We start from the raw sequence: 280,390 nt of genomic DNA, 5'->3' as shown, positions 1-280,390 counted from the left end.
TTCATTTTATCATTTGAGGCAGAGTATGCATGGACGAGTACTAAGCCCGTGACCTCTGGCTCAACTGAACGAGAACACACTCCATTTGTAGAGTAATAATAGTCTCTCAATGCTGCTTTGCCCTCTGGGATATAATAACCGCCCCTGTCTGGGACAACTGAGGAGGGGTTTATTAGTCACTAGTCAGAACATTGATTTCTTTTTTTTTCCTACTCTGTTGAAAGCCTTTCTCACAGCTCCAGTGCTGCGTCTGTCCTTCTGTATCTCCCTGAGGACAACAGCCTCACAACACATCTAAGATATGACCCCAGCTTTGTTCTGAATTATTAAACACATCCATATCAGACACTGATATTCTTGCGCATATCTCTCTGACCTGACAGCAGCCAGTTTGTATCCACGCATATGTACTCTGATTTAGACTCGTGTTTCATGCTTGTGTCATAGGCGGTCCTTCATGAATTCTTCTTTCCCTCTTTTGCTCCCTTTGTTTTCTGATCTATAAATGAGCTCTTCTTTAATTTGTGAACACACAAAACCCCAACAGAGATTTTAAAAAAGCACCACCCAGCTGCACTTATTTCCCTCTCATCAGAACAGGAAATTTGACAAAATTTCTGAGTGACACGTTTTAGCCTTAGAAAAAGCATCCTATTAACTTTTAAAATAAAGAAGTGACACTTTTCTTTTCCAATATTCGTGAGAGCCGTAGACATGTAGGAACCTGTTAGGAGCTGCAAGCATCTGGCTTTCAGGCAGAGACGTGCACACACGAGGGGGAGATGTTTATAAGTGAGTGTAAGCTTTTAGATTAAGAATTCTTTTGAGGACGCTTGTTCAGGACTCAGAAGAATAAGGCCTGGCGCTCTGCATGCTGCAGCTGACACCTCAAAGTGTCGCTCGGAAACGGAACATTTTTTCCAATTCCTGAAGCAGCACTGACAATTATTTTTGAAACCACTCAAAAGTAAAGTAAAGCTAAAAAAAACACCAAAAAAACACATTTGAATGACAGTAAAATCATTCTGTGGCATACACTGACGGATCAACACAAAGTCACACAGTCTAATATTTTGTTAGACCACCTTCAGCTTTAATTCTGAAAAACAATTCACATTGTTTTATAAGGTACTCAGGTAGTCAGCTGGCCTAATTTTTGAGTACATAATAATGCTAATGTTGCTAACCAACTAAAGCAACCTCAGATCATAACACTACCAACACAGGCTTGTACACTTAGACCACATTATCTTTTTCCAATGCTCCAGAGTCCAATCTTATTGCAAAGCAAATTGAAGCCTTTCTTTCCTGATTAGCATCCCTGACGCTCCACTGGATGTGGCCTCCACAGCCCACGTTTGAGCTCATGTTTTTCTTAAGCCCTTTACAGCTGTTAGTCGCAGTATCTTCCGTTCTCTTTAGATCGTGGCTGTGGAAATGCTTACTTTCACTATCAAACACTGTTGTGAGCTCTACTTTGAGCTTTTCTCTCTTTGATTATTTCACCAAAACCTTTAAATAAACTCCGATCACGATCATTCGAGATTTGTCCCTCAAGATGATGGTTCACCACTATGGTTGCACCTTTCAATACCGATCATGTATACACTGAAGCAGAGTAAAATCTTTTCCACAACAACGGGACATTTCCTCTGATGAGGTTGATGAAAGGAATGAGAAGATCCTACTATTTGCTTAGTTAAATCCAGGTGACGACTTTTTGATTTTGGCATGAATTAGTGAAAATACTCCATATAATCTACCTTCATTGTACATGCACTCCATCATTCAAATGCCATGTTAGCAGCAATACTTGAAAGATAAACTTGTTCTCAGCAATGTTTGCCTTTAACATGAGCTTCTATGACATTATGCAACTTTAATTTTTCCAACTCACACAATGAAACACATTAGCATGATGTCTGCCTCGTGGCTGTTTTGGCCAGCCTAAAACACAACAGAACAACAAAATGAGCTGCTGCCTGGACCCTTTTGGCAGTTTTTACACAGGTTTCGTGCTTAAACGGTTTTTTTTTCCTTTTCTTTCAAAGAACGGTCATAACTGCTAAAATAACCCAATGAAACACTGACTCCACTGCCCGTAGCAGCATGTTCATCCTCAGTGCTTTGGAAATAAAAATGCATTCAGAACCTCCACAGTAGCGAGCACCAACTCCCATAGGGCAAGCCTGTAACTACAACAACAAGAAGGGAGGACATTACACTCTATCTCTCAGGCTACGTTGGATCAGGTTTTCTGAAAAGGGGGCTGCTTTCTGAGATAATTACACGGTTATTATTTTTGATCAGACCGTGGCTGTCGGGCCAAAAATCAATCAATCTCTTTTGATCCACAAGTTTCAGAGCCTCTGTGTTAAATTGTTAAATTGTGTTTCTATAGGGAACCATTACTTGTGCTTACTGTCACAACATCAAGATTAATATCCCTCCATGAGAATTAGCATGTGCACCCGGGTGTTGAGCTCCCGCTGATACTGATCGAGGCCAGAGATGATACTACTGCGGAATAATTTCGCATGGGAGTGAACACCATTTAAACTATTGAAACCAGTGTTAAGCAGTATTTTATTCACTTATTCATCTTTATTCTCAGCCACGACATTTAAAAACAACAGTAGACAAGATTCCCCAGACCAGATCAACTGGTTTCACAGCCTCACGGTCCAGATGATCAATGTCAGTCACTTAAGCTGTCGGTGGTTTTAAAGCTGTGGCTTAACACTGCACATTAGCATGTTTATACTGTTATTTCCCATTACAGAATGAACTCTTGCGTCAGCTGTTTGGATAGATGCGGGCGGTGCAGCTCAAAAATGAATTGGAAAATTAATTGGATGTCTTCAAAGGAGATGTGCCCACAGCCCTATTTGCAGAACCATCTGTTTGTGCACGCAATAAATGCATGACACAGTGTGTGAGAAAGATGTGAATGGATAGGGCTGAAAGGAATCCGTTACACATCCACAATTACAAACTGCATAGAGGTTTTGTTTAAGCTTCACAGGTGTTTTGCAAGTAATTACAGCTAGCTGCAGACAGCTAATTGGTTAATAACATTAAAATTGAAGCTATTGTTGAAGAAATGATTTGCCATATGTAACTCAGTTGAGTACAGCCTTTAAAGTGCTTATACACAAAGCATACACATAAAAACTGGTGCCGCTTTCTCTAATGCGCCTTTTAAAAGTTAAACAACAGTCGGAAAGATTAATATTGGTCATCAACGTTACACTGTCTTCAAGCTGCTGTCTTCAGCCTCTCTGAAAATGTGCTTTTCATTAGCGTCATAAATGACTCAAGTCCTGGCTTAACTTCCAGAGCGATTCTTATCAACGTTTCTCAGATGCCAGACGACAAAGTTGCAAAAACAAAAATAGACACGACGATAAAGAAAGATTGCAACACAAGTCCATTTTTTTTTTTTTTTTTTTTTTAAACAACAGAAACATTTATAGTTCAGCAGAATTTTTACCAAGCTGTAATTGCATGCCAAGTCCAATCAGAGCAGAGTATGAATGAGTCTACATCAAATTTATAAAGGTTTATGTCTTTCTTCTACTGGCTCTTAGGGGCCACATTTTTAATTCACATCTTCAGGCGTTTCTAATACTAAGAAGTAGGCACCTAACAAATGTGCAGAGTTTAGGATTAAATAGAATATATTAATGTGTCTCTACAGGCATAAATCTTCTATTAAGCTAGTACCTACAAATAGATAAAACATCATGTATCAATTCTTCATATTGATTAACCAAGGGCGTCATAATGCTGATTGAACTATAGAATATCGAGGTAGACAGAATAGTTTCTGCCATCACTGACACGACACCCTCGTTGAGCCCTTTTGTCTTCATTTGTCCTTCTATTGTTTTGCATCACCTTCGGGAAACAGGGTGATACTGTCAAAGTTCCCCTTTCTTGTGTAAAGTGCAGCCTCAGTTAGTCTCTGGTACCCTGTCACTTGTTCAGTAAACAAGCCCCTCTTCGTGCCCTTTATCTGTAGAGAATGTGTGTTGTACTGAAATGTGTGTTTCTGTGTGAGGCTCAGCTCCTGACTGCCAGCATAGAGTTGATCTCCCAAATGAGGTTGCGGAGTTGGTCCATGATCTGCTTCAGCTGCTGGTTCTTCTGTTTCAGCTTCTGCAGGTAAATTAAAGATGGAGAAAACAAATGACATATTTTAAGAGGATCATCTAAAAATGCATTTCAGTAATTACAATAAATATTTCATATTTATTATCATTATTTTATTCACAAAACTGTTTTGGCTTCCAAACCCATTCAGACCTGAGGCACTGTTTAAAACCTGAGCCGCATTTGAAAGCAGCCTCCTAAGACCTGGGGCCCATAAAATACAAATAATTACTTTCATGGGCTGAAAAGCCACTGCATCACTGCATTATACAGAAGACTCAACAACAACATCAACATACAGAATCAAAAAAACATGAATAACATGTTATATTTCCCATTATCAATAATCTAGTGCAGCGTAAAGATCTATGTTGTTCATTTTGTTGGTCAGCAGTGCAATTTCATTTCTTTCGCTCTTTTCCCACCTCCATGGCTCCTTTTTAGTTCTATCAAATGTCACCATTTTGTCCAACTTTTTAGCCCAAAGCCCCCCCCCCCCCAAAAGATAACCAGATGGAGATAAGAGGAGAGCAATCCTCACAATAAGGTACTCGAACCCAAAAACGCAACCCAACGTGGCTCTTTCAGACAGAACATAGGCTCAAGGGGTTAAAAGCACATTAAAGGTGGTATTTTCAAAAGTGTGCCATTTGTTGTTGGTAGGCAAGAAGCGCCGTGTCTGAATGAAGTTTATACATTACCAGCATCCAATTGTGCATATAACATAGCTTGCTACAAAAAAAAACACCCAAAAGGCCTCAAAACAACAACTTATATAAGTCGGGGATTTCAGACACACACAGTATCAGCTGCCTAAATGTCAGCATGTGTACTTGACGCATGAAGAGATTAACGCAGCAGTGATGTTGTAGCGTTTTGTCCGAAAGGGCCAAACAGCCATAACCATGACTCCATAAAGTCATACTTCAACATAAAAGTAGTTTGAGCTCAATGGTAAAGTCAGTATGCCAACATGGGCAAACATAACTGTTTTCATCCAGCTGTTAGGTCATTAAAAGTTAACATTGACAGAAGGTGGTGCTATAGTTTGGTTATGCATGACCAGAGCAAGAGTGTCAATGTGACCAACGAGACACCAAATCTCAGGGGAGAAGATGCAAAAACCGATTTGCCTTGGCCGTAGCCAGAGGTCTTCAGCAATTAGTTTAATTTGAGTCCATTGTGATTATTCCTTTATGCCAGTAAGTACTGGCCATGATTATTCTCTACATTACATTACGGTCATTTTGCAGACGCTTTTAACCAAAGCGACTTACAATAAGTGCGTTCAACATCGGTAGGCAAAAGAACTTCAGGTCACAAGAAATCATAAGTGCATTTCCTTCTAATACCAAACAGCTAAGAGCAAAACTAGTGCTAGAGTAAGTGCGATAACCAACCAGCCTCTCACCAACTGCACACCAGTCACAGCGGGGTGGGGATGCAAACCCTGGTTCGGGTAGGGGAAGACATAAAAGAGGTAAGAAAAGCAGGACTGGGATTCAAACCCTGGTTCGGGTAGGGGAAGAAATAAAAGGGCCAGAAACATATGATCATTCCTGTGACAGTTTATGTAAATGAGATTATTTGCAAAAATAATCTCCCCTTAAGTGCATTAACTCTTTCTGAAGCACGACTTTAAAATGTGCTTAAAAAAACATTGATGGAAATATGACAAATGACAAATAACATATATATGTTCAACAGGAATAGTGTTAGGCATCTTACTTTATTCTGCTGGCATGTTAACAGTTGCTTATTAGCACCAACTACACAGTGGGACTCAGGGGACTGTCATCATTTTTCCATGAGTTTAGTCTAAAAGCAAATTACAAAACAAATTAAGACTTATAAAGGGATCAGAACTTCACATTCATCAGGGATCAAAGTTTCCACAGACGGGGTATTTACTGTACATCAGAGAGTACTGAGAGATGGACAACTTGCCCATAGGGCTTTGCTGTTTCTTGGGATTTAACGGCAATAACAGCTATATAGAAAACCACCTGTCTTGTCCTTTAACAGTATATTCAGAGTTGTGTGGAATGAGGGTTGATTAGAGTATGAAAGCCACTTTTAATTCCTGGTATTTCTACCACAAACAATAGACAAAGTATTCCCACATGCCTGTTGAAATCTCTCCCAGATACATAAGCTGACTTCATCAATCCTCGCCAACACTAATCACCAAAGTAAAACAAACATCTGGCCTGCTTCAAAAGTGTACAGGGACGTCATAGAGGAGCAAACAACTAAATCTCCCAGTCAGTCACTCAGGGCTTTGTCCACCTCTGAATGCCATACCATGATCTTTGAGTCAACAGCTTCTATGAACTGAAGTGCTTCTTCTCCGTGCTTTATATATAAACTAATAATGGCTCCTGCTATTGATGGATAAAGCAGGCACAGCTGCCAAGTGTGGGCTGCATTTGAAAAAAAAAATAAATAAATAAAAATCAGACATAACATCTACGTTCGGGCAAATTTAGCAAAAGCAGTCCATCCCGGTGACACGCTCAGCTGCTTTTCCTCTCGCAATAAGCCGGAGAGCAAAGGAGGAGCAGAGCTCCTCCACTCAGGAGCTACTGTATCTGCAGTGCAGTGAAATCTATTAAGATTAAATCCATCTCACTCTCAGTAACACTCCTTTAGCCATGACTAATTACCAGCCATTTTTGCAGTGCAGATAACACCTTGAGCAATCGATTTCACACAGCTCTCTTAATATCAACTGTTTAGCTGATTGTCCTTGAAGATATTCCAGAGTGGAACATTTGGAGGCCTTCCAGTTTGTCTCTCGGGGGGTGGGGTATAAAAGCCTCTCAAGCGCTCTCACTCCTTTCTATTTTCTATCTCCCACGACTTTCACTTTGATTCTGAGGGTGTGTGTGGATGCCAGCGAGAGTGTATGGCATGGGATATGCCTCATTACTCTGACAAGCGAATCTTGAAATAACCCAGACTTTTACTTGGTATTAATGAGATCTTTGTAATTCTAAACATTTTTTAAAAGCAGAATATAACAGTGGTCCTTTTCACTCTCTCAACAGTTTTTGCCACAAAAAGCTTTAAAAAAAAAGAAAAAAAAAAGAAAGAAGAGTTGCATATTTACTGTAAAACTGCTCTATAAAGATATATCCTCTCTGAATTCATATTCTTCCATAAAATTAACTCTATGCCTTCTCTAAAGACAGACATGAAATTGCAGATTTTCTACAGTGGAAATAAGACTATGGTGGCAACAAACCCTTCACGGCATGTTCATTATTCGGCTTCCTGGCATATCTTGATATATGAATAACAAGGCTGCTATTATCGCTGAAATGACTCTGCAACCTCAGGGAGATATTCCATTCATAACCTCATAATTAGCGCAACTCTAATCCTTCACACCTATAATTTGATATTTAGAAAAAGGGTTTACTGCAGAGAATAAAGCAGAGGAAAGAAGGTCTATACCGTCTGCTTTATGTCTGAATTGTAAGGGCTTTACACACCTACACATCCAGTGTTTTGATGCCTTTTCCATCCGCAGTAAACCTCTTCTGACATGCACGGTGCCCAGTCAACTGTTCACGACAGTAAACAGGATCCACTGTCTGAGCTGGAGTCTCTGAGGCATTCCTGCAGACTGGAAGGGTGCCTAACCTGTTTCATACTGTATAACCTGGCAGACTCCAGCAGACTAGAGTGACCCGAAACAGAGCAGAAATGGCGAGTGGCGCACACAAAAAGATGCAGTCAGCAAAAAGGTGTGTGTATATAACCATGCGCACAAGGACAAGTGTGTCCGTGTGACTGATCCACCGTTTTTAGTGATGACTTGACTTACAGCCTCCATTGCTGCTGATACTGAATTATGCAGTTTCACAAGTGCCAATCTAAATGCAATTTTTATATAAAGGCAAAGTTAGACATCCATCCATTTGCTATACTCGATTAATCCAACTCAGGGTCGCAGGGGTTGTTTGTCTGAACAAACCAAGCACAACGACCGTACACCTCAAACGCCGGCCACTTCCTGTAACCTTTCACACAGAAGAAGCCTAATTAAAAGGATCTCTACAGAGAATAATGTATTATTGCGTTATCTTAAACTGTGTATTCAGCTGAGTCTAATTATGAGTGCCTGATATGCATTGTGCAGGCATGTGTGCACTCTGAAAGCAGGAGGGGAAGGTCATGTTAATTAAGAAGGTCCAAATGCAGGTGCACCAACAGAACACGTGAGCAGAGGACTGGCCAGGGTGACATTTGCTTTTCAAACAGTCTGGTTGACAGCAGACTAGAAGCTTGTGCTACGAATCACAAGTTCCACCGAGACAGAATTACTTTGCATTTGCTGGCAAGTCCAAAACCTAAAGCCTAATGAATACATTTTGTGCTACTCAATCTTCTTAGGTCTGTGGCATATCAAACATACTGTTTAACAGGTCTGTGCATATAAATATTCCCTCAACTAATAAACTATAATACTGTCAGGGGAATAATTAAAGTTTGGTGCATCTTACAGCTGATTGATGACTGAAATTCAAAATGTAACCTCCTCTCGAGAGGGTTAGGGGTCCAGCGTATGTTATCGTGGCGATCTAGACTGGTTTAACATGCCTCACTTAAACCATAACTGTTAATACACCTCTCAGTCTCAGGAAGCAAGTCACATGGACTTAAGAGTAACTGTTTATTGGAACCTGTCATCTTCAATCTGTGGTGGATGTTGATTGATACCTTCATACCTAAGAAGATAAGCAGCATATCATAAAACAAGGTGATACTTTATCTTTTGTTTGCTTCATCCTGCAGAGACACCTTCTATTTGCTGATTAAAGCCTCTAAAATATGACAATTTGCTGCTTATCATTGAATGATATGACACTATATTTACATGATTGCTGATGTGCCACTGACAGAGATGGATTCTTTAAGAGGTTTTAGTCAGCGCTTGCACAAATCACAGTGTAAGAGTGACAGAATATCCAAAATAGAGCTGCATTCTTAGCCGTACTTCAGAAGGTGAAAGTCACAGATTGTCCTTGATAATCCAAATCAATCTAATTTTATCATATTGTGTGTATTAACCCTATGGGTAAAAGTTTCTCTTCAAAGTTTGCTAGTCAACATCCTGATGTTCATCATAACATCAGGATGTTGCGGAAAGTTATTTTCCCCTTTTGCCTTTACACTGCTGCGTGATCAAACAAAACAATCCTATACATCCTGTGAGTTATGGGCTGATGAACAGATCCAGTGCGGTAGCATTGGTCTGAATCTGTAGGTTTTATCTGGACAGCATCTGATGCCTCTTCTCTACCAACTTTCAAACAACCCCATCACTTTGGGTCTCTGTGATAAAATAAGATCACACAGAGAGGGGTTGTGTTTGTATGAGACATGATCAGATGTGGAAGCTGAAGACAGATTTCATCATTAGCTGAAGCCTTTTTAAAAAGAACGAAAGAAAATGGACACAGAGCGACCAGAAAAGTCGATTTAATGCCACAGTTGAAGGTTGCGTTGCTTCATCTCTTCCATCTTTCTCTGCTTTGCCCTGTCTGCCTTTCCCTAATTTCCTTCCTCACGCTTTTTCTCCCCAACTCCTCCAAATCAGATCAAAGAGCTTGTCCTCAACAGAAGGGTGAAAGGAAAAAAAAATCATTTTTCATCTAAATAAATCACTGCATTAAGATTCTGCTCCACAGAAAGTTTGCCGCAAGAGAAGCTAACAGCTGTATATCTGTGCGTCATGTCAACGCAGTTTTCAGCTCCAACCACAAGAATTCATTCCCTGACCTGAAAACAATTAGTCACAAATGCATGCATTCATTTACATCTTCATAGGCCCACTGGCATGAAATCGTAATCTATAAACAGTCAAATGTATACCATCCAACAAGAGTGTTTCACCAGGCTTATTGAGCTTGATGACTGCCAGTGCCATTCTATATTAATTAATCTAGTGGTATTATCTTCACATTAAAGCTGATTGAAGAGGGCGCTTTGTTCCAGAAAATCAAGCTAATCTTGTAATCATATTATCATATGAATAAGACGAAGTATTTATCTTCTTTATAGTCAGTTAGCACGATTCATCAACGATTATATACATGACCACCACACTTCCCAAGCACATCAAAGGCCCCAGCTTTGCTTTTTGACAAGGATGTTTGTGATAAATGTGAGGATGAAATGACTTGGATTAAAATGCACATAGACACACATGCACAACCACACAGACGCAAGAGAAGAGAAAAAGGGGGAACATGGCAAGTGGAGCGAAAAACGTGCCTTCACTCAGGATTCCTCTGCTAATCCGCCCTGTCGCTGGCAACTCAAATCACAGCTTTGACTCAGACGGATATGGTTGGGAATTACAAGTGTAAGTGTCTGTGAGTGAGGAGAAAGGATTAGGAAGAAGGGACAGAGGAGAGGAGAGAAAACCTTTGCCCAATCCTTTATTGGTCCAAATTTTAATTTACAAATAATAATCAAGACTAAAAAACATCACCCCAACAGATGAACACCCATCACTCATACGAATATTTACTTTTTTCCCAGTACAAGAGAATCCCCTTCAGTGTTTCACCCAATACCATTTATGTGCATGTAGTGGGATCTCTCCCCTCTTTTCTTTCCAAAGTTTAGTCAGTATTTTTCTTTTTTGCTTGTTCAGCTGTTCATAGTCTGCTTGTCTCCTTATCTTTAGAACTGAACTAATGAATTTGTCAACATCAGGGAAGAAGTCGGTTATCTCCACAGACTGTCTGCCATTTGTCTCGCCTCGGATCTCCTGTAATGAAAATGACTGATCTTGCATGCCTGGTGTTGCAGTGTCAGAGAACTGTGATAGGGCATCGTCTTCAAGCATGTCTTCATCATCACTGTTCACACTCCCAGAATTTGTCTCACCGTCTACAGCACTCTGTTTGTCTGTCCATCCGTCCTCGCAGTCTCAGACTTCTTGTCCTTTATTTCGCTGTTATTATTTTCATTTTGCAGGATGCTGATTACAGTTTCCTCCGCTCCAGGTTGCACTACCTGTCTATTGTTGTCATTACTGTCATGTGACCTCTTGCTCTCAGTTCCATTTTGTGAAAGTGAAGCCCGTTTTTGTTTTCTAGCACCAGTGTTGGTGCCCTCATCACTGTCTTGCTTGGCTTTTTCATTTTGTGGGGTTCTGGCAAAGGTTTGATAAAACTGCTTGCGGGTTTGCCTGTGGCCAGCAGAACCTGTTCCATGGTGTGCTCAGGGTAAGCCACAACTCTAACCCCATGTCTGATAGAAAAGGGAGGCGAACCCTCACCAGGGAGGGACGCCATGAGTCAGTAGAGGTGAAGTCCTATTAAATACTTTTCTTTCACCAAGTCTGGAAATGCATGAATTAAACCTCTCTTGTTTTTTCATTGGGGAAAGGAAGAAAGGAATCCAGGAAAATCTCAGTCCAAACATCCCAAACTCAATAACTCCATGCACTCACACACCCAAACTCCCAGCATGCAGTGAGAGCAAAGAAGAGAAGAGGAGAGGAGAGGTTTTTGGTTAAATTACTGAGCTATTGCAGGGAAAAAAAGCTCACTGTGAAACCATAATTTACAGGCAAAGGAACTTAAATAAAAACAGTTGACGGATTCCAGCTGACAGTATTTTTCCAAGAAGAAATTAGCAACAGTCCTCTCTCAGAACTTAAAACAGCACTGAAGGATTTCATATTGTCCACCATCTGACACTCGAGGGGCTCCACCCTGAGCCATCGCTATAGAATCAGCACCAGCTCTGCACTCCCAGATGGCAAGCTTGGCAGGACTAAATAAAAAGTCCTCTAGTGCATGCACAGCCTTCTTTTATGCCTTTGAAGACAGCTGACGGTTGAGGATTTTGAACAAATAAATGTACCAGTCTCACAGTCAAAGAAGAGAGCCCACATTTTGATTGAGGAGAGGGTATGTAAGGAACAGAGGTGGAAGAAGATATATGCGCCCATTTATAGACTTTTCATGACATATGACTCAGCTTCCTGGAGCCTGCCTAAGTATGTATATCTCTAATACTATCCCTGGTCACATAGCAAATTCCATTCGCATGTAACACCAACTGCACACTCAGTTCCCTCTGCCCCACTTCAACCTCCCTCACATTACTATGAACGACTACCTTTTTCAAATAAACTCCTGGGGGTCTTCAGGCAGCGAGATTGAGTGCCTGTGCAGAAACACGTGTGAAATTAAATCTCGTTCTGTGCTTTTATAATTGTGAAAAAAACTTGGAAATTAGCCTCCGTTAAGTGGAAAGGTGCTTTTTCATATTGTTTGATATCACTGCACTCACTGAGTGCAGTGATATCAAATATCTTGGCCACATTATTGCTAATGACCTGTCAGATGATGGAGATATCTATAGGCAACGGCAGAAATTGTATGTGCAAGCAAACATGCTGTGCCGTAAATTTAGTATGTGCTCTGTGACAGTCAAGATCTCACTCTTCAAAGCGTACTGCACACCAATGTACACTGCACACTTGTGGTGCCACTACAAACAAGGCAGCCTTAGGAAACTTATGGTGGCTTATAATGACTGCATGAGGATGCTGCTGAGAATCCCAAGAAGGTCCAGCGCAAGTCACATGTTTGTCAGTGCTGGGGTACCTACTTGCGCAGCTGTGCTGCGTAAATTGATGTATGGATTTATGTGCAGGGTATCTGAGTCACATAACGATGTGATTGCTGTGATGGCTAGCCCTGGACGTAGCTCTGTAAGACTGCAGTCAAGTTTATGGAGTCACTGGCGAACATGCCTGTATATGAGATAGTGAGCTATGTGATATCTCTGTGTTTTATTTTCTTTCTTTCTTATTGTTCTTCTGTTTTTAACTATTTTTGATGTTTTGTGATGTTTTTTATGTGTGATATGGATCCCCCTGGGTCTGAAATAAAGAATTGAATTTCAGCAACCAGCAAGCCGCTAAATTATGCAGAAATGGCAAATGTCCTCAAAATATGACTCCCTATAAGGAAGAAGAATTAGGACGACGCTAAACTCGTGTGGGGCTAATATTTTTGGCAACAGGTGTTGTCTGCAGTAAAAAGCTGTCAGACTTCATCCTTAATAAAGTACTGTAATTTCTGCCCATGAAGTAGTTATGTTGATGGGGAAAAAACTGTCCTGGATCTCCTAATAATCATTGAGCACATTCACTTTTTAATATTTAAGGCACACCATGGAAAGCAATCCATCACTTCCAATAAAGTTTGGCTAGCAGCACCTTGACCCACCACCGTCACCAGCTACTTAGTGTTAGGGTGCAGCATCATGAGCTGGTAAAAACACAAGTGATGACAACTGAAACTGCAGGGTTGATTAAAATTAATAAGCAGCCTGGATTGTCACTTCACTTTTGTCATTTATTACTCTGTGTCGCCTTTAATCTGTAAAATTTCCATTTACTTCTGAGTTGCATCAGACATCAGACAGAATTACCAACAGCTCCTGACAGAAGTCTAAGAATTATGTTTGTATACCAAAGAAAGTCAACACAAGAAATGTGTTTCTTGGAGCTCTGCTTGATTAAAATGATTTTTCAGCCCTCTACTCTTCTACAAGATCCTGTCAAACATACTTTCCTTTCTCCAATGTAGTCTGGTTTATAATCTTACTACAATGATTCGGATAGTTCTCTGTCATCAGATATCAGTCATTAATTCACGGACATGCATCTTAGTTATTATTTATTTTCTATTACTGCTAATTAAGAGTAAGCTCATTACGTTTTAAAGTCCTGGGACTTTACTTAATGATGGAAAAAATAATTGTTTTCTTTTTGCTACAGATAATCTCCCCATTTTTGTGTTGAGGTTTTTCATGGTTGAATTATTATTTTTGTTGTTGCCGAACATGGAGTATGCCTGTCGAAATGATCAATATAATCACAGTTATTTGAGGTAACTGTGATCACGTCTGCCGAATCGTTGTCTTCAATCATCTGTAGCTATAATAAAAGAGAAAGGTTAGTTATCCACATTGTTTTCCACAGTTTACAGTGTCAGGATTTCCTGTGTGTCCTGACTGGAGGCTGGTCTGGAGCTGGAACCAATTACCTACACACCTGCAATCAATGGAGCCTCGTCTACACCTACTCTCTTCACCCATAAAGTCCTGCTTCAGTCCTCCATTCGTCGCCAGATCGTTTGCTTCCTTTCAGTGGTATTGTGCTTTGACTCTGGTCTTTTCTGCAGTGTTTTCTTTGCATGTTACTGATTGTTATTTCCCTGTCTTCAGCTTCTGGTCCCAGCTACTCATCTGCTCCACCAAGCCGCCAGCCTACCTCAGCAGATCTGTCCCTGGATTCCCCACCTACTGGTTACTGCTCGATCTCCATTGTCCTGCGCCTCTGTTCCCACCTGTTACCCTTGTCTTGGCAATAAACCGGTTTTTCACCACCACCTCTGAGCCTTTTGGTTTGTGTCTGAACAAGTGTGTCCAATTATACAGACTGCCGTGACATACAGACTGATTTTACGTCCTTTTAATGACATTAAATTTCTGTTTATATAAGTTGTCAGGCATTTGTTTTTAACAGACATGATATTGTTTTTAAGGGTTATATGAATGATTGAATTATTAGTAGTCTTATCCTATAAAAGTGGCATAAAAACATCTGAATAAAAACTGTTAAATCATGAATCACAGTTATTGGTTTCCCAACTAATCAACTAAAATTTGCAATTCTGTCAACCCTCATATCAAGCAGATTTATTTGCATATTGTTCAGGAGCTGGATGGTTATCAGAGGCTCCTCAGATTGCTACTCCAAAGAGTAGTGGAGCATTCATGACCCGTGCGCCATTACATTCCACTAAGATAGCAGGAAACCCATTGATTTTTGTGTGCAAATTAGAGATCACAACAACTCTGATTTTCACAGTTTGCATAAGAGAGTGTGCTGCAGTACATCTATCTAAGTTGATTCATGTAAAGTGGATACTTTTAAAGTAACAGATACTGAATGCACATAGATTTCGGTTAATGATCTAAAGAATCAGCTATTGTGAAATGTGGGAAAGAAGGAAAAAACAAAAGCATCAACAAATATTGCTTCTTTGAGGAAAGCACAAGTGAGTTGGGGGTAAGTAAGCCGCTTACAGATCCCTGCCCTGTCTGGGGAACCCTATGACGCTAAATGGGCCCTAGTTTACCATCTGACAGTATATCCACAGGGAGCCGGGCCAAGCAGCTTTAATTTGTCTGACATCGGTTTAAAAAAAACCTTAATTGACTTTATAAACTTTATAGCTTTTTCTTAAGGGGAGGGTTAAGAGCCAGATTGTTCTGTTTGGCATCAGCTTTCTCAGGGGAATGAAGCCTTTAAAGGGATTCTGAAGGCAGATAAAAGCCTTCTCCTCCAGCAGTGACAGAAATACAATAGCCATGTTGTCATTCTTGCATACACCTTCCAACAGGGTTCTTTCAATACATCTTTAGTATCGAGGCAGAAAGCTTGCAGTGTCAGCCGACTGTTGCAGAATGGTTGAAATCGATTTAGTATCTGAGGCTAGTCACCCTCTCGCTCTCTCCTAAGCACTTGTATCTCTGCCAGGTAGCCCCATCGATTGGGCTTTCCTCTCTCATTTGGTTCCCGGTTATAATGAATGAGGGGCAAGAACACAAGATCACAACCGCTTTAAAACCAGTGATGGGTAGCCATGCGAACAACAAAAACACTGGCAAAATCATATCCAGAGCAGTGTATACAGTTATGTTTACTGAGTGGAGGCTGACTGCCGTCTCACTGAAGAGCTCAAACCTTTTTTGGCTGAAACGAGCAGATGAAATCAGCTCCTGTGCCTGAGAACAGTAGATTCATACATAGTTCATATGACTGGGAGGTTTTACCTGAACACATCAGTAATTAAAGTAAAGCAGCTTGAACTGGATTGAAATTCAAATCACAACCATCTGGGTTTAAACAAAATATTGACTGCACATATATGACTCCTATCTCTCCTGATAGACTGTAAGAGCCCTGACTTACAGGTAGAACCTGTCAGAACCCAACAATGGTCAATGTTACAAGGCCACTATCCATATAGTGGCCTTGAGCTGTCACCTTACCGTGGTGGGGAGGTTTGCGTGCCCCAATGAGTCTGGGAGCTATGTTGTCTGGGGCTTTAAGCCCCTGGTAGGGTCACCCATGGCAAACAGATCCTAGATGAGGGACCAGACAAAGAACAGCTCACAAAACCCCTATGATGAATGATATTTTTGGATACCGTGTTCCCTTGCCCGGACGCGGGTCACCGGGGCCTCCCCCTGGAGCCAGGCCCAGGGGTGGGGCCCGCCGGCGAGCGCCTGGTGGCCGGGTCTGTGCCCGTGGGGCTCGGTCGGGCACAGCCCGAAGAAACGACACGGGTCCCCCTTCCGACAGGCTCACCACCCGTGGGAGGGGCCATGGGGGTCGGGTGCAGTGTGAGCTGGGCGGCAGCCGAAGGCAGGGACCTTGGCGGTCTGATCCTCGGCTACTGAAGCTGGCTCTTGGGACGTGGAACGTCACCTCACTGCTGGGGAAGGAGCCTGAGCTGGTGCGCGAGGCTGAGCGGTTCCGGCTAGATATAGTCGGACTCACCTCGACGCATGGCTTGGGCTCCGGAACCAGCCTCCTCGAGAGGGGTTGGACTCTCTTCCACTCTGGAGTTGCCCGCGGTGAGAGGCGTAGAGCAGGTGTGGGCATACTTATTGCCCCCCGGCTGTGCGCCTGTACATTGGGGTTCACCCCGGTAGACGAGAGGGTAGCCTCCCTCCGCCTTAGGGTGGGGGGACGGGTCCTGACTGTTGTTTGTGCTTATGCACCGAACGGCAGTTCAGAGTACCCACCCTTTTTGGAGTCCCTGGAGGAGGCACTGGAGAGTGCTCCTCCGGGAGACTCCCTCGTCCTGCTGGGGGACTTCAATGCTCACGTGGGCAATGACAGTGAGACCTGGAGGGGCGTGATTGGGAGGAACGGCCCCCCCGATCTGAATCAGAGTGGTGTTTTGTTGTTGGACTTCTGTGCTCGTCACGGACGGTCCATAACGAACACCATGTACAGGCATAAGGGTGTCCATATGTGCACTTGGCACCAGGACACCCTAGGCCGCAGCTCAATGATCGACTTTGTGGTCGTATCGTCGGACTTGCGGCCGTATGTCCTGGACACTCGGGTGAAGAGAGGGGCGGAGTTGTCAACTGATCACCACCTGGTGGTGAGTTGGCTCCGCTGGTGGGGGAGGAAGCCGGTCAGACCTGGCAGGCCCAAACGTATTGTGAGGGTCTGTTGGTTGAGGGTCTGTCCCCTGTAAGGAGGAGTTTCAACTCCCACCTCCGGCAGAGCTTCAACCATGTCCCGGAAGAAAATATGGAGGTGGGGGACATTGAGCCCGAATGGGCCATGTTCCGTGCCTCCATTGTTGAGGCAGCCGACTGGAGCTGTGGCCGTAAGGTGGTCGGTGCCTGTTGTGGCGGCAATCCCCGAACCCGCTGGTGGACCCCAGTGGTGAGGGAAGCCGTCAAGCTGAAGAAAGAGTCCTATCGGGCTTTTTTGGCCAGTGGGACTCTGGAAGCAGCTGATGGGTACCGACAGGCCAAGCGGAACGCAGCCTCGGCGGTTGCTGAGGCAAAAACTCGGGCTTGGGAGGAGTTTGGGGAGGCCATGGAGAACGACTTCCGGATGGCCTCGAGGAGATTCTGGTCCACCATCCGGCGGCTCAGGGGGGGGAAGCGGTGCACCGTCAACACCGTGTATGGTGAGGGCGGGGCTCTGCTGACTTCAACTAGGGACGTCGTGAGTCGGTGGGGGGAATACTTCGAGGGCCTCCTCAATCCTACCGACACGCCTTCCGATGAGGAAGCAGAGTTGGGGGGCTCGGACGTGGGGCCTCCCATTTCTGGGGCTGAGGTTGCCGAGGTGGTCAAAAAACTCCTCGGTGGCAAGGCCCCAGGGGTGGATGAGGTCCATCCTGAGTTCCTCCAGGCTCTGGATGTTGTGGGGCTGTCTTGGTTGACACGCTTCTGCAGCATCGCGTGGACATCGGGGGCAGTGCCTCTGGACTGGCAGATCGGGGTGGTGGTCCCCCTCTTTAAAAAGGGGGACCGGAGGGTGTGTTCCAACTATAGGGGGATCACACTCCTCAGCCTCCCTGGTAAGGTCTTTTCGGGGGTACTGGAGAGGAGGATCCGCAGGATAGTCAAATCTCGGATTCAGGAGGTGCAGTGTGGTTTTCGTCCTGGCCGTGGAACAGTGGACCAGCTCTATACCCTCCGCAGGATCCTGGAGGGAGCATGGGAGTTCGCCCAACCGGTCTACATGTGTTTTGTGGACTTGGAGAAGGCGTTCGACCGTGTCCCTCGGGGATTCTTGTGGGGGGTGCTCCGGGAGTATGGAGTGCCGGACTCCTTGGCTGTTCGGTCTCTGTATGACCGGTGTCAGAGTTTGGTCCGCATTGCCGGCAGTAAGTCGGACATGTTTCCTGTGAGGGTTGGACTCCGTCAGGGCTGCCCTTTGTCACCGATTCTGTTCATAATTTTTACGGACAGAATTTCTAGGCGCAGCCAGGGCGTTGAGGGGGTCTGGTTTGGCGACCTCAGAATCGGGTCTCTGCTTTTTGCGGACGATGTGGTTCTGTTGGCGTCGTCAGGCCGTGACCTTCAGCTCTCACTGGAGCGGTTCGCAGCCGAGTGTGAAGCGGCTGGGATGAGAATCAGCACCTCCAAATCCAAGACCATGGTCTTCGGCCGGAAAAGGGTGGAATGCTCTCTCCGGGTCGGGAATGAGATCCTTCCCCAAGTGGAGGAGTTCAAGTATCTCTGGGTCTTGTTCACGAGTGAGGGACGAATGGAGCAGGAGATTGACAGGCGGATCGGTGCGTCTGCAGTGATGCGGGCTCTGCACCAGCCCGTCGTGGTGAAGAAGGAGCTGAGCCAGAAGGCGAAGCTCTCGATTTACCGGTCAATCTATGTTCCTACCCTCACCTATGGTCACGAGCTGTGGGTAGTGACCGAAAGAACGAGATCGCAAATACAAGCGGCCGAAATGAGTTTCCTCCGCAGGGTGTCTGGGCTCTCCCTTAGAGATAGGGTGAGAAGCTCGGTCATCCGGGAGGGGCTCAGAGTAGAACCGTTGCTCCTCCGCATCGAGAGGAGTCAGATGAGGTGGCTCGGGCATCTGGTGAGAATGCCTCCTGGACGCCTCCCCGGTGAGGTGTTCCGGGCCCGTCCCACTGGGAGGAGGCCCCGGGGAAGACCCAGGACACGTTGGAGAGACTATGTTTCTCGGCTGGCCTGGGAACGCCTCGGGGTCCCCCCAGAAGAGCTGGAGGAAGTGGCCGGGGACAGGGACGTCTGGGTCTCTCTGCTCAAGCTGCTGCCCCTGCGACCCGATCCCCGGACCAGCGGAAGATAATGGATGGATGGATGGAAAGTAAAAATGCTCCTTAAAAGTCATGCTGGTGCTCAAATCTTTATATACACTTGTTACATCAGTTTGTTCTCCTAAAAAAAAGATTTCTTATCAATTGCCTCACTAATCAGGGTATAAAATAGTCATTTATATGAACAGTATATACAGCTATGAAGAGTGTATTCACCTCAGAGGTGAGCTGGGATATTGTAGAATGGTAAAAGGCAGGATTGATTTCCCGAAGCGTTCCCTATGAGAGCAGAGCTGCATGAGTGTGTTGGAGGATGAGATCTGCTTGTCCTGTAGTGTCATGGAGGGGGTGGGATGGATTGAACCATGATGGAGCCACAAAAACCACCTGATAGTAATGGCCTCTTTCAGCAGGATAACTCTGTACCATGCCAGACAGCAAAAAAATTGGAATAAGTTCAAGTTGTCTTGGCCTCTAAATCCTCCGGATCTCAGTCTGATCAGGCATCTGTGGGATAGGCTAGTCAAGCAAGTCCAGTCAGAGGAGGTTTCACATGAAAACTTAGAGGATGTAAGGGATGCCTGATAACAAAGTGTGTTTTGGCAGCACACTGAGGGCATGTACTATATTGGGCAGGTGGGTCTAATATTGTGACGAACTGAAGTTTATCCCCGTTTTAATCATTTGTTAAAAAGAGAAGAAGAAAAAAAAGGGATACAATACCAAAAATGTTGTCATATTTGGTCATCTATGAACATATTATGGCACTAAACAAAATAAGTGTGATCTTTTCAATCTGCAATTGTATAAAGCTACCACATCAGCCTGCTCCCTCTGTTTAAGTAGAGGTCTGTTTCTGTTGTCATCGGCGCTTAAACAATGAAGAAAATAGGGTTCTGTGTGGTGGAATCCGTACATACCATGCTGTGATAAACCTGTGCACAAGCTGATGCCGAGAAGCTTGTTTCAGTTAGTTGCCTATGAGTTGCCTTCAGGTGCTTTTAAATGGGCATCTTCTGTGCAAATGAGTGCTTGTGTGACAACACAAATAAGCAGTGAGATCTTAAAGTCAGCATTTGCAGAAGAGTGACACCCATTTTAGACTCAGCGCAGACAGGGTGTTTTACTTTGATCTTTCAGATGTCTTTCAGGAGCCTGCATCATCTAAGGCCAAGCTGAACATTTCCTCTCACACTCACGCTTTAACTGTTTTTAATGGCCAGTAGAGGTTTCCTATTAGATTTTTTTTTTTAAACTTTGATTTTGAAAGTTCTTCAAGAAAAAACTGTAGTTCTTCAAAAGCATCTTGTGACCCAGTGATGCGTTTAATTAGTAAAATCCCTCACACACTCTTAAAATCAGCTCTCCTGTAGCATGTCTCCAGTCAAGTAATATGCTATAAGTTCTAATTACCTCTATCGTTACAAGAGTGAAGGCAGCGTTGGTGGGAACAAAGGAAAGGAGGAGACGACACTCTTCACGCATTTTGTCAAGTTCAAACGTTTCTTCCAGGACCTGAGAAAGTAGCTTCCCTTTCACTGAATAAAGGCATGATGGAGAGTGATGACAGTGTTTGAAGCTAAACAAAACATAGCAGGCTTTCAGGTGATGTAAGATACCCTAAAGGCAGCCGCAGAGCAAATCTTCAATCAGTGGTTATCCAAAAATGAACAGCAAAATCTGGATCTTATCAAAGCATTTACATTCTTTACACATGTGGCTGTGATTTTAGCTTAATGCTGAATTGTAAACAAATACATAAAATCCTAACAGTCTAAAATCATATGTAAAGACTGAAAAACAAAGATCTGCTCACTGTCCAGACCTGCAATTCCACTTCTTCAAAATATCAGATCCCAAACTCTCAACTTGCACATAATTGTTTCCAATTATTTCAAACACAAAACATCTAGCTTAGTCTTAAATGTAATGAACAGACATAGTTGTTGTTATCTGACATGCCTCATTAAAGAGATAAGTAGAGGGAACATTTTGCAAAGTCAGTTAGCGGCTTTCCCTCGATCAAGCAATGTTTTCATCGCAGGTGTCGAGCCTAAAAACATTCCTGAGGCGTCTTGGACGATTTGGCGTTCGATCTGTTGACTGTGGTTTGCTAGGCTTAATAACACCAGACTTGACAGGGAAACAGCATTTATCAAAACACCCTCTGCTGGAGCATAAACAACTGTCTATCACATGTATACAGAGACAATTTTCAATTGCAGTTCTCACACGTTTACTTTCCCTGTTTGGCTGAAGTCAGATAGGACGCTTTAGGGCAGCTGCAAAAATCTGATGAAGTGTTGGAGCTAAATGTTTACCAAACCAACTTGCATTTAATGACTGCTTGACACTGCCTCTGAAATAAATACTTACTTTTACAGTTATTCAGTACAAACTAGATGCATGATTCAAAACATGACAGCCTACAGACGTACAGAATGAACAGATACGCATCTTTAAAAAAAAATGTCATGAGGACCTAATGCCAAATTGCAAAAGCTAAAGAGCCCAAAAGATGCTCACAGGTCAAATTCCTTATTCAGACCTCAAGGGAGCAATGTTCCCAAAGTAAATTCAGAATGTTTCTCCTTGAGCAACAATGGATTATGTTGCAAGAAAGCTTAACCAGTGCAATACCCCGATACCAAAGAAAATGTTATGAGGTGCTTGTATAAAACGTTCTGCAACTGAACTGTCCTTGTGATGAATAGCAGAGATGTGTTCCCCAGTTTTAAATGGTCTGGTAGTTTTTTTCCAATATAAGCCAAAACACACAGAGATTTTGTACTGCATGTAATGACACTCTTGATGATCCTGTACATAGGTGGATAAATGCGGTGGCTTTATATATGCCTTTGCATGAAGTATAATTACTGCATGTATAATTTCCAGAGAAAATTATAGACGAAGCGCTCCGTTTGTATGATAAGCAGCATTCATGCTCAAAACATTACAGTCAGGTGGTAATCAAATAAATTGTCCTTGGAGCATTTGTTGTATTGTGCAAACTTTATGTTGTTGTTTTTTATGACAAATAAAACCTTAACACCCAGAGACCTTCTAACAAAATACATTTCTAACATTTGTATAAGGAAAAATCTGGCTTTGTAATTTATGTTCTCAGTAGAAGCTGCATCACCTGAGAGCAACCCAAACTTCCTTCAAATTAAATTTTTAAATGGTCTTTATTGGAATCTATGGTCTTTCACCAGAGTTAACCTTTCTCATATTAGTCTGCATTCTACATTTCCCTTTACCCTTCAATGCAGTCTCCACAGTAGCAGACAAAAGCTTGCCATAGTGCACCTTTACATTATGTTACACATGTGACCTACAAATACTACAACAGAACAATTATGTTCATAACATAACCTGAACAAAAACACTCTCCAACACTGTAGCGCAGTGCAACAATAGCTTAACCTCTAATTGCTTACATAACCATTAAACTCTGTAACAAAAAGCAGAAATAATTGGAACTGCACTTGACATTAAATGCAACAAAATGCTAGGAAAAACCAATCTCCCCAAAGAAATGAAAAAACAAAACAAAAAAAACATCCCGATACCTCCCCTGTGTGAGGGTTGCGGCTACAGTGCTCCTCTGACCCCAGCAAAACAATTAAAAAACTCTTGGCATACAAAGAGCCTCTAATGGGCCACATATGCGGCTGCTAATAAGACAGAGGTACAGGCACCTGCTGTGTGCAGTCTACCAATTCTGGACCATGAGCATATGGGATGGGAAAGAGACAACAAAGGGAAACGGGGAATAGATAAGAAAGAGAAGGGTATAAAAAGGTATAAAGGGCAAGTAAAACAAACAAAGGGGTAGTGAAGCTTAGAGGGGGGTGGGGGACAAACAGAGGAAAAACAGAGGGGAAGACGGAGACAGGGAACCAGTTGGTAAAGAACTGGAAAAAAATGAAAAAGCTAATCTTCCCGCTAAGGGCCATCCCTCTCTCCTGGTCTTGTTACAGTTAGGAGGCTGTGTTTGTTTATCATCAGGCCTTGGCAGACGCTTTTCAGATAAAACTAACCGCCAGTACCACTGAAAATCATTACACGCACAGAGCCAGCAGCTAGCTCACACGAGTCCGGAGAGGAGAGACGAGCAAAGCCAGACAATGTATGGTTGTTCTGTTTGAAATTACAAACAACCCCCTTGCTTTTAATTTCTCCTTCTCTCATTTGAATAAAAAGGACGGGCACGGTAATTAACGAGGTATTAAAAAAAGCAGGGCTGTGTGCAATGAGAGCAGGGGAGGAGGAGGATAAGGAGGGTGAGGGGGCATGGGAGACAGACACAGCGGCATCAGAGTGGGAGAGATAGTAACTAAAAGAGGGAAGAGAAACAGAGGAGCTGTGGAGAATTAATAACAGGCCAGATCTCTCCAAGGCCTCCTTAATGGGCTGTGACAGGAATTTATTCACACTTAGGCTGGTATTAAATCAAACGTGAGGCGAGTGGCAGTGGCAGGCTGCAGCACAGGGGTGGGGCAGGTGGAGCACCGAAAACGAAGGAACTCTGCCATGTCACACGGGTCTGGCATTACAACCCCCCATTCCAGGGTGGAGGGTCATCTTCAAGGCCCTTGGGATAGAAAGAAGGATGGCAAGATGGAGCATGCAAGGGATGTATGAAGAGAACAAATGATGAGTGATGCGACAATGACAAGACAGCCTGTCCCACGCCCCAGATGGAATGATTATGAAGCAGTCCAGAGCCACTATGAATCATCCTTCCTCCATTCTGCAAAATGCACCGTCAGTCAGCCAGACAGCAAGCCATCCAATCAGTCATTCAGGCAGGCAGAAAGATGGCTGATTCTCACCGATTTGGACAGCACTTGCTATAGGCATCTGGCAAAAATTGAAGCTACTTAAAACCCAAAGCTCCATCCCAACTATCACAATTCTACTGGAAAATGAATTTGTTCATTTTCTTAGTTTTCTCTCATTAACTGGCGTGTGACCATTAAGGACAGGCCCTCATTTTTGGCCACTTGGGTGCCACAGAATTCGGTCTTTTGTTTTCCTGGAGCAGAAACATGTGGGCGACTGGGGACTCGGAATTGATATGCACAATCACATTCTACAGCTCTGTGGCACAGAGAATGAGCAATCACAACCTATTAAGCACCAATGAATTATAGCTAATGCATCTTAAACATTTATGCAAACCTTGTTGACTTTCACACATGCTCAAATAATCTTAACCTCTTCGAGTGCACACAAACCCTCACTGCAAAAACAAGCGGAAAGGCAAGAATAAAAGAGAGGAAAAGCTGCCTGCATGCAGCACCTACATATACACATTCAACCACAGTTAAATTAAAACAGATATTGTCACACAATGTGCTTCTTAATAAAGACACTTGTTGAGAGGAATGAGAGCGAGCGACCCCCATTCTTTCCAACTCCGGGCAGATTGCATCACCATCCATCAGCCTGACTCCGACAAACAGCAATTACCTCAATCGACAGATAACGAGAGCAAGGCTATCACTCACAGCCAGGATGTCCCATAAAGCAGCCCGACATTACCATGAAGTAGTCATTTATCGGCCCCTCCTCCTGCCACCTCCCTTCTGCTAGTTCTTCAGCCTACACTGATCTTTAAGTCAGCTACCTATTTAGGCCGCCAGCTTAGGGGATGGGCTTCTGGCCCGGGGTTATGAGGAGTGGGATGAAATGAGGGAGTAGTGACAACAATCAAAAGTCTCAGGGAAAGGTAGTAAACCTTTCTGGACTAGATTAAGTTCTTTTAAGACAGTTTTCTCAAGGAACAATAAACAAAACTTTTTACTGCCTGCATAAAATAGATTAAGAGGAAACAAAATGTTGACGAGATATGGGGACTGTAAATTAGGATATACCTTGGGGAAAATTTGGCTCAGGTGGAAAGTGGTAGTAGGGGGTACTAATGGCAGTAATGGCAATTTGTTCTCTACCAACTTCACATGCCAATATGTCCTTCAGCAAGAGAATAAAAGCCAATGGCCTAGAGCTCCCACTGATATGTGACAATGCATATATAAGAGCATCTAAAGTCCTTTGTAGAAACTAGCTGAAGGCAAAGGTGCTAGATGATATAAATGAAACAGCCTTAGTGCATCATGCTTCTATAATGATTTCATGGCCACTGACTAGAGAATAAGCACATAAGTGTAGAAATGAAATACAAAACGTCTTAATATTCACATAAGTATTTTAAAGTGGATGGAAACTTTACATTAAATGGCCATTTCTGCAGTTTTTTTCATGAAATTCATGTGGAACTGAAGCTACATATTCATTAAGATGAATATATATCTATTCATTGTTGAACCTATAACTCAGTTAATTATTAATAAACTAAAATAGGAAGATTTCGGCATCAACATCAGGCGCTGGCGCGTGACGAGTGAGCAGATTGAGCAGAGTGAGCTTAACGACCACCACATACCCCGCTAAGCTCTAGAGTTGAAAGCGACATACATGCCCACAATCGTTGCTTGCGAAGTTAGCACAAAGCATGTTGGCACACTTTACAACGCACCATCAAATCTAATATCTGGAAATGATGAAAATTATGAAAAAACACTGAGATGGTGAAGAAACTGTAGCTTGTGGACTGGAGAGCATTTCCAATTTTTCCTTTATTCCCTCCTTTGAAAGCAGCCTAAACTCCGATCACTCTCTTCCGTTAAATCCTAACAAAGATTGTGTTTGTTCCAAGGTTACTTTACTCGTCTAAAAAAAAGTCACATTCGTGGATTCAGAAACCTATTATGCTTTCATCTTATCACTCTGCCCATCACCCTTTTCTATGTGGATGCATTATAGCACTGTTCATTATTTACAACAGTGAGTGGATTTAAATTTTGATAGAAGCTTTTTCAAAAAATAATATCTACTTTCAGTCCTCCCAAGGGGAAATATGAAGTTAAACCAGCGTGACATATCAGCTGGAGAGTTTGAGGCATGCTTGGACTTATCTTTTCACTTATGCATCAATCTTCTCTCTCTGTCAGCATTCTGTGACGGAACACATCCAACTTTCCATGCTGCAACTGAATTCCATCAGTTTTTCTGTTATTCTCTTTGAAGACACTATCTGAATGGGAACAGCTTAACTCTGACAAACCAAAGTTGTCTATACATTCATCAGTCCATTCTCCCATCTCATCATCTTTTACCTGTCTCTTCTTTCCTGCTCGTCAAAAAGACTCAGATTCACCGCTGCTGCTGCACACATCTTCCTTCATTTCAAATGCAACACACGGACATTGTTTTGGACTGGGTTTTTTTCCCTCTCGGTGTTTTCTTTGTCCTTTACCCTCCACTTCACACATCAACCCTCGCTGACAGCATGGCTATCTGTCTGGTCATCCATCCATCCATCCATCTTCAAACAACTTTCCCCACATCAACAGGCCATTTCTGTCTTTCGCTTCACGCAAACAGAATGCCGTCTTTTCACCTCTATCGCAAATCATTCATCTTCTACTCCTTCAGCCTTTTAATCCTAACATTTTCTCTGCCATTTAGTTCCCTGCCTACCCTTTTCTCCTTGCCTTTTATTTTTTTTTTTATCTCTCTCAGTTTGCTACCACCTCACCCTCCTCCCAATCGTCCTCTCTCCTGCACTTCTCTCCTATCTGGCTGAAATGACAGCAGCAGATGTCGCCAGGCCACAAACATCTGCTTCACTTGTCCCGCTGCAGCTTTACTCTGCTGATCAGACTAACCGCTTTAACTCCCCAAAGCTTGCTGTTCTTACTGCTGTTGTGCCGCTGGGCAGCCTGGGCACAATCACAGCTAAATATGTCACTAACACATGGGGCCTATGCCAAATATCTAATAGCCAGTTTGGAGAGGCGTGTTTCCAATAAGCTTCAGTTATTGCTTCTGCACGGATAACATAAAAAAGGATTAAGTTTAAATGCCAAAAACATATTGTTGATAAGTAACATTGCTTTAGAAAAAAAAAAAAATGTCACCGAAGCAAATTAGTGGTGCGACAACACTTTTACAACAAAAAGCCACAACTTCAAGCCCTGTTAGGCCACAAAATAAATGAGACAGATTACTTCAAGTCTAAATCAAAACACACAGCTGATGTTAGCCGTTTACGCATCTTTTTTCACACTAACCCATACAGCTGGTATGGGTAAGTGATACAACACTACGCCTGGTTTTGGTCTGTTTGAAGTCCCCGTCATTTCTTGGCTACTTTGCAGGCTCATTAGTAGTCAACTTTGTGCTTAGAGGTGTAGGTTATGGAGGTGCTACATGTTAAACAGTCAGTTTAACAAACTGGGACAGGTGTTTGCACCATGCTCACTGGAGGACAGGTGGCAAGTCCTTCCTTCGATTTCAGGACATTCCATCAAGAAAAGGCTCGTTCTAAGAAAGCATACTGTTATTTGGCTTTTAAGCCAGAAAATTGCAAAAAGCTTACAACCCAAACCTTAACCCTAAGGAGCTTGAACAATCAAATAATTTCACTGCAAATTCGTCAGAATAGTCTCAACAGATGAAGAAACGTCTCAACTCACAGCTTCTGTGAACAAACAGGTGGAGATAACATGTTCTACACGAAGTGAGCACGGGACTCAGGCAATTGACACCTTTGACGCTCAATATTCACGTCCATTTACTTTCGCAGTGAAAAGTTGATAGCTCATAACACCACTTCGAATAACAAAGACAGAAAGGACAGTGCAGTCGGCGCCAGGCAATAGCAAGTTATTTCATTCGTAGTCTCCCACGCCACTTGCCCTGTATAGTTTAATTATTCATCAAGCTGAATGCCTAGAGGCACGCAATTCAATTAGCAAGAAAATATCTAAAGTATCCTCCAACCACCAATCTGCAAGTCACACGTTTGTGTGTCACCGTCCATGTATAACGTTCACAAAACTTTAAACTACAAGAAAACATTAAACTATAACAATCTTTCACACCCACGCATCCCCTCCCGAACTTTTACACATGGTATAAGTTTGCTTTTAATGTATTTGTTGCCACCATAAGGCTGTTAGCGTCACACTGTGTTCCATCAAAGGACAACAAAGTATAAATTGGAAATATAAATAGTTGTAGGGTAGCCAGCTAACAGCAGCCATGCTTTTTCTTTTAAAATGCTGTGTGTGGGGCGTAAAGGCTCTAGCATGGTTGCCGCGTCTGCTCGCGCGAGCGGTGTTGATGACGTCACGAGTTCGTGCCCGCCATAGGACCCTATATAGTGGCGCAAGTCGTTGCGCGCCAGTAGTTGCAATTTTCTCCGTCACAGAGGTGGCGCTGCTACGTGAAGGTTACCGCTACTCTACAACCACGAAAGTGCAGAAGAAAACAATGCCGCTGTCAAGAGCAAGAATACTGTAATTAATGATACTGCTGCAGTTTTCGGATCATTTTAATTTTTTAATTCAGTTAAAAGAGGTGAAGGTTTGAAGCCCCCGGCATCAACAGAGTCTCTGCCCTCCTCTTTGCCTTCACGTATCTGTCCCGTAGCTGCTTCCACACATTCTTACAGAACTCTCCCTCTTTCCCCAAAGCCATCTCTGTGCACCAGTTTGGGGAGTTTTCGTGCTCCCTGTGCTGTTTCACTGCAGTTTCGTACAGCTGTCTGTACAAACGCACCTCCTCACTGAGCCTGGTCTCACATCGGTCCATCCGGTTCGTTGTGCTCGGCGCCGCCAAGTTACAAAAATCGACTGGTGCACGACACCGCACTGCGCCGTCTTTTCAAGGGAAGCGCCAGGCCTGAAACGTCATTTTGACGTCACGGTCCACCACCGCCGTGACAGACGCGGCAACCATGCTACCGCCTTAACTGATGGGGGGGGGGGGGCAAACTGCTGTTGTGTTTGCCCACTCGTTAGAACGCTTCCTTTATGGATTCTTCAAATACAAGGAGGAACTCTTTCCTAGTCTAATAAGGGCACAAAATGGAAAGACCCATCCTGCTGAGAAAGCATTTTTGACTTTGAGAAACAGTGACTGTCTCTCCATCGCCTCCTCATCAGGATCTGAATCAGATTCCGACAGCGTAACTGTTTCCTGACCTTCTATCCTTCGTGAAATCAAACCACCTGGGTTGGATGTTTTGCTGATGCTACAGCTACTATCCAGACTCAAGGAGATCAGTGAAATAGGCTCTTTATTTAACTTTAAAAAATGAATTAATTAAATTACCTGGAAGCAGCCACGATAAAAGCTGTTCAAACTCTCTAAATTTTAGGAGAAGGAACTTCAATACTTTATTTTTCTTATTTCCTTTAGCAACTGGGCCATCCCTTCTAAAAAAAATTGGAGATCATTCAATAACACAATTCCTTGCAGCCACAACTTTCAAGGCGATGGTCAAATTGTTTTCATGAGTGAGTGTGAGTGAGTGTGAGCATCCTGAGACGAACATATATTTAACTTTTGTGCCTTTTTGTCCTTTTTTAAATGAACAACCTTGATAATAGATGTTAACTCCATGATATTTAATCATGGAGTTAACATGGAGTACCCAAGATTAAACTGTACCCAAGTTTTTCATGTTAGTGAAGGTCCACCAACATCAGGCTGTCTCTTTACACTCACACCACAAAACTGATGGTAAAAAAGTCAGCCAGTTCAGAACCAATACTCCTGATATCTGAACTTTATTGAATCAATACATTACTGACACCTCCTACTTTTGAGTTTCCCCAACACTAGTAAGATGAGTTAAATGGCTTGTTTATTTACCTGCCACCATGGCTCGTTTGCATACTTAATGATGACTCTGCTCTCGACCAACATTATTGTACAAGCCCGTTTTGTTCCTTCTGATGTAGAAACACAGACACTCCCACATGCATCCAAGTGTTCCCATTAATGATCTGATCCACAGGTAATGACCCAGGAAATGCACAATTCCACCTACACAAGCAGAATGCCGGTTAAAACATTCATCAGAATCATGATGATATAGAAAAAGAAAGGTAAGATTTTTATGACAGACGATGAGTGTCGTGGCTAAAGAAATTCAATATCTGGACATCTTTTAAACTCAATTCATTCACAATGTGATAAATCTCGTGTTTAAAAAGTGAAGCATACATATCGACTCAAAGTGTTCAAAAGTATGAGACTGTGAACATCTTCAGGAGTTAAGAGTGCGAGACGAGCTTGCCTTGAGCATAATATGGAAGTCGGTTCCTTCAATCTCTACATACTTGGATTGTTTGACAGGAATCAATTTGCATGCTAATGCTTTGCATGGGGGGAAGGTCACATCACAAACAAGGTTATTTATCACTCTGTTACAAAGGTCTCTAACAGGGGGAAAAGAACCTCTCACTTTTAGTGCTAGTGTTCTATATCCTCTCACTGAAATTCATGAAGAGAAGGTCCAATCCTGTTATTTTATGCAGGAAAACCTAAAGCGCAATTCACTGTTTCAGTCGAGTACTGCGAGTATCGGAGCAAGCACTTGTTTGTTTATTAATGGCAGCAGGCTTTTACTGTTCTCTGTGCGGGTGTGGTGTATTTGTGGTGAAAAGGTGATGCATCTTTTGGATAGGGCTGCGCGCGGTTGAGAGCAGAGTTCACACACCGTGATGTTTCACCGTGGCGTAAACATTTAAAAGCAGCCGGGGGAACTGTGCTGCGCTCTCGAAAATAACCAATTCTCGTCTCTGCCGCTGACATTTCTGACCTTGGACCATTATCATTGCAGCAAACACAGACGGCTTGGCGTGCACAATCTGCACAGGCGAAGCACAATGCACATACAAAGAGAAGGAAAAGACAAGGGCTTCAGCCAGCACAGACACATCCTGAAAGAATGTGTGAAGGCAAACACAAACTTGTCTCTCTGAAGATAGAACAAAAGCTCTTATTCTTACCCTCACTCAACACAAAATACGGTATAAAGGAAACAGAAAAATCATGACAGATTGTGAAAACCAAAAATTCCTCCAAAATAATGAATGATGTGGAAGTGGAATCTCTGGCATGCTCCACTATTCATAACTACTGACCTAAGGTGAGATGCGGGCACTACTGGGAGGTATTGTGTTTGGCTGCTGGTTCTTTATTTCACCTGCATTTATACAGGATGTTGGTTTTATTGGCCCAAAGCATATTATTTCCACATTATAATTTAATGTCATCTTAATGGGCATTAAGAGAGAGTTTAAACCAAATCCTGGACTCAAAACAATCTACATTGACAAATGCTAAAACATCAAGGAGCAGGTTTTGCCGATGCTAAGAGAATCTGTGTCATGTTTTGGTGGTTACACGGCACTGCTGTGACAAAAATATATATAACCTGTATTTTTCTTTTACATTAAAATCATATTCTTATCTTCATGATGCTGGAGTGATTTTTCTTGGTGTGCACTCCCAAGCAACTGAGTATTTTAAACCATTCCATAAAGGGTCCACTTTTAGTCAAGGTGCAACTGCGCTGGCAAAAGTTCCGCTTTTAAGAAGTTTCCCTGGCCTTTCTATTCACCCTGTGCATCTGGATGGTGCAGAAACACACAATGCAGGTGGGAGGAAAGGCGCAAACAGGTGGGAGGTTCATGCAAACGAGTTGGAGCAAAACTCATAGTTTGAATTTGAGAGGAAAATGTTTCTAACATTTTGCACTGAAATGAGATCCATAACTGCATCTCTGTATAAAAATCACAGAATTTCGCCAACAAGAACCAAAAAAAATGTAGCACACTAAGGGAGAAATGCTTAAAATTCAAACAGTGGATGTTTTCTAAACCAGCACAAAAAGTTTATTGTGTATGAAACAGGAATAACTGAAAATCTGTCTGTGTTCATCTCTAAAACAAAGATAAGTGATTTTTACAGAGCCCGTTGTCCATAACTGCTTTATACTGCATGAAACGGCTGTCCTTTGGCTTGTAAAATCACTGCAGCTTTTGAAGGCAGCAGGACTAATATGTTGTTGAATGTGCAGCCTTTGATATAGTGTCGCCCTTGAGCACTACTGTCCACTGTGTTTATAAAATCATGTGCAAATGACAACCAGCTGTTCCAAAGTGATCCAATATAATACTGCAAACATCACAGTTGTCAGTAAAGCTGCTCAACAGTTCTGTGCGTCGATTTCAGCTTTCTTTTTTTCGCCTAAATAGCGTTGTGTATATTAAGCTTGAAACAAATTATTATGCAAATGCTATCATATCTTACAAATTGTCAAGATTGCATGTCATTTCTTTTCTTTCAAGCTAAAAAAAAAAACAAAAAAAAAACATTCCATCTGCATCTAGCTGGAGATCTGAGGTGGTGACTGTTCAGATTGTGCCGCTCTGTGTTTGTCACCCTTTAGCAGGTGTGAGATGAAACCAGTAACAAATGCAAATGGCTAAGATGGACATTACTGAACCTCATGTCCTCTGGTTTGCGTCTAAAAAAAACATTGATGTCCTAATGCATGTTGAGGTTCTACATCTACATGCACCAAGGTGTGCTCGGAGACACCCACACATGTAAGAAGACAAGACATGTAAGTCCACCACCATCTTACATGTGTGGTGTCTCCGAGCCTGTAAGATATGCTGGATATTAAGTGTCTGGTATTGCAAAAGAGGTTTGTGGAAAGTAATGCAGGCATGAAATCCAACATTACTGTTTATTAAGCTTTAATCTTCCTTATGATAAGGTATCTTAAATACAGCCATTACAGCAACCTTAAACACAATATCCACTCCTAATCTTAATCAGGTTAATTCAATAACATTATTATTCCCCAAAATATATGTATATATATTTTTTTTATGGCATTAAAAATAAATGCATCATAATCCAGAATAATTATTCATAGAATCATTGTCTAAGGCCATTGTTTGAGGCAGGAATGACCTCCTGTCTGTATTACAGCAGACTGGAAGAAGCCTCTGACTGAAGACATTGATCAGTATGTTGTGTAATGGGTGTGCAGTTTTGTCCATGATATTAAGCAATGCATGCAGCATTCTTCTTTGCACAATCAGTTTCAGGAGCTCCAACGCAGTCTCCAGCACAGAGCCAACCTCTTTACCAGTTTGTTCAGACACAAAGACAGCTTCTTCCCCCAAGCAGTCACTCTGTTGAACACCCAGGAATAGCACCCACCCCTACAGCGAACATAGTCAATCAGACTGTTCTGTTCATCTACCTCATCTGCCCTTTAAAACTTTAATCTTAGATACAGTATTGCCATTAATACATTTTTATTGCACTGAACTGCCTTGCACTACGGTTATATCTAATCCTTAACCTGCCTATTCTGATATTGCACTATTGCACTATTCTCACTCTCTTCAATTGTATTATTGCATTTTGCTTGTACCCGTTTAGGTGTCCACGGCCATGGTACACTGACAGGGACAACAAGAAGGCGGACATTCCCAGCCGCACACCCCTCTGGACAATTGCATTCCCCCCCAATAGTGTCTATTTATCGCAAATGTACATACTGTATTTATTTATTCTCATACACTACACCGCCTTATTTTACCACCAATACTAAAATTCTATTCTTACTGTTCTTTATTTCTAATTTTATTCTTTTATGTTATTGTTGAGTGTTGTACTTTGAGAGTGAAGTTTAACTGGAGTCAAATTCCTTGTTTGTTTACTCAAACCTGGCCATTAAAACTGATTCTGATTCTGATTTGAGTCACTGGCTCTGATGCTGCTGCCCCAACAGATGACCACAAATAAAATTGTACTCTCCGCCATAGACTTAGAGAAGATAAGCAATGTTTTCCCGCAAACACGGTAGGACATAAACTTCCTCAAGAAATTGAGGAACCTGTGTTGCGTCCCTTCTTGTTAGACAGATTCAGCCAAAGATTTGCAGATCAAATGGCCACGAAAAAATATGTCTGCAAAAGAAAATGATTTGGGGCTTTTTGGGGGAAATTGTGATAACTATAGTAACCACAAATGTCACAACATCAATCAGGATGAGACTTGAGTTAAATCTTAAAGTATGAAATATCACATTAAATGGACAGTCTTTCCCACAGCTTCCTTCACAACAACAGACTCTGTCCTTCATTTTGAAAGTTTATCATCAATGTGAAAGAGTCATTATAACATTCGTTGCCATGGTAAAATTCACTCTGTTTGCCTCCAGCATTCTACTCCCATGACATTTCAAACTTGAGTGACACAGCATATCAATCTGAAGAAAAGCTCCCTGCTCTGCACTTTAAAGTGACATAAGACAGCTTCTCTATCAGAGCTGAGCAAAAACATATCTGACAGTGAAAAATAACCCGAGAAAGCTTTTACATGCGTTTGATAGCTGAAACTTGAAACTCAAAAAGTGAACACCTTCCTCCCAAGAACCGGAAGAAAAAACAATTGCGGTCATCTCTGCTTTCTCCTTGTAAATATATAATATATGTTTAAAACTCAACGGGCCACTATTTTGCCCAGCTCTTCTTTTGATATGTATTTATATGCTACAGAGTTATCTGATCAGCTTGTCTTTTACGTGTTTTAACAACACAAGGCCTTGATTTTTAATGATTTATGATCTGCATTCATTAGTGGAAATAGTCCAACATGTCCAGCCACTCTAAATGCTTAAGAGTTTCTGACCAGAAATAGGAGTTTGATCCAAAAAAAACAAACAAACAAACAAACAAACATCACTGTCGTGTCACACCAGTCCAGATGTTATGCTCACTCATGAACAAGACACAGAGATGTGTGAACTCTCAGAAAGTTGCCTTCCTGTTTCTCTGGAATGCTCAACGAAATAAAACAAATTAACGATTAGAGGTTAATGATATTTCTCTGCAGCTTTAATACCTCCTCTAAACACACAGCTCTATCAGCAGACATTAAAGTCAACCAAGCTTAGCCTCCTAATTTTGTTTTGTGCTATTCAAATAACAGCTGTATGGAACTGATTTCATGCATAATTTTCATTTCTAATCTTCAAGTGGTTACTAGAACTTTAATGAAATAGCATCATGTTGTTATGCAATAAAGATTAAACTTTATCCACATTTTTTGGCTTGTTAAGCCCTTTTCAGCCCCTCCTTTTCCTCTTCCTCTTGTTGTTACCGCTGGCTGGAAATCCAACCTGTAACCCAATCCTGTACACATAACACAATACCTTGTTAACTTCCAGGATTTCTCTCCTCTCCTCGTTGGCAGAGCGGCTCTGACCCCCGGAACGATCCTCGTGTTTAGAGACGTCATCGTCCAAAAAGGGTATCAGTTGCTGAAAGACAGAGCAACAAAAAAAAGAAAGGATGTATTAATCAATGTAAGCAAGATAACAGTAAGCAGATGACTTCGAAAAAGCTCACTTACACAGTAAAATCTACACTGTCCATGTATCATATTTCGTAATCATATCTGATAAGAAATCATGCACTTCTAACTCCTCCCTGACGTGTTCAGTATTGGGTCCAAATACATTTCATATACTGTGCATGTAATGTCTTAGCTATGCCCACTAAGAGCAGTCAAAGGCCAGATTTACATGTTCTCTCAGTTAAAGACTTCTAAGCCAAATGCGAAATACAGACATGCTGTCTCATGCTCTTGTTCCCATGAAGTAATGAAAATGGGGATTCTGTGTAAGCTCTCACACTCAGGCAGTCTGCCTCGTCTTCCTCAGAGAAACAGCACAGAGTGAGAAATGGAGACAGCGAGTGGGAGATTAATTCATTTTTAAACGCTCTGTGTGCTTGACCTTGTCTGGTTGACACTACCGCGAGGCTGATGTGCAAGAGCCTTCAGGCGAGGCAGCGTTCCTGAGAGCTGGCAGGGTCACTGCTCGCTGCTTTACATCACACTGCCCCCTAGTGGTCGCTGTGGGGTGGGGTGGAGAGAAGGAGGTTTGCTGCAGTCACACATGAAGGGATCTATGGATGTCTTGAGAACACACTGTTCTTTGTGTAACACAAAAAGATATGAAAAACCTGCGCTGACAATGTGTGATTGATGTTATGTCAGATAATCTGTACAGAGCAACAGCATCAAGCAGAATCTTGTAAAAAAAACACTGTGAATGTACATTTTCATATGCAAATAAGAACAATTTTGGTACGCAGTTTTACAAACCACAAGATTGAGTTTGTTTGAATAAAGTGTTACAAAGAAAAAACATAAAGAAAAAAAAAAAAACACTGGATAATTTTCCCTTTCCAAAACAAAGACCGTCATACCAGACAAGATCACAAACACAGATTAGGAAGGAGAGACTCCAAGCAACTTGTTGTATGGTGGGAAAACACACCTTGCTCCAGTAACAACTTGGAAAAATTCTAATCTAAACTGCAAACGAAACATAAATAAAGGAACAATGAGGCCACAAGGGGAAAAAGAGTGACAGAAAGATGGAAAAATCTGTTTTCCTGAGATTTTCCAGGCAGAGTTCCATGCCAAACTGTAAACTTGGAAGGAGAAAAGACAGCAAGGACATGGGCGGGACATTATCCCAAACTATGAGCTAACCTCTAACTCAAGAAAACTTTAAGTTGCAAAAGATTTAAGCATTTTCATTAGATAATTTAAGAGCAAAGCAAATGACATATTGAATTTTTAAAGGCAGCGGGCAGATTTTGGCAGCGAAAGGGCGGAAAATGAAATGTGCTGAGTAGGGTTGGGAAAGATGGATGGAGAGTGTATTGTGCATGTGAGTGGGTGCGTGTAGAGCTACTCCGTACGTCTGTGTGAATGTGCCTATGTGAGTCATAACCCCTGCCTCTTCTACAGAAAGCTGGATGTGGTTTCCTGCCTGACAGAGAAGAATGGAATAATGAAGTTCTCCAGGTTGCCTCTGTGAGACAAAAGGAAAAGAGTGGGGAAAAAAAATCTAAGTAATAAGAAAATAGCAGGACGGACGGGTGAGGGGACTGGGAAATGAAATAGTAAGAACTTTCACTGCAGGAAATGACAGCAGACTTTGACAACAGTAAAAGAAGAGAAGAGGTAAAGTTGGTGAGAACACATGGGAAAAACAAAGCCAACATGAACTAATGGGCAGATTGAAAAGAAGACGGAAACGGAGAAACGGAACTATTGAGTAGATATAAGAGCAAAGGGGTATAAAGGTGGAAAAAAATGGGAATACTAATTGAAAAACTGTGTCGGAGAATAAGAAAATGAGGAAAAAATCTGCAACAGACGACAGCTGGAGAGAAACAGGGGTAAGCGCTGACGTGTGCACTTGGTCCAGCTGTTCATTAAACAGGTCTGCTGCTAATTAGGCTGCAATGAGGTCACGCTGCTCGAGTCATTGATTCCACTTCCTGTTTCAGGCAGCCAATAGTGAGCGCCTGTCAGGCAGGCACCTGAATTCTCCACGATGATAAATGGCATGCACACTGGAGCCAAAATCAACAACCCTCAGCCGCAGACAAACACGGTGAGCTGAGGTATTGGCTGGTCAGCACTGGACTGGGTCTCAAGGGGAAATGAATAAACATTTAAATAAGGTGGGGAAAGGGAGGAGGGTTGGGGTTACAGCAAAGGAAAATGTCAAAGAAAGCCCATCATAGATTTTGATATCGGGGCAGAGCTGCAGACGAGAATCATTTTGAACAACCTGTGGACAGACAATTCCAAATGCTTTGGCGCAACGGTGCTATTCATGCTGAAAATGTACATGGTGGCAGTCAACATAAATTTGTTCCAATTTAAGACTGGTCTCCTCCCACATCCTCCTTTATCCCCTGTGGGAGTCTGGTAAGGAAGATTAGCTCTGAGCCAATCTGTAGAAATTGTGAAGGGACTGCTGCAGTCATAAATCCAATCAAAGAGCGGTGGATAGCCGCGCCGTGGCCCTGCACGGCACCTCGCACGGCGTATACCCAGCACACCAGTGGTTCTTAAGTGCGTGTCCACGTTTGTATAAACACATGAGCTGAAAAACATGCCTTTGTGCCATCACAAAGATGTGTGTGTGCATGATAGGATTGCGTACAAATTCAGTGAGTTTGTGAGGGCGGGCAGGGAAGGACTAAAGCTAAAGTGTTGTTGCTCCTGAAGGTGGATGGTGACTGTAATCAGCAGTAAAGCTGTAAAGAGACTCTGGGGACTCACCTGAAACGACCAATGAAACTGCTGCAAGCACAGAAAAGACAGACCTAGAGGGAGCAGGCAAGATAAGAGGCCCCCAGGGAAAAGATGTGTGTTTGTGTGTTCGGCTCTGCGGGGACATATATGCGTGTGTGAGCATAGGGATGTGGCAGTAACAATGGCCTACTTCCTTTAAACTAACAGCTTCCTAATTTAGCTGGCAGTTAGTGTGAAAAAAAAATCTGGGCTAAGTGTGGCAATGGCTGAGAGGATTTTTTTTTTTTTTAAAAAACAACTTACAAGCACATAAAGCATATGTTGACATTTGTATCTGGGAGGATCAAGCAATCATGTTCAATTGAAAAATGATGTTCCATGACTTCAGTGGTTAAAACCGAATCATGTAAAATCTAATTATGGCTGTAGTGTTTATGTAATGAAACCATAACTTGATTTGAGGCAAGATAGCATTCAAGTACCAACAGATCGTGTAACAATGGGTGGTAACAAATGTAACAATCTAAAATATCTCTAAATGAAGATCTGAAAGTAATTATTTTAGTCATGTAAGAGGAGCCAGTTTTAAGATGGTTATATCTTGAAGTAAAATGAAAAAAACTCCTACTCTACTCAGGATGGAGTAAAAAAGAAAAAAGACAACTATCAACTGTAACATTAATAGATAATAATTCAATATTACAGTTCAACGTTCCAATGGACAATCCTGCAACCCGGCGTTACTCTGCTGATCTGTCCCGTTCCCCATTTGGAAACAGCTCTCCTTTACAGTAGCAGCTCAACCAGCACGGCAGCAGGGGGCTGCATAAAAAGCACTTAGGAAAGAACATGAGGAGTCCGAGGTGTCCACCCAGCCTCCAAACCCCTCAGACACCAATATGATGGGATCTGTGGGAAGCAAGCTCAATCCACAGACTCCTCACCCCTCAACCCGCAGTAACATGCCAGTACAGAACACACAGTGACTCAGTGTTAGTGTTCATAATGTTGTGGCTGATTGCTGCGGATTTTAGCAGGATCCAATGAACAGCAGTATTTAGTTTGCAAACCATTTTTTTTGACACCATCTTAGTTGAAAAGTAAACTTCAGCTGTGTACGCCACACCTTAGAGAAGCTCAACAAGCATCCAATTCAAAGTCAACGTGTTATTTTGTAGGAAAAGGAGATTATCTCTTTTCTGGAATATGCTGAAGGTGGAAAGCACACGTTGTGTTTCCACGGAGCAGGTGCCAGCAACCTCCCACCTCTCCTCACTGAGGTTGTTTAACATCATTTAACATGTTCTCTTTCTCCACTTTGATTTCAATTGATCACCCACATCAACCCATGACAACTTCAACTTATCCAGATGCACCACTGTCCTCGTTTCAATCTTTACGTTTTTAAGTCAATAACTGGGCATCGTGCTGTCATGTACATATTCTAAGCAGAGAAAAGGATTATGGGTACTCAGCACATGCAGTAACTTTTTACCATCTTTTATTGGACATTGTTGGAAAACAAAAAGATGATGGGAGAAACACCGACACTAAGCCGTGATGTGGGTCTTGATCTAATACACTTATACACAGAGGCTGTAACATACGTTATATTAGCAAAATAAGGTATAATATAACATACTTTTTTATTTTTGAGGATAAGGGTTCGCACTGCTCACACTCACCCAGCTGTCCTCTTATTCATCCACACAAATGACTGTAGTGGGACTGTATGAAAATAACCGAGCATCACTTTGAAAGTCGCACAGATCGGTGGGACTGAAAGATCTCTGTTGGTTGATAAAGGAAGCTTTGTGTGCTAAAGGACATGACAACGAAAGCATTTTAAATGGAAATACTCGCTGAAACTTAGATACTTCCAGATCATTTCACTCCGTGAAACCTTCATAAGGTAATAAAAACAAACAAAAAAAAACAATTCAACAGAGCCCTTTTGGGCCCTTAGATTCACTCCACCTCAAAGCAGTTCTTTGTCCACTATGACATCTGTAGTCTGGCACAGCTAAAGATGCAACATCTGCTCAAAGACTAAAGCTGGATTTACAGTTGACGCGTCTGTCACGACGGTGGCGGACCGTGACGTCAAAATGACGTATCAGGCCTGGCGCTTCCCTTGAAAAGACGGCGCAGCGCGTTGTCGTGCACCAGTCGATTTTTGTAACTTGGCGGCGCTAACAACGACAAACCGGATAGACCAATGTGAGACCAGGCTCAGTCAGGAGGTGAGTTTGTACAGGCACCTGTACGAAACTGCAGTGAAACAGCACAGGGAGCACATAAACTCCCAAAACTGGTGGACAGAGATGGGCAGAACTTTGGGGAAAGAGGGAGAGTTCTGTAAGAATGTGTGGAAGAAGCTACGGGACAGATACGTGAAGGCAAAGAAGAGGGCAGAGACTCTGTTGATGCCGGGCTTCAAACCTTCACCTCTATTAACTGAATTAAAAAATTAAAATTATCCGAATACTGCAGCAGTATAATTAATGACAGTATTCCTGCTCTTCATTGTTTTCTTATCCACTTTCGTGGTTGTAGAGTAGCGGTAACCTTAACGTAGCAGCGCCACCTCTGTGACGGAGAAGATTGCAACTACTGGCGCATCGACTTGCGCCACTATATATTGCGGGCACGAAATCGTGACGTCATCAACACCGCTCGCGCTAGCAGACGCTGCAACCATGCTAGAGCCTTAAAAAGAGCAGCTAAGAGCACACACTGCCCCCAAGTGGCAGCTTAAAGCTACCACAGGTAAACAGGTTAAGCTGTAAAAAGGGCCGATCCATCGCCGATACAATTGCTTCATGCATTTCAAATGCTGCTAGTTAATGTCTGAAATACGTTCACAAAAATATAAGAAATGTGAAATAATGTATTTCCATTTTGCAAACAAACCCCAAGACATTTTTTTCCATTTGAGATAACATAACAAGAAAATATCATTTTGTAAGCAACCACCAAGCCAGTACTCCTGGTTCTGATGAAAAACAGACTCATTTGGCACACATGAAGAGAAAAAACCTTGAAGTCAGCAAGTTCAAACCCCTACCTGTGAAATAAAATCACTCAATGTAATATTACAGCCAGTTAAAGGAGAGGGGAAAAAGGCATTTTCAAGAATGTTTTAAATAATGTGGTAATAAAACATCTTACAGTTTTTTTATGTATCTGCAATGAATAGTACTACTTCCCCAGCTTCCTCCATTCTGAAACCACTATGTGTGTGGCAGGCAGTGTTTAATACAAGACCAAATGATGGCTATAGCCTGTATACAATATACAGCACTGTGCAAAACCCCCACCTACAGCTTTATCATTATGACAGTTAAGTTAAGTTACTGAAAACTGACCTATGAATCATTCAGGCGTATAAAAGGCACTAACTCAAGGGATGAACCAACGTTGTGTCAATACACAAACAACGTAACAAAGAACCAGTTTTAAATGACACATTTAGCAGTTGTTAGGACTGCAAAGACTTTCAGCCGACTTTCATTGCGTCTACGAAAAATTGCCAAAAATTGTTTTCGAGCTATCATGCTGAACAGCCGGCATATCTCAGCATGGTGTGGAATATTTCTTTAAAAAATGTGAGAAAACTGCACAATTGGAGGATAAAATATAAGAAGTGTCAGGCCTGAATAACTATCTACAGCAGATTAAAGGGGCTCATACCAAATACTGACTTTCGAAATTGCTAGAATTGTAAAAACTGTGTTTTTGTCACATAAACCATGTTTTCATTTATGTTAATTTATGTTTCATTTATGATCAAATACATCATTGCAACCATTTCCTATTTTCTGGTGATATATAAAGAAATAAGGGGTGATTTAAGACTTTAAGACACAGTACTACATATACCCAAAGGTATCATTAAAACAATACAAATCTGGCTGAATTTAAGTGGAAAAAAAAGTGGAGATATTGATTTTCAAAAGTTAGGAAATTAGCTGTATTCATTCTGATTCTGATTACTGCTTAAACATTCAGCAACAACTATTTAGCTGGTTATCAGTGTTTCTTGGATGCTCAGTATAAAATTTCAACACCTTTCTTTTTAGTCACGCTTTGGAAGACACAAAAATGACTGCATTTAGCTCAGAGGGGCCAATTTTCTCAAAATTAATGGCTTTATAGAGCGGTGTGCTGGATTCTTCTCAAGCGGTTAAGAGGTCCTTAAACTGCTACTTAACAAATTCAAATCTTTTAAAAGCCACAATGAATCATTTCAAGGTAGTTTGTTTGGAAAAAAAAAAAAAAGCAATGACCTCTCATTTCCATCTCCCTAAACATCATAACTAAATTGTAAAGGTCCTGTGCTGCTGGACAGGTAATGTGCTTCCATCATGGTGTCACTGACATTGTCCATCTGAATCTGAAGGGGAGGCACAACTTTCCAAAGTTAACACAAACTTTTTGACACAGTGTACAGTGTGCATATTTTAAACAAGCAGTTTGCTTGGGCCTTTGTCCTCTCTAGTTAGTATTACTTCCACAAATATTCCCTTTGGCAGTTGTTTCATTGACGCAAGTATAACATAGAAACACATTTAGGTTGAGATGGTTCAGTCTTAGTTGTAACTATGTCACCGAGCAGACCAAGAGGATTATTTTCACTGTAGAGACTCATGCAAAAGTAATCTGTGTCACTTTGTTTTGACCCCACTATAAATGTGTGGTGGCGTATTTAAAAGCCATTAGCCTCCTTCCCTCACTCTGCTCCAGACAGAAAGCAAAGCAGAACCACACTAACACACAGACTCACCAGCAAATCTTTGCATTAAACAGCTTTGAGAAGAATTTGGGGTATTTTATCTACATGGATATGGCTATAGAAAATCCATCCATACACCTGTCAGTACACTCAAAGGAAATGCACGTGGCTGTCCTTTAATTTACCCTGACGATGAACAAATATCAGTGTGTCTGTGTCGCCATGACTGACCTCTGGTGGTATTGGTTCCAAGCCTGCACAGTTCTCGTTGCATTTGTCGTAGACGAGGCGCAGCTTGCGGAAGAGCACAGAGAGCATTCGTAAGTGCTCTTGGAGTTTTCCCAGCCGGTCCTGGTGGGTGTTGGGATGGTAAGTGACTCCATTAGGCAACTGCGACGAAGCACAGACAAAATGTGGTGTTGAGAAATGTCCAAGCTGATAAAAAGCTGAAAAAAAAACTTACTGCTGTCCAACTGCAACCAAAAGGAGAAAGGCGGGGCGGCCGTGGCTCAGTAGGTCATCCAATAATCGGAAGGTCGGTGGTTCGATTCCCACTCTCGCAGCTCGAAAAGATTGATGGACTGACAGATCCACCTACTTGCCACAAGCAAGGCACCCTTACCCCCACGCTCCCCGGGCTCTGTTTCAATGAGTGTGTTACTGTGTGTGTTCAACAGGTGCCAACCTGGACGGGTCAAATGCGGAGGACTAATTTCGTGTTAACATTTGTGTGTACATGACAGTAAAAGTAATCTTAAATCAGTTTTGTTAATTGGCGATAGACTATTAGAATCATTCCAATGATGCACGTAACACTGTATGTGCTGTCATGTGCACAGTCTAAAAGGGGAAAAAAAGGAAAATCATTCACTTCTATTTAAAAGTGGACCAGACAGAAAGGTCAAGAATATGTTTAACTTCTTTGGGATTATGCAGCACTATGGTAATCAGTCTAAATAATATCATAATATCAGCCACAAAATAAACTCAGCAGTGTGAAGAGGCAAGCTTTGACTTTTGCAGAATGTTTGAGCTGAAGCTCATACTGGGGCATCGTAATTGGCTTTTAACTGCAGTGGGTGTTAAAGAGTAACAAGACGTACTTTTATAGAGAGGATCGACAAGCCTCTGGGGCAGCAATGTCTGATTATAAACATCCTACAAAACACGAACAAGCCTGCCTGCAGGGCAAATACAGCGAAGAAAGAGACAGTGAAGCCGAGAGGAGACAGACAGAAAGAGAAAAAGAGTGGGAGTGAAGATACGTGAAGAATTTTTATTAGTATAACAACAACCTTGGATCTAAAGAAAACAAGTCACAGCAACGCTGTTTGTGCATTCTGTGGCTGTGGTGTGTTTGGCTGTCATGTGAACTAAGTGCAGGAGGAGCAACACGGAGAGTCAGACAGACGTACATGATAAACTCATGCTGACGTTGTCTTCACGGCGAGGCAACAGCTGAACTACAGGTGTTTGCGGTGGAAACTGATCAAAAACAGAGAATCTTTAAGTCTAAACTTATGATTAATATGTGAAAGAATAATATGAATATTTGAGATATCAGTCTTATACTTGTGAAAACAAAATGCACAAACATGCGGAGCGAAAAAAGGAAAAAGTTTGTTTGTAGCAGAGATGATAGCTGTTTTATCTACCGTAGCTCATTCTTTGTTCTGACAACACAAAAAGATAAGCTCCATAAACCCTGAGAAAATCAAAAGGATGCAAAATCTTTGTCTACCTCGCTCTGGATTTTTCAGAAACGGTGTGAAAAACAAACACAGCTAGAAAATAATGCGCGCTCACGTCTCATCTGTGATGCTAAAACTAAAGTTTGAACAATGCAAAATGACAATTTCCTTTTTTGTCTTTAATGGCCTCCAAACCAAATAAACACATCTGCTTTTGCATCGTCATTAAAGTTTTAAATATGTCAGCCGAGTCTTTTAAAGACACGACAAAATCCCCATGTAACAATTATCTGAAAAGGCCGTAATGATTTAAGACAACTTTTGAATCACTTCCATTCCTCTGTTAGTTTTATGCTGCAGCTGAATAAAACTAACCGAACATTTCCACTGCTATTCCCATGTGTTTTGTACCCCACTGTGCCCCCTTCTTCAGTAATTATTTAGGTCAAAATGAGGAACTTCTAACATTCGGCTGACAAGTTTTCAACAAACAGCTACCGACACCGACATGCTGCTGTTTAAAAGTCACAGCATCATTATGAGTCCATTACATGGTGCATGAAAGTGGCTTTATTTATAGCAAAAAGGTGGTGGTCAAAGACAGCAAAACCATTGACATTAAACTAAAAAACGGGATAAAATGGATGAAAAAAGACAATGAAATCATGAGAATCCTAAAGTAAAACGTTGTGAAAGTCATACCGTCAGCAGTTGAAAATGATTTCACTGCACTGATCATTTCAAATATTTATTCTGGAGGTCATGCAATTTAGCAGTAAGTAGGATAATAACGGTCATTTTGAAAGGATTAACAACTCAACATTCATCATGAAAATAACAAACGGACAAAACAACAGCATGAAAGATTAATTTAATATCTTGTAGTGAAAAGCTGATAATGTAACGGTTTAAAATCAGTCACATTCACCTCTGTGTGGTCCTTATCCCAGTACACAGAAAAACGGTGTTAGTGGGGAACCGGTTTTTGTGGAAGCGCTGGGCGGACATGCAAGAACGTCTGCATGGGGCACCGGATGATGTGAATATTTTCACTGCAAACCTTTAAACCATTTGTTGGAAGAAGGAAAAAAGCCTGACCCAAATCTTCATCAGAACTTGCCATTTTCTGTACCTAGCTTAATGCTTCAGAGGAGTCTCTCTTCTATAGAGAAGATGATAGTGACAGTCAAGATAGTGGAAGAGGAGAGGAATTGTGCTGGAAACAGGTGGCAAATTAGCGGGTTTATACCAACAGTGAGCATCATGTTACTCAGACAATCCTAATCCTAAAATCCAACCCGATCCTCAGTCAAACTCAAAAGTACAATTACAAATACTTTTGTGCTTTTCTTCTCTGAAAAGTCCCGTTGTAATGTAAATATATTTGGAATAACACAACTGAAAACTTGCTTTGTCTTTTCAGCTATTTCTTTTTCAGTCTTATTTGAATCTCAAAGCACGAGGCTCAAAATACAAGTCACATCGAACTGGAACTCTCTAGTGTGCCGGCAGGATTTGAATATCTACTGGCTTTGGCCTTTGAGCTGTGCACGAACAGAGTTGAGAAAAATCACGGCTTGATCAGGCTTTTCCCCTGCTGCTTTAAGCCTCCCATAAATGTTGCTGGCACAGACTTGTTTTGAAATCCCACAACAAAAAACATCTTAAAGAACCGCCTTCCTGATTGACATTCATTTTGATATTTGCATAATACTCCTCTGTCATTTTAGCATCAGACCTGTCAATACCGTTGATGCATATTCTATTATTCTAGGGGATTTTTTTTGCTGATAAATTCTTTGGTCTTTTTAAAGGTTTGCTTTACTCATCTTGTGTCATATTTCATACAGTTTTAAGGTGTGGTAAAGGTGCTGGGGCTATGGAAAACATATTCAAACAAGACAGTATTGAAGACAGAAAAGTGAAGGGGAGGTGCAACCATATTTCAGAGGCATGTGGGCTCGGAGACACAGCGAGACAGACCTGCATGTTCCTGAGAAGCTGAAAGATCTCCATGGTCCTGAGGACGATGTCTTGGACCGTCTCCTGGCCGATGCGACACAGCGACGCCGTGTTGACATCTCGGGCTGCTTGGGCCTGCTGCTGTTGCTGCTGCGGTGGCGGCTGGGAGCCAAAAGGTGACACTAGTGGAGGGGTCGTCATTGAGGCAGCTGGTGAGGATGGTGGTGGAGCACATATAGGTCCTGATAGAGCTACTGGTCAGGCTGATCCACATCAGCACACCTTTACATGCCTTCATTGAGAGTGCAGAGAGGATGACAGAAAATGAAGATGAGGGGGAAGGAGGTTGGTGAAGCTGGCAGTTATTGGAAGTCTTGAACATTTCTTGCTTAATCAATACTTTCTATGAGATAAATTGACCAACAATTGCCTCATTAATCTGCTTGTTGTGCGATATTGGCATATTGGCTTAACATTTACCTCAGCAACTATAATATGGTTGATAAAATACCATTTTAGCTGTCTAAAAGCTAAAAAAGCTGTCACAAATTAGCTGGAATTAACCAGTTGACAGACTCGACACAAGTAAAGCCTGTGTGCTAACGTCATAGCCTTTAAGATGGGTGACACATCTGTGTTTCAGGTTCGCTTAAACGTTCCCCTGCATCAGTAAATGTCGTCAGTTTTTTTTTCCTGGACTTTAAATTGCTCCCTCGGATGCATTCAGCCAAGTAACGGGTTAATTAGCTCACATTTAAAAGTGGAGTTGCTCTCGTCTGAGCTAAGCAATCACACCACACGACACTTCACCTTTCTTTCCGTGTATTTATCTGTGTTTTCACTGTCTCAACCCTCGACTCAAGGACGCGAAAGTTCTTGATGTTTATTAAACGACAGATAAGGCGACGTGTACTTTTACCTGTGTGCTGGTAATTTATCTCGTTTGTTGACATGTCAAGCCCCCCAACAAGCTGCTGGGCTCTCAGCTGCTTTTGCAAGTATCACGAGAATTCATCTTGACACCGTGACTGTAGGTAGTAAATGCTGGAATAGGGGCGCCTTGGCTTTTTACTGACCCATTTCCTTTTGTGCGCACAGCTAAATTGTAGGGGCTAATCACAGAAGGTAACAGCGCCGTTCTCTGACTTATTCTTATATTGCAGATATATCCCCATACATCCTACTTTATTAGCCCCAGATCAATTAACTACTCATGACTGCTTCACGTCAGTCTATATTTCTGTCTACTCCGTATTAAGTTAAATCCCTCAGTGCATCCATTTTGAATGGATTAATTTGTGAACTGTCCAAATTGAATTAAACTGAAATACAAAAGCGGTGTCGCAAATAGCAGACTACACACGCTTCCTCTTGAGCATGTGCTCTACCATGCAGCAAAATTATGACTTACAGACACTGGAAGCTTTACTGAAAAGGGAAAGGCTTTTGCCTTGAGGCTTGAGTGGGGCTGAAAAGGTAGATTAGTGTGACATTATTTAATTCACACCATTAATTCAAATTCAAGGGTATGGGGTGCGTTTCAGTTTCATTTTCTCTGAAATGCATTTTGTTTAATCATAACCTAAGTTTTTTGGGGGGGTCTGTCTCTCAAACTGCAACATGCAATAATGATAGTTCACTTGACTGCCCACAACTTTTTAATTGCAGAAAGATTGCTGGGTAACTTGGCAGGATGAACGAGCATTGCTCTTACAATCCCCATCTGCTTTACTGCCAGACTCACTGAGGCATTTGGCAATGCCGTTGTAATCACCCAACTTTTCTTCTTGGAGTACTTCATTAGCAGGAGGAAGTTGAGGTGTTGAGTTTGTGCTGGCAGGTAGTAGGATGAATGCTTTTAAAAGAAAAGATAGTATAGCATGCAGATATTGTTTAATATATCTAGAATCATCTGGTCCTTAAAGCTGCAGTCTGCAACTCTTTTTCAAGCATAATGCCTGGAACTGTCCGGGGATTCTGAAAGTAGTACATTAAATACCCCAATACAAAAAAAAATGAGTTCTCTAGGTCCCCTATATGTCCCGCTAGGTCCCTCCAAAGCCAGCAGGTTTGTTTACAAAATTGCAAACCGGACCGGTAAAAGGTAACCAATCAGGTTTACGAGCTGGGCTCTGCTGCCTGTCAATCACCGATTGTGCACGCGCGATACAAGGTAGGCTCGTCCCCACGCTTATTTATCTGGACTATTGAACTTCATTTCGGGCTAGTCTACTTACTGTGTCTTATGATCGCAAATGACAGGTGAGTTGATGAATGAGGAGTCGTGTAGGCGCATCTGGCGTGCACGTAGACGTGCACGAGTTCTCATGTGTTTTGAAGGGGCGGGACAGGAAGTTGAATAACTTTTTATTTTTCGGTTAAAAAATAAGCATTTCTTGCATTTTGCGACTACGGAGGTCACCGTTTTCAACTTCAAGCGTTCTGATAGATCATGTAAACTCTTAAAATGCCAAAAAGTAGGACTTTACATATGACAACAACAAATCTTGCAGACTGCAGCTTTAAAAGGTATTCAAATCTGGTGAATGCAACCTCAGATTAACAACAGATAACAAAATAAATAATCTTCCACAATACAAACAAACATAATGACAAGGAGGAAAGAAATCAGTAATGATGTTAGAGAAGCAACTGTTGCCGTCAACCTGAGAAGCGTTATAAGGCCATTTCCAAACAATTTTGAGTCCATCATTCTACGGTGAGAAAGATAAAGACAGTTGTCAATCTTGCCGGAGATGGATGTTTCAGCAAGTTCATCCCACGGTAAGACCGTGCAATGCTCAGATAAACAGGGGGGGAAAAAAAATCAAAGATCTACATCTACAATTAGAAAAACACTGAACAACTTTGACTTAATTAGAAGGGTTGCAGGAGAAAGCCTCATCTCTCTAAAAAGAACATGGCAGCACAGCTTAAGTTTTCAAAGTTACGTCTAAACAAACCCCACAAGTTCTGGAACAATGTCCTTTGGACAGATGGGACCAAAGTTGAAATGTCTGGTCATATTGCACAGCAGCACGTTTGGAGAAAACATCCATTTTCAGTTCCTGTTTCTTCCAATTCAGAGTTGTGGAGCCTATCCCAGCTGCTATCGGGTGAGAGGCAGTGTACACCGGGGACAGGTCACCAATCCATCACAGGGGCAACACAAACACAAACAACCATCCACACTCACACAAACCCCCACCGTCAATTTAGAATTACAGATTAACCCAACATTCATTTATTTTGGACTGTGGGAGGAAGCCAGAAAACTGGAGAGAAGCCACACTTGCACTGGGAGAACATGCATAGTCCACACAGAAAGACCCCTGCTGAGATTTGTCAGGCCACAGTGCTACACACGGTGCAGCCTTTGGGTAAAACCACACACAACAAATCAGTGCAAACACCTCATACAAACTGCCAAGCACCGTGTTGGAGAGCTGATGATTTGGGCTTATTTTGTAGCCACAGGACCTGGATACCTTGTCCTCATTGTACACCCAGCATGAACTCTGTACACCAAAGTATTCTGGAGTCAAATGTGAGGCCATCTGTGTGACAGCCAAAGCTTGGTGGAAACTGGGTCATGCAACAGGACAATGATCCCAAACAGAGCAGTAAATCTACCGCATGATGTCTGAAAAAGAAAACAATCAAGGTATTGCAATGGTCCAGTCAAAGTGCAGACCTCAACCTGATTGAAATGCTTTGGAGGGATCTTAAGAGAGCTGTGCATAAACAAATTAGTGCCAACCTCAATGAACTGAAGCAAATAAATGTGCATCAAAATCCCCCCAGAATGATGTGAGAGACAGATAAAGTCATACAGAAAACTAAAGTTACTGCTGCTAGAGGTGGTTATATAAGCTCCTGAATCATAGGGTGTACTTAGTTTTTCACACACTGCTTCTGCAATTTGTCTTAGTTTTTGTTATAATGACATCTTGTAATACGCCACGTGTTGTTGTTCATCTGAGAATGTATTTACCTTTTTTTTTTACCTTGTAAGAACCAGAGGACTTTTTTTTGTTTTGTTCTGATATAGAAAGGGATAACTTAGAATTGAAAGAAGGGGTATTTTCTTTTTCACGTCAGCACATTTAACATTATTGAAGGAATCTTTCAGACAACTTTTCACGCATCAGCTGAAGAGATTAGAAAATGTAAATGTAGTGTTTATGTGCATGCTCTTTATATATATGTGTGTGTGTTATTGCTTAGAAGACCACTGTCTACAGGTCCTGAGCAATTTGGCAGCTCATCTATCATCGCTAATCAAAATGAATAGAGAAACAACAGAATGTATTGATCAACTAAGCTGATGAAAAATGTATTGATCTCTATGTGTTGATGAGATCAAACCTCACCGAGACAAAATTAACATCAAACACCTTCATTCATCACATGGCAGTGCTTTCAGAAATCCTATCATGTTCGCATTTGCCCAATGTAGTGTTTGTTTCAACAGTCACATCTCATCACCTCTGTGTGCTTCACATAGCATCATCTACATCATGCAGTTACAGCATAGATGAGATTGATCACCACTTCGTAGAACTGAGTGGTATCACTGGTGCTGAAGGGATTGAACAAACCACAAGAGTGAGGCGGTGAGACAGATGGCGGTCAAAAGACGGGGAATAGCTATCTGGAAAAAGAGCTGGAGAGGGAATAAAAGGTAACAAAAACCTGAATGTGATACAGACTGGACACCCCTGTGAGGAAACACAAACCATGTGGTAATTATTAGCTTAGGGGGTATCGGAAGTAAAAGGGATTATCTTCCCACCTAGTGCATTACTCAGGTCTTAATTGAATATGCACTGATCTGGTTCCTCCAGAGATACGTTGAGATGGAGAGAGACGGGAGCACAATGGTTTACTCTGAGGGCAGCATGTAGAGTCCATTCAGCTGCTCACAGCATATTCTCCTCCGAAGAATGAGATTAGTGGTACGGCTGAAGGTTTAATGATCAGGCGGTAGCAGGCCGATGAGAGTCAAGATGGTGCTCTCTGTTTAAGTGCTTTTACTTAGAATTGTTAGAAGTGATATAATCTGTAATGATAATCTATTTAGTGTTTACATCCCCTCAAATCCCTGATTTTCCACGAGGGGAAGTCAGGTAACATTAACCTAAATTAAATATGATTAAATTAAATGAAATAATGATTTTGATGGATCAAATTGCCAACTATAAGATAAAATGATGAAAGAATAAAGTGAGACGTTTCAAGGCTTTCCAAGTTCCAAAAATTGTTAATGTGTTGGGTTTTTTTGGTACCCCGTCACATTACAGATTCAGTTCAATATCTGTGACAAAATATTTGATGAAATGATGAAGATAACCCTAACCCTACATGTCAGAGCTCATGCCAAATATCAAATTTCTGTCAAGAATAGAAGTGCTATTGATTTCCTATCAAATGTAGACCTAGTCATTCCTCTTTTCCCAAAGTATCCTTTTATTTGCTCTTGTAATTATGTCCACAAAGCCACTAATGTTGTTTTAGGGTGTCATTAAAACCAGGCTAATCAGCAAACAGGCTAAGGCCCCCCTCCCACCAAATGCAACCTGAGAAACAATTTGTCAAAAAGTCTGGAAAATTAATGAAGACTCCACCAGAACCTGCTTGAATCTTATGAAGATTAAAGTGACCACAGAGGACTGAACTGTGACAGCTGAATTTGAGAGTACCAGGAGAGCTATACGGACTACAATGAGATGCTGGATGTTCAGAGCTGTTTTTGCAGAAAGTGTCTTTAGGAAGGCATACTTTAGATTCTGAAAAAAAAAATACACAGTACCTCAACTGGCTGACCAACCACTGATGTAAAAGGCCTAAAAATCCTTGTTGCAGCAGACACAGGTTCAAGTCTGAAACTGTGGGCCTTTGATGCATGTCGTCTTTCTGTCTTTGGCTACTTTCCTGAGTCTCTTCACTTTCACCCAAAAATAACATTGAAAAATATGTTTCAAAAGATGTAAATAATACTAAATGTGTTTGAGAATTCTCAAAAGTTGAAAACTAAAGTTTTTAAATGTTGAAATGTTGAAACCAGGCTAGGTTTACACCTGGAGCTTTTCCAACTGTCTTTCGGGAGCTCACACACATGCTGAGCTTTTTGGCTACTTTCCCTTATTTTGCACTTTAAGCCATCTTCGTTGGGTGTACATAAATTACACTTGCCAACTACGCTATCCAGTAACCCCCCCGCCTACCTCCTTATGAGGATTTTGTAGCTTCTTAAAAGAAACCTTTAAGAACAATGTCTGCTCTGATGTGAAAATGATTAATAGTTGTAAGGGTGGTACTTTACAGGACACCATTATGGGTTGTATTCAAGGGTCTGAATAAATGATCTATAAATTGGAGCACTTGTGCAGAAACGTGTCTGCTCTTTAACTCTGGAAAGCATTAATCTGGACTTAAATCCATGTTTTATGTTATAGAATTTAAGTCTTAGATATTGTTCTACACTGTAGTAAATAGTAAAACAAAGAAAAACCCTTCACACTGTGAACAACGACTTAGCTGGCACCAGCAGGCTGAGTGTCCATTGTTATTTATGAGGTCCTTGACTGTGCCAGCGGCGCTCAGGACACCTGCAGCAACTCTCGCTGCAGGATGCAGGAGGTCAAACTCAAACCAGCTGTAAATATGCCTGTGTCGACAGAATGTCAGATCCTACCCCAAAGACTATATAAGTATATTGAGAAATAAAAGACAATAGATCCGTTTTTGTGCTGTTGCCCAGCAACAGACTTATCCTGGCAGTGAAGGATTAAACGTTATACAGTGCCCAAATCAAATTTATTTTTAATCAAAAAAGAATATTTTATTGAATAATTCTCTGAAGCTTCTATCTTCAAAGTCAGAGTGATTTTATTCTGTATGAAAAGACATGGTACACTCCATATGCAGCACTTCTCAGGTTTCTGGTGTAGATGCCCATGAATAGTTCGATAAATTGGTCTATATTTAAACAACCAAACTGTCTGCAAGTGATGGTCTGTAGTATCCTCAGTGTCAAAGGTTAATACATTAGGTTTATGCTCAAAACAGTTGATTCGCAACACAGAAGAGTTTGAATGGATGTACACACCGATCAGCCACAACATCAAAACAGCCTGCATCATGTTGCGGTCTCATGCTGCTAAAACAGCTCTGATCCCTCAGGCCATGAATATCAGACCTCTGAGGCTGTCTGGGGACGTTTGAAGTGGATTTTTTTAAGGCATGAAGGCTCCAGGGTTGAGTCCAGTTGGATCAGGCTTGTTTCTGGATCAATGCCTTCAGCTTTTTTCTGTTTCTCAAGCTGTAACTAAGCAGAGCGGAGCAGTGAGAAGTGTCCCATTGGTGGAAGCCGCGGCTGTCACTGTGGGGTGTGGGTCCACAGCAATGTTTGGCTGGTTGGTACAAGTCAAAGGGACATTCACATTCACCAGAACCCAAGAAATATCAACAGAACACTGCATGGTAACAAGATCAGTGTTATTTATTTATAGGTCAGTGGTTTAAATGTTGTGGCTGATGAATGTATAAATATACAGACACTCAAAACACCAGTGTTTTTACACCAATGGATAAAAATTTTAAAAAATTACAGTACATTATAAAGGACACTTGAATTTGAATTATACAGCACTTTAAACAAAAAAACTAATGAAAACTGCACTCAGGATAAAACTTCCCATAAGTGGATAATTAGATTTTCCCCAAAGATCATTCACATCCTGTGCAACCCTCATTATTTAAATAGCAACATTTTTTATAACTCAACACAAGAGGAGCTTAAAACACAGTAATGCAGATTTCTCATTAATGTCACAGTGAAACAAAGCCCATTCTACTATAACCACCTGCAAGACAGGCTAACACTTGTCATTTTTCTGAAAGGATCGGGTAAGAAATCCTCACAGGTTCCTACTTCTTGGGGTTTTCGCACAGTGTACATCCAGGCTTCAGGTCAGCCTGATTCTCCATTTGAATGGTAATAGAGTGGAAGTTGTGGGAGGAGAAGCAAGCCTGTGTCATTTCTCTTAGAACAGTCTGAGCATCAGCTGAATCATCTGTGGAGGAGAGAGACGACAAAGGAAATGGCAGTAATAGAAAGTGTTAGTCATCTTTCCGCTTGCACCGTATGAGCTTTCAAAACTGTATCAACATTCCAACTTTTTCCAAAAATAAAAAAAATAGTCCAGGGGCTGAATAGCCACATGATGTACAAGGAGACTGCAATTTTTAAAGGTCAGACCAAGATTTTACCAAAGTCAAAATGTCCCACTGAAGAACAGACATGAGTAGAAGTCGTGTTTTGATATTGTGTTTCTGCTTCAGCTCGGATGTTGACCCACTTCAGACCGTACTTTAAAACTACATCTATATCCTTGTTTGGAGCACTTGTCTGCTTGTCATGTTCTGTTTTTGTTGTCCTTGTTTTGCTTTGTTATTGTCCTTTGTCACTGTCATTAGTATTGTGTTGTTTGTGCAAGCTTTTATTGTTACTGATGTCAGTACTGTGTTGTCTGTCTGTGTAAGCTTTTGCTACTTTTACCTGCAACCAAATCTACCTTCGGGTATAAATAAAGTCACCTTAGCTTACCTTTAACTTTTAAGGATGAGAATTTATTCAGTTCTGAAGTGGTTGTGATTAGACAGTAATTCAACATCTAATCTACATACTAAGACAAGCATTACTCAGAACTCATTTAAATACAGAATACATGTTTATGTAATTCATGTCTGGAATTACATTTAAGTCAAAACAAATGAATAATGTATTACTTGAGGATTGAAGTTTAACTTGTATTAAAAAAATCTATTTGAAATAACACTGAATAAAAGTTAAGGTCAAAACTAACTAAGCTTACACTCTTAAGCTGCAAAGTACCCTTCAAAGTCAAAGACATAATGTAAATCTATTAGGACATTTTAAATGTTACATTGCTCAGAGGGATGGAAAATTGTAAGGCTTCTTCTTCAACTTCATAAAATTAGATTTGGCTTAACTTTCGGAAAACTACACTTTATATAACCTTAAGCTGCACTTTAGAGTCAGCTTTGCTTTGAGGTTAATGGCTGCATGCAATTAACATGCAATCTGTATTAATGTACAGGAAGATGACAGCTAACAGACACACAGGCCAAAATTAACCAAAGAAATTCTTTCTTTAACAATTGACATATTGAGACAAAAAGAAAAGTTGAATTTTAAAATCGGCATATGTTAGATAAATGGCTCTTTGTGTTCACTATGGGTGCATTTAAAGTTTGAATAACAAGTGCCTGTTTGGGATTTGAGCCTTGAAGGAGAAGTTCGTTTTTTTTAAACCTGGACCTTATTTCTGACATAAAATACATTCATCTATGGATCTATGGAGATATATATATATATATCCCCGTATATCCATATAACAGGAGTGAACGGGGGCATCGACCGATGTTTATATCCCTATATATGGATATACGCAAATTTAAATATCGTCCGAAGGATGCCGACTTTCACCAAACTGTTATCGGTGAGTAGATGAACAGAAATAACGTCCAGTTTTAAAAAAAGAAAAAAAAGAACTTTCTCTTTTAAAGTTTCTACCTACTTTGCTTTATTTGTGCAACATACAGGTTGATGGCCACAGGGAAAAATTGTAAAGCAATGTCGAGTGGTCGTGGTAGTATCTTATTCTGCTTTTTTAGTACACTGGTGACCTTCACCACATCATCCTGTCACATTCTTTTACTTGATGCCAAAGAATTTGGCATCAAGTAAACTCAGCCTTACTGTAGCCCAGTGGCCACTTTTTGTAGTCCCTAACAATCCCTAAGTATTCGCAAGACACCTACGGCTGGGCCTGGGTTTTTTCTGTGACGGATTTTTAATCCACAGAAATTTAGTGTTTTTAAAACTTTCCTGCTGCACAGAAACGTCAGCTAGACTTGTGTCAGGTCACCCTCAATTAAACTGTTAGCAGAGCTGGAATGGATGGGCCAGGCCAGCAAGGGAAACAACACGACACCAATAGGTTACACAGATAAGGGAGCTAGAAAACTTTAGTTCAGGCACCAGAAATATAACCTAACCCGAACCCGTGGGCAGCATCTTTAAATCCCCAAAAATGATAAATAAAAGTAATTAGGATTTAGAGTATATTGTGTTCTTGAAAAGAAAAAGTTAGCCTTCATGCATTTGCAAAGCACTTATGGTATTCTGTTCTGTATAAAACCCTCAAAAATTTTATGCTGAATCTGAACTGTACAGACTCATCTATGGAGCATGTTTAAAAGTGGGGCTAATTTGAGTGTCATAAGAGGAGGTTTTTAATTACAGCAGGGCACTTTCCCTCACCTATGGCTACGTGTGCAGTGAGCACGGCTTGGTTAATGGTGAGGGCCCAGATGTGAAGGTTGTGGACAGCTGTAACTCCCTTCACTGCTAACAAACGGTCTTGCACCTCCCTGTACTTCACCCCCGATGGAGTGCCTGGATGAGAGAGGAACACAAAATAGGTGTAAGGGTTATGTCCTCAGTTTCGTAAAAATGAAATGTTCCTGAGCGTCGGCTCCGAGCTCACCCTCCATAAGGACGAGAAGGATGTCTCTCATGATGGCGAAGGTGGTGCATAAAACCAGTATGGAGAACAGGAAGGTGCAGATGGGGTCAGCCATCTTATACTCTGGCTGGAAGAAAGTCACAATGCAGAAAATAAGTGTTAACATCTAAAATACAACTGGTCAGAACGGCTTTTTAAGTACACAAAGGCTCGGTATATGAGCAGAGAAATCTACACTGAGAAGAAAGGGACAAACTGCACCTCATTAAGGAACACAGGACAAAGATGAGTAATTGGTTCTTGCATAAGAGAAGCTCATGATTTGGCGGTAATGAGTGCCTAGGGAAAAGATCTGCAGCACACTGAAAGTATTGAGGATTCATGCCGACAGACAATAAGCAACAGAGCAGCATCGTTCCTGTTGAACACAATGAGTGTCTGTCAGACTGAACTGGGACTGTGTTTAATGAGAATATAAAGCGCTGGAAGCTAAAAATAATTCACTACTTATTAAATGAGAACAACCGTAAGCTGCACCTGCTTCAACTACATTTTAAAAATACATATTAATGAAAATTAAACTAGCCATTTGTCGTATTCTCTAATATTCTTTGAAGATGGATACAGGACTGACAACCCGCAGTCTCCTATTCACAGTCAAAAAAATACTGTTCATAAATTAATATTTTATTCTTTTCCAATTTGCTCTATTCTGAAAAAATATAGCCACAACCGGCAAACGATCAAAGTCAAAGCAGAAATGAGCATTTGTTGAGACACAGAAACATACCACATGCATAAACTAGAATTGTTTTCCACACACTTTTCCACGGGTTGAAATCAGTTCTCTCATATAGATTTTTTTCATTTTAAATTAAAAGTCTCATGGTCAAAACATTTTGCGCATTTTGAAAATTATAGACAGTTTTCTAAACTGCCCATGATGCATACAGATGCACTCCCACCCACACACACAGGCTTAAAGAATATCCAGACAGAACAAAGTGTCCAAACAGAATGTAGAATAGTCACAAAACCTTTCAATGCAAATGGACACAAAAATGAGTCCTTTGAGGAACACAGCGTCACCTTTTTAGTGAAATAACAGTCGCAAAGGGACTATAGGGTTAGATTAACTGCAAGCTGAACAACAGCTTTTTTTTCTATTCAAAAGAAAAGTGACTATTTCAAGAAGTCATTTTTGGATTCGGTCGCTGTTTTGGCACCTCTTTAATATATCTAATACTTTAACGATGGTCAGTAAAAGCTACAAGGTTATCATCGCTTGCATTAAAACTCAAGCCATGACAACATCTCGATTCTAAATATGGAGCCGATGTTTATTTAGATGTTTACAACCTAATTATCAAATGTAAATATTTAGATTTATTGGGTGCTGAAAACAAGAGAAATTTGCTTTAAGTGCTGAAGTTTCTGCTCTCTGACTGACCTTATATCAATATTCTAACTGCTCCCATCCACCGCCATTTTGTTTAACACAAAGCTGCGTGTTTGTTAGGTTGATATTAGGGGCCATCAGAGCAGGAGTGGCCTCTATAATTTCAGTAATCTCTTAAAGACTATTCAGGGAGTAATTGCTCTACTAACACCTCCAACACCCATAACCTGCACTTATTTGCGCTTTTCCTACATATATATTGTTATTTAGATACATTTATATTGATTTTACATTCAATGCATAGCCCAGGGGCTCTTACTGCACTAAAGATTAAATGTTTGGATAAAAGTGTTAAATGGCAAACTGTAACTGATGTGAGTTCTTACAGCAAAACTAAAACTGTAACACTGGAAGGAGTCAAGAGTTTTGTGTGGCGCAGCTTCTCTGCTGAGGGTACAGGGTAAGTGTCCTCGGGTGAGATAAACAACAAGTTTCCTCAAGTTGATAACAAGTAAGCTGTTACTACAGTGCAATTAAAACCTAAAGAGTAAGACAATGATCGTTTAACAAGCTTAACCATTTGAAAAAGGGATATTTTCAGCTGCTTTCATCCATCTCTCCTATATTTCACACAACTTCTGCTCACTTGGTACACCAACTGCTATGAAGATATGACATGTTGTTATCAGAAAATTATGAAAGACTATCATATTGTAGCCTCAGAGCCATAATATTTGCACTTCGAGCACTTTCCAATCTTCTGCGCTCATCGTTGATCTATCCTCGTGTCTGGCACATTAACAAAAAAGTGACCAATGCGTGAAAGACTTAGTGCCTTTACTTCTTAGACTGGTTTATTAATGATAAGTGTGTTGTGTGGAAAAAGCCTTCCACAAAAGTTTCAGCACATTTTTTTTAAAAACACCCATTTTGATTGATTGGCCTGCATTACTGAAACCGATATGTGGATACTTCTTTCAACCTCTCGATAAAAGAGACAAATGGAAAACAACAGGATTCCAATATTTTCCCTATGCATGCCTTTTAATTTACTTTTTTTTTTTAAATACTCATTATAACAAAAAAGCCTGCAAAGGCTTTTGACTAACTAATTATTTTTATTATCCATTTCTGTTGTTTTTATTACTCAAATTATGTGGGCAGACAAGATATATTAAGCCCTGGAGGTAAGTTCGCAAAATGGGGGGCACCCCATGTTTTGTCACAGTTTTCATTAGCCACTTTGAGGAATTAAATAAAAAATCTGATTTAAATACAGCTCATGTTTCCTACATATTCATTTCCACAACACACTGGAGGGCATGTTAATATTAAAGCTTGAATGTCTACTCGATTTGTGAACATTCAAGACTCTTTGTATGAATACTGAAATGTGATGCTTGTGCACCAAGTTCTGCTTCTGTTATCAAAGTAACATCCATCATCCATCTCAAACCTGGCTTCTGCCCATCACCTGCCTTCATGGATTCACATTTTTAGATTTCTCACAGACATGTTACCTTAAAGAAGATAATGATGGCGCTGACGAGCACACTGATGCTCTGGAGAAGGTCTCCCATCACGTGCACAAACGCTGCTCGCACACTAGCGTTGGCCTGCTGAGTTTTCACACCTGACATCATTTAAAAAAGATATCATTTTGTAAAGGATCATGTTAGTGCTCATATTTTAGAGGAAAGTAAAGCAGCCAAATAATGATAGTGTGCATGGAACGTACCGTGATTTGCCTGATTTTGCTCCAAGTCTATACACTCATCATTGGAGTGGATGCTGTTTGACAGCTTTTCTTTCCCCGTCTCGTGACCGTGGCCGTGAGAGCTGAGCCCACCGTGACTGTGGCCGTGGCCTGACTGGTGAAGGGTGACAGCCATGCTGTTGAGAGAGGAACAATTTCTTTAAGCTTTGCACTAATCATACCTGAGAAGAGTTTGAGAAACTTGTACAGCTCTGCCAGAAGTACTGCCCTCCTGGGTGTAAAATTAAGATTACTTTATTGTCATGTACACACGAATGTTAACACGAAATTACTCCTCCACATTTGACCCGTCCAGGTTGGCACCTGTTGAACACACATTCACACGGTCACACAGTCATTGAGACAAATGCCATACACTGGAGCGGTGGGCAGCCGGGGAGCATGGGGGTAAGGGTGCCTTGCTCAAGAGCACCTCAGCTGTGGCAAGGAGGTGGACTGCCACCCCTCCAGCTGTCAGTCCATCAATCTTTTTGAGCAGCGAGAGTGGGAATCAAACCACCGACCTTCCGGTTATTAGATGACCCACTCTAACCACTGAGCTCACAAAATGACTTTCACAAATTAAATCATAAATATTCAAAAGGTGCACTGATAAAATCTGTATAAAGTATAGAAGTGTGAATTTTACTCACATGATATTGGCCACCACTGCACAACCAGAAGTAATAAGCATGATATTGCCCTCAATAGTGTAGTTATCACTGACAAGGCGCTCCACAGCCAGATAAACCAACACTCCTGTCACAAGCCAGATGGTAAAAATCGACAGCAGCGCACCCAGGATCTCTGCGTGGGGGAAAAATAAATCAGGAGATGTCATCAACAGACTGGGGGCTGTTTGGGATCAAAATAATAACTGTGGGGCGCGGTCAGTGGCGTAGTGGGTTAAGCAGCCGCCCCATGTACAGAGTCCCGCACCGGACGGCCCTTTGCTGCATGTCTTCCCCCTCTCTCTCTGCCCCCTGCTTCCTGTCTCTCTCCAACTGTCCTATCATTAAAGGCATAAAAAGCCCCAAAAAAATATTTAAAAAAAAATTTAAATTAAAATAATAATAACTGTGGGAACTTCAGTGTGAAGTCAAATACTCCAGGTCAAGTGAGGATGAACCACCCCAGCATCATTAACAATCGTTAAATAGTCAGTTTAACTGCCATAAATATTAGTTATGTTATCATTTAACGTTTTGTATGATATTTTATTTGACACCGTTTATGAATATTTATTTTCTTTATTTAAAACCTCAGCCAAGAGGAAATAATTTTTGTTTCTTGTTGAGTGACGGACTTTTGATGTATCACTCCACTCCACGGACTTAATTCGGTGTAACATTTGAAGAAGTTGAAGAAGCCACATGGTGGACTCATTCCCTCAGGGGTGCAGCCAGCGAGGTGATCTGTATTTCTTGTGCTGTGTTGTGTACGTGTCTGTATGGGTGAAACATGTTTAATTGTGCGTTGTGTTTAATAGTTTGACGGTGATGGTGGTGACTGTTGTAATAAATCATCCGTATCAAAGAACTGTGGTCCGTGCCTTCCTGGCGGGAGTGATAATCAGGTTTAAGAAAACTATTTTTTCATCAGTCCAGCACAACTATCAAAGTAATGTATTAGAAAAGGACATGTGGTTCACGCGTCCAGCACGTTTTGTGCGTTTAACTGAGGGGGCAGGACACGGCTTGTGACACCCAACTATAATAACCATGTAACCTTCAATACAAAAACCCTAACAAAGTCGTTTATTCTGTGCAAAACTGTGACATAAAGAAGAACAAAAGCAAAACTGTGACATAAAGAAGAAAAAAAGCAAAACAGCTACAGAATGCAAATTTTAATTCAAAATTAAAGTTAGTAAAAGAAAATAATGGTCAGGACAGGACGGGGTCTCCAGTCTTCCATTTGGTGGTCAGTTTTGTAGCGCCAGTTTGTTGTGTGTGAAATGTGACAACAGTCAAAACGGGACAATTTGATGAAATGCTGTGACACCGTGTTACTCTAGGGAGCCATTTTCTTGTTAAGTAGCATGAAAAACTGTGGAAATTGTATCTGTGGACATGAATTATCATTAAATATGTATCAACATGTTTGGTTCTCATTCATTTAACAGAATTACAGGTTTTTTTTTTTTGCTAAGATTGGGTCCCAATGAGATTGGGTCACTAGTCAGCATCTATAATCAGAAATGTAATGACAGCAAACTCATCTTTCAATGCTAACATGGATATCTACTGAATTCCAGTAGAAACTCAAATGCTCTGCTGAGTAATAGACAAACTGGATGCCTTAGCTTGCTATTAGTATTGCTGCTGTCATGACTTATGCAAACAAGAACGTAACTAGGAATTTTCAGTTCAGTCTGTTTAGAGTTAAGCTGAATCTCAACACCTTTCTGATGTCAGACAGTGACATCTGTGTTGCCAATGTAACATCAGACATAAGAATTTCTACTTAAAGTAAAATAAGAAGCAATATCTTGATAACATCTGCAGCAAAAGGTGCCCTAAACATATGTGTCTATAGGATGTAATTCCTCACTGAAGAACCCTGTTCATTTGAGAGATAATGTTTCTCATAAAAACACCTTTTTTTTCTGCCATTTCACTCGAAAAAGTTGCAAAAATACCCCAATCTGGTATTTTCTGTCCAACATGAATTACATATTATGCAAGGATTTAGAAATTTAGATATTATGAAGGCAACTTATCATGTCTTGAAACTGGGATTTATTAAGCTTATTTTGTAATTTGCTTATACAGCACACATCTTGCACTGTGTTACAAAAGCAAAACTGTTTCTTGATATCTTTAATTTTTATGCTGCTTAACAGTTCAGATCCTGCGCTTTGTTTAATGCATCAAATGGACACACGTTGAACTTCATTCAAAGACAGACTCTACTAATGGCGTTACTGATCTATTGTCAGTTAACTGATTTAATTGTGGGATATTCGACAGGGTATTCCTTATTTCATAAATGATGAAATCATTTACAAAATTAAAATTAAGTATACTAGTGAACTGATTTTCCAATCCATCCATTTTCTACACCTGCTTAATCCAACTGTAGGGTCACGGGGGGGGGGGGGGGGGGGGGGCTGGAGCCTATCCCAGCCGTCATTGGGCGAGAGGAATGCAGGACAAACTCCACACAGAGAGGCCCCAGCTGGGAATTGAACCTGGAACCGGTGGCGGTGGCGGTGCCAACCACCACACCACCGTGCAATCCAATCGTTGCATTAAATTTATATTCCACTTTAACTTTTTGCCAACTGTGTTACAAAATTAGATGTGAAAAAATGACTGATAAACATCCTATGATGCTGTACCTGCACGGTGCCAGCCAAAGCTGAGTTTCTGTGTGGCAGGTTTGGAGGAGAGCCAAAGGGAAAACAAGCTGATGATGAAGCTAGCTAAGTCTGTCAGTAGGTGAGCAGCGTCCGTCATCACGGCGAGGCTTCCAGCCAAATAACCACCTGCAGAGAGAAGTCAGAACAGTCGTTTGGACTGAATTCCATAAATCCAAAAGTCATTCGATACAATCAGAGCTGGTCCAAATTTCAGCCACTATGGTGCAGACCGTCTAGAATCGATCATATTTATATGATGAAATCCAATTATGGAGTTAAAAGACTAAAAAAAATATTGCTGAAGTGACAGCTTCCAAAAAGAAATAGAGACAACTGAACGAAGGGAAAAAAGACAATAGAAAAGGGAAGATTATAAAGAAAGTCAGATGACAAAATGAAAGTAGACCCAGAGAATAAAAGATAAAAGATCAGCTATTAGTAGTAAAGAGGTCAACTGGAGGAGAAACATGAGCAGATAAAAATATATATATATACAGTAAAGGCCAACATCTAATCAGGTGTCAAAGGACTGAAGATGCATCAGATTTGTACTGGAACAGTAATGCAAAGTACCTGAGAATGTTGTTAAAAACAAGCAAACAAGAGGACTCGGGATGAAAGAAGAAAGAACTGAGAAAAAAAAACACAGCGTGACTCACCAACGATCTCGCCGACCATGAAAATCAGGCAGACGACAGAAACAACATACAGCCTCCTCCTGGCAACTTTCTTCTCCGTCTCTCGATCCTCCTGTGCATGGCTGTTGTCATGGCAATGCTTGACGCCCCCGTTGCTATCTTTCTGCAATTCTCCATGATTTGGCACACTGTACAAATACGAAACAGAGTTTTTGCAGAGAAGTTTCAGATTACAGTGTGAAAATAAATCAGCACTGACCTAAAAACAGAAAAATCTCAGATCCTCGAACAGGAAGGAACGGGCCGGACTTTTTCATTTTCGGCTTTTGAAATGAGTGCGATCACCAAGTGTATTGGATATAAAAGGAGTTCTTCCTCGTGGTTATTTGGGTAAAGTTGTTCATGACCAAAAGTGCGTTGTTGTTTTTACTTCAACCTTTTACGCTGCGTCTACATTTTCAATTAGTCTGCCAACAGAAGATTAAAAGTAAGAAAATTAGTAGAATTTCATCTTTTTGGCAATGGCAATAACATTTAAAAGTTGTGTTGACTGGAGACAGGAGAATGGAAACAGTGGCCACAAATTCTGCTCCTTATAATAACATACATTAGTGCAATCTATGGCTGTTAATGTATATCGTCTCAACAAAAATTTCTATTTCAGAATTAAAGAGACTGATATTTCCAAATATCAAACAGAATTAGTTCAGAGTGTCAACATACACACACATATCTGCTGACTGTTTTCCAGAGTTGTGACAGAGTTAACCTCTACTTCCTGTTTCTAACATCACCAGCCTCCACTCATGACAGCCTAATGTCTGCCACTGGGCAGAACTGGATCCTGACTATCCCAAATGGGGAGACCACAATCTATCATATGGGCACATTTTTACTTTAACAACATAGTGAAGCTTTAAGGGCGGATTATAGTTCTGCGTCTATCGTCTTGACGTGTTGCTTTGCTCTGGTCGCGAACCACTTTTCATGTTATGGTTCTGCAACCTCGGTCTGGAATTTCTCGGGACGCACAGCAGTTTCCCCTCGCGAGAATTTCGGTGGGCGGTGACGAGAACTTCGGGGGCGCCGGCGGAAGTGTTTATTTTTCAAAAAAAAAAAAAAAAGTGTATGCAAGATATGGATCTGGAGTTGCTCGACATCGAAGAAGAACAGCTTCTTTTATTGGAGTTGGCGAAAATGCAAAGGAGGAAGCCACACAGACAACCGGAAAGGCACACCGAGGACCAATCACAGCCGCTTTTGTCTGCGCACTTCCGTTGGTGGTCTGCGTGCGTCTGTCGCGTAGTCAGGATTTTTCTGAGGTGCACGACAACGCGCGCAGAGCCTCTGCGTGGGGGAGTGGTCAAGATTTTGACGCTCGCAGAGGCTCTGCGTCCGAGCGTCAGAGGCTTTGCGTCTGAAGCATAAATCAGCCTTTAGCCATTTCTTTCTTTCTTTTTCTTATTGCTTGGTTCAAAATATCTTTTAACCTCCATCTCTTCAAATGCATCCTGCTCTGAGTCACACGTTGACTGTCAATTGTTGCAGAAATATGTGAACTTTGGTAGACGACAGACCTGAGACCTCTTGTCTCTCTGTGCTGGTAACATCCTGACACACATTAATGCGCCACTTTTTAGCATAAAATCCAGTCCCAATCGCATCATGAGGCCTTCGTGCATGATTTCAGTTTAAGGATAGGCAGATCTGGCTCTACCACCAGCTACTGACACCAAACTTGTGCGAGACAACATGCAAAGGCTATGGTTTGTCTCTGTCATTTAGCCAATTAATATCAAATATCCACAATGTAGAGTGGCACAGCAAGTGACATGGAACACCAAAACAGCGTGACTTGTCCTAAAGAGAATGTATTACACTCAAAGATGTAAAAAAAAATAAAAATATGTAGATGATGGATAGCCTGGGAATTCCCATGCTGCTTTGCGCTCGATTTCATTCTCACTGCAAAGTCAGCCTGGAAACCACCGCCCTTATTTTGCCAGAGTTTGGGAACCAATCACAGAACGGGGGGGGGGGGCAGCAAGACGATGACGACGTCTATGCGCTACACCGAAGCTTGTAGAGTGTTAATCCAACATGACAGCGGACACAACGTTACCGTTCAATGCAGCCTTAGAAAGTGTTTCGGAGTAGATTCACCCTAAGGTCATTTGAACCGTGGTATCCAGCCAAGTAGCCCACCCGCAGTTTTTCCGATATTGGCTGAACATCAGCTGAGTTACTGAGTTATCCCGAATAGCTTAGTACAAGCGCTAACGGACCCTGGCAGTATCTCCAAAATTACCACACTAAAATCACATGTCATGACACCAAACTTCTACAGTAGTACAAATATGGTCTGTACTCACAAAACGATGCATTTGGAAGTTTGTACATAGTCCAGGAGTTTATTATTATCATCAACACAAGCCTGATAGCTTTTCTGCTGCTAAAGCTGCGTCGACGTCACTTCTGGGAGCTTGGAGCTTCAAAGTAAGATGAGGGTGAACCTGCTTCAATATGGAATTTTATCTCTAGTCATGTGTTTTCTCAGTTGGGTGGTTTAAAGTTTATTTTGCTTTGCAATTATAATATTGACAGGCTTCCTGTTTCTCTTTCAAACTTTCATAAGCAAGCTCTTTTGTCTTGGTCTCTTCTTTACAAGCACAATTTTTCTCCAAATACTTACTTTATCTGGAATAATAGGGATATATGTTACAAAACGAAATCTATATTTTTTGATAACTGGTTTAGGAATGGTATTGTTTCAGTAATTCAACTTCTTAATGAACAGGGTAACCTTTTCAGTTACCAAGAATTTCTTCAGCGTGTAAAAATACCTGTTACTCCTAAGCAATTTGCCATTGTTTTTGATGCAATTCCACTGGGAGTGATCATGCTCCTGAAAGGTTGTTCTTATGATACTCCTCAGCTTGATCCTCTTCTGACACATGTTGGTAGAATATGCTTGATGTCCACTACCCGTAATAATAACCGGACTGTGCGCAATCTATTTCTAAAGGACATTATTTCTGTACCTTGTGCAATCTCAGCTTGGAGTGGATATGCCAACGATATATGCTGGACCAAGGCTTGGACACTACCCAACAGATTCTTACTGGTCAATAAAGTAAAAGAAGTGTCCTTTAAAATCATTCACCGTTTTTACCCAGTTAAATCCTTTTTAGCTAAATTCAGTAAAGATATTGATACTAATTGTACTCTTTGTAATACACATCCAGAATCACTTATTCATCTTTTTTGGTTTTGTGAGTTTTCAAGAGACTTGTGGCGAAAGATTTGTCGTTTTATAATTGACCATATTTGTGAAACTTTTGAGTTACGTTTGCAAGATGTTTTATTTGGTTTTACCAATTTTAGTAAGGAGCTGGATGAGGAATATTTTCTTTGTAATTTAATTGTTCTTCTGGCAAAATTCCATATACATAAGTGTAAAGTACTTAAAATGAGGCCTTCTTTTGTTTATTTTCGTAGGGACGTGAACATTTATCTCAAAAACATTTATGCCTCAAAGAACAAAAAAGCAATGAAAACTGTGAATTTATGTACAAAATTTAATATTGTTTTATAGATGTGTGTCTGCTTTGTTTGTGTCTGCATTATCTAACCCCTGGCGTATAGTTATTGTATCTGTCTTTGTTTCTGTACTTGTCTGTTTTATATTTAATAAAAAAAAAAATTACACTGCAAAAAAAAAAAAAAAAAAAGTAAGATGAGGGTTGATCTACTACTGTAGACAACAAAGCAAGGCTGCTCAATTTCTCCATTATTAAAATAAATTCACAACTCTACAACATAAAAATTCATGTAGAATATAGCATATAGGCCTACTTTGTTGTCAATTTAAGTAGCTTAGAGCGCAAGTTTACTTTTATTTTCCATTTTTTTCTTCTTCCTCGTCGAATTTCTGTCGTCATCTGGTATAAGTGATACAATTGGCTATGAATCGCGCGCAAAGCAGCATGGGAAGAACCTGACGTCATTTGATAGACATTCGTAGCGCCCAATAAACTGCTCCAGGCATTCGTAAACCACGCCTCAAATACGAGAAAATGCACACCTAGTTCCCAGACCACCATCTCATCGAGATTGTGGACGCGTCAGCCAGGCTAGATGATGGATTTTTCTTGTGATAAAATTTTCCAATGAAGTTTACACATTATGCTAACATTGGGAACATGAATCGCTGCTTTGGTAAGGCATGTGTTCACTAACAGCAGGCTCATCTCTTTTCTCTGATTTCAGTCTCCAGTCATCCAGCTTATGACCCAGAAACCGTTCACAGCTGATTAATTTGACGGACATTTCAAGTCCTTAAATGCACCCTAAAGTTGAGAGGAGTGAGGAGGCTTTTGCTAGAAGCATTAAGCGAGGATACAAAGGTGGCCTTTATGAAGTCTTTTTTTTTTGGCACCCATCATGTGTGAAGTGTTAAACCTACACTTTTTTACTTAAAACTGAATCACTTAAAAGTAAATCACAAACCTACTCATCTAGTAGGAAATGGTGTTAAACTGCAGCTAAAAAAAAATGGTTAGATGATGCAGTGGTGTCACGTTTATTTGACGTTGGTTGAAAATCTCGCTGTTAACTGATTCCAGTGACTTTGAGCATCATTGGGAGAATTTTCTTAACAACTTGGTCCTTCGAGCCAGATCTCAACATCCTTTCCGCCGTTCAGGGTCGGAGCTGAAACCGTGCACGGGGGAGTTCGGGACTCCTAACGAAAGACCTCCAGCTGAATTGCTGTTATTCAGAGGCCAGCTTCCACTGGAACGGGTTAAGGTGATGAGATCTTATTTTTGAATCAGTGGCCAGACTCGCTGGATTCATGGTGATAAAAAACTTTGTGTTACAATTTTTGTGAAAAATAGCGTAATATTTAACTAAGGCCTGTGAAACCAGTGAAGATACATAAAGCTGTATTTAACTGAGATCCATAAAGCCAGTGAAGTGAGTATAAACTGTATTATTTTCTACTAAAACCAGCTCATCTGGTGAAGTTCAATATTAATGTGTAATATTCAACTAAGATCTGTAAACGCCAGTGCAGTTAAATACAAGGGTGTCAATAACTTTTAACCAAGATCTGTGACAAAACAGGGAAGTTAAAATGTTAATGAGTCCATAGTCTGTGTGAGAAGACTACAGGAATAAATAACTTGTGTATTACGTTAAAAACAGAGATGATAAATGATGATAAAGATCCTTGTCACAGCTGAGGTGCCCTTGAGCAAGGCACCGTACCCCCATGTTCCCTGGGCCAGTGTATGGCATCTGTCTCCATGAGTGTGTGAAACCTGTGCATGTGTGTGTTCAGCAGGTTCGGCCTGGATGGGTTAAAATGCGGAGGAGAAATTGCGTGTATCTCCCACATGTCAATAAATCTGATCTTAATCTTAGTTATTAAGTAGTGTTTCTGTGAAACAACAAAAAAGTATCAAGGTTCATAAAGTCAAATTTTGGGGTCTGAGGAAGCAGATTATGACAGACCCCTGAGTGGTCAAAGTGAAAAACAACTTCTTCATACCCAGATTTCTTTAGGAGCTACGTTTACAGAACTTGAATCTCAAATTACAGAATATGCGTTGAAGGTACTGCATTGGACATTATCTTGATTGGTTTGCTCTTCAAGCTCTTAAGCCCACCTACAATAACTGAATAGGCTTAAGATGTAAGAGAAAGTTAAGAGGAACGGGACAAAAAACATTGTAGTGAAAAAAGCCTCATGCTGATTTGAAGATTAGGTGTAAAAAAAAAAAAAATGTAGGCAGGAAACTGCAAATCATGTAAAATCACACTTTTATGGCTGCTATTCAGTGTGACAGCAGCATTTAAAGTCAAACTTTAATCTTCAAAGTGCCTCCCTCTCGTATAGATTTTGTAGAAATCATTTCAATTTTCAGCAAAAATCAAGTTGAGTTATTCTTTTTGATAAATTATACCAAGGTATCAATCAGGTTTCCATTAGCTCCACTATCAGCGATGTAAAGCAGACTTGGCAGCAGATCAAAACCAAGCAAGAAAACTTTTTTCATGCATTTTCTCCCCAACAACTACATGGATTTACTAAAAATTCCAACTTTCCATCAGAAGCGACCATATTTACTTCTTTAGACTACACAGTTTGAGATTTCTTTCCCCCACTTCTTTTAAAAAACATTCCTCTATAAGCTACTATTACTAATTCTCAGTTAACCATAAGAACCCTTAAGCAGAAATTCATTTGAATATAACCATTAATTATGAGCTCATGATTGAGTCAAATTGTCGTAACCCACGCGCCCCCACCCATCGGAAATGACCCATTAATCACACGTTAAACCTGCCGCATCAGCCGAATGGAGTGCACGTTTGCGCACAGCTAATCCCATCAGACCCTGGACCAGTCCCGTGTGGAAAACCCAGAAGGTCACATAAGACCGAGAGCACAACATAACTGAGAAGAATTCATTACTTTTTATTTTTTTCATTTGTGGAATTACAAACTGCCTCGTTATAGCGCACGTGCGCCAGAAAACTCACCGAAAACTTTTAGATTCACTCACATATCAATTATTTTGAGTATAGAAGAGAATATGTAAACGGTATGAATGTTCCTCTGCTCCTATTTTAGGTTGCCTTTTTAAAACACGAATTGGATGGATAAAACTTTACCTTCCCGGCGTGGTGTAGGAGTTCTTCGTTTCTGTCATCAGGTGAACCGTCTCTGGATTCTTGTTTTTGAACATGACTGATGTCAGAAACACAGCAATTAAGAAGAAAATTCAAAAATCCAACTTCGACAAGACTATGCTAGAATTCTAATAGACGATATCAAATAAATATATTGTTTCTTGACATTTAAATTGCGCCCTCGTTGTAGTTTACTCTTATTTAGGCTTTGTTGTCTGCGCTCGTGAAGCCGTTGAGTTTTCTCTCCAACAAATCGGGGTGCAAACAGCTAAATATCTGCTGCTGCTGCTGCAGCAGCCTTGTGACTAAAACTGTCCGCACCGTGTGCAAATACAAAGCCGTCTGAAGTGCATCGGGCCGGAGAGATGACAAGAGGTGACGGCGCATGGATTCAAAACATGAAGATGGAGAAAGTGCCAAGTTGAAAGGCAAATGTTGCGGCAGAAGAACGATGAGGGGGGGACTTGATGTGTCCATAAAAGAGAACCATTCCTCGTTCTGAACATTGATTTATTTATTTTTTTTGATAATTTGTTAATTGGGGCAATGAGGGGCACTTTGCTACAACACCAGCCCGAGCCTCCAGACCCGCCCACCGCCGCCTTTGACCAGCCGGCACTGCGAGATTGCACAATCATCTGGAGGTGCCGTGCGCTCATTCCTCGTGTAAAATCACATGGTAATTTATTTGTGAATCCATCCGGACTGGGATCAAATTGACTCCTCTTCATCTTCAGTGAATCAACCACTGCTGCCAGCAGAAACCTCAGAAAAGCCGAAAAATTCTGATCGTAGATGGTTGAACTTAGTTAGGCCTAAGTTTATCACCTCGTGGACTTCATCCGTGTTTTGAAAAAGCAGCTTAGTTTGACACTCATAGGGAATAAAAACACGTTTGTGCTACTATTACTAATAAATCAGTTGTGAACTCGGTAGATTTTAATTCTTACCTGAAGAAGCATCAACAAGTGGGCATGTTGAGCTGGCAGTGTTGTGTAGTTCCACGTTATACCACCAGGTGGTGACTGTGAGCCATCTATATCCAGTCCCTCTCATCGTTTATGTGGACAAATTGAAGGAAAAAACTGAATGAAATAGCGGAGGAAAACAATGAAACCAGCTGCTGCCACATCAGGATGGCAAAAAAAACTTGTTGATAGAGATTGGTCACACAGACTGTTCAACTGGCTGTCTAAAATTAATTGGAGCAATGACTAAAGGGACATCTGCACTTAAATACCTTTGGAAATTGATGACAGTGACTCTGAAGCGTTGGTCTGACGTGTAAAGAAAAGCAATGAGAAAAGTAAACCTGCAACGTTGTACAATATGATCAGACTCAGTAAGAGCAGTTCACCAGGAGATGCATACAGAGGGATATTTAAACAGGGTTGTAGAGTGTGTACTACTCTGTGAATAAAAGCACTGTAGTCACATTAAAGGCGGGGTAGGGGATCTTTTTCTGGAACATTTTTTTACATATTGCTTGAAATACTCTTCACACCCCCATTGCAACCAATTAATTAAAAGTTTTGACACAAATATGAAAAGTTTTAGTGGCCTCTAGAACGTACAATCTAGGAAAAACAGTATCCAATCATACTGAACGGACCGTTCACAATGATTGGATTCTGATGCCGTCTATCAAACTGCAATCTGTTCCTCCCTCCCCCTCCCCCTCCTACCCCCCCTGTGCGCGTACCCTGCTCCGTGAACGAATTACACGTCCAGAAGCTTGGCAGGAAGCTAAACTAGAGCCAGCTTGGCTAGCACCTAGCATTATTAAACGTATAGTTAGCATAAACTAAATACTAAATACGGCAACGATCGATGCTTGCTGTCAGAACAGCGCTCGTGCACCTTCGTGCTCGTGCGCGTTCATGTACTCTAGAGGCGTGCCTTCGGGGGGAAAGTGAAGAAAAGGGTTGGGACTTTTTACCTGTGTATTTTCAAAATGCAGCTTCGCTGGACTCAAAGTCCAGGATCTCCTACCCTACCTTTAATATCATCAAGTGGGTGAGTTCATGTGTGTCGTATCCAAAAAAAAAACACACAGGCCTGACTGCTGGACCCTATGCTGGCGTTATGAACTACACTGGAATAAACTATATTAATTCCCAAAGGGAAATATTTATTGTTGCAGTATTTGGAATATCAGAAGAGATTACATTGTTACGTTTCACTTTATATTAGCTTCTGTTTAGTATCTGATTATGCCAGTAACTTCTCCAGTCAATACGACCATACAGATCATTAGCTTATACCTTTCAATATGCCCATTAATGGCATTTTGACAAGTAAACCCCTAAAGCAACAGGATGGAAATACAACTTATCTGAAGCAAACAGGATTCTCATGTCGTTCATTTAAGAAGCCATACCGTCCCGGGTATTTTGAAAAACGAAGACCTTTCCCTTCGTTTGTGCCTTTCGTTTATACACAAACAGAGTTTTTTCCTCCGAAAACGAAGCTAAAAAAAAACTCCGGCAAAAGTGGAGATTTTTTAAAAACTCCGTTTAGCGTTTGTGTTTAAACTGGTTGAAAGAGACGAAAACGGAGTTTTCCGAATGGAATGCGGAATTGTCGTCATAGTACAGAGCCCCGCCCCTATCCGCCATATTGGCAGGATGCTAGCGTGATAACGCCATTCATTGTTTATCTGGCAAGCATGGAGGTACTAGCAGCATTTCTGTTGTTGAGAGCTATACTCGCTTGTGTGATTTTGAAAATTACAGTCATACAATGTATTGAACAATAAAGATATTTTTCACGGCTTTAGCAGTTTTATAGTCCAGCGCAACGTGTAAAAGTAGCTGTCTCGCTATCAGTCCACACACACACGAGCCTTCTTCTTCTTCTTCTTCTGTTTATTGGCGGGTTACAGCATTTAGTGTGTATACCGCCACCTACTGTACAGGAGTGTGTAAAGGAACTGGCCAGACTAAATCACTTTTTCATAATGAAGTGTAGATAAATAATAACTAAAATAAGAAAATAAATAACTAAAGCAAAAAAACAGAATCAAATCAAATAAACAAACAAACCAAAACGTATATTAAATTATTTTAATTAAATCTGTTATCTTTAGGTAATGGATAAGAGCCTTAATTCTATTTCTCTGCATTCCTTCCTCCTCCAGTATGTTATGGATTCCTGATTCTTCTTCTTTTTCAAACCATTCCTTTCTGCAATCATTATACTTTGTACAATGAAATAAAACATGATCTACATCTTCTTTAACCTTACAGTCATCACAAAGGCCATCACTTTTCCCTATTATTTGTATTGTTGCATTAAGGCCTGTGTGCCCTAGTCTCAGTCTAGTATACACTACCTCTTCTCTTCTGTTCACACCCACTGCTGTAACCCTTTTCCCCCCAACATGACTCTGAACTTTAAAATATTGTCTTCCATTGGTATCAGCATCCCATTCTTCCTGCCATCTTTCCATAGTCTTCTCTTTAATTATTATTTTAGCTTCCCCTTTCCCCAATGGAATATGGATAGCTATGTGATCTTGTTTAAGAGATTTTTTGGCTATTTTGTCAGCTACTTCGTTACCTTTAATCCCAATATGTGCTGGAACCCAACATAACTGGACTACAATACCAAGGTTTCTAAGGTGTGCCAACAGATGTCTCATTTCTATAACCAGGTCTTCTCTTATTGAATTTCCTGACACAAGGCTTTGTAAGACTGCCATTGAATCAGTGCATATGACTGACTTAAGGGGTTTAACTTCCTCAATCCACCTCAAAGCAGTTATTATTCCTGTCATTTCAACTGAGTATATTGATAATAAATTACTCAATCTGTATCCATATGTTTGGTTGAATTCTTGTATATATATTCCTATGCCACAGTGTCCATTTTGTATATCTTTTGATCCATCTGTGTAAATGTGTATGTACCCATGATATGAAGAACTCAGATAGTTTTTACATACTATTGCAAAGCTTTGCTGATCTGGATGATCTTTCTTTTCCTCAAGTAGATTTATATTTGTTTCAGGAGCAGGAAGAATCCATGGCGGAACACTGCTCATAGCTAATGCAGGGCTGAACGTTAGATCTTTTAGTCCATACTGACCTGCAGTATCATCAATGTCCCATCCAAATCCCTTTGTTTTCTTGAGATACTCCCAGCAATCATGAAGCACTGTTGTTGCTGGATTGTTAACACTTCCCTGCAGTCTAACCCAATATGTTAAGGAAAGTTTTTTAAATCTTAAACTGAGTGGGGTTTCCTCTGCTTCCACCAGCAGCGCACTTGTAGGAGTTGTTTTCATAGCTCCTAAAGCTATTCTCAGGGCCTTAAATTGTATTCTGTCCAGTTTTAGGAGGGATGTTTTACAAGCTGAACTATATACTATACAGCCATAGTCAATAGTAGATCTTATCAGGGATTTGTAAATATTCAACATAGATTGTCTATCTGCTCCCCAACTAAGACCAGAGACCATCCTCATTACATTTAACACCTTTTTGCATTTAGTTTCTATATACTCACTGTGATGTTTCCATGTAAGTTTACTATGAAACCATATCCCTAAGTATTTAAATGTCTCTCCTCTTTCAAGTGGTTGCTTGTATAGTATTACTTTATGATTTCCTGAAACTTTCTTTCTTGTAAAATATACAATTTGTGATTTTTGAACAGAGAATTTAAAACCCCAATCCACTCCCCATTGCTCTAGAGTGTTTATATCCTTCTGAATTTTACCTGTAATATATGAAATATTACGCCCCCTTCTCCAAATGACAGCCACATCCGCATATAGTAACCCTTCATTCATCTCTCCCAGTTTTTCAAAGATATCATTAATCATTATGTTAAATAAAATTGGGCTGATTACACTTCCTTGGGGTATTCCATTTTCCACTATGAATTCCTTTGATATTGCTTCTCCTACTCTAACCCTCAAGGTACGCTGGGACAGAAAGTCCAGTATGTAGTTATACATTCTTCCTTGGATACCTATTTTTCTCAATTTGATTAGCAAACCTTCCCTCCACATAGTATCATAAGCTTTCTCAATATCTAGAAATGCAGCTACCATAACCTCTTTCATAACTAAAGTTTTTTCAATTTCATTAGTTAGTTTAACTAGTGCATCAGTTGTTGATTTCTGTTTCCTAAAACCAGTTTGATACTTATGGAGTGGGCATTTATATTCTAAATAATAATTCAAACGCGACACAATCATTTTTTCCATCAGTTTCCCTAAATGTGAGGTAAGAGCTATAGGTCTATAGCTACTTGGGTTACTTGCATTTTTTCCAGGTTTAGGAAATGGGAGGATTGTTGAGCTCTTCCATGCGTTTGGCAATTTGCCCTTGTCCCAAACTTTGTTAACCAGTTTGAGAATGATTCCTAGAACTTCCTCAGGTAAATGCTTGAACATAGCATAGCATAGATAATCATTTCCTGGGGCAGAATATGCAGTGTTATTTAAAGCCATTTTTAATTCTGATATACTAAAATCATTGTCCAGTATAGACACATCTGTTTCCCTAGCCTCCAGAATGTCCTTATTAATTTCCAAGATTTCTTCTTTCCTTATCTTAAATCGCTCTTCTAAGTGACTACCTTTATGAATGTCTGCAAATGTTTTACCTAATAAATTGGCTTTATCTATGTCTGATATGGATTGACTTCCTCCTTCAATTAAAACTGGGATTTGTGAAGGCTTGTATCTTCCTGTCATCTTTTTAATCATCATCCATACTTGAGTCAGTGTGGTTTCCCTTCCTATTGTTGTGCAAAAATGTCTCCAAGATTCTCTTTTTGCCTCTTTAATAGTTTTCCTAGCTATGGCCCTTTTCCTTTGATAATCTAAAAGGGTATCCATAGTTAATGTTTTGCAAAGTCTCTTGAAAGCTTTATTTCGATCCTTAACCACTTTAGTACACTCATCATCCCACCAAGGAATATTTGTTTGATTCTTTTTACCCTCCCTAATTGGAATGCTTTGTCTTGCTGCAGAATAGATAATAGAACTTACAGTGTTATTCATGTCATTAATATTTTGGTCTAGTTCTGGTATCTGGTTTATCATGTTTTCACAGGTTTCCTGAAATTCCTCCCATTTAGCTTTTCTGAAAACCCATTTATGATGTATGTAGTAAGGTTGAATCTTAAATACCATATCAATTTTACACCAAATTGGGAAATGATCACTTCCAATGTTTGTCTTTTGGTCAATTTCCCACTCACATCTACTGGCTAATCTTCTATCAACTAAAGTTAGATCGATACAAGAAGTCTCATTCTTATGCACATTGATTCTAGTTCCAGACCCATTATTTAAACAAATTAACCCTCTATCATTGATCATTTCATCAACCACCGTACCATTCAAATCGGTATGCTTGTTACCCCATAGGCTATTGTGAGCATTGAAGTCTCCACAACAAATTTCTTTATGAGTTTTCTTTACAATACCCTTTAGAATGTCAATTGATAAGGCTTTACATGGATTGTAATAATTAATAATATTATATGCTTTCTTGGTCCCATTAAATATTTCTGTTACTATGCACTCATGTTCATTACCTATGTCAACTCGCCTGTAAGGAATCCCTTCTTTAATGAATGTCATACATCCTCCTCCTCTATCCTTTCCTCTATCAAATCTGACACCATTGTATCCTTTTATGATAAAATCTAAGTGTGGTTTCAACCAGGTCTCTTGAACACAAATTATTTCAGGTTTCTCTTTTATATTCTGAATATACCTTTTAAATTCTTGGCCATTAGCTATTAAGCTTCTTGCATTCCACTGGAGAATAAAAAGCACCATAAATCGTTCAATTATTTTGAGACTTTTCTTATTTCCGGTTTATCATTTCATGAATCTCATCCGCTTTAATACTAGATCCCAGAAACTCATTGGCAATATCTACTATTGACTTAATCCTGTCGCTTTTCTTAGTAAATTGCAGAGTTCTGTTCATCACTGTACAAATGAATGCAATTAATTCACTTTTCTTCACTAGTAATGTTTCCTTTGATATTTTTGCTTTGCATTCACAGACTACTGGAGTAGGACTAAACCTGTTGGTATGTTGAAGATTCTCCTTTAAAGGGACCTGCTTCGCCACTCTTGTTATCAGCATGTTATCATATTGACTCCATATAGTTTGTTCTGGTGTGGCAGGGAGGGGATCAGATAGATCTTTCTTATCTTTCGCAATTTTCTTTATAGCATCAGCATAAGATACCTTGTGTGTAACCTTGATTTTCTGTACTTCCTTAGCCTCCCTTTGTTTCTCACAACCTCCATATGCAGCACTATGTTGACCTCCACAGTTGCAACATTTTAAAACATCATCCTTCCCACATTTGCCATATTCATGTTCTCCACCACATTTAGCACACCTTAGTTTTCCTCTGCATTGACCTGCTACATGCCCAAATCGTTGGCATCTAAAGCATCTTAAAGGAGGTGGAATGTACTCTCGAACAATGTAGGACATGTAGCCCATTTGCACTTTAGTCGGCCTGTCTTTCTGGAAATATAGCAATATGGACATGCTTTCAGTTTTTTCCTTCCCTTTCATCAGACGTTTAGCATCAATTATTGCATATTTTGTCAGATTCTCTTTTATCTCTTCCATGGATACTGAAGTTGGAATCCCTGTTATTACCCCTCTTGCTCTAGCTGCTGCTCCTGGAATGTGTGACTTTATCTTAAGTTTGTTAAGTGTTTTTTTTCTTCAAAATGTTATTTCTTTGTTCCTCTGAATTGGCAAAAATCAAAAGCCTACCATTCCCCATGAACCTAGCATGATTTATCTTCCCTATTTCCTTCTCAATTGCCTTTGTGATGTGCATTGGATGTAGATCTGGTCCTCCCTCTTGTTCAAACACTATAACTACCTTCCACACTTCTTCAGTTGTTTCCTGGGATCTTCTAGGATGCTCTCTATTTGGCCTGGTCTTTTTAGCAACAGCAGATTCGGACTCATCTGAGTCATTTTCACTGCTATCTCTGACTTTCCTCACGCGACTAACTTTTTCCCAAGACATCCTTGAATCCTCATCCTCCAAATCTTCATACCCTAAACCCCCATCTGAGTCTGCCGCCATGTCCACTTTACATTCACTGTACTTTCGATTTTACCGTCCTCTGGTTATTCTCACACTGAGCCAAGCTGCTCGTTATCCGAGAATGATCCTCTCGCTCTCTCCACGCCTCCTGCGAATCGATCCTCAGAACTTTTGCCCTCAGTCTGTGCAAAGTGATTAACTTCCAGGTGTCTCTGCATGTGCTCCAAAACCTCCTCGACCCACCGCATCCTCTTTTCCTGCTCCACATGAGCCTGGCGCCATATTTTCTTCTTGAAAAGGATCCGGAAGTTCTTCCTGTCAGCGGTTCTCTATTAGGCTTCTGATTGGCTTGTGTGGAATTCTCATTGTTCTAACACTGCCACCGTCAGGCTTGGCGTAATTTAACAGCTCCTGATAGCGTATCAATGTAGACGTGTTTTTTTTTTTTAAAACGGGGCTGTGTGCACCAAGTTTTTTTTTTTTAAAACAAAGGTTAGAAAATATGCGTTTATCAAAATACCCGGGTATGTGTAAACAGCAGACCAAAGCGCCTCAGGAAGACACTGTCTTGCTATAGTTACTATAAACGGCATTGCTTTGGTTTCCAGCAAGTTTCCAGTGAGGAAACTTTGAGTTATATCTGCCCGGGATCTGTGTTTTGACTCACATATAAAATAAGATGGGACCACCTTCTTTCACCCATGTCTTGTGGTTGAAATGAGAGATCATATTTACCCAATTCTAGCTATTCTTCATTGGCTACTAGAGTACAAATTTTCCATTCCCACAAATAAAGTTTTTTTGATCAAGATCAAGACTGGGAGGCCGCTCTCATGTGGAACCGGCTCCCAGTTGGGTTGGGAAGCAGACATCCTCTCTGTCTTTAAGATTAGGCTAAACAATGTCCTTTTTGATAATGTTTATAGTTGGAGATAGCTCAGGTGACCTTGAAACATCCCATAGTTATCGTGCTTTAGGCATGGATTGCTGGGGAAACTCCCATGATGCACCTCCCCCACCCTGCCCTCTTCACTCTTTTTGTATGTAGTTGCCATTTTTGTTGTCTCCAACTTCGTTTTTTTTTTTGTTTTTTTTGTGCCTTTGTCCTGTTTCTCAACCCACTGGGCAGTCAAGATGGCCGTCCTTCTGCTGGAGATTTCTTGCCCGCCACGGGCAATCTTGGGAGTTTGGGAGTTTAAGATTCGATGTAAATTCTTGAAAAATACTCTCATATTATGATCGACGTTTTCCAATGATTTCCAATAGAAAGTATGTATGCTTGACTTTGTCAATTACAGTCATTTTTACCTCTCATATAACAGGAATTCCTAGCAGTGATGGACTGGAGTCTTTAAACAGCAAAGACATGCAGCAACTTTAAATTAGACCTTGTAGATCTATCACAAGACAATAATTAAATGCTTATTTTTCTTCTAAAACTTCTGGTGGACATTCTCTACTTCAAGTGCTGACCAGACATGCAAGTGGCTCACAGAACCAGAGTTTTGTAGGACCCCTGTTGTAAAAAAAATAGGACCCACGCCCTCCTGAAAGTTCAGTGTACTCTGATTGGTCAGTTCACACAGGTCTGGCCAGGCATGGCCTACCACCCAACATTATCACTGCTTGTGTTTGAATTTATCATTAAATGGAACGGGTGAAAAATTCTCAAGAGTTTCATTGGACACAAAATTAACTTGCGTCCCAAGTGCAGAATGAGTCATCAACATTTAGAACAATTTGAATTTACAAAATTAAAAATGATAAAATGTTTCCAGTAACTTTGTTGTTACCTTTTTAAAGTTTGTTTGTTTGTTTTTCTTGTTGGGCCAGATACCAGCAAATATCACAAGAGGTAGCATATAAAAAACTTTAATCAGATTTCACAACAGTTTAACTGTTTTAGATGCAACTTTCCACTGCTTTCAGTGGGTGTGTTAGAAAACTCATGAAGTTATACTATGAGAAAAAGCTGTACAATGTTATGGGGGAGGCTTCTTCCTATCTTTTAGTTCTCATAACAATGTGTGGCTAGTGAGAAACATTTACAGCAATAGTATCATTTGTTTTAACTCAGACAACTCTGGGCCAGCGTACGGTTAGGTTGTGCAGACTTGTCTCCTTGCTGCAAGAATAAACGTTTTGTGTTAATTGTCTCCAGCGACTCTGAGCCTAATTTTGGGAGAACTTTCTTGACAGGGTGGTAGAAGTTAATTACACTTACGTCAGTGCTCTTCATTCCTTTTAAGAGCAGCATTAAGAACATGGCACAATTACACAATGAGCTTTGAAGGCAGTTTTTATTGCTCTTTTTGAGAGTAGTGATGCCTCTGTTCTTAAAGACGTCTAAAAGTAGAGTCAGTTTAACTCTAAAAATAGTTTGTTGTGGCTATTTTGGTTCGTACCGTCTGTGCACTCCAAAGAAGGGTCTTGTGTGTGGTTGCCAAGCGTTTGTGAATAGATGGGCAGTGGGTTGCTAGGGGCTGCAGAGTGAGGGGAAAATGGCACGAGAATGGTTAGTTACACTTGGCTGTTCACACTGTTCTTTACATCCTTGCCACTCACCAGGTCCATGAGAGCTTGCTTGAAGCATGCATATGCCGTGTCCACCTGCATCAGCTTTTACCAGACAGAACAACAGACCCTGATTTTCAAAGATACATAAGTGCTGTAGTCACGGCAACCACAAGCCTCCTCCCATCCTCTCATAATGATTACAGTGTGTGTGTGTGTCTCATAAATAGCCCCCAAAGTAGTAAACAACTTTAGGTCAGGCATCTGGACAACACGCTGACGTCATGCCTGCTCCATCTCATTCACCAGACCAGTGATGACGTTTCACCCACTTTTGCCAAGAAGTCGGGTGGGATAATGTCTGAAAGAGGGACGACAAGAAAAGGGAGACAGCAGAGGGGTGGGGGTTTATGAAAGAAGAGGAGAGAGTGAGTTCCTCATAAGTACTAGGAGCTGCCAGGGATCTCATAACAGAGGCAGAGAATTCAGACAAGGCTTGTTTAAGGCTGCGTTACAGCTATTACACCATAAACACACCAGAGGGTGCAGAAGAAACTCACTCAGAAGAACTGAGGATAGGAACTGATAAAACATGATGGAAGTTGTCCTAACCAGACTGCGGGACTTCTCCTGCAAGACCTCGACCTTTGATGACGGTAAACTGGTGCAACAGAGTGCCTGCAGGGACCCTCGGGGCCCGACTGACCACCCCAGACAGGGGTGCACAGCTGGAGGAGATGGCAGTAGACTGGACATAGAGAGTGCACTGGCCTGGCTGCGAAGGGAGCTGGTAAGACTCTAATGAAATTTATCTTTTTTTAACCCAGAGAAGGAAAGTAAAGTATACAAAATAGTGTAAATGTTGACTGTATATGATGTTTTGGCTCACTGCTTTCTAACATCTGTAGATAATAATGTACCATGAAGTTAAACTGACAAAAAGACAATGGTTTTATGCTGTTGCAGAATATACATAGAAATATACATACACACACGGTTGCTGCATACATTGTATATATATATGAAAATATATAAATGTGTGTATGTTCTTGTAGACTGTCATTCCATACACTTGAAATAATATGAAAAAGAAGAAAACATGCAGCACCTCAGGATCACTATGATGATGACGATGGCACTGATTCCTAACTACTCACTCAGGACACACATGTGAGTTATTCTGTTCAAAACAGACAGGACCAAAATGCAGACACACACGATGCACAATGGGGATTAGTGGAAAACAAATCTTACACACTGGTTGAAACATAAAACACAAATAACAAGGGAGATAAATAATACAGCCCTGCTTACAAAATACAGAAAGCCCATTAAAGAGATATGGTACAAAGAAAAGAAAGAAAGACTTATGCACTCTGGTGGGTTTTGGTATCTAAAAGCGAACAGCTAAAGGAATAGAACAGAGTAGTCGAACAGAAATGTTGGCAATAAGTAGAGGGAAACTGGAGTTTCAAATATAACTGGGGGTAAAACAGCAGTGAGAAGGTGAGGTGAAGAGGAACAAAAACACTACGTATCTGTGGAAATAAAGCAGAAAAAAGTTTTTGCTTGGAAATAAAAAAAAAATGAAATAAATGACTTCATACTCAAACCAAAGACCACATGGTAAACATTTTTATATGTGCACCTGCACTTAGAAAACATGAAATACCTACACATAGAACAATCCAATTTGTTGGTTTCTAGAAGCCTTTAACTTCTACATTTCTACAAGCTAGATTTCTCATTACTAAATGATGAATAAAAGCTACAGTTTATTTATAAATCTGTATCCATTGTGAACTTTCATGCTACTTGCATCGACAGAAGTGTTATTGTAAGCGCGGATAAAACAGAGAGTATGAGCCTGTCATTAGTTACACCTCAGCTTTTTAACAATTTATTGAATAAAGAATTCAGTGCAGCAGCAGAACAGCTGGGTTTAGCGTACATAATAATGTTCATTTCAAACTTAAGCAACATTAAGCAACTCCCCAACTAACTGCTACAGTATTGATCTATAAAATCGTGTAGGTGGCCCCCTGACAACTGCTGTTGATTCTGGTGAGCAGGAAATCATTTTATTGTCCGTTAAACTGAACCAACAGAATGACCTCCTCGGTCTGTGAATGTTTTTGTTTCTCGGTCCAAGTTATTGCCTTTTTTTGTTCCTAAGCTGCATGTTCGTCATGCTGCTACAATGTCACCTCATTTTGAACCAACGTGTCCCTGAAAAGAGCCTGAGTATGTGTGTGTTTGTTCATAGGCGTTTATGTGTATGTCTGTTTGCATGTCTGTGAGCTACTGTGTAAGGCTCATTGTTACGGCCTAATACATCACTTGGCATTTAGTGCACTCACCCAGATGGCTCGTCATGGTAACCGAGTGTCCTGAGCAGGCAGAGAAGAAGAAAGCACGTGTCTGAGCAGGAGCTGGACAAAAACAGCCAATAAAAACTGAACCCTCCTGGTCTGACATCAGCTCTCAGAGGAACATAAGAAGCCTACAGCATCTAGATAGTTTTCCTTATTTAAGGCAGGTACCCAGGGCAGTCATTTCAACCTTGAATATGTGTTTGAATTGTAATTGTTCTTTCAGGGATAGTCTGTCTGGATTCCATCTTTTTTTCAGTCGATTAAACTTGTTCAATCTGTGTTGCATCTGTAGGTGACAGAGCTCACTCTGATTGGCTGTTCAGGTTAGCAAATGAGTGCAGGAGGAGGAAGGGAGCAATGAAGACAGAAAGCAAACAGCTAGCCCGATTTGTCACGTAAAGTGTCTTTTTAATTTGTCGTCTTCATTTCCTCATAAAAAACAACGCTTTCACAACAGAATGGCGACATTGAGAGAAGAAACTGAAGACCAGCTACGACTGAACAACAATGCTATGATTACTTTTTATAAAATCTAATGGCCCCTGATATCCCTTTCCTTTTTTTTCTTCTCATGTATTGCCTCAAGCACAATAAAATGTGTTATCTTTTGCAGTATATTTCGGAGACAGCACTGTGTGCCAGGATGTTTGATAGATGAAGTAGCGATAAGGCTAACAAGCTACTGGCTTCACTGTCAAAATGACAAAATTCAGTTTTTAACACATTCAGGTGAGAGCTTCATAGTTGTTTTTAGCCACTGTCTGCTCTGAAATAATAGAAAGCATGCATAGTTCATACATATTTCACAAAAATGACTACAAGGCAGACTAACCTCTTCTTTTCTCTGTTGGGGTAATTCCATGCACATATTTCATGAAGCTGGACAGAAAAAGTTTATCCAGCTGAAATAAAAGTACAAAGTACATTGGGGTGGTCCGTGGCGTAGTGGGTTGAGCAGGCGCCCCATGTACAAGAGAATAAGTCCTTGCTGCAGCTGGCCCCCATTTGAGTCCCACATGGGGCGGCCCTTTGCTGCATGTCGTTCCCCCTCTCTCCTCACCCTGCTTCCTGTCTCCCTTAACTGTCCCTTTATGCCCATTAAAGGCATAAAAGCCCGCCCCCCCCCCCAAAAAAAAAAAATTATAATTTACAAAGTACATTTATTAGATGAAATTACAGACTGAACACACACATTTGTGGAAACAAGGCGTTTTTGTATAAAGTACGTACTACAGCCCCTTCTGTAGTTGTCAGCTAGGTTTTCTTGCCCTAGGATTGTACGTCCTAGCTGTCAGTTGGAAGTCGTCTTTGTCCTCGAGTGCTTCTGTTTCAGATGCTGGTGACATGAGAAGACCCAGCAGCCATCCTCTCGTCGCCACTGGTTCTTCATGTCAGTTTGGTGTATACGAGCCCTCAGGACTTAGGTCTCCTTGTCCATGATGGCTTAAAAGCTCAAACTCATTCTTCTCATTACTGAATTTCAACAGTGGAGACAAGAAACATTGGGAAGTTGATTCCATGCACATGTATGTTGTGGCTTGGTGGTATCTATCCTACCCCGAATGCTCAGTCTTGTACCAGTAAACAGCTAAGTTTAGGTTAACTGCGTTGCTGTTCTTGACAATGATTCATGACCCTCATCAGCTGATGGAGTTTACTCCATCTTGAACAGATCTTCAGATTCAAGGAAGATCATTTTAAGATTATGTTTTAAAATTTATGACCTGTTTCCCCAAAAGTTGAGATGCGAGATAAAATGTATATTAAAAACAGATTTCCTTCCATAGAAAAACAAAAAGGGACTCTATAGGAAACAAAGAAGCCAAAGAAGGTTTTGTTATCCACAGAAGTCCTTTTGATTTAGTCCTTTCAGTCAGTAGCCTCATAAACTTACTCACACATTCACAGTGACCAGCAGTGTATTTGAAAAGGACTGGCGTTTGGCATAATGAGGTTGAGCTCAGCAGGCACACATTTCCACAAGAAAAGTTCATGTTTCATCTCTCAATCCTCCAACTGTTGACAAAGGCAATAAAACCAGCATCTTTCAGCCAGAGCCCAGCCCTGCTTGGAGCTGTAATTAACACAGAAAAGAAATGCAGATCGGCCCTGAAGTTTTTTGTTCGAGACATTCCTGAATCCTTTGGACAAGCTTGGTCTCTGAAGTTGGTGGAATTCTGAATAACTTATTTTACAATGCTAGTAATTAGACAGTTGCTCATAAAGGAAAAAAAAAAGAAAGAAAGGAAAGAGAACTGCTGAAATATGCATTTGCATTTGAAAGAAGGCAGCTCAAATGAAACAGCTGCTTTTCCACTAAGACAATCCTGTTCAAAGTCTTTTTAGGAAAAGGAAAGAAACCGAGAAGTTCAGCTTCTGATTTCTTTCACTAATTGTGTCATATTTATCAATTTATTGTACCATCTTTTATCAATAAATTGAAACTAAACTGCTGTGTCCTCCATAGATGGAGATGCGTTCCCAGGACCAAGCCCTGATCCGGCAGCTGATGGAGCTTCACTCTGGCATCCAAGAGCTCAAGCAGGAGTTGTCCGAGGAGGAGCAAGAAGAGGAATCGGATGAGGAGGAGCAGGAAGGCAGCTACTGGGACTCTGAAAGCGAACAGGGAAGCCGAAGCGTCTACTCCACCTCGGGGGAGATAGTATTCAATGTTCCTAACCAAAAGATGCCCAGACCTTTTTACTTAGGAGGTTTACCAGAGAGGGTGTTTTACAGGAGAAGCTCTGTGCCTTGAAAATTCAAACCATTAAATCTAATTTAACTTTTGAAACCTCTCCATGGTTTCCTCATATTTCCCAAAACAGCCAATGAAGACACCACAGCATAAGAAGAATATATTTCACACCTTAACTTCAGATGAGGAAAGAAGTCATGCAGACATGTAAAAGTAGTTTTCCTGAAGAGCAACATCCAGGGGCAGAGCTGAGGGATTGACAGGGGTGGCCATGCCACCCTCACAACCAACAGTCTCACTTTATTTACAGAGTTGGAAAGCAAAAGAAAAAAATAATTGAGCCAATAAAAAGAAGCATTGAAAACAATACTTCCCAACCCCCCATTTTGCCCCACCTTACCCCAGCTCCAACCCACCTCCAAGACCAAAACACTCTGCACTGTGTTCTTAATTTGAAAAAAATCAATGAAAACAAATAATCAATCAAAACAGATTTCATCAATCTTGTAGACACTCGAAACAGATACAGGAATTGTAAAGTTATTTAGTTCTAAAACCCCTAAAAGGGTACTTTTGGAGCATAAACATAAAAATATGTTAATATATTCCGTTTACAAGCTACATCGTAGAAGAGGATGAAATGAAAACGAATTATTATACAGAAACAGAATAGTACGCCACCGACCATGTTAACACATTTAGCAAGAAGTAAAACCAGATCAAATGAATGGATGAACAGAAAAAAAATGATCAAGCTTAGCAATGCATGTCTGTAGTTTTTTTTATGTAGCTTAAATGTAAAATTCTCATGGTTTTTATCACCAATTTGGGAGGCTTGACATCAGAAACTTCTATTATTCTCCTTTATATGTGCAGGAATGACTTCCTCATGGCAGTTACACCTGCATATTAATAATGGCAAAACACACACACACAAAAAAAAAAAAATCTATGAACCCCTAATGAGACATCAGTTTCTGTGTCACTCCATTGGGAGTGACAGTCTCAGCCTGGCCACCCCTAGAAATATGTTCTGGCTCCACCACTGCCAATACACCATCATAAAGAAAGAGAATGGGATAAAATAATGCAATGCTTGACATTTTGGGAAACAAGTTTATTAGCTGTTTTAAAGAGAGTTACAGACAGAGCTGCAGACAATAGTCAGCTAACTTTGTTAAAGCATAAAGGAAGGCTGGATCATATAATATCTGACCAAATCATATTTTTTCATGATGTTATGATCACAGACTCTCTTTACCTCCTATTTAGAATGTAATTCATCTACCAAATATAGAAATTATTATTGTGAATGTTTTTGACTACAATAATGAAAATCTGATACAGTGAAGGTCCCAGGTGTATTCAGTGTTCAGATTTCTGTTCTGCCCGGGGAAACAAAGCTACTATCATTCACCTGTAATGTCTCAGCCTTAAAAAACAAGGCAAAATAAGTTCATTAGTATGCTCTACAGGTGTCTGTACTTTGTCATCATTGTGTAGAGCTGTTTTGCTCTGTTTTAATCACACACTAAGCTAAGCTCACCCACTGTTGGCTGTAGACTGAAGAAATGTCCAAACTGTCCCTCAACTTAACATAAACTGACAGAGGATTGTATAAATCCTGTATTAAATGACGACACTACAGTCTTGTTCAGCAAGTCCTCGCTGTGTAGATGAATATTAATATGTTCTGTACAATCATGTGATCCTGTTGGTAATTAACGCAATGTCTGTATAATCTGATTGCTGCATACCTTTTATGTACTGTACCATAAAAAAACAAACGGATCCATTAAATGAGGAGGAAAACATGACATTTAGCATCTTTAAGGGCACTGTGCAGATGCAGTCTGCAGACAGAATGACGGTGCTACTGATTTTTACTCGTTAGTTAATAAATGGTAAGATTATTTATGTATATACAGTATATAAGCTTGAATTATTTGGGTGTGAGAAGTTAAATGTGGATGTATGTATTAACCAGCTCTGAGCTTGTAGGATCAAACAGGTGATTGCAGTGCTACAGTTTGTCAGCTCAATAAAGATTCACATATGGTGATACATTTTCTCCATTTTATTTTTGTTTTCCATTTCATCTTTACATCCATAAAGCTTCATTTCAACAAAGAGACAGTGGTACAGCTTTCTTCAGCACAACTCTGCCTAAGTGCAAAACATATCTTACTCTTACAATGACATAACTGATCGCATTCAATCATTTCAACTGCAACAGAGTAATTTCTTTGTCCACCGTGGAGTCCAGTCAGAGCACGCTTCTTGCCTTGGTCATTCTCAAGTCCTCCCCAGAGAAGAGGCAGTCTGCTGGGGCTGCTCACGGCTGCTCATCCCCCTCCACCTCCACACCCCCAAAACTCTCTCTCCTCAGTCTTTGGATCTCTGTGTTGAGCCCCAGCAGTGTCTGAGCCAGCTGGAGGTCCTGAGTGCGCATTTCCAGCTGCATGACAACAGTTAGAGGAAGCTCTGATGTTTACACTTAGATTGAGAAACACACAAATATTCGTCCTTTACTCTAAATTTCCTTCATATTAAGGATTTTATATCAACCATAGTTAAATTAGAAACATTTCTCTACACGACAACTATCAAAAGCTGCTGCAGTCTAAAGGGAAAAAGGTCAAACTGTGAAAAGTGTAGGAGCTCACCAGTTCAGACCTCAGCCAGGTTATCGCTCCATCTATCTGCGCCCGCCGCAGCTCCTCGTTCGCTTGGGAACTCCTGCCCATGCTGAGCGGCCTCACGCTGACGCCTGAGTCTCCAGCATCTTCTCTGGACTCCGATGTCACTCTGAAGGCATGAATCAGTTTGTTCTTTATGTTCTCCAGGACCATAGTGGACAGCGTGTCCTCACTGTGACTGTCTCGGTCCATTCTGGGTGAGTATGAGTATGTAGGCAGGTGTGTACCACCCAGACTGATAGATTTCTCTAATAAATTTTCAAAATCCTCTCTACTATATTTTCTTCTCCTCTTTTAAATCAAGATTCCCCCGCTGCCTGTAACAGTTCCACTTCAAACTGATCGTCCACCTTAAATGAACACAACTTCACTCCACAAGTTTCTGTGCTTCTCCTGAACAGTTTCAGTCAACCCTTTGCCTTCCTGGTGCTAAACTGGCTTGTTTTGTCATTGTTACTATGGAGAAACTCCCTCCGCCTGCACCTCCCTCCTCCTCCTTCTCCTCCTTCGGGTAACCCTAATAAGAATGGTGGAAGATCTTGGACAAAGACTATTGTTGCCTCAAAAAGGAACTGAAAAGACCCCTCCAACCCCTGCCACCACACCCTCCCCCCTTTCCACTATTTCTCCTTCCCAGCAAATCTTGCCCCCATACAATTCGAGTGTGAGAAATGTGTTGCGTTTCAGCCCTCTGTCGGACAAAAAGCCCATGTGTAAACCTGTGTGTGTGTCTGAATGTACAGCACAGAGAAACTCAATCAAAGCCCCAGTGGACTTTATCAGTGCTTCTCCCTAAATAAGATCTGATTGTCAGCTTAGGGGACGGACAGGTTGGGCAAGGAGGAGACACAGCCTCAGTGTTAGCTGATTCAGAGGCACAAAGGCCATCCTACGGTGAAATATAACCACGTCTTTTGTGCCCAAGTAAAGTCCATGCCCCTCTGGGGTTTGTGGGATGGTTTTTGGCAACAGTGAACAGGCTTTTTTTTTTCTCCCTGACTTCTGTAGAGATGAGACAGCGGTCCAGTGTTTTTTCCCTGCCTAACTTACGAGTCTGGCAGTGAGACATGAGAGGGCACATTTGGAGTCCACATCACAGTCACTCAATGCTTTCAAGTGCACAGCTTTGAGAAAATGTTGGCTGTTTCGATGCAATGTCCCAAGAAACAAAGAGATGCGGTGTGTGGGAACAGACTTTGAGATATAAGACAGTTTATTCTCAGCCAAGTTCTTCTCCACCCGTTAAAACCATAAAAGATGGGTTTGACTTGTAAGTCAGTCATACACTGATGTGCAAAGATGGATGGATAAGCATGCCGGAGAGTGAGAGGGAGCAGTTTCACTTGTCAGAGCTCATAAGATGTGAGCTATGACTCTATTTGTGCGAGGGGTTTACGGAGCGTGAGAAGAGATTGGAGGGATTGGGCTGTCGAGTCTCGAAGGTCAAGGCAGCAGGGCGACACGTTACAACAATGACAGGAACCAACAAGCTGTCAGCAGCACAGACTTGGCCTCAGGTGGTGAAGAACAGAGCAGCTTTCCTCATCTGAGTGAACATTTATGTCTCATGGGCATTACGCCTTTTTTATCATATTTTTTTCCTTTCTAGGGGGGATGATCATAAGGATGCCTGGATAAATGTTTGGAGCAAATGCGCCACACTGAAGCTGTTGGGAGCCTCGATTTTGGTTAGATTTAGTTTGTTTAAAGTGGGACTGTTGCAGTCTTACTGGTTTTACTGGTCTTTTTTTCAGGAGGACATCAAATATCTGCAAGTTAAAAGTCCAAATGATGTGATAGCTCCAAATCTTCCATGATTGTATAACTTGAATTATCAGATTAAAATCTATCATCTATCTATATATTGGCTTGTCCTTGTATTTATTGTTTTTCTATTATAATTTTGTTCTAGTTTTCAGCGCTGGCCGAGCCTGTAAAGCACTTTGGTCAACGGTTGTTGTTTTTAAATGTGCTATAATAATAAAGTTGAAGTTGAAGTATCAAGCGACCACAAGTTCAAGTCATGTGACTCACAGCAGCCCATTGTCTTAATCTTTGTGTTATCAAATCATGTGGTTTGAAAGTTGCTGTTGTAATTTTAAAGTATACCAAAATAAGAATCTGCCTCTGAGTCTTTTCTCGTGTAAAAATGTGTAAAACAGCTCGAGGATCACACACACGTCATTGTAGCCCTCGCTTCCCCTAACACAGAACTCTTCATAAGCACGATTTTTTTTTTTTTTACAGAACTTGTGTCATGATTGTAGCCTAAAAGCATTAGTTGTTCTTCCTTCACAACACAGACAAAATCTTTATTTCCAATTCAGGATGCAGAACATTCAATTTCAAGGATGTTTGATGGGAAAAAAATGATCATAATGGACTGAGAGGCGTCAAACCCAGTGTTTGGATTTGTTTGGTGTAATTTCACAGATAGAAATTTAGTATATTTAAACAGCTTGACTTAAGAATGTCTTGGATCACAGCTATTTTTTCAAACTTTGTTGCCCTCTAGTGGTACATTGATCATTTGCAGTCACAATATCGTTTTTACACGATACGTGTAATAACGTTGGATTAATGTATTTAGATGAATCCAAGTAGACTTTTATTTTTTCCAACAAAGATTTTATCATTTGACTGTTGTTTTTCCAGCCACAAGAGAGAGAAACTGAAGAAATGCGAGCGGAACAAAAGCGGGCATGGTGCGAAATCTTTCAAAAGAAGTCGGAGGCAAACACGGGAACCTGAACTAGCTGCAGAGAATCACTCACACACTCACTTTGAAGCTGGAAGGAAGGGGGGTCAGATCATATGATGTTTCACATCTGCCGTTGCTTTATTTTAATCGTGTGATGTGAGAGGATGTGGGTGCTGCAGTAGCCTGAGGCAGGACTGCAGAGCTCAGTCTGCTGTCAGCTGAGCTGCTTCAGCGTCACATGATCAGACCGCTGCTCCTGGCCTGACATGACCCACCCGATGGAGTTAAGTTAAGTCACAGCTCTGCTATAAAACACGGAAATCTAAATCTAAAAACTATATATTCTGTTGATTTTTGTTTTGTTTTTCAGTCTCACTTTATACAGGTAAGCTCAATGAGATTCTGAAGAGAGGCTTGTATCAAACAAACATGCAATATAGTTTCAAACTCAACTATCAGCACAGTCCAGAAATTACAATGAAACACACACGTTATTGTTTGCAGGATATGACCAATACATTTCAACAGGGTAAAAGGAAATACAAGACTCAAAGCATACTGTATACTTGAGGATTTAGCAAAACTACCTCACTACAAAACATTAAAGAGGGAAACGTTACACAGCAACACATTTACTCCAAAATATTTGACACCTCAAATGAAATTTTTCAAAATTCGAATTTCACATAGCAACATGATTTCTGCCTACGTGTTGTTGAATCAGTAATGACACCTTACTAGTGAGTGCGCTGGTTTAAGACAAAGTCACACTCTGAAATGGGCCATTCTTCATAGTTAACTTTGAATTATTCTTTGAATTAGTTCCGAATATGTTTATATTTTTAGCTTAAATAAGAAACCATTCTTCTGCTTCTTCTTGGGAACAGTGCATCTGCTCCAGTAGTTTTGAGATGATTGCACTTGAATATTTTCCATGAAGAGCCATTAGTGTCATGATCATGCGTGGCTGTGGCGTTTGTTGGGTGTCTGGGTCTTAGGCAGGATTGAGCAGGTCCTCCAGGAAGCCCGGGGTGGAGTCTGGTTGGCTCCTGATGTCACACCTGTTCCTCATCTGCCCTCATCAAGACGCCTTCTTAAGGATCTGCGGGAGCACCCACGCTTCACCAGATTGTCTCACTACTACAGTGGTAATTCAGCCGACTTCTTTGCTTCATGTGTAACGCCTTTCTATGTATTTACTCTGCCTTCCTGTGTTCCCAGTGCTGCTCACCTCATTCTGGATTTGCTAGCTAAGCATCAAGCCCTCTCCTTTGGATTCCAAGACACCTGCCTGCTCACCAACATACCTGCTCGCCCCACCGTTGACTCAGTACCGCTGCACCACAGCCATCAATCAATCTGGAACACAACCTAGACTCAGTAAGGAGAAATCCACATTCTTTCCTGGATAAATTTCTATCTGATCAACATTAACCATCTTCCTCTTCTCTCAGAGTTTCCCATCCCTCTGGATACTCCGTCTGGTTTGCCACTTCTTTTGCCTTTAAATAAACCATGTCTTTTCCCAGTGTCAGCATCTGCTTTTGGGTCCTTTTTGTGAGTCAGCTAGGCATTAGCCTTGACAAATACTCTGTTTTTCATTCAACAGAAAAAAACTGATGTGAGTTGAGGCATTAAAGTAAAAAATTTTTACCGTGTGAGGAATTCTTCAGCCTGTCTTGAGAGTCGATCAGCTCGTTTCAGAGAAGAATTAATGCAGAAATGTGCTTCATAAAATTTTCCTATCGCCATAAAGACATTTTCTGAACAAGTTAATTGGAATCAGTGGGTCAATTCTGAAGTTACCCACAGAAAAGTCTTGGAGCAAAACTTTGCAATTATTCTAGGTGCAGTTGTTTTTTAACATGTTTTATATTGATTTATACCTCCAAGGCAATGCTTGCTTTATTTTTCATCAATGCATCTTGCAGATAGTGAAGGATGATTGCGAGACATCATAATATGATAACATTAATATAATAATAACTCTTTTCAGTCAGGTTAACCAAATCAACCACTCAAAAATCTTAACTAGACATTAAAGCAGATCATCCTTTAGATCTACCATGTATTATATATAATATGCAACCTTGGGCACATTTAGCTATTGACACATTCATATTTTTACATCTACACAAGATTATGAGTGGAATATTTTCAGGCTACTTCTAATAGGTGTATTTGTTCATTGTGGAACCATTATCTATTTAAAAGATTTGAAGACAGCACTCAGGTAGATCAGGGTGCACAGGTGTGCGCCTCAGCATCCCCCAGCCCTTCTCCCCCCACATCAGCACCACTCCGCTGCATACTGCTGAGGTTTCAAACCGTTCACTCTGCACGAAAAGAGGACGCCATCTTGTTTGTTTTTGTGGACGGGGACAGGAGGGCTGGGAGATAACCAGTACCCGCAGCATCAACCAGCCCACCATGAAAATGGGGAAAACATACGTCGGCTAACCGGTTAGTCATTTATCTCTTTCATGAACGTCGGGGAGAAACAAAATGGATGAAATATGTGTAGGTAATCATTTGTGTCAACAAAAATGCGCCAGCTGCGCGGTGCTCCGGTTTTTCTTCTCTGCATCATCACCTGTGGGACACGGGGAACGTCGACGGTTACTGCGGTGAAATGTAACGGTCACGTCATTTAAAACTGCACCAACGGTCAGAAAGACCCGGCGTTATCCATAGAAATGACTCTTTATTCACCCGTGTTTAACCTTACCGAGTCAATGTAATATGCAGTGATAATAACAGTCTAATGACAGGCATGGCAGTTACATTGTATGGCTTCAAGTGTACCTTAAACACCTGGCAGACGTATCCTGGTGCTTTTATTCATCATCATATTGACCAGTAACCCTCAGGTCCAGGTGAAACCTTTGTCTTTACCAGCTACTGACATTTCACAGCTTCAAAATTTCAGAAAAAAAGCCAATCATTTACAGTGTAGCCTCAAAGCAGCAGGGTGATTTGTTCTACTGGGGAAACAGGAACAATCTTAAATCAACTTAGAAAGTATAGTTGGCATTCTTATTCTCTATAAACAGTAAGAAAATGGATGAATGAGTGGAAGAAAAAAAAATGCACATGCAAGGGTTATTTTGCACCTCATATTCACATGGCGCGCTAGAAAGGCTCAACTTATTCAGGTGCGCAGTTTATGACATTGATGTCTGTGCCTTAGTGCCACAATTTGAGTGAAACGATAAGACACATTTGGGCACAATCTGAGTTACTTTTGCCACTTATGGCTCTGTTACAGCACTGCATGTGTCGTGTGGCCCAGATGTCATGCATCGACTTTGTGATTGGTTACTGCAGGTGTTCTGAGGGCCAGGCGTGGCACAAAGGCCTATAGAAAATGTAGATTTGGGCCGTGTCTGATAGATATGTGGCTGAGTTCAGGCAGCCACACTCACCCTGGTTCAATGATGTAATTCAAGACCAGATGTTGGCCAAAGCTAACTGTAGATGTGGCCTGTTTTTGTTATGTGGGGAGCAACTCCTTTAAAACTTGCTTAGATGTACTGGACTCCCTCTAGATTATTTAGACTTGGCTTAATTGGCACTCCAAACTTTTGGCGATGCAAGTCTGAAGAGGGAAGTCCTATACATGCTTTAAGGATTTGGAAAAGGACACATAGTTACCTCAGTGAGTTCTCAAGAGATCCAAATAGAGTTTTGTCAGATTATTTGTTCTCGGGGATGAAACCATCTTTACTGAAGGAAATTAATCTATTAAAAGTTGGATCCAAACTAGTATCTAGATAGTCAAACAGACGCTTCTCAGAAGTTGGAAGGGCACCATCAAGTGGTAGCATTTGAAAAGATGTAATATAGACAGTTTGGAAGATTAGATCTATATTTTAAGAAATATTTCAATATTTCATGACAGTAGTTGACATTAGGTAAAGCCAAATTTCGGGGCGACGCATACTCATTTTAAAATTTCTTTATACAAAAGGCATATCAACTTGAACACTTTATTTTGAGGTTTGTTTGAGTAAAAGGGAGCAGATGTTCTCAGTTATTTGGTTCAACAAAGGATAAGTTTGCGAGTTATTGTGTTTTATTAAGGGCAACATTTTTCCAAACAAGTGCAATTATTTTCTTTATGTGACTGAGAATGTCGGCAAACACGTTCGCATGACACGAGAAAAAAAAAGTAGACAGAAACTAGCTAGAAGAGACCAGGCCAGGGCACTCTGCACATGCTCCAAAGTTCCTACTTTTTACAACCTTTTGTAAAAACATCAAAGCGTGAGTGTATATTAACAAAGTCAAATTCCTAATAAAGCTTTACAGTAATCCCACCCACTGCTTTCAATCACATTTGTTTGCTTTTTATTTGTTATAAAGAGCAGCTTTATCAGCCAGTGTTATATCTGACAGAAGAGTACGCCCGCGGCGGCACACAAATCTGTTAAACACAAAACATCGTCGGTTTGAGATGCTTTTGTTTTAATGACGTGATATTAATCAGATTTATGAAACCAGTCTACGATCTTTTCAGCTTTTTGGTCGTTTCCTTCCTGCTTTGCCTGCAGCAGCTGTGTTGCTCTTCTATCTGCAAGAAACATACATTAATAATTGGTCAGGAAAACCTGGGTTGATAACCAGCATCGTTAGGCTTAATAAAGAAACCCTTGATATGTTGAACCTACTTCATAGTAGTTCTTTAAATCAACAACGCGCCATCCCTCCAGTACAGTTGAAAAAGTCTCTTTTTCCTTCTTTGTCGCTTTTTTGTTGACTTGTGTGCTTGCTCATCAACCTCAGATAAAGTCTGTACAGCTTGGAATATTTGCTCGTGTAAGAATGTAGTTTTTCTCTCATGCATTTATTACTTTGTTTGTGTTGTTTCCTCTCTCCAGGTCTTACACCCCCCCCTCTCCCCCCTCCCTTTCCCTTTTCCCTTGTGCTGAAAAGGCGCTGAGACAATGTTTTATGCCCACTTTGTCCTCAGCAAACGTGGGCCGCTGGCCAAAATCTGGCTGGCGGCCCACTGGGACAAGAAGCTGACCAAGGCTCATGTGTTCGAGTGCAATTTGGAGAGCAGCGTAGAGAGCATCATCTCACCCAAAGTAATTCATCATCCTGTTTACTTTCACGTCTTCCACCCAATGACTTTGATAGAAGATTATTTTTTAAACCTAAGTAGTTTTGTTAGACTGGATGTGTGCATCTCAGTGCACTCATTCTATATATGTATATATTTTTTCGTTTAATTTGATGTATTTCTTAAATATAGCTAAAGCATTCAGTGGAGCCAGCTCCTTTGGTAGATGGTAGATGTTAGCTGCTTTTACCTGCTGATGTGTATTACAGTAAAGAATGATCGCAGATCTATAAGAGAAGTGATTAAAGAGGGATTTTCTGTTTCACTACATAATGGAGCTGCTGTCACACAGCATTGTCACTGATAAGTCATGGATTCTCGTCTTTCATTATTTTCACAGGTGAAAATGGCTTTACGAACATCGGGGCATCTGCTGCTCGGGGTGGTGAGGATCTACCACAGGAAGGCCAAATACCTGCTGGCAGATTGTAATGAGGCCTTCATCAAGATTAAGATGGCATTTCGACCAGGTAGGGAACTGCATATTATTCAACAATAGAACTGCCATTGTTTTTGATCAGAGTATTCGCCCGTTTCTTTCTCTGTTTTTTTACTCACGAATCAGAGGTTCTTTTAGGATCTTCCTCAGTTTTGACTCGTATTTATCTCCGTCTCTTTAGAGAAACGTGGCGACATTAAAGCGCACGTGCTGAAACTCTTTTTCTACGCTGTGTTGCTTCAGGTGTGGTGGATCTTCCAGAGGAGAACAGAGAAGCAGCCTACAACGCCATCACGTTACCCGAGGAGTTCCATGATTTTGATCAGCCGCTGCCAGATTTAGAGTGAGTCTACTACAGAGAACAGAGGCATCGTGTTAGAAAACAACCTGAATAGACCAGAGGGATAAAAAAGAAAAGAAAAGAAACACAGATTAATCCCTCGTCTGTGAGTGCACCTTACATTTTTTTAAAACAGATTTTAGATATCAAAGACCTTTGCAGAACAAGTCCTTATTAGTTGTTCAAAATTGATGGTTCCAGTATTAACAGGAGGGCATCAAAGTGGAGCTCTGACGTCCAGAAATACACATGAAAACCATCTGGAGAACTCTGCAGCTCTTTTATCTGCAGGTGAAACTCTGCAGTGTTTACTTTTTCTCTTTCTTTTGCAAAGAAGAGAGAAGAACCTCAAAATCATTCTTACTGCCTAACAGCTTCATTTAGCCTGGTACTAACAATATCTGCAACAGATACATTCATAAAATACACAGGATTCAGTGTAACAATTTTCATTTAAATGAGAGATGGGTAAAAAAAATAAAAAAAATAGGACTTTTAGGACAGGTATTTTGGTCAGTTATTTGTCAATTTTTTTTGCTTTAAATGTCAGTTTTTCCTAAATATTGAAGAGCTATGCTTGTTTTTAATTGTAACCTGCACACATAACCATATGTTCTAGGAAATGCATGTAATTATCAATGAAAACTTAAAGAGACAAGACGGCTGAATTGACAAGAGTGCCATCAACATATATCTGCTGGAAAACATTAAAGGAGCCCGTAGAGTGCGCTGATGGTGTTGTGTGTTTTTGCACAGCGACATTGACGTGGCTCAGCAGTTCAACTTGAATCAGAGCAGAGTGGAAGAAATCACCATGAGAGAGGAGGTGGGCAACCTCAACCTGCTGCAGGACAATGACTTTGGTGGGCATCTTACCTTGTTTTTAAAATCTTTGTTTAGGATTTTCTTCATTATTCTGAGAAAGATAACAGTTAAGCGCTGTTGGATTTCAGAGGCCAGAAGTTTGAACACTTTTTAGCTGACAGTTCAATGCTCTTTAGTTGCTCGTGTCAGGTGCTTTACATATTAAAGACGCACTGTTCTGTTGTGCAGCTGACTTCGGGATGGACGACAGGGAGATGATGCGAGAGGAGAGTGCGTTTGAGGTGGACATCATGGGAGCGTCAGCTTCCAACCTGCTGCTGGAGGCTGAGGGCGGAGTTAACCAAATGGCTGACAAGTCCAACCACCTGGAGTATGACGACCAATACAAAGATGACTTTGGAGACAATCCCATGGAAAGCAATGAGGGAGGGATGCTGGGTAAAAATCCCACTGATAATGTTGTAATTTTAGGGTTTTACTATTTGTTATTACCTTTTAGTTTTATTACGTCCGTAAGTGAGGCTGTTTTTCTTCAATCAAAAGTTATGACAACAGCATATTCATGTTTAGTGGACAAGCTGCTGAGTAACGAAGACGGAGGCGGCATCTTTGACGACCCACCCGCCATCCCAGAAAGTGTGATGATGCCTCAGGACCACGGAGACGATGAGGATGACTTTGACGCTCTCTCAGGTCAGTTCCACACACCCCTCAGCATCAAAGCTTGTGTTCTGGATGAGCTTGTTCTCTGTACAGCTCATAAAAAGCAGATCCATTGTGATGCGTTCGTGTTTGCTGTCAGCAGGAGCCCCAGATAGTCCCGACTCAGGCCCAACAGAGCCGCTGCCAGCCATGACTGACCAGACAGAACAGACTGCTTTGGTTCACAATGAGGAAGAAACTTTCGCCCTGGAGCCCATCGACATCACTGGTGACCTTTATAACAGCTTTCCTGCACTCAATCTAAATTGCAAAAATCTTGAGGCTGGTTGCACCAAATAACTTGACGCTCCATCTCTGTACGGCCTTTGCAGTGAAGGAGACCAAGGCCAAGCGTAAGAGGAAGCTGATTGTAGACAGCGTGAAGGAGCTGGATAGTAAAACTATCCGCGCACAGCTTTCTGACTACTCCGACATTGTCACTACACTGGATCTGGCTCCTCCCACCAAGAAATTGATGATGTGGAAGGAGACAGGAGGAGTCGAGAAGCTCTTCTCCCTCCCAGCTCAGCCTCTCTGGAACGCTAGGCTGTTGAAGGTAGCGTAGCTTCAGATGCACAGTTACTCAGGTACATGTGCACGATAGCATTCTGCTAACTGTTACACACAGATGACACACACTTTGTTGTCTCTAGATGTTTACGAGATGTCTGACGCCACTAGTGCCAGATGAACTGAGGAAGAGGAGGAAAGGTGGAGAGGCTGATAGTCTGGATGAGTTCCTGAAGGATCTGGAGAACCCAGATGTGCCAAGAGAGGAAATCGCAGCCCACCAGCAGAGAGATATCATGGGTAGGAATTTTTCGTGTATCATTTGCCTTCTTTTGTTTGTTGAAAGTAGTATTAGAAACAGTATGGATGTGATGTATTTGTTACCTCACTTATTAGTGCTTAAATTTTAAACTGATTTACCTTTTTAAAGGGGCAATAAGTAAAGGGAAAGTCAAGAGTGGCCCGCACATATTCTCACTTATGTTGAACTGAGGGATCCGGTATTGTTTGCCCAAATTATTTTGAATGTCAATTTGATTTCCAGACCAGACAATCATGGAAGAGACTGGTGCGCTCCAGACTTCAGCAGTGGAGGGGAGCAGAACAACGCTGGACGAGTCGGTCATGCCACCTCCATCCACCCAAAGAGGCCTGAAACGCAAGTCTCAGGACACAGAGCCAGCCCTGCCTGTGAGTAATGCTACCGAGCAAGTGTGTAAACTCTTCTGCAAAGTAGGGGGAGTGTTTTTTTTCCTTAAACGTTACCGTTTCCATTCATTTTTTTCTGACTCACATTTTCTTGACTCTGCTTCTGTCATTGGGTCTTCTTACCTCTAGATGGGAGCCTTGGACGAACAGCAGCAGCAGCAGCAGCAGCAGCAGCAGCAGCAGCAGCAGCAGCAGCAGGGGTCCAAAGCAACTCATGAGCCCGAGCAGCTCGAGGCAACCACCGTGGATTTGCCCCCTGAGGAGACCACTACCACGAACATCAGCCAGCTGATAGAGTTGGACTTGCTCGCCGACAAGGACAAGAAAAAGAATGATGATGACTCTGAGGAAGAGGTGAAAGAGAGATCCACAAACTTAATGACACAAATTAGCCACGCAATTCATCTAGGACTTCATGTTGCGTAGCATCTATGAGTGTTTCTAAGTGTGATTTTCTTTTTTGTGTTAGGAGGAGGAAGTGCAGGGAGGAGACCAGGACCAGGAGGAGAGGAGGTGGAACAAAAGAACCCAGCAGATGCTTCATGGCCTACAGGTACTGCATGCACACGATGTGGTAAAGGGTGATAACCTAATGCTACCACTTTACAAAAGATGAATCCACCCAGTGCAACATGTTGAGCATTTTTGTGATCATTGGAGTGGGACTGCATAAACCGGGTTCATTTCCAAAGATTTGCAGGTGTTTCATGGAGACAGCAACAAGATTTAGTGCTTCTACTTTGTGAAGTGAAAGTGCGCTCACACTCGATAGAGAAATTTATTTCTGCATCTGAATTTAACCCTGATATCAACAAGTGAATGCAGTGTACAAAAGAAACACAATTTGCCAAAAAGCAAACAATCAGAGAAACAAAAGAAATATCTTGAGATATTGTTTAAAAAAGTGAAAATGCAAATGCAATTAAATCAGAATCAGAATCAGAATTACTTTATTAATCCCTTGCGGGAAATTCCTTTTTTGCAGTGCCCTTGTTTACAGAAAAAAAGAAAAAAAAAAGATTAAGTCAGGATGAATAAGAATAAGATAAGGAAAATCTTGTCAAGTATATACAATAATACAATAAACAGTATTAAGTAAACAGTTATTATTATGCACAGACCCTGGTTTCTGACATCAGGATAATATTTTTTTGCTCAAACTGTAGGATCTGCCTCTAAAGGCAGAGTTGTTAGTCAGTTTTAAGATCTAAACACACCTTTCGTATCAGTATAGTGACTCTTAAAATCCACTGAATTGGATCCCTTAAAATAAACACGCTGCTGAATGTATGAATAAAAATGTAAAAAATAAGGGAAGGCCATATTTCGTATAGGATCATTCTGCACAAAACCGACGTGTTAATTACCAGATCTTGCACTAAGCAAGCAAAGGGACTAAATTTCTCCCTGTAAGGTCCGTCCTCTCTCCTTTTTCTTTCTTTCTCAATCTCTTCTTTTCTCCACTAGATTTGGTTGTTTTTAGCCAAACAAAACAGAAACTAACTGGGCAACAATGACAGTAATGTGAGAGCAAAGCTTACAAGACAGCGTTCTGATCCCAGCATGCAACACTGTGCGACGTTTCTTTACATCCTTTGTTGCAGGTTTACATGGGTTTATTGTACATATATAACGAATAACATCTGTTCTACTTTTGGCTTTAAAATGCGAGACACTTAGATTTTACACCTGCTGTTGCAGCAGAAGCAGATACGGTGCATCGCTGTCAAAGTGTTTCAGATTTCATGATCTGCTACTCAAAGCAGTCCCTCACTCGGGACAAAAACCTGCAATATTACTACATAAGATGTAAAGTGCTCCCCCCTAATGTTGTTTTAACTGGATTTCAATGAGTGTTCACCCTCCTGTCTCTGTTTCTCACCTTGCCACAGAGGGTGATGGCCAAAACGGGCGCGCCGTCCATCAGCCTGCTGGACCTGTGCAGGAACAACAACAGGAAGCAGGCAGCTGCCAAGTTCTACAGCTTCCTGGTTCTGAAGAAGCAGCAGGCAGTGGAGCTGGTCCAGGAGGAGCCTTACAGCGACATCATAGCTACACCTGGGCCTCGCTTCCACGTCATCTAATAAGCCTCCACCCTTCCCATCTGAAAAGCAAAGAGCTCTGCTCTGTAGTCGTTACATTCGATCAAAAGCACTGTGTGCTAACTATTTATTTCGTGATCTATCTGTCAGGTTGTGGCTTGTTTACATTGCAGTAAATATCATTGTAAAGTCACAGTTTGATCAGCATTCGACTAAACACTTACTCGATCATTGCATGGTGGTGTGAAACAGTTAAATATTCAGACTTTTTGTACAGACTGCAATAAATAAATATATATATATATAAATATATATATATATATATAAATATATATATATATATTTAAAAAAAAAACCTACCTGATAATGAAATCAGAAAACATAACTCCAGTCTGTGGATAACAAAAACATGAATTGTTTGCTGTACTTGCATGCAATCTTGGGTACTATCTACAGAAATCATTTTTTATTGCCGTGCTGCTCTTTTATTCTAAAAGATTTAGATTTAGTTCATCCAGTGTCCTTTTTTTGTAATGGATAATCATTTAGATACAACAGACAGTGAAGCGCTGTCATGGTAAGTATGAATTCTGTGTCCATTTATTGATGTAATACACTGTACTGTGCAACAGCAAGGGTATGAATTGTTTTCAATGGAAAGCAGATTTAATTATTATAAAGAATGACTTGATAATAAGATCAACTGAATACTGAGTTGACATGTCCAACTTATTGTCCACAACGACTCCACAGCCTGAATTTAGCTAACTTGTATCAGAGTGTAAACAAGCGTCCACGCAAAAGCAGCTGAGTGCGTTGTGTTTGATATCCACTTCCACAGCAGCGGCACTCCTCTTGTATTGTTAGCTATGTGCCTGTAAACCTGCTTTAGTTTGGTATAAAAGCAGGAAAATCCTCTCAAAGACGTCGTCTCAGAGCTGTCCCTCGGTTGTAAAGTAAAGCATTTTTCTTTTAAAACAACACATAGGAATTTCAAATGGCCAACATGAAATTTATTCCCTCTGGTAACTTTGGAAAAATAGACCAGAAGTAAATGTGTCATTTCTTCAAACTGGCATTATATTATCCATGAACATCTTATGTAATATACATTTAAAAAAACGAAAGGCTGAAGTCTCTGTCTTCTTGTCAAACTGTAACTGCAGGAGCTGCAGCATTGTCTCCTCCCATCGTGTTTCTTTTCTTCTGTCGGCTTCTTTTCCTCTTCTCCCCCGACTCCGTCTTCTTCCGCGGGGGTGTCGGCACTCCTTTCTGCTTCTTCTTCTTCTTGAGGCAGCTCAGGGGGTTAGGATGGCTCTGTTTCCTCTTCCTCTTCTTCCCCCGCCTCTCGCCGTCTTTGTGGGCGATGCCCTGCTCTTCTTTCAGGCTGCGGATGCTCTGCTGCTGGGCCGGACTCACCAGCTCTCCCAACTGGACGGCCTGGATGTGGTCTAGGGACGTCTGGCAGGGCTTGTCGAGCACCATGGTGTTTAGGATGATGTAAAGCAGAGGAACACCCGGGATCTTCTTCAGGCCTGCAGTCACTGCGTGGTCCTGCACAGAAACAGACGCCAATGTGACCTTTATAACTAAACAATGACGCTAAAAAGATCTCCTAATGCATGGAACCTGGAACATGTGGGGTTTTAGTTCCAGATGACAATATCCATACTAAAGTTCCAATAGAATGAATATTGACTTAAAGTGGATACGCTCAGCTTTAGTTTAGCTGTTTTGGAATCAAAACTCTTTCATATGAAGAACTTTTTCAGGCACAAATGCAAATAGTCAAAATAACCATAAATAAACTACTGTTTGCAGGCAGTGAATGAAGAGTTGATGATTTTCCAGGCCATTATGTTGTGTTTGTGTTTATTTTCAGCTCAATCGAGCTGAGATCAGGAGATTGCACAATATTTTACATCACCTTCATGAACTGGGATATTTTTTAAGTATGTTTTAAAGCAACACCGACTTTTGTTTGCTCTTTGGCTCCCCCTATAGTTGTGGGATGTAACACGAGCCCTGCACATGTACAGCCAACACTGGAATTTGCTGTCATGTTAAAGAGGCCACAAACACACCATTAAAAGCCCACAAGAGACCCACTGGAACCCGTTCACACTCGTATCATCTCGCTGACTCCACATGTTTTACAGATGATGTTGCATGTATTCAGATTATCAGCCGCTCCTTCGTTTTTCTCCTCACCTTTAAGATTGATTTAGTTTCATCTGTCCAAAGAATAATGTTCCAGAAAATGGTCTGGTTTTTTTTTTAGGATGGTTTGCACCAAGTGTGAACCCCCAGTATAATGATTTGGTAATGATGATTGGGTCATTCCTAATGTTCCTCATACCTCATTGACATATTTATTATTAGATAGGATGGCCTTTCGCTTGCATTGAGAGCTTGATTTGACCGCATGTTGTTGCTCACAGCAACAGCTTCCAAGCACAACACGACAAATCAATTCCAGCCCTTTTACCAGTTTAAACGAGGAACAAATAAAAGGGACAGCTCGAACCCATCCATAACACAGCTTTTGAGTAAAGTCACATTCAATTTGATAGAGAGGGTCCTATGAGTTGAAGAGCTGTAATCCCTAACACAACACCCACCCACCACCCCCACACATATATATACATTATATATATATATATATATATATATATATTCATAGCTGCAATTTTGTCTGTAAATGTCTAGTTCATTTCTAAGGACTCCAAGTAATTTTCAGCACCAAAAATAGTGCTTTTGCATCTTTACCTGCGTGGCTACAAAGTAGTGGTGTGGGTTTGTCTCCCCCAGCATGGACAGCAGGCACTCTGAGGCAGGGACTGGGCTCTGGAAATGTGGACATCTCCTGACCTGGAACCTCTGCAGGATGATTTTGGCTCCATACAGCTCTTTTCCAAGAGTCTCGAGCTCTTTCAGAGCGCAGCTGAGTATGAAAACGGACACATGCGGGTGAATTACGGGGTGACTTAATAAGAGAGGCTTTTCATTTTCACAGCTGAAAGAACTCACTTCGTGGTGCACAGCTGAACCTCCCCCATCAGATACTTCGGCATCTGCTCCTTGATCTGAATTTTGTTCTTCAACGCCGCCTGACAAAAAGTGCCGTCGATCAGGATTTGAAAAGGCTCCCTGAAGTTGAAGTTGTATTTGTAGAAACTAATCGTTTTCTTGGCTTGTTTCTGTCGTTTGATCTTCATTTTGGCTAGTCGGTCAAGTCAGAGCAGATTGTGTCGACAGACGTCAGTTAAAACGTGAGAATACTTGCTGTTATTTTTCCTTAAAACGAGCAATTCTCACAACCAAACTCAGCATGGGCACTGGCTGTTTACTGCTTGCCGTCGGTGCATTCCTCACATGACTCCGGGTAGAAACTAGAAACAAAACATTTACAAAAGTTCCGGCTCTTGAAATGATCGTTTCGTTTGACAAAAACATATCAAATCAAATCAAATTTATTTATATAGCACATTTCATGTACAAACAATTCAAAGTGCTTTACATTAAATAAAAATATTGCAGCAGGGAGTGGAAGAAGCATTAAAATACATAAAAGAATATAAAGAGAAACAAATAAAATAATTCAAATAAATTTAAAAACAAGCAACAGTCTAGATAAGTTAAAAGATAGCGTGCAGATTTCATGCATAGACACATGAGAACAGAAATGTTTGAACCTGGATTTAAAAATGTCTACATTTGGTGAAAGTTTAATCTCCACTGGCAGTTTTGGCACATAGCACATATGTGCCAGTTAGCCTTTCCCAGAAGTAATTTTTTTAATCATCTTAATGTGTGTATGTTTTAGTGGCTTATGCCAATGTCAACTACAACAAAAAATAAGTTAGAGAATGGGGTTGGAATCTGTAGGCTGTTTCACCCAAGTTCTGCACGTAACTGCAAATTTGGGATACTTACAATATTTCAGGGGAAATATTCACTTTTTTCTTCACTTTTTTTTATCTGGCATCTTATAGTAGGCTACCCTCCAACTTAGATAAAACAACAAAACAAAACAAAACAAATACGATGACAGTGAATTTTTGGAGGACCAGGAATAAGCCAAACATTGTCTTCATCCTAGAAGAAGAAGTGATACCTGGGAGTTAACCTGGACAACAGACTGGACTGGAAATGCAACACTGAGGCTATGTTGAAGGAAAGACATATGAGACTGTACTCCTTAAGGAAGCCAAGATCCTTCGATTTCTGCTTTAAGATGCTGTACATCTTCAACAAGTCTCTGGTGGAGAGTGTTTTAACAACAGTTTGACGTTTCTTCAACTATACTATAACACAGAAAGATGCAGGAGGTCATTCCTGCCAGCAGCAAAAACTGTGCAAAATGAAAGCCTATAATGATTCATTCATCCATCCATTTTCTATACCCGCTCAGTCCAAATCAGGGTCGCAGGGTGCTGGAGCCTGTCCCAGCTGCCACTGGGTGAGAGGCGGGATACAGCCTGGACAGGTCCAGTCCATCACGGGGTCACACAGAAACAAATGAGGCAAACAACCATGCACACTCACACTCCCACATGTTTAAGAAAAGAAATATTGCAAAAATGTTATTTCCCTTTGGGATAAAATATATATATATATTTTTTTATATAAGTCTTTATTTTGACAAAGCCAACATTTTTTATTTAATTGTGCAAAATATCACACATGAAGTATACAAGATTTGTAACAAAAAACAGGGGGGGTTGATGACCAACTATGGTCGCATTCATTTAATCATTCAAGCATTCATTTCTTCTCAGGGTCAACATTTTGCCACACACTGAAAACGTGCCGGGCAGTTAGAACTTATGTGGCATTTTCCCCTCAACTCATACGAATGTTCGCAAATAATAAGATTTAAGTAAGTTCGACTTATTCTCTGATGCTAGTTTGTCTTTCCAACATCAGATAATCAGATACTAGAGCTGCGTTTCTCCACAGGTCTTCTCGATTGCGTTAAAATGTAACTAATGCAAGAAACCATAGCAACCCCTCCCCAACCTATTTGAATAATGAAAATCAACAACAAATTTAAAATAACTGGTGTGTATCTGGATCAAGAATAAAAATAAAATACATGATAAATATCTAATTCGTGTATGGTTTGTTAGTCACAGCCAGCAATATATTATTGGAAATGTATCATTATTATTATTATTGTTCTGTTTACATTCGCCCCGCCCCCCGCATCCGATTTTAGCCGGAAACGGAAGTCCTCTTTAGATAGTAACGTCTACTCTCTCGGTGGTTGTAACAGTTAGGCTCTCAGCTAACGTTAGTGCGTTGTCTTCTTCACCAGTTCAGTAAACATTATGGCGGCCGCGGATCCCCACTTCTCGAGTGACGGCGGGCCGGCCAGCAGAGGAGGATTCCCTACCAGCAGCGACCGCGACGGTCCGGGCGGCAGCAGCAGCGGCAGCGGGGAGAGCGAACGGGAGCGGGCCACCTTCGAGTGCAACATTTGTTTGGACACTGCCAAGGACGCTGTCATCAGTATGTGCGGCCACTTATTCTGGTAGGAGACGGAGAGGGGCTGGAGGGAGTCAGTTTTTGTTGTGTCGGTTCAGCGGGTTCAGAGTGCAGTTTGGCCGTCTGCGCGGCCTCCTTTACCGTCGGTTTGAGTTGTTGTTGACGGCGGTGTCACGCCCCACGGCGCCCCGTTGATCAGTCTGTGGGAGATGACAGCCGCCAAGATGGCTCACTGTTTGTTGCCAAGGAGGGAGCTGGTGGTTTGTTGTCAGCACTGAAATGCAGCCCTCACTATAAACCGTTTTTCTGGTCACATTATTTACACTCTGAACATGTGATCCGATGAGAAATTAAGTGGCTCGGGCTGATCATACGTCACGTAGTCCACAGTGCTGTCAGCGCCTCGTCCCTGCCCCCTCACTCTCTGTAACACGTTAACTTCTCTTAAAACCTGCTTATTGATTATTGACAGCTTTCAGATAAGTTTCTGCTAAACTTATCATAGCTGCACTGTCAAAAACTAGACTAAAATGAAAAATCAAACCACTTTTCAAGCCAAAACGGCACACGTTATCCACTTCCAGCTACCAGCCTTTCTCTAAAATCTAATTACTTTGGGTTGGGGCAGCTGGTGAGATGACGCCTGTAGAAACATTTTACATGTCAAATCTAGTTTATTTTTTAAATGTCCTGCTCAGTAATTCCCAATATAGAAGCGACCGTTGGTCAGTAGCTGTGATTGTATTACTTTCTCCTATCCTGCTGTGATCAAGACTTGCACAAGGACAAACCTTCAACCCGGGTGTTGAGAATGTACACATGCTCAGAGACGTGTGCCTCATTCATAAGCTGTGAGTGTTCACAGTTGGTTGTGCTCTCACGAGCGGTTGCCAGTGTGAGATTAGGGCCAAGGAAGGGCGTAGGATTGGGGTCGGCCGTAAGGGCATTATGATCAGAGGTAAAAGTCATGACTGTCAGAGGAGAATCTGCATTTTTGGGGTTCGTCATTTGAAGTGAAGGTGGTCTGTATGGTGTGTTGTGTGTGATGTGTTTTGGCAACACAAATATGGATTGAATTGAATGTAGATGTGACTACAGACAGCGTGAATAAAATTACACCGCTGAGCTCAAGCGAACTCTAAATCTCCAGATTCGCGGAAAGGACAAACAATTTTAAGTCAGGAGGTCAGCTTATCCAGTTTGTTTCTCATCTACAGGAGCAATGTTTTCCACAACAGCTATGTTTCTAATCTAAATACGCCGAGCAGGGTTACAGTGTTAACTCTAGAAACTGTTTTGATTAGTATTCAGTAAGCTCAGGTTTCTGTAGCCGTTGTTCTTCATATTACTTAGAGCTTCGGTTTTTGAACGTCGCCCCTCCACGCTGGCCTAAATGAGGACAAGGTGTAAATTCTGGCAACACTCATCAGCTCATTGAGGACCAGAGCAGAAATATTTCCTCACTTGGGCACGGAGTTGACGAAACCATAAAGGTTTACACCGTTCCCTTTGACTATATGGGCTCCCGCTCCAAAACTTTTAAAGTTAAGTTCTCAATCACATCAGACGTGCCATGAACTGTGATTTAACGTTTGATCAGGTTCAGATCTGTCAAAGCTTCTGTGTTATGTGCTGATATAATCCAGTTGCTATGTTACTCCAGCCCACCCCCCACACTCTCGGAAGCCATGTGCAATGTGATGTAACTATTAGCAAGAAGGACAGGTGTTGGCATCAGCTCACCTGCTGCAACTTCAAATAAAGATTGCAACAGTGCTGCAGTTTGGACTAAAGCTGTGTTGATTAGAGCAGTGTTTCCCCCAACCCTGGTCCTCATGGCACACTGCTCTGTGTGTTTTCAGTATTTTGCCGCTTCAGCACACCTGATTCAAACCAATTTGTCTTCATCAGCCTTCTGCAGAGCTGAAAGAGCTGAGGAGCTGGACCATTTCTTTAAATCAGCTGTGCGGGAGCAGGGACGCATGGAAAACACGCCGGGCAGTTTGAACTTATCTGGCATTTTCCCTTCAACTCATCCGAATGCTCATAAATAATAAGATTTAAGTGAGTTCAACTTATTCTCTGATGCTAGTTTTTCTTTCCAGCATCAGACACTGGAGCTGCGTTTCTCCACAGGTCTACATGTGACTGGCGACAGAAAACCACAGCAGATTCCTCATGAGCAGTTAAGGAGGCAGGTCTGCCCGGCGCACTGTGCAGAGTCCAGAGGGATCATTGATGTGATGGAGACATAATTGTCTCTGTAATACTCGGTTAATGAGCATGTGACCGCCAGGCAGCGTGCACAAGGGGCCGCTTGAGGAGACATGAGGCTGCTGTGTAACTGAATTTTCTCTCCCGGGACTTAATGTGAGCTCATTAAGGTGGAATGAGAAAAGGAGAAAAGCTGTAGTGAAAAAAAACAGGCATAGATAATAAATAAATCAGTACCTTTTAGATGTTTTCACATTCAAAATGTACATCGGAGTCCTAATCGATTAAATGTAAAGTTTCGCATACAAAGTGGTTTAAATGGATGTTTTACAAACTATCTGAAGGTCATGGATGAGCCTCAGAAGGGTAGCTACAATACTCTGCCCCTGTTTTTCTGCTTCAGCAAAGATAAATACCGTAACGGGACGACGCCAACGGTCCAGTCATGAGTTGAAGTATCTTTTTATCAGCAAAAATCAAGATGACTGCATTTCTTTCCTGTGGAAGATGCAGTTTTATCGGGTTGAATCGTAGAACAGTACCACCTCTCCAAATGCAATGAAGGTCATACTTTGGTTGGAATAACAGTCGAAGCATCTTTTCTTCTCCGTCCAGCTCAGTTGGTTTTGGTCAAATCTGGAGCCGAGCGAGACCTGGAAGCACCCGAGAGTCGGATTTAGTCTCGATGAATGACGCCTGAAGGGGAAAAATAAAGCCATCTTTGGTATCTGTGCTAGAAAAAGGTCAAAGATTGTTTATCGTTTTCACTTTAAGACCACCATAAGCACGGATAGAGGGAAATGGTTAAGAATCCATCGGTCTCAGGAGATGGTGGAGGTTCTGGGCCGGCGTGGGGTGTGGTTGGACAGGCTAGTTAGTATGTTGGAGACCTTCCCTCCAGCACTGCGCACAGATTAATTTGATGCAGCTTGTCAGGAGTTCAGGCCGGCGCTGCAGTGAAAACAGTCTGTGCTTCCATCTGTTTGAGGTTGGCTCATAACAAGCAGGAGTACAAGAATTAACTTCTGACTGACACCAGCACGACTCGACAGAAAGATCAGTCCAGTTTTGTTTCATAGCTCTGAGCTGTCATTCGCAGGAATATTCAACCCTGCGCAGCTCTCGAAATGGCCTCGGTGTTGGAGATACACCAACTGTTGACAACAGATGGAGCCAATTAATACCAAACACAGGGAGCAGGTTTTTCTGGGTAGGTGGGAGATTCAGTGGTGACATTAGAAAATCTGATCACTCTCACAACTCAGAGAGTTGAAGAAAAAACCTTGCTTCGAGTCAGATCCGATACATGAAATCCATTTTCTCCGGGAATGTTGGTGTCATTGAAGCAAGCAGCGGATATTTTGAGAGAAAGCTGTGAGAATATTTCTTTTTAATCTTTGTTTCTCTCTGTCTCTACAGCTGGCCCTGTCTTCATCAGGTGAGCTCTTCCTCTGTCCCATCATTTACAGGCGCACACACACACAGGTGGTATCAATATTGTGATTGATTAGACCTCATTGGCTGAAGCTCAGAGGAAGGTGGCTGTAGTAATGGTAGGATTTCTTTTAAAATTACTTAAATAATTGTGGATTTTTGTTACATATTCTCCTTTCCACCTGACACTTCCTGTCACACTATTGAAAACAGCATCTACCGTGTCACCTTGTGATGGAGGGCTCGCCACTGTTACCTTTATTACTGCAAAATATTACATTTTGCAGTAATAAAGGGGAAATGCTTTGAATTCAAAGTGCACTACCAGCAACGGTTTGTTCGAAAAGTCAAAAGATTATGTAGATAATGTATGTAATGGGGTCAGTAAAGCCCCCGTAGGCCCAAAATGGGGTCAGGACTTGGTTTTATGGTTACAATATGGTTACAATAAACATTAAGCTGTGTTGTTTAAACTTAACGTGGAGCGTCCCCACGGGGGAAAATGGAACAACGTTGTGATGTAACGTTGGTGTGCAGGCTGCACCTGTTGGTTGACTTAGTGCAGCTTAAAGACGTTAATGCACTTACTGCCTCTGTTTACTGCAGCTTTCTCTACTACTCTCCTCTTAACCCAGTGCGAGCTGATGCAACACGTGGGTGTTACTGGTTTCCATGTCGGTGGGCTCCTGTGGTCTTAATGGGTTTACCGCCTCCAGCTTTAGGGGGTTTTTACTTCAAAATCAGTTTCCAGTTAATCTTTCACGGTTGCTCTTGAACGTTCCTAAAGAATATAGATAGTTCTGCAGTTATTTAGCTCTGAATCTGACATTTAACACCCCCCCTTCCTGCGTTCCCAGTGGTTGGAGACGAGGCCCAGCAGGCAGCAGTGTCCTGTGTGCAAGGCGGGCATCAGCAGAGAGAAAGTCATCCCGCTGTACGGCAGAGGGAGCTCCAGCCAGGAGGACCCCAGGTACGCCGGGGCACCTTTGCGTGCGGCTCCGTTTTCACTTTGTGGCTGCCGCATGACCGTCTGTTTCTGTTGTTCAGGTTGAAAACTCCACCTCGGCCTCAGGGGCAGAGAACAGAGCCGGAGAGCAGAGGCGGGGTGAGTCTGTGTGTTCACAGACGCTTTTCCAAAACTCTCGCTCATCTCACTCTGTAACTTCATCTCCTTCTCTCTCTCTGCTCAGATGTTCCAGGGTTTCGGCGACACTGGCTTTCACATGTCGTTTGGCATCGGCGCTTTCCCCTTCGGCTTTTTCACCACAGTCTTCAACACCAACGACCCCTTTCACAGAGCAGGTAGGCCCATTTTACCACATCTTATAATTATAGACGCCAAAATCCAGACAAAACTCATCTCCAGCGTATGGTTAACAGAATTGGTTTGGGCTAAGGTGAGCACTTGGTTCATAATCTAGTTATTTTCAGTTGTGTTTTGTATGTCATTTTTATTTATCTGACTTATTTTCATTGTTGTATTTAATGAATGAAACTTCTTTTAGGACAACACAAGCATGTCGCTCAACGCTGCCGATGAGGGGGATTTTGAGTCAAACAAAACAAAATCTGAACAAATTGTGCTTTATCGGTCTGAATTATTATCATTCTCAAATTATTGTTTGACGACACACGTCACCAAAACAGATTTATAATCCTGATATTTTAATAGCTCAATAGTGTCCCTCAGGCTCAAAGTGAAAAGATTTTTAGTCTTACAATGTAGGTGCAGATTTACTCGCCGGTCCAGATGTTAGCTGTGCAAAAGTCTTTAAGTGGAACATGGAGCACATTTTTTTCTTCAGTCTTCCACCTTTTTTGTCTTGTTTCTATATAAAACAGATTCATAAAGCTCTGGTTGAAGTCCAAACGACCAGAAACGTCTAGAAAATTAAGTTTTAAAAAAACCTGCCTGCATGCACAGACAAGCTACAGATGTATATTAGATGTTGCTTTGATAGAAGAAAGGTTCAATTTAACCATCATTATCATCCTTTGATCATCAGACCAGTATGCAGGTGATCACCAAGGCAACCATAACAACGGCAATAACAACTGGCAGGACTCCCTCTTCTTATTCGTGGCCATCTTCTTCTTCTTCTGGCTGCTGAGCGTCTGATGGAGGCCGGACGGATGACTGGGAGGGAGGAGCGCGACAAACGAAAACAAAACTCGCACATTTGACTCGAGTTACAGACACACACACACACACACACACACACTATATAAGACAGAGCAGAGCAACGTTTGAAACAGGAAACACAGGTTTTCTCCTCCTTGTAAAATCAGGAACACTCACTGCAAAGTAAAAAATAAAGTCAAAAACAAAGTCCTCCTCTCCGCACACACACACACACACACACCTGTAGATATATGCACACAGGGACATGGACGTGGACACTGCTGGTGTTCAGAGACAGTATTCATGATCAGTTTGAGTAATGTAAAGGATTTCTCTCCCCCCCCCCCCCCCCCCTTTTTTTTTTTAACTTTCTTGTAGGTGAAGCGCTGTAAACACGAGGTGACTAATTCTGTTTTGGTTTATCACATTCCTCCCTCTTTAAGTTTATTCTTTAAACAGAGGCTCTTTGTGGAAAAATTGAGTGGATTGGAAAGGAGTGGGAGGGGCTTTAAACAAGGTAATGGCTGCTGTAGGAGGCGTTTTTCTTTCTCTGAAAGGCCAAAGAGTCGCGGGTGGGTCAGGCACAGCGGGATTGTCAGGGAGTGGCAGGTGTAATTACCCCCCCGGTTAGTTTCCACGTGGAATGGGCTCCCAGGATTAAAGACAGAGTTGGTACAGTTGGATGCATTTAAATACATTTGTCTTAACAAAAACTGCCATTACACTGTGAAGTCGTTTGTAGGTGGAGCTGCCCTTAACATTGGAGTGTAAAAACACTGGAAAAACACAGACTGGTCAAATGGTTCGATACATTTTTCCCTGTCAGTCTGATGCACAAAGATTGTGGCTTACATAACAGATCAAAGTGACAACGAGCAGAAAGAATCCTTTGAGTCATGAATGTGAAAACATGCAAAGACTGAACTGCACCCCCCCCCCCCCAAAACACGAGATTACAGAAGACTTCTGTACAACCCATTTGTTTTTTCTAACAGTGTCTGTGTGTCTGACAGAGTGTGTACGTACGTTAAATATTTGTATATATATGAATATTGTAAATGCTGTTTTTACGTGTTTCTGACTGGGCGACCAGCCATGAGCGGCAAAAGATGTGTGCGTTTATGCATCAAGATGCTTTTGTAAAGCAAGAAATGATCTGGTTTTCTGAGCTTAACTCCTCCCACAAAAGAAAAATGACTTCCTTCCTGCTAATGTGAATGAGAATCAGAGCACATAAAATTTCTCCCCTCTTACTGTACAACCTTTGAACAGATTAACACAAATTAAGCTGTGCAAAGAAAATGTGAAGCCTCATCTCTTGCTCTGGATGTGTTGGTTAAATAAAAATTGAAGACGAGCAGAGACCCACTGTTCGCCCAGCTGACGGCGACTTTACTGAAGCTTTAACCCGACCTCAGCCAAACCACGTACAAAGAATCCGGTCTTTGAAGTTCACATCAGGGTGAGAGATGAAACTGTGGGGTGGACAGAGTGTCTGCTGGGGCTCATCGTGTCTTGCATTTTTGTCTGTTTAAGGTACGCTTTGTATTAAGAGGCTAATGTAACACTAAGACGAGATGGACGTCACGAGTTGTGATGTGGAGCTGCTGTGCAAAAACCAAATGGTCTAGGAGATTAAAATTTGATTAAACCATTGAAATTTGTCCCGTCATTGTGTACGTTTTCCCGTGAAGAGACGGTGGGCAGAATTAGAACTGAAACCGCTTACTAATCAACCTTAAACATGAGATCACACGACAGTCTAAAAAAAAAAAAAGCAAATGAGTTAATGCATCTTAAATACTAAAACCAGGATTAAATGTGAAATATTATCAGTTTGGACCTTTTATTTACCCAAAATGATCGCATCCATCAAAATAAAAGAAAGAAATCTTAACTATTTATCGTATGTTTACAACTTTTTTCACAATTTAATAAAACCACTAAGCATAAAACATTTGTTTTATAAATTAACTTTTTTTTTACAAATATATATATTAAAAAAAACTTAAGTTGCTCCATGTTGGAAATCACATCTAAAAAAAATAATCTTACTGAAATTCAAAGTTTAACTGGAGAAACTATTTGAAGTCTAAAACATCTCTAGCAGAAATATTTACATGCTATTTAAAATAATGAAAAAGCTTTTAGCCAAATTCCAAATGACCTCCAGAAATGAGGAAATGTTTCACGCAGGCCTGCAATCACATTCTCGGCCTCTCATGTGTACCGTCGTTAATACTTCAAACAAGTATGATAAGATGATAACTAAATGTGCAAAATCAGCATCAGTTTTGGTAAACGAATTTGGAAAGTGATGGTGAAAGAAAGCAAAAACATTGACGTCAGTCTGAGGTTTTCGTGAACCTTCGTTGTCTCTTCAACTCTTTTTTGGTGCCTTGTTGGATTTGTTGAGGATCTTCATGAGGTTTTTGGACATGAAGTACGGCTTCTGCAGAGATCCATCGTGACGCTCCAAGTCCTCCACTGTGAGATTAACAGCCACAGTTCAACAAATTAAGCTGTGAAACAGATCCTAAGTGTGTTGTACGAGTATTCAAGTTGACTTTTTAGCCTCTTAGTTAAGGAAAAAGTGTCGAGTCTTATTAAAACTTCTATACAGGCAGAGAAATCTGAGAAAAGTTAACAGTGAAGTGTGGACGTTTACTCACAGAAGCAGAGGAAGAGTGTGTCCACACACATGTTGTACACGCTGAAGAATCCATGAGCTATGAGGTAGCTACCAAAAACCACCGTCTACAACAACATCGATGTGGGTGAAGAAGAAAATAAATAAAAACAAGATAAAACTTAAAGATGTTCCCTTTTACAAAAATAGGAAATGTGCAAAGAATAATGAGCATCTTACAATAATTGGCATCCAGTAGTAGTTGAGAGTTTCAGAGCGGAAGGTGCTGCCTGGCAGCAAAATTCGTCCAGAGAAGAAGAAGAAGGACAAAACGCCTGGAAACATTTAAAAGAAACTAATCTGTGGAGGTCTGAAAACACTTTCTGGGCTTTTCTGCTTCAAGAATTTTTTTATTAATGTTTGTCTCGTTGTTGCATCTGTAAAACATGAGCTGGCGGTTACAAACGCGCGTCTATTAAACACTGAGGCCATCATCAACGGCACTGAGAGCAGGTTTATATTTCCACAACTTTCTGAGCTCCGGCTGGTGGGTCAGAGTGGAAACTTTCACAAACACTCGAGATTTTAACTTCAGTGACCGACTGCTTGACTGGTGCTCATTGTTTTCTCAAACGATCCTCTGAGCTGCAATAACAAACGTTCTTGATCTTCTGATTCTTATTACCACTCGTTTAAATTCAAAGTTTCCCTGATAAATAATTCAATGATGATGGATTACCAACAGATCTAATGACTTCAGTTCTAATCTTGTTCTTTTGCCATGTTACCAGAAATAAAATAGGCTTTCTTCTCACTTTATAAACATGAATATAAATCAATCATTGATCTCATAACCAAATACTGTTGATCTGCATGTTTAGCCTCAAAGCGCCCTCAGTTAAACCTCCTCACCTACTCCTCCGACCACCAGGAGCTTCCCGAAGAACAGCAGCACGTCGGTTACCTTATCGAGCACCACGACCCTGCGAATCAGAGGAACGTGATGTTCACAGCAGGAACACATGCAGGTGTATTCATGCAGTGGACAGCTCGACACTCAATCAATGTCGGATGTAACGGCAGCTGCAGCACAAACCTTATTATATTTCTCATGAGCAGCTTGAAAGCATTTTTGGCCGAAACGCAGAAATTTTTCCCATAAACGGCAATCTGAAGAAAAAAAGAAAATGACCACATATAATATCCACCAAAATGAACAGAAATCGAGGGAATATTGGTAAATGTTGATAACTACAGCAACAAAAACCTGCACGGCATAATTATTAGCTCACCATGATGTAAGCGTTCCGGTTGAGGAACTTTATAAACTTCTCCAGACACCAGAAGCAGCACTTCATGCAGCACAGTATGAAACGTGCGACTGGATTCTGCGCCGCTGGGAAAGAAGCCAAAAACAAGCAGTTTGGTTTGATTTGTTTCACATGGTTTCAGCCCCACTGAGGCATTTGTTGTCTTGTGAAAACCCCCTATCACTTAAAAGCGGGTAGCTTTGCCACAGTTAGTCCGATGGCCGGTTTTAAATGGTTGATTCGTGTTGGAGAATCATTCCGCTTTTCACCGCAGTGTGACAGGTGGTTTTCTCTGGACAGTCATACTGGTGTAATGAGCTGCGGCAGCCTTACATCTGGTTTTATGGTCAATGTACTCCAGCAGAATCCTCACTATCTGCACCAGGGTCAGGATCAAAGCCCCAAATGCTAAGGAGCCCACATGATACCTAAAATTAAAGAACAAACATTGTGCCTTTCGGCTTAAATGATAATGTAACTTACAGAGGAATAAATAATTAAAGCAGAAAGCTTATGACAGCTGTTTTTCCTTCTAAAATGTCTTTGTAGACCTAATGCGCCCCCTAGGAGACGGGGAGGAAACTACAGTCCAGCTAAATTTATCTTCACTGAAAGAGTTAATTCATTTCTGACTAGCAGGTTAAACATTTAAATGGCTACAAGACCCTAAAAAAGCTAAGTTATGTTTACTATCACAAGCTGCTTTGTGGCAAGTTATCAAATTAGCAAATACAGTTCCCACATCAACCTGATCCCAGAAGTTCAGATATTCTGCAGTAATCCTCGGTGGCACATGCTGTACTCTTGATATTAGAAGAACCAGACAACAAAATTTAACGGACACAACAGCAGCTCATTAACCCACCTGAGTGAGCGTATAAAGCTGGCGGACAAAGGAAACATGGGGATATCGTTCGGTTTGCTGAAGGCCCAGTAGTAGGAGGCGAAGGCCCCTGCCAGCGTACACTGCCCCAGAGCTATGACAAAGTTGACACACCAGAGGAAAGCAATGGCGTTGTAGATCTGCAGGTTGAAGAGGTTTCTCTGGAGGAGACCTTCTTCGTTGTAGTTGATGAAGATGCAGCTGGCTGTGGGGCAGTCTGAATAATCCGATGAGTTGAATTTCTAAGAGAAGACGGCAGAAAGTGTGGCGGAGTGACAGGTGGACATACTGTGCAGCCGGGTTTTCACCAGGTGGCTATGACCAACCTTTTTCTTTATGAAATTAAAACTGCGTCTGAACTCACAGAGTCAGTGATGCTCGGCAGATGAAAGACTTGTGGGGAGGTCTCACCGTGTTCAAAAATAGTTTTACATTGGACAGTAAATGTCAGAAACTTCAAACTTCAATCAAAAAGGAGTGAATCTGGTTGAGGTGCTGCAGCATTAAACTTTGTACGAGGTGCTCCTGGAGCCCTGACCAAGAAGCATGGAAACAATGGGGAAGAAAAACCAGCAGTCTCTTAAGGTAGAGTTTCTAAAGGTAGAATGTTAGGCAGAGCCTTCAGTTATCAGGCTCCTCTCTGTGGAACCAGCTGCCAGGAAGCAGACACCTTCTCTACTTTAGGTTGAAAACTTTCCTTTTGAAAAAGCTTATAATTAGTGGTGGCTCAGTTGACCCTGAAACCCACGACTTTGGTTTCCAGCCCTGCACCACACAATCGCTCTACGGATGTTTGACCTTTTCTTGGGCCTTTGATGGCGTTTTTGTTGCCTTTTCAATATGACAACAAATCCACATGTATGGCTGTACGTGTGCAGGCTTCACACAGATTTGTTTTTACCACAGTTACGTCCTACAACTGTAGGTGGAGCCAAAGATTCTCTAAAGTTACTTTAACGTGTCACGTTGGTGTTCACAGTCACCGCCTGCTACAAATCTACAGATATCATTATTTAACAGTCTGGACACATCAAACATGACCTCATAGCCAGGTGCATGAGATTTGCCGTGGGCTTATCAGATGTGTGGCTTCCTTTAAAGGAAAAATTTCTTCAACTATCTGAAAGTAAGAGGAGTTTCCAGTAAAGGAAACAAATTTTCTCACAACAGGCTCACGTTCTGCCCACTCACCTGAGGGTTACAGGTCGCGGAGCCATTGATACTCTCACAGCCGCTTACACTGGCGTTCAGAGCCACCACTTTGTAGACCGGCTCACCTGAAGTGGCCAAATATCTGAACACAGCTGTTTAGGAAAAGAACCTATACCATGGAGGGTTTTTGACAAACGGCATACAAACATACACATCAAAACAAAGGATACAGAGCTGTGGCGCCCCAGTAGGCGACACACACCAGCAGGAGGACGAAGGTGACCAGAGGGTACAGCAGAGTGGACATCATGTGACTAATTGCTCTGCAGAATGTAAACACACACACAGGTTATTGTTTAGGTCATAGAAATACAACCAATGTAAAGATGAACAGATGACTCATTAAACACATTTTAGAAACCTCCAAAACCTAAAATCCCTTTGAGATCAACAGCATCTAAATTCCAACAGGCATGTTTCATGTAAACTTCATCAAATCAAAGGGAGTCGCTGCTGTAGTTACTGTTTCATTGTGATGACACAACTCACTTGCTGGACTCCTGGATGAGAGCGATGGCTATGAGGATTCTGGTCCGGAGGAAAATGATGGTCAGAAGAATGATTGCCTCCACCACAGATAGGATGATCACTGAAGAGGGAAGTAGTTTTACAAGAAGGGAAGAATTCATGTATGCAGATCATCCTCAGGCTAGAACATCTACATCACTTCATACATGTTGAAACTTTCTGGATACAAAATCTCTAATCTACAGAGTATTCTATAAGTGTTTCACAATGACAACGTTGTAAATAGGACATCCTGCTCTGATACCAGCAACAGGTTTTTATTGCATCTATTTTTAGATGCAGGTGTTTAGACATGTTTGACTCATTGCTGATCAATGTCTACATTTCATACAACTCATTTCCTGTGAAATGGTCTTTACTGTCGTAAAAGCTGCGAAACGTTACCCCCGTCGATGTGGCCAGCTAAAGAAGGAGCATTAGTTTATACTTCTTTATACCCATGTTTCATATTTTTTTGATTAATCATCCAATTAGGTGATTGATTACTGTAATTATCTGTATAGATCAGTCATCCCTTCAGTGACTGCAGTTGGTTCACAAGGCTGCCACTCGTCTACTGACGGGAAAGAAAATAAAGGGACCATATTACACCTGTACAGCACTCCCTGTCTCCAAGGCTCACTCCCTGCATGTTTTCTATGTTTCGCAGCACCAGCACACCTGATTCAAATAAATGGGTCAGCTCTTCAGCCCAGAAGGCTGCTTAAGACCTATTCATTTGAATCAGGTGTGCTGGAACAGGGAAACATGGAAAACATGCAGGGTTGTGGGTCTTAAGGACCAGGGTTGGGAAACGCTGCACCAGAGGATTGATTTTAATCTCTGTTGTTTACTTTTAAATGTCTTCATAGACAAGCTCCAACCTACTTTATTGATCTCTACAAAATCACAACAAGGCGGTTTAAAGATGCAGTCCAATTCAAGCCAATTAACTGTAATACAATCACAATCAAATCAAATGAATTAAATCCCAAGTCATAGAAAGCCAATTCTAGAAAAGGTGCCTAGCTAAGGAGACCCACAGATTGCACTGTTACTTCTCTTAGATTCAATCCCCTGTTCTCATTTCTTAAATGCAACAGCTCACCTCTTTATATTAGATCTGCTCCCACTGTTGAGCAATTCAAATTATTACTAAAAGACCCATCTCTTTTTCTCAGTCTTCCTTTCGAGTTGGGCAATTTTATCTTCCCAGCAGATTTTACAGTGATTCTTAAGCTGTATTATTTATTGTGTTTTATAGTTGTTGTATTCTTATACTGTTAAGCACTTTTGCCTACCTCGGCTGCTTTTTTTGAAAGAGATATTCTATATAAACACAGGTGACTTGATTTGATTGATAAGCCACTTGAGAAACTAAGGATAACACTGTGAAAAATCTGTGGTTTGATACAGACTCTTGGCTATGTCAAATAAGATTTAAAAAAACAAAAACATCTAAATCAGACTCACAGAAGGCCAGCCAGGTCTCTTGGACTTCTAGATAAATCTTAAAGTTTGTGGTGAAACCGACATCAGAGATGCTTGAAGACGCTGCCTTGTAGTTATCGTACTCCCAGTAGCAGTGCCATATCCCTGTAAAGGAAAATAGAAATGGATTTAAAATTAATAGACAAATAATTAAAAACCCTGCAAACACAAGTCCAAAAAAGAATCCAGGGGAGTATTTACCATATGCACCAGCACCCAGGACTCCCACGATGAGCACCCACACCATGACCGGGGCAGTGAACCTCAGCAGCAGCAGGAACAGCATGCTGACAAACATGGCTATTAGCAGACCGCTGAGCCCACAGACAGGAGCAGAGGGGACCAGTTACAAAGAAGATTAAAGAAAAAATATTAGACTATATGAAAATGTTCAAATACAGTAAAATATCTGAGCACAGCAACCTATTACACTGATAAATATATACTCAATCTAATCCAATGCTACAGCTCTGGTATTAATTTAAGGATAAAGCAGAACACAACGGCTCCGAACTGCCGGTCCTGTTATTTCTTACTTCTTTCTTGCTTTGTAAGAGTAGATATTATGGCCCTTACGAGCTGTTGTATTGGGTAAAATTGCACACGAAGTGCCCAATAATCACGTGTTACCAAGATGGAGTTTTATTTTATATGGAGTCATTTCTATGTCAGCTGGTGTTAGTGAAGCAACTCACACAAGGATCCATGGCCAGGCCGAAGCAAAATCCTCAAATATTCGAATCCCTATGTCCTTGGCATTAAAGCTGTTGAAAATGTCCCTGATAAATAAAGACAAAAACAAACACAAGGTGCGTTTGTTATATTAGCAAACAGTCAAATGTTTTAACTTACAAACATGTTCTTAAAACAAAGACAACAGCTTAAATACATTTCTATAATAAAAAAAATAAAAATAAAAAAAATACTGCTACAAGTAAGGCAGGAATGACGTAAACATGGAGCACCGTGACCAGCAGATGAACATCATGCAGCTGATATCTGTTTTTTAAGCACACTTTTCTCTGCGTTACGCCTATAATGAGATGGGGAAAAAAAGGCGAGACATGCTGAGAGAGCAGAAATAACCCCGGACAATCAGCTCAGAGAGACAGACTGTAAGAGAACTACACATCAATGCTTTAATGCTGAAAGTCCCCGGAGAGCGTTTGGCACGGCATCCAAGACTGCTGAGTTAAACACAGCAGGAGAAACACCACCCAGCTTCTACGCTACGGCTCAACAAAAACTCACAAAGTTACTGACCCTGAGCTGGTGATGAAGGGAAGAAAGAGAAAGGGTTGTTATGGGTTATTTTATATGTGTAGGTAAATGTTAAGGGATGCCAAACGAGGTCAGAAATCTGTCCCTTACCCAGTGCCATTCCTGATGAGGTCAGCCGTGTCGTTGACTGAGCTAGGTAAGCCTGGAATATTGGAAAAGGCTGAAGGGATCTCTCCCAGTTTTGAGAAATCAGGCAAACATCTCCCAAGCACTAACAGAGGAGAAAATAATCACAATGAATCCCAGTGAAATACACCATTTCTTCTTGTATATTTTGCATAACAAAGTGTTGTCCACTGAACACACAGGAAAACGAGTTGTTAACGAGTTGTTCACCCACCAGCGGTTGTAGGTGTGTAGAAGAAGGGACACAGCTCTTTGTCCACAATTTGTTTGACACTCTGAAAAAGATGTTCAGTATCATTTTAGAAGATAAGCAGTTCCCATTTTCAGTAAAAAGACCAAAACAACTGTTGCTCACCTTTCCAGTCTTTGCCAGATCTAAAGATGGTACACAGAATTTCGAGTCAAAAACATTTGCTGGGTTTACATCAGGGATATAATCCAGTACTCCTACAGCCCAGAAATTACTGGGACAGCGCTCCACACACACCTATCGGTCATGAAAAAGTTACTTACTTCTGCTACACTGGGAGAGCACAGTACACAGTACGGTGCGGTTTGAAACAATTAAATCCAGAGACTCTCTCTACCTGTGTGGTTGGACACTGAAAGCCATTTAGAGTAGTTGCCATGACGTTAACAGATGTGGCACATTTGAGAATGTCAAAGTAGAACAAGTGGGGACGGTCTCTGAGGGAGAAAAGACGATTGAAAAAAAATGATTCAAACAGTTTTTATGTTATACAAGATGAAAAAGTGAATCAAAAAATGCATTACTTATTTGGGCCGATGCCACAGAACCACCCAGTTGAATTTCTTGGATAAAGAACATGACGAGGATCTCCATAGAGCCAGGCTGATGGAAACAAACAAAACACATTCAAACTGTCAAGAAGAATCAGAGCCAGTGATGTAGAAGAAGAACGTTCTTCTTCATGAGGGTTGTTTTCATTTTCATTCATTTATTATATATAATAACTATGATTAATTTCTCTTTGGGATAAATAAAGTATTTTCTTCCATTTCATTTCATTCATTTAAAGAAAGAATAAAGGGATTATTCTGGTGCTTCCAAACTTCTACACAAGTAAACAAACCAACAAAAATACAACCTGATATTTAAAATAGGTTCCAAGTGATCATTTATGTTAACTCTACATTGATAAGAATTCATATAAATGCTACAAATATAATAGATATAGTATAAATATAAATCATAAGAATTATGATTATGAGAATATTTTCTATCCAAGTCTCGTAAGAAATAATTCACTCATTGCTGTTGTTACATAGAGCAGCCATAAGAGGGCACAACAGGATTCCCTTTAATGTTCTGAAGGTGTTTCTCTTAATGTTTTGTAGTTGGCTTGAATGCAGACTTTAAGCTGCTTTGAAAAACCCATAATTTGGTTTTATTTGTTCCGTGATATTTAACCTTTAGTGGCTGTAGTTAGACATCGGAGCAACTTAGGTTCAGCTCAAAATACACTTTAGTTGGCACTTTTCCTTCTGCTTCAAGCTTCTTATCCTTGTTCTCTGGGTTACCAGGGTGACGCGTCCCGTGACGGAGACCGTCACCAGAAGGGACCACTTGACTACAGCCTCTTGGTGTTTACTTCAGATGTTGGTGGACTAAAGATCTCATTCTCCCATGAAAACAGGTGTCAAAAGGTTCTGACCAAACAACCACATGAGAGAAAGAGTGGTCACTTTTTTCTTTCTAAAATCTTAGCCAAACACACACTAGAGTTGGTGAATTCCTGGAACATTACACTGCCTTATTTATATTCTACTAACTGAACATTTTGCTAATGACAGTAAATCCTGTAAAATGTCAGCCAGCAGATTTTTCTCACTGAACCACAACAAATCCAAGTTAGCCAATCTGTGGTTTAAATTAACTCCAATAAAGGACAGAACTGATTAACCGAGGCCAACGAGTCACTGGCACATACCCTGTGCCTGCATAACCCACATAATCGAGCTGCTCTGTTGACTCTAGATAAGAAAGAGGGACCTGAGCGTTGGAATGAATTTGATTGTGGGACATTAAAGAGCTGTTGACCTCTTTATTAGTTCACAGGGAAATCATAAACGGCAATTTAAGGGGACACCTTAGAGTCGTCTAATCTGGTCAACATACAAAATCCTGAATTGTAAACTTGTCCTTTGTTAACTTTCTTGAATCAATGTCAATATTAGGGTAAAAACAGCAAGTCACCAAAGAGCAATCCACAGAGGAGGCCTTATAAAGCTCACAAGGGAGTTGCTGTTCCTCAGAATACAGAGTCCAACACACACACGTCTGCCAGTAAAGCCACCAAATGTTATCTTACCATCAAGCTCTTAAAACAATTAGAGGTTGCTGTTAAATAAGCAGGTCAACCGTCTCTGTTTGCAATTTTTGTTAGTTAAATTAACCACCTGTTAGTTCCAGCTGCATCAGTGAACAAGCAGACAATAAATAAATATATATATGTATGTATATAAAAAGGTTGACTGACTGAGAAGCTTGTGTTGTTGGGTTTGTCTCACCTAAAATGCCAACTACAATGTAGCCGAGGATGACGACCAGGAACAAAACGCAGCAGATTATATCAGTGCACCCTCTGAGGAACAAAAAGAGACAGAAACATGTGTGAGCAAACGGCTCGAGCTCTGCACTTAGGTTTGCTTTGACGACGGTAAATGTGTCTGCATCAGTCCACAGTAATAAACGCATAACACCAGGACAGAGGATTTTAGATTTAAATGAGCCTGCGAGACAGTTTTACCTTTTCTTTATGGGTCCGTTGAAGTTTGGGTCAAAATCAGCAGGTTCTCCTGGGAGGTGAAAAAAAAAAGACTCTCATTCAATATTTATCAATAATGTCGCGGTTTCTAATCAGATCATAAAGGACACATTGGTAGTTCATCTCTGTGTTTTATAATAGCACTTAAACTGAATTCTACAAAAAGAACAGCACACAACTGTATCTGGGTTAAACCTGCTGACGGCAGCTTTAATGATGTGTCTATGTGTCCCTATATAAACTGGGTGTTACTTCTATTTAACAATAATGTATTTCCTTGTTTCCTCGTCTCAGAGTTAATGAATTACAACGCAAGCTAATTAAGACAAACTTTCAGAGTCTTGAGAGAACTTTATATTCTTTATGGTTTGGTTACCAACAGGTGCGTAACCTTATGATCACTAACGTAGAGGCGGAGGAATTCCAGAGAAGAAATGTGCCATTGTTGTTTCCTGGAACAGAGAGAAAGACTACCAACAAGGACAATAAATCCAAAGGGTGTCATTTTTCTGCTGTACATACAGAAGTACTTCAGGTTGTCACACTGTAGAGTAAAAGGCATTGGACATGAGGCACAGCACCGACCTTTTGCAGCTCAGAGTTATTTGAATGAAATTTAAATTCAAGGTGCAACTTCCAGAGGATGGAGAGTTGCAAACATTTCATCATCTAAATGGGAACAATGACAAATGAGAAAACTTGTTTGAGGAGATTGCAACTGAAAACATTCCTTCCTATCCATGACACCAAGATTTGTGAGACACCAAGATTAGTTTGTGCCGCATTATCCTGTTAGGCAGGAAAAACCTGAGCCAGAATAACCTGAGCTCATCAACAACAATCATTTCTTTTTCCTGCTGGACTAAAATGATCCTCACTGGGAGTCATTTGAACAGGAAGTAATGTCGCCTGTGTCAACACTGCAACCACAGAGCCTCGTTAGGCTTTGTGTAGGATGCAAATATTACACCAGGATGCAATTTAATGTCCAGTCACATGACTTTAGACCGGCAACATCCAGGATTCTGTGTTTAAAATAATACCAAAAACCTAAGCTTACACCTTCAGAATGCTGAGAAATAATAAAATCCTTCCTGCGAGGGAAAGATACATGACCCCGAGTTGTTATATGTTACAACATTGATGAGATCTTTCGTAAAGGGCCTGGAGCATGTTTTTACGTCATCTCGGTCTTATCTGGAGTGGTTTGAAGATCCATTATCACATATAAGCGTCACCCAAAGCTGAAAAATGACACACGTTTTAGGATTTTTGTGCAAAAGGAATCTGAATTATCCAGTAGTCTCAAACTCTGCCTTGCAACACTGTCATCTCATAGTTCTTGGATTTCCTTGTGTGGTTTTCACGCCACAAGAAGCGAGCGATCGCCCCTCTTCTCAGAGCACGGCACCTTTCAAGCTTCTCTAACGACACAGCGATCTCGGATCAGAGGATGTGGTTTATTTCTCCCGGCCAGCAGCACAGTCATGTTCGGGTTTGGGTTTGTTTACTACACTTCACAGACGACAGGTTGATGAATAAGGCTGTGACACTGGCTTTGCGGGGAGACTTGAGATAAAGGTCGAGGTTGTTCCAACAAAGAGCATGAGTCTGAACCTCAAGCAATCTGTTTCAAATGTCTGTGTGTTGCTTCTAAAACTGCTCAGAAACATTAAATTTTGTATTTAAAACTCCCATGCACTTCACATACCGCGCACAAAGGACAGGCATTTGTAACTTGGCTTCGGGTAACGTGCTCAACAAGGTGGTGTGTTCAAAGTTTTTTTATTGTATGAGTTGTTGGAGCTTCCTGACCGGGAAAAGGAGTTGTGTGCGCTCATGAGTCACCATCACCTCCTCTGCAAGCCTATCGTTCTCAGGAGGACCTCGGGACAACTCTCCCTTCATTCTGAAATGATTACAAACTATATGGAGTTATGATGGGTGCCACTTTAAACATGTCAGATGCTGAAGATTCTCCATTTACAGTAACATCTCATGTGGATCGGGATTTTTGTCAGAAGGACCACCGCACATCGGGTCTTTAAGCCATTGAGTGATAATGAGGCAGCAATGTAAACTATTCATTACAAAAGGCACCTGTTCGCTGGCCTCTGAGAGTCAGAGTTCAGCTCTGCTGAGATACTGTTGTGTTTCGAGTAAATAAGGGCATGAATGACTCACTGTGACACTGTGTGTCCTTGTAACACAAATAAAAACCATTTCAGTTTTTATGCCCTTGTAAAAAAGACTGGAGCAAAGCTTTAAACATGTAAACCTTGTACCTCAGACAGACTGATGCAGGACATTTTTACAGCTTTGATTAACAAAGACCAAAATGACGATGAGTGTAAAGATTCATCAGTTGACCTGGGCTGAGGAAGCTGGTATTGAATTTCTAATCTGGCAACTTGAGTAATACATTCAACAAAATGCAATAATTAAACATTTGGGACAGCTGGTCAAGACACTACTAAAGACACCTGACTAAAAGTGAGAGGATAAGAAACATAAAGAAATTTTGGTCAGATTATGGGGCGTGTGGGCAAACCTTACCCATCTCATCGTTTCCATAGAGATGAATGACATCCCACTGAACTGATCACATGTATGATTTACCTCTTAGCCTATATGTGACTCTTGAAGGTTAAATACTTAAATACAGATGACTTCCACTTTAACATTGATATTCATACAACAAAAGACCATTTCCTTTATCAAAAATGCTTAAAACAGTCCAAGCAAATGTTGTCATGTTGGCTAGTTGTGTCTGAACAGTCCAATCAAGTTTAAAAGCATTTCACAGTGTAAACCATAACATTATAACATCTTATAAGGTGATTCATATTTTTGCCTAAATAGCAGTGATCCTCAGACAGCTGGCAATACAAACATTGTATAGAGGTGTGACAAACCTCAAACTAAATTGACATATTAGCCAAATCATCTGAGTTATGGTTTAAATTTTAAGTTTCATTTTTGCCAGAAGAAGCTTCAACAAGTGTCCTGGTAAATAATTTGCTGCAACGACCTCTAACAAGTCACTTATTTTCCAACAGCTGTCTCCTTGTAACAAAAAAAACAATTTTTAACTGCTCTGTACAGGAAGGAAATTAAACACGTTGTCCAAAACCCCTTTACAAAAAGGTACAGGAATAGGGACGTTTCATAAACACTACAAAGGATTTTTACTTCCTCATTTCTAATGCTGATTCCCAACATGATAAATTTACATACAAAGGCTTTTAGGAAGTAATGGCCGATTTATTCAGGTGTCAGTTTGACGCGTTGGTCACCCTGATCCTTAAATGTCGTCATAGAAATGAAATCTGACTTGGTATTTACCTCCAGGGAGGGAACGTTTACTTGAGTCTAACTCTTCCTCCCGGAGTGTCAACACACTTGTGACCACTTTGCTCATCAGCTCTCAGAGAGAGCATACAGGGATTCACAACACAGATCAACTTATCACAGACAGGCCTGAGGACTCTGCATCAACAATGACAGTCAAAGAATTTCTCTTTTTAACATCTTAGGATCTCACCTGTACTTCCAAAACAACTAAATCTATTCAAATCCCTCTCTCCCTGTCCTGTCACTTCCTTTAACATTCTGCACGTTACCGTTCCTCCCTCCTTTGTTTCAACATGCAAAACTGACAGAGAGATTGACGGCGAGCGCATGATATTTGTCATTCACAAAGGAATAAACAGCACATCGAATGAGTTATAATATCCAAGTCTAAACAGCGTTCATTTAATCAAAACATGTCACTTTGCCACGATGGTTTATTTAAGCATGTTTAAAACGTTGTAGTTATACTAAGGGCAGCTAACAATGTCGCCTCTCTACAGGTTTAATCATATAGAGTTGGGACCGCGAATTATTATCAGGACCGATCTGAAACTATAGTACATGTCATAATGCAAGTTTTAGGTTTAGGGCAAAATGTTTTTGTATTATCAATTAATTAAATGTATTTAATAATAGGAATTACAGAGAGTTTGCTCCAGTTCATCGTACTAGGTGATTAACTTCTATCACGGTCAAGGTGTCAAGGTATAGTTATACTGCTACACCCCTCAGGTCCACCACCTAAATGTCCAATTTACAGAAAACTATGCTAGAGGAAAACAAAAGCTTACGAATAAAAGATAAGATTTAAAACCCCTAAATGGCAGCATTCATCAGCACTTCTTCTGGGTTTTGGAGATCCGTCAACTCGGATTATTTCACAACTTTGACAAAGTTGCTGTGACTGGAGATGTGTCTGCACCCATTTCTTTATTTATGACTCCCATGTTAACAATTTTCAGCATCCAATGTGAAATAATTAACCGATCACACCAAAATCCGCCCAGTTAGTCAGCCAGCCTCTGCTTTTTCTCCCAACTGTCACCAGATGCTTCCTCAAAGGGAATTGTTGGGTTTTTAGCTCTAAAATGATTGATTTGGCACAATATACAAAAACTTGATAAACATTTTTGTATCTAACATAATCCTTTTCTTTTTTTTTTTACAGTAGACTCACTGAGCATGTTTACATGACACTAGCAATGACTTAATTATTGTGTCCGACCAAAACTGGACTTTTAAAATCCGTGTGAACATGTTAGTCCGACTAAAATCGGGCAAACAAGAGCTTCTCCGAACAGAATTGACATATCCAGAAAAAGTGGATGGGATTGAGGCCCATTCCCATTTGAATGCTCCACACACTATTTGCATATTTTTGAGAAAAGCAGTAAAGCGTATAAGTGTATATAAACACAGCCGAATCACCAATAAAGCTGCACTCATTGACATATTTTTCTGTTGTATCTGTCAGACGGCTAAACACGTCAGAGATTGTGACGGAAAATAACCCCATTAAGACGACATATATACAACCACCCTGTCAATCCTGAAAGTTATTAATGAAATAACTTGCACAGTGACCTCCCTCATAAAGTCCACAGCTTCGGACAAACTTTAGGCTGTAACTTGACTCTGTTGCCAAGGACGGTGGTCCGAATAAATTACCTAGTGGAGCTGTGATCATAGCTCAATTCATCTGAGCATGTAACCGTGCTGTGTCATCAATTTCGCAGTAGTTTGACAAAAATCACAACGCAGGACATTCAAATATCCAACGTCAGCTGTCGGGGTTCAACTACAGCTCATTAGGTGCAGAACAGAGATTTAACCTCCAACTCTGCTACTATTTTTATCGACAGGAATCTGAATAATTCAACAGGTAAAAGTTGGCAACATTTCGATCTACAGTGGATTTGGGTGGACGTCACAAGAGAATTCAATTATTCATTAAGATTAGTAATTGAGGCCTGATTTTCTACAGATACCACAGGCATCTGAACATTTCTGACAGGATGACGTGACATAACTTGACTTGAAATAAGTCAAGATTCTTACTTTGCAGTAAAATCTGGCTTTAGGATGACTGACCAACCAAACAAGATCACATCAGTCAGCGGAGATTTACAACATCATCAATAGTTTAACTGAGAAAAATAAACCTTAAAACAATTTTGCACAATTTTGTAAAACATTCACCATCTTCTGCTACGTTGAAGACTTGGTTCATGTCTTTATTCAAGCCTCTTGAATGATTAAAAATAATCAAATGAGGGAGTAGATGACATTTTATTCAGTATGATCCCTGAAAAGGCTCAAAATTAAGTACAGTGTACTTTGGAAGGTTAATTGTTGGCATTTCAACTTTTGGAAAACAATAGGATAGTTTATTTTAAGTATTTTCCTTTCTCTCTCTGATCTCGTATTTGACTTATATATGATTAAACTATAACGTAACTTTATAAGTAGCTTGCTTGTATTTGGACACACTGTAAAACACGAGCAGATGAGCATAATTTCGCCTTTGCCGAACATTTCGAAAAGTTCATGCCGTTTGTTTATAGTTCAGATTATTAAAATATTATATAACACGTTTCCATACAATTATCTGGTTGATTTTAAAGTCTGAACATTGGCTGATTGTGAAATTGAGAGTGTGTTAATATGAGAAATTATCAGTGGTGTCAAAAGTACACACATTTGTTACTTAAGTAGAAGTATAGATACTGCAGTTTAAAAACACTTTGGTAAAAGTTGAAGTATCAACTTGACCTTTTTACTTAAGTAAAAGTGAAAAAGTATGTGCTCCAAAACCTACTTAAAGTATAAAAGTATAAAGTAACCTTTAAATATTTTTTTTTTTAAACCCACACACAAAAAGGTAGATGCCACTATATGAATTACAAGCTTAATTTGAAAACTGATTAGTTCTACATGTGGCTCAAGACAACAATCATAAAACCATTACTGTCAAAGACAAAGTCACTCAAGGAGCATGTTCTTTCTCAAACTTTATTGGAATTCAGTCCCATCAAAAAAAAACAAAAAAAAGTCTTACTGCCTGAAAAAATATATAACTATGCCAGTTGTTATTCCGAAAACATCAGAGGCAAGGCTAACGCCTTTGACAATTGTTAGCTGCTAACCGGGCATGTCTTGGCATGTTCCTATGCTAGCCAAGCTGCAGCAAAATATATCAATTATCAGTTCACAGTTCGGTGGTAACAAAGAATAAGCTTATATTTTACCTCTACATGTTTTTTCAAATTGGAGGGAGAGTTCTTAAACGCCAAAATTATGTGGGTCTTGGGTGTGCAGAGTTTACATTGCACATTACATTGAGTCATTTTTGCACCTGACTATTTTGAAAAAGGATAGTGCCAAGGATGAGGAAGGTCTCTTTGGTCTCCGTCTCCATCTCCCGATACGCTCTCGCCTGTGTCCGACCTTTCAGACATTTCGCCATCTTTTTCTGAATCTTTTTCTGAATCGGACATTTTGCGTGGCAGCTTCGCGTTTGCAGTTAGTTGTAGAACACCTGCTCGCTTCTGACGAATGACGATTTAAAGCTATGGTAGGTAATCCTAGAGAGCTAGCAAGAGAGCTAGCAAGATTCGAAAGTGTCCCCTCCTCTAAGCTCCACCCCCCCCTCCCCATTCCGTCAGTGCTTCATCCAAAGCCGGTAGAACCGCATGCGCACACGGAGCAGGGAGCCGACAGAGGGGGGCGTAGGCAGAAAGCAGAGGCATCTGATTGGTTTTTGTAGGCGCTCCGCTGATCTCGGATTGGTCAGCTTTTTCTCAGTCCTGCAGCTGCCACAGAGGTCTGATTATTTTCGTCCCTTTTTCTAAATACATCTTGTATAGATTTCTCTCAGGACAGACGGACCATTTCACCCAGTATTACAAAATGTGTTTCTGAACAGGATTACCAACCATGCCTTTAATTTGACGAATAGCCTAACCAATGAGTGTTTGCGTTATATGATTCATCCATTACACTCGTTCTCACTAGGTGTGGATGGCGCACATGACGTGAAATACATAAACATTAAACTGAAGCTAAGAGTTAAAAAAAAAAAAAAAACTGAAGCCAAGAGTAACGAGGCTGTTTGTATTGAAAATGTAAGGAATAGAAAGTACAGATACTTGTGTGAAAATGTAATGAGTAGAAGTAAGAAGTAGGCAGAAAAAAAAGTAATGGAGTAAAGTACAGATACCTAAAAAGTGTACTTAAGTACAGTAACGAAGTATTTGTACTTCGTTACTTGACACCTCTGGAAATTATGTGATTAAATCGATTCTAAAATCTTTTTGGTTTAAAAAAAAAAATTGACAATTATATTGACTTTAACGACAGAGTTGGTCCACAGTGGAAACTAAGGGGCGATGTCAACTCACCATACTTAGGGTCCGGGTTTTCCTCCTCTCGTTTTTTACCCATGTTCCGGCTTCACTTCCAACTGCTCCTCCGTAACTCCTAAAGAAAACAACCCCTGCAGCTAAAAACTAGTCTAAAACTTGCACAAACAAAGTTAAAATCAACCAGTTGCACTCAGTTTAAAAACGACATTTAACGAATCTGAATATGTACAGTGACTGCGCGAAGAAATCTTTTCCTTCCTGGCAGTTGTAACTAATGGCGACGACACGAGCGCACCTGCTGAGGGATGCGCACCTGCGCGGCAGACCAAAGATTTTTTATTAAGAAGAGATATCACTCCTCATGTCCAATTATATGAAAGGCACCAAATGGATCTTATTAAACCCTCAAAGGAGAAGTTACTCATTCATTTTTACTTATTTGATGTTTATATATGTGTGTGTGTCCATAATATTTAAGTAAGAAAAATGAACTAGTGAATCTAATATTGCTGAGATGTTTTTGTTGTTTGTGAATTAAAACTTTGGACTCTCAACGTAAATTTTTACTTTGATTCAACAGTTGTACCACATCTTTAAAATATACACTTATAAAATTATTTTTAATTAAAGATTACTTCAGAAAAATGTTAGAAATCGAAGAACATGATTGCTGGATTTCACGTTTGTGTTGTTTAATTTATATCTGACCCACAGGCTTGATAACAGGGAGGCCAGGCCATAGAAAGCAGTACCGGTATATGTTCCCTTATCTTAAAGAAAGGTTTAAATTAAACTAAATGTACGGTGTGGTCTGTTTACTTTCCTCTACGTTGAGTCAAAGATGTGCTGTTCTTTATATAACCTTGGGTTCATGCTGGGTTTCTCCAGTCCATATGTCCAACACCAACACAAATTAAAACGAGAAAAATGGGTTTTATAACTATGATTTGCTGCATCTTTGACACCTTTTGAGGTTGTACCCTGCCCCTTGCCCAATGACCCCCCCACCCCGAAAATCAATGTTAAATATGAAAACCGCGGAGATCAAAGTGAAAAATAGTCAGCATTATCCTCTATACTTGACAACCTTTATTAAGTGACTTTTAAGCAAACAGGTTACCAATAACTGGATAATAATGACTGGATTAACCAGATGAACCAGTTCAAAATTATTTGCATGACTGTTACATGGAATCAGAAGCAGAGTGAGACATCTTCCTTTAACCTTACCTGACTGCACATAGAGCAGCTATGCTCAATCTCTGCATAATATTTGAATTCTACTCAAAATGCCCCCTGCTGACGAAAGCAATGTTTTATAATAGCAGCCTCTAAACCACAGAAGATAAATACCGTAACTGAAAGTAATGAAAATAACTATGAAAGTGCGCGACGAGTTGTAAATGTTTATATTCATGCCAGACACAAAATAATTGACTCATGAGTTATTTTATTTACACTACAGGTGACAAAAGAGACAATATGTATAAAAAAAAATAGGGACAAAGAAAAACAAATCCATAAACAACAGAATAATACAGGTCCTTAATGAGTCCAGTATGGTTTTAATCTGGTCTGATCTGGTTCTGCACCAAAATGCATTGTTTGTTGGCACGAAAAAAAAAAAAAAAAAAAAAAGGCTAGGGGTATATAAAATGCATTTATGTTTGGCCGGTGGATGAAGGCAGATTCCTGGTGCACAACGTCTGTGTCAAGGCATAAGTAGTGAGATCCAGTTAAATTACTGCATATACAGAACCACATCCTCTTTATAAAAAGTAAAGGTCCTGACCTCTACCATGAAAGCATATAATGATAATGTGATAGTTTGAGGAAAAGAACGTTTTGAGTAGAAAAGACAAAACAAAAAGCACCATACAGGATGACCCTCCAACATGATGTATTTCCATTACTAGTGTGAGAATGTAAAACTGAAGGGGTTAATCCAAAGGCCCCGTGGGAAAGTGTTTTTAACAGTTTCCTATCATGGTCATCCCACAGTCAGCTCCTGATTCCGAGCAGGCCTCCAACCGAGCCAGCCTGCTATGCTCCAAGGCGATGGCCTCAGCCGAGTGCTTGCATTTCTCTGATCCACACTGACAGGTGAAATACTTGCTCTTAATGTCCCAAAACCGGTCTCCATAGTCGAACCTAAAGACAAGCATTTGTATATTACAAGATGTGAGACAGTTTAAATGGAAACAGAGATGAAAACACGACTGACAGAGGTGACTCTGAGTGAGCAACCGATGGACAAACTGAAGGCAAAGAGGAAGTAAAGAAGGGGAATGAGTTGTAGGCGTGTAACAGGTCATAAAGTCAGCTTCTCACCCCAGCTCTTGTCCACTGAGGATGTCCCTGGAGCTAAAGAAGGCGATGCGAGGGAACCGCAGGTCCTGATGCAGCATGAACACCCGCACGGGGATGAGGTTCGGGTCGCACAGGTGGTTGATGAAGCGGCTGATGTTGCCGTAGTACCGAGCGTCGATGCAATACACCTCCCCATCCTGCACAAAAAAAAAACAAGCAATAAACAGCTCCTTAAGTTATAGATGCCAGATAACACATTATACAAACACACCAAGAGGCTGACTGTGTTACAATTATTATTATTTATTTATTTTTAAGTATTTTTTTGGGCTTTTTATGCCTTTAATGATAGGACAGTGTGAGAGAGACAGGAAGCAGGGGGCAGAGAAAGGGGGAAGACACGCAGCAAAGGGCCGCTCGGTGCGGGAGTCGAACCGGGGCCCGCTGCATCGAGGACTGTAGCCTCTGTACATGGGGCGGCTGCTTAACCCACTACGCCACCGACCGCCCCAGTTACAATTATTTTCTAATTAAAAGTGGAAGTAGAACTTTTCTACTTTAATAACATATCAGGTACAAAACATTTTTTTTTTTTTTTAAACTCTTTAATACAACTATCTGAAGTGGTTTTGTCTTGTAAAATATCTCACAACAAACCTCCTGCACTTATTTCCAGTGAATATGACTTTTCCAGTGAATATGAGCATTCAAACGTTTAGATGTGTGTGTGTGTGTGTGTGTGTGTGTATATATATATATGTATATATATATATATATGTATATCTCAGAGGAAAATACTAAAAACAGAGTGAGTTAATGTTGTGTTACTATTGTCAGAAAGATTAAAGGCCATTTCCAGATTTTCTGTTTCAGAACAACAAAATGGGAAAAGGGATAAAACAGGTTTATTTACCGTTTGGCACGGATCACAATCATGTTTGTGGGCTAAATGCTTCTAGCTCTGTGAGATTCTTGGGTCATCTTGTATGCACGGCTCTTCTGAGGTCTATTCAGATTATTATTACATTTAAATTGGGGTGCTGTGAGTCCATTGGAGCTCTGGAAGAGTGTTCGGCAACATCGTAGTCTTGTAGAAGACGAGCTGTTTTGATCGTCAGCTTCATTCTTTATTTAAACAGATGTTTGCTTGAAGTACTTAATTGAATGAATTTCTCCCTCGACCGGTGAAAGCTTCCCTGTATCACTGGCTGCTCCACATGATTGATCCACCCTTGAGTTTAACAGTTTAAGAGGTGTTTTCATGGCCAAAAGTTCTTACATTTTGTGGAAGGAAAGGTTTCTTCTCTGCTCCATGAAGGCAGCTTGATAAAACAGGTCCTGGCCTTACGTTGCCTTTAAACCAAAGTATAAGTGCTGAAAGTTTTCTTACAGATCTCAACTTGACTTCCATCCTTCCACTGTTTTACCTGAATCATGAGCATTTTTTCAGCGGCTTAGAGGAGTCCGTGGCTGCTCAGTGTAGGGGAAGAAATGATGAGTCAGGATTTCTCTCAACTTTAAAAACTGCATGACATGGCCTTTCCTTACAACGTCCTTGCCATTAGTCGAGTTCAGCAGGCTTCAACACTTCCTGTTTTTAAAGCTAAAACACACTTTTATTCCACGGCTTTTCATTTCTATTGAGAGTTGAATTCTTTTGTTTTTATTTCCACTTATTTTGCTGTTTAACTTACCAATTGCTTTGTCAGTGTTTTTGGTGCCTTACTTGCTTTTTAATGTAAAGGACAAGCTAAATAAGATGCCCCAGTAAAAGTAAAAGGGTGACCAAACATTTGCAAAGTGCACAATTACTTTTCCTTCTAGATTTATAGATTTAAACCCAAATGCACTACTCTTGCTGAAGATACAGAAAAGTATATCATATCATATCTTTAAATCTGTGAGTTCGGTTCATCTTCTATTCACAGCAACAGAATTTCTTCGTGCATGTTTTCAGAAATATTGAAAATTAAAATAGACAACATGCAGATATTGTCCAATTTTCTCAGTAAAAGTAACACCGTGGGTGAGTTTGACAGCTTCTCCACAAAGCTGAAATGTTATCTGAACGTTTCTTTCAAGCTCAACAGTTCTGGATTCAGGTCTGAACAGTTTTTTACTTCATTAGTTTTTTCTAATCATTTTCATATGCAGTAACTGTGCTTATGCCTGCTTCCTCCATGTTTTCCATCACAGTTTCTCTTTATAGTGAAAGGTTCACCTTGTTGTCCAGGTCAAATAGGTAGGAGTCATCTTCTCTAACATCTGCTTCAGCATCAGAGATCAGCTCCCCAACATATCTGCAGGTTGAGAAGAAGGATGCAGGGTTTTTAAGTTCTTGTTTTTTTTAAATAAAAACCATCTTGATTTGTGGAAGCAGAAAGGTTTCTCGTACTCGCAGATGAAGCTTCCCTGGGGAATGTCCTGCAGAGCTCGAACTCCCCAGCCCATCTTCTCCGTCCTGTAGAGCTGCAGACGAACTCTGAGGGTAAAACCGAAATGTGAGGGTTCACAGAACAATTATAAATCTGGCTTTGACAGATTGTTTGCACCACATGGCTCCCTGTCTCCGGTGGTGTTAATCATCTGTGACCGACTCAGCTTCAGATTGATTAATAATTACTGTCTTGTTCTAGTTTCCTTCAGCAGCCTGTAGAAAGAAGCCTGAGAGAAGAAGCTTTCTTTCTCTCTGACAAATCATTAAACTGTGATTAAACATTAAATTTCTAATTGCAACAATCACATTTTAGTGTTAGATTAAATATGATTGTTGCAGTTCAAAATAAAAACCTCCATGTGTGTAGTCTGTCGTGTAGTTGGGATCAGTTGAGTTTAACATGTCGCTCTTACTTGATTCCAGCCTGGACCACTCTGTTCTTGCATGTTCGATGACAAGAACACGCCATGTTGCATTCGAATATGAGTGGAGGTTCAATTTTGTTGAACTCCTGAAGCAGTCGTTGGTCCTGGTGATGGAAAAACGGTGGAACAATTTGAGACCGTTAATTAACCATCTCATGACTACATCAAATTTTGGCCACTAGCCCTACAATGTTTTTTTATTTACAGGTAGGAAATAGCACTGGAACATGTTTTGTTATTAAATATTTCTGGTCTGTGGAAACTAAAATGAATTCAGTACAAAACAATCAAAACAAGTGGCTTTTAAAAGTTATTTACCTTGTCATACCAGCAGCGAATGCTGAGCTGTCCACAGAGGCAGTTACTAGATGAGCAGTCGTCAGTGCAGCCGCAGTGCTATAGACATAAGAAATGAAAAGAATGAGCTGTGCTTCACGAATAAAAAGCCACAAATAAATCCCAAATCAAACCAAATTACCTGTAAGTGTGTGATATTACGGTCTATATTCATTGCTGAGGTCTCACAGTTTTCCGAAACATATTTATAATCTGAAGGACAACCCTCGTCATCCACTGCATTCACACAGGGGATCGGTACGTTCTCATAGCCCTGCGCGATGTCACTGGAACACAACGCATCAAGTGTAATCAGGGACAAAGAAGAGAGAAAGGGAAATTAAAATGAGAAAAATGCCACAACATCTACCTGCAGATGATTCTTTCTGTTCGAAGCAAGCGATTGGTGATTCCCCTTCGCAGCTTCCTGTTGATCTGGAGTGAAACCCAGACCGGGGTGTCGGCCCGGGCCAGAGTAAGAGGCGTGTCTCCTTCCCTGTTCACGATGTCAATATCTGCACCTCTGGACAGGAACAATCTGCGGAAAGAAAACAGACGGCGATCATGCCTGCTAAAGTCTTCATTTGTATTAAATAGCTTCTTAAATATGGTGGTAAAGTATAACATCAGTGCATAAATAAGTAGAAGTGATGGCCGTGCATTGGGACTTGTAACTTAAATAAAACTTTCAAAAGATTGACATCGACTCACGTGACACACTCCAGGTAACCTTCTCTGGCAGCAATGTGGAGCGGCGTGTCTCCGTGGACGTTAACCGAGGAGAGGGAGCAGCCGGCGTTCAACACCATCTCTGCTATATCCACACTGCCCGCATACGCCGCCCAGTGGAGACAAACATTCAGCTCCTGAAGAGAAAAAGAAGGAGCTGCTGTCAGCACTTAACCCAATAAAATTGGGATTCTACCAGATTTAAAGTTTTATAACACATTATCACGGTCCCACTACCTAGAATCTGAATGTCAAAGTTTTTTCAAAAGGAACTTTGGTAACCAGAGGGATGAAACGATCAACTGTTAAAAATCAATGGAAAAAAATAATCAGCAACCATTTTGAAGTTTAAGTTGTTTTTCTAGCAGAATAAATGTATTTTCTTCTCCAGTTGATGACCCTGGACCCTGCTGGACTAAACATCACCACTGAATTCTCATGTCTTCAAGAGTAAGAACAAACTTCTCCCCCGTCACTGGCTGAAGAACATCTTTACACATCAGTTTATTCTGCTGCTTAATCAGAATCAGTGTAAATATAAACATGTTGGACCAAAGTGCTTGTATTGTTGCTTTTGTAACGGTCATTATGATGAGATATGGGTTCCATATGTGTGTTAACTTGTTGAAAAGAAGTAACAAACAAACCACACAAGGGATTCAAGTTATAAATAAATGACTGCTAATCTCTGTAGTTCCAGAAGTTTAGTTGTCGTTAACTTTTCACTATAAAGACTGTTAACTGTATAAACTTGCCTTATCATTGATGGAGACATCAGCTCCTCTGTTCAACAGCGATTTGATCACCTCAACGTGTTTGTGCTCTGCGGCCCAGATAATCGGCGTCCAGCCACCGCTGTCCTGAAACATCCAAACAGAAAGTCACAGAATTACCCGACAGTATCCATGTGCTCTTAAGACAGATACAAATGCCATTCACTGACATACTGCACACAGATCAGCCACAGCATCAAAAGCCACCGACAGTTCAAGTGATTCAAGTGATCATTTAAAGACAATGCAAGGAAACTGCATTCAGGTCAATAGCCCCTTTCACACTGCCGAATAACCCGCGTTTAATTCGCAAATTTAGCGTGTCCGCTGTTGTGTTCACACTGCCGACCCGGGCTGCCGCGTCAACTCGACTCGCCTTTCGACCCGCGTCGGACCCTAGTCTTTTTGCCGAGCCGAGTTTGATGTGAACACAATCGACGCGGGTCGGACGTGGGCGTGACGTGAGGAGTTTAAAAGACAGAATGGACAGCTGATTCAGAACAACAGCGACAGGTGAGGACAAGTTTCACTCTGTTTTACATCAAGTTGGAGACATTTTTTAATATGGCCAACTGGGGAGACAAGGAGATCCGCGAGCTCATCAGCCCCCGAGCAGAGGACGTTATTTACCGCCACATTTCGGGGACGGTGAAAGATGGACCTCTGCTGGAAGGGCTGGCGAGAAAGATGGGAGAGCGCGGTTTCCCACGCAGCAAGACGCACCGTAAAGTAACATCTCCATGAACTGCATTGCAAAAACGAGTTCTCAAGGTGTCCCGCCATCGTTTGTTTGAAAAATTTGATGCAGACAGGTGTATTTCACCCTACCTCCGACGCATGGCTTGTGCCTACGTCATTGTACACGCCCAGCATTTTCTGTGTTTCGTGTGACGCTCTGCCACTAGGCAACGCCCCCTGAACTCGGCTTCAGGCGACACGGGTCACCCTGACACGCCAAGCGTTCACATTGCTCGACGCGGGTCGAAGGTGCAATTTGGAGCCGCTAAGGTAGCGGGTCGCAGTGTGAAAGGGGCTAATGTTTCTTCATACCACCCACCTGAACAGTGTTAGATTCCCAAAATCCCTTTCAAAGGCACCTCACGCCACATCCCAGGAGGACAATATGTCCTGCCGGAGCTTAAAAGCTGCTCAAGGATGACTCAAAGAACTAAAAAAGGCCAAAGGTGTCAACGCATCTACTAAAAATCCCCTCTCGATCCAATTAAACCTCCAGGAAATGGGCCAGAAGAAGCAAGGATCTGATGCCAGAGGTCGTGGCCTTGGCAGGTCAGAGGTGCTTTAAAGAAGCAATGAGGCTTTAATAAATAGTAGTTGGGTGATTTTAGTCTTGATTGGTGTAAACATATATTAGATAAAAGTTGGACGATGATACTGTGAAGTAGTTTCCTTTAGGTCAAAGGTTTCTATGCACTAACAACTGTGCAGCTCTTTTAGAAACCCTTATCGCTCTATTCGATCTCATAAAAGGCTGCATTTAGTTTCATTTCATATATATAGAAATTCACATCAAGAGCAAACAAAATTTCACCTCTTCCCTCACCTGCGCGTTCACATCAACCTGCCCCGTCTCCAGAAGCATGTTAACAATTTCCAGGCTTCCCAGCTTGGCTGCATGGTGGAGTCCAGTATACCCGTCCTCCTCCTGAGGAAGAACGACATTAAATCACACACACAAGAAAATGTCATTCAACCAAAACCAACAATTTTTCAAAGTTTACTTTCAGCCCTTAGAGGCACTCACAACGTGATATACACAGGCGCCATTCTGGATCAGGTAACGAGCCACCTCTATGTGATTATTGATGATAGCTTCCAACAAAGGAGTCCTCAGGTCCTTGTCTTTAGCCTCTACTTGTGCTCCAGCCTGTCAGGGTGCAAAACGTATGAAAGAATAGAAAAAAGTACTCACATATCTCGAAAATAAGCGTCATTGCGGCCTTACAGGAAATACAGTGACATCGAGTAGCTCGTGTTAAAAGATGCTGTTAAATGTCTCACCTGTACCAGCATGTAGCAGACCTCCAGCAGACCCCTCTGAGCTGCAGCGTGAAGAGCAGAGCGCCGGTTCTGAGAGTCAGGCTGGTATGATGGATCTATGCCCTCCACTGGAGCATACAGATACACAGATTTAAAGAGGATAATATGCTTGTTTTTTGGTTGTCGGTGTATTATCCAGCCTTTTTTGTGAATGTAAAAAGCTTGATAGAGTTAATATGTCCAGTGTCCACACCAAAGGGGGTGTTATTCTCTGCCAGTGAACCTGAACTGAATCATTTGTAGTCCGGGCATTCCTTCCTTTACTAACAACCCGAATTGCAAATAAGTTGGAACACTGTGTAGAAATAAATCATAAAAAGTGAATAAAATTATTTTAAAATCTATCAAACCAATATTTCACTCACAGTGGAATTTAGAAAACGTATCAAATGTTGAAAGAGAGACATTTTAGAGCTCATCTTGAATTTTGTGGCAGCAAAAATCAGAGACAGGGTCATGTTTCCCACTGTGTATCATCCCCACCTCTTTTTCAGGGAATCTGGGAACTGAGGAGACCAGATGTTGGACCATTGGCGAGAAGAATGACAGGTCAGTCCTACACTCAGTCTTTTCTACTAAGAAGCTGTTTAACATCGTCTTGCTCTTAACATGACAAGAGCTTTAACCTGCATTTGTGGATGGGACGATGAACTGTGTTCCTGATCTCATGCAGTGAATTCCATGACAGAATCATGTCTGTTTTTAATGCAGAGCTACCACTGGCATCCAACATAGATGGTCAGTAGTGCCCCTTGTTCAGACAGATAGATTTAAAATAAGCTATCATCTTTACTTCAGACAGACTGCCTCTCCAGGGTGCTCTTTTTTATACACAATCATGTTAGCGACCTGTTCCCATTCACCTCATTAGTTGCCACATGTTCCTCCAGCTGTTATTCTCAGCATCTCTTGGCTCCCAACACTTTTGAGTTGCGTTGCAACAAAGTAAACGGTCTCACTTTCAAGATTTGATGTTTTCCAGGTTTACTTGTGAATAAAATATTTCATTCTGTTTTTATTTACAGCGTCCCAACTTTTTTTTAAATTAGATTTGGAATGACATCACCATGAAACATGTTTGCCCGCTTGTTAATGAATGTACAGCAGCCTCGCGACAGTTTCTGACCAATCATAGTAGACTAGACCTTGGCCTTAAACAGAGAGGAAGTAAAACAAGGCATTTCAGACTCGAGGTGAAAAGACTTACAGCGCTAAGACAATTATAACAACGTGATTTTTGAACATTAAAGCATGTAAATCTACTGAAGAAGACTTCCAAAAGAGAATGATTAACCTGTAAGTTATCATAATATTAGGTATTTAATTTAAACTAATAAGAGCAGTTGTCCTTTTAGCAAAAGGAATATTTAGTTGTATGGGTGACCACATTTATCGTGATTCAAACCAAAATGAGCATTTGTTACCACTCACTCAGCATGAGCAGCACTCTCTGCACCTCTCCTTGTTTGGCAGCGGGATAGAGCTGTCGAGGGTGGAACCTCAGCTTCTTCCTCCTGGTGAATCAGAAAAAAAAGCAATTACCGCTTTGGTCTGAAAATAGTCTGAGACGATGGAAAACGTTCCAGAGAGCAATAAAAATTTTCCCGGAAGAGAAGCAGCATGCGTTTGGTGCAACGTATGATTTTGTGTCATTCAGATTCTGTTTGCAGCTCACTTTTTTTTTTAACAGATTTCTAGAGATGGTGGAGATGCCCTGATTGGAGATTTGAGCCATTTCTTTGCCAGGTCTCAGCTGCTGTAGATCAGTTAAATCTTTAAATATTGCTGGTTTCTAAACTGTCAGCCCAAAAATGTATCAACAGTCTGTTGTGCATACACTTGGAAGAGACAAATAAGACTAAAAACATGTCATTTAAGTTGAGAGTTTAAGCTAAAATGTTTAGGAAAGATTCAAAACCTCTCAGTGTCCTGCATGAGAATAGCTTTCTGCAGCGCCGCCCTGCTGGGGCCAGGTGGAAGTGCACTGGGGCTGATTGGCTTCCCATTTGGCATACAAAGGGAGGGTCCCACACTGTCCACTCCCTCCTCTGCTGGGGGGACAGTGGTTACCGTCACTGCAGAGGCTACAGACTGCGGAGGCTGCTGCTCCACTGCCAGCGTGACCATGCCGTGACTACGCATACGAGCGCTGAAAAGAAAGAGAGGGAAAGATAAGAAATATGAACACATTTCTTAAGTAATTGAGAAAATGAGTTAAAGAATATCCAACTTATTATCCGATCTTACCTGACAGGTCGTTCAGGCATCTTCCCGTCCTTCATCCCTCCCGTGGAGGCAGTGAGGGAAGGTGCCGTGGGGACAGACGGAGGCAGAGACGGGGTGGTGGTGGAGGAGGCGGACATGGTGACGACGGTGGTTGCAGAGGCTGTAGCAGAGCTGCAGGAGGGGATGGTGATCTCCTGGGCCTCCGAGGCATCCTCACCACAGTGGGGGCAGAAAAGCATACCGCCGCCGTTTACTCTGCTGCGCCCGCCGCTCAGCACCGTCACGCAGCCCCGGTGGAAACGGTGAGCGATGCGCTGGTCCGGGCAGCACTCGAGAAAAGTGCCCTGAAAGACGAGAAAAATGAGGATAAGGAGGAGGAAGAGAAGAAAGACAGATGTAAAAACATTTTTAATCAGAAATATGTCTCAATTTTACATCTAATCCACATGAGTATTATTCAAAAATGGTAGCAGGTTTTATTTAACACTTACCGCGATGCAAAAGTATCCACAACCAGGACAACAGTGGTGCTTGACCATGTGTGAGCGATGGACGTCACAGAGCACCATGAGCAGGACACGACTGGACGGCCGCATGGTCTCACCTTTAACAGTCCAGTTGGTGCACGACCGCAGCTGACAAACAACAGGAGAAAATAAAAGAGCTTTCATGATGCTCTAAAGACAGAAATAATTACGTCTTACACCTTTTTTTCATGGTTGAATAAGTCAAATATATAAAAACATAATATGGAGAACAAATACTTTCAAATGACATGATTATTTTGTAACTGCGAGTCCTTGTTTGTACTTTTTAACTAAATCATAATATTATTCTAAAAATTGAGATTAATCCAGTAAAAGTAGTTGCAACCAGATAAGGCTAGTTTTTGCAACAGCTTTGCATCAGCATACTTATTTATTATTAAGATGTGGGGTGATAAGACTGAAATAAAAAAAAATCCCATCAAGATCTGTCTCATCATCACAAGTGTTTCCTCCTTCCTAAATCTATATAACCAACAAAGAAATCCAATGTAAATGTGAATGTAAGACTTTCTTATATAGAAAGAAACAGCAGCCAAAATAAAGTTTGTTCGAAAAGTCGCTTAATCTTTCGGTTTGTGCTTATTTGAGAAAATCTAAATCTACTTGGCCTCGGTGTAACAAAACAATTATTCTTTGCAACAATGCATTTTGATCCAGTATGTGTGTATTAAGCTGGGAAGAGTTGATGTAATATATGTGTAAGACGGGGGCTGTTGACTGAGCTCAGGAGTAGCAGATTTCACCATTATGAAAATACGTGACTGGCATGCTAAATATATTTGAGGGTCGACGATTAGTCGACTTTTTGCTGTAAAATGTGACTGCTGGTCAATCAGACCGGCTTTAGAAGGGCACACTCCTGGGGCTGTTCTCGAGGCACTTTTCCAAGGAATTTAGTCACTGTTTGTCCAATGTGTCGCTACATGTAGTCGGTAAGTTGGCAGAGTGCAGCTCAGCGTGTTGCTCGCAAATAGCGACAAAGACGGCGGGAATTTATATTGGTTTGAACAGTCTGACTTCATACCTTGTTTGAAGCAGGATCAGAATAAATGAAAAACTTTACTTTTTCAGTGCAAAGCAATTCTCCAGCAGTGTTTTCCAAAGCACACATTAGCAAATCTCTATCCTGACTCCTACTTTGATCACCTCTTTATTTAACTCTATAAAGATGATGTTTAATCACACATGAAGCTGAATGAAAATTATAAGTGCAGATGATAAAACTCTAGATCAAAACACCACTTGCAAAGCGAAAACAAAGAGGAAACACAGGGACAAACCTCTCCATTGTTGCTTTCCGTGGCCATACACTGTCTGCTGAGTCTGTTGCTGGTGCTGTCGACACGAGGAGCCTCCATCCTGCAGCTGCACAGAGGAAGCTCCTCCAGCCGCTCCGTGTCGCCCGCATCACTCCCCTCTGCAGAGAGGACGAGAGGGATCGATGGAGCCTTTTTCACACTCAACATTAAATGACACAAAGACCGCATCCAAAACAAGGCCACCGACCCCGAATATGTGGTTTTAATTTGTAGCCCGGCTGAAATAAGACAATTCATCTGGTGATTGATTCATAACTTCGGTCATTTTTAATCAGTGAGTTTATGTGGAAAATAATCAGTATATTTGGCCCCAATTTCTACCAACTGCAAAAGAAAGAGATACTGCTATTTATTTATTTATTATTATTATTATCCTGGTCTACTTCTAGAAGACTCTGTCCTGATACTGAAGCTGCTTTACATACAATGTTTCAAGCTCAAGCAGACAAAGATGGAAATTGCTCATCTTGAGGTATTTTTCTGCGAGATGCTATTTTACCATTAATTTAAGGTTAATTCTGTTTGTGACACACTAACTTAGCTGGAGACGCTCCTGTTGGGATTTCATGAGCAAATACAGGTTGTGGAAGACCCAACCGTATTCTATGAGCATTTTCAGGAAATTGTCCAGTGTTCATGTCTGAAAACAGCTTACAGGCAGGAGTCCTTACCAGAAAAACTATGTGTTTATGTGACCGTTTGTTGATTTAATACCAGATATTTTTAATTCTAGTAAATATTTTGTGGTAGTGTTTTCAAGTTAATCACTTATGATATGGATCTGCATTTCGTGCGATTATTCAACTGTAACCACGAATGGTTTTTATTTGTGACTGAGATTCTTCATTTCAATTCTTTAAATGGTTAACTTTTATCAATAACTTATTAACTTTATAAATAAATAAGCTTAAAAAAATCTGTGCAAGAGGTTAAAATAATGAGTTTAATTTTCTACAAAAAAAAAACTGCAAATATTCACATCTAAGAGACCAAAACTAAACCATGCTCGTTGTTTTCTTTATAAAAACAGACAAAAGCATACTTTTAATAAAACTTATTAATAACTAATTTAATCCCACCAGTGCTTTCACAGCAGCTAATATTGCTTTAAAACTCTCTTCCTTTAGCAGGTGCAATACAAAGATTACAGAAACCGTAACGGTGTTAAACCTACCAGGAGGAGGAGAAAGAGTCAGGCTGTCAGCAGCTGCAATGTCCAGAGCACCCAAAGGAACCTCTGTGTACTCCCCAGGCCTTTCTGTTGAGGACAAACTGAAATATAAATACTGGTCATATGTTAAAAAAAAAAAAAAAAAAAAAAAAAAACACCCTGAGACACGACTCAAGCCACAATATCAACTCGCTCCTCTTATAAAGCTTCTCACAAAGTACTGAATGGGATGAGGAAAAGTGAGAAGGCCCAGTTCACATATCAACAGAAAAAAAACCTCAAACATCTGGACCCCGAGTTTATTTCTATATTTTCTTTGGGGGTCTTAAAAGTGTTGAACGGTAAAAATATGCATAAGTTGCATCAAATCTGCTTTCACAGGAAAGCTGAAGGACACGACAAGGTCTTCCATAAATGCCGAAATCTGTGTTCCTCCAGTGTTCCCACAGAGCATGTAGCGGTAGACTCCCTCTAAAGGGTGAGTGTTCGTTACATTTCTTTGACTACTGTCCTTGGTTAGACTCAGAGAGTTTCTCATATTCTTACCCTAATTGGTATCTTTCAATGATGGTTGTGGATATGCTTCAGGTGTTTCTTTGCCTATAAGATGTATCTTTTTAAAAGAGGCTCTAAACTTTAGTCATACACTGATTACACACAGATGATCTACATCGTAATGTCACAGCTAATTCTAAGTGCATCTTTGTAGCATCTGTAGATGCTGACCCTCACCTTCCTCTGCCTCCACCAAATCAACAAGGTTTCTCCCTTTGTCCTGATCTGATGGCAGCCACGAAGACTCTTCGTTCTCATTTCTGCTCCGGACGATTCTCTGTGTTTCAGACTCCAAACTCTGCAAGGCAAAACATTCTGAATGTTTATCTGAATGTAAAAATATCACAGGTGTGGAAGATCAAAAAAAAAGAAAAAAGGAGGGTAGAATTTTTGCGTTTTTTGTTTTTGCGTTAACTTAACCAGGATGAATAAAATTGTTGAGGTCCTGGCTATTATATCATATTACTGAGATGCAGTTCTAAGTTTGTTAAAAGGTATTTTGCTGAGTTTTTAACCATTAGCAGCCAAAAGGAGCAATGTTTTTAAACCTGCAAGGGTATGCAGACACTAGATGACATGTGACACATCTCTGCCACCGTTTGCACATTATTCTACATTTGGTGGCAGTAGATTAGCAAGAAAAGCATCGGATCACTATGTTGGCAAGCTGTCCTACTGCAGATAGCAAGATACAGTAAACAGCAAAAATGGACCCAAACCATGATACTACCATCATCGTGTTTAACAGATGGGATGAGGCTTTCCCCAAACATCACACATCTCATTTAAACCCTATTTTAGGCTTGTCACCACACAGATGTTTAGACAAAAGCCTTCTAGCTCGTCTGTGTGATCTCATGCACACTGTTGTTGTTCAATATTCACCCGATGATGCATGAACATGAACATCAACCAATGTGAGAGGGCTGTAGTTGCTTAGTTCATTAAGGTATTCTGGATTCCTTTGAGAATATGTAGACAGTTACACACCTATTTGAAAGGAAAAGTGCTACATGTGCACAACAAAAGATGCTTAAAACATGTTAACAAGTCGAAAACTATTAAAGTATTAAATAAATTTCTGTGCAGGATTCTTAAAGCAGGTTTAAATTGCATTTCCATGACACAGATTGATTAACGGATACACCGCTGCAAACAGCCGGCTGCAGTCTCTCCCTCGTCCGCTGATGTGCTCACATCGCACCGTAGGATCTAAGTAGCTGAATCCTCGCAGGTCAAAGAAGCCATTAAAATGTACGTTGCACAATTTATCAACATCGGTAACATAGTCCACAGTAGGAGGGAGATTAAAATACTGTACTTAATATCTGTCCTCTGCATTTGTGATTTCACCTCTGAGCAGACCGCTGCGGTTTGCTTGAGCTGATCTGAGATCTGCCTTCAACGGGCACGCCAACCTGTGTTTCAGAGAAGAGAGCGCTGCTCATTTTCTTACGATCCAACTCTATTCACTCGCTGTTTGTTTGTTTGGCTGATTAATAACACTGACCCGACGTCATATGAGGACTTTCAAGATGAAAATAGAAAACTAATGCAGCTATAACGATACGAGAAAGGGATTCAACAAGCTTGTAATATAGAATCACTCATATTATTCTGTGTCTATAGCTTGTTGCCTTGCTTCTCCCCCATTTTCAAACTGTAAGAACAACAAGGGGGAAAAAACATGATCTTTCCCTTTCTCTACAAAGGAAAAATGTTTGGATATTATCTATTATGTGTTACTATGATAGATAATATGTGATCACAACCAATTAATCAAAGGCTTGCACCTTCTCAGAGTCTCGTGTGGACGGACTGTAAATCTGCATTTTTTTGCTTCCTTCGTCCTCCGACCTCCCCACAAAGCTTCTGCTCTTCGTGGAAGCCGTCTCTGTGATGGCCTCTGCTTTCTTGTGGAATAACTTGTCCTCCTGGGTTTTTAAAAGAAATAAAAAAGATATTGTGTCAACACTGAGAACTGAAGCTTCACTGTTAAATCAAATGCAAATTACAAACCTTACCATAGTTTGAGCATTGTCTGGAATATTTTCACACCTCTCAGGTGTGCCGTCTGATAAATGACCCAATTTTCTCTTTTTTGCCACTACTGGAGACACAAAGCAACATAGCAGGGTTAGTTTTCAATAAAAAAGGCACTCAAGGGCATTCAAATGAAACATTAGTTTGAGTTTTCTAAAGCAACCAACCAGTTTCGGAGTTTGACGAGGATCCGGAGGGAGTCACAGATGCCTCAACTTGACTCATCTGTCGAACAAAAACAGAAAGTGATCAAATGGGCGGTGACTAAACGCGGGAACAGAAGGATTTGAATATAAACCAACTCCTTTTCACCTGCCCTGGTGGAGGCCTGTTCATGGTCTTTCGAGCCCGGTGGATCTTGGGTGGGCCGGGTGAGATGGAGGGAGAGGAGGAAGCTGTGGCAGAGGAGGAAGAGGAGGATGAAGGAGCCGGTGGGTTGATGGATTTACTGTTAGCAGGTCCTGAAACACTCATCTTCGCCCGACCAGGGGACAACGATGAAGACGTAGAAGGAGAGGAGGACAACGATGATGAAGAGGCTGATGAAAGGGACTTAGTAGCGTGCCCTGAAAAAGGAGTGAAAAAATAACTATAAATCTTTTCTCAGGTCAAAGACTGTTGAAAATGTGCTTGGAGTTTAAGCGACATGAGCACTAAAATCTTCCTGACATGAGAAATGAGTTTATCACTTGACCCAGTAGTGATTTAATGTGTAGACAAAAAAGCTTATTCAATTAATTCAACTGTGATCCAACATTGCATTAAACCTGCATGACCTTAAAGCCAGGACTCTAATCATTCCTTCACATTTAGTAAAAATCACACCGGTTTGTTAAGATTGAACCGCTTTAGGACCAACGTGTCTGTAACATCAGAAGCAGATTAAATCAGCCTCACCTGCAGCAGGTTTGTTCACCGGGGAGGAGGCAGGGGACCACCTGTCTCCATCTTCCGCCGCTCTGGATGCCTCCTTCCCAGGCTGCTGAGAGGGCAACACCGATGGCATACCACCCATGGGCTCTGCGTTGTTGGCGGCAGATATGTCCAAGGCCGCATTATCTAAGACACATTCAAAGCAATTGCGGACTTTTAAAAACAGTAATGTGAAAAACAAAGCCACAATAAACTATGTTCATTTGTAGAGGTGTGGTAATTTCTCAATTCTAATATTAATATCGATGCGGATGTCAACCATTCGGGATGGATACAGTGACATAACGTAAAAATGAACTTTACCGCCCTTAATGACTGATTTTCAAATCAAACTCAGCTAGCACGTGACTTTACGTTTAACCTTAATTAAACTCAGAAGATGAAGAAGTAAATTGGTGTAAAACACCAACGAAGAAGACGCTGTACATTGAACTGCGCAGGTGCTTATTTCACACTTATGTTAGTGATGAGCAATATGGCGGAGGAATACACGGCTCAGGGGGAAGTGATTAAAAAAAAATGTTTAAAAGCCCTGACATTTGGACACATTTAACATTTTATTAGCTAACTGCAAAGCAGTAACTAAATAAAACATATGTTGTCTAAAATCTGCCTCAGAACAATGCAAGGCTTTCGAAATACAATTTATACAAGGAATCATAGCAACCGTTTTTGCCCTGATCTTCAATTACTGAGCGCACAGTTTGGCCGACGAGTGAGCCGAGAATGAACAAGTATAATTAAAGACTCTATGTCTCTGACAAAGGGAAAAGAATCACCAAATCTTTGGCAAGTTTTAGTGAAAAGAAGCCAAGGTAAAGGAGTCGGCAATTAATGCTTGCCGACAGTGACGTAAATTTAATTACACAAGTGGGTACGCTCTAAATTTCTACCCAGATTTTGTTATAAATATTATTTTTAGCTGCGTATTCAGCAGAGGATAAACACATAATATTAACATGTAAGAGCACTGCCATATATAGTTGACCCAAAAATGGGACAGCGTTTGCACATCCCCACATACCTTCTGGTACGGTTCTGAAGGTAATTAAATGATGCAGCTTTCAGAAAGCATTAAATAAAAATGAAAATCAGACTATACCAGTACGTTTGGAGAAGGCAGACCTGATTTATTCTTTGACTCACACAGAAATGGTCTGATGCAGAGATATACAATGATTACCTTGATACATGTCAGCCAGGCACAGAAAAAAGTCTAAGAGACCCTGAGAGAAACCGTATGTTGAAAAACGGAACCAGAAGACAGACGTGTTGTTCTGCAGGTACATCTTGGTATAAAAAGAAACTGCCTTCTTTGTTCTTGGTCTTAGTTCTTTGGCATGAAAGCTGTTTGACCCTGTTTACACGGTATTTAAGAATACCGGTAATAAAGAAAAGGTACTGAAGACATCAGAACATCTGCCCACAGAAGCCCTCCTTACAGACTAATCTGATAGACCCTACTTATTCATGGACAAAGCAGTTATACATAGTTATTTGACGATGAAATACGTCTCGTTTAAATATTTAACAAATTAATCATGATGGCATTGTGAAGCCAGCAAAGTGTTACAGCTCTGTTGATCTGTGTTACAAAATACACAATTTTCAAAGATCACAATCATCTGCAACTGTCAACTTACCATCTTTTACTTGACTTGGTCCTGCCAATGATTCTGCTGGTGTTTCTGCACCATCTTTTATGGGGAGCTCCTGCCAGAGAGGACAACAGAAAAGCGAAAACAATTTAAATAAAACGGATATTAGGGTTACATGCTATTTGGAACTATTTATTAATTGCAGTTCATTGTAATACAATTCAAGCCGCCATGTTGCTGCTTTTCCACTACCTGCTAAATTTGAACAACACTCTCATTTCCAACTGTTTCCACATTTTCTCTGTTATGGTTTAATGGTACCGACTGTTTATCTGGGCACACAATTCACTGAAAATGTCTTGAAACTAAAATGATGCGATCAGTTGTAAAGCCAAAAATCAAAGGATTACTGTGAGCTTATTGTGGCTTTAAGACACATAAAAAAATTAATTACTGCCCTATAAGGTGATGTATTCAATTTATGGGATTAGCATGCAAATAGATGGAGAACTAGCGGTGGTATGAATGATCAGAACATGTCATTTTGATAGGCTTTTCAGAGTATTAAGTCTGTTGCAATATACTTGTCCTGTCATTTTTAACAGACTTTCTTTTGGTACTCAGATCTATTTTGCTGTACCTTTCCATCATATTGCCTTTGTATCAGTGATTTAGCATCACAATTTAGTTGAATGAATTCTGCACAGTGTTTATAATTCAATGACTTTAGGGGAGGAAAAATAAGAGCCAAGATACTGGACAGAATCGGAGGGAGAACAGTGTATTTTCAATTCCACAGAGATGCTGTTTTATATCAAGACTTCCTTTCCTGCCACAGTAAGAGTATCATCAAGTCATTATCTTGTAAACCAGATGGCTGTGCTTTGGCACAAAAAAAAAAGAGACACGCTAAATAACCATGACGTCATTATAAGGTGAAAGACTTTAGTTTTATCAAAGATAGTGCTGACTGGATTTAGTGGTTATTCTGTCATTTGTACCTCTCTCTGCTCTGTCAGATTGGTGCGCTGTTGGGTCGTTTCTTTGCTAGTAGACTGTGTTGGACACCCAATGGACAAGTCAAACACAGAGGGAGTAGCCTCGGACTTCAGCTTGTTGGTCCAGCGAGTCACCAGTACGTTTGACTCAAAGACCTTCTCCTCCAGATAATCCTCCTTTACAAAGTGTTCCCTACACACCCTCGCATTAGGGCTTACTCGAGGACTGTCTCGTTTCAGAGAAGCTAGCCAGCGTTGGAGAACCGCTTGCCGCTTTATTGGCAAAGTATGAAAGTGAATATTCTTTCCCTGGCTCTTGACTCTGTAAAACTCATTGCTGCAACCTGGGGCAATGCAAAAGTGCCCCCCCTTTCCTTTGTTGTGTCTTGTTTTCCATTGCAGTTATCAGCATCAAAAGTTAGTAAAAGCAAGTTGACACAGGACTCCTCAGCCAACAACCCAAATGAAGACTGCACTGGGATGAGATGTACAATTTGATTACTTCATATTTAAATCAAGTGGTACTGACAGATTGAAAGGCTCAAAAGATTTGTTAGAGTGGGAACATACTCATTTTATGAATGATTTGATTCCTGATTAAAATATTATGATTGTAGACTAGAAAAGATTTGTTAGAGTGGGAACATACTCATTTTATGAATGATTTGATTCCTGATTAAAATATTATGATCATAAAAGCCGTGATAACAACATCTGGGGTCTTTTCTTACTTAAACCACAGCAGATTTTCACCGCTATGACAGTCAACTGATTATTTATCAGTGTTCTTATTATTAATCAGCATTTTAAACATATTCTAATTTTGTTAAATAATATTCGCGATCAATAATGATGAAAACATTTCTCAGGATGAGACATGACAGATATGTCACATGTGAGCACCTCTAAAAAGCTACTGAATATGTAATCAACTGTTTATAAGTAAAGTTTGAGAGGTTAAACTGTGGACATCACGTACAGAGACGTCAATGAAGCCCGTTTCAGGCTTTTATTGTGCACCCAAACAATAACACGATATCATGTGTTGGGTATAGATTTGCGCATTCGCCTCGCTAAAAATCAACCTCTCAACCAATGGCTGTTGTTTTTTTGTCGTTACGTCAGCTGCCGCCATTAGTCAATCAAATCCATTCATGCATTTTATACAAATAAAAGCAACATACTTCCACAAATAATAGCCTGTATACACATGGGTATATTAAGCTAGAGTTCTCACTGACTGCTCTAAATCTTTTTTTTTTTTTCACTAGGATAGATTCATTGGTACCACAGTGTGCAAAAGGAACAACCTCTCGTCTAAAACCGGTTTGAACTCCGAATAAAGACCTCCAATTCAACTAAACATCACAGTTCTATGCAGAATATAAATGGTCTAGCCAGACAAAAACGACAAACATTAACAATACTATGACAGTCCTTTTGTCAATATAAAACTATTGCATGCTAACACTGCTAGCACTGTAGAACAGATTGCAATTAAAGAGTAATTATCCCCAGGAAATAAATAAATGTGCGACGTGCAGACGGCAGCTTCATAAGCATAGTTTTGCTTAGCAGGCTAACGCGTCCTAAAAGAGCAAATAAATAACAACACATTTCTAAAGCAAGCCTTTTTGAGTTGCAATGGGTTTGCTACCTTTGTCGTTGTCTGAGATGCCGACATGTTTCCCAGCAAACGTCAGTACGTCTATGTACGTCTTGCGTCACAGCTCTAGCCACGCCCCTCAGAGCCCATTGATTTCAAACCGCTGATCAGAAATCAGCGTGCGTACTCTTGGCTCACGAGAATTCGCGCGATCAAGCTTCACGCGGAAACCGATTCAAAGTCAGTTTAGTGGCGAATCGGCAGCGGGTTGTGAATTTTTTTTTCTCTTGTGTGCGCGTGTGTGCGTGCGTGTGTTTGCGCGCGTGTATGTATGTGTGTGTGTGTGTCACAAGATGCACTTCCTCCAAATAAGGCCGAAAAGTAAACAGAGATCGAGGTAGTAGCTACCAGCGGCGGTGAGATGCACGGATTCTGCTGGTCAGCCAACGTCTCCGTAGTTGACGGCCGTGCCGTTTAAACAAACCCAGATTTGTTTATTTACAAAGCTCACAAGACACCCAACCACGAGAGAGGCTAAGGTGAGTGACGGTTACAGTTTGACGATCATTGGTGAGTTTTTGTTCCTGTGGCTAGTTACTGGTTACCATAAATTTGGATATAAGTATCGAGTTGATACGAGCTAACGTTAGCTAACAGTTATCTAGCTGGGCCAGAACAAAGGAGTTTTAAAAAAAGCATCTGTGTTATTATTAGTAGTAGTATTGATTACAACCCTTTGTTAACAGTCACGGTATCGACTTGAGATAATGAATTTATGATAGACTAACAATTTTTCTAGCTTCTTTCACGCCCAAACATGGTAGCTAGCCTGGCTTTTCAACCTTTCTTCTTAAAGCTACCAACCTATGGATGCTGGATTGATTTAAATAGTCGGAGATGTGTGACAAGACACCAATTACTGCCCTGGATTACGTTAATATTATGTGTAAATGTAATAAACTGTTATTATATCTTCTTTTAGGTGCTATTACGAGCGAGAAAATCCTATGAACTTGTGTTTACTTTTCAGTCTAAGCGGCAATATTATAACATGTTCTTCCATTTTTGCCATTATAACAGTTTTTTTATTGCTTGTTTTAAGGTCCCTTTAAGATTTACCCTTATTGTGTTGTAATAAATTAACAATTGTCATACTTGTATAGTAGTTTTCATAGTTCTTACTCACCGTAGCCATTTAAATGATGATGAATATTTCAGATGTTCTTTGCTCGTCTGGAAATAAGTGAAATGTGCTCCACGTGAGATTATTCTATATTGATCTACTAGTTATTTTTTTTCCAGTGAATGGTTCTGTCTAGAAAGTGTTCCTGTCAAAGATTTATTCTCAAAGCTGCAGATATCCAGTTCTTATGTGCACCTGTTAAGTGCACCTGCATAATATTGGTTTCAGTTCTCTCAAATATGTTTTCAGTGTATCTAAAAAACGCTGTGAAAACAAATCACTAAGTATGTTGATTACAAGCTAGAAGTAGCTTCTAATCACACCCTTCCTGGCTGCATTGTAAGCCCTGCTACACTGATATCTTAAGTTCATGTGGTGCTACAAAGGAGCTGGAGCTCATTGATCCAAATGCCAGGTTGCAGTGACATGTCAGATACTTTGGATGCTGTTTGGGAAGCTTTTATTTGGTCTTATCTTGTCACATCTGCTCGGGCATCGTCTATCTCTATTGAGAAATTTTCTAATGGATGCCCAGTTCGAGGCATTTGGAGTAACTTGCATTGTTTCGCCCCAGACAATATGGAGATGGTGTGTTTCCGGTTACCGGGACACGGGGACACCACCCTGAGGCACATGAACTCACTCAGGTCCCGCCAGCATTTTTGCGACATCACAATTGTGGCCAGCAACAACCAAATATTCAAAGGTCATAAGGTGGTTCTGGCCGCCTGCTCGCCCTTCCTGAGGGACCAGTTCCTCCTCAATCCTTCACCTAGGCTCCAGGTAGGTTGACGTAAACGCACGCACACTCTCACACCGCCACCATAGCTCCCTGCAAGTCTCTTATGCAAAGTAAAAACGGCACGTCTGTGTTTCTGTTCCACTTTTTTTTTTTTTAATCTAGGTGTCAATGCTGTATAGCGCGTCGGTGGTGTGTGATCTGCTTCAGTCGTGTTACACTGGTTTCCTACAGTTCAACCCAGAGGAGATTGTGAACTATCTGACTGCTGCCAGCTACCTTCAGATGGAGCACATTGTGGCGCGATGCAGAGGAGCGCTGGAGAAATATGTTCAGCTGAAAAATCCCAGTCCGCCGAAGGTGGGTCTTCCAGATCAGCTGCTTTTAAAAGCTGTTGTCTTCAGTGTCAGGGATGGGATTATTTATATCTATGTTTTTTGCGAAGGAAGCATTTCCCAACTCAATATCTTTTCAATTTTTCCACGAGGTAACACCCTTGGAGTATTTTAAGCACTCGCATCTTTCCATGTCCCCAATTGTTCCTCCAGGCGACCTCAGACGAGAGACAGAACAGGCCGGTGATTGTCAGCGGCAGTGTTCACTCTGTTGCATCACCTTCCCCCACTCGACCCTCCCCCGTGCCCCCACACAGCCCCACTGTACTCTCACTGGAGGAAGATAATGGTGATGCGTCTGCTCGGGGCAGCACTCAACACCACGATGACGGTCCCATGCTGGATGGGCCATGTATTCAGGTGCCTTTCTTAGCTATTAAAGTGTATCATTTGCAGTACTGACAGTCTCCACTGTTACCCCAGTCGCTCACAGAACTGAGGGTTTTTAAGTGTAATGCAAGTAAAGAGAAATTTAGTTGAACTCTTCTTTCTCAAGCAGTGCAAGTCTTTTTTTATACCCGATTAGAAATCAGTCCAATGGATGTTCATTTGGGTGTGATGTGATAAGAGGGATGGCTGCTGAATAAAAGAAAGAGGTCAATATGTCCATTTATTCATTTCATTGTGCATGAATATTCTTTGAATCTCTGACCCTTGGTTGTTTCGTTTAAAGACGACGCTTGAATATTTCAATGGTGATTTCAATGCTTTCAGATAACTAACTCTCAACAACTTATTCATTCCACAATTATGTTCCAGGTCAACACATCAGACGAAGAAGAAGCCAAACGGGAGGAGTGTGATGTGTTCAGAGTGTACATCTCCGAGGAAGATCAGATGAACATGGAAAGGGGGGGTGAGAAAGGAGTTTGTTCAGATGTTCCTCAAGATGTTTGTTACCCAGAGACAGAAGGGATTGTGATTGGAGGAGACGGCAGAGAATATGACTTGAATCACCCGGAAGACCTCAGTTCGGGGGGACTTTCAGTCGAGGACCTCCGTGCCTTCCGGCGCAGACTGTCTGACCCCAAAATCGGTCGTGGCAGAGGGAGGGGCAGGGGGAGGGGTTTCAAAAGGAGAAGGTGGGCGTCATCGCAGGAGAAGAGGCCGTCCGGTATGCCTCACCACCAGGACTTGTGGTACCTTACGACCGCTGGATTGGCAGGGAATTTCGGCCTGGACTACAGCCAAGAGGGGCTGAAGTCAGCAGGAAGTTACGTCTCAGTTGAAACTCCCAGGTTTGACTTGAACATGGGCGACGCTCATGGGGGAAAAGTTCCCCCCACTGCAGCTAGCAGTATAAACCAGTTTTCGCTGGAAGAGTCTAGTTGTGGTGATGGGAGTTCAGGGTTGACCACTGTCGGAGCAAATGAGGGAGGGGATGAGTCTGTTGCTGTGGTGGGGTCTACTTCCAGCGTGACCGGCCCTGTAATCTGCGAGCACTGCGGCATGACTTTCCCCTCTGCCCAGTCCCTGGCTGTTCACTCTCGGACCACTCACCTGCTGTACGCCTGCCCCTGCTGTGGCAAACACTTCCACCACTCCACCAACCTCACCCGACACATGGCGGTGCACCGAGGAGGCGGCAAATCTCACCAGTGCCCCTTGTGCTATAAGACTTTCACCCAGAAGTCCACACTGATAGATCACATGAACCTCCACAGCGGGGAGCGGCCACACCGCTGTGCGTACTGCCATGCCCGCTTTGCTCACAAGCCCGCCTTACGGCGCCACCTAAAGGAACAACACGGTAAAACCACCGGGCAGAACTCCCTACACGAGCAGGAGGAGAGGGAGCGAGCCAGTGGAGAGCCGGCAAGAGTACGTGAGGAGGACCAGGAATGTCTGGTCACTGAGCAAGCGTCAGAGACGCAGCTGTCCAAAGTCCTCGACAGCTCATCGCCGTCACAGCCCCAATGTTTTTATCAAAAAGTGCTACAAATGACTCCGGTGCCTTTAAATTCTGACTGCCAAGATTAAATTTGCTCCAAATAGACACTTAAAAACTGGTGAGCCTTTTTCTAACGACGGTTTTAAAAACAGGTACCTACATTAACGATGGCCATGCTTAACTAGAGTCTGAGTAAACTGTGACAGTGAGTCTGTGTGAATAAAAGCAGACTCCTGAAGCCAAAGCTGATAAATACAATACTTGCCTTTTTTTATCGTGTGTGTTAAACTCAAAGGTTTTGGAAATATTGATACTTTTGATCAGACATTTTATAATGTGTTCAGGATGAGGACTAAACCCAAATCAAAGAAAATGTCCTGTAAAAGACTGTAAATAAAAGTATTGGAAGGAGTTCCGGTTTTAGTGATTTGTATTCCAATTGTTGAATCGTGATCCTACACGTGTGCTTTCCACAAATCAGACGTCTTTAAACCTGCAGCACAAAACGTTTCATAAAGGTTTTTGACATATTTGAAGATGTTTGGCATCAAGGTAGCTGGGGGGGGGGGGCAGTGTTACCTGTGCAGAAGGTATTTTACCTCATTTGCTCCATCAATGGTATACAGCATACATACATGTTATGTTTGAGATTCGTTAATGTCCTCTGAAAATCCATTTAGAACAGGTGACGTGTTCACTGTTGCTGTTAAATTTTACAGTTAGATTTAATTTTAGCCATTCTTGGTAACAAGTAGCAGGTAAAAGATCAAATTCATACAAACTATAACACTGCAGTTTGTGTCTTTGTGGTTGGGGATTTGCCTGAAAATAAACTGTTTTCTTTCATTGAGAATAGCGTTTTGAAAGTCTGAGACAGTCCGCCTCCCCCTCAAAAATACCCCACACTTAATCCACCGTTTCACTTTTGATAAATCTTTTTTAATAAAACAAGAAAAATGTCCAAAGGTTCAGTATCCACCTGTTCATTTACTGTGATGACTGTCTCCTCTGGTCCTTTACTTGACATCAGCCCCATATCATCAATGATTGTGGAAATGTGCTCTTGCTTTTGCTTTTCTTCAGTCATATTTATCTGTTTCATTGGACCAAACTAAAGTCCCAGCATCCTTGTACAAAGCAGATTGGTGATTCATCTCTGAATATCACTTTGATCCTATCATCCAGTCCATGGCTGCTTCTCTTTAGCCCTGTAACCTTGTTTTACTCTCTTTAGGTGTCGGTGATGGTTCATGTTTGGCTTTTCTGGATGTAAATCCCATTTTTCTTTTCAGTCACAAACATTGTCTCCCGTTTCTGACGCTTTGACGTCTTCCTTCGTGCTTGCTCCACACTTTAGACACAGCTGCCTGGGAACAGCCGACATCATTTGCCCCACTCTGAGCTGAATTACCTGCTTGAAGGAGATTTATAATCCTTTCCACTGTTTCCGCTGACAGCTCTCTTGTTGGGACAATGTTTCCTGCCAATCAGACGGGTGCCGCAGCTCTTTAAGCTCTGCACAAGTAATATGAAAACAATGTATTTTCCAAAGCCTTTCAGCTAGTAAATGACACCGTTTTGTGTCATGTCTTTGTTTATGTATTTGTCAACAAAGATATATTTAAAAAAAGCTTAATGAACATGTTCCATGTCTGTAAAATCATTAGGTTGACTGGATTACATACACAGGTTGAGCTATGGTTAAAGTTCAACCAGGCCTGGTTGAACTTTAACCAGTCTCCTTGTACCAGTATTCAGTTTATGACAGTAGGATTCTGCTACAGTAGGTGGTGATAGGCTTCCTTTCTGTTAATATCGGGCTTTTCCTGGTTGAATTATTATTACATATATTAAATAACTCAGCTGTTGACAAAACAGAACATTGTCAGGTGGTACAGTTTACATCTTTTTTTAACAATAAGATGCATGCGATCCCCTGTGGTTAGTCTCTCTTGTTAGCAGCTTCCAGATCAAAGTCCCAGATGGAAACTGTGGAGTTTCAGTCCAACTGAAGACAAACATGTAGGAATAATTACACTCCCGGTCTAATCTGGAAAAATTTGATTGAATACAATTTCAGTCAGACAAACAAAATGACGTGTATTCCGAAAGTCCAGCTCTAGTTGGACTGACACAATTAGATTTATTTGAAAACAATCAAATTTTTGTGTTAATCTGACCAAAATCGCACAAAATCAAGCTTCTCAAAACTGAACTATCCCACCAGATACTGTAATTAGGCATCAAATCAACTGCAAGTGTATACTGATGCAGACAAATTCCAAATAAAGCCACTCTTCTTCACATATCTTTGTTTGTGGATGGCTAAAACCTGTCAGAAATTGTGTCTGAAAATAAGACCACCAAGACTTTGTCAACTTGCGGTCGCTCTGCTCTAATAAAATGCTGATTTTGTAACCGCGTTATCATCTGACAAAAGTAAGTGTTCAAATAAGTTGAAGTCTGTGCAGAGAATTCAGATCAATTTACATGTATGATGAGCTCACACGGAGAAAGTTATAAGCAGCAGAATGTCTTGAATATGTCTTCAGACATCTGAAATACTTCAGTCAATAACTTGATTGTATACTGGGACAGTGGTTCATTTAAAACGCAGAGTCCAGCAGTAACCGTACCTTTGCTGCCTGACTGGCTTGTTCTTTAGGTTGTTTGATCGTTAGACCCCACACGGGACCTTTAATCCAGGGATTGATATTGTGATGACCATTTATGAAATGCTCTGAATGAAACCACATAATAAAGATGTAATCCTTCCAGCAATGGCAGAAAATGATGGTGTATCTACTTCTTCGCTTGTATGTGTTTGAAGCTGAATTTGACTGCATATCTTAAATGATTATCAAGGTTATAAAGCATGAATGTGGTTTATTGAGCTCAACAAAACAAATGTATACTTTTAAAGCAAAGCTGCCACACAGCATCACATCTCAAATATTTCAACATCAGTAATTTGCTTAAAAAAAAAAAAGACAACAGAAAACGTTTGGATCTGTCCTGCAACACACGCCAACTGGTAATTACAGAAAGAACAGGAAGCTTTTCATCACAGGAAATCTTCATTGTACACCACTTGGTTTCTCTTGTCCCTGTAGGAGCCTTTAGTGCTGTTCTGCACGGCTGTGGGCGAAAAGAGACGGAAGTGGAGGTTAATCCAGAGACACGACAGGGCGGATTGATCAGTGTCTGAACAAAGAGTAAGAAGAGCGCTGTGTTTACCCAGGGAAGCCCACACTGATTTGCCAGTAGCAGCATCCAGCATGGGCTGCTTTCTGGCGATGCTGACTTTGATGTGGACGTCTCCCACCATGCTTCCATTCAACTACGAGACAAAAACAGCGAGGCGAGTCTACATGAGTGACTTTATTCAACATATTTAAGTCTAAAAAAAAAAAAAAAAACTGGGATATATTTTTATTAAATTCAACTGAAAAATGGGAATACGACTCGTGTACAATTTCTTTAAACATAAAATTTGTGTACTTCCTTCTTAACACTCACTATTCTACTTTTAATACCATCTGAATTATTTAATGCTGAGCTGAGAGCTCAATTAAGTGGATGCTACACTTCCTGCATTTTATTTGTACGTTTGTTGCTGCTCTTGAAAATTCTCATACGATTTACAGAGAAAGCAGGTCACCAACCTCAGCCACAGCTTGGTCTGCAGACTCCATCTTCTCAAATGTGATAAATGCACAACTGGAAACAGATATGGAAGCACGAAAGACTAGTTTAACCTCTAATCACACTTTGGATCACCACACTGTTCTACAGACAGTCAGAACAGACGACACAGATGACCAATACAGGCGTACAGGTTTGGCTTAATGCGTCCATACTTGCGTGGGTTGTCCATTGAGAGGTCGATGATGTTTCCATGTTGAGAGAAGGCGGTGCGAAGGCCGTCCTCGGCAAGCCCAGAGCCGTAAACATACACCGTGTTGCCCTTTCGCACCCCTCTACGCTCTGGGTACGAGTCTGATCCTGAGAGTAAAAAACAATAAATAATGTAGAATATTACATACAATAAACTTTCCCCTTTATTATTTGGACATTCAGCTGTGAATATCTGATCCAAGTTCATTTTTGTAGAATAGTATCATTCCATATGTGATGGTACCTAAACCGATACTAAGTCAAATGTGTAAAAAGGAGCATTAGTCTGATTTTCTATTTCAACGTCTTTTATAGAAATACAGCAAGTCAGAGAGCGATCATTGACAGGCGATCCAGGTCTTTGTTGATACGTTTAAGTATCGTCTTACACTTTTCTTCATACAGATTCTCTAAAAAGGGGCTAATACCCACAACCTTTAGACCACCATTAGGAGTTTACAACAACACTATCAAACACAGTGATCAACACAAAATGGTTACTCACGTCTGAAAGGTCCATCTCGGTCTCGGTCTCTGTCTCTGTCTCTGTCTCTGTCCCGTTCCCTTTCCCGGTCTCGATCCCCCCTTTCTCTGCTTCGGTCTCGGTCTCGATCTCTCTCTCGGTCCCTGTCTCTTTCCCTGTCTCTGCCTCTGTCTCTATCCCCTTCCCGCTCTCTGTCCCGCTCTCTGTCCCGCTCTCGGCCCCGCTCTCTATCCAGGTCTCGGTCTCGCTCTCTGTCCCGCTCTCTGTCTCTTTCTCTGTCTCTGTCCATATCACGGGTGGATGACATGCCGCCTCCATCATCCTCGTCCCGGTAACGGTCACTCGAACTGACAAAGCTACGGGGGCACATGAGGAAATGATGTTAGACTCTCTAAATCAACACTGACAGAATACAAAACATGCTTCTTCGCTCATGGCATTCAACATTACCTCTCGTAAAGGGACTTCCGCTGGGCTCTCTTTCCAGCCTGGAGGAAACACCATAGAAGAATATCAGAATTAGCTTAATCTTTTCAGAATCACGGTTCCGCTCACATCTCTGGAAACATCCTTCATTTGTGTGTTTTCAAAGCATTACAGGGAAATTTAACACAAATTAGTTCAACCTTGACCAAAAGTGGGTTATAAAGACATTAAATTAAGTGGTGCAACTTGACAAACCTATAAACATTATAGGAAAGATGCCAAATGCAACAAAGTGATCATGTTATATCATGTCTAATATCTCATATACCTCAGGCTGGTCTTCATCTGTAGAGACACTTCTTTGGAATGGCAAGAAAGCGGGAATTGGACCTTTTTCTGGGTCCTGATGAAATACACGAAGACAAAGAAATGTTGGAAAACACTAAACAACCAACCAGCAACTTTCTCCAAAGTAATCAGGTCAATGTTGTTGCCTTTAACTCTCCAATATTTACCTCTGCCAAGCACTACTAATTAGATGCCATCTTCTACTACTTGACTACATCTTTGCCGGCAAACAGCAGAAATAATGATGCGATTATGGCTCATGCAGTTTCATTAATAACACTGTACCTTGAGTTTTATTTCCAGCATTCGAGAACGTTTGAAGCCAGAGTTCTTGTTCTCAGATTTAATAGCACTGATGGCTCCAGACTTGATCAGCATCTTTGCTTGTTCTGTCGCTGTTGCGGTATCAACAACAGGCTGGTCGGACAGCGCTGTGACAAAGAAAGGTATAAAATAAGTAAAAGTATGTCAAACAATTACATAAGTATTTAAAAAATGTGACAAGGTAAAATGTTACTCCAACAGAGCTTACTACCTAATTCAACTCAGCTTTACTCAAATCAAACAATTCAAACAGATGCAGTTGATGAGTAAAAACGAGGCAATTGTGTAACCACAAGCAATGTAGCATACAAATTAGTTTAAAGTTAATCAAATGCACTTACTTCGTTTTAAGCCACTCTGGTTAGTCTGGCTGGTTGAACTCTGCTTCTTCAAGGCAAGCAAAGCCTTTTTCTGAAAAGACATTAAAATCAAAGTGAAACATTAAAAAAAAAGAAAAGAAAAGAAAAAGACTTGCAAAAATGTAGATTTTTTTGTGGAGTTTGTTCCAAAAATGAAGTTTCACTAAAGTCTAACCGTGAAAGAAAAAACAAACAGATATTCATTATCACTAGAACTATAATACAATAAATTAATATGCTAAAGGTAAATAAAAAGCAGAGCCTCCAATTTCATCCAGTGGGGATACAAATATGAAACAATGTGAACGATGATATTCATCTTCAAAAGGAAGCGTGTTGTCCATTCATTCATCTTTTGCCCCGCTCAAATTATCCTTAATGGATGATAAAGCTGGTATCCCTCCATATCTTACTTTTCATTTTTAAAACAACCATTCAATTGTAACATGAAGGGACAATTAACACTGATGGTGACAAAAGAGAAAAAAATAGATAAAAAAAAAAGATCAGACATAGTTAATTTATGGAATTATGATCTTGGAAACACTGACCAAGATGGTTACGAAGCTTTGGCCAAAGATCTGATCTCTTTGGTTCACTTTTTACTACCACTTTGGATTTTCACCGGCAATCCAGTCTTCCCCACGCCATAAAACCTTCCACATTAATTATAATGTCACTGCTCTGGTCCAATGGTTTTCCTGCCTCAATTCTCATCAAGCCAATCAATCTCTTTTTCGTCCTTTTTCAATCTTACTTCTGCTGTAAACCTCCTTCCTCCCCAAGAGTCTCAAGAGAAGACTATAGACGGTCTGTATTTGCAAACTCAATTTATAATTATGTCTATTGGCTGATTTATGTCCATACTCACTGGGATATAAAGGACAATATATTAAATTAATAGGAGCCGATGATGAACTTTAATGTCTAGATATTGCTATTTTTATGTTTTGATGAGGGATGTTTCTAAAATAAATTCAGACCTCTGTAAATTATTGCACTCTGACATGTGGGCTTTATGAATGGAGAAAATCAAAGTTGTGTGACAGACAGCTGCTTCGGGGGTTAGAAGAGAAGTCAGAAAGAAACTTTGATTCTGTCTAAGACAGTATATATAGTATATAACAGCAACATATTTGGGTCTTAGACTTAGTTTCAATTGTATATGTGCCACAGTTTAAGTTTTGCCTCTTTATGGAACAAAAACCCAAAGTGTTTCTCACCTGAGCGATTCAGTTTTCATTAAACCGGCATTCAGGGACACCCAGGAGATTTAACAATCATCACTGAAGAGTTATTTAAACGCTCGCCACTACAACAGCTACTGCTACATCTTCATGTCCTTATTCAACACACCCATGATGGATGTGACAGAGAGCATCAGGTTACTCACCTTTTTCTTCAGTTTAGCATACTTCTTCTGCAAAGCCTCCTCTTCCTCTGTCAATGAACTTGGAAACACCACCATGATGGGAACCGCTACAATACAAATAACAACACCTTTTAGCAAATCTAACAAGTCTAACAAGAGTAAACAAGCACTAACATATTTGTTTCTTTCCACCCAATTGACCACCACTTGCTAGCACCTGAGCTACAAATGAGCTAAACAAAAACCAAAAGACGGCTTATTTCGAAAATAATTTAAATGGAGTTCATTTAAGAAACAAAGAGAAAACATGCAAAGCCTCTTAATGCAACCTTAAACGCCTAATATTTTTTTGTAAGAATTTGTTTAATTTACCGACAAGTTTCTCTTGGATTCAAACGGTCCAAACAACAACACTGACGCGTAGATATGACGTAGCACCTGTGGTCTACTTTTTTTTCCCGACAAAAATTTAAACACTAGTAAAAGACACAGAAAAAAACAATTTATACCAAAATGAGGTAAATGCAAATATCAAATTTATATTAAAATAAGTATTTTTCACGACCTCACAAAATCGCAGACACGTTTTAAGACTTAGTTTTGTTTCTATCGGCGCTAGCTTAGCTTGCTAGCAACTTCCGTTTTTCAGTTTTAGCAACTTCCGAGGCGACAGCAACAACTACAGGGTGGCAACTTACTGCTTTCAGTTTAGTGGGACCATGGACAGAATAAGTAAGTTGTGGCTTGTTTGTTGTTACACAGGCTCCTTAAATGTTCAAAACGAAAATACGTTTAAGTCTTCTAGCATGTTTTGGTAAAATAGCCCGTGGTGATGTGGCTAATTATAGCTTGCTGTCAATGCAACACTCTCATGGCATATTGATTTAGCATTAATTATCTAGCCAATGTAATTTTGTTCATTCGCCTTTCTTGAACCTATACAGTCAAGTGAAAAGATAAAACACTAAGCCACTGTAGCGGTGGTACCCAATATACGCATTTAGCTTACTACAGTGGTCCTATTCTAAAGTGCACTGTATGCCAAAAATACATTAAAGTGTATCCTTTTTTATCATTATTTGTAACAAATAGAATTAAAGTTTTACGAATCGTATTTAAAAGAGTATTTAGAGTCTATAGGGTAATCTAGACCAGAATTACCTGGTCTTGAGTCTGGAGCTCGTTTAACTGAACCTATGATGAAGTAGTTAAATGCCACAAAAGCAGTACAAAATATATATAGACCAGATTTGACCTGTCACAGTCTTGTGCTTTTTTTTATTTTAAACTTGACCTGGTCTAAAGTGCTAGGCTATATAATCCAAAAAGCAGTAAAATAGCCAATTTTTGCATTGTCACACACTGAGTATAGTTTTCACAAATCACAAAGTGTGTTTTTAAAAAAAGAGCAATCAAACCAGCTCAGATTTCCCCTCAGCTGAACTAACTTCAGCATTATCTACACCCTGTGGATGTGCACTAGCTGTTGTGTGGTCCATGTATCCATTCAGCATCTGTTGTTTTGTCTGCAGATGTGCCCCCTGTGGGCCCCATGGACCTGCCCATGTCCCTACTGGAGATGGGATGCTCTGGCAGGTTTGAGCTCATCACACACCCCGTCCCTGACCAACCTTTACCTCCACAGAGCACGGTCAGTAAGGAGCAGGGTCACTGTTTGTATCTGTATTTAAGTAAAACCACGAGGTCCTGCAAATTGCATGCAAAGGGTATTTCAACTATCTCTGTATTGTTGATGGCAGTCTTTTAGGAAAATACAGGGAATATGTCTTGGAATGAAGGAATTTGAATTTCGTTGATCTGAAAGGTAGCTTTGAGTAAACTTCCTGTTTTTTTAATCAGTCCATTGTTTTGTTATTGCCCATTGCTGTATTTCGTGATCTCTGACACATGTTTGATCTTGTTCCACTCTCCTCCATACACACTTTATGAGCTGTGCAATGAGTGGAGCTCTGGTTTTCTAATCTCATTTTCCTTCCACAGCTTCCCCACGGACTTCCTCCCACCAGCCTGAAACTGGAAACTGAAGTAGAGAAACAGTTTTTACGGGACCCCGCCTGGCTTCCTATTCACGACACAGACTCTGCCTTTCAGAAGTTTCTCAAGTACATATAACAGTTGGTTATCTTGTTGTTGATGGTGAAGAAGTCAGTGATTGAGTATCTTGACTACTTAAAATGTCAGAAATAAAAATAATTATTATAATCCAGATAATCAGAAATAAATCTTTGTCATATATTGAAGTAAATGTAATTTGTGCCTTGTCATCTTCACCAGAGTGACTCAGAGAGAGGTTAATGTCGACTCTCTGCTCAACTGCACTCCCTCTCCACTTCACTCTGGGCTCTCTGTAGTCAGAGATCCAACCACAGGAATGCTACTTGACTTCACAGAGGTAATGAGTTGGCCGTTCCCTCCTTTAAACCTATGAAATGCTCCCAAAATCCCAACACTGCAGCTGCCGTCTGTTTTTGACTGAATAACTCACTTTTAACAAACAAGTGGTGTAATCTTGTTAAAATCGCTGTCCATATTAAAGAATAGATCTATAACAGCAGAGGGTTGGGTTCTTCTTGGGTTCAGTGTATTTATTTTAAGCAAAGAAAAGGGTTAATTCATCTCCTTTTGTGGTGTATTTCTTCTGTCCACCGTTTGTAGGTGTTAGTGGAGAACACTGGTCTGTCGGCAAAGAACTCGCTGTCACTGCAGCGTCAGCCTGGACCTCCTTCAGAGAGCCTTCGAGGAAGCAACACTAACTACCCCTTCCTTCCAGGTGAAGATTTTATCATTTCATCATCATCATCTCTAAGGATGCACAGATATATGGGCTTAATATCGGCATCGGCCCGTATTTATCATCAACCGATGGCAGCAGCCGATGTTTATCTGGTTAACCGGTTTAATTTCCATTTAATTTAGTTTGGCACAAAACATTGTCGGACCGTGTAAGCACAGAAAAGTCATTTAGTTTGCAATACTTTAACTGTCTTAAATTTGCTGCAACCCCTGGAAAAAGTGATGAAATAACAGCATTTGGATGATGTTCTGCTTTTTTTTTTTTTTTTCTTTTTAAATCTTGTAAAAAGAAAAACAAAACAGATACATGACACTTTTGTATTTGTATATGAACCAACAATTGGTACTAAGTTACAGCTCTTCTGGCTTTTCTAACAGCTTCTTCGAGGACATTACATATTAAAAACCATATTCTTCATCAGTCGGGCTCAATCGATCAGCTTCAGTTTCCACCATAAATTTTTAGTCAGGATTGAGATCCAAACTGTTTGCTGATCATGACTTGTGTCAGTGATGGTTCCCATCTGGATGTAAATCTCATTTCCTTCAGCCACTGTCCTCAAGTCCTCCTGTTTCTGCCTATTTGAGTTTTACGTCCTGACGCTTTGACGTCTTCCTTAGTCAACCTAAGTCGACCTGCACTTTTCTCTTCCAACTTTTTGTACAACCTCCAAATTTTAGACAAATCCATCTGGGAACAACCAACATTTTTGTAGTTGCATTAATCCTCTTGGAGGACTTTTATAATCCTTTCCACTGTTTCCACTGACGGCTCTCTTGTTGGGGCCATGTTTCCTGTTCATCCTCCAGGTGTAACAGCTCTCTAAGCTCTGCAAGCTTTAACTGCAGACCCATTTACAGATTAACCAGGTAATTCGTTTTCGAAATGCAAATTACAAGGTGATTCCATTAGTTGTTCCCTCTACTTCATTAGATAGGAAATTGAAGAAAAAATACACCAATTTTGTTACATTTTCCTAGGTATCTTTTCCAAAGCCACAATCCTTTGTCATGTCTGTGTTTTGTTTATTTATTTTACATAATAAAAAGCTGAATGAGAATCCTCAAATAGAGGTGAGTTGATCATCTTTTCCAGCAGACTTCATTGTTTTCCTGATATTAAAGGAAAAATAAATGAAAAAAAGCCATTTGTGTCGGTTATCAGCCAAATTATAACTTACATCAACATCAGTATCAGTCCAGAATGTCACAGCTGGTTCATACCTAATCATTTATTTTGTAATGTATGCATTTTTACTTTAAGATCAGTAGCTGGTGAAGTATTTTTGGCATCTCTCACTATTTTTGTTACAAATTGTGATTTTTACAGGAGGAATGGAAGAACTCACTCTAGACCAGATTAAGAAGAAATCGGAGCTGGAGGAAGACATAGACTTTGAGAATGGTGATTTACTTAGGTTTTTTTCAGTCAGCAGGGTTGGAAAACACGGTTTCTATCTCAGCTCCAAACATTTCTCATTATTGTCACGTAGATTTACTGAGAGTACCTCCTGGGCTGAAAGCTGGGGTGGATTTTACTGACAAAGGTGAGAGATCATATTGTCGATTGTTTCTCCAATTGTTCAATCTTTAAAAGATTTTTACTTTTTTTTAAATCACCTCGTGCTCTTTTTAAATTTGTACCTTAAAGATGCCAAAATAGCAAAGACAGAGGTCAACCTCATGTCCCTCCTGTCCACAATCGAAGACATCACTGATCTGCAGCCAGAGACAGAAGAAAAGGACAAAGGCAAAGACAGCGAAGAGACCCCCAAACTACCCAGAACAAACAGTCTCGAGGACTTGGGCATTAAGGTATTTAAGTTATTTTTTGCTACCTGGTAAATTGTATTTCTTTAGTTTAAAATATGCTAGAATAATCACCTGTAAATGGTCCATATCATTATAGTATAAGTATACAAGTTTGACAGGATAAATCTTACTTCCAGTTGAGTTTGTTTGTTTTGGGGGACTGTGGTAGCAGATCAATACAAAGTAATAAATGTAGTAAAGGATGGATGGAGTTAAAAATACAGTCTATAAAAACACTAAAAATAGAATACATGACGTATTTAGTGATAAACTTGTTCTCACATGCTAACACATCGGTTACCATGAGCTCTGTCTTATGTAAAGTGGCTGATTTTCTGCTTGATCTTAATTCAGTTTAGTATTTTAACACAAATAACGTTTAAACTTGTTGATTTTGCAAATGGAAATGAATCCCACCTTTTATGTAGTCTTTTTTTTATTCTTAATTTTTATAACGACCTAAATTTCAACTCTGGCTCATCATTGACTGCTCTGAAATCCCGCTCACTCTCTTTCTGTCTCTGTCTTTAGGATGCTGTGTCATCCTCATCCCCCTCAGAGACGGGAAAAGTGGAAAAATCGAAGCCGAAAGAAAACCCAGAGGACAAAAAAAAATGGGCCATTCCCGTGGACATAATGTCACCCTGCAATGATTTCTATAAACGTATCCCCAACCCAGCGTTCAAGGTGGGGACTCCAGCGATCATCCAGTCAGCCTAAACCATGATATGTCTGTTTGTCCCACTTCCCCTTCCACTTCCTCCTCTATTTATTGCCTCTGTGATGTGATGAATCACTTTGGGCTGCGCTGCGGCTGGCTTCTCATCTCATTTCTCTGCCCATCTCTGCTTCAGTGGCCCTTCGAGCTGGATATTTTCCAGAAACAGGCTGTGCTGAGGCTGGAGGCTCATGACTCCGTGTTTGTAGCTGCTCACACATCAGCTGGCAAAACAGTGGTGGCCGAGTACGCCATTGCTCTCTCACAGAAGCACATGACCAGGTGTGTGTTTGTCAGGACAAGTTAATTACTTCTTACGTTACGTTATGTGTGAAGGTGCTCAGGTGTGCAGCAGGCAGAACACACGTCTGTTAAAGGATGAAGACAGGTGTTATCTTTGTTTTGTAGCCCCAAAGGAAGATACAGATACTTTTCAAACTAACTAACGCAAGAAATTCAGTGATTACAGGTGATAAAATGCATAAGAATTAGACTGTGTATAGTAAAACTTAAATGCATTTAGAAGGAAACCATATTTCATATAGATATATTTAAAGGTAAGTTTAAATCAATACAGGTACAGATAATACTACAAAGGGGAATCCAGAGGCTGGTTTTCATTTTTATTTTTTATTTTTTTTATTTAATCAGTTTTAATGGGGAGTTGCCTCATAAATCATCAAAAAAACTGAAATATTTTAACCTGTGGAAAAACATCAAGTTCAAATTAACATGTGACTTTATTTGCCTACTTGTTCCCTATCTGGAGAGCAGTGAGGGATGTAGAAAATCAGAGAAAGGACTTCCTCATCTCTCATCACTTCCACATTTTTACTCGGGCCCTCTCTTGTTTTTACAGGACCATCTACACGTCTCCCATCAAGGCTCTGTCCAATCAGAAGTTTAGAGACTTCAAAAACACCTTTGGAGATGTTGGACTCCTGACAGGTGACGTCCAGCTGAGTCCCGAATCTTCCTGTCTCATCATGACCACAGAGATCCTCAGGTACTCGGGCATCATATTAGGAACATCAGTCTGATTATTATTTCGAATAAATTAAATGTCTGATTACTTTCTGTTGCTCTCCTCGCTCAGGTCAATGTTGTACAACGGCTCAGAGGTCATCAGAGACCTGGAGTGGGTGATCTTCGACGAGGTTCACTATATCAATGATGCTGAGGTCAGGGAATGTTTACAAAGATTTCCCCCCCAGTTGTCTGGTTTACGGATAAAATCGAGAATAATTGGAGTTTCGCTTCTTTCTTCCAACCCTTTGTTTTCCTCAGAGAGGTGTTGTGTGGGAAGAGGTCTTGATTATGCTTCCGGATCACGTCAGCATCATTCTCCTAAGCGCCACAGTGCCTAATGCGGTGGAGTTCAGCGATTGGATTGGGTAATTTCCCCATCAGTCAAAACTTGAAATATTGAATACATATTTGTTGAGCATTACTAGAGACTGCAGATGAGTGAAGATGAGTGGTGTGTTTGTGTTCTTTATCCCCAGTCGTATTAAGAAGAGGCATATTTATGTGATCAGCACAATGAAGAGGCCTGTGCCTTTGGAGCATTACCTGTACACTGGAAACAGCACCAAGACTCAGAAGGAGATGTTCCTGCTGATGGACGCCGTAGGGAACTTCCTTACTAAAGGGTACAAGTTAGCTGTGTTGAACTTCACAAGGGGGATCGCTGTTTTAAGTCATTTCTCAACTGAGCAAGTTGTGTTTCTCGTTCAGTTTTTACGCAGCTGTCGATGCAAAGAAGGAGCGCACCAGCAAGCACGCCCAATCATTTGGAGCAAAAAGTACATCTCAAAACACCACAGCCAGTCAGGTAACTTTCTGTGCCCGTACTGTCTTTTGGTTTTCCCATCACCATCCTCATGTTTCCTCTTCTCACCCGTCTTTTTATTTCTTCCTCCAGGACCGAGCAGTGTGGCTCACCCTGCTGCACTTCCTGTCCCAGCGGCAGCAGACCCCAGTGGTTGCATTCACCTTCTCTCGAAGTCGGTGTGATGAGAACGCCCGCTCGCTGGACTCCATGGACCTCACCACCTCCATTGAGAAAGCCGAGATCCACTCCTTCTTCCAGAAGAGCCTCAGTCGCCTGCGAGGAGGAGACCGGCAGCTGCCTCAGGTAAGCAACACTCACTGTCAGTTATTACAGGCCACTTTTGGAGGTCAGCACTTGTCTTCTTTTTCTATGAGTACATGAGGACCATCAGCCTCTGAACATGGGGCACCTACTCAACAAATTAAGCTACCCAGTGCCCCACAAACAAGCTGTCGAATTGGACTCTTGGAGTCCAAATTGTTTAGAGGTTTAGCAAGTTTTTTCCAGCCTGATGAGCATCAACAACTCTTATGTTTTCCCTCAAAGTGTCTCAGAAATATTTTGTTTTTGCCATGATACACATCCTGTAACATGCTATGGTTCTTTAGACTTTGACAGGTCCACGTTCTTTAACTTAGAAGGAAAGCTCCCACTCAGAACAAATGTTCATCCCACCGACAATCAAAAGGCCTGATTTAAATTTTACCTTCAGATAAATACCTAATTCTGGGGGTTCACATACTTTACAATATACATACTGTTGCATTGTATGTTCAACTTACAATCTACTTTCAGTATTGGTGTGAGTATCTGATGATTCTTTAAACACTTTGCACCCCTGTAGGTTGTGTGAGTTACTCTGAACCTTTTGTTTAACTTGTATCCACAACAGTAAAACAACAGAGTAAAATGTTCCACAGATTTGCCTGATTCTGGTTGTGTTTTATATATCTATTGAAAAGACAGTTTCACATTTTAGCAATGAAAAACATCCAAAAACTGAAACATTTGAATAATTTAATTCAAATTATTTGGCAAGATACTTAAACAGCCATAAATGTTGCATTTTTTTCTCTTTTAATTAGGTTTTTTAGATGCATAATAGACACTAACAACGTCAAGTTAAGATATCAGTTTCTTTAAATGTTATTTTAGTCTGATCATTTACATCATCACTGAATCAACTTCCTAGCTGAAAATGTTTGTCATTAACTTGGATTGTTGACTAACAGTGCACATATTCACATGAGAATCAAAAAACCCTCTGACTTGTTCATTCAGATTTTATTCATGAGGGATCTTTTGAAGAGAGGCATCGCGGTGCATCATAGCGGGATCCTGCCAATCCTGAAGGAGGTTATTGAGATGCTTTTCTCACGAGGTCTCGTAAAGGTGAGGCAGAGCAGAAGTCTGATGAAAGCCATCATGCCGTCATCTGTTTAAAAAATCCGATTATATCAATTACTGATGTGAAAATGGTCTAAAGTGACTGTTTTGTGTTGTGAACCCATATATGTTTTCATCTCCCCTTCATCTCCCAGGTGCTGTTTGCCACTGAGACATTTGCGATGGGAGTGAACATGCCCGCCAGGACCGTGGTGTTCGACAGCATCAGGAAACACGACGGGACCGGCTTTAGAAATCTGCTGCCAGGTCTGATGCTCTCTCTTTATCTGAAACGGCGTCTTCTTTTTAATTCTCTTTTATCTGTGGATTAATTGGCTTTGAGAGAAACATGTATTTATGTCGTGAAACATACTTTTAGGTGAATATATTCAGATGGCGGGCAGAGCAGGCAGGAGAGGTCTGGACCCCACAGGCACCGTGATCATACTGTGTAAGGCCGGCGTTCACGAGATGGCAGATCTGCACGTCATGATGCTGGTGAGGCGCTGCATGCCTCAAACGTCACGTCAGTGATTAAAGTTTACAAACTCCAGCTGACTCTTCAGTTCATGTCCTGCATCATTAAGTCTCCTGATAGTTCTGGATAAGTAAAGCAGATCTCTCCTCAGCTTGTTTACTCTGGCTTTCATTCAAGGTGGTGCACAGCGAGCTATTCATTTAACATTCAATTACACAGATGAGTGAGCTATTTTAACTCAGCCTCCTCTGTGCTCTGAGCCACCTCCTCTACAGATGCTTTGCTGTAAAAGATAACACTTCAGACTGTTTCTGGAGTTTCGAGGACCGATACATTGCTGGTTGATAAATATAAAAATAACCAGTTATTTACCAGGTTCTGTCTTATTAACAAAGTAACTAGTTTTTTTTCATAACATCTGAGCACCATTAATAGAGCTTAACACACCAGTTCTGATTTGAATTTCTGATTATTGCTGAAAGCTAGAGACAAACAAATCCAATAAGGCAGTTCTAATTGTCAATTTTCACTGTTTTATGGGTAGAAAATAACATCTTTGTAATTGATTTTGTACCTTACTGACAATTGTAACAATTCCAGTCAGAGAAGTCACCAGAGTTTTGTTCAGTTTGTATTGATGTGACAAGAAATGATTAAACAAAACGCTCCGAAGTTGAGAGAAATCAGAGTTGTTGAAAGATTCAGAGAAGTTTCAAAGCAGTGGTTTGCCTAAACTTCCTGACTTTGTCTCCCTTAGGGCAAGCCTACCACCCTCCAGTCCCAGTTCAGACTGACCTACACTATGATCCTCAATCTGCTGCGAGTCGAAGCTCTCAGAGTGACCGACATGATGAGGAGGAGCTTCTCTGAAAGCCACAGAGACACTCAGGTAACTCCTGCAGGACATGCTGAGAAAATATTAGCATTCGGTAGTAAAATTAGGCTGCATAGTTAGTATACAGGCCAAGAAACAGGAGTGAGGTATGAGGTGAGGTGCTTTTTCTGGCACGTCTTTGTTTTGGGGTGACAGCTGACGAATGTCTCCTCCTCTTCCTCCCTCTGCAGGCACATGAGAAGAGAATCAGCCAGCTGAAGCAGATGTTGTCCTCCCTTCCTCCTCTGGACACACAGGGCCAGCTGTCCGATTTGATGCCTTACTACCACACCGTGACAGAGCTGCGGACCACCACAGAAGCCCTCCAGGTTCACTCCAACGCACACATACATTCAAATTTCAACAGCCTCGAATCAGCTGCATTTTTATTTTCTACATTTCCTTTTCCTGTCTGAATTTCAGCAAGGCATCCTGGAGTCTGTGAACGGACTGAAAGCTCTGTCTGTGGGTCGAGTTGTGGTGGTGAACAACAAACAGCATCTCAATGCTTTGGGAGTTATCCTACAGGCAGGTGTTTTCGACCGTTGTCTTTTAAAAATGACCCACACTTTAGACACTTTAGAGTTTTCAAGGTGCTTGGCAGCATTTTGGCAGGGTTTTTTTTAAGGTCATGGCTCTGTAGGTGCTGCACCATCTGTTGCAGGACTCCTTGTTCCTTCAGTGGCTCTAATTCCTCCTCACAGCAGTGAACATGCGATTCAATATCTTGAAGTTCATTTATCAATTTGAAATCCCTGACATTTAACAGAGAATCCCCATCGTTGGGCTCTGAGTGATAAATGGGGCTTGAAATGTTCAGAATCACCGGGACACTGAAATGAAAAGCTGCAAAATGACTGCGATGAAATGCAAGGTGTAGTTTCTGTGTCAAAGTGAGCAGGGTGTTCAGACAGCTCGTTCACACCTACAAGAACTGGCATGTTATGCAGCTGGCATGTTTAGACTGGAGGAAGAGACTCACAAGTGTAGAAAACATATAGAAATACACTTTATTGAGCCACTTTTAAGTAACTGTGTGGACCTTCATGTGTGGACATTGTGCCCCACTGTGACTTCTACCTTTGTCCCCACTCTGTGCCAGGTGTCCAATGACGCAGTGAATCGCACCTTCACAGCTCTCGTTATCTGCGAGAAGGGCAACGAGGAAGGAGAAGGAAAAGCCAACGACATCGCCGCTTTCCCACACCTCTTCAACACAGCTCTGTTTATACCTGAAGGTAGCTCGGTGGCTTGCAATGCAGATGTTGACGCATCTACACGAGCTGATCTGAACAATGCTAAAACACGCCCTTTATTGATATTCAGAATAAGAATAATCTCTCCTGTTGGGATTAAATTTTTTTTCAGGCCCGTGCAGCCACACAGTGCAGAAGTTGAAGCTTCAGGACATCTCAGCCCTCACAGTGAAAACCCTCAAAGTGATACCCGACAGAATCATCGATAACTACAAGAAGAGACAACAACCTCGATTCAAGTGTGTGAGCGTTTATGTCTTTACTTAAAGGAGAATTCCGGCATTTTTACAAACATATCCCATCTGTTGGAGACCCAGGAAAGTTGGCCAAAGGGAAAAACGCGAGACATTTTCATGCCCGCTGCGCAAAGTTGTCCGATTGCGCTGATTTCCATGAAAGCGGGCTCTATCGGGCAAGCTTTTAACCTTTCCTGAGGCTCTTAACGTGTATCAAAATACTTTTTACCGAATTGGCCGTGGTGTCAGTAGCAATACAATTCAACCCAGGGGCTAACCATACCATTAGCTAGCACAGACATGATACATTTGGAGATTTCAAAAACTGCGCACCTACCTCTCTCAGCTTCCGTGTTCCACAGGCATGAGCACAAATCGATCGCCGAAGTCATACACTATAGTATTCCAAAATTGTCTTTTTGTCCACCGAAAACGACCCTCGGGAACCGAACTACACATTGCCATGTTTGTTATTGTTTCCTATCGAACAACTGACTCGTCCCGGTACAGCATGTGGGGGAACCTCTCTGTCTGGGTGAAACACTCGCTGCTCTGTGACCCATCTGGATCGCGCTGTAAGAGATTCCAATCCATGCAGCACATACTGTCTTGCTCTGTGGTCAGTCCAATACAATGTCCACATCTGCACCACTATGTCTCCCCAATGCGTGACCTAGCAGCAGCTCCCGTTTCTGGATCATCGTTTTGAGCCATCCTCGCTGCATCTTGTGCCAACAACTCTTCATCTGTATATTCTGGTTCAAAAAGATAACCCCGACCATCAAACTCGTCAAACTCTTCCATTCCAACATCAGAATCTGACGAACTATCCATCTCGAAATTGCTTCCAATAAAATCCCGAGGGTTCTTATCTCCCGCAGCTGAATAATGGGCGAAGGTGCGCTCCTTCCAGCAGTCATGTGACACGACATGAAAATGGGTGTTGAAACGAGTCAGCTGTTCGATAGGAAACAATAACAAACATGGCAATGTGTAGTTCGGTTCCCGAGGGTCGTTTTTGGTGGACAAAAAAACAATTTTGGAATACTATAGTGTATGACTTCGGCGATCGATTTGTGCGCACGCCTGTGGAACACGGAAGCTGAGAGAGGTAGGTGCGCTGTTTTTGAAATCTCCAAATGTATCATGTCTGTGCTAGCTAATGGTATGGTTAGCCCCTGGGTTGAATTGTATTGCTACTGACACCACGGCCAATTCGGTAAAAAGTATTTTGATACACGTTAAGAGCCTCAGGAAAGGTTAAAAGCTTGCCCGATAGAGCCCGCTTTCATGGAAATCAGCGCAATCGGACAACTTTGCGCAGCGGGCATGAAAATGTCTCGCGTTTTTCCCTTTGGCCAACTTTCCTGGGTCTCCAACAGATGGGATATGTTTGTAAAAATGCCGGAATTCTCCTTTAAGAAGGTTCATTGAAACCTACTTCAGTATTCTTCTACATGTTATTGCTTCTTATTTCCACCTTTTACGGTTTCAAAATGACATAAAAAGCGAAGGGACCCCGACACGGTGCCACGGTATTACAACTTGTAAGCACTTTTTTTTTTTTAACCTCCTGTGCTCCTTTCATCTTTCACCACAACACAAACTAAAGTTGTCACAATATTCAAATTTCAAGCTTAACACTGATGCACAGGAATATGCTCAGTTTTAGATGCCGTGTAAGGAAATATGACAAGTTAAGAGACGCTAAATAATTTCTAACAAGTCTGGATAAAGTTTTAGCTGAAAACAGATGGAGCAGCACTGAAATCAACTTTAAAGCAACACTTTTAGTTGTTTTTATCGTGACTAATGGATGAATGTTCTGTTCTGTTCTGAAAAATGTTACAAAAAATGAATAATTCAGTTAAACAGTTTTTTCTTTTTTTAAACACTGAGGCCAAATGAATATATCCTTTTAATATGAATCTCTATGTTCGGAATAAAACAGCTGTTAGACTGGGCCTAGCTAATCTGTTCGCTACCATGAAATGATGATAGTGATGATTTCCAAGAGCTTCACTTTGATTCCGGTTATTAAAAGTTTATCAAAGCCTGAGCCCCAGTTAGACTGAGTCGCAGCTTCGTCTCTGCAGTCGCTTCTGCAGACCGATGAGTTGATTTCTGCCTTTCAACATGCCACAGACAGACCTGGTGCACTCCACCAGTGCGTCTGTTTCTGCAGGAGATCTGTGCAAGTTGATTCCACATCTTATCCTCATCACTTATTCAGGATCCGTAGTTCAAAGGGTCGAGCATAGTGATAGGACGGATGTCTGTTTACTCACCCGACAAAAGACGACCCGCAGAGTTTTAACTGTCCCCACCCGTGTTGTTATGACTATTAGACAGGCTCTCCGGTGTCTCACGTACACACAGATTCTCCCTCCATCCTGGTGTTTATTAAGATATTAATATTGGGCAATGGTCCAGAAATGGTCCCAAAATGTAACTGCGTAGCGCAGTCCAAAGCTCTTAAAAGAACAATGTTAAGTTAATTTTATTTCTGTTACTGATGTGTGAAGCTTTCTATTGAAAAAAACCCAGCACCATCTGGCATTTCCTAGCAAAGACTGTGAGTCCTAACAAGCTAATAAGGGCCTGAAACCATGTTTACCCCTTAATGTCCAGCTGAACTGTTTTGTTGGGCACATTTTCAGTGATTATTCTGTATCCTGTCAAATATTCATGGAAGTAAAAACAACTCTGCCACTAGATTTAGGAATGTAATGCTAAAAGTGATCATATGTTTTGCAATTACTTTTACGAAAAGAAACATTTTTCTGCTACTTTTTTCCCCAGTGCGGAGATTAGAGGTAAATGTTATGCGAGAGCCCAAACTCCTGCATATTACTGGGTATTAAAGGTCGTTTTTGGACTTTATGACCATTCGAATATTAATGGGGGGGGGGGGGGGGGCTTTAACTCTGTAAGTGTGTTTCCACACTGATTTGGTTTAAATCATCGATGTCCACAACAAAATTCCTACAGATGTTTCATGTTATTCCACTGACTGACAGGTGGTAGTAGCAGAGGTGGGAGAAAGTCCCTATGTTGCAAGTCCAAGTAGAGTCCCAAGTCTTTGCTCTCAAGTCCAAGTCCTAGGATTTTTGTTTTCGAGTCCCAACCAAGTCCTAAGTTTTTGTTTCGAGTCCCAACCAAGTCCTAAGTTTTTGTTTCGAGTCCCAACCAAGTCCTAACAAATTGATTATAATTAATGATACGGATCATGACCACGCCTCAATTAAGTTGTTTATATTTTATTGTTAATGTTCTGCCACTTATTCATTTGTTTATTTTTATTAATATTGTGTTTAAATGCTTCGTCAATATAAGCACTGCCTTCATGTGCCAATAAAGCTATTTGAAATTGAAAAAATTGGGCGATATCTTTAGTATCATAAAGCAGATGTCATATGTCAATTAAAGTTCTAGCATCATATTAATTGCAAATGAACTTTCTAATCTTAATTCCATTCTCCCTCCCTCTCAGACCACCACCTCTATCTCTCATCCCATTTACAATGTTAACTATAGGCAGGGGTCATCAATATGACTTGGCCTTAATGGCCTCTGCTGTAAAATTATAGGCGGAAGTGGGCGTGGCCAATTAAAAAAATCTTCAACTCTATTCAGGGAACATGGTTATGTATAAAGTTTTTGAATTTGCGATATACGGTAATTCACCAAATGCAGAGGAAATTTTAATCGTCTGTAGGGGGCGCTATTTCGCCATTTTGCGTCGAACATGTGCTAGCAACCAAAAATATCGAATTTTGGATCCGGCCGCACAACTTGCCAAAGTTTGGTGAGTTTTTGAGCACGGGAAAGGGGCGAAATTGGGGCACGAAAAGGGTAAAGAATAATAAGAATAAAAAACATTACAATTTAAATAGGGTCCTTGTCGGACGAGCCCTAATAAAAACGTGTGCTTACTGTAAGACGTCAGACCCCCCGCTCCCTCCCGCCTATGGTTCAGGGTGTTTGGTTTGGAAATGATTTATTAAAAGGCGCGTTTTCACCATAAACCATAATAACCATAATAAAATTTTTCACCATGTTACTTACATTTCTTTGTGTCCCCTCTCCAAATGCCGATTGAAGTTCGACGTAGTTTTGGTGCCATCCGTGATTTTCACGCCACATACGTTGCATATGGCTTTCCGCCCTTTGCTGTCCTGTTCGTATTGCTTGAACCCAAATGCAATTATCGCTGGAACAGACATGGTCCATGCTCTCGTAGCCTCTGGTCTGTTAGCTGTGCGTAAGGTAACGTGACGTAGTGACGTGACGTAGTGACGTGACGTAGTGACGTGACGTAGTGACGTGACGTAGTGAAGTTCAGGCGGCGTTCAGGTGTCACTGACGGCTGGGATTTCTGGCTGGTTGCTACAGTATTGATGCGACACTTTTAAAAAATATTTTAATATTTGTGCTTGCTGCATGTGACTTGACTCGAGTCCAGAGGGTTAAGTCCAAGTAGAGTCTCAAGTCTTTGCTCTCAAGTCCAAGTAGAGTCTCAAGTCTTTGCTCTCAAGTCCAAGTAGAGTCCAAGTCTTTTTTGGATTTGGTCAAGCAAGTCTCAAGTCATCAAAATCGGGACTCGAGTCCAAGTCAAGTCTCAAGTCTCGAGTCCAAGTCCCCACCTCTGGGTAGTAGTAACACAGCAAGGTGATTCATATTTACCCTAAATCAAACTTTTGAATGACGCTGTACAGTAAATAAATCAAAACTGAGAACGTTCATCTGTTTTTGTATCAGAGAAAAACTCTCTTTCTCATTTTTCTCTCTTCGCTAATTTCTGTCCTTTAGGTATGACCCTCCCGGCCAGGCCATCTCCACGGCAACACAGGAGCTCTTACGATTGGCCGAGACAAACCCCGGCGGTATAGCGACCCTCGACCCCGTGAACGACCTCCAGCTGAAGAGCGTGGACGTGGTGGAGGGCTCCATGAGGCTCCGTGTGCTGCAAGACAGCCTCAGGAATTTCAACTGCATCCACTCTCCCACTTTCGCAGAGCAAGTGAGTGCATGTGTGTTTGTGTGTTAAATCATCGACACAGTCCTGTAAAAGTAGCGCTCCTCATCAGTTATTTGTATATTTTAGAGATGTGCTACAAATATGAACAAGACTAGTGTTTCTGGTTCGGCGTCGGTCAATAAACACATCAAGTTCCTTTTGTGTCACAATGACGCAGCTCATTAAACTCATACCTTGCATAACACACTGATCTGGCTGTTAGCCCCCTTCTAAAGCAGTCTCTTACTTCCTCCTTTTATTTCAGCTCCAGTTTCCTTTTATCCCTCCATCGTTTCTCCTCTCGTTTCACAATGATGACATGAAATTCCATCGCGATATGTCTGCGTCTGTGGTGTCTGTAACCTGCCTGCTCGCTTCATTGAGGAGATAAGATGCAAGAATCAGAGCTGACTCTTTCTATAATTACCCATATATGCAGAGAGCTGCTGCTCGTCACCGTCTCACAGGCACAGCATGTTATCTGAACCATCACACACACACTGGCTCTTTAATTATTCCTTGAGATAGCAAGCCCTTACTTGCTGTCTCCCCTTATTGCTGTACGTTCACACTCCTTCATGTCCTTATTCAACATTGTGGGTTTTAGAAATGGATTAATGCAGAGTGCTTTACAATGCAAGCTGTCTGTGTGTGTGGGTGGGGTTATATGTAGCATTCATCAAGTGCTGGCAATAAAAGTACAATGGGTAACATTTCTCTCTCCTTCAACAGTGCAGCGTTGCTCTTTTTAGTTGCTTCAAAATCTGGTCAAGTGTTAAAATGAAGTAACCCGAGTTTGTGTGTGTGCTTCAGTTTGTTCGGGTTCAGGAGAGGATGAGTGTGCAGGAGGAGCTGGACCGGCTGCTGTTCCTAGTGTCGGACCAGTCTCTGACTCTACTGCCTGAATATCACCAGAGGATCAAGGTTTGGGTTGGATCTGACATTTGAATCTGTGTCCTGACGCAAATCATCAAATTTGACCCTTTTCAGGAACAAACTAATGCATCCTCTGCTTCCTATTGTGAATGTTTTCTTCATTTCTTACTTTTCTGTGATGATAGATTAAATATCTTTAGTTTAGACAAAAAGAGACACGTGAGGATGTCACAGAGAGCTCAGGGAACCGTCTGCTATTTTAAGACTTAAGATGATTTAAGTGAAGAATAATCACTAATTTAGTCATTTTACATCAGCTGTGTCTTTTTTTTTTTTTTTTTTATGTCAGCCGTGGTTCTTAATCGCATATTCCTCCTAATCAGTTCTGTCATGTCTCTGGTAAATCATATTAAAGCATAGAAATAGCAAAAATACTACTCGGATTGAGAAAAAAGCATCAACTATTCATATTCCGAACTTGGAAATAGGGATTAATTTAATACTTTAAGCTTAATAACAATTTTATCATTACTAATGGTGTCAGTGTTAGTGGCAGGAGATTAGATTTGAACATATTTATTTATCTTTCTGTGAATATATCTGTAAACGCAAATCTGTGCTGCTGAGGATGGGGATGATTTCACCATGTGGTCCAAGTTTAATACTTGATTTGATGTTTGTGCACAATGAAAAACAATGAAAGGGACACTGAGGGAAATCTATCCAACAGCAAAAATATCTCTGGAAGAATTTCATGACAAACTGGTTGTAAAGATATTTAGAGTCATGGACAAACAACCTGTCTGGTATTTCTACTGTTACAGCCTGCTAACATGGTTAAGATCTAATTTATTAATATCCAAAGTCTTTGTTCCACAGGATCAGTCTCCAAACATAAAATCTATTTAGATTCCATCACATTTTAATGAAAGGAATTGGTGTTTTTTTTAGCGAGGAGGGTTGAAAGCTTCTTCTCCTCCAGCTGGCCGTTTCAGAGAGGACTTGTTGTATTTTTAATAGAGAGCAGCTCCATCCTGAGCAAACACACTCTGAGGTTTATTTCCCCGCTGGTCCCCCTCAGGTCCTCCAGGCTCTGCAGTACGTGGACGGCAGCGGGGCAGTGCAGCTAAAAGGCCGAGTAGCTTGTCAGATCAGCAGCCACGAGCTGCTGCTGACCGAGCTGCTGTTCGAGAACGCCCTGAGTCCGCTGGCGCCTGAGGAAAGCGCCGCCCTGCTGTCCTGCTTGGTCTTCACTCAGAACACACAGGTGGAGCCGCACATTACCAACACGCTGCAGGAGGTGAGCGTGAACATTGTTTCGATGCTCGTATCTCACATTTAATGCACAGATTTTAAAGTGACAGACTACACTGTGACACAGGCGAACAACAGGCAAAGACACTCTGGTTTTATGGCGCTCACTTATTAAATCACTGGCGCAGTCTGTTTCTGTCAAATACGCCTGTGCTGTGTCAGTGCATGCTGGGAACTGCTCCGACATGAAAGAGCTTTATGAGGGCTTAAATTAATGATGACCTAAGTAGCGATTTCTAAAATCGGCTTTCCCAGAAGAGCAGAATCAGAGTGTGTGAAACAGATTTCCTGAACGCAAATATCACCACCATCCTGTTAACACCCAGGGGGAGGTCATTTGTACAACGTAGACGCATGTGTCAGACAGGTTTTACACCCATCTTTTCCTCCTGGTGTGTCTCTTTCTCTTGCAGGGCATCGATCGGGTGCTGTCAGTGGCTAAGAGAATCGGTGAGCTGCAGCGGGACTGTGAGATACCGCAGACTGCTGAGGAGTTTGTTGGCCAATTCAAGTTCGGCCTGACTGAGGTGGTGTACTGCTGGGCCAGAGGCATGGTGAGGTTTGCCACATTTTGACCCCAGTAACGGACTTTACACATGAAAATCCTTTTAGTCGTTATGCAGATTGATTAAAATAGCATCCTGTGTCCATCTTGGCTTCTGCTGCATCAGTTTATAGGACTCGCTGCAGTGTTTTCTGAGAAAGAATAATCTTACAACAAGTCACCAGACTACTTGACAGCAGTCCTTTTCAGTGAGAAATCTCACTGAAATGTTAAGAAGACCACCTCGTCCTGCTTCAGTTTCTTGCACATTTCAGACTGCACGTCAGCACGGTGGAATCAGACTGCATTTGTTCACTGATAGCTCAGATGCCCCCTCCACCTACCTTTAGCATGAAGCAATGATGCTTTTATGAAGCCACAACTGAGCCTGCCTTGAACAGGTTGTATGAAAGGCGCCACAGATATGTTCAGACCACTTTTGGAAAGTTTTTCAAAAATAAATACAAAGCTGGAGAAAGAGTTTAATATTTAGGGAGAGAAAAAACAGATAAAACAATAACATTAAAGTGTTTATTTACAGAGTAAAACGCACATTAATGAGAAAAATACTGCGATTTTTCTTGTTAAGGAACCACATTGTAGAAATTTGGCCAGTTGGTTCATTTTCATCACCGCACATCACCTATTCCACCTGCAGGTGGAATCTCCCAACAGTATCCTTTAACTAACAGCTGAAAGTTGCTTTCCTGATCCTTCCCCCAGCTCTGCCAACTTCATTAATACCCAAAATATTTTTTCTCAGTATCCATATCATGTATCAACACTGATCAACATGAATACAGGCTGTAAATGACCATATTTTTCAACAGAAATGTATTCATTTGAAAGGAAATCATTTCGGGCCCCTTCAGACGTGCACTACTTTCCACCAACCTGGTGGCAGCTGAACATGTCGGCGTCATGTGTGAATTATCCTCTTGGTGGATTTTGTAATGTTTTGATACAGAAATCTGATAGTGTCGCACTTTTTGAATAATACTTAGCACTTTCGACACAGCCCAAGAGGGAACTGCTTCACTCACATCGACAAACAGACACACACACACACACACACCAGCTGTAAGTTAGTTTGAAACACGATCAGCTGTTCAGAGGAGTCTGACAGATCGCTTTATCATATGAATGAATACCAGCGCTGTTCAAACTTTCTTTGCCACGGTTGTTTCTGCAAAGATTAGCGTCGACGGGATGTGTTTTTTTTCCTCCATCCGAGATAAATGACCCACCACGAGCACAGCACGCCAATATGAGCTGCTATGGCAACACGACGTGCAGTTAATAAACTGTGACTATAAAGCTGGGACACTGTGTAAAATGTAAAAATAAAAACGGAGCTTGATGATTTAGAAATCTCATAAATCCATATTTTATTCTCAGTAGAACATAGAAAACACATCAAATGTTTAACCTGAGACATTTTACGAGTTCATGGAAAAAAAGGATCTCATGTTGAATTTGATGGCAGAACCACAACTCAAAATAGTTGGGACAGGTCCATGTTTACAAGTTTGTAGCGTCCCCTCTTCTTTTAACAACATCTGTAAACATCTGGGACCTGAGGAGACCAGCTGTTAGACCTTTGGGAGAGGAATGTTGTCCCATTCTTGTTTGATGTAGGATTCTAGCTGCTCAACAGGCCTGGCTGTTCTTTGTTGTATTTGGTGTTTCATGAAGCTCCAAATGTTTTCAGTTGGTGAAACATCTGGACTGCAAGCAGGTCAGTCCAACACCTGGACTCTCCGACTGTGAAGCCATGCTGCTGTACTGGATGCAGTGTCTTCCTGAAATATGGAAGACGTTATCTCGTCGGGTTCAGATGTTGCTCTAAAACCTGAATATATCTTTCAGCATTGATTGTTTCTTTCCAGATGTGCAGGTTTCCAGTTTCACAGGCATTAATGTATCCTCATACCATCAGAGATGCAGGCTTTAATAACAAGCTGGATATACCCTCTCCCCTTTACCCTGGAGGATGCAGCGTCACAGTTTTTGTAGCAAAGACGGCTTCTGTGCAGTGAATTCATCTCATCACATGTATGATGATCTCCCACAGAGAAAGTTAGAAGTGTTTTAAATGTCTTTTTCACACAGTCCGCAGTGCTAGGACGTTGGACTTAATTTAGTAAATAACTATTCCCCTCCTGTGCACGTATTCTAGGGCACGAACAGTGGTCTAATTAAATGTCCCAGTCAGGCTGTAACTGTGGCTCAACTCTGTGTTTGTGACCCGTCTGACTGACCTGTTGCCAATTAACCTAATTAGCTGCAACATGTTCCTCCACTTGTTTCTTTTTGGTGCCACCTCCTTTTCCAGCCTTCTTTTCACAGCAATAACGCACACCCAGTCAAATATCTGTTTATTACACTGCATGAGAATTAAAGTTGAATGTTTTGGAAATTGGGTGAAGTTGTTGGATACGCTGTAAATGTGTCGTTAGCTCATATGAAGACGTAAAACATTTCCTTTTTGATGCATCCCTTCATCTTGTCCCAGCCCTTTGCTGAGATCGCCCAGCTGACAGACGTACAGGAGGGCACGGTGGTCCGCTGCATTCAGCGCCTAGATGAGGTGCTGAAGGAGGTGCGACAAGCCGCCCGCATCGTGGGAGACTCCGTCCTGGGCAGCAAGATGGAGAAGGCCTCCCTGGCCATCCGCAGGGACATCGTCTTCACGGCCTCCCTCTACACCCACTGAAGATGTGGATGCTGGGGAATGTGAGAGCATGCCAAGGTGCCTCCAGTCATGTGTGTCTTTTTGTGAAAGATGTGAGAAAGATGAAGGTACTGTATACGTGGGAGGTGCTGGATGTGCCTACAAAACATGTTGATGTTTACATGAAAGTGAATGATCATGAACAAGAGAGGGATTTTAACCAAAAGACCAAAGTTCAGACAGAGGGGATGAACGCGAAACCTGGATTGTATATTATTTTACAGTAATAAAATCTGTAACCCAGCTGTTCTGAAGTTGCCTTTTTTGGTGGTTTACTTGCATCCATCAATCCCAGTCTATTCTGCTTTCTGTCGGACTTCCTTCTTCCAAAAAAACTGACAGAAATCATTAGAGGGTGAGACGCTCAGAGAGAGAAAACTGAGCTGGTGAAGCGTCAGGCGGAGGGAGAAATCCATCTAATTCAGAAGATCCCTCTTTGTTGCGCTGTAATGGGATGTTCCAGCCTAGCGCCTGAGCGTTTTCTTAGTCCGGGCTGTCGCTTTAAGACAGCGATAGCTTTGTGTCTCATTAATTCAATGTACAGCGACGCGTTAGTGGAGAAACCTTATTAGACTACCAGCCGCGCAGACCGAGAGGAGAGGCGAGGAGAGGAGGGACACTGAACACCCCGGGCGCCTTGATTGGATCTCAAAGCAAAACACTTGAAGTTGTTTATCTTTTTTAAAGATGAAGACATCCTGGGTGAAGATGGGCTGTGCACGTTTGGATTAAAAGTCTGAATCATCGACGGGAGGGCTTTCCACCAGCAGCTGGGTGTAAATTAAAAAAAAAAAACAAGAAAACATCCGATCGAGGTGGACAGAAGATCGGGAGGCATGTCGTCTGAAAAACACGGTGAGGCATTTTAATTGTGCAATTGAGACGTTTCACCCGCGAGACGTTTTCTGCCAGTCAGCTGCATTTTTGTCGAGCTGCTCGCTTGTGAACATCTCCATCCGCTGCTTCTGTGGGAGGATGCGCCGCTGTGTGGGTGCAGGTTGACGGGGAGAAAAATCACCGCAGGGCCTCCTATGTGTCATTACACAGTTAGAAGTGACATTATCGGACTTTTTGTCATTTAATTTGTGTCTCAAGTTTGGAAATTAGTGAATATTTCATCGTTTCTCAGCCAAAAAGCAAAAAACATCTGCCTCAGAATAACTGGTAGCTCTGGGTTACATTTGGTGGACTCGCAGTTTTCTCCTTAAATGTGTCTCATTATCACCATTACGCACGGGCCTACGTACATTTCTCCTGACTATTTGATGTGGGTGTCCAATTGCGCGTGCCCTGCGTCTTTATAACAAAGAGAAAAAAATCTGCCAAGCTCTGTTCCAGGATTTTTACTCCTGGAGCTCATACTGAGCTGCAGTGAGCTGCAGTTTTGCAATAAATTGATGGAAATCACGTCGAGCTGATACTGTTGCAGGAGCTGTGAGGAGCACACAGGCTGAGGTCTGTGCTGCAAACGTGACCGCTGTCTGATCAGATCTGTGGGGCGAAAAACAACACACACCGATGCTGATAACACAGCAGAACTCCTCCATGGAGGAACCACACAAGCACAGTTTAAATGTGTAGGGATGTTACTGTAAAACACAACCAAATGCCCCATAAACCTGTCCTTTATGACGTGTTTGTCACGGGTAGAGAAGGTTGAAGTTTATGATGCTGCTCCAGCTCTTCACAGCTGGGCAGATTTGATTTGATTCTGAAAATTGACTAAGCAACAGTCACATTGACGTCTTTAGTTTCACCTGAGATTTTCCAGCTGCCACTTAAAAAGTGTGTGTGAGTGCTTCTTACACACAGCAGCTGTCGTGTGGGTGCAGTTATCCTGTAAAAATCTGCAGTAAAAAAACTACAGATATTTTGTAATGAATCCCACAAAATCATCTGAAGAGACAAAAGAGCAACTAAACTATTAATGTGCAGAAGAAGATAAATATTCCACCTTAAAGAAGAGTTTTATCTAATTTTATCTTGTGTGAAGTTGACACTAAATAAAACCTCAATAAGAGTATTTCTATAACAGCTCCATTTAAATAGATTAAACTATCCTGTTCTATCTGAACCTGTAACTATCCTGAGTTTTTAAAAGAAAATATACATATGGATTGATATTTGCTGTATGATAAAATTATGAAATCTTGTGAAAAACATAGAGTACACCCTTGTTTTATTCTAAGGTTTCACTAACAGGGCATAACTGAAAAACATCTAGTCCTGATTAGGTCTTAAAATTAGGTCAATATAACAACAGATTACATGTAAAACGTTCTTATTATATGTAACAACAACCTCAGTCAAAATGCAGAAGCAGTCGGTGAAAAGCTAAGCACACTTTTACTGCGTAAAATATGAATTTAGAGGGTAAGTAGCAGCCGGGTCCTGCTAATCAATGTGTGAGCACCTACATAAAAGCAGAAGTTTGGGCAGTTTGCTGGTCTGGAGCATTCAGGTGCGTGTTAACACAATGCCAAGGAGGAAAGACATCAGCAATGATCTCAGAGAAGCAACTGTTGCTGCCCATCAATCTGGGAAGGGTTATGAAGCCATTTCCAAACTATTTGGATTCCATCTTTCTACTGAAAGAAAGATTATTCACAAGTGGAAAACATTCAAGACAGGTGTCAGTCTTCCCAGGAGTGGAGGTCCCAGCAAGTTCACCCCAAGGTCAAAAACCCAAGGAGCTACATCTCAGACTCTACAGGCCTCAGTTAGCATGTTATATGTTCATGATGGTACAATTAGAAAAAGAGACTAACGTGATTTTTCTGATAACATCATGACCTTTTAAAGGCGTCCTTTCTTCCTGTGCTCGCTCCCTTACCCTTCTGCCTGTTTCTGGTCCACTTCCTGCTTTGGGTTGGTGACCGTTACGTAAAGCTGGTCCCCGAGCACAAGTCATCATCACTCAGATGCTCAGCTCTTCTTCTGTCCCGTCAAATCTCCCTCCGCTCTCTCCTCCAACATCCATCTCAGTTTTTCTTCTTTCCCTTCCTCATGTCCCTGTCACAGCGTGTTACCTCAGTCCCCTCCCTGCTGCGAAGACACGACACCCTATCTGTCATTTTCAGTGTTTGATGAACACAAAGGAGGCTGAAGTGTGAGCGCAAAAAGCAGATGCATGATCAGGATGAGGCTCTCCGCGGCTTAAATGCCACATTTCTAACTGATAATAAATATGGCTGAGATGGGAGAACAAGAGAGCTTTTCTTCTTCATCTTGTTTCTTAGGAGTGAAAATGTCAGTCACTGTCATCATTAGCACACAGACTGAGCAGGTTGGAAAATATCAGGCTCCGTTGATGTTTGAAGTCTTCCTGAGGAGCTGTGGTCTGGGTAATTGTGGTCCGCCTCAGAAGTGAGATAAGACATATTACATTCAACATGAAGACGTGAGTGTAGCAATGTTTGAGTTCGATAACATGCCCTCACGCTTACATCTTTTTTTTCTTTTATTATTCATCCTCTGATAACTCTCCTACTTGCTTTTCCGTCTTCCTCCTCCTCCTCCTCCTCCTCTCTCAGGGCTCGATGACTCTGGCCGTCAGACCATGCAGCCTCCTCCGTACCTACCAGGTCCGCAGGATCCCAACGTGCCCACTGCACCCGGCACCCAGCCCAGCTACCCTCCTCCACCTCCTCCCCCGGGCTCTGAGGGATATCTCCAAGAAACTCAGTTTCACTGTGGCCAAATGGGGCCTCCTGGGGCTCCGCACGGCTACACCGTCCAGACCCGAGCCCCCGGAAGCACCATGCAACACCCCCCTGTGGGATACATCCACCCGGCCTACCCCCTGCAGCTGCAGCCCTGCACGGCTTACGTACCCGTCTACCCCATGACATCGGTGAGTCAGAGATGGGACCGCTTTTAAAGATCTCACAAATCATCGTGCAGAAAGTAAATCTCTCCTATTCTTTCCAACTCATGTTGTCTTTCACATAGACCTTGATTTTGTTTTTTGGATGCATGTTTGTTGCTTATTGTGGGGAAAATACCAACAGTGTGGTCTTTGTCTCTGTGGGTTATGTTCAGTTTTATTTTCAGAGGAAAGCTCCCTTGAATAAATCAGTTCATCCTTCATTTGCCTGCTCAGTGACACCTACTGTTGCATTCATTAACTGGTGGTTTCACTGGTAATAATTAGTAACACTTGCAGGGAAAAAAAATACAAACTATTAAACTGCGTTCCCTTTGTTTTCAGCCCAGTTTTACACTGTAAAAAGAGTTTGGAGCTGTAGTTGAATCTCATTTCATTTTCTGGTTGCAGTGCACTTTTACAATTTTGAAAATTACACTTTGTCCGTTTGGATAAATTTAATTAATTTGCCTGTTACCCTCTGAACCAATTTGTTTAAGTTGGTTCCTTTTCAGTGAACTTTCTAATCTTTACATACGTTCAGTTAGCATGTTGTAACGTATCATACTTCTATTCAGGAGTCTTGACACGGTAGCTGAGAGAGTCAGAATTTTAGATTCGAATCAGTTTTTATGACTTAAGAAGAGAAAAAGAGAGACTTTTTATTTCATGAATTAATTACAAATACAGCGTGTAGTCTTTTGGCAAACACAAGCAGCAACCACCAGGGCTGAAAATGTACCCAGAAATTTGCAGTTCCCAAAGGGACGTAGCTTTTGTTTTAGTTTAAACATGGAACACGATTCAGCTCCCACCTGTTTATAAAAATGGACGTAGCTACCATTACACCAGCCACCTGTTTGTTAGATACACATTCAAAGCCACAAGTTTTGCATTTGTTTTTTACCACCTTGGATACTTTAGAGTCAGAAGTGACTATATTTGGAGGTGCTGATTTCTTAGCGATGGTGCATCTTTATATCACGCCAATAATATGTTAAGATATTAAGTGGTGAGATAATTGTACTGTGGTCCTGAAACTCTGTAGAATCCCACTTCTTCCTCCCCTTCTTGTCAAAGCACTTTGGAAAAAATACATAAACATAAACATGTGGGATGAACTGAAATCATCCTCAAAGCTTATATGATCTATTGAGTGCATTAAAGATGAAAACTATTAATAAAAAAACTTAACACCAGTGTCTGTTAGTCCAACTACAAGAACAATAGACAGCTAGAAAGAACCAAAATCCCAGTCAAAAAATGAATGTGCTCCACCAGTGAATACCTGTAAAATAACTGTCCCAAATCAAAACATTAAGCCAGTCATTACATTTACATCCAGTTCCAAGTTGAGCTACTGTTGTCAGGACTGTTGTCGGACCATTTAATTGGACAGTTGTCCTTGTCTCAGTGTACAAGCACATAAGGGGGAATTGATTTATTGACTGAAATGTGTCCAACTCTGCTTTGACAGATGGTGATATACCCTTTTTCACCTCGTCAGTATTGGGCTTTTTCCAAACTATCTGTTACATCATAGACTAAAATGATTGAAAAACATTTTAACTCACAGCAAATCCGTGGCACATCGAGTGGTGAGTTCAACATCTTTTCAGGCTTGTACATTTCATATGTCATATATGCTTTAAATGAAATGCATATGTACTCCATTATCTGCGGTTGTTTAACAGACTCCGAAATATTTGATTTAATACAATTTCAGTCAGACTAGCATGTTTACAGTTAAGTCATTCACGCTCCAATTGCCAATCTTTAAGATGTAACAAGTGCATAGTTATTATGAACGTATATGCAGAAGGACCACCACCACATTAATCAGAGAGACTCAATTAGCTGCACCATAACAACTTGAGTGTATTGATTGATTTCATGAGAAATGTTGATGATTTTCAAATGGGAGTCTGCCAGAGCCAGCATCCATCAGTTGTTTTGCACTGTAAGGCACTTCTGCATGGGTTTACCTTTAAGGTCAGCAACTGTCCTTCTTTTTAAGAACCTAAAGGGGGATTAGTATGTTTGAACTTATTCATTTAAATTATGTCTGCTTTGAGTGACAACGAGGGTTTTCACTGAGACCCATTGGACAGTCCTCACGGGTTCTCAGTCAGATCCACATCACATTACACGTCCTCTCTCCTTTGAAAAACTAAGGATGGAAACGGTCAAATGACTAAAAAAAAAAATTCTACAAATCAACTGCTTATGTAATGGTGACTACAGCCATCTTTTATAAATACTCAGAAGACATAGCTGGAATACAGGGTCATTTATATTGAGAACAAAGAATTGAATATGATATTCAGTACATGATATTTTCCTACCTAAACATTTAGCCTGACTGATAAAAGTGTCTCAGAAAGTAGACTTAATTTCACAAAGGGATTATACCAATTTAAAACTAATTAAAACATTAAAGTGAAGCCGTTTGGTTGCTTTTGTGGCTTTGGAACCAACCTTTATATTTTAAACCAAAACAACAGATTTGGGATGGGTCCTTTGTTTAAACCACATAAAAATGTGTAGCCTGCGATCACTGTTAGGTGCTAGTTTAATAATTCTTTATTTTTGCACAATACACTTCTTTGTATACAAAACCAGTCACACTTGACCAAAAATGAACATTACAATTGTAAACATGAAAATATTCAAGCAAATTTACCCTACATCATGTATCATTGGAGGTTTTAGCATGTTATGATAAGGTTTAAACATGCACTGACGGAGACTAACAGAGTGAACACAATTTTTACAGGAATTGGGAAAAGAAACAATTCTGAGCACATTTAGAGAAGCTTAAAGCAGCATGTACACTGATGCCTCCTCTAAAGTCTCTCAGCTGATAATAATTACAGTCAGAAGATGTGAACATTAAGTGCAAGAGGCAGGCGTGTCTCCACTTTGCAGGTGGTTTGTAATCATTCGAAGTCCACTTAGCTTTGAAGGCTTATCTTCAGGGGTTCTGCATTGTGATTAAGTCATCTCTGATGTCTCGCCTGACTTAAACGACCACCAGACTGTAAAACTTAATCTAAATCAATCAGACAGATGGCTGACAAATAAGGAAATAAGATGGTTTTTTTTCCCCTTTGCTCCCTCTTCAGCACCAGTAATCCCAGCGGGCTCTACAGCTCTTCATCTCCGCTCATTCCACCATGTTGCTGTTGCTTCTAAGAGGAAATTTTTTGCAAGCTTTAGTTTAAAAAAAAGCGTGTTTCTCTTTCCCCTCCTCTCTGTCCCACTCAGGCTCATCCTTACATGCCAGCCAGAGGAACTCACCCCGGGATCCCACCTGGCCAGATTCACCCCATGCAAATGCCGCCCAGCATCACCCTGATGGACCGTCGACCGCCACACGACTACCTTCCCATCGCCGTGCTCACCACCGTCTGCTGCTTCTGGCCAACAGGCATCATTGCAATCATCAAAGCCGTGCAGGTTAATGCTTTTTCATGGTATCTTTTCTATTTGTGGGGTTTTTATATCATGATTTTACTATTGCCAAGAACTTTGTATGAACTTCCACTTTAGAAGTTATTTAGTTTGCTGCCTCCCTTCTTTAGGACACTGAAAATTCCCAGGATACAGAGCAGGGAAACCCTGTCCATCCCACTTTATTTAGCAACCTTAAGGTCTTTGGTAAAGCTAAATCTAATCTCAATAATTCTCAATACTTTCTAACTTCCATGGCCTCTCTCTGGTCTAAAACCCAGCCATTCCATAAACCTTTTAGATATATTCTTCTAGAAATGTGCATTCATTTCCTCGTATAGCTGGGTGATGTGATTTTTGGTAATCGTTATTCACACTGAAATAAATTGTGAATATTTGATGAGACTTTTTTTGCCAGGGAATTAACGCACAGCAATTATGTGTATTGCTTTGACTCCAATAATGCAATGCTCGCGTTTATTATGAATGAACGTGACACTCTTTTGTCAGCGTTTTTCTTCAAATTTTGAAGTTTTGCAAGATTAGAACTGATTGATGAGGCAGAATCAGAAAATCCATTCACAGTTTAGCAAAAAGAACTCCTGACAATCATTTGAGGTGATTGATGCACATTATGACAGATGGAAGCAGTTCTTTTCTGATAAAGTTCAGACATAACAACCTTTTAACTCATGATTGATCACATGACCACACAGCTGTTTTGTCCTCCAGAGAACTTTACGTTATGAAGCAGATGGATTCTTGCAAGATTCTCAGTTTCACATTCACAAAACCATCTGTTCAACAGATACAATACTATCTGACAAGAAAGAGTTATTACAACGTAGACAAGAAGCGTGGCTTTAGCTAGCTCTCCTTATTCAGTAACAGTACAGTACAGCTTTTGATGATACCACGTAGCTTAATTTGTTTGCTCCAAATGATTTAACGGAAATGTTCCTAATGCTCGTTTTCTTTTCTGCCGCATTGAAAATGTTCCTTTACACTCACAGCAAGAGTTAAGTTTGAACACAGCTACCCATTCGTAGGTTTGTCCAAACTTTTAACTGGTGCTGTTTATGGAAACTGGCAGTAAAAACACTCACACTACTGAGCTTGATGGGTAAATAAAACAGAGCCATTAGCTGCAATGCTTTTAAATGATGCAAAATCATACAGCTGGTCAGAAGCAGAGGGAAACTGTGCTAGGAAGTGGATCAGACTGGAAGAGAATATTCTTCTTGCTCTTGCTGCTCTGTCGTCCACAGTATCTTAGCACAGTTTGCTCTGCCCTGTTTCACGCACAGGTTAAGCTGAACATGATGTTAGGCCTGTCAAGGCTCAGTGTGGAGGCTCTCACGCTTCACAGTGCCTGTTGTTTATGTGTGTGTTGGCAGACTGTGCTGACCGGTATTCACTCTACAGACCACATTACGTAACTGCACCATTGTCAGTGCAACGGGACAGAATGGATTTTGTCCTCTGGGCCTACTCAGCTGTCTGTGAGTTAAGCTGAGCTGACAAGGCATGGGTGCACTGGTCTGAGCTGTATATGCTGTTGCAGTGTGTCAGCGCTGCGTGCAGTGGCCTCTTTGTGCACAAGCAGCCTGTGCTGCAGTGAAATCGATCCATACATGGTGTTGCAGGCCCCATGCTGCTCCCACTCACGTGTTTTCTTATTATGCAACATGTATTTTAATTTCTCCTCTCTTCTATAACTCAGGTCCGCACGGCAATAGCCAGAGGGGACATGGTGACCGCGGAAATAGCCTCCCGCGAGGCACGAAACTTCTCCTTCATCAGCTTGGCTGTTGGCATCGCCTCGATCGTGCTGTGCACCATCCTCACCGTGGTAGTCATCATAGCCTCACAACATCATGACGACGACTGGGAGCCGTAACTCCTCCTTAACCTCCTGATGGGAAATCACAGTGTTTATATATTAGCTACCCAACTCATCTCAATCATTCGGCAGAGGAAGTAGGAAACTGCACCGTTTCCACTTGCTGGACCTCTCTGTAAAGCTCCAAACAAAGCTCCAACCTAACCTGCCTCATCATACCATCAAACACTCACCAACAACCAAAAACAACTAATCACAGTTGATGCTTGAATACAAAATATCAAGCAATTGTCTATTGGGGTCAATATTGCTGTTTGCACAGCGACTAATTGATATTTACACTCAGATATGAGCCGCAGGAAGGAAATAAGGCTCCTTGCATTAACAATTCATTTGAGTCTTATTCATTTATGAATTACGGCCTTCACTGGTGTAGTCAGGTGAAAGAATAGGCCGCTGTGTGTTTCAGTTTAAGATATTTCAACTTCAACAACAACAACAAAAAGAGCGAAAGATCCTCATGAGACACCACATTTAAAAAGTTTTATTTAGCATAGTTAAATGCACATTTTAGTCCTACTAGTAGACATGCGTTCTCGTCTTTGAAACTTGATATGCGCTATGTTGAAAGTGTTGATATGCAGAGTTGTATCTTTGAGGCTGATTTGAGTTACATGGACTGATCGATATACATTAATAACACACCAATTGGACACTGGACTGTCAAGCGGGATGTTACAAAAACCGAGTTTTATTTCAGACTGGTGGGTTGTGTGTTGCATACACATTTTAACTGGGTGAGATGACACATATTTTATGAATTCTACCTTTGTTGATTTATTTATGATATTTTATTTATTAATTTATTCAATCAACCTTGCACTGACTTTGTCTGCTGTATTTTCTAGTGACCTGTTGCAGCTATCTGACACTCCAAATTGGCTTTAAATTGGTATCTTATAATGATGAAGTTGCACTTTGTAGTAACAAGTTAAAATGATGCAACCGCTTACATTTCTAGGGCCTGATTGTGCATGATAAATGTAGACTAATGAGCTTTTAGTGCAAAAGTAGCTTTTCAACCAGCTGTCGGTGGGAGCATTTCCTAAAATTTCTGAGTTTGTGCTGCAGTCTTTTATAAAATGTCAAACAAGCTACGGTGAAAATAAGAAAAACAGACTACTTAGATGATAAGTATTTAAATATTAGGTCTGGAGATATTCTTTTTTCAAGTATTTCAAAACTGTATTACTGCCTTTTTCTGTTGCACATCCCTAATTACTCCTAGACACTTTTAATAGTGCAACATTATATGTATCAGGCAACATGATAACCCTGCATGTCATCCTCAGTCTGTTTCCGTTGTCTTAAATATTAAGGCTAGATGTGCGTGTCTGGTTTCCATAGCGTAGCTCTGAACAGCAGATGCGCCGTTGTCTCTAAAAGGTAACATGGCTGTAAAGTTACAGTATGAACAATAACGTTTCAGGGGTTATGAGACTAATGTTTCCAGAGGGAGAGAGAATTTTAATGCCTATACTGCATTGTAGCACTTTCCACTCTATGAAAACATTATCCACTTGCTGATCCCCCAACTCTCCCACTTTGTCCATTTCCTGTCCCCATGAAATATTGGACCTAATAACATATCTCTTCTGCTCCCCCCTTTTCTCTGTTAGTCCTTTTGATGAAGATATTTTTAAGAGGTTATAAAAAGATATTTAATTTTTGACATTTATGTTTGATAACAGTGAACAATAACAGAGACTAAGTTTATGCCGATGTTTAAGAACAATACTTTGATTATTACAAATGTATTATTGTCTATACATTGAAACACATCTGGGCCTACATTTATCATCAGAGACGGGGAGTTACCCTGAAACTTTTTTTTTTTTTAAACCAAAAAAATGTTAATTCTCCTACAAAATCTGTTGTGAATTTCCTTCGAAAGTACATTTTCTTCATGTAAAATATTTCAATACTCATGATTACTAACAGTAACCTATATGACTGAAAAACTAAGAACCTGTGTTACTTTGCTGCTATCATCCAGGATCAACAAAGCACCTTAAAATCTAATATATTGGATCATTTTTGAGCTTCAAGAATTTGAATAGATTTTATTCTTAAAGCAATAGCTTGATGGGAACACTTTATCAAATATGTTCCTACATGTGTCACAACCTGGAAATGGAATTTGTGATTACATCACGGGAAACAATGCACATGAAATCCTTGACATCGTTAATCAGTTGATGAATGGCTTAATTCTGCAGTTTGACATAACTAGCATTACGGAGCATCCCACCGAAGCTCACAAATTAGGAATGTACCACAATGTGGGGAATTCAAATGGATAAATATCGTACAGCTAAAATTAGCAAACACAAAAAAATCAACTTTCATGGCATACACCTGACAACAAATGCATCACAATACTCCGGGTTCAGAAAATTTTCATTAATTAACTCAGAACCACATTGCTACGCACTAAAATGTTCAACCACTTGCTCAGTTGTTGGTCCGACTTGAGTAGTAGTTTGTGTGAGGGACTTTATTCAAAAAACATGGTTACAGCCTGGAGATGCTAGTTTAGCTAAACTTAGCTTAGCGTAAAGACTGGAAACTGGGGGTGGGGGGGCTGCTAGCTTCATTCTGTCAAACTGTGACAAAAATCAGCCAATTAGCACCTTTAGGATTCATTTTTACACTTTGAAATGAAAAACAAGAGGAATAATGGCAATCAGTGAGCTTTTAAGGAGATGGTAGATGTTTTTATTGTATATGGATGGAACCAGGTTCGTTGTTCTTGCTGTTGCTAAGCTAATTGCTAATTGCTGCAGCTACATCTTTACATGAGAGTTGTATTGATTTAAACTCTTCTACAGCAAGAAAGCCAAAAAAGTGTATCTCTGAAAATATCAAACCTAGGAATTGCTTGTTGAAGTTGGTGAACAGGTGTGAAAGTTCATCCTTACTCGTAATACCCACTTGTCCTGATAAATGCAGGCCCTGTTATTACATACACAGTGATTTACAGTGTTAAAGTGTAAATGAAGCACAGTGCTGTTTAGTATTAATATTGTACAGAAGGCTCTGGCAGTGTGTGTATATCTAGTAAATATTGAGACATCTGTCACGTGACACCTAGGCTGCATCTCCCTGCATACTTTCTGATAAATGCAGCTGTTTGCTCTACAGCTGGGAAATGATTCCTAATTTATTTTCAGTATTTTGATTTTGTTCTTCAGCTTGTAGATGCAATGGGTTGCTTGTTGAAAGAGCCAAAATCTACCTGTGTACATGTGGGGTTTTATTATTCTCATTATGTTCTTGGATGTATTGCATATGCATTGGTTCTGACTTCAGTTGTTTGGGTAATGAATAAAAGAGTAATTCTGGATTATGAACGACACGTTGGTGAAGGTGTAATCTCTTTTCCTCATCTGTTCTTCACCTCTCCATCCTCTCAGACTCTGTGGCATCTCCTTCTTGCCTCATCACTAAGATGCTATTTATAGTTGCCCTGGTTTTCTTCCTCGCCTCTCTTTTTCGCTCTCTGTCAGAACATGATCCACAAACGCTCGTGTCTGATCACAAGAGATCTTGTGGGTATTTGCACAGCAGCTGTTGATTTTTCTGCACCTCAGAAAAATCACGACCCTCTCTTGAACCATGCCACAACATAGCTGCCATAGACGAATAAAATCAACCCACAACACAAATGTCTAATAAAAGTGGTGATCCATTGATATTTCCTCTAATTTTACTATGAACATGACAGTAGTGATGGACGGTTAGTGGAATATCTCAAATCTTTGGATGGATCTCATTTAAATTTGGCACGGACAGTCATGTTCGTAATGGGATAATCATGAATCTGTTGTCTAATAACAGTGAGTTAACAAAAGATGCTGCCGAAAGAGGAGTTGCAGAAACTCCAAACTGAAATCTAACGAGTAACAAAACTCAAGAGAAACAGGATGAGCTGACTGTCTGACAGTGGGAACTGAGATAACACATAACAAACTGTCAAAAACGAGAAAATGATGACGATGCGCTGGCACTGAATAGTGAGATCAAGGCGCATATACAGTATACAGGGATGGTTTATAAGGTGCAGGGGACAGATAGCAACACGGTGATCAAGAGACAAGAAGCAGCCGAGGACATCTGGGGATAGTGACAGGTAACAGCAGGGAAAACCACCCTGAGAAACTGACTAGAACAAAGACTAAAACCTCAACAGAATCCACAAGAACTTGGGTGGATACCAACGAAATATGAAGTTGAACTAAGACAAAGAACATCAGCAAATCAAGGATGACCCAACAAAACCAGAGGATAAGAGAACTAAGACACCAAAAGAAAAGTCAAAAACTCATAGACACCAACACTCATCAGGTCAAGTAGATACGATTCTGGCTTCTGATCACATCCTACTTGCTAACTTGATTACATTTTATTGAGTAGCTAATGCACGATTAATATTACACATACAAAAAAAACTACAAACATTATTTGTTGTGATCATGTTAGCATGATGATTACTCATATGTGAAAAGATGAATATGTCTTATAGTTCCTTTTCCCTGATTGTGTACACACATCATTTTATAAAGATAAAACATCCATTACTCGTAATTGGACATTGTTCTAAGATATTTTGCCACTGTGTATCTGTTGTTATGAGCTGTAACTGGTTTGATTAGGCGGAGTCTCCCACAATCACCTTATTCACAAAAGTTGTTTATTTTGGTCTCACAATTTTTGAGCTGTCACAGATTGAATATGAGTTTTGAGGCAGAAAAATTCAAACGAGCTTAAGGTGAAAAAAAACCAAAACTGCTTAACTTGATTTTTTTAGCCACCTGAAGGAAGCAGTTTTGGACACAGTACAAACATATTCTAACCTCTTAAGCATTCATATTATTCAGAAAAAAACCTTTTTATTAACTACCATACTGACACTTGGTCAGGAACCCACTGCATCCAGTTTGAATGCACATGGTACCCCCAAAATATCACTTTTGTAAGTTCAGGGTTTCCCACGCTGTTTAACATAACAGTACTGGGACAGGTCACAATTGTAACATGGTAATTACCAGCAAATCTTTCAATATCAATACACTGCTTTTATCTTTAAATGCATTTTATTCCATAACTATGATATTTTTGTAACTCCAGCCAAGAACTTTTAATGTATAACAATGTAGTTTCGGGGTAAAGGAAAGTGAAAATGAAGACTAGAAGTAAAAATAAAGTCTGAATGAAAAGGAAGTAAAAATGTGCAGTGTCAAGGCTTTACTCAAACACAAGTCCCACGCTTAGGAGTTGGATAAGTGTCCCCTAACTGGCAATAAGCAGCTGTTTCCTGTTCATTGGAAGGTGATGGTAACACGTTGCTCCAATTCTTAAAAGTGACACAAACGGCTCTTGGCTGAGTTTCAGAATATAACAGGTTGGGAAAAACACTTTGTTGTTGTTAATGACAAGCATTGGAGATTACTTAAATTATAAGTTAGACTTTCAGGTTGTTTTTGTTGTTTTAATAAGTGACACTCAAATATTCAGTAACTTTTTAAATCAATCTCGGCTCTCTAACAGCAGAACACTTTTCATTACTTTAGTTTCCTTTTATTGTCTCTGTCAAGTCAAGATTTAAGTGTTACTCTCCACTCTGAAGACCAAATATGAACGCTTTTGGCACCGAAAAGTAAAAAAAAATGCTGAAGTCAAGGCGGCTACGTTCATTTCCTATATGAAGAATACATCTTTTATGTATCGTCATGAGACCATACATCAGACATCAGCCTTTTTACAGACTACAGCTGATAAACAAGAGTCTTCACTTCCTGTGGAATCAACAGGGCTCAGACCAGTGTGGATGGACCAGTTTTGAGGTGTCGTTTAAACCAGTTTGAGTTATTTCTTCTGATCTGCTGGACTTGGGCCAAATGGAGCCAAGCCATTTTTTTCACCTGAGTATCTGTTGTACTCTGTTGGAGCTGTGAGGAAACACAAGAGAGGAATTGTTGAAAGGTACTCAAAGCAAGTATAGACCTTTCATCATCCTAAAACTTTATGTTTGTAGTTTTATAGCTGCCTCTTTCTTGCTATATTTTCCATGCCTGTGATTAAAAATGATGACCCACTTTGAGTTCAACATTATGTCTGAAAGTGCTATAAAAAGCAAAATTTTCCCATTATCTATTATTAGACATGGGCACTCATTTAGATTTGTGGCCACCTGGTGGGTACAAGTCAAATATTTACTCATTCTGTTTTTGGTCTCCACCAACTCCTGAGGGAAATATTTTTCTCTTTAGCTGCTAGTAGCTCCACTGTGTTCTCCAGCTGAGTCTAACTGTATGTTTGGGGGGAAATCGGCCCTATGGGAGCAGTGACAGTGAGTGAAAACAGTACATTTGCAGCTGAACAGTGGAAGTCACAGTAAAAACGGCATGAAACAGAAAACAGAAAAGAGATTGGAGTGAAAATGGGGCAGCAGAGCCAGCCTGTGTCTGCAGGATCACAGATGGCCATTTAGCCTCCCGAGGAGATTCAGTGTCTCTGAGATCATTTAACTTGGCTTCACGCTGCACGCCTCAATCCTCCATCTCGCAGCCTCAGCTTCCCCTGGGTCAGCCACGCTGGCTACCTCGCTGTGTGTGTTTGTCATCCTGCTGCATCCTCGCTGGGCTGTCATCTCAGCCGCAGCATCTGGACTGATGGGCGAAAGCTGGTAATATTTTGGGGTCCCTGGAAGTAAATGCCTCTGATCACATGTACGTAAAACCATCAGTGTGGGGACATATGAAGCCAATGATTCATGTTGGAGCTTTTTCAGCATCATTACAGACTTTAATCAAAGTGACTCACTTTAATTTCCTTCATACTGTGTCTTTGATAACAAATCGCCTGTATATTTTTTTTATTGTTGATCCTGCTGCAGCAATGTGTTACCATTGCTTTGTTGTTGTAGATTAAACTTATTTCAGCTACTATTTTAACACCGAAGTGTTCCACCCTTGGGTAAATTTGATGGGTCATCTAATATCTAGTATTTTTGCTTTTTTTTTAAACATATGTTTTGATAATTGAACTATTTTGTCTTTGAACAGTCATAATAATGGCAGCATCAGGGAAAAGTTCAGAGTTGAACTGTTGCTTTGGTGGAACTGAAATAACGCAGAGATACTGGAAACATGACGAACAGCCACATTTAGAGTCATTATTCATCATATTGCTCTATGTTCTTGCAGTGTTGTGCCAACACTTTTTTAAAAGTAAGTTAAAAAGTAAGTTTGGAATTTATTTGAAGTGTCAGGAGCTTGAGCTAAAAGATTTGTGGGTATTTCATGACTAATTCATACTTGTGTTCACCTGTACTGACTCAGAAATTAATGAAGTATTTATTTCTGAAATGTAGTGGAAAATCTGTAGTTAATTGGTTAGTTAATTAACTAATTAGCAAAGTTAATTTGAAAGAATACATGAAACTAAATTTTCGGGAGTCAACATTGATCATAAACTCTGTTGGAAGCCACATAAAAAAATATAATACAGATAAATAAATCATCCAAATCTATTGGTGCTATTTATAAAAATAAAAGAATTGGTGGTTGAGAAATGTTTACATATTTAATGCTGTTCTCTTGTAATTCCATACATGTCATACAGTGTTGATATTTGGGGAAATATAGACCCAATAGTTAAACTTTAAAAAGAGTGATTATGGGTCTTACGTTTGAGGCTCCATCAGATGACATTTATACCAATAAAACTGAAATGAGTTTTACAATTTTCCGCTATCGTGTGATTAAAATTATTTTTCCAAGTTGTGAACAAAAGCTTTCCAGTTTGTATCCAAAGATGTTTTCAATCAAGGATGGAAATTTACACTTACGTGAGAAATAACTTAACTTAGTGAGACTAAGTAAGAATTAACATGAAATATAGAGTTATAGAGTCACAGTTTTGGGAAGGATTTCAATGATCTGTTCAAATAAAGTAGCTCACTGTTTTGTTTAAACAAAACCTTTAAAACCTAAAATAATCAAGTGTTATAATGCAAACCCAGTCGTGCGTTTTCAGGTACAACATCATGAAATCAAATTTTTTCTTTGGTCCTTCCTGGGCTTGAGAATTTTCTCTTTGGTTGGTGAGCAATAAGCTGTTATTGTTTGTACTACAAATCCTAATAAATTCATTCACTCAATCATTCCAATCAAATCTAAATGATCTACAGTGTATTTATTATTTGTACCGGTGATTTAAACAGCAGTAAGCAGGAACTGCGGCTGTGATTGTCTTGTGTGAACGAGTATAAATATTGTTTAACAGTAGGTGGACAGACCCGTGCCTCTCAGCTGACAGCATTTGGCAGGGTGCAAACAAACAGACAGACAAACATCCAGGGTGTGTAAACGCAGAGCTGGCATGTCAACACTGAACAAGCAGCCTGCAGAGTGGAGAAACATCACTAGAAACTTAACTTAACAGCAATAAAGAGTTTTTTTGAGTCTTTCAGTGGGTCAAAATGTCCTGAATCGCTCCAGAGAAAAATCCTCGGCCGTGCTACTGGAGGATCTTTGTTTTGATGTAGTGGCACAGGCAGAGGGGGGCGGTGGTGCAGTGATTCCTCCGGGGTTGCAGGCGGTGGTGTGACGGTCCCGATAGCCTCTCAGACACCAGCAGCTTCACATAAGCTGCACTGTAGGTCAGCAGAAGTTGGTACGCTTTAGCCTGCAACATGGTTACAATCAGAGATGAGAGGTCAAAGCTTTTATATGAAAACATTCATTTGTTGTTGGTGGGGTTAAAACTGCTCAAATGTAATTCTGGAAGCTCTTAGAGATGCCTTTCATTGAGTCATTTAGCACTGCATAGAGGTTTGTAAGATCAGCGACCTTCAGACAGACGTCAAAAAGCTTCCCAACACCAGTTTGAATCTTAATTTAATGTTTTATGTGTGTTTATTTAGTTTTTTTTATTTCATGTTAAACACAGAACAAAAAATGATACAAGGAGTGATGTTAAAACAGGTTTGGCAACAGAAACCAGTTTTGTGTCTTTATTTTCCTTCTAAATGTCAAAAAACCTTCTTGTTTGTGTCCAGAGGAGTTTAAACTCTGCCTGCAGTTCTGATTAAATGTTATTTCTATTTATCTATCATAAACACCATCAGATAGAATCAATGTTGGTGTTGGACTGTATTAACACATTATTTCTACAGTATTTATCAGCTCAGTTTATACTCAGAATCCTCGTGTCTTCATTGTTCCTATTAAAACTAACATCTATAACAGTGTGGCTCCACCATTTATATTAATTAGAAATTGCGATATAAATCTTTTGCATCATGATGCAAAAAATCTTTTGAAAATGATGATTGGTGACGATGCCATGTGACTTTCAGCGTTAGATCATAATCTGTTTTGATTTATAACTAGATTTGAATAAAGATACATTTAATGTAAATTCAATTTAAGGAGATCCTAATTAAAGATTTGACGTGCTCCTCCACCTCCTCAGACAAACTCTCACCTCAGCAGGGGAAGCAGCATCAGGGACGAGGCTGTAGTTGGTGGAGATTTTGGCTGCCCCCTGCTGGCTGGCGGCGGTACCGCCGCCTGCGTTCTCATCTCTGAGCAGAGGCCTGTGTTCATCTGAGTCTTGCTCTGCGTCTGAGCCACCGGCCTCAAGGTCACCGACCGGGACCTTGGTCACCAGGACGAGATGAGACATTCTGCTCTTCAGTTTTCTCTGAGGGGTAAACGTGACGGTGATTTAGTCATTCAGCTGCAGGGATGGAGGCTCCAAAATGTGATGCCATCCTTCAAAGACTTAAATTCCTGCTTCTCTAAAGATAAATATCCTCTCACTGGCAGTTAGAATAATGTTTTTATTGATCGTGATGGAGAGAAGACATGGGAGTTCCTGAAAAATCGATGAAGCAGCGGGATAACAGAGAGACAGAGGGACTCGACTCACCTGCATGTCAGTCGTCACAAAGCTGTGCTCCTCTAAAGTTTCAGTCAGTGTCCTCAAACAATGGGACATGTCCCAGTATACAAAGTACAACTACAGAGGAACACAAACAGGTTAAAACAACAATGTTAGTGGCTTATAAATCCACACCTACAGCTTAGACACAATAAGTGTCTTTTTTGATTATAAATTATTTTTTGAATTTCCCCATTGGGGGAGGAATAAAGTATTTTTCTATTCTATTCTATTCTAGACACAATTAGGATGTAATTAATGTGAATCTAGCATGATGGACAAGAAGATACATTGGAGTACAACAGTTATGTGGTATTATTATATTTTCTCTCATTACTGACTTTCTTGTTAGAAATTTCAGATTTGCTCTAATCTTCTTTAATTTCTTTATGTTTCATCAACTTTTTTAAATGAGCTTTTATTTAATATTTAGTTTAGACTTATTTTTAATACTTATTCTTTCATTCAATTAGTAAATTGTTTATTGAAAATAAGAGTTTTCATTGAAATTACCTCTAGCAAACAAAAATAAATTGATAAAGAGTTCAATTATTGTGCATCAAGTTGGATATGTATCCAGGTATGTAAGTCTGTGCATTTTTTCTTTAATCATCACCCCATGTGTATGTGTGTGTGTGAATATTATATTATTTTCACATAATAATATATTATATAAATCTATATGCAAGTTTATCTGTGTGGGACAATGGAAACAGATTTACATTAATTTATCAAAAATGAATTGTAAAGATTTCTTAAAAGAAGAAAAAGAAGAATTATGGAGAGCCAACGTGAGCACTTTAAGGGTAAACTACACGATTAACTAAAAGACTATTCTAACCAGAACCTGTCTTTCAACAACGTCCTGACACTAAATAACTGTTACAATGTCTCCCAGTCAGGCTTTTGGCTACACCACAGCACTGAGACTGCTCTAGTTAAGGTCCTTGATGACATCCGCCTGAACACAGATGGCGGCAACATTTCAGTCCCGGTACTACCCGATCTCAGTGCTGCATTTGATCCAGTTGACCATAACATCTTACTAGACCGACTGAAACTGTGTAGGACTTTCTGGCACAGTGCTTAACTGGTTTGAGTCCTATCTAAAAGGTAACCATATATCTGAGCAAACTAAAATAACCCGTGGAGTTCCCCAAAGTTTCCTTTTTTGGGGTCACAGCTGTTCAACATCTACATGCTCCCACTCGCTCAAATCATGAAAAACAACAAAATATGATACCAGAATTATGCTGACAACACAAAAATTTACGTAACTATCTCACCGGGAGACTATAGTCCAATTCAAACACAGATCAAATGCATTGATCAAATTAAAGATTGGATGAGCTGTTAAATGAAGACAACTGAAATGATCCTTTTTGGACCTAAGAAAGAAAGATTAAAAGTTGGCACTCAGCCTCAAACAGTCATGTTTAAAATCAACAACCAAGCCAGAAATCTGGGAGTAGTCATGGACTCAGACCTAAATTTCAGCAGTCAAATGAAGACAGTTGTGAAGTCAGCCTATTATCACTTAAAGAACATGTTGAGGATTAAGGACTGATGTCTCAGCAGGATTTAGAGAAACCTATCCATGCATTTATTCTTAGTAGACTAGACTACTGTAAAGCTGTCGTCCCTAAAAAGTCCAGCTGCAGTTAGTCCAGAATGCTGAGAAAGTGTATCATATAACTCCGGTTCTCAGATCTTTACACTGCTGTTGTTGGTGTACAAAGCACTGAATAGTTTAGGGCCAAAACACATTCTGGATCTTCTGGTTCGTTATGAACCAACCAGAGCCCTCAGGCCATCAGGATCAGGTCCACTTTCTGTTCCCAGAGTCAGAACTAAAGATGGAGAGGCAGCGTTCGGTTTTTATGCTCCTAACATGTGGAACAAACTCCCAGAAAACTGAACTCTCAGCTGTTTTAAATCAAGATTAAAAACTTTGCTATTTGCTGCTGCCTTTTGTCAAAAAACAATTGTTAATTCCTCTAACTGTAACTTTTATTTTTTGCATTTTATGTCTTATTCTATTTTAGAAGTTTTCTTTTACTCGTTTTAAGTTTGCTTTAATGTAGTTTTAATGATACTTCTGCAATCTGCTGTAATGCCTTTAATGTCTTATGTAAAGCACTTTGACTCGTGCTTTTCAAGTCGTTGTTATATCTGCCGATCTGCGGCTGCTGTCATCGATCAGCTGTTTCCTCGTTCTCACGTTAACCCGTTTTTCCGTTTGTTTAATATGTTTTTGTTTTGAATGAGACGTCATGGGATAAGCATAAAACTGAAAGGTAATAGGCCACAAGAATACCACATACTAGATTTACAGCACTTCCGGCATGAAAGTATTTCATATTCTGAGAGTTTCAGCTGATTTTAGGTCACCGACCTTCATATTTCCAGTGCAATTCTGCACCCAGTCAGCCACGCCCACCAGCAGCTTGTGTTGCACCATCCTCTCATTCACCTGGACCAACCGAACGTCCACGTTTATGTTGATCTGACACAGAAACACTTTGAGAGTCAGTTTGAGGTTTTACTCGTGTCATATGATGAATGAGAACATAGAAAAAACACCGTCAGTGAGGCTGAGTCTACTCAAACATTAGATCATTACAAACATGTACGACGTTTATCATACCTCCTTGTTGCTGTGATGAAGGATGAAGATGATGGCAGTGGTGAGGAGCATGGAGACAAGGCTGACTGACAGGCAGAGGATCCAGTAGTCACTAACAGTTATGTAGAGGTGGAGAGTGGAGAACACGGCGCACCACACCACCACATACAGAACCTGGCGGAAGCAAATCAATCAGTTATCTATTACCATATACCTTCATGACAGAATTAATGATTTCTAGTCATTCTTATTAAAAAATAAAACTGAAACAGTCAAATATTCTCCTTTTCCAGTATCCAAAATAAGAAAACTATCCAGCTTTTCTTTACATATATTGAACATATTCGTTTGAAATATACACCGATCTTTCACAATAATTTGATTTTTGATCGACTTAACAATCATTCCATTAATCTTGATTACATTCATGAAGGTAAGTTTTAGTTCCAGCCTCATTCATACATTAAAGATATATGATAAAATAGAGAAGCTGACAAATGATCTTGGTATTTCTAGAAAAGAGGAAGAAAAAATAGATTACTCATTAGTTTTATATATTTGAAATGTGTCAAAGTGTACTTCCCTCTCTGTCATGAAGAGGACATTTGACATTTGAAAAATTAGAAGTAAAGTACCTCAAATGTATTAAACCTACACTTTAGCAACTACTGTACTTGAACTGAACTGCTTTCAATGTTGGGGTAAACAGCGATGCTAAAGTTCAGAAGCATTTCCATTACAGGACCTTTAAACTTGAATAGTTACCACTTTTTTGTTTATATTGTTAGCTTACCAGAGATAACTTTTCTTTTTATATCAATTTGTTTTTGTGCACATAATAAACAAACTAGAGAATGTGAGAATAAGTTAAAAGTTTGGCTATTTGTTCCTGTTCAGCTCCGCTTCTGGCGTCTATGCTAAGCTACTTAACTCTGACTGTGCCAGCAGCTCCAGATTTAACTTAAACAGTGAAAGTGAGATGAGATATGTTATATCTCGGGCACTGGTTGTTTTGTATGTTTGGAAAAACATTTAACTATTTAATTAAAAGTTTAAATTGGTGGGGGTAGTCGATGGCGTAGTGGGTTGTGCAGGCGCCCTATGTCCTCGCTGCAGTCGGCCCCGGCTCGAGTCCCGCATCGGACGGCCCTTTACTGCATGTCATTCCCCCTCTCTCTGCCCCCTGTCTCTCTCTTCAACTATCCTGTCCATTAAAGGCATATTAAGCCCCAAAAAAGTTTAAACTGGTAGCTCAGTGGTTCGAGTGGGTTGTCCAATAACCAGAAGGTCAATGGTTCAATTCCCACTCTCGCTGCTCAAAAAGATTTATGGACTGACAGCTGGAGGGGTGTCAGTCCACCTCCTTGCCACAGCTGAAGGTCCCTTGAGCAAGGCACCCTTACCTGATTGGCTGCCCACTGCTCCAGTGTGTCTCCATGAGTGTGTGACCGTGTTCAACAGGTGCCAACCTGGACGAGTCAAATGCGGAGGAGTAATTTCGTGTTGACGTTTGTGTGTACATGACAATAAAGTAATCTTAATCTTATATGTGCAGCCAGTTGCTGCATTTATTCTCCAGCCTTCCTCTGCTTTGATATTGGAATTATCAGTGCAAGAAGAAATACTTTTAACAGCTTTTCTCAAAGTAAACCTGCTGCACAATAAAGTGAATAAGCCTGAATTCAGTTTTTAACTAAGAGATGAGGAGTGGCAGAGGGGTTTTTATCAAAATTGTGAACTCAGTTTAATACCTCAAGGTGGAGCTTTTAATGCCTACATGCTGGAAACTGGAACAAGACAACAAACGCAATATTTTTTCTTTGTTGATTTGTGTGCCAACTCTCTGACAAAAACTAAATAGTTAAATTCACTAAAATAGTTTATAGCATTTAATGCAAACACAAAGTGCAGACAATGTTTGCCTTTTTTGCATCAACTTTGTAAGAAATGTAAAAAAAAAAATCTGAGGGAGAAGTTAAAGAAAAGCAGTGCAAGGAGGTCAAATTGTAGAGGAGCAAGCAGGAAATGATGGATAATAGATAATCATACTGGTGCCATTATGAAGTGGAAAAGACCCGAGTTGAAAACCATGTATCTCCTGACTGAGGGGACGTCCAAAGCAGTTTTCAGTGGATCTTCCATGTCTGTGACTGGTATCTAACAAATACGAAACAAATAATTCAACAACCAAGGTCGCATTTAAACACAGTATGATGTGCCTTAGTTTGGTCAGTGTCCGTGCTAACCTCAAAGCCTTCCCTCTCCAGTTGGGCGCGACACAGCGACAGATCAAAGCTGGGATTTAATGCTGAGCAGCTCGGCATCGCCACAACACACTGACCTAAGAATGACAGGGAGGAGAGTGCGCAATTGGACCGTTATTAATGAAATGTGTGTTACAAAAAAGGCAAGTGTTAAACAGACGTGCAGCAGCAAAAAATATCGCATTAAAGTTGCAGATGAACGAACACCACACTGGTAAAAGGCTATTCGCTGTAGAGCTCACTGAATAAAGACAAATGAAGTTTGGTTACCATTTGACCAGCTGGCTCTGATGCTGTTGCCCAGTGGCTCAGCTTTGGTTTGTCTGATTTGAACATCCACTTCAGTCTCCTCCAACACCTGACAAACGCCGGCGTCGTCCTCCGTCATCTCAGAGGTCACCAGGTCCTAAAAGAGTTTGACCCCACTTATGAACAACTCCTGTCCTACTTGGTGAAGTATGTGAATAATGGATCGAGTCTCAAGAGGAACTTATATGCACATTATAAGAATGAAAGATTGTAATACTTATGTGGCTGCCCATCACAGCTAACATATATGGATATATATATATGGACGAATAGTATCCTTGACAACAACACTCACACTCTCCACCAGGTGCTAACCTCACACAGAAGCACCTTCAGCAACAGACTCATTCCACCCCTGAGTAAGACTGAACGCCAGAGAAAGTGCTTTCTGCCTGTGGCCATCAGACTGTTTAATCCATCTACCTCAGGTCGAGAGAGGGTCAGTGGAAACACTGCGTGCCACTTTCTCCAGATCACTTTGTTTGTATATATTGTTTTTTTTTTTTTTTTACTGAGGCTGTTCATTTGCACACTGCACATATTGTATTCAACTTCTTGTGTTATTTATGTTAGCTTTATTTTATTTTACTTTAGTACTTTCCCTCTTGTACCACAACTGTTGCACAGCAATTATCCCTCGGGATAAATAATGCTTCTTGAATCTTGAATCTTGAATTATCTTAGATTCTTAGTCAATTTTGTTCAGGTCACATTTTGTGTCTGTATTTTGTTGCAGCACATATAAATATAAAAGCCTTTTAGCTTGTTCAATAACTGTGGATTTTTTTTAATAAAACATTGTTATCATTCAATAGCTGTTGGCATTATTCTGACTAGCACTGTAAAAAGAATTTATATATATATATATATATATATATATATATAGCTAAAAGTGTTTAATTTACAACTGAAACATTTACTAAAGTAAAATGGTTGAAATTTTCACTTTTTGACCACTCCAAGTAACACTGAAGTACAAACTTCAACTAAAAAAAAAAAACATAATAACAGAAAATGTAGGAATGACATTTCTTTTGATCAGAATTAGTATGATTAACAGTATTAAGTAGATAATAATTTCATAACAACCAACTGTAAACGTCACAGCCGGAGCTCTTCTGGCAGGGCTGAGGGGGTTAATATGAGGCAGAAAGGGTTGGACATGTCTCGCTTGAAGAAGCAGGAGGTTCACATCAGACGAGTGTAATCTCTCTTTAAAAAGCCTCTCAGGCAGGCTACGGGTTTTATCTCTGATAAACACGCTCACCGTTCACTTGACATGCAAGAAGTCTGAAAAGCAGCAGGAAACCAGACTACTTCTGCTTTCAAGTTCAAGTGTCTTAACTTCAGTGACTGATGCTGTTACAGAGTTTGACACTTTGTGACAAAGTGCTGTAACAGTGCTGATCTTAATTTTCTGTTTGGTGGAAAAGAGCTCCTTTGTATAAGCCGTGTTACTTTTGTGGCACATTCCCTGGACAAGAAGCATGACAAGTCCCGACACTGCACCTCCACAGTGAGCTTTCTTTGAATCATCTTCAACGTGATTCATCTTTGCGGTACATAAGGTTCTTTTTAATGTAATATATCAGCACACATCTGACCATATTACAGGCACAATATTTGTCAAATAAAACAAAAAGTCTAAAAGCTAAATGCTACTTATAGATGAACCCATCTGTCTCTAGTTCTGTTTCTATCACACACTCTTGCCTGGATGCCTTAGACAAAGCACATTTAACAGTGAAGTGTGAAAACTCAACCCAGGCCTCGTGAGTTTATTTTCTTTCATTTTCACTTCCTCATCATTTATCATTGGCTGCTTACGCTGCATTTGCTAGTGGCGGAAAAGAAACTAGGATACATTTGTAAGCAGTGGCCCGTGTCTTATCTCAGAAACCATCTTCAGTGTTTCACTGCCACATAAGTACAAACATGATATGTTAAAACGGCGCCTTCTTATGTCTAGCGTGTTCAGAGGGCGTCCTCTCATCCTCAGTGTAAACTGAAGCCTGTGCAACAAGCTGTCAGACTGGCAGTGATGAAGCTCGAAAAATGTTTCAATCTTCCTGGAAGTCATGTCGCGTCTGTTTGTGTCGTACAAAAGTTTTTTTTTTTTTTTTAACAAAGTCGGGTTTTTTTTTTCCTGCGAAGTACCAACAGTGAAATCCAAACCATCAAAGGCGTTTTTTTTACCAGATTAAACACGTCCTACCTTTGCTTCAGATGAAAGCCCATCTTATCGACGCATCTGTCACGATCGTGTTCCCTCGTCATTCCTGATCTGACCTTTGCTCTACGGGAGCAAAAGCAAATAAGAAGCGGTTCATCGAAAGAAACAGTCTGCCTCAGACTGTGGTGTTTATTATTATCACGGTGAAATGTGCTGTAGCTTGTTCCTCCCTTACTCTCTCTGGCGTGTGACTCAGATCATGCCTCATGACTGCAGGAATGTGGTTTGTGGTCCAGAGCCCAGTACAGGAAGCACAAGCAGGAGGGTCAGACGCGTTGCTCTACTCATCTTTCACAGCAGCTCCTGGCAAGGGGCAACTAAGACAACTTACACTATATTTTAAAGCGGAGACTTTAGCGTCTTGTTGTGTTTTGGGATACATAAAAATGCCCGTTTTACCAATGTTTATGATGCATGAATTATGGCAACCAGTTCGTTTACACTGGCATGATGTTGCAGCTTAACTGGAACTGTTACACATTAACTCATACAGTCCCAGGAGTCCCCAGGGGCCAGGTCAGGAATACAAATATTTACAAGTTTGTTTGGCTGAGGATAGAAAACAAGATAGGCTACAAATTTTTGAAAAAGGGGCTTTAACCTTCAACTAGTAGGTACTCTGTATATTACAAAATTACCCAGCCTATTGCACATTATTAGTGTAAATATGACAAGAAATATTTCAATTTTAAGCTTAACACTAATTCCTTAAAACACAAACATCACACTGAAAATCATCTTTATAATTCAGTCAATAATAGATTTAAGTACACGTAAACAGCCCCACTATTAATCATTATTTGACAGTGAACATAGCTCAGAAGTAGAATGGTAGTCCTTCCATTGGGGGGATTTCTGGTTCGATCATCAACATGTCGAAGTGTCCTTGGGCAAAATACTGACACTCACATGGCTCCCAATGTGTTCCTTGCTTGTAAGTTGGATTCAGATTCACATTATCAGTTCCCATCAGCAGATTCTTTTGCAACAGTGCTCCACTGGAGATATAAGAAATAACAGCCGTCAAGTTAGGAAGAGAAATACACAAGTTAAAAACAATACAGTTATACAACCAGAGTGACTTGAGTTGCTTTGGATATAAGCGTCTGCTAAATTGTAGGGAATCTAATAGTTAGATGACAATTTAGGTTGATCATTAACCTAAATGGAGGTCATGATCAGAAATGTGCAGATTTTTTATTTCAAGAACACACTGCTTCTCTGGTTCTACAGCCGATAGCACGGCTGGAAAAATATGCATTTATCACATTTAAGCTAGATTACCTAAATAAAAAGCTGGGTGTCCAAAAAATTCCCTTAAAATCCTGATGTTGTTTCAAAGCACTGCAGCCAGAGTACCAGCTGGTCCCACAGGGGGCTCCCTGTGCAATATAGAATAACATTTGAAATCGACTCTATTTCAGATCCATAATCCCCTTTTTCCCATTTGAATGACAAGAACTCGCGGTTCTTAAAGTGCTGAATTTCTTGGAGTAGAGTTAGAGGCAGAGCTTTTAGTTTTCAGGCCATTCTCTTTCAAAACTAAGCTTATAAAATGACCTTTTTGAAAATTTTCATTAAATTCAGTTTTATTTATACAGCACCAAATCACAAGATACGATCCAATTACAGTCCAGTTCATTGTAATAATATTACAAAACAATCCAATTCATCAAATTCCAAATTAGTCCAACTCATGTAGAGCCAATTCAGAACAAGTAGCCTGGCTAACGACACCAACAGATTGCACTGAAACTTCTCTTTGATCCAATATCAATCCAAAACCGTCCTGAGCGTGCACGAGGCGACTGTGGAAAGAAAAACTCCCTTTGAACAGGAAGAAACCTCTGGTAGAACCAGACTGCAAAATATCTTTTTAAAAAAGCTTACGTTGATATCTGTGATCTTTGTGCTCTACTTATTTTAAATGCACTTTTTTTTATTTCCTACTTTAATTGCTGTTTAATATTCATATTTTGTTGCTTTTTACAAGTTCCACTTTGAATAGTTCACTTTTATTATTCTGCATTTTCTTTTCTTTAAATGCTTGTGTCTTTCCATGTCTTGTTTTTGCTCTTTAAAACACTTTGGGTTTCACTAATGCGTGAGAAATTGCTTCAGTATATTAAATAAAGCTCAGCTGAGTTGAGTAGTTTCACATTTACCCAAAAGAAACAATAGAGATATGTAAAGACATGGGCAAATATGATGCGTATTTCAAATTAAAAAGGGTTTGTGGCATTTCAGTGACATTCTAACTATCTTGCCTCTTCCTTAAAAGCATGAATTAATAAAGAAAAAATAAATTAAGCTTTTCTTTCAGTGATGATTGCTACTTCTTTAAAAAACTGAATTACTGCTCAGTTTACTGTAAAGGGGACTTCAAGTTTCTACATTGTAAAGTAAACTAGTTCTTGAACCTTGGCATGAGTGTCACTTTGTTTTTCATCATAAACATAAGGGGATCACAGAGAAATGTCTCATTTCCAGCACATCTCACATGCTCGTACATTATTCCTGACACAGAAGGTCAAACAATTGGGACGTGCAACAACAAGCAACACAGATTTTGTGTCAAAAGAGCTGTTAAAACAGTCAAAGTTTGTAGCTTCAGTCAACTAAAGAAAGATATCTTTTAGTTGTTTTTTTTTGTTCTTTTTGTGGCGGTTAAGGTCTCGTGGTGATTAGCACTGTCACCGCACAGCAAGTGGGTTTCTGGGTCGAATCCCAGGTGGAGCCTTTCTGTGTGGAGTTTGCATGTTCTCTTCGGGTACTCCGTCTTCCTCCCACCTTCCAAAAACATGCATGTTATGTTAATCAGAGACTCTAAATTGACCCTTGGAGTGAGAGAGAGTTTGCATGGTTGTTTGTCCCTAAGCATGCAAGCTCCAGCGCCCCAACAACCCTGAATTGGATTAAGTGGATGTAAAAAATGGGTGGATGCTTCTGTCGAACAAATTCCTAATGCTGTATCTCTCTGTATAACAAACTAAAAATAGAACTTATTGTGCCAGGCTTTGCAATAACATACTGTAGATGACCACCGTTTGTGTCCAGCTGTCCAATTATTTTTTAACTATTCATCACTGTCATATAAATGCACTCATGAACTTAAATCATTGAAAGATATCTCACATACAGCTACTTGAAATAGACGTCTTTTTTTATCGCTGAAACTATCATGACACTTATTAGATATATGGAAGATGTCTGTGGGCTACATATAACTTACAAACAGTGTAGTATTTCTTGAACATTTGATCTATTTCTTTGATCCTATATTGTCCTCACTGAAAAAAGCATATTCATACTTGCATGTTTTCTTTTCCTTTGGGGCATAAATCATGAAAGTCCATGTCTTTTACGCCTTTTTTTAAATAAAACTAACAGTTGAGATGCCACTTCCCACTGAAAGCATCAAACATTTGAAAAAGTAATGGAATAACACATAACCACTTTCAGCACTATGTACCTAAATCAGGTGATAAGAGATCAGGTGATAAGTAAACCTGCCAGCCTAGCTTAGGCACTTCCAGTTCAGCTAAGTCAGAAAGTGACAGTAAGTCACCTGAACGATAAAGTGAGAAATACATTAATTAATTATAAAATTAAACAAAGCAACGTTTAATGAGATCATTTAACCATGTTAAATGAAAAATATGACAAATTAAACTACATTTAAAAAAAAAGAAAAAGCTCCTCTTTAAGGGTTGCAGGTGACGGTGGTCATGTGACCGCCACTGTTGGTCATGTGATCTACCAAACAGACTGTTTCTGCCTCAGCACAAATCAGCCGTGGAGAGCGTTTCCGCCTTTATTTTTGCGTTAGTTTCTGTTTTTATCCGCCTGCTTGGACTCTCTGCTCCTCTTTTCGTGTTTCGGAGTGAAGACGAAAGGGTCGGGAAGAGGATTTAAGATGGAAGCAGGAAGCTGGATCCCTGCTCTAACCCTACTGCTCTCCGCGGTGCTTTCTCCCTGCGTTTGTTTGATCGGCGGTGCGCAGGTACGCGAGACTGTTATCAACCAATAAATGTCACATTGTAGCACCATAATGGATATGTGGCGAACCGGTGGAGGCGAGGGTGTAAGACACGCTATTTCAACTCGCTTTTAAGAAGCTTCTGAATCACTTCTGTTTGTTCTTTGACAGTCACCTGATTCTTGATGCGTCCTGGAGATGGCATACCTGCCCTTACTGGTTTCTGCTAACAGTTAGTCCAAATGTTTACCTACCACCTCGTGAGTGTCTTATCTTCTGCCTCTTGTCTTTTTCTGTCCTCTGTGGTCCAGATTGATCCTCTGGTGTTTGAGGAGCAGCTGCTGTGGGTGAGTGGAGCCCAGGGACATGTAAACAGCTACAGGATCCCACTGATCACCTTCACCCCCAAAGGAAGCCTGCTGGCCTTTGCTGAGGCCAGGAAGGCATCATCCAGCGATGCTGGAGCAAAGTTCATCGCAGTACGGCGGTCCACCGACAAAGGCAGGTCCACCCGAGACCAAAACACACACATAAAAAAAAAAAAGTAAACTTTTCCGTCCCATGTTGTCAAATCTTTTGGACTTAAGAGACTTATTCTTCCTACAAAATACTTATTTTATCATCAGCATTAAGGGAAGACAGCGGTTTCATTTCACGAGCCACTATTTGAAAGTAATGCTCTCTTCTATATATATGATTTGTCTCAAGTGATTTCACGTCTACGCAACTCTTTGACTATAAACTTGGCTGAATCTCTGGCAAAAAGTCTGAATTTCAACACTCAATAAACAATTAAATCTGCAGTCAAGTCAAAGCATCTTGTATAAAGAAGGCTCCAGTTTCCATGTAACTCAATGTCCTCCTCATCTGTTGTCCCTCCAGGAAACACCTGGTCCTTGACCGACTTCATCATTGATGATCTGGACAACCCGGATGGTCTAAACCTGGGCTCAGTGGTGGTGGACGAAGTACATGGCTCAGTGATTCTGATCTACTCCGTCTGCTTCCACCTTTACCACTGCAGCCCGTCCAGCACCATGATGGTGGAGAGCTGGGACGACGGCCTCAGCTGGAGTACGCCCAGGAACCTCTCGGTCCAGCTCGGGGTTAAGGCCTTCGCTCCGGGGCCGGGCTTTGGCATCCAGGTGAGAAAATTCTTTGATTCTAAGGTAGGAGGCACCACAGCTTAATTTTTCTTGCCTAAAATATGCTCAGAATTTGGCCAAATAATCTTTTATGCTACTAGGTTGTTATTAGGATCATAACATTTTGACAGGTGAGTCATTCACATCACGAGCACATGGTTGTAGATGCTAATATGGGATTTTTAAAGCAGATTTCAGTGTTGTGGAAGGTATATTTCTTCTAACTGGGCTGTTAAGATATTTCTTTTTATTATTGTGATGTAGAAATTATATTTTTTAGTTTCTTTGTAGTTCTACTCTAATAAACAGTAGACATACTGTAACTTAAGCCCTTTCAGACTTCTTCCATCCATCCCATTTTCTATACCCGCTTAATCCAACTCAGGCTCGCAGGTTAGAGTCTATCAGAATCAGGGTATCTCAGCTGTCATTGGGCGAGAGGCAGGATCCATCACAGGGTCACACGGAGACAAACAACCATCCACACTCACTCCAAAGGTCAATTTAGAGGCGCAGATTAACCTAACATGCACGTTTTTGGGCGATGGGAGGAAGCTGGAGTACCTGGAGAGAACATGCAAACTCCACACTGAAAGGCTCCAGCCGGGATTCGAGCCAGCTGTGAGGCGACGGTGCTAACCACCACGCCACGTGCAGCCCTTTCAGGCTTCATGAAAGCAGAACTGTATTTTGTTCCCTGTCAAAAGTGGGAACTAGTTTAGTTTTAGTTTTGTATTAGATAGCAAGAAGTCGGTATAACAAAACACTGTAAACAACTCATGGACTTTTTATTAGAAAGGACATTACCGGGGACGGCTCCTCAACGCAGCCATCCACGGTTCATGCCCCGGCTCAGGGCCTTTGCTGCGTGTCCTTCCCCTCTCTCTTGCTTTCTGTCTCCTTTCCTGTCAAGCAACTTTCCAATAAAGGCCACTAGTGCTGAAAAATCCTTTAAAAAAAAAGAAGAAGAAAAAAAAGAAAGTATATTACCTGCTGAGTTGGTTCATATTACTTTGATTGCCAAGAAGGTAACTTGTTGAATTTTGACATCCAGATTCGTCTTAACACAGTCATCTTCATATTTTTTACGGGCGGCCGTGGCTCAGTGGTTAGAGTTGGTCATCCAATAACTGGAAGGTTCGATTCCCACTCTCGCCACTCAAAAAGATTGGAGGAACTGACAGCTAGAGGGGTGTCAGTCCTCCTCCTTATCACGGCCGAGGTGCCCTTGAGCAAGGCACTGTACCCCCATGCTCCCCGGGCACTGTGAATGGCAGCCCACCGCTCCAGGTTGGCATCTGTCTCTGAGTGTGGGACCCTGTGCATGTGTGTGTCAACAGGTGCCAACCTGGATGGGTTAAAAGCAGAGGACAAATTTCATGTGTATGCATGACCAATAAAAATCTAATTTTAATCTTAATCTGATCTTAATTACATAATGGTGTGGTTATAATTAGCTGAGCTGACCACTGTCATTTTGATTTGAACTCATCAGTGTAAAAATTCATGTTACTGTAGAGTTAACAGAAATATCTTATTTCTATCTCTGCCTCTGCATAATTTTGCACAGTTTGAGGTGCTTTTTGATAAAGTAATCTAATTACATGGTTGAAATATTAGAAGCAACTGTCTATCTCAAGGCGTTTAACTTCTGATACTTGACAGACATGATTGGTTGTTGTTCCGGGTTAAAACAACACGACCTGCTTTGGTCGTAGTACATTAAATATATTGATTACTGGGTTGCATTTTGTCTTGTAACTATTGATTGGCAAAAAAAAACCTTTGGAGTCAGACCCATACTGAGTGTGTGGGTGTGCCATGGCTGGCAGGTTTAATTCTGTAGGTGTGAGCAGAAAAAGTAATTATAGGAAAACACAGCATCAGTCAACATAACCTGAGAAATGTTTCAACCTTTGGAAATAAGTCTGAAAAATGTGGCTGAATGTGTGTTGAGTCTGTTAATTGCTGGCAAAGGTTAAAGCTGTCCATTCGTTACAAAAGATATTTAGAATTACCATCCTGACCTTGCCTGTTGTTTCTATCAAATAAAGATGGAAAAGACAGAGAAAAATCCATCTATTGTTTTCCTTATCCAAGATCAGTTTACAAAGGCAACAGGTCCAGGAGGGAAACCTAGACATCCAAATTCAAAATTCAATTCAAAAATACTTTATTTATCCCAGAGGGAAATTAAATGTTGATGTAGCTCAATTAAATCAAAGAGTTATTATAGATGCTGATGGCTGTGGGCAGGAAAGATTTCCTGTAGCGGTCCGTTTTGCATCCAAACTGAAGAAGCCTTTGACTGAAGAGACTCTGTTTTCCGATAACAGTCTCATGGAGAGGATGTTCAGGGTTGTCCATAATTCTCTTGATTTTATGCAAAATCCTTCTTTGCATTATTGTCTCCAGAGGTTCCACAGTCGTCCCCAGAACAGAACCAGCCTTCTTTATCAGGTTATTGAGTCTTTTTAGGTCCCTGGTTCTGATGCTGCTGCCCCAACAGATGACGCAAGAGGAAATGACGCTCTCAACAACAGACTTGTAGAAGATCTGCAACATCTTGTTGCAAACCTTGAAGGACCTTAGCTTCCTCAAGAAGTACAGTCTGCTCTGTCCTTTCTTGTAGATTGCTTCACTGTTGTGTCTCCAGTCCAGTCTGTTGTCCACATGAACACCAAGGTATTTATATTCCTCAACCACCTCCACTTCTTCTCCCATGATGGAAACAGGGTTTGATCTGACCCTGTTTCTCCTGAAATCTACAATCATCTCCTTTGTTTTGTTAACATTCAAGATGAGATGATTGTTCCCACACCATGCCACAAAGCGGTCCACCAGCTCTCTGTACTCAGCTTCTTGTCCATCTCTGATACACCCGACAACTGCAGAGTCATCTGAATATTTCTGTAGATGACAGGAGTCTGACTTGTACTGGAAGTCTGAAGTGTACAGAGTGAAAAGGAATGGTGAGAGTACAGTCCCCTGTGGTGCTCCTGTGCTGCTGATCACCTGGTTAGACACACAATTCTTCAGTCTGACAAACTGTGGTCTGTTTGTCGGGTAGTCATTAATCCAGGTGATTGTTGAGGCCTCCACCTGAGTCTTCTGGAGTTTCAGACTAAGCAGATCAGGCTGGATTGTGTTAAATGCACTGGAGAAATCAAAGAACATGATCCTCACAGTGCTGCCTGCTTTATCCAGATGACAGTGGGTTTGTTGAAGCAGGTGTATGATAGCGCCTTCAACTCCAACTCCATGGCGATAAGCAAACTACAGGGGGTCCTGATATGTGCTGGTTTGCTTACACAGGTGGGTCAACAGGAGTCTCTCCAGGACCTTCATGATGTGGGATGTCAGTGCAACAGGTCTGTAGTCATTGATATCTGAAGGGTGAGTTTTCTTTGGTACCGGAACCAGACAGGATGTCTTCCACAACAGTGGTACCTTCTCTTGGGTCAAGCTAAGGTTGAAAAGGTGTTGCAGAATCCCACAGAGCTGCTCTGCACAGGCCTTCAGGACTCGGGGGCTGACACCATCTGGACCTGCAGCCTTGTTCCGGTTCAGTCTTTCCAACTGCCTCTTCACCTGACTTCTAGAAACAGAAAAGTGGGAGGGGGAGGCAAAGGGGACAGCAGCATCTCCTGATTGGGTTGATGACAAACTAGTGGAAGCAGAAGAATCCATGACTGAGGTGGAGGTGGAGATGTTACAGGAAAGCTGTGGGTCAGAGGAGGGTGGGATGTCTCTTTGGCTGGGAACAGGAGGGGAGGATGGTGAGCTTGTTCCTGAACTGAACCTGTTGAAGAATGTGTTCAGCTCATTTGCTCTGTCCAGACTTCCATCCATCCGATCCTCCCTCTGCTTGAGGCCTGTGATCTTCTTCATTCCTGACCACACATCTCTGATATTGTTCCTCTGCAGTTTACTCTCAAGCTTCTTTCTATACACCTCCTTGCTCTCTCTGATCTTGACTTTGAGCTGCTTCTGTATACTCCTCAGTAACTCCCTGTCTCGCTCCCTAAAGGCTCTTTTTTTCTTGTTCAATAGTTCCTTTAGCTCACTGGTGATCCAGGGTTTGTTATTAGGGAAGCATCTCACTGTTCTGGTGGGGATGGTGTTGTCCACACAGAAGTTTATATAGTCAGTCACACACTCAGTCATGGCATTAATGTCTTCTCCATGTGGCTTACAAAGAGAAATCCAATCGGTTGCATCAAAACAACCCTGTAAGGCTTCTTCAGCTTCCTCTGACCACTTTCTAACAGTCCTTTTTGTGACAGGTAGTCTCTGGACAAGGGGTTTATATGCTGAACAGAGAAAAACAAGGTTGTGATCTGATTTTCCCAGGGGAGGTCTTGATTTGGAAATGTATGAATCCTTGACATTTGTGTAAAACAAATCCAAAGTGTTGTTTTCTCTGGTAGAGCAGCTGACAAACTGTTTAAAAGTTGGCAGTGTAGCAGAGAGTGAGGCATGATTAAAATCACCAGACATTGCCACAAAAGAATTGGGGTGTTGAGTCTGTATCTTAGCAACAACGGAACTGATGACATCACATGCAGTGTCGGCAACAGCTGAGGGTGGAATGTAAACAGCCACCAAAACAACACTGGTGAACTCTCTTGGCAAATAATATGGACGAAAACCCACTGCCAATAGTTCAATGTCAGGACTGCAGAGACGACTCTTCACAGTAACATGTCCTGGGTGACACCATCTGTTGTTGACAAGCACTGCCAATCCACCCCCTTTCCTTTTCCTGCTACTCTTTAAATCTCGATCTGCTCGTACAGTCAGGAAGCCCGGCAGAGAGACGCTGGAGTCGGGTATATGATCCTGTAGCCATGTCTCAGTAAAACACATAATGCTACATTCCCGATATTCTTGCTGAGTCCTTATCAAGGCTAAAAGTTCATCCAACTTGTTAGCTAACGATCTTACATTTCCCATGATGCAGGATGGCAGAGATGGTTTGAACTTCTTCTTTCTTTCTCTCCTCTTTGCTCCTGCTCTGCATCCACGACGCCTCCTTTTCAATTCCAGTGGGATTTCTGGCTTCAGTTGTCGAATTATTTCTGCTTTTCCAATGTTATTCAGCTGCTCCCTGTTGTAAACCACCTTGTTGCTATGGTGATGCATCATGACAAAATAGTAAAATATACAAAAGTATTGGGAAAAATTAATCCAGCTGCACAGCATCCAAGGTAGGAAGGAACAGTTGTCCAAAAAATGCAATTTCTTCCAAGAAATAACAGGAATGAAATTTAGAAAAAAAGAAAAATCTCAATGTGAGGTACAGAGCTACTCCAACATGCTGCCACCCTCAGCAGCGCATTCTAGAACATGAACCTCTCCCCTGCGAAGGTCTATTGCTCCTTCTTGGAGATCCCAGGACAAAAGTGATTTATAATCCCTTCAGCGGGTTCAGGGTCTGTCCCGGGGGCCTCCTCCATATTGGACATGCCTGAAAAATCTCCACAGGGAGGCAACCAGGAGGCATCCGAATCAGGTGAACTCCTTTTGATATGATATACACCCAGCTGCGAACCGCTCCAGTGTTCGCTGAAGATCTTGGTTTGATGAAGAGATGCAGCCAAGAGGTTCCCACAGCAGACACCCACCGCTCTCTCCGACCACGCCTTGAGATCCTGTCCATGAAAACCTAAAACAGAATCGGAGACAAGGGCGCAACCCTGGCGGAGTCCAACATGTGCCGAGGATGTGGACAAAGCTCTTACTTTGGCGATACAGGGACCGAATAACCCGCAGGATTGATGACTTGCAACGACTGTCTTGTCTGAGAAAACCCTCCAAGTTTCAGATCGATAAGTCCCTGATGATTTTATTTTACAGATCATATATTGAATCTGTGCTGACCTTCTCTCTCCCCTACTGGTTTGGGAACCTTAACACAAGGTCCAAAAATGCACTGAACAGTGATAAAGACAATCAACAAGATTCTGGGAGTTGAACAGTGCACACTTACAGATCTGTCCAAGAGACAGATAATTAGGAAGGCTAATGCCATTCTGTCTAACAGCTCCCATCCTTTACATTCTGAGTTCCTGAGTCGTACCTGATTGGTTGATATTGTTTTTGTTTCTTGTCTCCATGTGGTGTTATTGATGTTGGCAGAAATTGATGATACGTACCGTTCGCACTTTCGCTACTTTGTAGGGGCTGCTACTGATGTTGTTTCAGCACACTGTATTATCCCTCCTTAGACCTTTAATCATATGTCTTTTATGTTTTATGTCCTTTTTACTTGCTGCAACACTAATTGCCTTACGGGGACAGAAATAAATTTGAATCTGATACCTAATAGAGCTAAGTTTGGTGCACTGAAGGCTCTTCCTCTTGGTCAGAACAGGAAAGGGAGGCAGATGTCAGGGGTGGGCTGTATAATCAGCAGAGGGTCCACACTTAAAAAGCTGGGGGTCATACAAGCTGTGGCTACAGTAAAGAGGTGTTTGCTTTGTTTGGATGAGAAGGCGCTTCTTATGCAACACAGTATCTAATAAATCTCTCATCTGTGCCTTTGGCCCATAGAAGCAGACCCTTGGCTTGTGTGACACTTTTGACATCCTATAAGAGGATTTCAAGATATTTTCTTGGTTACAGAAGAGAGGAGATGAACAGCAGGAGAATCTTGGTGACTGAGGGGTTTAGGGTACCATCTGTGACTCGGCATGAAGCACAACTGTGTCACCGACACTTGTTCAGGGATGTTCTTCGTTGACACAGCATATCTTGCCTCCCTCGTTCTGCTTCCTGTCACTGCCCTGCTGCAGACTATCATCACTATCAACAAAAAAACGTCTAAAACAAAAATGTTGTCAGCCGAGCAGTCACATTTGTGGACTTTCCTGTCGGGTTTTTGGACACTAAACCATGAGGATTACAGCTGATCTGACACAGTTTCTAAAAATGTTATTCTGCGTTTATTTTTCTGTGATGTTTGTGGGGATTATACTGTAGCTCTTTTTCTCTTTTTAACCTTATTTATATTATTTCTATCGAGTAAGAGGCCAGAAAAGCAGCAGTCATCCATTCAGAAATCGGACAGGAAGACGAGACGATACAAAACACTGGCGCCGTATATATAACACAAAACAATTGACACACAGCGGCTCATTAGTTCATCTCTCTATCTATTAGTATCTTTTCAGACTTTTTATGTTTATGTTTCAATTTCTTATCTTTCTCTTTGTGTCTCTCTCACTGCAGAAGCGCTACGATCCCGGAAGGCATAGGCTGGTGGTTTGTGGTCACGGGACTCTGGAGGGTGACGGTGTTTTTTGCATCCTGAGCGACGACTACGGCGAGACCTGGTACAACGGCGCATCACTGAAGAGCATCCCTTACAACCAGAAGAAGAGACCCCAGGACTTCAACCCTGATGAATGTCAGGTATGTTTGCTGCCGTGTGATGCAACACTTCACAGCAGAGGCAATTTGACTTGGCAGTATAAAAAATTACTGGCAAAAAGGAAGACTTGAAGATCCCTGGTAGTATTGAATATTAAGTAGATAATACATGGTGGTGTAACTCTTTGACAAACATGAAAGGTTACAACTAGCAAGGCATCAAAATGTCAACAGAATTACTCATAACTATCACTAAGGAGTTTTTGTGCATCAACAAGTCTCTGAAAGCTATAATAGGTCCAGAAGAGAAGAGAAGATCCTTATTCCTTTTCCCAAACATTTACAGATGCCATATTTTGGTGTTTTAATCAAACATAAAAGACCCTGTTGTGGATCCTCTGAGTGAGAGGGGGATACATTTTTGCACGATGCAACGTAAGTAGCCTATAAATCTAAAATAGGTGGTTAAGTTATCTTTTACACTTGCCGAGCAGAGTATTCTGGTGTTTTTAGATTTTTCTTCACATTTCTGCGAAAGACCACCATTGCTCTGCTAAATAAGTAGCTTTACTTTGTTTTTATTCACCATTGTCCCTTTGCTGCTATTTTATTTTGTTTTGCTTTATCTTTCTAGTTTTTGCATGATTGTTGCAAGACTAAATGTCTGCTTGCTGCAAACCAAATTACCCCACGGGGATAATAAAGACACCTTGAAAATCGAAGCACAGTGACTCGGGCTGATGTAAAAATGTCTGAATCTTATAATACCATTCAGGCATCACTGAGTGTAAGACCTTCTTGTCCGCTATTACCGTTTTAATTTGCGTAACGAACAGAGAGATGAGGTCTGACCGCTAGCAAAACTCGAGAAACGTGTGCAGCGCATTGCAGTTACAGGTGTGACCTGATGTTCCAGGTTGTCACCCAGTATTCATGGGAAAACCAGGCCTCTGTGTCATCGGAAACCTTAAAAATGTACAGCCTCTGTTGAGTTGACCAGTCTTATTTCTATAATCAAAGCCAGATTTCTATAAGGAGAGTTGGCTACTGTGACATAATCCGAAGAACACACAGATGTCTACGCTGAACTGTCTGTAGATGTGTTCTTCTGCACTCTAGTGGACAAACATGAAGAATACATCTGTGTTTTTTCTCATCTGTAGCGTTCTCTGTGCTGTAAAATGTAATTAAATATCTCTAGGTGAAACGACTTGGATCACTGACACCATTTCCCTTAAACTCTCTCCATTTTGCAGCCAGTTGAGATGATGGACGGCAGCCTCATGATCAACATCCGGAACCAGAACAACTACCACTGTCGGTGTCGCATTGTGGCGCGCAGCCTCGACGGAGGGTTGACCCTCCCAGTAGAAGAGCTGTTTTTCGACTACACGCTGGTGGATCCAGTAGTAGCAGCTGGAGCGCTGCAAAAAAACGGAGTGGTCTACTTCACCAACCCCTTCCATGAGCTGCAGAGTAAGTAACCCTTTTCCTTCTAAGCTTTGTCCCAACGGAACTGTCCAGTTGTATAGAATTAAAACGTGATTGGAAATATATCATTTTTAAATGAAAAACCACTGTTCCTCCCCTTAGGAGTGAATCTAATGTTACGATGGTCGCTGACAAATGGTACATCCTGGGAAAAGAACACTGTCCAAATATGGGCGGGGCCAAGCGGCTACTCCAGCATGACGTCACTGGACACTGGCTCTGTGGAAGACCAGAAGTACATCTTTGTCGTGTATGAGAAGGGCCTCAAGAACTATGATGAGACTATCTCATTCGTTAAAATCCATCTGTATGGTGGCCGGTAGAGCACTGGTTGGAGGTAAGGAAGAAGAGCTCAGGCTGGAGTAACAAAACCGTCTGAAAAGACTTAGTGTTTTTTTAAGCTCCTGATTGGATTTCACCTTCTTTTTGTCTCTGAGATTCAAACGTTTAAGGGAAAAGGAAACAGGAAGAGGTTGCTCACTCCAAGGATTTTTCTCAGGAGGAAAAGACATTTAAAACTCTTTCTTTTTTTTTATCAAAGAAAGCAGAAAAAGGAGGCTCAGGACAGTGAATTTACACCTATTTTTTGGTTTAAAAAAAAAAAGAGAAAATTTCTGATTTTTAATAAATTTTTATGTGTTTTCTAAAATCTGAACAGTTAATGAAGTCACGTGTCCATTTTGTCAAGTGTTTGTTTTCTCCAAATTATTGCACAATGTTGTTGTTTGAATAGAATGCTGACAGAAAAGAGGAAAGCAGACCAAGTAGGCGATATTTTGGATAATCAAGCATTTTCAGACCAAATGTACGATTTGAATTTAAAGTTGCCTCAGACACGTTTTTTGCAAAGTAAAGACATTCTCTAAAAAGGAGCTGGGACATTTTAGTTTTTCTTCTTCATTGAGAAATTCTGGGTCTGGGTCACATTCCTGTCCACCACAGCAGCTTGGACTTGAGCGCGCATTATTTGACATTTCAGTAAATCGGAGATCCATGCAGCTTGAGTTTGGAGTAAATATCGAAGAGATTCAGTCTTCGGTCTCAGACTCGAGGAATGAATCAGTTGTAGACCAAAAATGGCAACGAACACACATATTAGCATGTTAAATGTAATTAGCCTCTTTTATTTGTTATTTGTTAACTGAGTGGCAGCAGCTGACTTGCTGTTAGTGGTTTGCCGTCAGACCTATCACTCCTGCTGTCTGTACACACACACTCCCTGCTGATGGATTTAACTTTCTTCTGCCAGATTTGGACAGTGATTGGATTGTTTTTTTGGGATGTACCAACTCTCACTCTGTCATTCTCACCCGTCAATGACAGTCCTTCTGGTACTTCTGTCACCCACCCAAATATTGGTGACTCTGAGAACCGAGCACGCCGACTATGCATGCCAGTGGGTCAGTCTCCACTCGGAGAAACAACATACCAGACCATACACTGTCTGTACTAGACTAAAAAAACAACATGGATGCTTTTTTTTACGGTAAGGCTTTGCTGAAAATGGGATGTTATTCACACCTCTTCAATCTACTGTAGACAGACTGTATGGCCATGCATGGAAAGTGTCCCTAAAGGTATCCCAAACAATTTGTGTGCTCAGTAAGCAGAAATTCTATAGACTGTTTGAGTGGCAACTTTGGGGTCTCGTTATATTGAAAAACTGTGTTAATGCAGTACAGATGTGAAGCATCTCTTGCATAACTGACATATCGGTTGTTTATTGGCAGATTTTGACTGTATGCTCACACAATGTCATTTTATAATGGAGAAACTGACACTGAAGTTGTGCAGGGGTCTGTGCATTTTATTAACATGCATGTGAATTCATGCCTTTTGAAAACCAGTAATCACATTAAATAGCCTTTTTCTTACGATGCTGCACTTGAATGTTCTTCTTCAGTATCTCCTTTTGGGTTGTAGTGACTTTAGAGAACAACGGTTGCTATTTTTAAATTAGGCCTGTGTTAATGAAGTTATTACATAATGTTGCCAACTCTGTTGATTGTGTGCAGAACCTATTGTGTGATTCTCTAATGAATGGCCACTCCTGTCAGATTTAGGTGTTTAAATTGTACAGACGGGTCCATGACGTGTGCAATCTGTTTAAAGTACATGTGGTATTGCCTCTTTTCACATTTTGTGGGAAACGATTGTTTTAGGTACGTAATTGTAATAGAAGGGACTCTCTTAAACCACAAGTCACAGATGTGCTCATATATGATTTGTATATAATTCTATCAATATTTCTCTCCTGTATGCCTCCAATATAAGATAATAAATTATTTGTGTGAATAAGGGATTTGCTTTACTTTTTTCCGGTTGGTCGTTGTTGTTTGTGCTGATTATTTTAAAAGAGACTGTGCATGAGTGTGAAATTAGGATGAGTATTATATAATATTAGTGAGTCTTTACAGTGGCTCTTCACTCATCAACTCCTGTGAAAATGAGCCAATTGTACCATATGCATGATGTGAGATCGCCTTTTAAAAAATATTTCTGTTCAGGATTTCAGAAAATGTTGCAAAGTTGATAGTTGAGCCCTCATTGTTGGGTTTGGGCAGCTCTTTTTAAAAAAATAATTAACTATAATCGCTCTGTTAGGCTTGAATTAGATAACAGGTTTATTACAAAACATCAAGTATGACGACCACATTTTGGAAATATATCAAGAATTTACAGCATGTTGTTATATCAGTATTTTAATGGAGCAAATTTTAAAATTGTGCCTCTTGTAGCACTGCAAAAGTACTCAAATTACCTCTTTGCCATCCACTAAATCAGGACTAACAAATAAATATGTAATTTGTAGTCATTAAATACATTTTAATCACACCCAAGCTTGGGTGACACCATCAAGTGGGTTTCCAAAGATAGAATAAATCACAGTTTTTAATTGTACCATTTATATTATGGATTCGTCTGCAGTCCTTAAATATTTGACAATATTCAAAAATGGGCTGTGAGTGGAGTTTTTTTTAAATAAAATTTAAAAAAATTATTACAAGAGTCGCATCTCTCTTTTCTGTAGAGATCCCAAACGCCTCCCATCTCACGAAATTACCCAGTAGCCGTTGACGGCTCTTTTGGTGACGGATCGAGTCCAGTATCAACGATTTTCTTTTCCCCCTTTTCATTTATTTTTGGAAAAAAGAAAAGGAGTGAAAGTAAGCCGAACACATTCTTTTCATACATAGATCCACTCATTTCAAAGTTAGTGCAAGTTAGAGCAAAGACCTTTCTGTGTGTGCCTATGCAGGAGGTTGCTTAGCTAGCTGCTAGAAAGCTACGCGGTAGCATAGCTAACCTCATTCTACGATACAACCTCGAGACAAGTCGGGAGAAGACCAGGTCAGTGGCCGGACAATTTAGCATGTTTTATGCCAACGCCGGGCGATTGCCTTATATCGAGCAGGGATTGCCTGTATAGTTGTTGGAATAACTAAATAGACTCACCTGAAGTGATATATGGTGGCGGAGAAGTCTTATTATTAGGAAAGAATGTCTTGGTTGTTGTTGTTAGCCAACGTTATGTGCTCACCTAGCTTGTTAGCCAAACTCGGCTTAGAGTTGAGCTACTTGGATGCTATGTGTTTGAGCATTATATTGTTGTGGATACACACTGATTTGTTTGATTTTTTTTTTACTCAGACTGGATAATGTGCGTACTTGCTGTTGAAATATTGATAAAATTCGCTATTTACGATGAAAAGCTTGAATGTTAGCGGATAAGCGTTAGCTAAGTCTGAGGCTAGTCGTGTAGCTTCTGGAAAGACAGTGTAATTTTACGAAACCTTACCGTCAGCTAAAACGGTTAAGTTTCTATTGTGTTGTTTTTAATAGCTGTACAATTCGCATGTTGGTGTCACTAGTGTCATTAAAACAATTGTTTAGATGAATAATGGTTCTGTCGTTGGACTCTGCTCACAACCGTTTTGCGTTAACGGCTGTGGGCCTGCCTCCGCCATTTTGTTTTGTTCTCTAATAAAATCATTTATTCTGCTTCGTCCCCTGCCCCCTTATCCTCTTCAGATGAGCATTATCGCTTGATGGGGATGTGTAGTCGCGATGTTAGTGTGTAAATCAAACCCTGCGGATTTGAGGAGGAGTAAGCTAACGATAGCGCAAGGCGTTGAAAATGCATTATGAAACACCAACGCAGTCCCCCTCCCAACGAGAACACTGGGGCCCTGTGTGTGAACTAGCTAACGGTACTTAGCTTCAGAATACATTTGTAGCCCCCTCTCTGGAAGTATAGGACTTATTTTCACATCCTTATTACAGTTTTGAGTGTTGTAGCTATCACAATATTTGACCCTAAAATGATTGCCGTCGATGAACTGTAGCTTTGCTGGGCCTCTTTGTGGTGTACGTTGCTGCAGTGTAGTTGCTGGTCCCTGTTAATCCTCATACAACATGTAGTTGACCAGCCATCCCACGACCTAATTTTCTAATCTCATCTGGCTATTGAGGCACGGTGCAATGCTGCTGCTCCGTAATCGCCATGTAAAGCCCTTTTATTTTGGTTGACTTTTTTATTCCAATGATTTCTGTAGGTACAGATCAGTGCGCAGCTGAACGGAGGTGGTTTAATATTTGGGTATTTTATCAGTGTTGATTGTGGTCTCAAAATTTAAGAAAAGTAGGGTTTTACCATATTAGTATTTACTGTATGTAAGTGTCTGTTTGTTTAGTGTTTACCACTAAACAAAACAAATAACTTTTGTTGATCCACCCTTACATCATTGTATTGATCTCATTCTATTGTGTCAACCTGAACAAGAGTTAACAATCAAACCTGTTATGATGGTTTTGTTGCTCTGGATGGCCGTCAGATGTGGCTTCACATCTGTCATACCCAGACTTAATCGATAAGATAGTTTTGTTGATGTTTCCTGCTCTGGGCATAGTTGTAGGGCACTGCAGAAAATGTACATGGTTTTGGTTATAGGATGCTAAACAATTTCCATACGGCTGACATCTCTTTGTGCGACCAGATTGTCCTTATCTGCTTGCCTATTAGGTGCTCATTTTGCTGCGAGCACGTGTTATTTAGTAGTAAAGGAACTACAATAATCTGCTTTCTCAGAACCCTTAGATTAGTGTAAAAATGGCATGGTTTGGTGTTTGCTTGGTGCAGTTGTAGTGTGCGGTGTGCTTTGGTTATTTTGTCCTATGATGCGACTGTTGCACATGTGCACACTACAGTGAAACAGTATTTTACAGCCCTCAACATGACTTCTTTTTTATCTTGTTTCTGGTATGCAGGGAGAGGTTTAATTAAGGTATACTAATGATTTGGGTTTCACATTAACTGTTTCGCTTCTCGATTTTCTAAATACACAGTCCACAAGGTGTCATGATAAGGATTGTCATAACAAAGGGCTGTTGTCTTTGTTCAGCTTTAAAATTGCTCCTCTGATCTCGGTTCAATCATGGATGATTTAGAAAATTCACTACTTAATTTGTGTTATTACGTCTGAAAAAAATGAAGCTTAAAGATCTTGGAGGATTCGTCTGTTCTCTGAAGTTGTCTTTGTGGGACTTGGGTGAGGTTAGGTTAACAGTTTAACTTGCTGGAGGTGGCCATATCACGCTGAATTGGACATATGTCAGCGTTGTGCATTTTATTGATGTGCAGTAAAATTGAGTTCAGGCTAAGGGCCTGGCAGTTGCCATGGAGCCAAAACACCGTCTCAAGGCAAAGGCATGGAAGAATATAATTTATAATGTGTTGCCATAGAAACCAGGGTTCTGCTTTTTGCTTTCTATTGTACGCCGCCGTTTCCAGTGATGAGCTGTGTACCAGATTTGCTCACAATAAGTGTGTTTATTCTGGAATAATGCTGAATTTGACCCCAACAAAAAAAAAAAAAAAATGTTATGGAGTAGTTGAGCACCTGGTCAAAAGCTGGCACAGAGTTTGAATAAAATCAGAGAAATGCTGCACACATGAGGGTGGGGGTCGTCTATCTCAAGATATTTTAGTCAATCATTCACATAGAATTCATTATTTGTCCTTCTTTACTAGTTTGTTAACTCTTGTCAGTGTTGAATTAGTCATGAGTGCCTTTGACTGCCACATTTTTTGCTGCACATCTGACAAGGGGCTCCCCCTTTTTTTGATTTTGCATAAAACCAAACTGCCCACAAGTATGCTCTGATGTTTAGCTTTGCAACAACATCCTTGTTGTTACATCAACGTGTGCTCATTGAAATTCAATCAGTCAAATGATGAAAGTGAAGCATCTCAAGATAAACAGCTTGTGTCATTAAACCATAGCAGAGATGATCTGGAAATTGTGGTGGAAATATGACATTTATCAGCTTATTTCATGTAGGTGGATGGAACGGATTCCACTGATTATGCTAAATGTTTGCAGTTAGTTCAAATACCTGAGACGAGCGTATTATGTAACAATTGTGTAATTTTTTACTTTGTTGGATTTTATTGAATCTAATAGATTATATGATTGAGACGGCGCGGCAGTAGGAAAGTTGTTGAAACGATGTGGGTGGTAAACTTATTTTGCATCTATTTTAAATTGTTAATGTTAGATGTTAGAAACCCAGAAACACTATCCAATCATACTGAACGGACCGTTAACAATGATTGGATTCTGATGCCGTCTATCAAACTGCAATCTGCTCCTCCCTCCCCCTCCTTCCCCCTGTGCGCGTACTAGGGATGTTAACCGATGACCGTATGACCGATGGTTGACCGAATCAACGTCGTCCGGTTAGAATTTTTCTGCCGTCGGTTTAAAAAAATAAAAAAAATAAATAAAAACCCTCACTATATCTTTAGAAATGTTATGTGAGCATAAGCCATCCCACGATGGAAGAACAACCGCAGCAGAGCTCACGTAGCGCCCTCCTCAGAGGTCCTCTCTTACACCGGTTGCAACTTGTACGCCGTACATGACGGGTCCTGTCTGCGCAGTTAAAAAAAAATCGCCACTATTAACCTAAATAAAGCCAATGTGGCTGCGTGTGGACTACGACATAATGATAATTGTAACACTGTAATGGCAAAAGACACAAGACTAACTTAGCCTACTTGTTGTGATATATTCATCTGTACTTAAATGGCATGACGACAGGAACTTATTGCAAAGGATTTTGTGCAGCATAGGCTACGCCACAGAGGCTGTTGGCATTCGGTAAGTTTTTTTTTTAACGAAGTCATTGGTTTACCTACTTTCCCATAACACCGCCAAATGCACCGTTCTCTGTTTGTAACTTTGTAACGGGGGCTTTTAACAGCCCGAGTTCGGTGCCGCGTTTGATTCGTGTTTAAAAAGTACAGTGACTGGAAGGGCGCCGTTGCGCGTAATGTGTGGCTGTGCGTGTCTGCGCAGGCACAGCAATTATTTTTCTACCCAAAACCCTTATTCCTCCACAAGTACGCCTACAACTAGTGGTCAATGATTGGGGAAAATGTATAATACCAAGGGCACGAACTAACATTGATTGTGTGATGGGAGCCTAACCAGTCTAAAATGGGGGCATAACTTGTTCCACGAGGCAGAGAAAGACGCGCGACAGGACACAGATATCATAAATGGAACTTATAGTATTTTCGGTGACCGACTTTAATCGACTAATGAGGCTCAGTGGTCGGTCAAGACTTTTTTTAAATTTCGACATCCCTAGCGTGTACCCTGCTTCGTGAACGAATTACGTCTCCAGAAGCTTGGCAGGAAGCTAAACTAGAGCCAGCTTGGCTAGCACCTAGCATTATTAAACGTATAGTTAGCATAAACTAAATACTAAATACGGCAACGATCGATGCTTGCTGTCAGAACAGCGCTCGTGCACGTTCATGTACTCTAGAGGCGTGCCTTCGGGGGGAAAGTGAAGAAAAGGGTTGGGACTTTTTACCGGTGTATTTTCAAAATGCAGCTTCGCTGGACTCAAAATCCAGGATCTCCTACTCTACCTTTAAGTATTACTGGCTAGAGGGAAAAAAAAGACAAGTTTAGAAACTGATTTAGATTAATTTTCCACATGTTTGTCAGTATATTAAATCAGATTTTATGAAAACAGAGGAATGTATTTTATTATTTTGTGTGTCTGTGCGTGCGTGCGACAATTCATGCAAGCCTGTCATCGTAGCAACACTGAGTGGGGATGAAGCTGCCTTCTACCTGTTTCTGGGCAGTAAGCTGCCTCTTGTATCTCAAAGGCTTTTCTGAGCCATTCAGATCCTCATTTTACTTCATATTCCCAAATTCATGCTTATTATAAGATGTGGAAATCAGCAGATTCACTCATTTTGAAAAGGAAAAGACCTACTCCTCATGACATAAAATGCTGTGTGTGTCTTGTATTTCATGTTTTCTGCTCTCTGTGTGGCCCAACATCAGTCTGAAAACTAGTTTGTCAACTTGACCATAGACATAAACACATAACACTTGTACAGCGCTACAGCAGCATAATCTGTGTGAGGGCAGATGGACTGAGGTCTGTCTGTCTGCAGCATTTTAAAACAAGGAATCAACTAATAGTGAACTTCATCGCATCTGACCACATTGTAGAAAAAGAGCTGTCGTTCACTACATCCTTGGGTTCACAGTTAGTTGTTTGAAAAACAAAGTTCAAGTGAAACCATCTCTCGGAAATAACAGTTTTACAGCTGATTTGCAAGTGATGCTGAATATTAGATGTGCACCGAAATGAAAATTTGTGGCCGAAACCGAAACCGAATAATAATTAATCACTTGGCCGAATACCGAAACCGAAACCGAATATTACAGTTCAGTTAAGTTATCAAAAGTTAGATTTTTCACCATTTTTAAATATTGCTTAAATCTACGCCTTACAATAAATGTTTAGACATGTTTTTCAAAGAAAATAAATGTTTATTTGAAATCTTCAAAAGTTATTACTAATAACTATAACTAATAACTAGAGATAAGTTTCATTAATTCCCATTTTCAATTCATTCTGGGGTTTTTTTCATTCATTTCATACAACAAAAAATACAACATATTATAAAAGCGTTCCAACACAAAAATGTAAAAACATGCAATATAACAAATTATCTGAGTGTCCTTTTTGGCATAGAGTCTAGGTAGCCTGCTCCTTCAGGAACAGTGGCAGCATTTTTTGTAGTTTGTGTGTTTTGCCTTTAAGTGATATTTTAGACTGAAACTACTACGCTGAGAAGACAATTCAACTTGGCTGTAAATGCAGGAGTTTTAATTTATTTTGAAATACATGCTTTTACGTGGAAACAAGTAAAACAGGAAGTAGCGTCGGTTAGCTCCGTTAGCTTCACACAGAGACCGAGGAGCACCTGTAGCGTGATGTTACCTGCTAGTTTATTTTTATTTTATTCCTCCATGCTTCGTGGTGTTTGCTGTAACTGTGTGAATGTGATGCATAGGAGAAGTGAAAGTTAAAGAATCCTAGTTCTGACCGTGAAGATTGCCCCTGGGGAATGACTCTGCCGTTGGTTGAGAAGCAGCTAAAGTGGCCAGTATTACTTTGATTATTTATTGGTACCAGCGACAATGCTAAGAATGCTATTTCTTTAATGATTACAACAACTAATGTTGTATTTTATTTTGTTTACTTGAACATTTAGTTATACGGTGTTGATGTGGCGTTAATAAACATCTGTGAAAAGAACCGGAGTCTCGCATTGAATCAATGGGCGGCATATTGGCAGAGTTTACAGATGACTTTGGTTCTGTCGACTCCGCCGTCTGGAAGTGGATAATTTTGCGTCACCACTATTCGGCCTCCGATTCGGCCACTCATTTGGCTTTCGGCCGAAAGCCGAATGTGTTTTTTTTGCGTTTTCGGCCGAATATTTTCGGTTGCCGAATATTCGGTGCACCTCTACTGAATATATTAATGTTAAGTGATTAATTTGTGTAAGAAATGTATAACGTTAACGATAATAGTTTTCCTCTTTATAAAAACCAAACAACTAATGTATCAGTAATGGAGTCAAGGAAACAATATTTAAATGTTGTTTTAAAATCAATGTTTTTGCTCAAAGTCTGTAGCCTAGTTAGTTTGTGGTTTTAAGAGAGAAATATTAGCCTGGAGCCCTGAACTTTGGAAAGTGAGGCTGCCGCACCTGAATCTAAGGCTACCTTTACGGAAACAATCTGAAACCAAAACGCAAAAGTGGCGTTTCGTTTTGACTTTTAAATCTGCATTTAGACGAGCGTTTTAGGGTGAAAATCTGCGTGTATACGGAAACGCAAAAGTGTGTGACGTTTCATATTTATCGATACAGTAAACACGTGTTTAGTTTCAGTTCCAATCAACTGAGACACAGAGGATCACATCAGTTCTGTTAGAATTTGGTTATTCAGTTCCAAACAACAAACCATATGATTTTTTTCATCAAGATTTGCTTCTGAAACAGAGACTGGCAGCTTGATATTTTCAGTTTTCATATTTCTCAATTAAATTCATTCATCTGTAGACAAATGGCACATTCATTATATTAATAAGTAGAAATCTTTCAATATGGCACGGCAACATATTCACTGCTGTTTAAGGCTACCTTCCCACGGTTTTCTGGCGCTTTATTATGCTTGACACGTCATTTCTATGTGACGAGAAAGGCAGTTTTGCGTTTTTCATGCTTTACACGGTGGCGCGACAGTGGAGCATTTTCAAGAATTCCACTCTGGAGGGCGGTTTCACTTTTTTGCGTTTTCATGTCCCCAAAACGCCGTTACCATCTAAACGATACAGTGCATCCGCAAAAAGGTTTTGCGTTTTTAACCCGTTTTCGTTTCCGTTTAAAGTGGCCCTAATTAACAGACCAAACAAATGCAACAGAATCAAGACTACTCAAACCCTATTTGGAGTATATTTTGATTTTTGTTGTTATGATCAGTGCTCGTGCACTCTTTTTATCACTTTTTATTCTCACATTCTCTGCATGCCTGGTGTCAAATCACTGTCTCCCGTTCTCTTTCTCCCCCAGTCTCAGGGCTCACCATACTCAATGAGCGGACAGCGCAATGTCAGAGCGCTCTGGGCAAACTGCAAAGGGGAAGGAAGGCAAAACCAAGTATGCGTCTCTCAACCTGTTTGATACATACAAAGGAAAGAGCCTTGAAACACAAAAGCCTGTTGGTGAGTGTTTACGTTGTCATGACTAATATTTAACACATGTACACGTTTATGATGTGATAGAAGTTTTTCTTCCTATGCAAGGATACTTTTTATATTCTGTTATACTGATTTGTCCCTTGCATGTATAGCTTGTTGCCCATCCACAGTTGATTTTTACCCTTTGATGTTCTGATTAAAATTGCCAGATAACACTGTGCTCATTCAGGAAGTGCTGCTACAGTGATACATTTATTCTGCTGATAGCACTGTTGCTGATTTCCAATATAACTACCCCATTTCATCCTTAAGTTTAGCTGATATTGTTAACATTATTCAGGGATAGTTTTTATTAATAAGTATTTACACTTGTCTATGTAAAATCCGAGTTAAAATACATGATCCATTTGAGTGTTTTACAAGTTTTGGGAATTTAAAAAGGAACGGTGAGGCCTCGAGGGTGAATGGCTCCTGAGCATTGACATGTCAGCTGAGCCTTGAAGCCACTGAGCTGACCTGACACAGAGGTTCGCTTGTGGATGCTGTTTGACTGCTATGCCGAGTCCCCAGTTTATGTTTTATTCAGAGGCTCCCCATTAGCTCCAAGCAGCTGTCCTCGTTCCCAAACTACAGACTACCCCACAAACACACACAGTCTATGCACTGATGTGTTTTCACAAAGCCTGAAGGAACAAATCGGGGATTGATATTTAAAACTACTTCACTTTCAGAATTAGGTTTTTTTTTTTTCATTCTCTCAGGATCCATGTCCTGATACTTTGAGGTGGTGTCTTTTTTTAAATTGATATCTGTCAGTGTTATCAGACTGAAACTCTCAGGCTTGTAACCTTTTAGGTCTTTAGCATCTTAATTGCATATTCCGCTTAGCAAGCAGCAGACCTCCATCTCTGTCATTGGGCAGTTCATTTCCCATAGATTTGGCTGATATCAAGTTTCAGTGGTCCATCTCTGCTAATGACCTGCTTTCTTCTCTCGTATCAGTTCCCCCCCGCCATGGCCTGCAGTCTCTTGGTAAAGTTGCCTCCGCGCGGCGTATGCCACCCCCTGCCTACCTGCCCAGTCTGAAGGCAGAGAACAAAGGCAACGATCCCAACGTCTCGCTCGTTCCCAAAGACGGCACAGGATGGGCAAGCAAACAGGAACAAGCAGACCCAAAGAGGTAATTCACTGTTCAAACAAAATAAGACTAAGTTAAATGTAGCAGTGTCACTTTAAGAAGTAGTTTTAACCTTTTAAAAAAAAATTTAATTCTTGTTTGCTCAAGTCTCATATCTTTGGTGCCTTGTGTGTGTTTTTCAGTACCGATGCATTGTCAGCACCGCAGCCGGAATCGCAGCAGCCTGTGGCTTCACAGATACCTGCACCGACCCACCCGAGAACCCCGCCAGCTTCAGAGGTACGGACATCATTACAGATATTAAAGAAGATTAGATTTCACTAAATAATGCACTGGAAGATTTAAAGCAGTCATAGTTTACATACATGATGTGATATTTGTCTTTGTGTGCATCCTTGTCAGGCTCTGGCCCCAAATTCAACCCAGGCCGTAGGGGCAAGGTCCTGGGCACAGGCCAGTGTTACACATGGAACACAAGGGGATGGTGAGTCCCACTGTGGCTGCACTTTGATCCGGTGTGTTTGCATTAAGCTTAGAGCTTAGAGAAGCTGATCTACTCTTTGTGTGTGTGTGTTTGAAAGTGAGGAATCAAAGCGTGGCTTTAATGAAGTACATTTCACTACTTTGGATATAAAAGATACAAATATTTGAGTGGGTTGTCACATATATTTGGGCAGCTGTTAACGTATGTGAGAGACCCGCCCAGGTATTGTTAACATTGTGTGGGAAAACTTACTGTTTGTTTTTCCTTTTTGCAGGTGGAAAGGGATCAAACCTACCGTCGCCATTCTCTCGCGAGGAATTTCCCACCCTGCAGGCGGCTGGCGACCAGGACAAAGTTGGCAAAGAACAGGCCACTGCAGATCAGTGGTATGGGCCCGGACCAAGCCTCCGCCCCCAGAGTGAGTGATTCTCACTTCATCTCTAATTCTTGATCAGCCAAGTCATTTAATTAAGTCAAAGATCTCCCACAATACCTCCCCACACACCTTTTCTTTGTTTCTTAATGCGAGGAAATGATGACTGGCATTTTGATCGACTGCTCTGTCCTCTCCTTTCCTTAGACGTTACAAGCTGGCGGGATGGTGGGGGCCGCGCTCTGGCGCCCACCCTGCCTGGGGAGGGGGCAGCGGAGGATGGCACCGGTGGTTCTCTGGTAATGGATGGGGCAGCTGGGGTCGCCCCTCCAAACTCCCAGACCCACGGGCCACCTAGGAATTCTCCTGCAGGCAGCCCCGCCTTGCCCCTGCCCCAGCCCCCTGTGGGGCCTGGGTTTCCTGCCTATCGAGGGATCATGCCTCCCTTTGTAAGGTTAATTTTCATTTCCTCTTACATTTTTTTGTTGAATACATCTCTGTATAATGCGTTTTTGTTTGTTTGTTTGTTTTCCCCTCCTCAGATGTATCCTCCCTATCTGCCCTTCCCGGGCCCATATGGCCCTCAAGGGCCCTACAGGTTCCCGCCACCTGGGGAAGGGCCTCCTCCAAGGTATCTTTTCATGTTCGAATTACTTTCCACATTGTAATGTCTTTTTCTTCTTTTGTTTTTTAAGAGAAACAACGATAAGGAAGTACAATTAAACGGCATATGATTGAAATTTGTATTGCAGCTTACAAATTTCACAGTTTTTTTTCTCTGTATTTTTATCAACTTCCTTACAAACAATCTCCTCCATTCTCTCAGATTCTCTCGTGGGCAGGGTGGTCCTGACAGCAGGCCACATGGAGGTCCACGTGATTCAGGTGGAGAGGTGGTGAAACGACCCTCTATCCTTAAACAGGATGACCTGAAGGAGCTAGACGAGCTGGATCATGATGGAGATGAGGGCTGGGCAGGTACAAAAAAAACGACCCATTCACATATGAACGTCTAATGTATAGAAGTGATTATGGTTATTCCTAGTCAGAAATATTTTGGTTCATCTACCATAACAAACACAGAAACTAGATTTTGACACTTCTGGCAGAGTTTCCATCTGCTGTGATTTACAAACGTCATGGTTTTTAGTGGTATGAAAATCCGTGGTTTACATTCTGTGTACATTTGCATATCTATATCTAATATTATCTCAGGTTTTAATCACAGTGAAGCATTTCTCCAACCAGGTAAAATATTGTTTTTCCTCCTTTAAGGATGACCATAGGATGTATAAACTGATATCCAATGGCAGACTTTCTTTATCCTGTAAAGTTTATACCTCTTCAACACTTCACTCACTTTAAAGCCAGTGTGAAGAGCTGCGAGTGACCACCTCCATTAATATTTCACATCAAAGCATCACAGTGCATCACACGCTTATTTGGGCTATTTAATGATTAAGGAGGTGATGATACAGTTGTAGTGGGTGAGATTAATGCTTTGGAGTCGTTTCTACGTATCACATTTCCTGCCGATCTAAGCAGAGCGGTTCAAGTTGCTCAGTGAAGGGAGGAGGTTGGAGAAGAGTGAAGGATCAGTTTCATCAGAATGATGAATGATGACAAATGTTAAAATTCCTTCAGAGGATATTGGGATTCTGATGTCCTCTGTGTTGTTTCTGTGTGAACAGGGGCTCATGAGGAGATCGATTACTCCGCTAAGTTGAAGTTCAGTGATGATGAAGGAGATGAAGAGGGAGACGAGGACAGAACTGAGAGCAAGAATGACTTGCGGTGTGTGAGCACAAGGATATATTGTGTGACTAAGTTCATAATATCCCAATGCTGCTTGCAGACAGAGATGTGACCAGACTGTAGAGTCTGTACTATTATTTGGTTTTTTTTTTATCGCCTTGCCTTCAGTGAGCAGCAGAGGTCCCAGGATGCTCCCACTGCAGCCCCTCACCCTCTAGCTTCGGACAGCGGCACAGACACCCGTCGCGCGTCTCCCTCGAATGCTGACAATGGCCCCCAACCCCCCTCCAGCAAGCCAGGATGGGCCGAGGAGGGAGGCAGTGGTTGGGGAAGCCAGGGAGCACCATCTACCTACCAGGTGGGACAAACAGTAACAGCAAAGAGTTGCCCTGTGGCGTCATACTTCAGCTATGACAAGTCGTGCCCAAATGTACAACCCTGAGTTTATTTTTCAAACGGAGACACATCTGTGGGCAAAGATGTGTTAGTGTTTTTATGTTTGCCAGTGTAGATTATTGTGGTGGACCATGGCTAACCGTGTCTGCCTGTATACAGGGGCGCAGGCCTGGATTGGGTGGTCCCAGGGAGCAGCCCTCCCCCCCACCTGGGCCGCTCCTTGGACAAGGGCCCTACTCCTTTTACCGACAGGTAGACATCCAGACAGGGCCTCATAGACAAATCATTTCTCTCATAACCCCATCCACCGCCCGCTGGTCTTATTGCCGAGTCATCTTTAGTTTTAAGTTCGCTTTTTCCTTCCTTTGAGTTTTATTACCGTTTATGAAATCATTCACAGAACATATATTAAGAGATTACAGCACTCTCACTTAAAGGATTTAAAACCTGCTTCATTGAAGATCGATTATGTTCTAACACTTCAGGAACGGTCACACAACCAGGGTCCATCTCTTGGCCCGGGGAAACCTGCTCCTGCCCAGCATCAACCGGCAGCAGGAGGTCCTACGCCCCCTCCTCAGCCTGGCCTGCAGGTCCAAGGGGCCCAGGGAGAAGATGAGGATGAGACTTGGCGACAACGCAGAAAGCAGTCATCCACTGAGATATCTGCAGCTGTGGAGCGAGCTCGTCGTCGCCGTGAGGAGGAAGAACGTAGGATGGAGGAGGAGAGACGAGCGGCCTGCGCTGAGAAGTTGAAGAGGCTGGATGAGAAGCAGCAGCAACAGGGTAGCAGCACAGGAGGTGGAGGCGGCAGTAAGACCCCAAGCCTTGATGGAAACTCTGCAGCTGCTACTGCAGGCAGCCCTAGTCCATCTCTCTCAGCTTCCTCCCCAAACATCAGCCAGCCCCCCTCTCCTTGTGTGGACCATGAAGAGCCTCCAGTTCTGGCGGTCCAGCCAGGGCCCAGTTCGGGAACAAATGACCGTCAGCGAGCTAGCAGCAACAGCAGCTACGACTCCAGTGCCGGTGAGTTTTCCCATCTGTGAATGATGAAGAAAATTTTTTTTTTTCTTCTTCTTTTCCAAAATAACCTTAAATAAATCGTCCTGCTTTTATTGCCTGATGTAAGAACCTGATTCAGCCATGCAACCTTTTACGTTTAGATGCCCAACAGTGTTCCCAGCCTGCTGTGTCACAGCCACAGCAGCCCCCGCTGGATGTACCTTTACCAGGGGAGAGCAAAGAAGAGGCCATGAGCAGTCCTCACATTCGTGCACCAAGTGGAGGTGAAAGAGGAGTTGACGTGGTGAAGATTGAGAATATTGGTGGTGGAGTAGGTCGTCAAGCCAGTGGTCCTTCTGGCCAGGGTTATTCAAAGTACCAGAAGTCTCTTCCGCCTCGCTTTCAAAGACAGCAGCAGGTTTGGATTTAAACTCTCAGCAATAGTAACTGCTTAATTTCTCATGTCTTAATGCTGGCATGCGTGCATGTTCCTGCTCTAAAATATTCTAAATACTAAATTTCTCTGATTCACAATTGGGTTTTTCTTCAGGAGCAGCTCCTGAAGCAGCAGCAGCAGCAGTGGCAACAACAGCAGCAACACAGCCAAGCTTCACAAAGTCAGCTGTCCCCGCAGCCTCAGGCTCCTCAAGGGCCATCACCGGGCTCAACAACGCAACCAGGGCCTGGACCAAAGCAGGGTGGACCCTTGTATCAACCCAGCAATATGGTTCGCCCTCCACCACTTCCAATGAATTTTGACCCACGTTGGATGATGATGCCCTACATGGACCCTCGCATGATGCAGGGTCGCCCTCCACCCATGGATTACTATTCAGCTGGGATGCACCCATCTGGTGAGTGGATGTGGCATCATGAAAAATTAATTAAATACAATACTGCCATACTATGGGACATAGGTCAGGTATTAATGTATGTTGGGCATTGATTTTATTTAACAAAATGTTTTGTGTTGTTGTTTAAAACTATTTAACTTTTACAGGACTCATTGGGCGTGAGCGATCCGATTCAGGTGGATCTGGTTCAGACCCCTTTGACAGGCAGCAGCATCCAGGACACCCACACCGTGGGACCCCCCCTATGGATCCTAAGCTGGCCTGGGGGCCAGAGGTATTCCCTAGCGGAGGGGAGAACCGTGGGTTAACCTCTCCCCTGAGACAGAAGCAGGCGTTGGAGGATGATGATGTGGCAAAGGGACCCAGGTATTTATGCTGAAGTCAATTTGTTGTCAATCTAGGTTGAGCTTATTTTATTACAATATTTTCCGCACTATAGAGCGCACTGGGTTATAAGGCGCACTGTCAATGAATGGTCTATTTTCTATCTTTTTTCATATATAAAGCGCACCGGCCTATAAGGCGCATTAAGCGAAACAAAACGGTCAGATAAGTCAGTCAAACTTTATTAAACTTATTCACAATAACTCCCAACCTTGCTCAGTTGTAACGTAAAAAAAGTCTGATAGCTACCGCTAAATTAAACCGTAACGTATTCACAATAACTCTCAAAATTGTTCAGTTATAACACGTATAATTGAACACAATACACACACTTTTTCAGTTCATTCCTCGTCCACAAATCCCTCAAATTCATCATCTTCAGTGTCCGAGTTAAACAGTTGGACGATTACGGCATCCAGTATGCCCGGATCCCTCTCGCCATTATCCGAGTCAGTGTCGTTGCTGTTACCTGGCAGTTCAGTGATGATTCCGGCCTTCGTGAAAGCTCGGACCACAGTTGAGACTGATACCTTAGCCCAGGCATCCACGATCCATTGGCAGATAGTAGCGTAAGTCGCCCGGCGCTGTCTCCCTCCCTTGGTGAATGTGTGTTCGCCTTCTGTCATCCACTGCTCCCACGCAGCTCGCAGTTTAACTTTGAACGCCCTGTTGACACCAATATCTAGCGGCTGGAGTTCTTTAGTTAATCCACCTGGAATGATGGCAAGCTCCGAATTGGTTTGCTTCACTCTGTTTTTTGGATAGCATCGGTGAGATGGGCGCGCACACAATATATATTACTCCGCTACGCTCATGACTACTGTAGCCGTAATGCTGCGGTGCGGCTTTGTAGTTTACCAAAGTCTTACTAAAACATTTTGACAGAGCGCCGTGTACCACACAAAATCACTTTGAGGTCAGTAAGCACAACAAAAATTAATCCATATATAAAGCGCCCCGGGTTATAAGGCGCACTTTCGTTTTTTGAGAAAATTATAGGCTTTTAAGTGCGCCTTGTAGTGCGGAAAATACGGTAATTTATTGTTTATTTTGTCCTGCTTTTATACTTGATGTGGCATCTGATCCTCTCAATTTAACAACGTATTAAGTTTGTATTCTGTTTTCTGTGAATCTTCTTCGTCTTAGGAGTGATACTCCTCCACACCGCTTGCGAGAGGGTGGATTGGGACCCATCCAGCAGCCCAACCCCTCATCAGGGACATCCAGTCAAACTCCTCCTCCAGTTTGCCCTCAAGTGGGTGCCCAGGCAGGAAACCACCACCCTCATCACTACATCGGTGGGCGAAGCAACTACAGCAACTTTCCTGACCAGGGTGCGAGGATGCCTCCCCACCAGCAGCATCAGAGGGGGGATGAGAGGGGAAACCAGCCGCATAACTTCACCCACCAGGATGAAGGGCCTTCCCGAGGATCTCAGCAGGGCCAGATATGGGGAGCCCCACATCCCCACTATGACCGTAATGGCCGAGCAGACCTCCCCCCTGTGGAGGGCAACTCTCATCACCACCACCATCACAGCCACCACCCTCAGCAACCCCACTTCCACCCGCATAAGGCAGAAAACAATCGGGACAGGGTTGGTGATGCCCAAACTAAGAAGACTGACTCCTCTCCCCCTCTCCATCAACCTTCTTTGTCATCATCCTGCTCTTCTTCCTCCTCTTCCTCTGCCAGGGAGGACGGGAGTGTCAAAGTGGCTCAGCATCACCACCCACCACAGAGGGAGGGGGAAACTGGAATCAGCCACAGTGGTAATGCCAGTAACAGCCAAGTGAAACAGGAGAAGACGGGCTCAGCACATGCGCCTCATTCCACCATCAACTCGAGCCCACCTTCTTCTCAACATGGTGGCCATAATCAGCCTCAGCAGCATCCCCATCCTAAATCAAACCAAAGAGGAGGGCGGGAGCACAAGACAGAGACCCAGTGGGGCCCACGGCCTGGAAGTAGCAGCATGGGTGGGGGGTCCTCTCATGGTAGAAGGGCCAACAATCCAGGAGGTGGGAACAACTCCCGTGGAGGAGAGGACTCATCCAGTGCTGCATCGGACCACAAACTCTCCAACCAGGCAGGAGGCAACAATCCCAACAGACGAGCTGGTCCAATTAAGAAGCCAATGCTGAAGGAAATGAAGCGAGAGGGAGGGGAAGCTGATGGAGGGGAAAAAACAGGTGTAGGCTTCGGAAAAGATAAAGAGCAAGATGGTGGCCAGCTCACCTCCATGAAGCAGGAAGCTTCCTCTGTCTCCCAGAACACTTCAGGTCCATCTAAAGATGAACCAGCCCAGGGATCCAAACCCAGGAATGGAGGAAAAGATCGATCCTCAGGTGGAGGCGGGGGAGGGTCAGGTAGAGGGCCCAAAGATGTAGACACGACTACATCAGGATTTGCTGGACCCTCCTCCAGGAAAGACAGAGATCGCTCCTTTGAAAGAGGCGGCGGCAGCTCCCACCACGGAATCCCTGCCAAAGGCAGCAGAGCGAGTCGAGGTCGAGGGGGAGAATTCTACGGGCGTGGCCGTGGATTCCGGGGCAGCTACACGGCCAGTGCTGGACCCGCCGTTAGCAGCCGGGGCAGAATGGGTGGTCGGAGTGGTAGAGACTACCGCTCATCAGTCGGCAGTGGCCACCACCAAGAATCCAAGGGTGAAGGAGGGGGTGGTCGGCATGGTCAGGATCGCTCTCAGCATAACCCTGCCAGAGCCAGAAACCGCAGTGAAACTCGCAGCGAGGGCTCAGAGTATGAAGAAATTCCCAAAAGAAGAAGAGAGCGAGGCTCCGAGACTGGTAGTGAGAGTGGCGCAAGTGACATCGCTCACTCAGACAAAGAAGACAACCAAAAGCTCAACACCAAGAATGGTTCTGGTAATGTCAGCGCTCCAGGAAACGTTTCATCTGCACCACCCAGAGGTTCCCAGGCCCGCGTCTTCACCCCAAGGGGTGTGCCCTCGAGAAGGGGCAGGGGTGGTGGTGGGGGTGGTGGTGGTGGAGGAGGAGGAGGAGGAGGAGGAGGAAATGTCTACAGGAGTGGAGGGAACATTGGAGGAACAGCTGGGGGTCACCGGGTTGGACCCAACTCAGGTTCTCACAGTGGTTCGTCCAAATCATCAGCTTCAGGCAGGAAACAGCAAGGTCAACCACATACTTCTGGCCCCAAAGAATTCGGTCGAGGAGGAAACGCAGGAGAAAAGAAGGACAAGGTTGCCGATGGAGGTCAAGCTCAGAATCAGGGGACCTGTCCACCTCAGCCCTCTTTGCCTGCTGCAGCCCCCGCTGCTCTTGGTTCTTCTGAAAATGGAGGAGTTCTAACTCAGCAAGCTTCAACCAATCCTGCACCAAACTCCGTAGGGCTGAACGCGCCCCCTCCTCCCACCAACCGTGGGTTTGAGAGACCCCCTAGACGTCGGCGTCATGGGCGTTCTCAGCACCAGCAGGACAAGCCACCCCGTTTCCGAAGACTGAAGGAGCGAGAGAATGCTGCACGCATCAACGGCGGAGTTGGAGTCATCGGGGGCGGAAGGTCATCGTCTCCTTCCCTAAATTCAGTTCAGGACAGTAATGGAGCACCAATCTCTGCTCCCATTACAGGAAATGCCCAAAATGCAAACCACGGCGCCACACTAACAACCAACAGTAACAGTGGTGGCGGGCATCTTAACAATGCCAACAGCCACCACCATCACCACTACAACCAGGGCACTGCTGGTCCAACTCACCCCCAACACCACCACAACCACGGAGCAAAGTCTCCTGACTTCACCAACTCAGACCAGGCCAACGAGGAGTGGGAAACCGCTTCTGAGAGTAGCGACTTCACAGAGTTCAGAGACAGGGAGGGAGGAGGAGGAGGAGGAGGAGGAGGCAAACCCTATGTCTCCCACCATCACCACCACCACCCAGGAAGGGGTGGAGGAGGGGGCAGTGGGGGTGGAGGTTTGGTTGAGCGTGAGATGACGGGTAAAGAGCCCTCAGCCAATAAAAGAAGCTTCTCAAGCCAGCGTCCTGGTATGGATCGACAGAACCGGAGGGTCAACGTTGGAGGCGGAGGAGGAGGAGGAGGCGGAGGAGGAGGAGGAGGAGGAGGCGGAGGCGGAGGAGGCAGAGGTCCGCGCGGCCCGCCTGGTGGTGGTGGCTCCGGCGGGCCTGGCAATGGAGGTGGCAACCGAGGGGAGAAGCGTGGCAACTGGCCCTCACCGAAAAATAGGAAGTGATGGAGGATAAACATTTTAGATGAACCCCACCCACATTAAAACCCACCCTTTACATCTTAATCCCTTTTGATTGTTATTTCATGACTTATCTGTTGGCATCTTTAACACATTAGTGCATTGTACAGTTTATGGAGATGGTATTCACTTTAACTTGCCCCACCCCAGTCACCTCGGTCCCTTTTGCATCATTATACTATCTACCGTCCGTTATCGAACATTTCTCAGTTTGTTCTGTCTTGCTCTATCCGTTTACCCCCCCATCTCCCACCTGTTTTTTTTTGTTTTTTAACTCTTCCTTCAACAAACTCACCCCGGTTGGATTTGACAAGCATGTGGTTGTGGAATGAAGGTGCACGTTGTTTTTGACCAGAAGACATTCACACAGCGCCCCACACACACTCGCATAAACAAGCACAAATACGACATCCCGAAAAAACACGCAGACACGTACAAAAAGGAAAAATATGTGGGCTTAAATTGGCGTAAGGCGTTTGAATTGGGCTAACTTTTATATTTGTGTACCTGTGTATATTTCTACCACACTTTGACCTTGGGTGGTGTTCAGTAGTGCAGTTCTACATTGCTTCCCCTCGCGGGGAAAGAGTGCAGCGTCACCTTTTAACGAGAACATCGCACCATAAGACGTTTTTTCTCGTATGTGTGCGTGTGTGTATTTTTTGTGTGTCGTTTCAGTTGACTTTCAGGCCCTGTAAATCTGCAAACGTCGGGGATGTGTGCGTGTTGTTTTTCTTTCTTTTCTTTCTTTTTTTCTACAAAGCAGGTCATTAAACACCTTTTTACTAAGTTCCCCAACCTCCTCCTCGTTGGTCTCCTGCAGAGTGTCTGGTTACTGTGAGAAGACCTGTTGAAGTACTACTGCTCACTGCTCACCTACACTTGCATTGATTTGTCTTTATTATCAGTGTTTTTTGCTGCTTTTTCAGATAGGTGTGAATTTTTCTTTTTTTTTTTTCCTCTCCAAATTGTCGACCTGTTCTGACATTTCATTAGGTATTGGTTTTTGTAGTAATGAAGGCTTTTCTGGCCTCACCGTAGCATCCTCCCTACCTGCAGGACTTCTGCACCCTGCAAAAATCCCCGAGGACAATAGTTTTACTCTCTTGTGAATTTCGTTTACCCCATGAAGACTGTATTGATAGCGTGATGGCTTTATTTTAACAACCATTGTTTCCTCAATGACCTCCATTTTTTTTTTTTTTTTTTTCTATCCTCCCTCAAATTTGAGTATCGGGCGACCTTGTCGGGGAGAAAATGAGTTTGATGAAAATGCAGGTCATGATATAACAAAACGTTTGACTTTCATGAAATTGTTTATGCTTCAGTAGGTAATTGACTATGTTCTAATAAGCACTCCTTGTAGTAAAGCAAACATCCATGGTTGCTGTTTATTTTCTTTGTGTTAAATGTTTTTGGGCAAGTTACATGTGCTGCAACACGACAGCTACTCTGTCTGGGCCCAGAGTACAGATCCAGTGTTGTACTATTGCACCCCTCCCCCGCCCCCACCACCACACACGCACCTCGGCTGTCACGTGGGGCACGTCGCACTCTCTGTGCTCTCGCGGAGACTATTTGCACCAAGCAAGACTCGTCGTCTGAGGAATCGTTTCTCAGAGCGCTCAGGGTGACGGGTTCCGTACGAGGTGGCAACCCAGAAGCCCGAGCGCATTAATTCAGGACAACGCTGACGAGGTGACGCCGCTTCATCTCCTGAAGTTCACACGGTTTCTGAGATTTTACTGGCAGCAAATAATGCTGAGATGGAGCGAGGAAAAATATTGGATCGAGTAGGATTCCACTTGTAAGCGTAGTTCGTATCACACACACGTAAAGAGACCTAAAATGACTTGAGGTGAACTAAATTTACTCTCTCATCTGCATCAATTCTGTCACTGCTGTAAGTTGGGGTTTATTTGTTTGTTTACTGACAACAGTTTGAAGATTGTCTCTGGGATGTTGTGAGTAGGGCATTCGATGACTTGTGTATGTGTGTGCTTGTGTGGATGTGTGTGTTTTCCGGTGTCTGTAATAACTCGGGGAAGGGGTGGGGGACCAGAGGGTTTTACATGAATGGCAAGCACTTTCTGCCTTGTTTGCCCACGTGTAATGATTTAACCGATATAATTAAGACAATTCTACTGTTTCTTAAATACATCCACATGTATACATTCAGATGTGTGTATATGTTCAGCATCCAAATGAAGAGCCGCTGCGGTGGAGAACTTCACTTCGTTGTGTAATTTAAGCGTACATTCTTCGGCAGGCAAGTGAAGTTGGACATATTTTATTTTCACGATGACTTCTTAGCATGAACACACCCACGGGTGCAGCTTGCATTGCCTGTTACTGGTTTCTTCATTTGATAGCTGTACACTTAACACTGGCTCAAAGAGTCCTTCATCCCTCCTTCATGTTGATGTGCGCATTATTGTATGTACCCATGTTAAAAGAAAAACAGAAGTAGTGTAATTCCAGCAAAGGATCTCAAAGATTGTATTATGTTTCCAGCATTACCGAGGTACCTGGAGTGGTTCAAACTGTTTTTAGCATTTATGGTTTTAGTAATGGAACCATAATATACACACATGTATGTATATTGGTATGTATCTAAGTTTTGTCTACCCCAACTTACATTCCCACAAACAAATGTTGCCATTTTTAGTTCAAGGGAGCAATGTACAAGCAGAGAAGTGTCTTATTATAATAAAGTTATACAGAGAAGGCAAAGTTAAATAAACTACTTTTGATTTAATGGAACCTATTATTGCATGTCTCTTTTTTTTGTTTTAAGTGGAATATTTAAAGGAAGGACCTTTTTATTTACTGCACGTGCACACAACAAAGCAGGAAAAGCACAGCTTTGACAAAGGGTGGCGATTCAGTAGCTGCAAGAAAGCAGCACGGTGGCAACAGATGTTAGCGCCATGTGAGGTGAGTGCAAACATCAGGAAGAACTCCCATGAAGAAAATACAACTTGGTATTTGAATTGTAGAATAACGGTTGTTTTAATCATATTGTGCGAAATAGGTGTGTTGTATCCTCAAGTGTTTTCTACTTTAGTTATAAAATGATTCCCAAACAGAAGCAGGAACTGGAAATAAATCAATCGAGTCACGTTGTTTCCCACCTGAAATCAGATTTTATTGGCATTTTCTTTGCTCTTTTAAACTGAGTGGTTCTGAAAACGGAAGTATAACAAATATTTGTGAACTTGTTTACTTTCCAGGTCTACAATGTTTAATCTTTATTTTTTTCAGTCATGTTGCTACATTTATACTCCGGTTTAAGGTATATATATATAAGCATAAAATCTGGTTGGTTTATTTTCAGGTCATGGATAAACTGTAGGAAGTATGTTCAAGCTTTTATGGTGGTATTTGAACTTGGACAACTATTGAATAGCAAGGATGGGAATGTCTTTGCCATCAGGGCAAAACTGATACATAATTCAGGCTTGCTCCCAGCAACTTAATTTCAGTCAAAATAAAGGGAAAACCTCATGAGGATAAATGTTTACCATAATGTCAGTACTGCATAAAAAAGGGAGCATTGTAATATTAAACGCAGCTGATACGCTGTCTAAACTGAAGACAAATGCATTTGCATTTTGTGTAGCTATATTTAAATGAAAAAAAAATCACAAAATCAGCATTTCAAACATAAATTGAGAGTTTCAAGAACAATTCAAAAGAAGAAAATATGCACTGAGTCATCTAACAACTAATTATCTAAACTGGCAGCAGGTTAAAAAAAGACTGGATGAAAGAGTGTCTCAGAGTTTCAACTAAGGTTCATAATCATCAATTTAGAAAAACATTCATCGTGGGTTGTGATCTTCCAGCTCTCAACGAGCACCATTAAAAACAAAACTGGTTGGAAACCACTTTCTGAGTTCTGGAGCACTTTTAAACAAAGGCAAAAAAGATTTAGAAAGACTATCACCATCTCTAAGCTTTGTAATCCAGGAGCTAAACTGACCTCTGGCATCTGGCACATCATCAACCAAAAAATACAAGAAAGGAGGCTTTGAATCTATTTGTTCACTGTAAGACTAAATCTGCTGCCCTTGTCCCATCATTTCTGAAACTCTGACATCAAAGTTGAAATGAGCATCTGTGAGCATTGAGCATATAATAGACATTTTTAAATCCAGGTTAAAGACATTTCTGTTCTCATGTGTCTATGCATGAAATATCTTTTAACTTATCTAGACTGTTGCTTGTTTTTAAATTCATTTAAATGATTTTATTTGTTTCTCTTTATATTCTTCTATGTATTTTTAATTTTTATTTATTTTTATTTTATGTAAAGCACTTTGAATTGTTTGTACATGAAATGTGCTATATAAATAAATTTGATTTGATTTGATATAAATCATAAATAATAAAAACCCTGCGTTTTACACTTCCGGGTTTTAATTATAGTGCATAAAATACATTTGTAGAGTCTTTATTTAGATGGTGAAGTGGCAGCTTTTTGGGTTATTTTTTAAAAACGTTTTGAATAACGCCACTTTTCATTATCACTGCTTCAAGCAGGGGTTGTAAACACACTGGGTGTGTTGATGGAAGTAACCGGTGAGCGGCAGCAGCGCACCTAGAGCCGCTGAGAGAGAGAGAAACCTCTCAGGAAGAGGAAGAGCGTAACCTACAGGGTGAACTAGGAGGGGGTGTCCATCTTATTTACACCCGCGATACGTTTAATTGTTGTTTGGGGAGTTTTTAGGAAGGAAAAAAGTTTAAACCCGGGTAAGTTGACGCAGTTAAAAGTATATCTGCAACGAAGCGTTGCAGCGCCGAGATCTGGAGCTGCAGAAAGAGCTGATTTTTGTCACGAGGCCTGTTTTCTGACGATGCGCCATATTGGATTTCAGTCGGCGTCTGTAGCCGTTAGCGGTTTTTAGCTTAGCGAGCTAACCGTGGCTACGTTAAGCCCTGCGTATAAGTAACGCTGTTATTATTTAACGTTGGATTTATCCACATCGTTTTTGCTATTATTTCGACTTGGTTTGGAAGAATTAATGACAATAAATGTACCGCAGAGGTCAGCTTTAGAAATGAGCAGCTTGGAGAAGTTTACAGCGATTAAATGCTTAGCCCGTTTAGGTTTGAGCCATTACAATTTGTAATTACGTTACCAAGTTATTTGTTTCACGAGTAATATATTATCTAAATGTCCTCTTAAAGAGGACAGTATTGATATATTATTTAATTTAAGCAGGTTAAATTAATCATGAAAACAACATTTTGAGTAAGAATTCAGTGTTGCATGCACGCAACTTCAACATAGGATAGGTTTAATTCTACCCTGCCGATGGCTCATTATTCCAGGATGGGTAAGCTCACCTTATTAGGACGAATTATTTCAAGTTGTTATCTGTATCTGTATTAAGTTAAAGCAGTTGGGCAGTATAAGATTAGCTCAATCGATTGTCAGAGAATGGTGTGACCGGCGTTTCGTGCTTGGCTGCAGGGCCTGAACGCAGCGCATTTATAGTTTTGTGTCCACCTCTTGTTTTTTTTTAGGTCTACAGACATGAGCAGTTCAGAGGAAGTATCATGGATCTCCTGGTTCTGTGGACTAAGGGGAAATGAGTTTTTCTGTGAGGTGAGTTGCCTCAGTCTCATTAAATGTTCTGGCTCAGGTGGTAATTGGTTATATTTAAAAAGTTGAAGCAAAAGCTGGACTTGGTTTCAGTATACACACTGCCAGCTGTGAGACTGAACTGTGACCTTTAAACAATCCCTACAGGCTCATATTTTCAAATATATTATTGGTGTTACTGGAGGAAATTGCTTCCTTGTTTCTCTATGTGCGTTTGGATTTGATTCTCAATTAATGACAAAATCGCGTACTTGTCTGTGTTTTGGAACAACAGGTTGATGAAGACTACATCCAGGACAAGTTCAACCTGACAGGGCTCAATGAGCAGGTTCCTCATTACCGTCAGGCCCTAGACATGATTTTAGACCTTGAACCAGGTTTGTGTGTTGCCAATACGTGTTCGGATTAAAGTAAATGAAGATATTCGATGACTTGCGTCTGCAAATCACGTCGCCAATGTTTATCTCGGCTGATTTGTAAGATTGATCTGTCCTCTTCAGATGATTTGAGTGTAACTCCAAACTGTGCCTCGTCATTGATGTTGTTTATTCAGAAAAATCTCAACCTTCCTCTTTCAGAAAGACAAAGAAGACACTCTGTGTTTTCTGTCCCTTTGTTTCTCCTCCTCGGCACAGCTTTGCTTGTCTTAACTGTCACAGACGATAAAAATGGTGGAAACACTTTCTGTTCTGAGCCTCTTGGTTTTCTTCTTCAGATGAAGAGCTGGAGGACAATCCCAACCAGAGTGACCTGATTGAGCAGGCTGCTGAGATGCTTTATGGCCTCATCCACGCGCGCTACATCCTCACGAACCGAGGCATCGCACAGATGGTAGGGGCCAAACCCAACTGTCTGGTGTTCAATGTGAAAGCTGTGTGTGTTTGTAGTGTTTGATTATAATCCTGAAAGTATCAGTGTTTATGTTACGTGAGAAAGGGCTGCATAATTATTCAAATCTTCGTCTCGGCCAAAGTTTTGACTTTGTGGTATTGGAAATGTGTCGTCTGTCAACAGAATGCAAAGCAAAGGCAAATCAAGTGCTCCCTATCGCTGCACTACACCTTGGCTTCTCCACACTTTGTCTTTATCCATCAACGTGACAGACTGGATTACAAAAATCCCAAAATAAAGGAGAGACACTAACAACAAAGCAGATGTTGCGTTAGCTTAAACTGGCATAAACACTCCCGGTTTTAAAAATCTGCACCATTGCATCTGAAATATGGACAAATAATTCCCAGGAAATTAAGTGAAACTGACTGTGTCAATCTGCTGTAACCTCGAATTAATTCGAACCCTCATCCTGGTCCGTACGGATTTAATATAAAGTGGAAGTTGATGTTCGTAATCAAACGTGTCGAGAAAGACGGTTGCAGAGGCGACTGTGGTTAGGTTTTGGGTTTTTGCTTTGACCAGACGAGTGGACACTGGAATCACCAGTTACACTTTAGGGCTCTCTGCGATTTTTCCCCGACTCTGCTACGGCCCACTTGGTCAGGAGGAGATCCTGCAGCATGTGCTCCCTCTGCTCTGAGGACGCCGCTGCACCCTTATGTTTCATGGAGGTCACAAGGCTTCCAGTCCTTTGCTAAAAAGTCTTTGTTGAAAGTCCCGTCAGGGTGGGTGTAGCTCAGGAGGAGCAGCAGTTATCTTCCAACGTGTTGCTGTGTCCATTGTAAAATTGGTTTGAAATGAGAGTTGATAGACACTTGTTATTACAGTGATTCTTTATTATTCTTATTTCTACTTTTTCAGCTGGAGAAGTACCAGCAGGGAGATTTTGGCTATTGCCCCCGGGTCTATTGTGAGAATCAGCCTATGCTTCCCATTGGTGAGTAAAAAGATATGTAAAATATGTTAAATATAGTCGCTGTCCCATAAATGCTTGATTGATACAACAGGAAGTATTTGCACCACGGTAGCAGTGCAGGATTTGTTTGTGTGAGATATAGCTGATATCTAAGCCAGTTTCCTCTTTCCTTTGTTCTTCACCTTCCTCTTCTTCTTCTTCTTCTTCCTCCACAGGCCTGTCAGACATCCCAGGAGAGGCCATGGTGAAGTTGTACTGCCCTAAATGCATGGATGTCTACACACCCAAGTCCTCCCGGCACCACCACACAGATGGAGCATATTTTGGCACCGGTTTCCCCCACATGCTCTTCATGGTTCACCCAGAGTACAGACCCAAGAGGCCCGCCAATCAGTTTGTCCCGAGGTTAGTAAGGCTTAAAGGCGCCAGGCATCCACTTGACAGCATTAATTTGCTGATTTGTCATAATAAGTACATGTAGGTAACTTCATTTATATTTAAATGTGCCTGAAGTCAGGCCAAAAGATTCCAGATTGTGCACACGTTGGCACAACTATAGCTGGTTAAGCAGAAACTGGTATTTGTCAATGGCGGATCGATTGAAGAACCTCAACCATCAGTGATGCATACAAGCCTGCAAATTGATGTTTGTTTTTTTTACATTTGAAAATAATTAGTCTGTTACGAGTGTTGTTAAATTGGTACATTTGGATCATGTAAATAGATCGACACCAAGTAAAACTGTAGCTTTAAGGCCTCAGTCTGTGTTGACGTAAAGGCTTCATACAAGTGACAAATGCATCTTTTGACTTTTTTATTTTTTATTTTTTTTTTAACTGTAACTTCCTGTTAACAAAACTGTAAACATTTTATGATGTCACCTTCTTCAGCATACGTCAAATCAACATTTTTATTCCAGCAGAGGTTCATGACTTTAATTGATTAGACAAACATTATTCTTGTATCCAAGTATTAATTTTGACTCTTTGACATCTATGATGACGACTGTCAGGGCGGGTTGATGAGCGTGTTGCATCCCTCAGATTTTACTAGGAGTCTTTGCCCTGCTTCGTGCTTTAAAGGCACATCAAAGTATTTAACTGTTTTGTCACCGTTGTTTCTCTGCAGGCTGTACGGATTCAAGATCCACCCCATGGCCTATCAGCTGCAGCTGCAAGCCGCGTCCAGCTTCAAGAGCCCCGTCAAGGCCATCCGCTAGAGCAAACGGGACTCAGGATGATGATGATGATGATGATGATGATGAGGAGGAGGAGGAGAAAGAGGAAGAATCTTGACAGAAAAGACAGGAATGAATCATAAGGAGAGGGGTCACCTGCATTTTACAGAGCTGCTCAGATGACCCCTCCCCATAATGAGGACTGTATTATTTTGATTTAGGTTAGCACATATGAGAAAAGTGTAAAGATTTGAGTGTGAGCGAGATGTTAAAAAAAAACAAAAAAAAAAACACGCAGCCATGATCTGTATGACACACACACACACACACACACACACATGATACATGAATACAGCCGCACACTTGGTTTACCGTACCAAACTCACCCGTGCCAAAACAGATGTGTGTGGTGTGCCTCTCCTCAAAGGAAGCAATGTCTGAGCCAGTTTTCACCTCTGGCTCTGTGGTGGCTCTGTATTTGGCACAGTTTGGTGATCGGTGGTGATAAACCCTCCGTCTTAGGACGCCTCCTGTCCCCGTTAACCCCACCCACCCCCACCCCACCGTGCATGTACACTCAGGCTGGCACTCGCAGAGACAGTTTGGAAGCTGTGGGCGGGTGTTTTCCCTGTATCGCTCATATGTAGAATTTGGTTTGGTCTGGTGTGTTTTTGGGGAGCTGTTGCTCAGAGCATTTTGTTAAATTTGCCTTAAGGTACAGAAAAACACCCGGGTTGTTTCGCTTTTCAAGAGGCAGAGATTCTTTTAATTTCTTTCTGCTGTTAGAGGACGTAGAGTTAGAAACAGGTCAAATTAATATGAATTTTTGAATCATCAAACAATTGTAATGAGCCTGCGTCGTTTCTCCAGCTGTCTGTGCGTGTGTCAAACATCTGTACTGATACCTAAGAATATAATCTGTGCTACTTTTTGTTTGTTTTTATTTTGGATTTTCGGAAAAAGGCCCAACTCCCCTTATAGCAGGTTTGTACTGTCGGCTTCCCTCCATCGTAGCTTCAGTTCCACTGCAGAAGTAGTTTGACATCTTAGAGTGAATCAGGGTTATATCTTTATAGCAGAGACGACGTCTCATAACAATCCCCTTAGACTGTGGGTGGAGAAACCGCCTATAAACTTCATGTTATTACATCCATACTAGTTGAAGCCTAATATTTTGTTTGTTGAATCTGTTCAGAAACTCAAAATGTAAAGACGTTGTTCCTGCCATGATGAACACCACGACAAGCTGAGGGTTTTTTTTTTTTTTTTTTTTTTTTGTATATTTTCAACAAACAAGATGCAAACGTGAGCTTTATGGGTGCTGGCTGTTTTTAAAGCTCACCTGTTACATCTTTTTTTTTTATCCAGGTGTTACGCTCCAGTTAGCGGTAGCCAGGGAACAACCTGTGAGAGAAACCGCGAACGCAGTCGCAAATCTGTTGATTTGAGTCTTGTTTTTAAAGGAGGAAATAAACAAGTTCCCATTTGTCTTTAAAGACCTTAAACGCACATAGTTAAGAACAATGCAGGCCTCAGATCTTTGTAGTTTTGTCCGAAGCCTACAACGGCTGATGGTGCGACGCCGGGCCAATAATGTTAGAAAAAAATATTTTCGTTTTTCTTTAAATGTATTAAACAGGATACATATTGAGGTGTTCAAAGGATCCTGCGTTTATGGGAAATTTTGCCTCAAACTCTGAAATCAAATCATTTGTCCAGAATAAACAGACTTGGTTTTACCTGATCAAAGGTGGATCGTGTTACCTGGACAGAGCCGGGCTTGCTGTTATCACCGCTCTTTTTGCTAAGCTACTCTCCCGCTGTCGTGATGAGCTATTTCACATTAAGTTATGGGTCCTCTGCTCCACCTCCACACTGGATATTCACCAAAATGTCAAACTGCTCCTGCAAAGAATGAGGATTCTCAGAGAATTTTGACAATCTGAATCCTTCGGCTCACTCCACCACCGCACTGATCCCACTGTTGTCTCTTCAGCTCGGTCATTATTTATGTTCAGTTTCAGAGACGGACAGAAATCCCACCCCTCATCCTCACCCGACGGTCAACAGCCCTTCTGTCAGTCCCACGGCTCTTTGTGCGACTGCAGCAGATTTCGCTTTTGGTTTTCACAATACAGGAAAAATGGTATTTATGTGTCCAGATTTTAACTAATGTTTGTGTTGTTGTCTTTGTGTGACTGTGGACGGGTGAGCAGGATTCAGAACTCTCAATAAACTTCTATTTTCTTTTCATATTCTTCAGTCCTTTTACCTTTATTTCAACGCTTGTATTTCTGCCTTTGCGCCACCTGGAGAAAAACTTAAAACCTCGGAAAAGCAAAGAATTCCTGTATCTGTTTTTATTTTAAATTTCTCTTCCTACAGCAGATAAAAAAAGAAAAAGAGAGATAATATAATGCAGAATGACGACCCGCATTCTTCACATGTGTTTTCAGTTTGGAGCTCTGGGAGTTTTCCTGTGATGGCAGAGGGAGTGATGGTTGTCTGGCTTTGGGGTGTGGTTCCAGTGACATTTCACATGACTTGAGAAATGGCAGCATTAAGCAAACAAAACAATTACACAGTAATGACACAAAATCATAAGATCTCAGTCATGCCTCTGTGATTACTTTTAAATCAATGTAGTCATCTGATATTTATACATATATATATATATACACATGGGGAAAAAAGTCAAAAGTGAAAATATGCTCCTCAAATTCAATTCAACCCCACAAAACACCTTAAGACCCAAACATATAGCTTCTTTAAGTATGAATCATCAAATGTGTTATTCCCCCTCTGCATAGTAGCTGAAGAAACAACCAGCAAGGCTGAGTTGTTCTCATGTGGTTGAACACAGTCAGTTTTTCCAGAGGGAGAATAGGAGGAGTTTCCTCATGACTCAGGATAACCTCAAACCACACAGCCCTAGGACCTGCCCTTCTCCCTCATTTTTGAGCAAATACTTCAACTTTGTGAGGAGGACTCACCTGTTTTTGTTTCGTGAAGCACTGATTGCGTTGTTAACAGTGTATAGTCAATGAAAGGTAACGTGTCAGGGGCCCTAAGGCGGCTCCAAGACTGTCTTTAGTGTATTAATGGAAATTTTATTTCATTCGATGCGCTCATATCACAACATGGGTTAGGAAGCAATAAATTTCTAGAATACCAACAACTTAAATCTATAATAACTAAGAAATATATCCTCCAACAACCAGACTTACAACTCCCCATTAGGGTAGCAGAATTTTTAAGCTTCTGCACACCAAAACTGCTAAAAAAAATATATAAATTACTGTCTAAGATGGATGATACAATTTCTTTACCATCCTCAAAATGGGAGGCAGATCTATCCCTCAGTTCTAATTCTAACCATAACTTCTGGCCACAAATATGTTTGAACACCTTCAGAATGACTCAAAATCCTAATTTGCAGCTCATACAATACAAAATCCTTCACAGAACACATTATACAGGACAAAGGATGTTCAGGATGGATCTGACACACTCAAATATCTGCTCACATTGCACAGATAACACACCTGATAATTATGCATACGCTTTATGGTTTTGTGAGCCTGTCCAGAAGTTTTGGCTTGAGGTCTGTGAGGACCTATCAACATGGCTAAAGTGTAGTATTCCTGCATGCCCCACACTGTGCATACTGGGTGACTTGGACAACATCAACATGGAAATTAACTCCGCACACATGGTCCTCACAGTGCTATGTATCGCAAAGAAAACTATTCTCATGAACTGGAAAGCAAAGAGGAATCTGTGTATTAACCAGTTTAGAAATTTTCTTTTAGATTATATTAGCATGGAAACAATGTCTGCCTCCTCAAAAGATCAACTGGCTGAATTTCATTCTCTGGTCCCCGCTGATTAGCTTTATCACATAGTGGGGGTGGTGTGTTGCTGTCCCGCTGCTCTGTGCGGTCGGTTGTGTGTTGGGGGGCTGTGTGGCTTCGGGTTTCTGGTGGTCTCTCGGGTCGTGGGGGCCGGGTTGATCATTGCTGGGGGGGACTGTGTGTCTGGCCTGGTTGACAGTTTGGGGGACTTGTGGGTGGAGCTGTCTTGCGGTGTTGGGCGTGGTCTCTTGGTGGGCATGGGAGGGTGGTCGCTGGCTCTGGGTCGGGTGGCCACGCCGCTCTGGCGTGGGGTGTAGTGTTGGGCCTGGGCCCTGGTGTCTGGGCGCTGCCTTGCGCCCCGGGGGGTGCCCTGCCTGTGCCCGGGGGGGTCTGGTTGCCCTGGGCACGCCGCCTTGAAGGTGGGTCGGTGCGGGCCCTGGTGTCGGGCTGGTTGCTCTGGGGTCTCTGAAGTGCCTGCAGGCTGTTCTTTGTTAGGGTGGGGTGGCGTGCGGTGGGGTGTGGTGGTGCTTCTCCCCTGTTGGGGGCGGCTTGGGTGGGCCTGGGTGATGGGCCCCCCATGCAGCTCTGCGGGCCCCGGACCTGGTGAACATCGAGCCCTCCTGCTCTGTGGTGGATCCCAGGAAACAGGGGTGCCTACTGCAGCCATTCCTTGGCTGCCCTCTCCGGGGGAGCCTCTCTCCCCCGGTCTTCTAGATCCCCATACCCTCTCCCTTCTGGCTCCTGTACACAGCACACATTCACACACGTAGGGTTTGAGGGCGGGTGTGTTCTGTGGGGGGCAGTGGATGGGTCCACGTAGGTGGTCCCCTTTGCTGCACTCTGCAGCCCCCCGCCCTTGTTTTAATTACACCTTAGACATTACTAATCATGAGACACACACACACACACACACACGCACACACACACGCACACACGCACACACACACACACACACACACACACACACACACACAGATTAGGTTTTGGGGGGCGATAGCACTGAGTGGTATCTGGTGGGCGGGGCTCTTTGGGTATGTAGGCTGCCCGGAGGGCCACGCTCCCAGTTCCACAAGGTTGCTTGCCCCTCAATTTTAAATGCTCACTATTAGAAAATATCAAAGAGCCAGAGGGGAGAGGGGAGGGGTCTTCCCGCACCCCTGTTGCCTGGTTGCTGCCTGGGGCGGGGGGTCAGGAGGAGGAGTTGTCCTGCTGGTTCGGGGTCTGTGGTGGCTGGGGGGCCGCTGGATGTGCCCGCTACGCCACACTCCAGCGGAGGTGGGGGATGGATGCATGTGCTGTGCGAGTGTTTGTAGATGTGTTTTATTTATTTATTTTTTTATGTATGTATGTATGTATTTATTTATTTATTTATTTATATATATATTTATTTTATTATTTTTATTATTATTATTATTATTATTATTATTATTATTATTATTATTATCATTATTTTTTTTATTTATTTTTTTCTCTTATATGATTTATGGGGTGACTGGGTCTGGTTCTGGCTCCTGCTGTCCTCTTGCTTGCTTGTGCTGTTCCTGATGGGGGGGAGGGGCATTGCTTCTCCCCGCGGCTCGCGGCCTCACCCACCTGTGGGCACGTCTTGACTCCCAGGGAGCTTGCCCAGGGGCACTGGGGCAGGCGCTGGCCCACTGCGGTTGGCAGGGTGGTTTTGGTGGTGCTCGGGCTCGCGGGGGCCGGTTCCGGCGCGCGGCCCACGTCTGGGTGGCGGGGGCCTGGCGGGGCTGGTAGGCTGCCGCCTCTGGTCGTCAGGGGGGCTCTCCCGGGTTCTGTGCTCCTTGGGGGCTGTTGTTGGCCTGGGTCTGGGGGCCCTCTCGGCCTGCTTCTGATTGCTTGGGGGGGGGGGGGTGACACTATACACTGATATTTAAGCATGGTTATTATGTGGGACCATCTATGTGTATTGCATGTTCATGCACACACACTCACACTCACACTCACACTCACACTCACACTCACACTCACACACATTCATTAGCCCAGTAACATGCTCACTATGCTCACTAAGCAGTTGTTGTGCTGTCCTGTGGTTCAAGATCACCTGTGCATTATATGAGATTGCTGCTGCTTGTGTTTTTTGGTTTGTTTGTTTGTGTGTTTGTTCTCTGCTTGTCTGCTTCCAGGTGCTCCTGGTGCTTCTAAGGCTGGATTCCCCACAAAAGCCGTGAATCGTCTTCAGTTTTGTTTTTACAGGTGTAGCAGCTGGTTGTCTGATTTTTCATTGTTTTTTATGTTTGTCTCTTCATGTTTCTGTTCTTTTTTTCTCTTCTTCGCTTTCCCTCTTTCTCTGTCCCCCGGTCCGGTTCGGCACCATTATCATATCATGTTAAATATTGTAACAAAAATAAATAAATAAAAATGAGGAGTTGAGCTTTACATTCATAAAGCTTCCCTTGGCATAGCAAATGTGTTTAGCATAAACGGTATTCAGATTACAATTCTGCTGCCATAATGCTGAACAGGACAAGGGAAAAAAAAAAAAAAAAAAAAGAAAAAAAAAAAAAAGAAAAAAAAAAGCTGGTCTGCTCGGCTTAGTCATGTAAAATTATAAGCCTCTGCCACACCCAGATGCAACGGGGACACACATTTTCTCTCACGTGTCTCCTGGGATGCTGTTTTCCAACAGATACGAGTATTAAGGAAGGAGACCACATGTGAAAAAACGCCCCGTAAATACATGCTGCGTTTTAGGAGGCTTTCCTCTGCAGCTGCAGAGTGTGCTGAGGTTCGCAAAAGAAAGTCACACGTCCTGGTAAAGATCCAACAAAGGTCTGACTTCATGAATACAAGCTGACAGTTTGGAGAGTTTTGTGTTTCTCCAAGTCTGTTAGAGGATTTCATGGTTCGGAAGCAGTGAAGAGAGTTGACTCAGTGATCAAAGTTCCATGGAAATTAACAATTTATACTTGCTTGAATTTCCTTCGGGATCAAAAAAGTATGTATCTATCTATCTTGTAAGAGTTTTTTTCAGCATTCAGCAGAAGTGCAGTCATGTACAGACATGTAGAGCTTTGCAACTCTTTCAATCCTTCTTGTTGTTGCTCAACCGGGTTGTTGATTGCACTGCAATTATGAGTGATCAAGCCACTACACGTGAGCTTTTCGTTTTATTCCACTTGTGTATTTCTGACTTTATGTTTGATCCCATTGTGTCCCAAAAAATCTGATTTTTCTGCTGGACTTTGACTTAATTCGCTTTCCCCGTGTTCACCGCTAACCCCATGAACTGTGATTGGCCTTCAGCGCACCACAGCATGATGCAGCCACCGACATGCTTTATGCCTCTGATGCAACATTGTAATGAGAGTTGTCTGGTCAGAAAGCTCAGACAGTAAAAGATTCTTCGTATGGAGCTTTCCTGTGAATTATACATGAAATGTTTGAGGGTTGCAGCCATGTTAACCTCACAACTCCAGGACTGGGAATGTTGGTCCATTAAAAAAAAAAAAGAATACAAACTATAATATTTTCATGCTCTTTAGAGGATTAATTATGCAGACTTTGGTGACAGTTGATAATGAATCAATGCTGGGGTTGCCATAGTGTGTGTTTTATGCAGTATAGTATAATTTTGGTTGATTACATTAAATTTGGTTTAGGTATTTATGGTTATGAATCCGGATGAAGGTCAAATTTACATTTATACTCACCATATATCAATAACAACATGATGGGTCGTGCACATTTTATGCCCATTAAATCAAATTCAGCATGGAGGTGTTTTTATCTCATATGCCTTGTTTCGTAAACATCATTTAAAAAGTTTTAGATATTTTTAATATGTATGCTAAGAAATGTCAGTTTTGCAGTCAAGGGCTTAATCTGATTTTAAGTCCCCCCAAAAAAGCTGAAAAAGTCCTGAAAAAGCTTATAAATTCTCACTTCCCTCCACAATAATCTGATATTTAAACAGAAACACTAGCAGATCTGAGGCTGCATTTCATTTCCCATGGAAGTTGGAACTCAGTGCTGGGAATGATGTCACAACCGAGTTGACTATATTCCCCTCGGAGGTCAGAAAACCTGCATGATTTCTTACAAGCTTAGCTATTATTAGCAATACATGCTGATGACTATGCATTATGCATTTGCGCATACGCACTATGATACAGAGACTGGGCAGTGGCTCCCTATGCGTGTGACTGATTTACAGCCACAAATCTCCACTTTTTAAGTGCTGCACTGCCATGTTGGATTTTGAAGAAGGTGACTCAGAAGTTTCTCCACCTGTCTAAGTCATTAATCCGAATTACAAGGGTTTGAAACTCCTGATGTCCACGCCTTATACAGGAAAATTACTGGTAAAATAACACTGGGCTTGTCATTTTATAGGACTTGTAATGTTGAAAAAGTGACTTTGATAATCCCCTAAATCTAAGATCCAGTCCATCAATCATGAAATTCACTCAGCTGTAATATATGTTTTGCACTAATTAGCTAATTAGCATGTTAGCTAGTGTGCTAATGTTAGCAATTTTAGTTTATCCAAGTTTATCCGCCAGGAATGAATCAAAACTGTTAAAGAAATTAAATTAAAAAAAAACTCCTATAGCTAAAAACACAATCTTGTACTTTTTTTTTATTTCATACTCTGCATTCACTCTTGTAAAACTATCGTTTGTCCATGAAAGATGGACCAACAGTTGAAACCTCAAGTTCAACATTTCGCCATCACTAGCAGGGGTTTCTGCCACTAAAATTGATATGCAAAGATGCATGCATAGATCTTAGGGATCTTGGACATTAATTACTTATTGGGACCCAAACTTTTTTGTACAAATAGCTAGAATTGTTAATTCGACATTGAGTTAGTGTCTGAATTTGAACTGGAAATCCATTTTGGATCAACGGTTAGGTTAAACGTGAAACATATGTCACTGAATACACATTTCATTCTGGTTAAATTATGATTGCTGAAATACCAGCATCTAAATGTCTCTCAACATACTGAGCATAGCTGTGCATGCACATGTTTGGACAGAAGAGAACTGTGTGAGAACATTTATAGGAGGGCGGGGGCCTTGTACATTGTAAATCAACTGTCATATTTTCTGAACCTGACTTCATAAGACAAACCAAACCGCACCCATAATACAAAACTTGTTTAGTTGTATGTCATCTGTTATGACATGTGTGACAACTTTGTGGTAATATTCTTCAGCGATGAAAAAGGGAAATTTAAATCGAATCTTTGAAGTATTGAAAGGGAGGAAACATACAAAACAAAAGCTTGCCACTCCCCCACACAGAGCCAGTTCAATAAATTATCATTGACTTCTCTTTTTTTACCCTCATCATTCATTGTTATTTTATTTGTTATTTGTTGTGTTCACTGCTGTCAAACTATCGACTGTAGATAAAAGATGGACTGACAGCTGAAGCTTTAAGTTTGACAGGGAGAATCCAAGATTACACAACCCATCTGTTGCTTAGGGGTAGATTACTTATAGAGACCAAAACCTTTTTGTTCCAAGCTTTAAAGCATGTTTACGGCTACTCTAAAGTTGTCCATATCACATGGACGTTCAGTCTGCATTATACTGTAAGTTGGCTTCTTTTTTCAGCACTCAATGTTACTTCTTGGTTCAAACTCTCTTGACTCTTCAGTTTGACAGCATTGTTGTCTTGTTCCTTGCTCCTGATTAGATTAGTTCCTTAGCCGTGTCGTGTTTGAAACCCTGGCTGTCACAGCGCACATGTTGACTGTCTTCAAACGTAGAAAAGCACAAACAAGTTTAACAACTTTTTTTTTTTTTTACCAGAGAGATTGTGTAATGTTTTATCCACTTATTTAATGATAATTGTATTCAAGGTACTGTTGTGCCTGTGCACAGCCTCTTCCTGGTTTCAGCTTCTTTGAAGGTGTTCTGGACTCTTTTTTCTTTTTAAAGAGTGATTTAATCACACTCTAGGTAACTCTGAGACACTATTGTTTGCACCCCTTCTCCTCTGTTACTCAGCTACCTTTTGTGGACATGCTTGGAGTGTTTCTTTGTCAACATTGTCATATTATCCCCTGTTTACTGACTCGCCCAAAACTTCCAGACAAAGCCCTGTGACTGCACACTGGTGATATCCAATTATCCAAATATGTGACCTCTACATGCAGCTGGCAGCACATGTGATTTTTTTAGATTTGTCCTACAGGAGAAAGAGGGCTGAGTACTTATTCCAAAATTGTTGTAGATCGATCTCAGACAAGAATTAGTGTCTAAATATCTTAGCTTTTGTCTCTTTTTGTCCTCTTTCTTAAAGTTTGGCTTTTAATATTTAGTTCTCGCTTCTGTGACTGATATAAAGACTTTTAGCTCCCCGCCACACACCCTCTTTCCAAGTGTCAAGAGTTGAGAAACACAGAGGATCTGTGGGCAAAACAACAGAGGCATTTCACGGAGCCCAGACTGCCTCCCTCTCAGTAAACTATTTCCAAACCATGACTCTGTAGATGCCATTTCAAAACTGTCCCCGCCTCCAGCTGAAGTCAAATGCTGAGATAATCATTGCACAGCTCACATAGAAACAACCAATCACACCCACAAACCTCTTTCTTTGTAACTGATGTGAACAAATTGTGAAAAACCCACTTCAGTCATGACTCCATTCATCAGCTGTCCACTTAAAGCTTTTGTCGTCTGTTTGCAAACACTCGGAGACAAAAAGGCTCATGGGAAAAATGTTTGGTTTCAAAGTCTGAGCAAGACGAGACCTGCCTAAAGCCACATATCATCCCCAGAATGTCAGAAAGACAACCGCCTTGTTTACATACAAACCATGGACGGTTTAAAGATGTTTTATGCAGCAAGAGATTCAAACACACTGTTATCAGAAGAACTATAGTAAGTTCTAAAAATCAGTGTGATTCCTGAAGAGCAAATGCAGGGTGACAGTCATGGTTACAGTTTTGATCCATAATTTTATTGATATATTTCACAGTTGGTCCTTCAAATCTCTGTTGTGTCAATAAAGACCTGGTTCTACAGAAAAATAAACATAGTTAAGTATAAAAATGCTCTTTTAGATGAATACAGTACTACCTATGTTAGAAAAAGTGCTGGTTTTACATTAAAGCTTCAGTGTTTTTGATTTAAAAGTTGAAACTGGGGAGTTTTCCACATATGTAGCAGCTTTAACTCTGCAGTTTAAGAACATTTTCTTTCTTTGGGATGAAAAATGACCTTATTTGAGCCTCTTTTTGTGTGTGTTTCTCATTTATGATTGAGTTAGAACATAATAGAAGACATAGGTAAACATAATCGGATAAATACAACTCCAAATCCAAAGTTTCAGTTTAAATTATGTGTCACAATCTTGTGTTTACAGTACAAGACTGTAAAACAAAAACAACATGATTCCTAGACTCTCAGCTCTGTCAAAGACTGAATAAAGAGGAGAAGAAAGGGTCAGTGAGCTCCTCAAACATGAAGTGAATCATGTTACTATTTTCAATTTACCATTTTCAATGGTAAATGGATCATGGAAATTAGATTCATAAAAGAGATGGTTTTGCAATCAATGTGTCCATCAGTCTAATCAATAATTTAGAGCCTCGCTCTGACATGCTCTCAACAAATATTTTTGCCTTGACACATGGTTTTCTGGATAATTGAAAGCTGGAGTGAAGCCAGCAATATAATATATATGATATATATATTATAATATAAATAATAATATAAATAAACAAATTCATCTTCCAGATAACTCATACAAACCTGTTTGTCTATTGGTTTGAAAATAGGTTGATTCCTGCTTGTCGCTGATCCATAAGCTGATCCATCGGATCGTACCCAGGTGTTTTAGTGCTTTAGCTGTAAGTTGAAATATCAAACATTTTGATTATGGACACCAACAATGTGTTATCATAACTTTGAATAATCAAATGAGTCACAAATTACTTTGGCATAGGTGCCAAAGATGAGCTGGAAATCAGCTTGTTGTGAGCAAGCTGACTCTTATCTTCAGGTAATGAGAAAATTATGTTTTATTTCAAAAGTTATGGGGAACACAGCAATCTGCTTTTTCCTTTCTGTATACAAATATCAGGTGAGGTCTGTGTGTCACATGATCAGGAACACAGTCTGTTTTATATTGCTCATGCAGGTCTATATTCAACAGGACCTCTTCTCAGTAGACACTGTGTTTTTATGAGTGTCCCGAGGGCAGCTATGTTTATAAGTGCGTTTCATGTGCTTGATTTGCATCCAGAGCCCACTGGAGAGTTTAACCCTGTTAATCTCATGTAATCTCTTAAAGTATGCAAAACATACATAATCTAGTGATGCCCAAAATACTCTGCAGGCTGGTAACTGTCAAGGTCAAATGACCCAATGTCAGCTTTTCCTGGGGAAATCAGCCCTTTTCAGCTTCGTGACAATGCATTTCTCACATTATACGATGCTTTTCAATGTCTAAAATTTAACCTACTACCAAAATAACCAAATGATGTACTATTATCTGATGAATACTGAAGATTACTTTGTTGAGGTGGAAAATTTCCTAAAACGTGCAGAAATTAACAATTGAAGGACTTCAAATGTTATTTGACATCCTTTCTACACAATAAATTGACACTATGAGGAGTTAAAACCAACAAAGAGCCGCATAGGTCTTCATTCCACACGTTTCCCACCTTAACCCCTCCTCTGTGAAGTAAATAATCCTCCACCTGCGTGAAGCGCACAACATTCTGGGTGGGTTTCCCGGACGAGCTGCCTCCGATTGGATAACAGTGACGTTTTACATGGAGGGAGAGATTATAAATGCAGCCATGACCGAAAAAAGTTTGTCTGATCGAGATTTATAACGGTCTGAGTCTCTAAAGGCAGCCAGCTTCTTCTTTGAGCTCCTCGTTTTCCTCCTTTGTCCAAGATGAACAGAGTTTTTATCCTTTTTGCTGTCGGACTCTGCTTTGCAGTCGGTAAGGATAATCTCTGGTGTATTTATTCAGAAATTCAAGCTGTACTGTTATTTCTTTTTTTAAGCGTCTCATGAATAAAACTCCACCCCCCTAAAACACAAGTTTAAATGTGTTTTTTATGACAAGAAGTTTGGTTTAGTCTTTGCTTTGGTCGGATTGTGATTAAATGATCCTCTGTAGCGCCGCGTGCTCACAACGGATTCAATTATAATTATTCAATTTTGCAATCACAGACTGAAAGATGATTAAGTTGTTAAAACTTAAATATGCCTTTCATGGCTTCCATGACGTTTCTGTTAGAGGTTTTGGATCTGTGATCTGCAGGCGCAGTCAGATCCTGTCTAATACGTTTTGTTTGTTTAAAACCCAAAATATTTTACTGTCTTTAACATTTCAGAGTGCCATTTTTGCCTATTTTGCAGGGTGTGCTCATGTTGAAGGGTGTAGAGCTTGAGGCTGTAGTCGGACTGGGTGTGTCAAGATGTGGAAACATCAAGCTGTGTGAAAGTTTAACGAGTGATGCACCAGTAAATGATCAAATGTTTAAAGCACCTACTCAGCAATAATGTGAACGAAATGCATGTGGAAGACATTGATTGTATAATATTGAAGGCATTCCAGCGGTTTATTTAAGGAGATATTTCTGTCTTATATGTGATAGATGAGCCCATCTGATTATTGTAGATGGGATTGTGAACAAAGCACTATTCATGAAGTGACTGTTATGCCCTCCTCTGGTTTGTGAACTTTGAAGTCTGTTTCTTTTGATAGTTTTGGAAACAAACTTGTGTATTGTTGAGGTTATAGTGTCTCTATTTTAGAACACGCACAGTGATCAGGAGTCCAGCTGATAGCATTGTTGACTTCTTACTATTTTGTAAGAAGGTTGAAGCTTTCTGCTTGCTCCCAGTGGCCATCATATTCCATTTTAAGGCACTTTGTTGGCCTCAGATGTCATAGCAAGCGACTCACAAATGTATGACTGTAGAAAATAGTCCAAGAGTTCAGTAACAGTTGATTTTGTTTGCTGGATGGGTGTACAGTGAATTACTAGAAATAGATTTAATCAGATTGGAGCCAAAAGTGTGGATTAGCAACAATTTGAAGATGTGTTGCTGTGTGTTGCATGTTGGGACTAAACAGCCATCTTGTAAAGAACTTTTTCCTGTAACCCGTTCCTGTTGTGGTTTGCTTTGGTTTTTTGTTTGGCTGAAAATGGTTAAATGTGGTGGCGAAGTGAGTCGGTGGAGAAAGAATGTAGACCACATTGGTCAAATTTTAATCATACTCCAGTGTGCAAGATATGCTAATTAACAAGCCAGTGTTTTGCCCCTTTTTAGGCCCCTTTTTAAGCACAATACCTCAAAATTAACTTGGTGGACTTTTAATTTCATGGAGGCATATGGATGTGGACTGGGTTTCATGAGTTAACCATATTGATAATAAAGATTTGCTATAATCTTGAAACTCGAAAACTTGAAAACGAGAACACAGTATAGCATCTAAATACATAACAAACAAACAATGTTTAACAAAAATTGTTAATGTAGTTTGCTGAAAGTAAGTTAATTTCTATAAAAGTAAGTAACGGTTTGCTAAATTGTGACCAGAAGTTTCATAAACAATTTTTTTCAGCTTAAATCAATGATAAAACTTTTGAAATTTCTAGCTAAAATGTTAGCTAAAAGTTAGTAACTGTTTTGTTTGCTAAGAATAATGAGCAGTAGGATCAGTTATCTAAGTCTAGTTTGACAAGTTTGCTATAAGAGGTTACATTTATATAAAAGTAAGTCATGGTTTGCTAAAAGTGGCTAGAAGTTTTGATACATATTTGTTTTCATCTTAAATTAATGATAAAACTTTTATGCTTGCTAAAATGTTAGCTAAAGGCTTTAGTAAAGCCTTAGTTAACACTGAAATTTGAATAAACAAATGTTAAGAATACAGAGTCAACAAATGCAGTATGACATATCTGATTTACATAGAAATACTTTTTGCCATTCGTGAGTTTTAACTAAAATGGAAAAATATTCAATGTGACCAAAACAAAGACTTAGTTTTATTCAAATTATACCTACAAGACTTTATAAAACCAATTTATCCAGAAGAATAATTAATGAAAAATTTTCAAAGTTTTTTTTTTTTTTAAATAGTTTCATCTGAAGCTTTAACAGACTGAGTGAAACTTTGATGAAACTAAGTGTTTGGGTGTTTACCATCCGTGTACCTCCCAGGCTTTCCTTTAATGCTGTGATTATACCTTTGGGTTTGAGTCAGTTTGTTTGGGGAACAAGGAGGATCGTAGTTTTTTTCCAGGCTCTTTTAAAAGACTGAATCATGCCCCAGCCTGCCAGGCATTACATGAGAAATTCCTCACCTTGTAACAGTCTGGGCTTTGCCCAAGTCTCAAATTCCTCCTCTACAGAGGGTTACTGACTTGGCCATTTGTTCTGCTTGCATTGTGTTTTGGGGCTTTTGTCATTTGGTTTTGTCTCAAGGAGCCCCTCAGCCCTGTTGTGTCGTTCTCCTGTTTCAAACCACACCCTCCAAAGTGGGAACGTCTTTCCCATCCTGGCTGCTTTTTTTATATTGCAGGTGACAACTTTGAATTCTTTTCCCTTAATGGTTCACATTGATAATTGTTTGTGAGAGGAAAAATGATTCACAAATGCAAATAATTACATACTGAGGCTTCAGTAACCAGGATGAGTGTGTTTGGGAGTGTTTGTGATCCAAAGTTAGTTTCTGAAGTCAACATGTTACAGGCTACCGAGAAGACTTACCAAGTATTGGTTGGGAGAAAAATTGTCAAAAACGCTTGCCTCTGTGTCGTTCTTGGCTACTTATGGACCCGGATGTCTGTAAATTTCCAGAGAAGGATGGGAAAAACGTAGAGGCATTTGTGTGGGGAGTTAATGTAAAAAAGACTCTTTGTTTTAAGACACATTTGAGGCACTTCATAATTGTTTGGGTTTTAATTGGTAGATGAACGGAGTACTTTGTTAATCCCAAAGGAAAATCCCAGCCTTGACTATCCATTTTTGCTTGAATATTTACAAGAAAGGATCCTTTTTCTGTCAAATCTGCTTACACATCCACACTAAAATGTAAAGGATAAAAGCGAATGTTTTTCATTTCATTGCAAAAGCATAGTTTAAGATTAAAGAAGTTAAGTGGTTTGTAGAAATACAACTTTTTCTGTTTTTTCTTTAATACAAAATGTGCTCCATCTCAAGCTAAACATGCTCTGCTCCACGATAGTTCCTCTGTTTCGACATGAATCCACAATTTAGCTGTTAAAGAAAATCGATGAATGAGAGATGGAGAGAAAAATAAAAGCCTTTCCACCACAAACAATTACCTCAACGTGTCAACTCCCAATGAAGGATGTCCGCATTGTGAGCTGAGATCTACCTTATATCCAAATGCAAACAAAAACTATTTGAACAGTACAACAGATCTGTCGAGAGATATCTGTTTTACATTTATTTTTAGGCTACAATGTAAACAAGCTCCATGTTTAGTGGAAGCTTTAAGTGCAGTGTTTGCAGAGAAATCTCATTACATCTAAAGCTACTGAGGTGTTTGCGTACTAACTGGGCGTCATTTCATCTTGCCATGCAACTATTCAATGCTGTGGTCAATGACGCACATCTGTAGCTCGTGTCGTTCGTGATATTTTCCTGACGGTCTCATGTTCGCTGTTGGAATCAACTGGAAACTATTGGATTTTCAACTCATGGCGGGATCTAGTGTTTTCAATTCCTTCACAGATGTTTTAATTTCTTCTCAGGGTGTCACATGGATACGCTCCTGTCGAGATCATGATGAAATGTTCACACTCAAAACAGTACTTGTGTCAATGCAAAACAAACAGCATTAAGTTACAACTGCTTTCCTCAGCGCTAACTGAGATGGCAAGAGAGACACCACGCCTAATATGACCCACATTAAACACCACATCAGCGGAAATTTTCCTCAATACTCGTGACATTATTTGTTGTGATTTGAAGCAGAGCTGTCGTTGGTATCCGCGTTCTGTTGTGAGTCTTGTCTGTCCTGCGTCCAGCTCCTGTATTTGAAATTAGACACAAAGCCTGCAGTGTTGGTGAAAGAGCAGTAGAGGGCAGTAAAAGACTGATACCACACAGTAGTTAAATAGTTAAGTGCCACACCTATTTCAAACAGGATCCCAGATGTCAAAAAAGGTCCTTTAAATGTGATATTTTATTCTAAAAACATTAACGCAGGTTCTTTACTCATTTAAATGTTGGTCTGATATTTTTTATGGCTTTTGTGTATATAAGGCTCTGCACTTCTGCTTATTTAAGTTGGCAAAGGTCACTTAAATGAATCTCAGATGTTAACAAACAGTATAATATTCAAAGTGACCGTACATGAAACAAAGTCTTTCAAAGAAGAACACATTTTGTTTGTGGGTAAGTGATTATTTGTTTAATTCTCAGTGCTGATAAATCAGCAGTTTTAAGGCGCATAAACACACAACATGGAGGAAATACAAAAAGTTTCTAAATGAAATAAATTTCTGCCATTTTATGCTCCCCGACTAATGTTAAGCATTAAATATGATTTATCCTCCCCCGGTCCATTCATTTAGACTTTACATACAACACAAGATCATCTCAATAATTAAGAACTGAGGCATTTTTGATCAAACTTTTGTTTAGTTTAGAGCTATTCCCCCCTTTTCTTTACAGTTGAGAACACAGAGTATTAATAAGGGAAAATGCTCACCATTTTAAAGGTTCTGCTTATGATTCAGCAGCAGTATATAAACAATGTATGAATGGTTTGAACCTGTAATATAATTTTTAGCATATTTGCTAAAAACGTGTATTTTTCTTACACGTTTACACGTTAACATTTGCTCACACTATTGCATTACAAACCGGTTATTAAATGTTCGTGAAGTCCCTGTTAAAGCTGAATATAGCAGTTTATAGTTTTGGTTATTTTGAGTCCGAAATTGTGACCACATGGATTAAACATCATCTCAGAATAAAACAGCTCAAAGTGCAAGTGAATTATCTCTGTGTCCCACTTTTTGTTCGTTAAAGGAGTTTTTATATCTTGACATATTCTTTTCTTGATGTCATAGTGGCAATGGTATTGAAGCGACCTCATACTACGGTTGAGAGGTTTTTGGACAGCAGAAACGACAGAAATCTGATCTACTCAGCCACCTACGTGACAAATTCCCACACATAAGGAGAGCAGCTTCTCGCGTGCCAATGTTAAGTGGCTACGATAAAGAGAGATTTAATATGATTACCGAGGCTTCCTCTTATGTGTTGTGTCAGGGTGTGGTGTAGGGAGGACACGGATGCGGACTTTTCTCAAGAAGAAGGGTGATTTATTAACAAAAAACAAAGTAACAACATAAAGCCGGATTCAAAAAAACTCAACTGGGGAAAATACTGGAAAAACAAAACAAGGACTAAACATGGTAAAGATTAATAAATACGTAACTTGGTCAAAGATATCTTGTAGCATGGCATGAAGGGTCAGACACAAACAAGGAACCAACAAACAGACAGGGGAGACAAGAGACTAAATAGAGGGCTGGGAGTGATTGGAGAGTGAGTGCAGCTGGATACAATGGACAGGTGAGGGGAATAAACTAATTACCTGGGTGAGGGAAGTGAAGGGAAAACTAAGGCAAAACTAAACATGGACTGAAAAACATAACCTAAACATGAAAACCAAAAATGAGTCTCTGGGCGTGACATGTTGTTATTATTTAAAACAACATGCAACTGTCTGTAAATCTGGTGCAATCAAAGGTAAAGAGAACCAATTATATGTTGACACCAGGGGCGAGGCTAGGGTATTTTTAGTGGTGCCAAGGCACCACCGTGAGACAGCTCGCCACCCCCTGACTCAGCACATTTTTAAAATATTATATAATGCAAAAACACAATTTTTTTGCTCAAGGATGCATTATTTTAGTGACCATTTTATTTATTTTCTAGCATTTGTTTTTGTTTTAACTCTTTACTCCCAAAATAAATGTTGAGTTATCTTCAATATTTGTCTCAGGCTCTCTGTTATCTCTGTCAAGCCACAGTCTTTTGAAAGGAAGGGGTCAAAATTGAATGTTGTAGGGGAAAACACTACTCAAAGCAAAACTAATACGGCTCCAAAATTTATAAATGTACTAGTTCGCCTCAATTAGTGAGAAATAATGTGCCTCTGGGGGCTGGGCACCCCTAAAGACCAGATCCTAAAATCGCCCCTGGTTGACATCCTTCCTCAAAAGTGCTGTGATGTTAAAAAAACAAAAAAAAAAGGTCATTGGCAACATTACATGTTTTGCGTGTGTGTTTTGAATGCTGTTGGGATGGTTCAGTGGTGCGGAGGATCAGGTCTGACTGGATTGCAGATGGCGGGACGGGAGGATGAAACATGCAACTGGTCTGGCAGCATTGCAGGACGCTGAGGTGTTGGGTATTAGGTGCGGCTGCTGCACCCACATGTAACTTAGCACTAATTTTCCATGATTTAGCTGAAGTCATGGACAAAGTTTGTGAATTCCCACAACTCATTCAGTCAGTAAAAGCTGCATAAATGTATGTAAGGCCAAAATGAAGAAGCATAGCCTCAGTTCAAAGATTAAAACAGAGATTCATTTCTGACCCAGTTTTAACAGATAGATAGACATTGTATGTTTTCATAGATGGATAATCTATCTTAGATTAGGTTTTGTCTCACAACAGAATACACTGCAGTTGTATATATGAAATGACAGATAATTAGGAGCAACAAGAAAGGACTTAAAGACTGTCAAAAGGTTGGGTGTAACCGAAACCAGCAGGAATGGGTGTGGGGCTGCTCTGTGTACAAAGGTGTCAATATGTGTGCGTGTCTGCTTTAATGAAACAATTTATTCAGATTTTCCCAGAAAATTGTTTCAGTTTATTTATAAGCTTTGGTTCAGTTGATTTTTGAAAGGAAAGGGAGGGATTTTGAATATGAACAAAATACTCATTAATT

The 280,390-nt window shown here is 41.1% G+C and overlaps 18 protein-coding genes across 22 annotated transcripts in view; 10 read left to right on the top strand and 8 right to left on the bottom strand.

The window, feature by feature from the left end:
- Window positions 1-2,558: 2,558 nt before the first annotated feature.
- Window positions 2,559-47,967, bottom strand: med30 (mediator complex subunit 30). The gene is made up of 5 exons (XM_075449712.1): window positions 47,872-47,967; window positions 46,974-47,244; window positions 43,531-43,689; window positions 35,653-35,760; window positions 2,559-4,161 (listed from the first exon to the last, which is right to left on the bottom strand). Exons 2-5 carry the CDS (start codon window positions 47,151-47,153, stop codon window positions 4,066-4,068), a joined length of 543 nt encoding a protein of 180 aa, XP_075305827.1. The 5' UTR covers window positions 47,154-47,244; window positions 47,872-47,967; the 3' UTR covers window positions 2,559-4,065.
- Window positions 47,968-53,886: 5,919 nt separating this feature from the next.
- slc30a8 (solute carrier family 30 member 8) lies at window positions 53,887-71,451 on the bottom strand. The gene is made up of 9 exons (XM_075449558.1): window positions 71,347-71,451; window positions 64,687-64,853; window positions 64,007-64,153; window positions 61,317-61,470; window positions 60,646-60,800; window positions 60,428-60,540; window positions 57,530-57,635; window positions 57,304-57,438; window positions 53,887-55,030 (listed from the first exon to the last, which is right to left on the bottom strand). Exons 1-9 carry the CDS (start codon window positions 71,418-71,420, stop codon window positions 54,885-54,887), a joined length of 1,197 nt encoding a protein of 398 aa, XP_075305673.1. The 5' UTR covers window positions 71,421-71,451; the 3' UTR covers window positions 53,887-54,884.
- A 10,766-nt stretch (window positions 71,452-82,217) lies between these two features.
- On the top strand, window positions 82,218-89,085 carry LOC142367570 (uncharacterized). The gene is made up of 2 exons (XM_075449575.1): window positions 82,218-82,720; window positions 86,773-89,085. The coding sequence occupies exons 1-2, from the start codon at window positions 82,523-82,525 to the stop codon at window positions 87,058-87,060; spliced, it is 486 nt and encodes a 161-aa protein (XP_075305690.1). The 5' UTR covers window positions 82,218-82,522; the 3' UTR covers window positions 87,061-89,085.
- aard (alanine and arginine rich domain containing protein) lies at window positions 89,063-90,165 on the bottom strand. The gene is made up of 2 exons (XM_075449576.1): window positions 89,667-90,165; window positions 89,063-89,458 (listed from the first exon to the last, which is right to left on the bottom strand). Exons 1-2 carry the CDS (start codon window positions 89,889-89,891, stop codon window positions 89,336-89,338), a joined length of 348 nt encoding a protein of 115 aa, XP_075305691.1. The 5' UTR covers window positions 89,892-90,165; the 3' UTR covers window positions 89,063-89,335.
- Window positions 90,166-94,724: 4,559 nt separating this feature from the next.
- On the top strand, window positions 94,725-103,799 carry rad21b (RAD21 cohesin complex component b). Of its 2 annotated transcripts, none has more exons than XM_075449857.1 (14): window positions 94,725-94,863; window positions 97,281-97,490; window positions 97,866-97,995; window positions 98,208-98,307; window positions 99,061-99,167; window positions 99,358-99,567; window positions 99,700-99,822; window positions 99,932-100,060; window positions 100,164-100,387; window positions 100,485-100,641; window positions 100,886-101,031; window positions 101,179-101,403; window positions 101,519-101,602; window positions 102,942-103,799. In XM_075449857.1, the coding sequence occupies exons 2-14, from the start codon at window positions 97,347-97,349 to the stop codon at window positions 103,131-103,133; spliced, it is 1,971 nt and encodes a 656-aa protein (XP_075305972.1). In that variant the 5' UTR covers window positions 94,725-94,863; window positions 97,281-97,346; the 3' UTR covers window positions 103,134-103,799. The 2 variants fall into 2 exon arrangements, with proteins under 2 accessions (XP_075305972.1, XP_075305973.1); XM_075449858.1 differs by having other exon boundaries at window positions 94,726-94,863; window positions 99,935-100,060.
- On the bottom strand, window positions 103,670-106,468 carry utp23 (UTP23 small subunit processome component). Its single transcript, XM_075449859.1, has 3 exons — window positions 106,122-106,468; window positions 105,861-106,035; window positions 103,670-104,645 (listed from the first exon to the last, which is right to left on the bottom strand). Exons 1-3 carry the CDS (start codon window positions 106,307-106,309, stop codon window positions 104,241-104,243), a joined length of 768 nt encoding a protein of 255 aa, XP_075305974.1. The 5' UTR covers window positions 106,310-106,468; the 3' UTR covers window positions 103,670-104,240.
- Window positions 106,469-108,305: 1,837 nt separating this feature from the next.
- rnf5 (ring finger protein 5) lies at window positions 108,306-116,011 on the top strand. Its single transcript, XM_075450170.1, has 6 exons — window positions 108,306-108,627; window positions 112,215-112,233; window positions 113,087-113,199; window positions 113,277-113,334; window positions 113,420-113,531; window positions 114,236-116,011. The coding sequence occupies exons 1-6, from the start codon at window positions 108,425-108,427 to the stop codon at window positions 114,346-114,348; spliced, it is 618 nt and encodes a 205-aa protein (XP_075306285.1). The 5' UTR covers window positions 108,306-108,424; the 3' UTR covers window positions 114,349-116,011.
- A 176-nt stretch (window positions 116,012-116,187) lies between these two features.
- On the bottom strand, window positions 116,188-134,614 carry slc44a4 (solute carrier family 44 member 4). The gene is made up of 22 exons (XM_075450169.1): window positions 134,334-134,614; window positions 126,562-126,610; window positions 126,323-126,396; window positions 124,565-124,643; window positions 124,378-124,477; window positions 124,146-124,277; window positions 124,005-124,065; window positions 123,755-123,875; window positions 123,079-123,162; window positions 122,585-122,697; window positions 122,366-122,488; window positions 120,875-120,974; window positions 120,556-120,648; window positions 120,365-120,467; window positions 119,156-119,415; window positions 118,624-118,718; window positions 118,273-118,376; window positions 118,077-118,150; window positions 117,893-117,963; window positions 117,221-117,315; window positions 117,024-117,108; window positions 116,188-116,838 (listed from the first exon to the last, which is right to left on the bottom strand). The coding sequence occupies exons 1-22, from the start codon at window positions 134,374-134,376 to the stop codon at window positions 116,732-116,734; spliced, it is 2,166 nt and encodes a 721-aa protein (XP_075306284.1). The 5' UTR covers window positions 134,377-134,614; the 3' UTR covers window positions 116,188-116,731.
- A 1,095-nt stretch (window positions 134,615-135,709) lies between these two features.
- Window positions 135,710-156,468, bottom strand: ehmt2 (euchromatic histone-lysine N-methyltransferase 2). Of its 2 annotated transcripts, none has more exons than XM_075449539.1 (27): window positions 156,414-156,468; window positions 153,804-153,873; window positions 152,125-152,286; window positions 151,540-151,793; window positions 151,395-151,452; window positions 151,209-151,294; window positions 150,978-151,118; window positions 149,362-149,482; window positions 148,633-148,716; window positions 147,420-147,556; window positions 146,083-146,226; window positions 145,613-145,935; window positions 145,284-145,514; window positions 144,797-144,879; window positions 143,327-143,433; window positions 143,070-143,192; window positions 142,857-142,970; window positions 141,290-141,394; window positions 140,517-140,671; window positions 140,176-140,343; window positions 139,948-140,092; window positions 139,788-139,865; window positions 139,458-139,573; window positions 139,003-139,089; window positions 138,829-138,907; window positions 136,629-136,804; window positions 135,710-136,448 (listed from the first exon to the last, which is right to left on the bottom strand). In XM_075449539.1, the coding sequence occupies exons 1-27, from the start codon at window positions 156,438-156,440 to the stop codon at window positions 136,268-136,270; spliced, it is 3,555 nt and encodes a 1,184-aa protein (XP_075305654.1). In that variant the 5' UTR covers window positions 156,441-156,468; the 3' UTR covers window positions 135,710-136,267. The 2 variants fall into 2 exon arrangements, with proteins under 2 accessions (XP_075305654.1, XP_075305655.1); XM_075449540.1 differs by having other exon boundaries at window positions 135,711-136,448; window positions 142,869-142,970.
- A 68-nt stretch (window positions 156,469-156,536) lies between these two features.
- On the top strand, window positions 156,537-161,094 carry LOC142367971 (uncharacterized). The gene is made up of 5 exons (XM_075449994.1): window positions 156,537-156,901; window positions 158,120-158,328; window positions 158,450-158,644; window positions 158,833-159,039; window positions 159,439-161,094. Exons 2-5 carry the CDS (start codon window positions 158,125-158,127, stop codon window positions 160,657-160,659), a joined length of 1,827 nt encoding a protein of 608 aa, XP_075306109.1. The 5' UTR covers window positions 156,537-156,901; window positions 158,120-158,124; the 3' UTR covers window positions 160,660-161,094.
- A 2,342-nt stretch (window positions 161,095-163,436) lies between these two features.
- Window positions 163,437-168,227, bottom strand: nelfe (negative elongation factor complex member E). Of its 2 annotated transcripts, none has more exons than XM_075449421.1 (11): window positions 168,153-168,227; window positions 167,802-167,887; window positions 166,391-166,460; window positions 166,011-166,156; window positions 165,706-165,780; window positions 165,402-165,439; window positions 164,973-165,307; window positions 164,431-164,575; window positions 164,236-164,290; window positions 163,808-163,910; window positions 163,437-163,708 (listed from the first exon to the last, which is right to left on the bottom strand). In XM_075449421.1, exons 2-11 carry the CDS (start codon window positions 167,874-167,876, stop codon window positions 163,635-163,637), a joined length of 1,116 nt encoding a protein of 371 aa, XP_075305536.1. In that variant the 5' UTR covers window positions 167,877-167,887; window positions 168,153-168,227; the 3' UTR covers window positions 163,437-163,634. The 2 variants fall into 2 exon arrangements, with proteins under 2 accessions (XP_075305536.1, XP_075305537.1); XM_075449422.1 differs by having other exon boundaries at window positions 168,157-168,204.
- A 220-nt stretch (window positions 168,228-168,447) lies between these two features.
- On the top strand, window positions 168,448-189,919 carry skic2 (SKI2 subunit of superkiller complex). Its single transcript, XM_075449000.1, has 29 exons — window positions 168,448-168,512; window positions 169,313-169,431; window positions 169,782-169,903; window positions 170,076-170,193; window positions 170,457-170,571; window positions 171,925-171,999; window positions 172,088-172,141; window positions 172,246-172,409; window positions 172,938-173,093; window positions 173,261-173,406; window positions 173,984-174,130; window positions 174,221-174,305; window positions 174,412-174,518; window positions 174,630-174,776; window positions 174,862-174,958; window positions 175,049-175,261; window positions 176,240-176,350; window positions 176,500-176,611; window positions 176,724-176,842; window positions 177,580-177,711; window positions 177,888-178,025; window positions 178,120-178,224; window positions 178,799-178,934; window positions 179,065-179,191; window positions 184,001-184,211; window positions 185,022-185,132; window positions 186,166-186,384; window positions 186,812-186,952; window positions 189,458-189,919. Exons 1-29 carry the CDS (start codon window positions 168,500-168,502, stop codon window positions 189,656-189,658), a joined length of 3,741 nt encoding a protein of 1,246 aa, XP_075305115.1. The 5' UTR covers window positions 168,448-168,499; the 3' UTR covers window positions 189,659-189,919.
- Window positions 189,920-190,044: 125 nt separating this feature from the next.
- prrt1 (proline-rich transmembrane protein 1) lies at window positions 190,045-202,253 on the top strand. Of its 2 annotated transcripts, XM_075449002.1 has the most exons (5): window positions 190,045-190,531; window positions 192,916-193,076; window positions 193,210-193,529; window positions 196,809-197,000; window positions 198,718-202,253. In XM_075449002.1, the coding sequence occupies exons 3-5, from the start codon at window positions 193,236-193,238 to the stop codon at window positions 198,892-198,894; spliced, it is 663 nt and encodes a 220-aa protein (XP_075305117.1). In that variant the 5' UTR covers window positions 190,045-190,531; window positions 192,916-193,076; window positions 193,210-193,235; the 3' UTR covers window positions 198,895-202,253. The 2 variants fall into 2 exon arrangements, with proteins under 2 accessions (XP_075305117.1, XP_075305116.1); XM_075449001.1 differs by lacking the exon at window positions 192,916-193,076 and having other exon boundaries at window positions 190,046-190,531.
- Window positions 202,254-207,077: 4,824 nt separating this feature from the next.
- tmem268 (transmembrane protein 268) lies at window positions 207,078-216,528 on the bottom strand. The gene is made up of 10 exons (XM_075449319.1): window positions 216,456-216,528; window positions 216,263-216,343; window positions 214,009-214,144; window positions 213,721-213,815; window positions 213,524-213,631; window positions 211,496-211,648; window positions 211,244-211,354; window positions 208,837-208,926; window positions 208,390-208,608; window positions 207,078-207,588 (listed from the first exon to the last, which is right to left on the bottom strand). Exons 3-10 carry the CDS (start codon window positions 214,124-214,126, stop codon window positions 207,421-207,423), a joined length of 1,062 nt encoding a protein of 353 aa, XP_075305434.1. The 5' UTR covers window positions 214,127-214,144; window positions 216,263-216,343; window positions 216,456-216,528; the 3' UTR covers window positions 207,078-207,420.
- A 3,498-nt stretch (window positions 216,529-220,026) lies between these two features.
- neu1 (neuraminidase 1) lies at window positions 220,027-232,567 on the top strand. The gene is made up of 6 exons (XM_075449830.1): window positions 220,027-220,283; window positions 220,571-220,760; window positions 221,142-221,404; window positions 228,638-228,820; window positions 230,035-230,254; window positions 230,372-232,567. The coding sequence occupies exons 1-6, from the start codon at window positions 220,197-220,199 to the stop codon at window positions 230,590-230,592; spliced, it is 1,164 nt and encodes a 387-aa protein (XP_075305945.1). The 5' UTR covers window positions 220,027-220,196; the 3' UTR covers window positions 230,593-232,567.
- Window positions 232,568-233,329: 762 nt separating this feature from the next.
- On the top strand, window positions 233,330-254,749 carry prrc2a (proline-rich coiled-coil 2A). Its single transcript, XM_075450178.1, has 18 exons — window positions 233,330-233,436; window positions 241,227-241,378; window positions 242,357-242,534; window positions 242,675-242,771; window positions 242,895-242,976; window positions 243,251-243,394; window positions 243,557-243,798; window positions 243,892-243,980; window positions 244,176-244,327; window positions 245,041-245,143; window positions 245,273-245,462; window positions 245,660-245,752; window positions 245,986-246,526; window positions 246,664-246,920; window positions 247,053-247,356; window positions 247,503-247,722; window positions 248,887-250,724; window positions 250,755-254,749. Exons 2-18 carry the CDS (start codon window positions 241,264-241,266, stop codon window positions 251,969-251,971), a joined length of 5,862 nt encoding a protein of 1,953 aa, XP_075306293.1. The 5' UTR covers window positions 233,330-233,436; window positions 241,227-241,263; the 3' UTR covers window positions 251,972-254,749.
- A 1,857-nt stretch (window positions 254,750-256,606) lies between these two features.
- Window positions 256,607-262,839, top strand: csnk2b (casein kinase 2, beta polypeptide). The gene is made up of 7 exons (XM_075449296.1): window positions 256,607-256,741; window positions 257,519-257,600; window positions 257,872-257,974; window positions 258,313-258,428; window positions 259,353-259,428; window positions 259,623-259,812; window positions 260,536-262,839. Exons 2-7 carry the CDS (start codon window positions 257,529-257,531, stop codon window positions 260,624-260,626), a joined length of 648 nt encoding a protein of 215 aa, XP_075305411.1. The 5' UTR covers window positions 256,607-256,741; window positions 257,519-257,528; the 3' UTR covers window positions 260,627-262,839.
- Window positions 262,840-273,217: 10,378 nt separating this feature from the next.
- The window catches only part of LOC142367191 (sperm acrosome membrane-associated protein 4-like), a 14,401-nt gene continuing 7,228 nt past the window's right edge, over window positions 273,218-280,390 (top strand). The window contains exon 1 of the mRNA XM_075449149.1: window positions 273,218-273,376. Within this exon, the coding sequence (XP_075305264.1) occupies window positions 273,328-273,376 (49 nt within the window). The 5' untranslated portion in view covers window positions 273,218-273,327. The remainder of the gene's footprint in view (window positions 273,377-280,390) is intronic.

The sequence above is a fragment of the Odontesthes bonariensis genome, chromosome 18 (assembly GCF_027942865.1).
Source record: "Odontesthes bonariensis isolate fOdoBon6 chromosome 18, fOdoBon6.hap1, whole genome shotgun sequence".
NCBI lineage: Eukaryota > Metazoa > Chordata > Actinopteri > Atheriniformes > Atherinopsidae > Odontesthes > Odontesthes bonariensis.
Note: the sequence above shows the minus strand (reverse complement) of the source record. Positions and strands in the feature narration are given on the sequence as shown.

Excerpts from the sequence above, each read along its gene's own strand:
- med30 (XM_075449712.1), bottom strand. The coding sequence starts at position 47,153 with ATGACGACCCCTCCACTAGTGTCACCTTTTGGCTCCCAGCCGCCACCG. Across the intron at positions 43,690-46,973 it reads AGCTTCTCAGGAACATGCAG|TTGCCTAATGGAGTCACTTA; the intron begins GTCTGTCTCGCT and ends GCTTCGTCGCAG. Across the intron at positions 4,162-35,652 it reads AAATCCTGGAAGTTAACAAG|AAGCTGAAACAGAAGAACCA; the intron begins GTATTGTGTTAT and ends ATTTACCTGCAG.
- slc30a8 (XM_075449558.1), bottom strand. The coding sequence starts at position 71,420 with ATGTTCAAAAACAAGAATCCAGAGACGGTTCACCTGATGACAGAAACG. Across the intron at positions 57,636-60,427 it reads CCATCATTATCTTCTTTAAG|CCAGAGTATAAGATGGCTGA; the intron begins GTAACATGTCTG and ends ACTTTCTTCCAG. Across the intron at positions 57,439-57,529 it reads CCTTCTCGTCCTTATGGAGG|GCACTCCATCGGGGGTGAAG; the intron begins GTGAGCTCGGAG and ends TCTCTCATCCAG.
- LOC142367570 (XM_075449575.1), top strand. The coding sequence starts at position 82,523 with ATGATGGAAGTTGTCCTAACCAGACTGCGGGACTTCTCCTGCAAGACC. Across the intron at positions 82,721-86,772 it reads CCTGGCTGCGAAGGGAGCTG|ATGGAGATGCGTTCCCAGGA; the intron begins GTAAGACTCTAA and ends TGTCCTCCATAG.
- aard (XM_075449576.1), bottom strand. The coding sequence starts at position 89,891 with ATGGACCGAGACAGTCACAGTGAGGACACGCTGTCCACTATGGTCCTG. Across the intron at positions 89,459-89,666 it reads CCTGGCTGAGGTCTGAACTG|CTGGAAATGCGCACTCAGGA; the intron begins GTGAGCTCCTAC and ends GTTGTCATGCAG.
- rad21b (XM_075449857.1), top strand. The coding sequence starts at position 97,347 with ATGTTTTATGCCCACTTTGTCCTCAGCAAACGTGGGCCGCTGGCCAAA. Across the intron at positions 100,642-100,885 it reads CCAGCAGAGAGATATCATGG|ACCAGACAATCATGGAAGAG; the intron begins GTAGGAATTTTT and ends TTTGATTTCCAG. Across the intron at positions 101,404-101,518 it reads ATGATGACTCTGAGGAAGAG|GAGGAGGAAGTGCAGGGAGG; the intron begins GTGAAAGAGAGA and ends TTTTTGTGTTAG.
- utp23 (XM_075449859.1), bottom strand. The coding sequence starts at position 106,309 with ATGAAGATCAAACGACAGAAACAAGCCAAGAAAACGATTAGTTTCTAC. Across the intron at positions 106,036-106,121 it reads GTTCAGCTGTGCACCACGAA|CTGCGCTCTGAAAGAGCTCG; the intron begins GTGAGTTCTTTC and ends TTTCATACTCAG. Across the intron at positions 104,646-105,860 it reads ACTACTTTGTAGCCACGCAG|GACCACGCAGTGACTGCAGG; the intron begins GTAAAGATGCAA and ends GTTTCTGTGCAG.
- rnf5 (XM_075450170.1), top strand. The coding sequence starts at position 108,425 with ATGGCGGCCGCGGATCCCCACTTCTCGAGTGACGGCGGGCCGGCCAGC. Across the intron at positions 113,200-113,276 it reads TCCAGCCAGGAGGACCCCAG|GTTGAAAACTCCACCTCGGC; the intron begins GTACGCCGGGGC and ends TCTGTTGTTCAG. Across the intron at positions 113,532-114,235 it reads CGACCCCTTTCACAGAGCAG|ACCAGTATGCAGGTGATCAC; the intron begins GTAGGCCCATTT and ends TTTGATCATCAG.
- slc44a4 (XM_075450169.1), bottom strand. The coding sequence starts at position 134,376 with ATGGGTAAAAAACGAGAGGAGGAAAACCCGGACCCTAAGTATG. Across the intron at positions 122,698-123,078 it reads GCCTGGCCATGGATCCTTGT|CGGTCTGCTAATAGCCATGT; the intron begins GTGAGTTGCTTC and ends CTGTGGGCTCAG. Across the intron at positions 118,151-118,272 it reads ACCGGAACGCTTACATCATG|ATTGCCGTTTATGGGAAAAA; the intron begins GTGAGCTAATAA and ends TTTTTTCTTCAG.
- ehmt2 (XM_075449539.1), bottom strand. The coding sequence starts at position 156,440 with ATGTCGGCATCTCAGACAACGACAAAG. Across the intron at positions 145,936-146,082 it reads GTGGATACTTTTGCATCGCG|GGCACTTTTCTCGAGTGCTG; the intron begins GTAAGTGTTAAA and ends CTCGTCTTTCAG. Across the intron at positions 145,515-145,612 it reads ATGCCTGAACGACCTGTCAG|CGCTCGTATGCGTAGTCACG; the intron begins GTAAGATCGGAT and ends CTTTCTTTTCAG.
- LOC142367971 (XM_075449994.1), top strand. The coding sequence starts at position 158,125 with ATGGAGATGGTGTGTTTCCGGTTACCGGGACACGGGGACACCACCCTG. Across the intron at positions 158,329-158,449 it reads ATCCTTCACCTAGGCTCCAG|GTGTCAATGCTGTATAGCGC; the intron begins GTAGGTTGACGT and ends TTTTTAATCTAG. Across the intron at positions 159,040-159,438 it reads TGGATGGGCCATGTATTCAG|GTCAACACATCAGACGAAGA; the intron begins GTGCCTTTCTTA and ends ATTATGTTCCAG.
- nelfe (XM_075449421.1), bottom strand. The coding sequence starts at position 167,876 with ATGGTGGTGTTTCCAAGTTCATTGACAGAGGAAGAGGAGGCTTTGCAG. Across the intron at positions 166,461-167,801 it reads ATGCTAAACTGAAGAAAAAG|AAAAAGGCTTTGCTTGCCTT; the intron begins GTGAGTAACCTG and ends ATGTCTTTTCAG. Across the intron at positions 163,709-163,807 it reads ATCAGTGTGGGCTTCCCTGG|CCGTGCAGAACAGCACTAAA; the intron begins GTAAACACAGCG and ends TTTCGCCCACAG.
- skic2 (XM_075449000.1), top strand. Across the intron at positions 174,306-174,411 it reads ACTATATCAATGATGCTGAG|AGAGGTGTTGTGTGGGAAGA; the intron begins GTCAGGGAATGT and ends TGTTTTCCTCAG. Across the intron at positions 179,192-184,000 it reads AGACAACAACCTCGATTCAA|GTATGACCCTCCCGGCCAGG; the intron begins GTGTGTGAGCGT and ends TCTGTCCTTTAG.
- prrt1 (XM_075449001.1), top strand. Across the intron at positions 193,530-196,808 it reads CCGTCTACCCCATGACATCG|GCTCATCCTTACATGCCAGC; the intron begins GTGAGTCAGAGA and ends TGTCCCACTCAG. Across the intron at positions 197,001-198,717 it reads CAATCATCAAAGCCGTGCAG|GTCCGCACGGCAATAGCCAG; the intron begins GTTAATGCTTTT and ends TCTATAACTCAG.
- tmem268 (XM_075449319.1), bottom strand. The coding sequence starts at position 214,126 with ATGACGGAGGACGACGCCGGCGTTTGTCAGGTGTTGGAGGAGACTGAA. Across the intron at positions 208,609-208,836 it reads TTGTGACGACTGACATGCAG|AGAAAACTGAAGAGCAGAAT; the intron begins GTGAGTCGAGTC and ends TTTACCCCTCAG. Across the intron at positions 207,589-208,389 it reads ATGCTGCTTCCCCTGCTGAG|GCTAAAGCGTACCAACTTCT; the intron begins GTGAGAGTTTGT and ends ACCATGTTGCAG.
- neu1 (XM_075449830.1), top strand. The coding sequence starts at position 220,197 with ATGGAAGCAGGAAGCTGGATCCCTGCTCTAACCCTACTGCTCTCCGCG. Across the intron at positions 220,761-221,141 it reads ACGGCGGTCCACCGACAAAG|GAAACACCTGGTCCTTGACC; the intron begins GCAGGTCCACCC and ends TTGTCCCTCCAG. Across the intron at positions 221,405-228,637 it reads GGCCGGGCTTTGGCATCCAG|AAGCGCTACGATCCCGGAAG; the intron begins GTGAGAAAATTC and ends CTCTCACTGCAG.
- prrc2a (XM_075450178.1), top strand. The coding sequence starts at position 241,264 with ATGTCAGAGCGCTCTGGGCAAACTGCAAAGGGGAAGGAAGGCAAAACC. Across the intron at positions 245,144-245,272 it reads GAGAGCAAGAATGACTTGCG|TGAGCAGCAGAGGTCCCAGG; the intron begins GTGTGTGAGCAC and ends CCTTGCCTTCAG. Across the intron at positions 246,527-246,663 it reads CAGCTACGACTCCAGTGCCG|ATGCCCAACAGTGTTCCCAG; the intron begins GTGAGTTTTCCC and ends TTTTACGTTTAG.
- csnk2b (XM_075449296.1), top strand. The coding sequence starts at position 257,529 with ATGAGCAGTTCAGAGGAAGTATCATGGATCTCCTGGTTCTGTGGACTA. Across the intron at positions 259,429-259,622 it reads TCAGCCTATGCTTCCCATTG|GCCTGTCAGACATCCCAGGA; the intron begins GTGAGTAAAAAG and ends CTTCCTCCACAG. Across the intron at positions 259,813-260,535 it reads GCCAATCAGTTTGTCCCGAG|GCTGTACGGATTCAAGATCC; the intron begins GTTAGTAAGGCT and ends GTTTCTCTGCAG.